At 38.0% G+C, this 228,207-nt stretch overlaps 6 protein-coding genes across 8 annotated transcripts; 3 read left to right on the top strand and 3 right to left on the bottom strand.

The window, feature by feature from the left end:
- Positions 1 to 6,247: 6,247 nt before the first annotated feature.
- LOC105441894 lies at positions 6,248 to 21,536 on the bottom strand. The gene is made up of 12 exons (XM_030975649.1): positions 21,245 to 21,536; positions 20,361 to 20,608; positions 19,159 to 19,287; positions 17,417 to 17,462; positions 16,447 to 16,618; positions 14,836 to 15,095; positions 13,759 to 14,064; positions 12,139 to 12,371; positions 11,030 to 11,140; positions 10,238 to 10,385; positions 9,327 to 9,381; positions 6,248 to 7,588 (listed from the first exon to the last, which is right to left on the bottom strand). Exons 1-12 carry the CDS (start codon positions 21,534 to 21,536, stop codon positions 7,321 to 7,323), a joined length of 2,268 nt encoding a protein of 755 aa, XP_030831509.1. The 3' UTR covers positions 6,248 to 7,320.
- A 23,199-nt stretch (positions 21,537 to 44,735) lies between these two features.
- LOC764847 (NXPE family member 3) lies at positions 44,736 to 63,958 on the top strand. The gene is made up of 4 exons (XM_030975651.1): positions 44,736 to 44,823; positions 51,293 to 51,868; positions 56,227 to 56,399; positions 63,115 to 63,958. Exons 1-4 carry the CDS (start codon positions 44,782 to 44,784, stop codon positions 63,956 to 63,958), a joined length of 1,635 nt encoding a protein of 544 aa, XP_030831511.1. The 5' UTR covers positions 44,736 to 44,781.
- Positions 63,959 to 69,861: 5,903 nt separating this feature from the next.
- Positions 69,862 to 89,021, top strand: LOC585337 (NADH dehydrogenase [ubiquinone] iron-sulfur protein 3, mitochondrial). Its single transcript, XM_030975507.1, has 6 exons — positions 69,862 to 69,955; positions 81,364 to 81,417; positions 82,673 to 82,920; positions 85,213 to 85,338; positions 86,538 to 86,657; positions 88,037 to 89,021. The coding sequence occupies exons 1-6, from the start codon at positions 69,898 to 69,900 to the stop codon at positions 88,205 to 88,207; spliced, it is 777 nt and encodes a 258-aa protein (XP_030831367.1). The 5' UTR covers positions 69,862 to 69,897; the 3' UTR covers positions 88,208 to 89,021.
- Positions 89,022 to 93,768: 4,747 nt separating this feature from the next.
- Positions 93,769 to 155,780, top strand: LOC589984 (neural-cadherin). Of its 3 annotated transcripts, XR_004062242.1 has the most exons (36): positions 93,769 to 93,851; positions 95,373 to 96,498; positions 112,026 to 112,211; positions 113,244 to 113,484; positions 114,528 to 114,738; positions 116,196 to 116,307; positions 116,672 to 117,064; positions 117,823 to 118,025; positions 120,051 to 120,321; positions 120,697 to 120,884; positions 121,663 to 122,012; positions 122,564 to 122,777; positions 123,696 to 123,843; positions 125,018 to 125,158; positions 125,944 to 126,224; positions 126,882 to 127,182; positions 128,186 to 128,380; positions 129,184 to 129,437; positions 130,894 to 131,144; positions 131,811 to 131,944; positions 133,073 to 133,312; positions 133,543 to 133,755; positions 135,212 to 135,235; positions 138,908 to 139,011; positions 140,062 to 140,472; positions 141,281 to 141,546; positions 141,983 to 142,334; positions 143,056 to 143,171; positions 143,872 to 144,167; positions 145,118 to 145,293; positions 147,159 to 147,426; positions 148,036 to 148,216; positions 149,019 to 149,260; positions 150,187 to 150,438; positions 151,328 to 153,229; positions 153,269 to 155,780. XR_004062242.1 is itself a non-coding variant. In XM_030975365.1 (35 exons), the coding sequence occupies exons 2-35, from the start codon at positions 95,517 to 95,519 to the stop codon at positions 151,558 to 151,560; spliced, it is 8,430 nt and encodes a 2,809-aa protein (XP_030831225.1). In that variant the 5' UTR covers positions 93,769 to 93,851; positions 95,373 to 95,516; the 3' UTR covers positions 151,561 to 155,780. The 3 variants fall into 3 exon arrangements, 2 of the variants coding, with proteins under 2 accessions (XP_030831225.1, XP_030831226.1); XM_030975365.1 differs by having other exon boundaries at positions 151,328 to 155,780; XM_030975366.1 differs by lacking the exon at positions 135,212 to 135,235 and having other exon boundaries at positions 151,328 to 155,780.
- A 5,554-nt stretch (positions 155,781 to 161,334) lies between these two features.
- Positions 161,335 to 210,298, bottom strand: LOC100890336 (Golgi apparatus protein 1). Its single transcript, XM_030975404.1, has 26 exons — positions 210,289 to 210,298; positions 208,628 to 208,711; positions 201,755 to 202,743; positions 200,414 to 200,590; positions 196,167 to 196,199; positions 194,143 to 194,229; positions 193,486 to 193,716; positions 189,668 to 189,928; positions 188,910 to 189,090; positions 188,512 to 188,720; positions 187,965 to 188,077; positions 175,701 to 175,802; positions 175,007 to 175,148; positions 174,263 to 174,400; positions 173,198 to 173,347; positions 171,710 to 171,826; positions 171,087 to 171,175; positions 168,450 to 168,564; positions 167,100 to 167,330; positions 166,608 to 166,687; positions 165,976 to 166,171; positions 165,471 to 165,506; positions 164,534 to 164,704; positions 164,090 to 164,210; positions 163,231 to 163,337; positions 161,335 to 161,702 (listed from the first exon to the last, which is right to left on the bottom strand). The coding sequence occupies exons 4-26, from the start codon at positions 200,456 to 200,458 to the stop codon at positions 161,541 to 161,543; spliced, it is 3,117 nt and encodes a 1,038-aa protein (XP_030831264.1). The 5' UTR covers positions 200,459 to 200,590; positions 201,755 to 202,743; positions 208,628 to 208,711; positions 210,289 to 210,298; the 3' UTR covers positions 161,335 to 161,540.
- On the bottom strand, positions 200,524 to 203,032 carry LOC115920253 (fibrous sheath CABYR-binding protein-like). The gene is made up of 3 exons (XM_030975656.1): positions 203,023 to 203,032; positions 201,755 to 202,743; positions 200,524 to 200,595 (listed from the first exon to the last, which is right to left on the bottom strand). The coding sequence occupies exons 1-3, from the start codon at positions 203,030 to 203,032 to the stop codon at positions 200,524 to 200,526; spliced, it is 1,071 nt and encodes a 356-aa protein (XP_030831516.1).
- Positions 210,299 to 228,207: the final 17,909 nt, after the last annotated feature.

The raw sequence follows: 228,207 nt of genomic DNA on the forward strand, positions 1-228,207 counted from the left end.
ATCAAAGTTTAAAACAATAAACAAAAGAAAACACACATAATGTAGAATGTGTAATAATTGTGAAATTAAGACAAATGCGTATTCCATATTAAGTTCATTCATTGCCTATTTCATTCATTGCCTATTCATTGCCTATTTTATATTTTCTCTTGTTTTGTTTTTCCATTTATAATTGTAGATTATAATAATAATAATAATAATAATAGTGGCTACTTGTATAGCGCACAGGTCCACCTTTCAGTGCTCATGGCGCTTAGAGAAAAGGACATGTAACAGACTTAAGAAAGAAAAAACAATAAACCGAAAAACAAAATTCGAAATTCTCCTAGACATGGTAAATTAGAATATGACAATATTTACAACGAAAGAAACAAATAAGTTTTCAGTTGTAATTTGAATGTTTCTGTTGACGACAGTTGGCGTATTTGTAGAGGGAGCTTATTCCAGAGTTTTGGACCCATTGCAGAGAAAGCCTGATCGCCCCAAGTAAGATTTATTCTGGGTGTATTAAGTAATAGCGTGTCTGATGAGGAGCGAAGACTTTGTGTGGGGTTGTATTTTGAAACAGAGTTGCTCAGGTATGTAGGGGAAGAAAGAGAGTTAACTGAATGATGAACTAGTAACATAATTCTGAAAATAATCCTTTTGTCAACTGGCAACCAATGGAGAGAACAGAGAATTGGTGATATTGAATCAGATTTCTTAGTGAATGTTAATAGGCGGGCTGCAGAATTTTGAAGTCGTTGAAGTTTTGTGACATCTTTTTTTGGAAGGTTACAGAACAAAGAATTTGCAGAGCTTGCAACCTTGATCAATGAAATTGTTCTTTGGATGGAAAAATACATGAACAGTCAAACCTGTCTTAGTGGACACTTCTCTATTAAGGCCACCTGTCTATAGCAGCCATGTATTTTGTCCTCAAGAGAAAAGTGTGTATTGTAGAACCTGCCTAGAAAGGCTAATTGTCTACAGTGGCCACTTTTTGTCTTCGTTTTAGTGACCTAAATAGACAAAGAGTTGCGATTGAATCAAATCAATCGCAAGTCCTGTATTATCAATCCCAAGTTTGCAACTTCTCTTATCTCTTTAATATGTACATATAGTTGTGACTGATATCAACTCTTTGTAAGACGGGTTCCTGATCTATACATGTTAAAGATAAAGGTGAGTTCTGGTAATGCGATTGCATTGTGAAAGAAAAGGTGTGGAATGGATCAGAAAAAGTTGATCATATAGCATGCAAGTATTGGCGTGTACTGCAAGGTTCTGGAGTCATCAAAATCATCATAAATTTGGCCCAGTCTTGGTAAAGTAACAATCACTGTACACAGAAAGATGTATATGGGACAACACAAATGGTGTCGGGGCTAGTACTACCTTGATTTCCTTATCTTTATATGCTCATTACTCAGCCAGTATACATTTTCTTTCAAAATTGTTTGGCACATGACATTTATTTGTAATCTTGAACATTCAGTGTAAGTTTTGTTAGATTCTGTGAGAATTCATTTTCTTTTTTTTTACCAGAACTCAAGTTTATCTTTAAAGACTCGTTCAGATCTGATTATAATTTTCTTTTTTAAAGTATATAAATGGCAACTACAGGTGTATGTGCAACACAGTTCATATTATAAGATATAGAAATATAAAGTACATTACACTTTACATCTTTATCAAAAAAAGGGGAAAATGCTGCAGTTTACCGCATTATATCAGAACGAGGCTTAACAGGGCCTCCATGTAACAAGCTAATTTTCTAGTTCCCAAGGAGTTTTCATAACAAGGTTCCACTATAGTTCGTGTATCTATACCCAATGTGCAATATTTATGGCATTGCTAGGCCAAAGCGGGTGTGAAAGTAGATTATGATGCATACCACTCATGTACTTAACTATCTTTAATAAAGTGTGATAACATATTAATTTCATGTCATTGTCTTGTCTATTGCCAACTGAATCAAAATGCCTTAATACAGGACTACGTAAGTTTTCATAGCATTCATGCTGAGGGAAAAACAGACCTGCCAACCAGTACGATTTAGTGGTAATTTGTACGATTCTTAGAAGCAAATACGACAGTACGATTTTCCTCAATAAAATAAGATTTTTGACAACAAACAAAAAAACAAAAAATTTTTTTTTTTTTTTTAATTTTTTTTAATATATATTTTGTTTTATAATAATTTTGTTGTTGTTGCTGTTTGTTTGTGTGCGTCCGCCATTTTCAATGGCAAATTGCCCATTCTGTTCTGTAAAGTATCCTACAAGCATCTTACATCAGCAATTTGGGGATGTTCATTGGTTCACCGAACTCAACAGTCGCGACGAAATCATGCATATTCAACCAATGATCCATTAAAAAAAATTCTTCCTGTATGTAGGAACTGTAAGAGGCATTGATCCGCGTATCAGTCCGTGTTTATTTTTAAGAATACAACTTTGTCTGTAAAATACAACTTTTGGGAATAAAGAATACAGTTTTTGAACTCCAGAGGTTGGCAGGTCTGGAAAAATGAGATAAAGCATTTTACCATGGCAAAATATATTCTGATACTCTTCCGTTTTCTAATAAAGTGCTATGGTAGAGTAGAAGGTCAAAAATTAAACAATTTACATACATATATCTGATCGGGTTGGTAAATACAATGTGATGTTCACAATGTTTGATTTCAGGTAGAATGAATGCTACAGTATTATGATACACAAAGTTACTAAATGTATTTATGCTAGATTATTGTACAAATAAAATGTATGTTTATGTACTCATGTATGTTGATTTCATTTTTCAACCATCAAGTTTTCATTTTATGTACATGTACCGGGGTAATAATATATCTGTAAAGCGCTTAGGCACATCGTCGGATCGATGTATTGAACGCTATATAAACACAGAATATTGTTATTATTATTATTATTACACAGCGCACTACTTGGGTATTCAGTCAGGAGGTGCGATGGCTCAGTGGTGGAGCAGTGGTCTCATAACCGAGAGATTCCAGGTTTGAAACCTAGTCAATGCGCTTGTGTCGTTTGGTAATGTACTAATCCTCATTATCAAGTCCCTCGGAGAGAACTTAAAGCCGTCTATCCCCTGCAAGCATATACATGCTTTATTAGCAGTCAGGTAAAACAATCATCAGTCATCTTATTGTTTTAAAACAATCTGTTATCAAGTTTCATTTCTATTTATACACATTTCCCTTGTTTTATTGAAAACTGGATAATCTGTATGCACAATATTAAAACAAAATACATATTTTCATATTAAAGAGGTCTCTGTTTGACTTTTATTGCATTGGTTTGCATTATTACTGTTCAGTGGAGGAATCCTTGGTTTTATAAATTCAAAGCGGCGTGCATGATGTTCCAGTGTTGTGTGTGACTTCAAGATAAAATGTCACTATGAATATGACGGACAAAGAAAGAGGACAAAATATACAGTTCCTCATTCTACCCCCAACAATTGCTGTGGTAGACAAAGAAACATCTCTTCACTGCTATATAACATGTGTAGAACGGGTGTCACATGCTTATTTACCTGTTCTACAAATTTTTGCATAATAGCAGTGAAGGGATGTTCCTTTGTCTACCACGGCAATTGTTGAATGAGGAACTGTATATTTTGTCCTCTTTCTTTGTCCGTCATGTTCATATGTGTGTAGAAAGGCCACTTCAACTTTGCTATTAAGTCGTGTCTCTCAGCGCTTCATGCGTGAATACCTAGCAAACTGATATAAATAACAATACCAATAGATAATAATAATAATAATATAGAGTATTTGTAATGTGCCAATCCACATGACTAATGTGTTCGAGGCGCATGGAGAAGAAAAACTATAAGTTCACAAAAATACACACAAAATTTGAACAACAATGTGAAAGTAAATCTAAAACTACTGGAAAGCCGCTTTGAACAAATGAGTTTTGAGGGCATGTTTAAAGCAATCTACACTTGAAATATAACGAATATGTTGTGGCATTTGATTCCATAAGTGAGGTCCAGCGTGTGCAAATGACCAATCCCCCCATGATTTCTTAGTTTTCGGAACAACAAGCAATTGAGAAACGGATGATCTTAAGCGTCTGGGAGGATTATAGGGCATCAACAAATTAATATTGTACTCTGGGGCAGATCCATGTATACACTTTTGGTCTGACTCATATTAGGAGTACACTGTTCAATGAACTTTGTCACATATGCTCCTTGCTCTTCAGTAGATTAAAAAATATATAATGTATGGCATGTTAACATCTGAAAGATATGGTTATGTTACTTATAATGACTATAGTGCTCTATCCAAAAGGTTAAGTGTCGGACAACCAAACGTAGGTGTAGGCATCCGAAAAAAGTTGTAAACCATAACATGTAAATATAATGCATATAATATTTAACAATGTATGCATGTGTATAATACCCAAGTCCAGATTCTAGGGTTTATATACCTTGCATTTATTGCATTTATTTATTTATTTATTTTTTTAAATTTTTAAATTTTTTATTTATTTATTTATTTATTTATTTTTTATTTTTTTTTATTATTATTATTATTATTATTATTATTATTATTATTTTTTTTTTTTTGGGGGGGGGGTCAATTCGTGAGAAAATATTTAGCAGCGATTCATCCAGCCGGTGAATACGCAGGGGGGGGGGGGGGGGCGGGAGAGTGATGGAAAGATGAACCACTAATTTTGTTTTGGTGTGGGCGAAAATATTATTTTTTTGGGGGGGGGGGAAGGGGGCCGCTTTAGTTTTTTGTTTTAAAAAAGGTTAAATTTATGTTGTTCTCCTATTTCTTTAAACAGTTTTGGGGGCTAACGGGGGGGGGGGCCCAGGCCGGAAAAATCGCGACGTGGATCCGCGCCTGAATAACTGCATCTAAATATTGGAATAGACTACCTTTAATTATTCAGTTAATCACCATCTGTCTCTTCATTGTAATCCAGATTTTTAGGATTCTGTATTCGTTTTCATTTTTTGTAGAATTCTTCTTGTTGTAAGCGCTTTGGGCCGCTCTGGGAAAAGCTCAGTATATAAATAATAATAATAATAATAATAATAGTAATACCATGGCTCGATCTATTCAAGCTTTATGCAACAGGCCCCAGATCCAAGCATTGATAGGGCTGTCAACAATATACAGTCATGAGACAAGATTGACTTTTGACCTATAGTTGGACTGGAGAAACAATCTTGGACTTGCCCTCTCACAATTTTTTTTAAAGGATGCATATATATTTTTAATTATTTTGTTTAACTTTGATTAGACAACTCAATGATTAATAAATCTTGTCATATCTTGTCATTCGAATGTTGTGATTTTCCTTTTACTGTGTTGATAAGCACTTTATACCAATGGCTATTCAGCAGTGAATGTGTGTTATATAACCTTCTGCAGGGAACAAATCTCCTTGCGTTCCAAACTACTCAAGATTTAATTTTCTCAATTCATTATGATTGGTTTGGCAAAATCTCAAGATAACAAGAGGAGGAAGCGTATATATATATATGTATATATATATATATATATATATATATATATATATATATATATATATATAAGGGAAAGACGACATTTGAGAAAGGAAGGGGAATTAAGAGAAAGGAAGGGAGATGAGAGAGACAGAGAGACAGAGAGAGGAGAAAGAGACGGTGTGAGAGAGACAGGGAGGGGATGGGGGGGGGGGGGGGGTAAGAGAGGAAGAGAGAAGGGGGTATGGAGGGCACTGAAACATGATTCATCCCATCTGCACCAAGCCTATCCCATTCGGCACAACAGAATAAACGTCTTATCTAAACGCTATTGGGTCAGAAAAGTAAGATATTCATTTTATAATATTCACGTAGAATTATATTTATCTCGTATAACTTGAGCAGCGTCGTTTTCAAACAGTGTAAAAATACAAACAACCGTTCTTTCTGACAGGCACATTTATTTGAAAATTAATGACAAAACACTCACTTGTTGAATTGCTTCACGGCTCTTGCCATGTCATTTTTTTAATTCTTCAGATGACAAAATATTCACTCTAAAATCCATGGGTGTCGATCCTTACGTAATACCTATTCATCAGGGGGGGGGGGGGGTGAATGAATAGATCATCCCCCCTGATGAATAGGTATCAATTACAGATCGACAACCATGCTAAAATCCATATCTTATGTATCGCAAATTTTCCCACTCAACACTCCTTTCCCTTTTTTGTCTGTGTCCGTCTGCTTGTCTGTCTGTCTGTCAGACCCCTCTCTCCGTCCCCTCTCTCTCCCTCTTTCTCTTTTTGTTTTATGAAACGTTTATTTCTCCAAATAGAAGTAGTACAAATCAAAACAAAGTCGATACAAGTTACATCATTCAGAACTTAAATCGGTTAGAAGTCAAAACTAAATTTGTACATTTTCCTTTTCATACAAAATAGTGTACAAAAGAAGATTATTCAAAATATACATACTTTTGTTATTTTTTCGTAAATTAAGCAGTGGTGTGTACATAAGAGAAAACGTGTAAAAACACGCCAATTTTACCTTTTTTTGGAGATGGGGCCCCTCCCCTGGCGCTCAAGGGGGGAGGGGTGCGATTTTTTCAAATTTGGGCATTCAATTACGCAGGAGTTTATTGAGTGCTAAGTGAGTTCTCAGAATGCCGCCCCTGGTATATTTTTCAATTCTTGAAAGAACACGTTTGGGGTTCAGAATGAATTACACCAAACAAAGAACGTAACAAATAAAAATAATATATACATGTTTACATAGGGCCTACATGGCTACTTACACACCACCTATAATAAGTTCGCATTGAGATATTTAGCCCCCATAGTTCATTAACAAATAAGTAGTTGTATTCTAAGTTTTAAGCTGCAGCGAATGTTACACAGGATACCATGTTTCAGACTAACATATAAATAGAAAATGCAAGCATCTGGAAATAAAGACCGCATTCACACGAAATGTATTTACATTGCGTTAAGAGATTTATCAAACATCGAGTGAATTATGTGGGAAAAAACACTGAAAACACACCCACCAAAAAAATAAATAATAGAGTATGACTTTGTATGTTGAACGTGTTATTAAATGCGGGTCGTCCATGCAAATAATAACATAAATCTCTATGAAAAAGAAGCCAAACTTGCATAACTATAAATCGTTAACAACATTGTGACGAACGATAAATATGGATGATAACGTGTTTCTGCTGACAACTGAATTGAAGGAGAAGGTGTGTGACAGGGGTGTATTATATTCGTTTTCACGTCTCGCCTCGCCCCTCCCCTTTTCTCTCTCTCTCGCTCTCTCTCTTTTTCTCTCTTTCTGGTTTTACACCTAATCCAAGTACTTGTCTACAAATCCTCCTGCTTCTGCCTGGTTGAGGACCGCATTTAAATCCTCTCTAGTCCGAGTCGATGCAGCTTTCCATGTTTGAAGGAGGTGTATGTACTGCTCACTTATCCCTCTAAACTTCTCTCTGATACCTTCAGCAATGCTGTAATCGATGCGAAGAGCAACGTGAAGAGGGCTCCACAGATCAGGTGGTAATAGCCTTGCTAGTTTCAGGATATTCGCATCTGTCACTTTCTGTTCATCTGATGGACTGAAATTTAAGACGTAACAATTGTGCTGTGCTTTACTGTACTATTGAAATAATTCAATAAATACATTAGGAAGTGGACTTACACGAGAATAAAGTTGACGCGGCGCCGGCCGAAAAGCCACAACTTTTGGTTAGGTGTCTTCAAGTGTCCTTCTCCGAATGATTTCTTTTTAGAGATTTCAGGCTTTCAGATACTCAAGAAGACATTTAAAGCACAGGCCGAATAATGAAAGAAATAATACTAAAAGTAACAAGGAGTGGAGAATTCGTTTAAACCTCTCCCTCACAATTTAGTTATTATTCTCTTGGACTCCGTAATCGAAATGTATGTAGGCCTGTTATTGAGACATACATAGGACTGCAGTCGTATCCGGACGGTTGCCCCTTAGACAACAACCCCTGGACATCTTCTCCTTGGACAGTTACCTCGGAACTACATGTTTAATATATGAAAATACTAATACTGTAATACCTCAGCATTTTGACATTTAGCATTTTAGCCCTTACATTTTTACACCGACCCCCCCCCCCCCCAGAATTGTAAATTGAAAAAAATTGTTCATGCACATGTCGACTCATTTTCAGGCAGCGAGATATTCTTTTCGTACTTCTTTGTTCTCTTGTCAAGGTTAAATATACATGCATTTGATGATGAGATATAATTTCCACTAAAATGAATATAAACAAATACTCAGACGCCTTGCTCGCTCGCCAGTTTAGAAACCAGGTAGTTGATATTCAGGCAGATCACATCAGCCCCGTACATTCATGGGTGTATGTTTTACCCGCGACGTAGAACTAAGATAGAAGGAAAACCTGAGTTTTGTGACGGTTGTTTAATACCGCATCTATTTTTAATACAGATTTTTTGTTTCCCCGGAACTTCGAATGCTTCATTTCAGCTGAAGGTTTTTCCTCCTCCTCTCCATCTCTATCTCTTTTTCTTTCTCGAAGGTCTTAAAAAAAACAGTTGGAAAAACGGTTTTTGAAATCACGAATTCCAATCATTAATATCTTGATAATTAGACAGGCGATCGGCTTGTAAAAGTCATGGGATTCCTGACTGACCTAAAGGTTTATAATTATGATTGCAGCATGAGCTAAATCAAGGATTTTGTTTAGAACCTGAGAGAAAGATACCCAATCCCTTTAATATCGTTTAATGTTCACTTGACGACGTTAAATGAATTTTAGAAGAGAATATTGTGTATTCCATTTCTGCTAATTGTTAACATTTTATTTCATCAATCCGTAATAATGCATTAAACCATCGTCTTTCCTTAACTTATTCATTATAAATTGAATGAGACAGACTGATGGAACACGATTGCTACTCCGAGTTCCAGGCAATGCAAGCGAGCATCAGGGAATGATAGCATTCTTAAAAGTACATGATTAAAGAATTTCCCATTATTGGGTGAAGGGGCTATTATGATATTTATATTAAGAATGCGCATATTTTGATGCATAGCATTAATATTTTTCAAAGTCAAATACAATCATTACTTCATAAAGCTTTAAAGGTCGAAACAATTTTATTGTGTAGGAGCATCATTCTTTCTTGAATTTGTGTGTATTTTCTATGACTCCGTGCAAAAATTTAGACTTCTTTCTATATCGATACACACCCACCACCCACCCACACACACACACACACACACACACACACACACAAATACACACACACACACACACGCACACACGCACACGCAAACATGTATATTATGGTTCTACTCACATTTCGTCGCTGGATGGTGAAGGAGCGTTCTGTACTGTAGTCTCTTTGCCGATCCCTGTCATGAACACACATTTTACCGGTTACCAATTGTATAAGCACTCTTTAACAAAAACAAATATTGTCTACTGGATACAGCCTCCCCATATTTCCTACACGTGCCTGTTCCTGAGCTTCCTACGTCTCCGTTTCAAGCTTTTAATATATTAAAAAAGTTTATCTACATGATTTCACACATGACGTAAAAGGGAATTGACATCGATCAAAACGCCAGTTGGTCCAATACCCAGATCAGATTTTCTCCATTATACACGTGGTCCGGTCTGCGTCTCGTACCATTATTATTTATTCTAATAGCAGGTAGGGCAAATCTATGACCATGTGGTTCTAATTGCTACTTCCCCAAATCAATAATTTGTACGACTCGATCCAATAATCATTTGGTCCATCATTATTTGGTCTATTTCCCATTTTTTCTGTAATAAAATGGTCTGAATCCCAATTACTCCAAGAACCATTTCGTATAGAGTTTAGTTCATCTACATGTAATCTATCTTAATGTCGTCTATATATTCATTTCGTCTTCACCATAATTATGGTCGAATGAAATATAATACGAATTAGTGGTGGCCCTTACTATGGTTAGAGTTAAACCTTAGTCATGATAATATTTTTGTTCAAAGTAAATGAATACAGGCCTACATATACGTCATTATATCCAGTTTGGATCGTAAAGTCGCTTATAACCTACTTATTTCTTTGTTGCGTTTATATATGCACCACATTTCGAGTTGTGCCGTGCACATTACCAACAAGATGTCATTTTGCAGCAATAGGTCGTGTGCGATAAGCTATGAAATATCAATACTCAATCGGGGATTAGAACAACTTTACATCTGCATGCAATGTTTTACCTTGGAAACGTGGTTTGAATTTGATCGTCTGTGTAGAGGTTTGAACCACTTCAAGTGTCACTAATGTCTCATCACTCTCCTCGGTCAGATCGAGCTCAAAGTACTTTGTTACTTTCGTTTGTGTCTTCATGTCGCTGAACTGAATAGCCTGTGGAAATTGCCCGATTATATATGATTAATTCGCATTCATGGTTGTATGAGATATGCGCCAACACGCAGATGTAGAGATGAAAATAATGAAGAAAAACTGTCTGTATTTGCGAACTTTGTCTTATCAACTCCATCGTTTCGCATCTAATTTCATCAAAGTAAATTTAATTTCTTCACCCGGCTACAGACGTACAATTGCATAAAACAATTTCGATTTATTTTTGTTATTTTTTTTTTGTTTTTTGCAGTGAATTTCGTCAAAGCGTCATTCAAACTCGTCACTCGTTAGCTTGCTTAATTGTATACATGTACATGTACGTGTTACGTTACGTTTTTTTTTACTCTCTACATGAAAACTGCTTTGTGTATGTGTACAAAAAAGGATATTATATATGTATATATATATATATATATATATATATATATTCCTAGTAGCGTAAATGTATGTCTATGAATATTTATTATCATTATCATCACCATCAAATGAATCAATTGAGTTCTTTGGCACTTTGTTTACCTTTTCTCCTGTTGGCTCGACATTGATTGTTCAACTTTTAATCATGAATTGTTCTTGTTGCACATAGTCCTTGTTTGAATTCATTGTAACTAATATAGCAATTACAAGAACCAAAGTACACTTACATGTACATCTGATTTGTAAGCGACTGTTAAAGTTCCCTTCCGAATCACAATATCATCGTCATCGCCCTTCACAGGTTGGAAACTGGGGTTATTTAATTCGTGGACATGGTACTGAAAAATAATGTGTACAAAAAGTATTCTGATAAAGTTATCTGGAAATTGTCATGTTAAGGCCCGGTCACACATAGGGGACGCATGGGGACGCACGGCCCGCGCATTGAAAATTTGCAATTTTTGCCAGTGCGTTTTCGTGCGTTAGGTGTGCGTTATCCTTCGTTACTCGTTCGTCGAGTACGCTGGAACAACGCTGGACCAACGCTATGCATTCGTCGTCATTCGCTGTGTGCGTCAGGATTTTGTGTGCATGCTCAAAAGTGTGCGCGGAGCTCGACGCTTGAATGTAAACGTCAAAAGGACGCCAGACCCGCACAGAGCGCGCTAGACCAACGCCAGACATACGTGGAGCACACGCGCTGTATACGCTACACATTCGGTGTCAGCTCGCTAGCTTCTCCCAAATCCTGACAAAAGTCGGGCGCGCGACCTTTTTGGATTTTCAATGCGCGGGCCTTGCGTCGTCTATGTACTCTTGTATTATACACCTACTCTCGGATGTATGTGTATTTTAACTAAAGTACGCGCTAGAAACATCCTAAGGCTGCCTGTATGTGTCAACCAATTTAGATCAGTGAAAATGACCTTTATTTGTGGAAATCGGAAAACTAAGATGCCGTCCAAAATGGCATCGATTGAGAGAAACAGCCAAAACAGGATAGGACTACGGCCTTCAATTTACAGTAGAGATGTAACAGATAAGTCTAAAGTACATTTTGGCATCAGGGTATTCCAGATGTTGACCATACTCGATGGATATTTACGACCAAGACTTAAAGAGCACAGCAACAAAAAGAAAAAAAAGAACTAATATCGTTATTTGAAGATCCAAAAGATGCCGAAGTAGGTTAAAGTTTTGTTTTAACATTCAAATACTAATAGTTAAAGTGATAAGTTTGCTTCATTTTTTAAATTTGACAAGTCTCGAAAACTGTTAATTTGCGACCGAACTTTTTAATGGGCGGGTTGTACCACATGTGTTACTGTCTATTTACCCATTTTTGGCCATGTGGCTTCTTGACGAATCGAACCTCCAGTATTGGCTTTCTGTCGAGAGGCATTAGTCTGGGAAGAAACGACATGCATGACAGTAATATGTCATTACAAAATAGCCAGTCCAGAATTAAGGCAATGTATCCTCCAGAAAAATGGCTGACTGAGACCTCTAACCAGCGTTCCTGTACTGAACAAATAAAGTTGGAGGAATCTGGAAGCCGTTTAGGTGTACCTTTAAAATAAAACAAAACAAATTCAATTAAATAACAAACGACAGGAAACGACTGAAATATAAGGAATTTTCTTAGCTCATTAGGCTTATCATAATTATGCATCGTATTTTTGCGACTGGAATACGATTCAAAAGGGAAAATTACAAACAAAAAAGACTTACTTTATTATATATTCGTTTATATTACAAAATACGTAGTTTTGGCGAATATGAGGACTAGATAAAACACAATAATTGTCATGAAATATTTATCTCATGTATTTCCCTTGAGAAAGGGAAGCAAAACATATGTATACACAGGAAATGGAAGAATTTTTTTCTGACGACCGTTATGTAAAGCATTTGCAAAGAGCCACTTAAACCACAGAATTGGTTTACACAGAATTGGTTTAAAGTTGTGGAACTGATTAAAAATGCAAACAAGCGCTAAGAAACATTGTAATAAGCGCTATATAAATATAATGTATTATTATTATTTATCTATTCTTAAACCTTTACCCACTGTAACAAAGTTAAATTACAGTTATGTAAAGCATTTGCAAAGAGCCCCTTAAACCACAGAATTGGTTTAAAGTTGTGGAACTGATTAAAAATGCAAACATTATCATAATGGGTGGATCATGCCATATACATGGATTCATCATTCTTATTTCATGATAACCAACGACATGAATGAACATCCTCACAAAAAGCTATTATGGGCAACATTGCCATTCGTCGGGTTGTTTAGTAACTTTTGCATTGCTAGAAATAATAGGAAACAAAATGAAATAATTAACGCCAGAGTATAGTGAATTCTGCTAGTAATTTATCACCAAATTTTCAAATGTTATAAATATGAGGCCATGAATGGGTGTCGAACTTTATGAGCCTTTCATAGAACCATGATTAACATATAGTGACAAATCTTGAGATCTTGACTAGTATTGAAGGCATTTTTGTGAATATCTTCAAAGCATTGACCTATAGCCGAGATCGCCATCCGAAAAAATTAGAAACGACATTCGTCATGTCATTGATCATTATATGTCCGATCTTATGTTATATTTGCTTATAAAAGTTGTGACAATGTTTATAAAGCTATAACCACAGTCCGCCATTGAGTTGCGGAGTTATGTTTCCCCACATTAAACAGGTGAAGTTATGTAAAGTATGAAGTGCCAATTAATGACGGCCACAGTTAATCACTATTTGCATAGTCGAATGTTTGCTATTACGAACAAAAATATGAAAGAAAGTCTTAGAATACAAGATTATCCTTAACTCATTCCATACAGATTTTGCTTGATTAGGAATCGGGTTCAAGGCGCCACCAATGTGGGGGTAGATCCAGTAGATTATATGCCAGTTCACAAACGATTATGTGATTTTCTCTTAACACACTTACCTGACTGATTCCAGGAATACAGTATGGTCTGTACTTTGTTAGGAGCAGTGACTAATGCACAGTGAGGTATTATCAGCTTTGCCGGTTTCTTAAAGCGTAGCCCAGACGGGTAGCACTGGAAGCCATGGCTAACTAGAAGCTCGTCCTCTTTAAGCGTAAGGCCATTTGGAATCTCGGTCAGTACCTGAAGGCTGATCTCCTCATCTTCCTCAAGGGCACCAGGTGGAATGTGGAGTGTAAACCCATAGGATTTGGTAGACAGCTTTCCTCCAAGGGCCCCCAAATGTCCAGTTGCAGATCTACCATCTGATATTAAACAGCATTGCAAATATATGTATTAACAGCATACTCTCCAGTACATGTATGTTATACCAGCTCTGACGTATCATGCTAGAGCTATACAGTGCATGTACCCACACATGACAAAGTTGTCCAGAATATAAATGCAAACATTATGATGAAGCAAAATGTTTGATACAAGAAAACACACAACATAAAACAACGTACGATAGTTAAAGATTAAAACAAAATGTTATATCAAATTATTGAAGGCGATGGGTGCGAGGTGTACGAGGAATTGACAGTGGTCATAGTTTTATATACAATATAATGTTTATTGCACATAGTAGCTAATCTATATTCCTTCAAGCTACCCATCCCAATTTTAATTGTCAATATGGCATGAAAATAATTTTTTGTCTTGAATTTATATTTAGCTATAGCCTAGGGAAAAGCATATCAATTAATTGAATGTTAAATTTCCGGGTATCCATAACAGCATCTTTATTTTCCGTGTTTCATTCATTTTAATTACTCGTGGAGGCCTATCCAATAGTTGCTCTCTTACCTATATGGCTGAGTAAAATGACTGTTCAAAGAGACCTTAGAGAATACTTTATTTATTTATTGTATACATATTATGTTGAACATAGGGTGAAAGGCTCAGTTTTAATTGAATACCCTCAATGTAACTGTGGAATACAAGAAAGTGATTTGATTGATCATTGTCGTTTACATTCATAAAGCCAATAAATTACATCAAGCAGTAGAAGACTATAATTGCATAATTTATGATACCCTCGGTTTTCTCTGCTTTCGATGAGTCCTGCACAGATTCCCAAACCAGCTTCAGTGTCTGCTTTGCTTTAGGCCCTGAAGTCTGAGATGCTATCCAATGTGAGAGCATTTGGATGTTAGCGTTATTCCTGTTGTACAATGTGCGATGTTCGATGTGTTGTAACTCTGACTTGTTGAATCCCAGCTTCCCGCCAATCTCATAGAACTTCTTTGGTCTGATCTGACGGGCGAACGCAAGCAGTGTCCTGCCAGGAATTTCTCTGTATCATTGGATAAAGTCTAAGTTAAGAAACCAACAAGTATATTTTTCTCGTTTCTTCAAATAATTCAAATCGCCGAGAGATACTAGTATGTGGATGGTCGTGTGTGTTAATGTTGTTTTTTCTCCTTTTATGTCTTTCTGCCAGCTCATTTGCACCCCTCATATCATCTTCTTTCCTCCTCTTCTTTTTTCCTCTCGATTTTTCTTCTCGTCGATTGGGTTTCAACGCAATTCAGACTATTCAACTGTATTACCGTTGGCTCCCTCCCCATCACTATAATATGCATTCTGTATTCTTGTTTCCATCCCGTTCAAATGTGATTCATTATCTTAAATAGTCGTTCCAATTATTATGTTATTAGGACATTTCCTTTGTATTTTGATTATATTTTGATTTGTCACAATTGTTTGTCTTACAGTCTTTTTATCCATTTGTAAGGAATTCGTTTACTTTATTGTAAGTTGTTGAGACTGTTTTTAAACATTGGAACATACAATTTATACTTGCTTTGCATTAAAACCTATGCCTCACATTAACCGTCTTGTATTGCTAATACTACAGTCAGTTTATTTTCATTGGCGGAAACAAAGAGCACTGGACGGACGTTCAATATCAATTCTATCAACACCTTAGTAAAATATTGATATAAATTAGAATCTTACCCAGCCACTCCAATGTCTGATGCACGTAGATGAAGCAAAAGTAGAACAGGAAGATATAAACATAAAAACAAATAAGAATACAAATGTAATAATAAACAATATACCTTTAAAAAAGGAAATAAAGCTAGTTGTTTGCCTCGTTTTAATACGCCAAGCCAATTAACTATTGTACTTCTCTCATACTCCCGTATACACATATGATGTAGATAAGTATTAATTTTAGTATCCCACCGTCTAGCAGCGCACAACACGGCCATACAAGTTGTATGAGGTGCCAGTATGCATGCAATACACATAATTATTATATATTATCCTGATTATAGAACTCGATGACTCTAAGTTGCTTGAAAAACAACTGGAAGCACTTGTGTGTACTCGTCCCTAAGTTAGCAGAAAGGTTGAAGCCTATTGTTTTACAACAATTTGGGTTTAATGTGGGTACCATTTTAAAAACAGTGAATTTCTCCTTTTTTGAATTTTTGTTTCTAGTGTATTATAGGGTAGTCATTTTCTTCATGTTAAATGGACATCGACTATATATATAGAAAGACAAACCGACACTTTGTTCAAAAGTCAAACCTGAAATGTCCGTTTCTTCTGCTGGTGAATATATAGATTCCATGAGTGACAGAAACGTTTCCTTTGCTGCTTGGCCGGACGGTTGTCTCTCTCTCCATGTCACCAACATGTCATAGATGGCCTGCTCTTTGTCATGGAACCTCCTGTATTCTATGACATCCAGTTGTTGTATGGTGAAACCAAGAGCTACTCCCAAATCATAGAACTGGTCTACCGTCATTGTTTGCGCTACTGTAAGGACATCATTGTCCGTTAGGTCACTTTTCAAGACTTCTTCCACTGCCCTGCAAGATAATGTGAAGGTGTTCTGGTAAATTTTCTTTGTTGAAACTACTTTAAAATGATGGTTATAAAGATAGGAAAACAACCTGACGCTAATGACTTATGGCAGGACATTTCTTTGTATTTGTCCATGTACATCAAAGACCCCGGAATGATTACACGACAAATGTTCCGAAGGCAATGGCTTCGTGGTGAATATGTATAGCACGTACACATTTACTACACAAACTTCATCTTATGACCAAAGGCTACGTCCATTCCGATATATAAAGGTAACCCAAAATTCGATTACTTCATCGGCCCTATGCATATCTTTGACGAAATAGAAATAGAAACGGAGAATTGCTACCGAATCTAATTTTGATCACCTTTGCAAAGTAAAAAAAAATGAGGTGGGGGAACAAATTGTTCTAGTCCTGAATGAAAAACAGAAAACAGATGAACTGGTTTTATATATCCCGAATTCTTAAAGAGTGTAAAAAAAAATGGTTTACATGTAGCTTTGCTCAAATGAAACAGCATTGTTATCTATTTACTACACAAATGCCTAAATTCAACTCTAAATGCTACATTCATTTCAATCTATAAACGCAACCTCAAATTTGATTGCCTCATCGGCCCTATCAATATTTTTTGACGAAATGGTACGGTGAAACGGAGATACATGTATGTCATCGAATCAATTTCTGATTACATTCGCAACGTAGAAATAATGGGATGCAAAAAGTACTTGCATTAATAAAATTATTTTCTTCAACTCACAAAATGAAAATCAAAAACAGATTTGAAACTTACCGAAGAAATGATGGGGGCTCAGAAGGAGATAGGTACTCCTGTCCATCTACAATTTTCGATAGAAAGGGCAAATAAAGAGTATATGGGAATGACTTTTGCTTTTTATTATTATTATTATTACTACTATTATACAATTTCCTCTGCTTATGGTCACTAGTTTTCAAACAGTTTGCTGAAACTTTTAGGCCATAATTAAACGTACAGAAGAAGTATATGTATAAAATGTCATGTGAAAATGAGCATTAAAAAAAAAGCAATTATTCATATGCCCATATTTCGTATTTCATGACAAACTGCCAGACCAGTTAAAGCTCTCCTCTATGGAGAGCTCGAGACTGGATCAAGAAAGGTCGGTCGGCCACTGCTGCGCTATAAAGACGTAATGAAAGCAACGCTACAGAGAGGAGAGGTTATAAAGAGTTGGAAAGCAGTAGTGGAGGACAGGAAGCAATAGAGAGATATTGCGTCGGAAGTGTGCTACAAAGTAGATGATTGGAGGATTGGTCAAAACTGTCAACGGCGAGCAAAAGACACTCAAGAAAACAAGGAAGATCTTATGAGAAACCAAGATTGTTGTGAGGAGAAGAATTTTGTGAATTATTTTAAGATGTTTTGTATGTTTAAAATATTTATGTAATTGCTGTGTATCTCATTTTTAATTTATAAACAAAAAACCAAAGTGAATGTGTATAAGTTTTCATGAATGTTCTGTGTAAAACCTGTTTCCGGACAGTAGGCGTATATATATGTTATAACAATCATACCAAAAAGATAATAAAACACATTCCGAACTGAATTTGATTTCATTTTTCGGATAATTTTGGGTATTCATTGCTTATGGAAAAACATTACACTCGGATGCAATCATTTCTAAGCGCTGGATATCATTTCTCGTGCAAAGTGTTCTAGTTATTACGAGTTATGAATCATGAACTGACTGATAATTTGTCATTAAGTGCACAAATATGATAAAGAAAGATTATACTTGTGTGTCTGGTGATAAAAGCAATTGATCGAGACGCCCCTAGCCTTCCAGCCTGTGTAATCGTAATAGTTATCCTTGTGAATTCTTCGTCATCCTCAGTAGGAGTCACGGACAACAATATGTTGTGTCTAATCTTGCCATAAACATCCTTCAAAGAGAGAACCTATGATATTGAAATAAATAGAAAAATAACAATACTAATTTTAAAACGATGTCATTACGAGGAAAAATACAACAAAGTCGATATGTGTAAATTTATTCATAGCATCTCGTGTAACCAACACGATCACAATTATTTTCGATAAATCAGCTCAAGGGCGATTTCAATACCCTATTTTGTATCTCATTAAAATCATGTTCAACTACGTCATGGTCGTTATTTCACAATTCACACATTTCAATAAATGTCATACGAGGACATTAAAATTCCCTTTGGTTTATATCCTTGGTGTGAACTGCATCTCCATCAAACCTTACGCATCAATAGGATGATAATTCATGTCGGATAACTTCATCAAACACGGGAGGAAATGTTTAAGTAAAAGTGCCCGGTAATAGTGTCAGATAAAAAAATGTCACAGGGAGAAATTTCAGAGGTAAGAGCGGTAAAACGTGAGAATACATTTTCATAAGAAAGAAAAAACAGCTTTATCATCAAATAAAGCCATTGCTATGAAAATACAAAAGTTATATATTTGCTACAGATTATTATAGTAAACATTAACCCGTCATACAGATCCTTTTGAGTTCTGATTACCTTGCTTTCAACTTGTCTGCCCTCACGATGACACGTCACTGTGACGTCACCAGACTTAGATTCAACACTGAAGGGAACAGAGCGATGGCTCTTGTGGTACGACTGTTGTTTCTTCTCCTGTCGTATATCCTATTACAAAGGAAGAGATTAAGTACCGTTGATAGACTTTCATGATAAACCGCAATTTCCTTTCGGTGAAGAAAATGTTTTGAACCTCAACAGAAAACTAATGACTTGTTAATCATTCTTAGAATGAAGTGGTTCTAATTGTTTCTTGGCATTGAAAAATCACGGTTCTTAAAACATCCATACTCATAGATAAATTGGAAGGTTCAATAATTTTTCTTTTAACAATTCAATTGTTTGGCTAAAAAAAAAATTCACCTATGCACCATTTTCGTAATGGATCAAATTTAATGCATAAATATTTTTTAAGTGTCTTGTTACAAATTATTTCATTCACTTGCTATGAATAATTGTATTTCAATTATAGTCAAAATGCGAATTGCATACATTACGTAATGTTTGGTACGACAAGCCGTAATGTTTTTATCCTACATATAGCAACAATCAATGTATGCAATCCGCATTCTTACTATTGAAATTACAATTATTCGTAAAATAACTTGTAAAGAGGCACTTGACAAAGGTGGGTCCGTAGCTATAAATTATGAATGCTATCCGCATTCTGACTATTGAAATACATTTATTCGTAAAATAATTTGCAATGGGGTACTTTACAAAGATCGATTTTAATTACATTACGAGAATGATCAATTGCGGGAACACAAAATTGGTTGATATTACTCGTGCAAATAAATGCGGGCTATGTCTTGATTTTTAAGAAGGGCTCTATGTAGATGAAAGACACGGACAATCGTATAATTCATTGCAAACAAATTTTAAGAACCATACGTCAGAGGGATTCCAACGAAGAGCCTTAATGGGGTGCCTAATACGGGAAAAGATATGATAGCATTGCATTTTTTAATTATATCATGTAAACGAATAATAATTAACTTTGATTCCTTTATAGTTTTATGAAGACTTCCATTCATTGCGTAGCAATAAGACGGGCTTCCACTAAAACAGAATCAGACTTTCAGAAGAAGCCAGTATAAGAACTGGTGAAACGTTGCGGAGAAGTTGTAAGTAATACATTCCAACAAGTGATTGATAATAATCAATTGCTATTTACTGACCGTTTCGATCCCAGGAAGGTCCGCATGCATCTGCAGGTGAACTTCAAACTCTTTGCCTCTCTCTATCTTGTCAGGGATGTATGGGGTACACATAAGTTGTTGTCGGATCACCTGTTGTTCAAGAGGAATAAGAACCCACCACTCAGCACAGTGATCAATGTACAGCTCAAGATGTCTCCTGAACACTCTACAGTATGGTGGTTCGGCCGGTGAGCTAGATGAGCGTTTTCTTGATGTTCTCGGTATATCTGGTGTCAGTGGGTAACAAAAACAAAAACAAACAAAAAATCGTGGAGGAGTGCTTTTTTGCCATAGGCCGATTTGTCCCTTTAACAGTAAAACCACAGATGTATAATGACATCAAATATTTATCAATAGTGGATGTTCTAGTGAAGAATAATTATTCTAGCTGGTTTCGAATTTAAGAAGCCATATTAAAAAGCATTAATTACCCCTTCACCCCTTCCACTTTACTGAAAATTTCTACAAATACATGTTAGTTGCAAATTGTTCCTCATGAAGTTTTGGCACTGTGATGAGGCCGATACTTAGAGCATAAAGTTCGAGATAAAAATCAGAAATTAAGATTAAAGAGGCAAGGCTGAATATCTTTAAGAATACACCTGATGGTGGCGCTGGCCTGTACTACTAGCGAAGAGGAAGACGATATAATAGATTTCATAACAAATATTTTCAATTTTTTTCAAATGAGGATGATGATGATAATGATGGCTTCTAAAGTGCCGGTGTCCGCCTCAGATAGGCGCTCATGGCGATTGCTCTACAATGTCTTACATATGCTTATAGTGTATCTCGGTGTATCAATTTGCATTTATCCCAGCATTTAAAAAGGTAATTTTCTTAATCTGACCAAATAGATTTACCCTTGACTGAATCCCATACACGGGAGACGATGTCTGGTTTCACTCGATCAGGGTTTGTGACCAAGGAATAGTGTGGTATCCTGATCTTAACAGGTTGGTGGAATATCATGTTTGGAGGATCACATCTGATCCCGTAGCAGACCATTGATTCATCATCTTGGATGTCAACACTGGGAGTGTCTCGTAAGAGGGTTAACGTGACCGTGCACGGGTCACTCTGATGAACAGCATCCGGAGAAATATACAGTGATACGCCATGGTCCTCGATTTCGATTTCCTGACTGGTATTCATTTCGACTTCGACTGAGACGATGGAAGGAGTTGATGGTTCATCTTTTATTTATTTCAAACATAAGGAAATGACACAATAATAAGAATTGACATAATCGACAAAGTAACTGTAAATTCAGATCGGGAAGTCATTGGAATGATATACCAATATTTATAAATACAGTTTTCATCTCATTTCTGCTCCAAAAAAAAAAGGATTCACTTTGTTACAACTGCAACGGTTGAGTTATTTTCCCAAACACTGACATCCCTTCCTGGTTTGTAACATTTGAATTAGGGTCTATGGTCAATCAATAACGTATTATCGATATTGCTTCTTTAATTATATTTATCTGTTTATTATCTGGTCGTTCAACGTTCATCTCTCGTATTTGGGTCATTAATGGAACCCTGACTCTTAGTTCTTCAACCATGAATACAAATGCAGTTTTTGTAGGGAGCACGTGAGCGAGTTGGGTGTGCGATTAAGTAATACAAATGGCCCAGCCAATGAATTCCTAAATTCTCTGTTCTTTGGGATGGAAAACTGAAAAATAATCTTCGCTTGACTTTAGTCTGTGACTTAATGGATAAGAAAAAATAGACGCATTAGTTTAGCATTTACACTAAAAAAAAGCTGTTTGTGTTTGAAGGATGTTCTTACCTCGATAAGACTGGATCTCCTCTAAAGAAGGTAATCTGAAATTAATCAGTGCAGATGTAATAAAGTCGATAAGTCATTTCTAAACAATTTGTGCTGTGAAAACGTGTATTTGTTTCCACTGATGAAAAATCAAATAAATTATATTGACATGAATCGAACAACTGTTAAATGTCAGACATTTATCGAGGCCCATATTAAAAGAAGAGAGACACTAATCTTAGCATTGTGTAGGAACAGAAGAAAAATACATATTTTTTGACCTGGTAATGCGGTAAAATACAATTCTCATAAAACCCAAACAATTAAAGAACGACAGTTAGTTCATATTTTCTTAACGATTGATTTTCTAAACAAATAATATATTTATACATGTATATACAGAAGGGAAAAAGGATGGAGTGGAGTTTACGACCTAGTAGGCTTCACTTACTAGCCCCGAACAAAGTAACAGTCACAATTGTCACAAAATATGTACAAGTTATTGTTTGAACAACACATTTATAGTCAACTGTTAAGATTTACAAACTATAAGGCTAGACTATCTAATTCAATACACAATTATATCACCAAGATGAAGAAATGCATTATTTCCTTGGGTTTTGATCAATCTTTTGTTTTACAACTGGACTGAATGTTATTATTTTAGACTTAAAAGTATCACCTCGACAGAATCATCTGTTTGACAACTTCGTCCTTGGCATATTGAATTGGTAGGTTGCCAGTCTTGTCCCTCACATCTAACTTGGCTTCATTCTCTAGGAGATAAAACACCAAGGCCTTCTCAGGAGATAGTTCGCCCTTGTAATACTCATCAGAGATCTGAAACATAAAAATGTATATGCTTTTTTTTACTTGAACAGTATCGTCCATCAATAGACAGGGTGGATGAGCACCATATATACGCGAAGTTTAACGCTGCCTCTTGGATTCACAGTTGTGAAAATTCCTATTTACGTTGTACATTTCCCCCACTCACACAAACACACGCACCAACATAAACATTTTCTTAGGCCAATCATGGGTATCAGATTTTAGGATTCACTAATGACCTAGACTAGACGAGCATTATATGTCGGTGACACCGCCCTAACGACTTCATGTCGACTCCAAAACTGACCAATATTAGCCCGTAACACAATCTGTTGTTCAGACTCTCGTCAGTCTGGTGTCGGTCTCGTTTGTGTAACTGGGGTACTACTCACCTCTTTTAGTGTATCCGAGTCATGCATAATCCTGTCGCTCTTATAGCAGAGTTTAATGGCTTTATGGAGACACGTCTGGCCGTCAGTTGATTGGGCATTGATATCAGCTCCCTCAGAAACTAACTTCTCAATAGTGGATGTATGACCGTCTTGGATGGCAAGATAGATATCCGTTAAATCTATCTGGCCGAGCTGGATATAAGAAAACACGCAGCATGAAAACTTGATTTTTAAATTTAAAAAACTGCTATGAAAGACTAAAGTTCGATAAAGTATTTAGTTTCAAGTGATCAATTAATCAGTGATAAGATAACTTTTTATATGTATATTGACAAAAAGTTAAGAAACAGGACTAGGGTCTCACTGGTGTTATTATCACGACCGTCATTATCCAGAATAAAACTTGCTTGGGGCGATCGGGCTTTCTCTGCAATGGGTCCAAAACTCTGGAATAAGCTCCCTCTAAAAATACGCCAACTGTCATTAACAGCAACATTCAAATTACAACTGAAAACTTATTTGTTCATTTCGTTGTAAATATTGTAATATTTTAATTTACCATTTCTAGGAGAATTTCGAATTTTGTTTTTTCTTTCTTATGCCTGTTACATGTCCTTTTCTCTAAACGCCATGAGCACCGAAAGGTGGACCTGTGCGCTATACAATTAGCCACTATTATTATTATTATTATTATCTCCCTTATTCACCTCGGATCCTTGACTGATGAGATATTTGGTGACATCAAGATGACCTTTATGAGTAGCAACGCTTAATGCTGTCATACCGCTATTATTTCTTTTATTCACATCAGCTCCTTGACTGATCAGATATTTGGTTACATCAAGATGACCTTTATGAGTAGCAACGTGTAGTGCTGTCGTACCGTTATTATCTCCCCTATTCACCTCAGCTCCTTGACTGATGAGATATTTGGTGACATCAAGATGACCCTGCATAGCAGAAGCGTGTAGTGCTGTCATACCGTTATCATGTATATTATTCACTTCAGCTCCTTGACTGATGAGATATTTGGTGACATCAAGATGACCCCCCTGGGCAGAAACGTGTAGTGCTGTCATACCGTTATTATGTATATTATTCACCTCAGTTCCTTGACTGATCAGATATTTGGTGACATCAAGATGACCCTCCTGAGCAGAAACGTGAAGTGCTGTCATACCGGTATTAGCTCCCTTATTCACCTCAGCTCCTTGACTGATCAGATATTTGGTGACATCAAGATGACCCCCCTGAGCAGCACTGTGTAATGCTGTCCAACCTTCATTATCTCCCTCATTCACCCCAGCTCTTTGACTGATGAGATATTTGGTGACATCAAGATGACCCTTAGAAGCAGCATAGTGTAATACTGTCTTACCGTTATTATCTTCCTTATTCACCTCAGCTCCTTGGCTGATGAGGTATTTGATGACATCAAGATGACCCCCCTGAGCAGAAGCATGTAACGCTGTCCTACCGCTATTAGATCTTTTATTCACATCAGCTCCTTGACTGATGAGATATTTGGTTACATCAAGACGACCCTCCTGAGCAGAAGTGTGTAGTGATGTCATACCGTCATTTGCACCATTATTCACCTCAGCTCCTTGACTGATGAGATATTTGGTGACATCAAGATGACCTTTATGAGTAGCAACGTGTAGTGCTGTCATACCGTTATTATCTCCCTTATTCACCTCGGCTCCTTGACTGATCAGATATTTGGTGACATCAAGATGACCCTGCTTAGCAGAAATGTGTAGTGCTATCATACCGTTATCATGTATATTATTCACCTCAGCTCTTTGACTGATCAGATATTTGGTGACATCAAGATGACCTTTATGAGTAGCAAAGTGTAGTGCTGTCATACCGTTATTATCTCCCTTATTCACCTCAGCTCCTTGACTGATCAGATATTTGGTGACATCAAGATGACCCTGCAGAGCAGAAGAATGTAACGCTGTCCTACCGCTATTACATCTTTTATTCACATCAGCTCCTTGACTGTTGAGATATTTGGTGACATCAAGATGACCCCTCTGAGCAGAACCATGTAACGCTGCCCTACCGCTATTAGATCTTTTATTCACATCAGCTCCTTGACTGATGAGATATTTGGTTACATCAAGATGACCCTCCTGAGCAGAAGTGTGTAGTGATGTCATACCGTCATTTGCACCATTATTCACCTCAGCTCCTTGACTATTGAGATATTTGGTGACATCAAGATGACCCCCCTGAGCAGAAGCATGTAACGCTGCCCTACCGCTATTAGATCTTTTATTCACATCAGCTCCTTGACTGATGAGATATTTGGTTACATCAAGATGACCTTTATGAGTAGCAACGTGTAGTGCTGTCATACCGTTATTATCTCCCTTATTCACCTCAGCTCCTTGACTGATGAGATATTTGGTGACATCAAGATGACCCTGCATAGCAGAAGCGTGTAGTGCTGTCATACCGTTATCATGTATATTATTCACTTCAGCTCCTTGACTGATGAGATATTTGGTGACATCAAGATGACCCCCCTGGGCAGAAGCGTGTAGTGCTGTCATACCGTTATCATGTATATTATTCACCTTAGCTCCTTGACTGATGAGATATTTGGTGACATTAAGATGACCCTCCTGAGCAGAAGCGTGTAGTGCTGTCATACCGGTATTAGCTCCCTTATTCACCTCAGCTCCTTGACTGATCAGATATTTGGTGACATCAAGATGACCCCCCTGAGCAGCACTGTGTAATGCTGTCCAACCGTCATTATCTCCCTCATTCACCCCAGCTCTTTGACTGATGAGATATTTGGTGACATCAAGATGACCCTTAGAAGCAGCATAGTGTAATACTGTCTTACCGTTATTATCTTCCTTATTCACCTCAGCTCCTTGGCTGATGAGGTATTTGATGACATCAAGATGACCCCCCTGAGCAGAAGCATGTAACGCTGTCCTACCGCTATGAGATCTTTTATTCACATCAGCTCCTTGACTGATGAGATATTTGGTTACATCAAGATGACCCTCCTGAGCAGAAGACGTGTGTAGTGATGTCATACCGTCATTTGCACCATTATTCACCTCACCTCCTTGACTGATGAGATATTTGGTGACATCAAGATGACCTTTATGAGTAGCAACGTGTAGTGCTGTCATACCGTTATTATCTCCCTTATTCACCTCAGCTCCTTGACTGATGAGATATTTGGTGATATCAAGATGACCCTCCTGAGCAGAAGCGTGTAGTGCTGTCAAACCGTTATTATCTCCCTCATTCACCCCAGCTCCTTGACTGATGAGATATTTGGTGATATCAAGATGACCCTTCTGAGCAGAAGCGTGTAGTGCTGTCCTACCCTTATTTTTACCATTATTCACCTCGGCTCCTTGACTGATGAGATATTTGGTGACATCAAGATGACCTTTATGAGTAGCAACGTGTAGTGCTGTCAAACCGTTATTATCTCCCTTATTCACCTCAGCTCCTTGACTGATGAGATATTTGGTGATATCAAGATGACCCTGCTTAGCAGAAAGGTGTAGTGACATCATACCGTTATCACGTATATTATTCACCTCAGCTCCTTGACTGATCAGATATTTGGTGACATCAAGATGACCTTTATGAGTAGCAACGTGTAGTGCTTTCATACCGTCATTTGCACCATTATTCACCTCAGCTCCTTGACTGATCAGATATTTGGTGACATCAAGATGACCCTCCTGAGCAGAAGCGTGTAGTGCTGTCATACCGTTATTAGCTCCCTTATTCACCTCGGCTCCTTGACTGATGAGATATTTGGTGACATCAAGATGACCTTTATGAGTAGCAACGTGTAGCGCTGTCATACCGTTATTATCTCCCTTATTCACCTCAGCTCCTTGACTGATCAGATATTTGGTGACATCAAGATGACCCCCCTGAGCAGAAGTGTGTAATGCTTTCCTACTGTTATTATCTCCCTTATTCATCTCAGCTCCTTGACTGATCAGATATTCGGTGACATCAAGATGACCCTCCTGAGCAGAAGCGTGTAGTGCTGTCCAACCGTTATTATCTCTCTCATTCACCCCAGCTCCTTGACTGATGAGATATTTTGTGTCATCAAGATCACCGTACCTTGCTGCAATGTGCAAGGGAGTAATGCCAGTATTGCCCTGGTTTCCTTTCGTATACTGCGGAATAGCCGCCCTTGTCTCCTGTATCCATGTTAGCTCCATGATTGAGTATAACTTTCGTTGCTTTCAGACGTCCGAATGATGCAGCGAGATGTCTGGGTACTTGTCCATCTGGAGTCGCCTTCTCCACATTAGATCCATGATTTATGAGATTTTCATCGACGGTCTCCTGGCCATACTGGAACGCCCCTACTCGAATTGTTACGATTAAGACTCGAAATCTGTTGTGTCAGATAAACCAGTTGCATTCTGCATGTTACTAGCATAAGCATACACCACGCTTGAGTTTTCTTTCTCGCAGTGTGCAGTTGTTATTTTTTGTCGTTTTCAACAAGTTCCAAAGTCCCGTGCAGTGAACTAAATCGTAATTGAATTATACGTCATTCCTATTTCACTGTTAGGTTTCTCTCATTATTCCTTTTTTTTTTGGGGGGGGGGGCAATCATCAATATTTCAATACATATGAAGCGAGTGCATTTATGACCCCCCCCCCTTCCCTTTCACTCTAAAATAAAGGGTGGAAATGTTTGTTCTGTTCGTCTTTTCACGGAGACATACATTCAGACTATGTAGAAACATGTTCAAAGAGAGAAATCGTCTTGCATAAATGTTTACAAATATAATTCACTAATTAAAAGTGACTTCATGGCTTATATCTTTACAAATAGCCAACACAAGTAATGAACTCAATCATTTTCAGGGGAAAAAATATCGTTATAAGTGGAATAAAATGTAGAGAGGGATGAATCGAACACCGGAGGGTTTTACTTTCTATATGCCCAACGAAAGGCAAATATAACATTAGAAATAAGAACATTTGAGCGATAAACAGCTGAACTTGTAAAAGAGATTTTACCATGTCTCGCTTTGGTACGATAAGTATCAATTGTTGGCTTTTATCCCACGTGACCCCGTTCGAAAATGAGGAAAAAAAAGTAGAAAAGGGTTGTCGCCAGTATGATTATAACATGACATTATCGTTTGACAGTGTCCAAGATAAAAGTTATTATATTATATTATAGATCGTTTTTCTCAATCACTTTTCAACAACGATGGAATGCTACCCATACGGGCATGTGTATGTGTATGTGTGTGTGTGGGAATCCTTCTTCTGCTACCTTTCTATATCTCGTACTTTTTTTTTCTATTACAGTCGTACTCCTAATTCAACTATTGCAATATGCATGTTACTAGCATAAGCATGCACCATACATTTGGGTTTTCTTTCTCGTAGTGTGCAGTTGTTATTTTTGTCGTTTTCAACAAGTTCCAAAGTCCTGTGCAGTGAACTTAATCGTAATTCAAATATCTTTCATATCTATTCCACTGCTCTCTTTCCTCCTTTTTTTTGGGGGGTGGGGGGGGGGGGGGAGGGGATGGGCAATCATCAATGTTTTAATAAATATTAAGCGAGAGTATTTTCGACCCCCACCACTCCCTTTTATTCTAAAACAAAAGGTGAAAATGTTTGTTTTGTTCGTCTTTTCACGGAGACATACATTCAGACTACGTAGAACATTTTCCAGGAGGGAAATCGTCCTGCACAAAGATCAGTCCATGTTTTACATGTTTTATAACACAACTCGTATATGTCGTTTCTTTATAGAGTTTCGGGATAATTTGTGTGTGTATGTGGAAAGCATAAATTTGCCCCCATTGACGTATATTACTACACAATAATTAAAATATTAACGCTGCGTGGAGGACACTGATTCCAATCCTTTAATAGTTGAATTACACATGAAAGAAAGACATACTAACTCTGATCATGGCACTAGGCCCGGCCCCCCCCCCCCCCACCCAGGTTTTGAAATGACCCCATGCGTGTTGCCAAAATGTCCGGTAAAGGGGTACTTTTCGTGCGACAAAGTCCGGCCCGAGAATTGTAAAAAAAAGGGGTGTATTTGACTTTTCACCCGGAGATTTCTTTGAAAAGGGGGTCTTTGGACTCCTGAGAAATTATTCCGAATTTAGGGGGGTACATTGAGCATTTTTCCTGATTTAGGGGGGTCTCCAAGGCAGGAAAAGCCCGCGAAAAGCCCGCGAAAGGGGGGGGGGTTTGGAAATGTTGGCAGTCCTCAGATAGGGGGTGCTTTCAAAAAGAGGGAACGAGCATATGCGTACCCTAAATAACACTGAGTGGGGGGGGGGGGCGGGGCACTAGGTATGGTTATGGTAATTTGGTAAAGGTGAAGACAGAAATCCGATTGTAGAGAACATGGAGAGTGCATGTCTTACCAAATACATTTTTACAAAGTCTTCTTTATGGAAGTCCTGGTTGAAAAGAAGTCAACGTGGTGTAGTGGCCTTGGGTAAGATATACAGCCTAGGTCGCCTGAAAAGCTTCTCTTTGAACGTTAACCACCTTCTTTGGACTCGGGTACACATTTGTATTAATATTTACCACGATTCATAGTTACACATTGAATGGAGAAAGCAAGGTAACGTATATAATATCAATCCAAGAAGATATCAACCCCCCCCCCCCCGCCTCGGACGAAAGGGGAGAACATGTGTATTCTATCATTATAAATAGATATATGCATCAAGGGGCCATGGAACAGCACAATTCAATTCGGTTTAAATTTCATATGAGCTTACACTGAGGTAATTAAGGCATTGGCTCGATTACAAATTTGAATGCATACAATACAATTAATATAATAGACAAGTTCGTATATTAATAATCACATTTCCCCCCATTGCAAACTGTTGCCTTAGCCAGCTCCTTCTACTTCAAGGGTCATATCGGTTGAATACATTCATTTGGGAAAGCTTTGTGATAAACACTGCTAAGTATTGTACTAAATAAGGATTTTTACAAGTACTTTAGAATATCGACCTGTTAAAAACGGCACACGTCAAATACAAATGATAGCTCCTACAGCCTTCTGGACTTGATTGTTTCCTGCTTACATGACGTATTTTGCATTTCAGTAAAGGGTTACTGTACTTTATCATCTATGAGTCAAGCATTAAAGAGAAGGTTGAGTTCTGTGAAGAGGTGACAAATAATTTGCGAGCGTTATCATTCTTATTATGCAAGTGTGGAAGAACTTCAGATCAGACATGTTCCCTGAAAGCATGGCTCTTCAAATGCCTTCATATTCTAAATATGTCGTGTAACATCGTAAAACACCGGGGTAGGATTTTTACGCCACGTGTTCGTGTAGTCCCATATACATCTTTCTGGGTACAGTGTGTGTAACTTTACCAAGACTTGGCCAAATTTCTTATCATTTTGATGATTCCAGAACCTTGCAATACACACAAATTCTTATGCTAGATCGATTCCACACCGTTTCTTTCACAATGCAATCGCATTGCCAGAACTCAACTTCGTCTTTAAAGGAACATAATTATGTACATTGTTTGGAAGGAGACAAAACACAATTCAAGTCTATTGTAGATCAATTGAGTTTTTTGCATGATCGGATCTGGTTGCATGCACATTTTTGTGATGACAAGTTTATACTGTGCCATTAAAGCACTGTTGTTCAGACCCTGCAAGTGAATCCCATACATTATTCTGCCTGGTATTCTTTGTTAAATTCTCTTGGGTTTCCCTTTTGATTACGTGGCACCTGTTTTTGGCATTGCTTCAAATACTGAAGGGCGCACCATTGCACCATAACAAAGACTATATCGTCTTTGTTATCCAGTTTGTGACAAAAGATAAATCACTAAGCAAAAGATACTTCGTGGCTTATTTCTTTACAACTAGCCAACAAAAGTATTGAACTCTATCATTTTGAGGAAAAACATGTCAACGAAATTTAGAGAGGGATAAATCGAACACCGGATGGTTTTACTTTCTATATGCTCAACCAAAGGCATAGATAACATTGAAAATAAGAACATTTGAGCGATAAATAGCTGAACTTGTAAAATAGATTTTACAATGTCTGGCTATGGTACGATAAGTATAACATTTTTGGCTTTGTATCCAACGTGACCTCACTCAAAAAATTAGGAAAAATAGTAAAGGTTGTAGCCAGCATGATTATGGCATAACATTAACGTTTGACAGTAATGTTTTGGTCAGGGGCGGTCAAGCGACTTCAAAAGTGGGGGGGGGGGGGGGGGATACCAACGGGGCCATGTGGCGTGCGCCTGTAATCCAGCTAACAATGGAAGTTACAAACTGGCGAGGGCGCAGGTTCGAATCTGAGTCACGTCTTTCGGATGGTGACGTTAAAAGTCGGTCCCAGACGTAAACTATCGTATCTTATCGATACACGTCAGACGTGTGTGTGTGTGTGTGTGTAATTACACACACACACGCAAGACACCAACGAAAAAGGGAATTCTCTGGAAAAAAAGGGCACCTACAAAGAAAAATCTCAAAGCGAAAATAAACAATTTTTTTTTATAGATTGGGGATGGGAGGGGGGGGGGGACATTCCAGTGGGCTCACCTTTCAGGGGAAGTGGCGTAATGAGCGAAAACTTTGTTTTTTTTTTGGGGGGGGCAGGAGAAAAATCGGCATCACCACCACTCTTACATGTACCATGCAGGCCCCGCGGAACGTTTTTTAAAGTGGAGTACTAACGACCAGGTAGAGCGTAGCGAGCGTACATCAGCGGCGGATCCAGGGGGGGGGGGGGGGGGGGGCCTGGGAAAAAACATGTAAAAAAACGTGATTTTTAGCTTTTTGGGGGGATGGGCCCCCCCCCCCTGGCGCTCAAGGGGGGAGGGGGATGCAATTTTTTCAAATTTTCGAGAGCCAAAAAAAAAAAAATGTGCTTACTCTACCCTCTAACGACCAGGTAGAGCGTAGCGAGCGTACATCAGCGGCGGATCCAGGGGGGGGGGGCCTGGGAAAAAACATGTAAAAACACGTGATTTTTTAGCTTTTGGCGCTCAAGGGGGGAGGGGGATGCAATTTTTCAAATTTTCGAGAGCCAAAAAAAAAAAAAAAAAAAATGTGCTTACTCTACCCCCCCCCCCCCCCCCCCCCCCCACTGAGCGACTTTTTCGGCCGACCCGAATTTCAAATTTTCGGGAGCTAAAAAAAAAAAAAAAATTGGGCCCCCTCCCCTGAGAAATCCTGGATCCGCGCCTGGCGTACATTGGGGTAGGGTCCTTGGGCTTTGCACCGGCGAGGGTCAAGGGGCTGACTTCCGGAAACTCAGGTTTTTTACGGTTAAATAACCATAATTTAGATACCTTATTTGTGACACTGGCAGGTCACTAATTGGCAGGGGGTCCAGGGGATTTAGGTATTTAATTACGGTCAGATAATCATCCAGGGGGCAGAGCCCCCGGAAGCTCAGAGGTTTTAGGTCATTTAATTACGGTCAGATGAGCATCCAGGGGCCCGCTTTAGGGCCCTTGGTGTGGTTCAGGGGGCGGTTCAAGGGCCCGTAAGATCAGGGTTTTTTACGCATTTAATTACGGCAAGATGAGCATATTTTGAATCCTCATTTTTTGTCCCTCTCTTTCCTTCATTTTCTCTTTAACATACTTTTTTAAAAAGTAAGAGGGGCTCGAGTCCCCGAGCCCCGAATAAACTTTCATTTTCTTTGAACGGAATATAATTTGTATGTGATTCAATTCAGGTTTTATTATTTTGATGTCTTTTTGGTTACAAAATACAAACCATCTTTACTCCGGCCTTTACTGCTTTTTTTTTTAAAAGGGCAATTGTCAGAGGTGAAGGAGCACTTCTCTTACCTGAAAAGGGGCACTTACTTGAGTTAAAAAGGTTATTCATGAGAATGTTAAATGGACACTTATTGCAAAGGAAATTGGGAACTTGTCGAAGGAAAAGGGGCTTGTGTCTAAATAGAAAGGACACTCATCAGAGGTAAAAAGGGGAAGGGGCACTTTTCCTATGTCAAAAGAGGCGCTTCTTACAAAGTTAAATGGGCACCTTTCCTATGTAAAAAGTGGCACATTGGGGGTACTTGAAAAAGTGGGGGCACTGTGCCGCCCCTCCCCCCTGTGCGACCCCCGAAAATACATCCGTTGTCTCCATTTAGCGTTGACGGTGTGTTATTTTTTCAGCTGATTGGGCGCGCGCACGGAAACAGGTCAAGGCAGTGAAGGAGCTAACTACGTCAAAACGCTCGTGTCACACAGTTGGTGATGCATTGCACTACATCAACCGTTAACTCTTGTTCTCCTGATTGTTCAAGTTTCAACTACAGCTGTACATTGCTACATTTCAAACCAGACTTTGACACGTCGCTTTAACTTCATACATCAAAATAGAATGTAATGACAGAGGTTGTAGTTGTTTAACCATAAGATATGCTTTTATAATCAAAGGGAACTAACTGATCAACAATATGCTCTTAATCTGTTTCCATAGCAACGGAAATGATCTAAAAACAGTGCGTGGGGTGTGCATATAATATATATCGATGTTTTATTTATTTTAATGCAAGCGAACGTTCGCAGCAGCGTTTATGAACCGACCTAGCAGTTTTAGGAGAGAATATAGACGCATATAGCCTCTCACTATATGCTCTTCTAAATGGAATGTGTCGGTTACGACGAGTTCAGAAACAAAATGAAAACGAAAGAAGCTCGGATATACAGTTGAAGTCCACTTTATGATTTATAAAGTCAGCCGAAGTTCCAGTATATAGTTCAAAAAAGATTATTTATTTAAGGACATTTTAAAATAGCTTATTCTCTCAGAGGCTGGGCGGCCCTATATAATGATGATTGAAACTAGCAGCACATCCTTAACAAAGTAAACGGACCGAAATAAATTGAGCCTCAAAATGTGTGTATTGGGTTTTTACAGACGTGTATATCAATCAGATATGATTATTTACGTCTGGGGACCGACCTTTAAACGTCATCATCCGAAAGACGTGACTCAGTTTCGAACCTGTGTCCTCGGCTGAATCAGTTTGTAACTTCGACTTTTAGCCGGACAGGCGCACGCCACAACGCACATGGCATTTAAATACTCCGGCACCCGACGAGGCTTAAATATCACATGATATTATTAGCCAATCAGGAGGACCCTTATGAAGACAACCAATTACAAGATAGGATATATAAAATGACCCTTAGGTCATCCGACCTCAAGATCAGTTCAATCCACAATTAAGAGAGGAGTTATACATTGAATTAAATATAACCAATGACAAAGCATAATAGACAGAGTGACTTGAACTAGGCACCGACGAAAATGGGAGGAGTCTATATAGCTCTGCGAGAATGTCAGGTCCCTGGAAAAACAGTCTATTATTTAACGTATTTATCGGAAATGAACGACTGTAATACATTACAACCACTCAATCAAATGTTAGTTTTATCATATGGGAACCTATCCCGCCCCCACAGTGTTATTTAGGGTACGCATATGCGTGTTCCCAGCGACCCGGCCCCCCCCCCTTTTTCAGCAAAAGTCCGGTGTGTAAATTCAATACGGGTAGACCTTTTTTTTGTTGTTACGAACCGGAGAGTTTGGGAACACGCATGGTATACCTCCGTTCACGGAGTGGGCCGGGGAACCTATAATCTACAAGCTGAGCTTTAGGTTCCTCACAATTCACCCTGTTTAACCTTTTAGTCAATACAATTAATTTCGACGTCTTTTCAAAGAATTAATTATGTAATGTGACACTTTTAGTATATTTCATATCATGTTCTAATTTTGTCAATTATGTGAAAAAAAATTGTGAAACAAATAAACTTGAAACATGAAACTTAATCAATCTAATGCAGGAATTCATTTCCAACGTGTTTATCGGAAATGAACACCTGTAATCTAATAAAGGAATTCAAGTCCATGGGTTGTTTACCCGTTCCCAGGAACATAATTAATGCTATTCAACTTTTAGATGTATACAAAGTCAAACTTATAACCGTGCAATTGATCAACTCAACCTAACTCCTCTATTGCTATAACGCCCCCTTTAGGTCAATGTGTTGCCCAAATCAGCGTACCACTACATTATTCAGATTCAGATTTATTGTCCACGTTAATTGACCTCGACTGGCAGGAGATAACAATGAATAACATATAAGAATACGTAAATGTGCACAAAACAAATACATCAACTAGATTAACAAACATTTGAATACATTCTGACAAGAGTATTGAGATAGCAGAGCAAGATGAGAAAAGGAAGGAAGCTGAGCAAGAAAAGACAGGAATGTAGGTAAAGGAAAGAGAGAATAAAAAACCGCTCTTATAACACGTTATTATAACTTAACATCTGCTTTACTGAAGGTAAAAGGTAAAGGTCACTCAATGTGACTTCCGGACCGCATGACCGTTACCAAAATCGCGGAAAAAGGGGTCAATTTCAAGCAATGTCCGCGGACAAAATATTCCTCGAAATAAAGAAAATAGGGGTGCACAGGTGTCCTCGAAATTGATAAATAGGAGTCAGGAAAAGGGAAAAGAGAAAACCGGGAAGAAAAATTCTCGGAGCCGAGTCTTGTCCTTGAAATATGGTACAATAGGGGTAAATTTGCGAAGGTGATGTCCTTACAATCTTTTAAATAGGGGTATTCCAAAGTACGATTTTGTCCTTGTTTTGACGTAAAAAAGGGGGTTAAATTTCACAAAATGTCCCTGAAATTGACCGCAAAAGGGAGTAATTTGCAATTGTGGTAACGGTCATACGTGTCACCACCGAGCGGCCTCCATGCCCGCCCCCCCCCCCCCCCCCCCCCCACTCGGTGTTAGGGTACGCATATGCTCGTGCCCTCTTTTTGAAAGCAACCCCCTATCTGAGGACTGCAAACATTTCCGAACCCCCCTTTCGCGGGCTTTTCGCGGGCTTTTCCTGCCTTGGAGACCCCCCTAAATCAGGAAAAATGCTCAATACTCCCCTAAATTCGGAATAACTTCTCAGGAGTCCATAATGATGAGAGAAAAAAGGAAAAACACCCCCCTTTTAAAGAAATCTCCGGGTGAAAAGTCAAATACACCCCTTTTTTTACAATTCTCGGGCCGGACTTTGTCGCACGAAAAGTACCCCTTTACCGGACATTTTGGCAACACGCATGCGGTCGTTCCGACCCCTGAGTGGGGGGACCGGGCCTCCATGCACTTCCACCTAGCTGCAGACCCCCTCCAGCGCGAGCACGTCCCAGCAAAATCCAAAACCAAACAGGCAAGAAGCCCGGCAATGAGAAGCAGACGCGTCTCTTCCATGTTTACTTAATATTGTAGATACATGTATAAGGTTCCTTGTAATTTTGTTATTGTGATATTTTGGTTGTTAGTTGAAATGAGGGAGCCCTGAATAATAACACAACAAACCGTGAATTCATGTGCCTCTTTCAGGCTGTATGGTTTATCCTGTCTCAATTCAAGGGTCCCTGGCGCCCTCTTGCAATATAAACATTATAGTCTCAATTAGATCACATATAAACAGAATGTTGTTAGTGTTACAGCAGTGAGTAATTAGAGTCGCATTGCGTTGGTAGGTCTATGGTGTGGTGCATGCGATCAAAGAACCGTCCAAATTTTGGACTAGGGAAATATTTGAGCCGTTTTATGTGATGGAATAATTGGAACCCGTATTTCGTCATTTCTTTCGTTCGAGGACCTATAATATTGTGAGTATATGTTGCACCAGGGACCTGTAATTGAGGTCATTGGTCGGAGCTGATGCTGCAAAGCATCATGTTTTTAGCTTTAATCATTTTCCTTTGAATATAAACCGTGCATAACAATAAAATGTACACACTTTGAGAATATATTCTCCAAAATTATAGTTTTATTAAACACATGTATGTATAATTTTCCCGTATGGAATTATGGGTGAGAGTTCACTGGCCGGCGCAATTTTTACCAAATGTAATTTTTACAAAATGTACCTAAGAGGTATCATAAATTATTCAATTCATAAAAGAAAAGAGACAAAAATGGTTTGCACCCAAAACGGCTTCGATCTTAAACTGTACATAACTATAGTATGTACAATTTATTAGATCAAAGCCGTTTTTTGCGCAAACCTTACCACCAGCTCTTTACACACGCAAACAAACATCTTTTGACATCGAAATTGTGACTCGTGTATGATTTGTTGCCATATCGTACTACTTTAAAATTATTCCTCCATGGCCACCATCTCTCTCTCCGTAATCTTTCAAAAATCAGTTATGAATGTATAAAGTTTTAATTATTATTGTGCGAACCTTTATCAGACCTAACAAGCATTGCTTACAAGTAGGTTCATTTTTAATTTTTCATTTCATGTAACTAAATAATTTTGCATTACAAGACTAAAAAAGATGTTTCAATGCTAATTTTCTGATATATCAAGTAAAGAATTGAATGAGTGCAAAACAGAGTAAATATTTCAAAAAGATTCTTTTAGTTTGCTCCATATTAATTCCAGAAGTGTAAACATAATTTTGAATATTTGAACAACTTCCTGTTATCGCTTTCAGCAAGCGGAACATACAACTTACCCCCCTTCGTTTGAAGCGTGACTGCACTACTTGTAGCTACCTGCGCCTTATAGCCAACAATGCCTAAGCGGTTCCCGTTAATCCCTTATACAGGGGCGGATTTAGGGGCAGGGGGGGGGGGGGGGTGTTGAGTAAAAAAAAAAAAGAAGCTCCATTCCACTCCCTCTGGTTGAGCCAAAAAACAAAAAACAACATTAGTGCTCACTACCCCCCTCCCCCCCTGCCCCATGGTTCCTTTTTTCTTATGTTAATTGAGAGCTGATTTGATGAGATAACCACCTGCCAGTGACCACACAGGGAGGTCTCATCCCTCCTGGCCAAACTAGAGCAGATAGGCTTTAATAATAGTACGGGGATATATGGTACTACACAAATATGTTTACTCACACATTAACATTGAAACACTAATGAATACCTTATATGGACTTTGTAACGTTGTTCAGATGAGCGAAAACGGTGCTAAGGTATTGTCTTCAACTTCTGCTAAGATGTAAGATATTCTGAAAGTTTGAGTGTAAACTGACCATTATTAATGATAACAATTGGGGAAAACTGATCTGATCGATTCCTTAATTCTCCCAACTATATTATTATAATTTAATTATATTTTACGTAAATATCGTCACAAAGCAATGAATTGGCTCTATATACAATTCCAAACATTTAAGTGCTTACACATTAAAAAAAAAAACATTTTATATCTTATTTTCATGGAAAACGGTTGTAAAAATTCAAAAATTGTATGGAAGAATTTACTGTTGGAGGGTGTCGCACAGTGACGCCTTCAAAGAAAGCCATAAATATCTTTGTGGTTTGAGAATTCGATCAGGTTTGTTTGCGTGTCAGAGGGTTATTAGTACAGAAGGTGGAATATAATATATAAATAATAATAATATACAAATATTACGAAGTTTTTTCATCAACCATCAACAATGTTACCGAGTCAAGTGAATTAGGAGTCACTAACAGAGTCCACATGGTTTAAGTGCAATATAGTCTGTAGAAATTTTTCAGACCTGGAAAAGTTGATAAGTACAAGGTTTTTTTGTTGATTCAAGTTCTAGATGGGTATTGAAGTAAATTCAGCTTGGTTGCCAGCTCGGCAACCTTGAGCAACTTTTTTTATAGCCCAATTAGCATAATCATCTAATTATCATATGTGCAATATGTAATAATGTTGCTAATCTCAATCCAGGAAGCCTGAAAACATGGATATTACGACTTTTCAAGAGTTCTCTATGACAAGGAATTCATTTATGACACCAATGTTTATTTTTAAGTAATACAATAGTCTTAAATATCATAATTAGCATAATATGTACAATATATGGACTCCATTGTCATTGTTCATCTATAAAGCCTAAAAATGGTGCAATGCAACATTGTAAATCACTTTGAAAAGATTAATCATTATTCATGAGGAGATATTCCATGTATATGTAGTATAATTAGCTAATTAGCATAATAATCTAATTAGCATATAATATGCAGTATATAATAATGTTGTTAATCTTAATCCAGGAAGCCTGGAAACATGGATAGTGTTATTTTTTAAAGGATTTTCCATGACGAGGAATTCATTTATGACACCAATATTTATTTTGGAGTAATGCAATTGTCTTAAATAGCACGATGAGCTAATTAGCATTATGTACGATATACATGTATGGACTTTATTGTCATTGTTTATCTATAAAGCCTAAAAATGGTGCAATGCAACATTGTAAATCACTTTTGAAAGACTACACATTAATTCATTAGAAGATATTCCATGAAGATGTCGTATAATTAGCCTAATTAGCATATACACTGTATGTACCATATGTAATAATGTTGCTAATCTTAATACAGGAAGACTGAAAACATGGATAATATGACTTTTCCGGGTTTTTCCATGACGAGGGATTCAGTTATGACACCAGTTGTTATTTTTAAGTAATGCAATCGGCTTAATATGTAATTATTGTACTAATGCCTAATTAGCATATAATGTAGAATATAAATTATTTGGGACTCTACTTAGCTTCACAAATTGTATGTCCAATGTGGTGGTTATCTTGGTCTTAAGGCAATGTTGTTGAACCTCATGAAATGTCTAGGAAATGACGGGGTCATCATACGCATTGATGGTTGGGCTTAAGTCATTGGATTTAGAGAGACTGTCGAAAACACACTGAAGATGGTTAAAGCAGATGATAAATGATGAAATTGATGATGTGGTGAGACAGGTACTATATAGGCCAGGGATGTTGAATACAACAGTGCGAACTATGATCTGTCTATGTTTACCAAAGCCAGAACCATTGAGAGGACAAGCCCGACGTTGCTCAAGCTGGTGGCAGAATTCCCGGAAAAGTCATATTATCCATGTGTACAGACTTCCTGGATTGAGATTTATTTAGCAACATTATTACATATTGCGCAGATTTGCTAATTGGGCTAATTATACTACATCTATACATGAAATATCTTCTCATGAATTAATAATTAGTCTTTCAAAAGTGATTAACAATGTTGCATTGCACCATTTTTAGGTTTTATAGATAAACAATGACAATGGAGTCCATATATTGTACATAATATGCTAATTATGACATTTAAGACTATTTACATAAAAATAAAAATTGGTGTCATAAATGAATTCCTTGTCATCATAGAGAACTCTTGAAAATTCGTATTATCCATGTTTTCAGGCTTCCTGGATTGAGATTAGCAACATTATTACATATTGTACATATGCTAATTAGATGATTATGCTAATTATGGCTATTAAAAAAGTTGCCCAAGGTTGCCAAGCTGGCAACCAAGCTGAAATTACTTCAATACCCATCTAGAACACAAATCAACAAAAAAACTTGTACTTAACAACTTTTCCAGGTCTGAAAAACTTCTACATGACTATTTAGGCTTCCTAGATTTAGGTTGATAATTGATGTTCTACAAAATATGCCAATTAGGCTTATTATATAGTACAATAATTACATATTACATCAATTGCATTACTTAAAAATAAAAACTAGTGTCATAAATGAATCCCTCGTCATGAAATACCCTGGACAAGTCACAGTAATCATGTTTTCAGGCTTTTTAAAATTAAGATTAGCATTATTATAACATATTGCAGATAACAATTAGATTATTAGGCTAATTAGGCTAATTATACTATATCTACATGAAATATCTTCTCATAAATTAATGTGTCGTCTTCCAAAAGTGATTTACAATGTTGCATTGCACCATTTTCAGGGTTTATAGATAAACAATGACAATGAAGTCCATATTTTGAACATATCCTAATTAGCTCATTATGCTAATTATGCTTTTTAAGACAATTGCATTACTTAAAAATAAAAACTGGTGTCATAAATGACTTCCTCGTCATAGAAAACCCTTGAAAAGGGTGTTTTCAGGCTTCCTGGATTGAGATTAGCAACATGATTACATATTACACATATGATAATTAGATGATTATGCTAATTAGACTATAAAAAAGTTGCTCAAGGTTGCCAAGCTGGCAACCAAGCTGAATTTACTTCAATACCCAACTAGAACACGAATCAACAAAAAAACCTTGTACTTATCAACTTTTCCAGGACATGTACATGGTCTATGGTACCGTCTACTGGACTAATAAGTTATCTCTGAAAATAAACAAAACTCAATTTATGCACTTTAACCACCCCAATGCACACCAAGCTGCATACATGACAATTATTGATTGATGATAACTTGCCTTTAGAACAAAGGCGTTGCTTTATAGGTTTATCGGAGTGATTATTGATGAATGTCTAACATGGAATTATCATTCAGATTATATTAACACATCTATGTCTAAAGGTGTAGGAATTATTTGTAATATGAAACAATTTTCAACTCAAAGGTTTTGTTTTCATTATATAATACAACAATAATTCCATATATAGTACTTATTGTAATTGTTTGAGAAAGTTGTACGAAGTCAAAACTAGTGCAAAAAACGGCTATTCGTATTCGTACCGGATCATCATTTCTTGCAAACTCAGAACCCTTATTTCAGAAGCTGAAAACATTGCCAGTTTTGTTTATATCAATACTTTGCCGGTTGCAGTCTTTATGTTCATATATACTCCAATAACATACTTAGTCCGGCATTCCATAACCTGTTTGGGATAAACAACACAATCCATTCTTATCCGACACGAAATTCTCAGAAATTTCTAACGGTGCATAAATCTATCTGACACCGTGGCATTGACCTATGGAATAGTCTCCCAACTACAGTTGATAAATCATGTACTACAATATATTCTTTCAAGGCTGCCATGAAGCGAAAGTTATTTCATACAAATCATAATTGAATAAGCGCTCCAAACACAAGCACTCGCAAACATATTAGCCCATGCACATACTTATAAAAGAACATAAATAACACGTTCCACAAAAGACATACATTTACGTAATTATACATTCACACTTGACGCATTTTATTTCATGCCACTAAAATGATTCTTCCATATGTGGCTGTTATAGTTAATTTATTTCCTTGTGTATGCGTTATAAGTTTGGTCGCCCGTAAAGGTTTTTTTTCCTGAGGCCGCCCTCACGCTGGTGGTCTCCTGCATTTTCCAACTTCGTAATTATGTGTCGAGTACGTGTTGTTTTCTTAAGGTATAATTATTTCCTCATGGATTGATTGAGAATGCAAATAACATGGCAATTAATGTTTGTTCCAAGGAACACTTGAGAAATTTTCTGGCAATCATTAACATATATTCTACTTTTAAAGTAGAATATAGGCTATGTTAATGATTGCTCTATTCAGCATTGTATATGGCTTATGACTTTGTTTTATTTTTGTTTAGGACCATGCAAATGCAGGGTAGTACTAGTAGCTAGTCATCCTCAATGCTGTGTTATTTTTCTTTAATCGCTCCAGATATAGATTTTGTATTCCTAAACTGTCGTCTCTTGTGTTGATTTTGTAACATATCTATTCATAAAATCACCAGACTACAGATTCTCCCTTTATTACAACCTCCTCGTAGTGTCAAATAGGAGGTCCCAGTCAATTGGTATAGCAATATAACTGTTGGATATTTTCATGTCAATTATCTTAAGGAATCATCAATTTCATTCTCCTTTCCTGTATCTATTTTTAGATACAACTATACCACTCCCTCCCGGGAAGGCGTACCATTATTATTAACATTATCATTATTCTTATTCTTATTCTTCGTTGAAAGGGTTCGAGCTAATTGACGACAAAATAGTGCATCCGGAGTCAGAAGTTCTGAAGTTGAGTCTTTACTTTATTGTTTTCTCATCGTTAAACAGCCTCTGTAACATTAATAACCAAAGTTGAACAGAATATTCAAATCGTGGCAAACTTACATAAATGAAACGATAATATTGATGCCAACGGAACAAATATTTATTCATAGAAAGATTAAACGAGAACTTACCGTTTGAAGTTGATCTTTATTTTACAAGAGAGACGTTGGAAGAAATTACAGGAGAACCCGCCTCGCGCATGCGCAGTCATACGTTGAAGCATTAATGTGGCTACTGAAAAGACAGAAAGATGATGAGAACTTATACTGTTTTCACACTGGCAATATTTTGCTTAACCCCGTCAGGCGCGTACACAGGGGGGGGGGGGGGGTTGGGGTTACCCCCCTTGAGTTTTTTTAATGTTTATGTTGTGTGTATTGTTTTTTGAAAACCCCCCCCCCCCCCTTTTAATTTTTTTATTTTTTATTTTTTATAAAAAAATTTAAAAAAAAAAAAAAAAAATATGCCAATGGCTGACCTAAAAAAGGTGACCTTACCCCCCCCCCCCCAACGGAACAAAATGTCACATTTTCAAATTTCGAGACCCCCCCTCCCCCCCCCCCAAAAAAAAGTGTCCTCTCCCCCCACATTTTGCTCCGTTGGGGGGGGGGGGTAAGGTCAGTTTTTTTAGGTCAACCATGGGAATTTTTTTTTTTTTTTTTTTTTTTTTTTTAATAATTTTTTTTGGGGGGTCCAAGCTATCAGAAATTGATGGTGTTCAAATTTTCCCGAAGACACAAAATTTCCCTTTGCGTTTTATATAAGCCATTTTGGCGCCCAATATGGACCCCCAGGAAAATAAGGAGGGGTCTGAAAATTTGAACCCCATCATTTTTTGGCCAATTGGGACCCTTTTGAAGCCAAAACAGCAACAACAACAACAAATCAACTTTTGCAAAAAAATCCTACGGGATTACATACCATACCGCACTATCTATAGTCCCTTTCTTTTAAACCTTGTAAAGTTAGTTTAATTGTTAAGAGTTACTGTAAGCGTGTGAAGCCTTGCATGTCGGCTCAAGATTCCGCCGATATATATTGCTATCATATTATTATCGTTACATCTTCATAATAGTTACTTATTGATTGGATGAGTGATATTTTGTAGCTTGACCTACCTTTATGGTTAAGTTTTAATAAATCCCTTTTTTCAGATCTTTCACTCAAACTACTGTCTGGATATATCCTTTTTTGGTTTTTCTTGTTTCTTAATTAAAATCTCCTGTATACAATAAACCCCGAACTGGGTGCAGGTAAACAAGGATTTACCTGTGACATGTTATTTTTATTATGATGATGATGAATGAAGATGTGATGATGATGATGATGATGATGATGATGATGATGATGATGATGATTATTAGTATTATTATTATTTTAGTTATTATTATCATTATCCTTATTATGTTATAGATGGCACAAAGTAGTCGAAACATCCTGAAACTCTTGGTCTTGCTCTCTCCAATCACTCTCTTGATATTCAATTTGTGGTGGAACCATGACGTTGTATATATGAATCTTCTTGCTGCAGTAAAACCTCTATCGAATCAAAAGGTAAGAATGCTAGGGTACGGTCTGTGTCATGCTTCAACTAAACAATTTTTAAACGGACCAGTTGGTAGTTTGCACAGGGTACACAAATAAAAGTGGGTTCTTCAATAGACACTCCTGGCGCTCCATAATTACCCCTGCTTTAGCATGACTGCCGTTAGCATTTCAAGGAATTAATTCCTGCCAGGTTTACCCATTTACTTCTTTTGGGTCGAGTGCGTCAAATTTAGATTAATGCCTTGCCAAAGGACATTAGTGCCATATTTAAAATTGATTTATTACCATTAATATCACCAGCACTATACTTTAGGACTATCACCTGTAATTATGGTGATTTTAGAATTTTTGAGAGTTTTGTCTCACTTCTCCGTGACCTGGCGTCCTCAATTTACCTTAGTATGTGGAACTTCTCCACGTTCAAGACCTAAGTCTAAGTGATTAATACAAACAAACAAAAAAGATACGGAGGGTGTCTTATTTTTCATTATTATATCATTTAGAAATGGAGAGGGTACAATCAGAGGCGGCGGAGTGACTTCTAAAGTGGGGGGGGGGGCACTAACAAAATAGGGCACATTCTGGAGAAAGAATAGGTTTATACTTTGTTTTAACTGAGAACACATTGCACTTGTTTCAGTGAGAAAAAAAAACAAATTTGTCGATCGGATATTTCCTTTAGAAAGTGATATAATAATTCACGTTGAACTACATTTTGCAGTCTTGAAATGGGATTCCCCCTGCCTCCCCCCCCCCCAAAAAAAAAGAAGAAAATTTCATATTTTTGTGTCTAAGTTTTCCAAAAAGTGGCCATTATAACAATACTTTTTTTCCGATGGCTATGAGACAGTATTCCCGGACTATACACCTAATAAAATTGTGTCCTTGATATGATAGTGATTTGAACTTATGTTCCGTTTAATATACAAAAAATAATCAACAACAAAAATGCATACCGAAAACGTAGGTACAAGGAACGGATGAGAAAGTCTGTTCAGTCATGCCATTACGGCGCAAATGTTCTATCGAGGGGTCCAATGATTATATGGCAAATAAAAGTAAAAATTGGTCAAACAAATATACTGAATTTTAAAAAATTTCATTTTACATTCACTTTTCATATCATAACCCGCACCCGGACCCCTTCCCCCGCCGCCCCCCCCCCCCACTCCCTAAGGAAAAAAATACAATAAATGTGTCTAAATTTGGCTAAAGGTGACCATTATTATAACAACCAAAAATAAAAATCCGTTTGACAGTATTCGTAGACTAAACACATAAATAAAACGGTGTCCTAAATTATGATGATGAATTATAATGTTCCGTTATAAAAAATAAAAAAAAACATATAAATTAATGTAATAAATAATAAATAAAAACGTGGGTAAATACTAAAACGTACGGATGTGTATGTCTGCCCAGTTTTGCCAATTATAGCGCAACTATTCTACCGAGGGGTCTAAAAGAATATTATAAAATATAATATGATTATATGGCAAATAAAGGTAAAACTTGGGCAGGCAAAAATACAGAATTTGAACAATTTTCATTTTACAGCTAGCATTACAAGAAATGATAAATTATTTTTTCATATCCTACCCCCCCCCCCCCCCCAACCCTTCACCCGGCCCATCCCCCGCCGAAAGAAAGTTAAAATTATATGTGTCTAATTTTTTGCCAAAAGTGACCATTATGACAAATTCGTAGACTAGACATAATAAAACGGCGTCCTTTATGATAATGATTCGAATATAATGCTCAGTGATAACAACAATCAACAACAAATAAATAAATGTAATAACATTAATGAAAACGTTGGTGAAAACTAAATGGGACCGATAGATGGGGCTTCCAAGTTGTGCTATTACAGCGCAACTGTTCTACCAAGAGTCCAAATTATATTTGGATGATATAATATAATAATATTATGATATTATAATAATATATGATCGAATATAATATAATGATGGGGTAAATAAAGGTAAACCTGCATGGACAAGCAAAATTACTGATTTTGTTTTCTTCTTCTTCATTTTACATCTATAGCATTACAAGAAATGATACATTCATTTTTTTCATATCCAATCCCATCCCCCCTCCCCCATTTTTTCTTTATGACTTCTTCTTTTTTTTTGGGGGGGGGGGGGAAGTGACTATTATAACAAACTTGTTTTTCCGAATTATCTGACAGTATTATTTAGACATGACACACACAAAAAACGATGTCCTTTATGATGATGATTTGAATATAATGTTCCTTTATCAAAACAATCAGCATATATAAAAAAAAATCCATAAGATAAATGAATACGTGGGTAAATGGTACGGATTGAAAGGTCTGCCCAGTTGTGCCATTTATAGAGCGCAACTGTTCTACTGAGGGTCCAAATTATAACGTTTGATATCATGGGTGTCGATACTTACGTAATACCTATTCATCAGGGGGGATGAATGAATAGATCACCCCCCCCCCCCCCCATGATGAATAGGTATCAGTTACAGATCGACACCCATGTTTGATATAATAACAATCTATGATATGATGATATGGCAAATAAAGATCAACCTCGAGCAGTATTCTTAGACATGACACACACAAGTCAAACGGTGTCCTAAATAATTTATAGAGCGCAACTGTTCTACCATGGAGTTACTAATCTATGATATGAGGATATGGCAAATAAAGATCAACCTCGAGCAGTATTCTTAGACATGACACACACAAGTAAAACGGTGTCCTTAATAATTTATGACAGTGACTTTTTTACTAAAAGAAATCAGATCCAAGGGGAAGTGATATAGGAAGCAGCAACTTTGAAACCCGGACACAGCGATTAGTTATAAACCCGTAATTATGTACTGGCATGGTTTCCCCGTCTTTTCGTGGCCCCTCGACCCTAGTAATAATAATAATAATAATAATAATAGTGTAAACTTATAGAGCGCACACACCGTCCAGGGACGCTCATGGCGCTAGCTCAGCAACAGTTCTCTTTGATACAAGTAAAGTAAATAATTTTGCAATATTTTTTGCAATACTTTGTTATAACCCATTTCAATCCTCAGCTCTGCGAAGTGATGAGGGAAGCTTATTCCATAATTTGGCTGCTGCATGCGAAAAAGCATGGTCTCCCCATGAATGACGGGTACGGGGAATTTGCAGCAAATTATCACTTCCAGATCTTAAGGTACGAGTTGGATTGTAGGAGTGTAGTGAGTCTTTAATGTATTGTGGCGAGATTCCACGGAGAGCCTGATAAACAAGTAACATATCTTTGAAGTGGACTCTCTTTACTTCTGGACAGGTAGCCAGTGAAGAGAGCGTAATATAGGCGTAATAGAAGACATTCTTGGTGTGCAAGTAAGGAGTCTTGCACTGGAATTTTGGAGGGATTGCAGTCTGTCTTGCTGCTGTTTTGTGAGTCCAAATAAAATAGAATTACGAAAATCTAAGCGGGATGAGATTAATGCATGGATTAATTGTTCACATGCTTTTTGAGTCAGAGATTTTCGTATGAACCCAAGGTTAGTATTGAGCAAACAAGGCATTACGTCAGAATATAATTAGCGGGAAGTTTTGACCCTTACACTAGCTACACGTGAATCTGGACTGTGTATCGTTAACAGGCAAGCCTGATGACAAAACCTATAGTTTAAACACGAAAATCATACTACTGAATGACACAAGCTCATCTAAAGGCAACAATTTCATCTCAAGGAATAATGGCTTACTAGGCTGTCTGAAGTTAGAATTGGTAACAAGCCGAATAACTTTCTTTTGCAATATTTTAAGTTTATCAATATAAGTCTTGAAAGTGTTACCCCATGCAACATTGCAATACGTAAGGTAAGGGAGAACAACACTGTTATATAAAATTAACAAAACATTCTTAGGTAGGATAAATCTTAACCTACATATGACACCAACACTTAGCATCCAAATGGGGAGTCCAAGACAAGTACTCATCTATAAAAACACCTATGAATTTAACATGCTCACTTCGCGCTACTCTATGACCTCCTACCTCCAGAAGATCAACATTGTTTGGAATTCGTTTACCCCTGGATCTGAAAATAACACAGTTTGTCTTTTGAATATTTAGCAACAACTTATTGCAGCAAAACCATGCAAACAATTTTTTAATATCATCATTTGCAATTGCCATTAAAGTAACAATATTTTTATGGGATAAAATCAAACTAGTATCATCTGCAAATAGTGAGTATGTAAATAAAATTGACGAATTGATAACATGGTTGATATAAATTAAAAATAGCAGAGGACCAAGCATTGATCCTTGTGGTACACCATACTGCATGACAGTAGTCTGGGATTTGACACCATTGACCACAACATATTGAGTTCGATGACATAGGTAATTTTTAAACCAAGTTAATGCTATTCCACGTACACCATAGTGCTCAAGCTTTCTTAGTAGGATAGAGTGGTTAATGGTGTCAAATGCCTTTGACAAGTCAAGGACAATTCCTAAGCAATATTTACCATCATCAAATGATGTTGATAATTAAAACAAATGAGTGTAATATAAGTCTATGCGTTGATTTATTGAAACACGAGAGAATGAACTCCTCTTCAAAATAAAAGGATGATACGATTCACAAATAAGTTTTGAGATGGAAGAGCAGTGTTAAAAAAAGGAGGCAATTCAATTATTTTTCCGATCATCACCCTCCCCCCCCCCCCCAACTACCCACTCTCTCTCTCTCTCTCTCTCTCTCTCTTTCTTTCTCTTTCTCCCCCACATCGTTTTGAGCGTAAGTTTGTTTCAATAAGCCATAACGTCCTAAGCAATAATGAATACTAGTTCACTGCATGTGCAATTTACGGTAGCTGAAAAAATGTAAGTAGTCACAACAAATTATTGTGATGCGGAAGTTTTAAGTAGAGCGTTTTCTGTGTGTGAGTTGGCTTTTCGGCGTGAATGAATCGCCAACACAGTTCTGTGATCGCCAACCGAGAGGACTATATCGAGTTGCTGCCGAAAGAGGGAGCTAAACAGACATATTCGTAATTTTAAATTCGGTTTGTATACCAACCCCGACCGTTGAATAAATCGATGCTTATTTTGCTTTTTTCTCTGCAATTACACAATTTCATTCAAATTCCTTTAGCAAGAGTCATTTATTTGTATTGCTTAACAATTGGTGTGAATTTGAATAGAAACTGTTTTAATGTTGTTTTTTTTTCACCATTACCAGAACTAGAGCTTATCTTTAATTTGCGAGCGAGCGCAATTTTTAAGATTTGTGAGGTCGCAGTGCGAAACATTACATCTTATAAAGAAGAAAAAGCCAATCCCGAGCGAGCGAAAAAGGGGCACATTTCATTGTTAAAAGGGCAATTATCAGAGGTGAAAACGGGCACTTATCGCATCTGAAAAAGGGCACTGACCATACATGAAAAGAGGCAGTTATGAAAATGCAAAAGGGGCACTAATGATAAAGGGAAATGTGCATCTGTTTAAAGGAAAGGGGTACCGATCAGATTTTAATAGGGGCATTTATCGGAGGTGAAAGGGGGCTTTTATGAAAAGGGGGAAGTCGCTCTTATTAAAAAGAAACACATGTTAAAATAAACGGGGCACTTATCAATATGAAAAGGGGTAATTACGAGAAGGGGAGGGGCACTTATTAAAAGGAAAAGGAGCATTTCTTAGGAAGGAAAAGGGGGACGTGTCAAAAATAAAAGGAGCATTTATAAGAGATGAAAAGAGAACTTATCAGGAGGAGAAGGGCACTTGTCAAAGTAAAACGAGTATCTCTCATAATTGAATAGGGTCATTTACAGATGAAAGGGGCACTTATGAGAATGAAAAGGAACTATTTTCATAGATAAAAAGAAGCATTTATGAGAAGGGAAATGGGCTCTTTTTAGATGGGGGGGGGGGGGCTCTTATCATAAGGAAAAGGGGCCCTTTATTCAAAAGGAAAGGGGGCACATGTAAAAGTATAAGGTGCGCTTATCCGAGTAAAAAAGGGGTAGTTATTAAAAGGGGAAGGGGCACTTTTTACAAAGGAAAAGGGGGAACTTTTCAAATCAAAAGGGGAACCTCTCAGATTTGAATCAAGGGCAATTATCAGAGGTGATGGGGGCACTTATCAAAAATTACTAGAGATTAAAAAAGGCACTTATGAGAATGGAAAATGGACAATTTTTGCAAAGGAAAAGTGGTACGTGTCAAAATAAAAGGTGCACTTATAAGAGGTGGAAAGGGGAAGGGGCACTTTTACAAATTAATATGGGCGCTTTTCAAAGTAAAAGGGGGCACTTTTCCTATGTAAAAAGGGAACCTTTTGGGGAACTTGAAAAAGTGGGGGCACTATGCTCCCCCCCCCCCCCCCGGAGCACCGCCTCTGGGTACAATAAATGTGTAACTTTCTAGTCATGATTCGTTTCCCATTTTACCCTGTTGTTCCCCATGATGAATTTACACATGATTTTTTTTTTTTATAGGGGATGAAATCGTGCAACCTGTATAACACATCACCTGCTGAACCTGAAACTTCGCATAATCATCCTTTTTGTGCGAATCGGAAACTGAGAAATTTTCCCCATTTCTCGTATCCCCCCGCTACACCAAGGCAATGGATTACACATATGGACACGACAAACAGTACCTTTAGCCGATTCACCATCGTCAATGACAAGGAATCTTATTCCGTATGCGACCAACTCGAACTCTTAATCGAAGCACGGAACGGCTACGATGAGCCCAAGACGTACGGTGGAGATTTATTTCGCAGCAAGATCTTCACTCAAAACGGGTCCTTTATTGCAGGCTCGGGGACAGATGGTGAAGTCCTTGACCTTGGCAATGGGAGTTATAGCGCCTTCTTCACTCTAAAGTGGGCCGGGACTATCCGTATCAATGTCACTTTAGTTGTCCCGAGTGAAGCTGTTTTCGAACTACAAAACCTGAAGGAAACATTGCAGCCTCGTGAGAATTATCTGGGGAAATTCAGCAAGAAGATAGGTGGAAAAGATGTAGCAGAAGAAGTGAGATGTGGCCACGTGCCCGTTGACAGATTGGTAATTCATTGAGCGTTATTCTGTTATCCCCGTTGCACACGAAGCGTCATTAGGGACTTTTAGATTTACACGACGAGAGCGTGGACTGCCGCGTGTGACATTGTGTTAAGGCACTGGGCCGTGCCCAGGAGTGCATTAATAGTACGTCACATTACCTTAAAAGGATGTGACACGTGGCGGTCCACGTTCTCGTCGTGTAAATCTAAAAGTCCCTAATTCTTGACGTTGGATTGCGACATCAAGACATAGTGAAGCAGTCATTGCGTTGAATAATTTGTCTGTGTAAACTAAGCTTCAGGTCATGACGCAATCGAAATGAAGCCTCGCGTGGAGCGGGCAAATGAATATTCATTTATTCAGGATTGATTATGTTTACTAACATTCAAATTTTGTCTACTTTTTAAACAAATGTTAATAATAATATGCCGTACTTATAAAGCGCATATCACAATATGTCTTTATGCGCTGTAAGAAAGAGTAAAAAGGAAAGGTGGATAGATCAACATAAGAAGAGAGAAATATGCTCAACATACTTCCTCTCGTTAACATTGGAAAGTATTTTTGAAAAGAAATGTTTTAAGACGCGCCTTACGGTTGTCAACAGTATCACATTTTTTTTTAGATTTCCCGGTAATTTATTCCAAAGTTCGGCCGATGCAACTTAAAAAGGGCGAGACCCGTAGAATTTAGTATTTATTTGTGGAATGGTGAGGAGAGACTTTTGCGTTTTAATAATGTTGTTCTTGACATCTTAAAAACTTGCCCGAGGCTGGCAACATGTTATGTATTCAAACGAAAATCAAAGTATTGTTGTTCATTCATCGATATAACAGTTTAATGGAATACCTCGTCACTAGGTCCCCAGGAAGGAAACATCCATGAATTTGAATATGTTATGAAACCGGTCTATTAGCTAGGTAGCGATGAACCTGTTTTGTTTGGGGTCGGGGTTGGCAAGATCTTTTTCACTAGACTGCGTGCTGTTATATTAATATAGTAAAGAGCTAGGGACTGAGGATTAAAAATGTGTGAAAAGAGGGTTGAACTATTCCCGAAAACCTGTAAGAAGCAAAAGAAATGGATAAATAATAAATTTAAAAAAATGAATACATGAATAAATATAAAACAAATCAAATCAAATACAAAAGGAAAGTGGGAATTACATTCATAGGTTATTAACAGTGCTTATTTACCCTCCCCCCTCAAAAATAAATGAATGAAATACATTATTCAGAAAAACAAACATTTTGTAGGTGTATCTTACATCTATCTTTAATTTCTCAATCTGCGGGGTATCAAATTTGAAAGGGGCAGAAGACGATAATTTTTTTTCTATTTATCCTCTTTCGAGGTACTTTATTTGTTCATATCATAAAAAACAGCTATTTACAACAGTGTTTAAATACAAAATTCATGCAATTTTAACATATTATACATAGTACAGAACATGAAACTAATGTGACATAATCACTAACTAAAATAATGAAAATATTTGTGTAACTTTTGTAACTTCGTTTGTATCGAATTTTTTTTTGATTACATTTCATATTGAGATAGGTGCGAATTTCCACCTTTAATTCTTTTATCAAATATACAGCATGTTTCCTGTGCTTTTCACTTCCAAAACATTCTCTAATATAGTTTCTATAGATAATAAACTGAGCGAAGTTTAAAATAAGATTGACTAGATTCATTTCTCTTCTCTCTATTTCATAACCTACTAAAAGAATTTCTTCGTTCAAAAGGATTTTAAAATTAAACAAAGTTTTAATTAATTTGGATACAATCTTCCAAAAAAGCGAAACCTTCTTGCAAGCCAGGAGAAGAAGACGATAATGCCATGGGGCAGAAATTGGGTTTTAAACTTAGGTTGTCCACACGCTCTCGGTTTGTCACTGAAGAATTACGAGAGTCTCTTGACCATGTATTCAAAACTTGTGACAAGAACAAAACAATAAACCCATGAATCCATATCGTCGGTTTTAAGAATCTTACACTGGTTACCGATCAGATCCCCGGGGGGTGTGCCGCTCAAGCCTCGTAAACTCTACCCATTATTAGGGGTCATTTTAGGGCAATTTTCTCGAAGAAATACCCATTTTCCACAATTTGGGGTGTTCTTCCAAGCAAAAACACCCGAAAATTTTACAATCTTTTTGAAATTTTGATAAAACGTACCCATTTTTAAGGGTATTTTTGTTAAAAGTGGGACCCATGGTTAAGGATTTTTTGTGTGCGAAAAATTCACCCATTAGAGCGGCACACCCCCGTATGTCCTAATAGCCGCAGGCCCGTAGCCACGTCGATCAATTACATGTATGTGCCCCCCCCCCAAACATCAATCTCTGGCTACGGCCCTGCTAATAGCCCCCCCCCGGATCAGATCACGTATTAAGTTTAACATCTTGCTGTGAGCTTTTCAATGTTTCTATGACATGGCTCCATCTGACTACTCAGAGTTACAGAATATGAACCGGTAAGAAATCTAAGGACACTGCAGAAAAATATATTTGTTGTACCTGTGTTTAGGTGATCAAAACAAAGTGTTATGTTGAACGAGTTTTGGGGCTTAGTTCCCCTGAGTTATGGAATAGTATCCCTCATAATGTCTGCAAGCTTAGATAGTTCAAGAATTCAATATTGCTCTTAAAACATATCTATTCAATTGATATTTGTATTCATTAGCCAAAGACCGTTTCCTGCAGCTCTCTCTATTTGTATATTGTTTCTTACTTTTTCCTAAGCGCGTTGAGACGTTTTCCAAAAAATCACGAGCGCAGTCACTTAGGAAATTCAACTTATGGCAATATCGATAGTCTTGTTAATCACCTTTAGAAATGGGTGAACATTACTATGATGTAAATCGTAACGATTTCTATAGGATATACGACATATACATATTACCCTTGAGTTGATTTCTCGAAAGTAGATGCGATCGTGTATAATGCTATAGGGTAGGTGTAGGAATTTGGAGACCCTTAAACACATTTGCATAATTTACATAAACATGAACAATGTTACACATACAGAAAGTTTTGTATTCTCTTCAGTAACTTCTTCTCTTTATTTGGTAACAAAATTGTGGTCATGATGTAACTGATTAAGAAGATAACAATGATTAGTGACGTCATCACAAAAGGTCTCTCATTACCTACATGTGCAGGTAATAAGGGACAGTTACAAATCAGGACATTTTAAGTACAATTTGAATGAAAATGGGATTGTTATAGTTATGCAGCCAATGAACTTACTGTAATTTTTTTTCAACGATTTTAAAACAATATGGCCTACTTGGGATACTCCAAAACCTGTTTTGTATACAAAGTTTAACAAAGGTTTATAGTCTATATAAACCAGCTTGCTAATCTCACATTTGTTATTCATATTGTCCAGAAACCTTGTTAGTCTCATTCTATAATACATTCCAAGTTGGCCACCCAATATTCTTCATATATTAAATTGAAATCCAACTACATTGCACCACATACATCTGTGAATCTTGATATACACCCCCTCTTTCTTTTTTAATCTCCCTCTCTCTCTCTCTTTCCCCTTTTACCAATTTGTGTTCCATCATATTCGTATCATTATGTATCCATTGAGGGAAGTCATGCTATCAAGCTTTGCTTACTTTGTCAACCCTCCTGTTTGATGTTTTCGATTAGTTCCTTTATTCGACATTATATTCTTTTGAAATGTGTACAATTTGCAATGTTTTGTTTGTTATATATTTGTAATAGGGCAAAAGAAAAAGAAAATCAAACAGAAATAAATAATTCAAATGTAGCCCAAAATATTTCTGTACATGGACAATTAACCAACCAGCATCGGGTCATTGACTGTCCTCGTCATACTCGACATTCACAACCAAACGATCCCCATCTTAGACCTGGTGTCCCCCATTGCCTGCACAAATTTCTGATCAGACACCATTCATAATGTGCATTGCAACACCTATTCACAACACACAATGGCCATAAGTTTTCCGAGATGGTTGGCATACTTCATAAACTTCCTCTTAATACTACTTGTTAAGAGCCACCATTAAATATCTGCATACAACACAACAGTCAGTGAAAATTGTGTTTTTATATCAGAGCAAAATGTTACGATCAATTTGCTAACCATGGTCAATTTTGCCAATTTTCTCAGAGAAAGAACGCATTTTAGTCTTCGAAATGAATTGAATATGCAGTAGTGTTATTAAAGGCCACAGATGGCTCTATAGCAATATTGAAGCCAACACGGACAAACAGTGATGTGTTCAAGTTTAGTGGTCTCCAATTCCCTACACCTACCCTATATATGAATTGTTCCGTTACTATATTATGGTGTTTGTGTGTTCTCACCTAATACAGACGTCGATATGCAACCTATCTAATCCTTATGTGGGATTAACATGGTACTGTCAGAAACCTAATTCAAGCCTTCTCTCTTGCGCTGATTGGACAGCGTTTAAGACACTTGAATGGCAGTTCAACAAAAGGATTGAAGACGAAGGTTACAGCAGGAGATCGTCTGTAGTTCATCGGTAAGTGCTATGTTAGGAGCCTCGGTGATACAAGTGGCGCGTTGAATTGCAAGAAATAAACAAAATAGTTTATAACATAACTTTTCGGGTAGTTTCAGAGATAATAATAATAATAGTAGGTATAGCACACATAAAATAAGTACAACAAACACATGTTATGATTGCAAATGATCAAGCTTTATGAAAGCTTCAAAAAACAAAAAACAGAATTGAAATCGGTCAATGCGTTGTGATTTTATACCATTTTTTTGATATCGCAAAATTACCGAAAAACCTGCCAGAAATGGTCAAATTGGCAAAAATGGCAAAATTCGACAAAGTTGACAACTTAATTCATCACTTTCTTGGACACAAATAATAATTTAAATTATCAGACACTAAAATATCATCTTTGTGGTAAAAAATACAAAAAAGAAAATTATATCTATTACCGTTTTGAAAACAGAAGCAAACAAACTAAGTCATTTTTGCCATTTTTGCGAATCAGCAGATATGAAAAAGTTGTGAAAATAACTAAGTCCGTCTAATGAATATGCGCATATGTACTCAAATCAAAACCGAACATGATACATCAATGAAAACTATGTATATCAGACAGGTATGGAAATATTTTTTTTTTTTTGAAAAAAAAATTATGAATATTCATCAAATATGCAAATTAGGTCATTTCAGCTAATTATATATATATATAGGAAAGTCAAACTGTTCATTTTGTTGGCATTTTTTTAAATCATATATTTATAGATCATATTTACACCAAATATTAACATTAAATTCCAAATATATGGAAATTACCTTGGATCACCGTTACAGCTATTTCCTCATATGTTTCACAAATTATTCAGAAAAACCGAACGAATGATAAGAATCTGCAGACTTTCAGCTACATCACAGTATATATATATTTTTTTAAATGTCAGATTTGAGGATTTATGACGATTTTCCGTGAAACCATTCAATTCAACAGGCCATAACATTCCACAGCACAGGGACTGAATTTCAGAGAAAAAGAAAGTTTGGTGACCCTAGTACAGTTGTGACTACCTTGAGTGTAAATAACAAATTGATTCAATGAGTGAAACACATGAGGATATTGCATTTTTGTAGGGGAGTTTTATACATTGAAGTGCATTTTCACCTCGCAGAATAACAGTGAATGGGCGATCAGCGGGCCATGTCACACATGGCTGAAAAGACAATATTCTAATTAGTAATTTAACATACTTTCCACATGCCTATAACAATGAAACTACACATAATTGTAGTTAAAGGTATGCTTGAAAGATATGTGAAATAAAAAATTAAAATATTATTCAGTTTTTTTAAAATAAATTTACGAAAATTGCTATTTCTACCAACTGACTGCTGTTGTGTGTGTGTGCGTGTGTGTGTGTGTGTGTGTGTGCATGGGGCAGACTGTGTGCACAGGCAGTGTGATCACCCTAATAATAGTGGCTACTTGTATAGCGCACAGGTCCACCTTTCGGTGTTTATGACGCTTAGAGAAAAGTACATGTAACAGACATAAGACAGAAAAAAACAAACCGAAATTCTCCTAGACAAAGGTCGAAAGAGAGAGGGAAGGGCGAAAAGAGCTGATACTAAGACCCCTTTTTTAAATATTTTTGACTTGTCAATGTATTGAAATTCATTTGATTTTGTTTGTTTGTTCAGTTGTTTTCGGAGATGCATTATTAGGGCTTGATACCTGATAATTCAAGAAAATTAAAGTTTTCTAGAACATTTACAATGAATTTGGTGCAATGGATAGCGAATTGAGACATACGAGAGAACCAATATTAAAGGGGCTGTAGCATGACGAGACTATAATATGCGTCTTTCCCGAGGCCCACTAGGGGGAAAATCGGGTATAATACGATTACGGACGACGCGATCGCAGTGGGCCTGCGTATTCACGTGCGTGCAACATACGCGAAACCGAAGCGTGAGGAGAACTTCGGTCTGTTTCGCGAACGCTAGCGCGCTGACCCAGTTAATCAAGCCCATTCGTTTACGTGCAGTTGTCCTAAACAAGACGTTGATGGCGTCAACCCGTATTTCCCATGCTACAGCCCCTTTAATTCGCATCTTGGTATGAGCATGTTCACTCGCTCACATAGTAATATAATAGGAACTTTTAGATTGAGCTGACGAGAACGGCGTGAACGTCCACTATATGCGTGTCTATGGCAAGCCGTTTTAACATTTATTCCTATTTCTTGATATCAAGAATCCAATTCTTGATATCAAGTTCAAGTTCAAGTTTTATTTCCACATCTGATTTAAAAAAAACTAGTACAATTTATATGCATATATATATACATAAACAAACGTTAAAATGAAACATCTTCAATTTAAATCATAATGTGGTGGGAAAAAACAAAGGCCAATGGCCTATCAAGGTTATTCCCAAATAATACAATTTACATAAAAAGTTTCTTAAATTTACTAAAAACGAGATAAAAATACAGAGATCAAAATAACACAAAGCATCAATAAACAAAACTAAACCGGACAAATCCATTACAAAAAAAAATATCAGAAAAGGCATTTATGTAAAAAATAATCGTAATTATACATATTCATTTACAAGATATTTCTTAAGTTTTCTTTTGAAAATTGATACTGTTGGGCATATTTGGAGTTCTTGAGGTAGTTGTTCCATAATTTTGGTCCAGCATAAATATTTATTGTTCTTGAGAAATAATAAATAAACATTGGCAGGTGGAAAAGAATTTGATTGACGAGTTTCATAATTAGTCACATTTCTATTACAAATAAAACAATCATCTAGAAACTTTGGAAGTATATTTTTAGAGTAAGAAAACATAAATATATCAATCTGTTGCTTATGTATATCATAAATTGTTAATATACCATGTTTTTTAAACATAGGAGCAGTGTGGGAGAAAGGATGTAAGTTAAAAATAATTTGTATTGCCCGTTTCTGAAGAATTAAAATTAGAACAAAATGAGTTTTAGCACAATCTCCCCACGCTATATTACAGTAGATAAGATAGGGTAGAATCGTGGTATTATACAGATTAAGAAGAATATTAAAAGGTACAATAATGATACATAATGTACATGCGTACATACATAATGTACATGTTCTTTCCATGTCAGTTTGTTATCAATTCTTACTCCTAAAAAAATTGTAGAATTTACTAGCGATATTTTGTGTTGGTTGATACTTATTTAAGTACAGGATGTATGAATATTTTTGTTTTGGGGCTGAAATAACATACAGCATGTTTTTTGTGCATTCAATTTTAATTTATTTGCTTTAAACCATGTATCAATCTTTTTAAGTTCCGTATTAACAGTAAAACACAATGTATCAATATTTTTACCAGACAAAAATAAACTTGTATCATCTGCAAAAATTATCGACTGTAAGATATCACTTACGAATTGAATATCATTAATATACATTAAAAACAATAACGGATCCAATACTGATCCCTGAGGGACACCAAATGGGTTATGTTCAATCTCAGAAGATAAATTATTTATACTTACATATTGTACTCTATTATTTAAATAACTGGAAACCACTTAAGTACAGAACCCCGAATACCATAAAATTGTAATTTTTGTAATAATATTTGATGACTTATACAATCAAATGCTTTGGTAAGATCTAAAAATATTCCAATAACAATTTTTTTTTATCTTCAAATGATTTAGCAATAATATTCGTAAAATCCAAAAGAGCCATATATGTACTGTAATTTTGTCTAGACCCATACTGTTTATGGTATAATTATAAATCTTTTACATAAGAAGGAAAATAGACGACTATAAACTAGCTTTTCAAAGATTTTTGAGAAGGTAGATAAAACTGATATCGGTCTATAATTATTTTAAATATTTTTATCTCCTTTTTTGTACACAGAAATTACCTTAGCCTTTTTGAGAGCAGTAGGAAAGACACCAACTTGTAAAGACAGATATTGAATAAATTACAAAGTGGTATAACAAATGTAGCATTAGATTTCTTTAGAACGGTAATATTAACATCATCATATCCTGGGGTTTTACATGATTCAAGTTTTTTTAACAATTTGAAATATTTCAGAAATCTCAACTGGTTTCATAAATATAGACTTCGAAAAGTCCCTTTTAGGTAAAAAAAATGTAAGAAATCAACGGCATCAGGTATACTATTTACAGTGTCTCTACCAATAGTGCTAAAAAAGTTTTAAATGCTTGGACAATGGCCTGTTTTTCATGTATCTGTATACCATTTTGTTCAATAAAATCACATTGCATTTTTTCCCGAGCTTTCATTACAATATAATTTATGGTTTTACCAGTGGCCTTAATATTACTTTTGTCACGTTTAAATCTAGAAAAATTATATTCTCGTTTATGTTTTCGTATCTCACTGTTTACTACATTTCTAAAACACGAGTATACATTTTTCCGATAACGAGATGGATTTTTTAAAAATATATTTCCGAAATAAAATATTTTTCTTTTTGCACATTTTTTAAAGTTCAGCATCAAACCAAGGATTTTCTTATTTTTATTTTTTGAAATGGAAAGCATTATTGTACGTTTCTAGAAAATATTTCATAAAAACATCAAAAACACTGTTAACATAATCAAATTTTAAAATCTCACCCCAATTTGTCATAAGTAGTCTTTCACAGAACATAGAAATATTTGGGTCATTTATTGCACGCTTGTATATTGCACCAGGATCATCATCATGAAAGAGAAATTGCAATTGACAAAAAATAGAGAAATGATCACTCACATCAGTGAGGAGTATCCCAACATTGATATTATTTTCAGGTCTGTTTGTAAATATATTGTCTATGAATGTGACAGATTGTGTAGTTATTCTTGTAGGTTAAAGAATCAAGGGAGCAAAAGCATAAGACTTTAAAATATCAATAAAACTATTTACATTGTTGCACGAAGAAACCTTTAAAGTGCGGGTTCATAGAAAATCACAAATATGGCAAAAAGCGTATTACTAGAAACTGATATGCTAACAGATGGCCATCATGCACAGTGGCGTACGCAGGATTTTTTCAAGGGGGGGGGGGTTTAAAATCGGGCCCAAAATTTTGCAACGACTCATCCAGCCGCTGAATAAGCAGGGGGGGGGGGGTAAGCGTTCACTTTTTTTTTTAAGAGTCCCCAAAAAATCGCAACGACTCAGCCAGCCGCTGAATAAGCGGGGGGGGGGGGGGGGGTAAGAGGACACTTTTTTCTTTTTTTGGGGTCTCGAAATTTGAAAATTTGTCATTTTGTCCTGTTGGGGGGGGGGCGGTAAGGTCACCTTTTTTAGGTCAGCCATTCATGCAAGTAAAAATACAAATAAAACAACCTCCATAGCATCTGGGATATGCGAGAGATTCGCCGGAAAATAAAGATGTTTTAATGCCGTCACAATATGAACCAACCCTGCCCAAGCAGACGACATCCCATAAAGAATGAACATAATTGCAATGCTTTTATTTCTCAAATTATAATAAGTTTAGTGTATATAAATGTGATGGAATGTTACACCATTCAAAAAGGGATATGACCCCCATTCTGATAACTAAATACACAGGATACAACAGAAAATCATTTCTTGATATCAAGAAATAGGAATAAATGTTAAAACGGCTTGTCATGGACACGCATGATCAGTGTTGCCGCCCAATAGACAAACTTTATTTTGCCTTAAAGCTTCCATTGGTCTGAAACTTTAATTGTGTAATGTATGATGGCACGTGTCCTTTAACCCTCTGCGATTAAACGCTGGGTTCTCGTACGTGCAATCACAGTTTGGGCATTTGTTTTCTTCATAAGGGGAAGCCCACCCTCATATCGAGTTGGGCAGAAAAATGAGAGAAACAAATTAGTGAAAGTTGGAGCAAGCAATATACGATTAAAATAGGAAAGTTATGAAGTTTCGAGATGGTAATGGTAATCCTCTCCAATTTGCTCTGCATGTACAGAGAATTCAATAACCTTTCATTTTCTCATTGATTGGTGACGGAATAGATTTGTGTCATACAGGGGTTGCATAAAACATATTTGCAGTAATTATATTTTGGGTGTATTTAAGATTTAAAAATTTCCTTAAGGGAAAATATAGATTGTTGAAGACTTTTAGTACAGGGATTTAAAATGGGAGGGGACCTCGCAAGAAAGGTCACATAGTTTCCAATTTGTGTTTGATTGATGCGCATTAAAAAATTCACAACTTTATTACTTTTAAGCGGATTTTGCTCAAGCTTTCACTGCCTCGTTCCTCTCATTGTTGTGTGCGTTTATCAATACTAACCTAATATCAGGGAATACTTTCAGTTTATGTTAAATTCTAGTTCCTTTATACAGTATTGATCACGATATATCATGCCGTGTGGGAGTTTATGGGCATGGTTTCAAGACGGCCTATAGGGGAACACTTTAAAGACAAGAAATACTTATGTCAAGTTTACTTTCGTTTTGGCAAGAAAAGATCACACTTCTTCGTATTTTGTCTTCTTGCCCTTGACCATGTGAACGAAAGTGTATCGAGACCCAAGATTTTGACTTGTCGACAGCAGATACAGTCAGTGGAAGACACTTTATCGAGATGCAGGATGGTGTCTCCTTTTTTTCTTTTTATCCTGGGAAAGCTGACAATTAAGAGCCGTGTCCCCACCCCTCCCTTTAAAATTAACTCTCCATTTATTTGTCCTTTTCCTCCATGTTTCCTCTATAGCCGTGCAGCTCCAATCGTGGGCCATCCCAATCACGTGACAGTAAACGGCGAATCTGGTGACTTTATAAATGAACAAGTGGATCGTCTACCAGTGTGTGGCCAACAGCATGACCGCCTTCAAGTTATACCGTGGGTGGCGGGCTTCTACCGGAATAAACTTTGGTTTCCTCCCACTTGCAAAGCGAACCACTTCACCAAAGACGAGGTACAGAAGTGTTTGGCTAACAAGAAGATCTACTTTTATGGCGATTCGACCATCAGACAAGTGTATTCTAAATTGGCCAAGACATTAATTGGGGCCAAATACCGCGAAGCGCACTGGATTGCTCCTGTTGGCATATTCGTATCTGAATATGACATTCATTTGAATTACAGCTTCCATAACATTCCTATACGCAACTTTCAATGGTATAAATTAGCTACCCTTCGATTCATTACAAATGAACTGGACCGCATCGGGTCTAATGAGACCGTTGTCGTTGTCATATGTCTCTGGTCGCATTTTCAACCTCTTTACAGGTCGTTTTACAAGCAGCGGATCAAGTCCATTACTGATGCCGCCCGGAGGCTACTCAACAGAAACCCCACGGCAGTTGTCATGTTTAAGGGTGGAAATACCCAAAATCCTTACGGGCCGAGGGCCCAGTACTTAAATGAGCACTACGCGCGAGACAATGAAGAAGCCCTGAGACGCATCCTCAAGTCTTATCCAAAGATACATTTTCTGGATGCTTGGGATATGAGTAAAGGACAACTTGCCCTTGCTGATACTCATCCTCCGGAACCTCATGCCTCAAACTTGATCGATCAAATTCTGACAATAGCTTGCCCTAGATCTGTTTGAACCGCGCTCATCGCGGTCCGCATCCGGACTGCCCTTGTGGCTCTGATTTTTTGTTGTTCTGGCCTAAATAGGGTCTAGGGCCGAATCCACCCGGTCCCCTATCTTTGATACCAATTTGTTATAATTTATACCAAACGGTAGCGTGGGCACTATACAGTGCGTCCCAAAAAAAACGAAACCGAGAAGTATCGATGTTCTATCATAACTTAATCAAAACTATAATTAATGAATGATACATATTTGGAAAGCTTAGAGTCTCCTCTTTCAGTTGGTGCATATTTCACGCATGAGTGATTGAAGGAAGCAATTTGAAGGAAGGAAACCAACAAGACATTTGGCGGGCCGTATCTGAATTTCGAAGAAAAATTCACATTTCCAGAAAGTTGAGTTTCTGCCCTTTCATATGACACCTCAATCAGGAAAAATGAGCGAGGAATGACAAAGTTCTGTTTGTTTAAAGTAGTGCTTGCATTTCCATAAACGAATTCGTTTTCACTGGCTGGCTGCCGTATCAATAAACGAAATTAACAAAAAACTTAACTCCGTTTCGTTGACAATCAGCCGTAGATGAGAGTTAAATCTGCTTTTTGCTACGGCAGGCACCCAGTGAAAACGAATTCGTTTGTTAAAATTATGAAAATGTAAGGGCTACTTTAAACAAACAGAACTTTGTTATTCCTGTCTCATTTTTCTTGATTGAGGTATCATATGAAAGAGCAGAAAATGAACTTTCTGGAAATATGAATTTTTCTTTGAAATTCAGATACCGTCCGCCAAATTACTTTTCGGTTTCGTTTGCTTTTAATTTGCTTTTAATCACTCATGCGTAAAATATGCATCACATGAGTAGCATCAACTGAAAGAAGAGACTCTAAGCTTTCCAAATATGTATCATTCATTAATTATGGTTGTGATTAAGTTATGATAAAACATCGATACTTCTCGGTTTCGTTTTTTCTGGGACGCACTATATAACTTTAACTTATTCTGTTTGGAAAACTCTTTCAAAATTCCACGTAAAAGAAAATTCCAACGGAGGGGCACCCCCCCCCCCCCCCCGGCTGAGAGATCTACCAAAATAACCAGGCCTTTTTAGGATTAAACAGTCACAATTCCCCCTTTTATCAGATAGAGACACGTATGCAAAATCACAAACTTATATGTTTGGAAATAATTGATGAAGTAAACTCAATTTGCACATTTTTCCGGACCTTTTAGTGTTCATGGAAAATCACATCTGGACCGTCAAGGAAAAAGTTTGAGAATCCCTGGTCTATATAATCATGTATATATGTATATATGTATATATGTATATATGTATATATATTTTTTTCAAGTCGATATATTTAAATGTTAAAAAATTATGTTTGTCATTATTTTGAGGGACCCACATTTTACAAACTCTGCTTTTCAGTGGATCCCTCTATTTCCACACGTTTATCTTTAAAAAAGAAAATTTACAAACCCATTATACTGGATATTTATGTATACTTTCTATTTCACAACTTTAAACCATGTAAAATGTATTATATTATTAAATGTTGAATTGTATATCTGATTTCTTGTCAAAATTACTGTTCTGTTGGAAATGAAAAATAAAAACTGAAACTGAAACTATAAAGTGGTAAAGTGTGACGTCATCAAAAAACTATTTTGAGAATTTTTCCGAAAGAGCATCAAAACTAATGTACAAATGTCGAAAATCAATTGAATATGTTGAGTATTGGCTGAGATATGACCATCTGAATAAATAGATTTCTTATTGGAACTCTGTGTTATTTTGCTCCGGTTCACAACATTACGAGCCAGAGGGGAAAAAAAAATTAAAAGAGAGAACAGGAACATGCCCCTTGCACTTCGCACCCTCCCCCCCTTAGTTTTCCCGTCAACAAGGTGTAGATCTGGGGGGGGGGGGGGGTGTACAATTCAAACGTGGTTTATTTACAAATGTTGTTGAAATGACATAATTTTCCGAGATTTTTCCTTACTTTTTAGTAAATTATATTTTTTTATGCGTTTGTTGGAAAATGATCTTCTTTCTTCAGTCAGGTGGCGCTAGCTGCGCTGCTGTGGCCATCACAAGTTTACGCCATCCTTCTCTGTCAGCTGTTGCTCTTGTTGCCTCTGACAGCTTTTCCCTGTCCATATGTGGATATCTTTGAACCAGGAAATAGCAGGTCTGCCTCTTCTTCTCCTGGCTTCCACTGTTCCTGTTATAAGGGACTTTCAAAGACCGTCTCTCCTTACTACATGGCCAAAAAACTGCAGTTTCCTTCTGGCAATACTCTTTCTGAGCAACATCTCTGTATCCAGCTTGTCCAGTACCCATCGGTTTGTTCTTCTGTCTGTCCAGGGAACCCTCAGTATTCGCCGATACACCCACATTTCAAACGCATCTACTCTCTTTTCATCTCTTTTGGTCATGGCCCATGTCTCGCTTCCGTATGTAGCAATGGGAAATAGAGATGTCAGTGCTATCTTTAACTTTAAACTGTTATTTATTCCCCGGCTTCTCCAGATCTTTACCATTTTCTGAGTTGCATTCCTTGCTATAACTAATCTCCTTTTGATTTCTTTCTCACTTGATCCTTTAGCGCTAACAAGTGATCCCAGGTATATGAAATCCTGGATTTCAGCAATTTTTTCTCCATCCAAAATAAAATCATTAAAATCTCTTCGATTCCTGTCTATTACTAGTATCTTTGTCTTTTGTGTGTTTAAGAGGAGATTCTTTGGGGGTGGGGGGGGGGGGACGGTTTAGTCGCCGGTTGCTCGACCATGGAACAGGTATTACTGGTTTACATGTTACCAGTAGCAGACTAATGAAACCTGACCTTCATGGAAAATGATAAATTCCTAAATTTACAGTCAGGCAAGAATATGCTTATTGAGATGCCCATATGTCAGGGCCCGCGGAACGGCGGTGATTTTTTGATTTTTTGATTTTATTTTATTTCTGCATTAACAGAAATTAACTGAATAACAAAGAACATATAAATGTAAGGTATAATACAACATAAATAAACAATAATTTGTTCATGTCAAAATGTTTTTTTTTACATAATATATGTACATATAATAACGAAACTATTTCCATAACATATAATCATAAATTTAAAGTATTAACCGAACTATTATGTTGGAAAAGTGCAGGAGACCGCAATCATAAGCAAAGCTTGACAAAGATGGCGGCCTCAAGTGATCGGGAGCCTATATATTAAAGAGAAATAGAAAGAAAGAGAGCAAGAAAGAAAAAATAGTGAACTGCCAGTGTCACGAAATAATAAGGTATCAACAAATGCTCATCTGACCGTAATTAAACGCCTAAAACCCCTGAGCTTCTTGGGGCTCCGCCCGCTGGACCTTACGTCAATATTATTAGTGTCCTGCCAGTGTCACAAATAATATAATAATATTTTCATCTGACCGTAATCAAATGCCTATAAGACCCCTGAGCTTCCGTCGGGCCCATGAATACTTATCTGACCGTTATAAATGACTCAAATCCCTGAGTTTCATGGGGCTCTCCGCCCCTTGACCCCACGCCAATTAGTAACCTGCCAGTGTCGTGAATAAGGTATCAAAATATGCTCATCTGACCGTAATTAAATGCCCATACCCCCTGAGCTTCTGGGGCCTCCGCCCCTTGATCCCCGCCAGGGCTTTGGCCCTAGACCCCACGCTAATTTATGCTACGCTCTACCTGCATGATTGTAAATACTTTAGCCTCCCCCCCCCCCACCCACTTTGAAAAACGTTCAGCGGGGCCTGCATGTAAGAGAATGGGGTGCTGTGGATTTTTCGTCTGCCTCCCAAAAGTTTTTGCTCATTACGTCACTGCCGGTCACCATTACGTACCAATAGGCTCGCATAATTTCAAATTTTGCCCCCCCCCCCCAAGAAATCCTGGATCCGCGTCTGGCTTGCGCTGTTTGAAAGTCTAAAATGAGAAGAGAGAGAAAGAGAGAGATAGAGAAAAAATCAAATGTTAAATAATGGCAGCTTTAATAAACTATACATACATGGGGGGAGTATGTATCTGTATATGGGTCCAGTGGCGAATCCAGGGGGAGGGGGGCCCCCCCACCCCCCCCCCCCCCCCTCTGGAGAAATAAACAAATGTTCAAATTTTCGAGGGCCACTGAAGAATTTCAAAAACAACAATAGCATATACAGTGTAATATTGAAAGAAAATTTGGAAATTTGGAACAGTAAGAACACTACACCAATGCATAATTCAAATAAATGTTAGACTAAAGGGTAACTCTCAAGCGCGTAGCCAGGATTTCATTTTAGGGGGGGGGGGGCGGTAGTAAGCACGCAAAGCGTGCGAATCACTTAAAGAGCGCGCGAAGCGCGCTCCCTAGGGGGGTGGGTGCAGGGAGGGGGTAGTTCGCGCGGAAGCTATGAAAGAAGACGATTCGTTGTACCTTTCTCGACTCATAATCCTTGTCTGAATTCAGTCCCCCCCCCCCTCCTGCGCATAGCGCGAAAGCTTTGACGTATTATTAGAGAAAGAAGACGATTCGTTGTACCTTTCTCGACTCATAATCCTTGTCTGAATTCAGTCCCCCCCCCCCCCCCCCTCCTGCGCATAGCGCGAAAGCTTTGACGTATTATTAGAGAAAGAAGACGATTCGATGTACCGTTCTCGACTCTTAATCCTTATCTGAATTCAGTTTCCTCCCCTCCCGCGCACAGCGCGGAAACTTTAAAGTTTCTTTAAATTATTAGAGAAAGAAGACGACTCGAAGTACCGTTCTCGACTCTTAATCCTTGTCTGAATTCAGTCCGCCCCTCCTGCGCATAGCGCGGAAGCTTTGACATATTATTAGACAAAGAAGACGATTCGTTGTACCTTTCCCGACCCTTAATCCTTATCTGTATTCAGTCCCCCTCTTTCGAAGCGCGGAAGCTTTGACGTTTCATTAAATTATTAGAGAAAGAAGACGATTCTTTGTTCCGTTCTCGGCTCTAACTCAATTTCGCCCGTTCCGCGTAAAGCGCGGAAGCTTTGACGTTTCATTAAATTATTTGAGAAAGAAGACGATTCGTTGTACCGTTCTCGACTCCTTTCCCTTTTTCTTCCTACGTCCTTTTACTTTTTTTCTTCTCTTTCTCTTTTTTTTGGCTGGCGTTTTTTTTTTTTTGGGGGGGGGGGGGGCGACAACCCCCACCACCCCCTGGCTACGCGCCTGGTAACTCTAGCACACTTTGAAGAATTTAGTTTTTTGGGTGTAGAATAGAATACAATTTATTGACTCTTGCGACCCCTTTCTGGGTATGAGAGTACAACACATTTACATGTCATGATAATGATACATAATAAAGAATACAAACTTAGCTAAGCATAATAATACAAAGAAAACAGAATACAACAAAACAACAATACAAATGTATAACGATATATAGGAATGCTTCTCTAAACCTATAGGCTATGCTAATACTACAATATAATATGGCAATTAGCATACATGAAAAGTGGAAAATACCACCGTGAACAATATAAATACAAAAACAAAACACTACATAATTGTCCTAATATAAGTTACATTTGTGTACATGTAGGTGAGATGTGATTGGATTTATGCAGACTAACAAAGTGCAGCATAATTCTAGTGAAAGATATAAACACTCTTTGCTTTCCAAAGGACAGACAAAAACATAATGGAATATAATGTAATAAGACAAACAAAATGATAAAATATGCAAACAGAAAAAACAAAACATAAATAAACAAAAGAACAAACAAACAAACAATCAAACAAAACTACACTTGACCCACAGCAAGATATACAGCCCCCACGCGGCCAGTAAAATAATCAGAGGTTTCGGCCGGGTGTGAAGTGTGGTACAGGGTCGAATTAGGCGCATAGTATACATCAATGCCTAGCATAGCCTGGCCTGGACGAACTGATTTAGGACGACTTGCTTTCGTAATGGCTTCTCTTCTGTCGAGGTGCGCAAGTTCCTTGAGAAATTTGAGTGTTTCTCACGGTAAGCAGTACTATTTGCTACAATGTTTGGTGTTGTAGCAATCTCAGAATATTCAATATGGAAAATGTATAATTTATATACCTCATAACGTTTGCATGTTCGTGTGATTATGAAAGTCAAACTTTACCTAGAGTCTATACGCCTATCCCACGCATAGGGTTTTGTGTGTTGTCTCTTTTGATAGGGAGGCCAATACCACAATCGGCGCTAGTTCAGAAGTCTATCCAAACTTTGACCCGCAACTCCGGCAAAATGAAGTAAATATTTATCAAATGACCAAATAAAGATCATGATTTAAAAGTTGATATTTTGTTACCTGTTTCATGTCAATTTTCTTATCTTTTTTGGAGTATTTTTCCGCCCAACACTCCCGATGAAAAACACTGCTTCGGCTAGCCTTAAGGGCTCTCTCGAAATGTTTTTTTAATGATATTATTCGAGAGAGCCTTAAACGGCTCCCATACCCCTGCACGGAGAGGCATGTAAACAAAACTCAAAAGTGGTCCAAAATCACACTTTTGCGCACCCGACCAATATTGGACAGTGGCTTTGATAAATTTTGTCGTAGTTTTGGTCTTAATTAGCGCTTTAATTTCAAAATCGGATCTAAAAATAACAAAATAAGAGCAATTTTCTTACCAGACCGATACAGCTCAGCTCCCTTTTCACGTGTACCGTGTGAATTCACGATGTCTACACAATGGTGATGACCTCTGACTAGCACTTCGTAAATGTGCTGCTTCCGTATAATGCGCTGAATAACACTCATACAGCGCATTATACGGAAGCAGCACAATTTACCCACAATTACGGAAGTGCCAGTCAGAGGTCATCACCATTGTGTAGACATCGTGAATTCACACGGTACACGTGAAAAGGGAGCTGAGCTGTATCGGTCTGGTAAGAAAATTGCTCTTATTTTGTTATTTTTAGATCCGATTTTGAAATTAAAGCGCTAATTAAGACCAAAACTACGACAAAATTTATCAAAGCCACTGTCCAATATTGGTCGGGTGCGCGAAAGTGTGATTTTGGACCACTTTTGAGTTTTGTTTACATGCCTCTCCGTGCAGGGGTATGGGAGCCGTTTAAGGCTCTCTCGAATAATATCATTAAAAAAACATTTCGAGAGAGCCCTTAAGGCTAGCTTCGGCCGACCAGCACGTGGTTGAGACTCGGTCACATCGGGTACAAATTGACTCCTCAATAATGGTATCAGTGCTGTGGCTGCTAATAGCAGTCCCCGGGAGCACGTCTACAACTCGAGAAAACTAGGCCCAGGGAAAAAATTACTTAACAAATTTTGGGGGCTACTTTTCAAGCTTGCTTGCATGAAAATAACACTTTTTAATTTGTTTTGCATTGAACTAGGCACATTCATGGGGCACTAGAGGGCGCTTCGGTCGGGTACGAAAATCTGAATGGCCTTGCTGCGGTGGGTCGGCAATAATCAGCCCAAAACTTGGATATGGGAGGTTGGAAGGATATGTCTTTTTTTTATAATGTTATCCGGTCTTACCCTTAACCATCCTATGTTTAATCTATTACCTTTACCCGAGATTCTGGAAGAATGCTGTGTTCTCAGCAGTCGGGCTTCCAATTCAATTTCATTTTCTTCCTTCTCGTAGTTGGGTGTCTTCTTGGTAAGTGTCTGGCTCAGTTCTGCGTCGGGTATTCTACTCATATGGGGAGCAGAAACGCTTGTCCTTCCATACTCGATCCAGTCTGGCTTTAAAGGCATTCACCGTGGTAGCAGTGACCACCTCTTCAGGAAGTGTGTTCCAGTCATTGATGACACGTTGGCTGAATGCATCCTGTCTAATCTTCGTTGAGCATCTTTGTTTTACGATCTTTAGACTGTGGCCTCTTGTGTTGCTAGTCGAGTGTTCAAAGAAGGTATCAACTGGGATGCGTTCAAGTCCATGGATGATTTTGAAAACCTGAATCATGTCGCCTCGCCGTCTGCGATATTCGAGGGAGGGAAGGTTGAGCGCCCGAAGTCTCTATGTAAGGACGGTTGCGGATGTCGTAAATCATTTTGGTAGCTGGGTCATTCCATGTCAAATCACCCAATGGTTTTAACCCGACCATTTTTGATTTTGATGAAACTTAGTGTACTTGTTGAGTGTGATCTCACAGCACCAAATCCCAAATTTTAGGTCAATCGGGTGAGGGGTTTGGGAGATACGGCCCACCAAATTTTGAGATTTTTTCAAAATGGGGGTGGCGGGCCTACCTTTGAACCCTTGTATCTCGGGACCTAATGGGTCAATCTTCACAAAATTTGTATTGTTGGAAAGGGAATTCAATAAGGATTCCAAATCTGCCGCAATTTTGAAGATTCGTACATGTTGGGGTACTTTGACCTCTTGACCTCAGATTTGACCTTGAAATTGACCTTGTGGATCACGTAACTTTGACAACATTTTTCATGAAATGTAATCTCTGACATGTTCACTAAAACATATAAAAGTTTCAGAGATATAATATTTTTTGTTTAGGAGCAATAAGGATTGAAAGTATCCATGCTCACAGATATTCACAATAAACCCTATTATAATGTATACAATACATGCAATATGCACAGTACAACATACATCTTCCACATGCTTTTTTGTTTTAGGCATATCTATCCTAAATGTCAGTAGTACTTGAATAGAAATAAAATGACAAGTTCATATAGGCCTAAAGGGTTAACAGGACGTATGGCTTTAGGCCTCTGAGTCGGTTCTAGGATAATTACCCCCCTGGAAAATTAACCCTCAGGAAATGTCCCCCCCCCCCCCAAGGACAATTACCCCCCAAGGACTATCACACCCAGAGGATTATTACCCCCCAGAAAATTACCTCCTAGGACAATCTGTCCCCCCCCCCCCCAAGGACAATTAACCCCTGGACAATTTCCTCCTAGGACAATTACCCCCCCCCCCCCCCCCCGGGAAAATTACCCCTCAAGAATAATATACCCCCCAAAAAATAAATCTGCCTGATTAAAACCACTTTATTATCAGGATGGACTTCCCCTTTAACAAATAGGGGGGGGGGGGGGGTAATTGTCCTCTGGGGTATTTGTCCTGAGAGGGTAGTTTTCCAGAGGGGGGGGGGGGGAATTTTCCAGGGGGTAATTATCCTAGAACTGACTCAGAGGTCTAAAGCCATACATCCTGTTAACCCTTTAGGCCTATATGAAATTGTCATTTCATTTCCATTCAAGTACTGCTGACATTTAGGATGGATATGACTAAAACAAAAAAGCATGTGGAAGATGTATGTTGTACTGTGCATATTGCATGTATTGTATACATTATAATAGGGCTTATTGTGAATATCTGTGAGCATGGATACTTTCAATCCTTATTGCTCCTAAACAAAAAATATTATATCTCTGAAACTTTTATATGTTTTAGTGAACATGTCAGAGATTACATTTCATGAAAAATGTTGTCAAAGTTACGTGATCCACAAGGTCAATTTCAAGGTCAAATCTGAGGTCAAGAGGTCAAAGTACCCCAACATGTACGAATCTTCAAAATGGCGGCAGATTTGGAATCCTTATTGAATACCCTTTCCAACAATACAAATTTTGAGAAGATTGACCCATTAGGTCCCGAGATACAAGGGTTCAAAGGTAGGCCCGCCACCCCCATTTTTGAAAAAATCTCAAAATTTGGTGGGCCGTATCTCCCAAACCCCTCACCCGATTGACCTAAAATTTGGGATTTGGTGCTGTGAGATCACACTCAACAAGTTCACCAAGTTTCATCAAAATCAAAAATGGTCGGGTTAAGATTTTCAGATTTTTTGGGTGATTTGACATGGAATGACCCAGCTCTCTTCTGCACCCTCTCTATGGTTTTGGAGTCTGTCTTGAAGCGAGGGTACCATATGGAATCTCCGTAATCTATGAGAGGTCTGACAAGGCCTTTGTACAGCTTTGGAATTGTGGACCTGTCTCTGCACTCAAAGCTGCGACGGATGCAGGAGAGTACTCCGTTGGCTTTCTTGACAGCATATGCCACATGGTTATGGAACTTTAGCTCGTCATCAATGAGGATGCCGAGGTCTTTCTCCTCTGATGTAGCTTCAAGGACATCATCTCCAAGGGCATAGATGTGTTTGACGTTTCCTGGGCCTATGTGTAGTACTTTGCACTTTTGTGTGTTGAAGTGCATTTGCCATGTATTGCTCCATTCCATTAGTGTATCAAGGTCAGATTGGATTGAGCACAGATCATCTTTGGTGGATGCCTTGCCATACAGTTTAGTGTCGTCAGCATAGATCTTGACAGACCCTTGAAGTCCATCTGGTAGGTCATTGATGCACAAGACAAACATTGTTGGGCCGAGAACACTACCCTGCGGCACTCCGCTCCTTACTTTTGTCCAGTCAGATAGTTTATCATTGACTCTAACTCTCTGGCATCTACCTTGGAGGAAGTCTGCTATCCATTCCTTAATTTGGCCACATATACCGTATGTCTCAAGTTTTGATAGAAGGGGAAGGTGAGGTACACTATCGAAAGCTTTCTTGAAGTCTAAGTATACCACATCAATAGGGGTTCCTTTATCCAGCATCTCAGTCCATGCCTCCATGACAGTCAGAAGCTGTGTCACACAAGAGCGTCCTGGAACAAAGCCATGCTGTTCATCACACAGTAGGTCATTTTCCATCAGGTGGGCAACTATCTCATCTCGAATTAGTGACTCCAGAATTTTGCATGGTACTGATGTCAAGCTGATTGGTCTGTAGTTCTTAACATCCATCTTACTGGCTTTTTTGTGGACAGGTACCACATGACTGACCTTCCATGCACTTGGTAGTTTGCCTTCCTTCAATGATGCATTGTAGATTATGGAGAGGGGCTCTGAAACTGAGGCGGCTGTTTCTTTTAGAACGCAAGGGTGAATGCCATCAGGTCCTGCACATTTGTACTTTGACAGGTGGACAAGCTTCTTATAAACATCATCTTCAGAGATTGAGATAGATGTCAATGTCTCTCCTTTGTGTCTTGGTGGGAGTTTTGGAATGTGCCCTTTATCCTCATCAGTGAATGTAGTGGCGAAAAAGGTGTTCAATGCATCCGCTTTTCCTTTATCAGTTGATATTCGTTCACCGTCCGGAGTTCTGAGTTCGCCTAGTCTGCAAGAGGTTTTGAGTTTGCTATTTGTATACCTCCAGAATGCCTTGGGATTTGATTTCACGTTCATAGCCAGGTCTTTCTCAAAATTCCTACATAACTGCTTGGTCAGAGTTTGCAGCTGCTTGGCTAATCTCCTTGCTCTCATAATGTCCACAGGATGTTTGGTCCTCTGTGCCTCTTTCCAAGCTCGATGTTTCTGGCTTTGTTTCCTCAGTGCCTCTCTAGTCATCCATCTCTGTTTCTTTCTGCGGTGTTTGGGTTTTGACTTCGGTATGAACTTCTCCATTTTTTCAGTCAGGGTGACTAAAAAGAACTCCCAAGCATCCTCTACACTTTTATTCTCCGATTCAGATTCCCACTCGATTTGGCCTAGCTCTTTACACATATCATTATACTGCCCTCTGTAAAACTGGAGGTGAGGAGTTGGGGTGTGGGTGTCTGGTGTGTATACTGTAAGGCCAAAGAGGATTCCAATATGATCACTTCTTCCAATTCCAGGTACATAGTCTATGTGGTTGATCATGCCGTCCTCGTTCGTGAAAACCAGATCTAGCATACTGGAACGCTGGCCTTCTCTGTATCTGGTATGTTCCCCAATGTGTTGGTGTAGATAACAGTCAGCGACAGTTTCAATGAACTCCTGTTCAGTATGGGACCTTGCCCTTCCAAGCTTCCAATCAATGTTGGGATAGTTGAAGTCTCCTGCTATTAGGACATGGGAGGAGTTGATTGATGTGACTTGTGTAAATGCTCGTTTCAGTTCCTCATGGTTGTCTAGTGATGGGCTTCTGTACATGCATCCAATCAGTAGTTTGTCTGAGCCTCTTAGAGTAATTAAGATCCACACTGACTCATGGAAACTGTGCTGCAAATCACATTCACCGACAAGGTGGTAAAGATCTCTTGCGATATAAATTGCAACTCCTCTATTTCCATCCTCTAGATTGCAGTGCAAATCATATCCCTCTAAAATGAAGTCTCTATGTGTAAGGGGGTTTTGGTGGTTCTTAGGGAAAACTTCTGTCAGCAAGACAAGATCGACGTCATGTGATTGTAGAAGAAGAAGTAGCTCGTTTCGTTTGTTCAGAAGTGAGTCACAGTTTGTGTAGAAGATTTGTAGCTTCCTATCTCTGAGTTTCCTTTTGAACTTGCTTTGTTTACCTCTATCTGTATCAGTATCTCCCTCTCTTCCATCATGACTGTGATCACCATTGACAGAGCTATTATCATCATCATTACTCTCCAAATTAATTTGAGTGCTGTCATCTTCACTGTCACTTTCAGTGAAAAAATCAGAGCTTTCTGACATCAGGCTTGAGTTCATGTGGTCAGTACTTCTCATGGGACTTCTGTAACAGCTTCTTCTCTCATCATTGTCACTATATCTCTCAGTACTTTCATCTTCTTGTATTACACCTTTCTCGTTATCAGCTTTAACAATATTGGTGATATTCCCCTCTCCCAAATCTCTGATACTCATGTCAATGTGGGATTGCTGACATGAGGGAATCCTGTTACATGTACACATGTCATTTTTGTAGTATCCCTTTGCTTTAAAAATGTCCCTTGTGACATTATTATTATCAGCACTGCTGCTCTTCATTTCTCTTCCTATTTGTATTGGATATCTTGTAGCTGGTTTTGAAAGATTCTTGCAATTCCATTCAGCAGTTTCTTGTACTGCTGTATTACTGTGGGGTGATTGCAGATTGTAGTCTGTGCATTGATGTGTTAGCTGACCATCTATTACTAGGGCTCCTGTTCTATTTGAGTCTATACGTTGCATTTGATTCAGGCACTTGTAGTTGATAGCTTTGCACAGGAGTCATCACTTATCTTGTTGCATTTCTCATGTTTGCCGCGTCTATGCTCATACCTCTCATCATTGTTAAAGTCTGTTTTCTCTTTCCTTGTAGCACTTTTCATTTGTTTGCCCTCTGCATACACAAATTCATACTCTGCTTCTGTTTCTTGATATTGCGGTAATCTTTCCTTATCTTTCATGGAGTCTTTCATTGTTTGCTCTAGTCAGATTAAAGCAGGATGCTCCTTTCCTTGTGAATGGGGGTGTTTTCTGCTCTCACTACTTGTTGTTTTTGTCATCATTTCTCCACCTTCCATCTTTTCTCCACATTGCATCTCTTCTGCATCATGCTTCTTTTCTGTACTGTGCACCTTTTCTGCCCTTTGAACATTCTCTGCAACTTGGGTCTTTTCTGCACCTTGCATCTTTTCGGCTCCATACATATTTTCTGCACCTGGCATCTTTTTGGCTCCATACATCTCTTCGGTTCCATGCATCTTTTCTGCACCTTGCATCATTTTTACATCATCCATCTTTTCTGCACCATACATCTTTTCTGCACACTGCACTTTCTCTGCAAGTTTTATCACCTCTGTACCTTGCAACTTTTCTGAAGGAACATCAAATTTGGAAGTGGTAGACTTCCTTTGCCTTTGTGTTATCTGCTCTGCATTCACATCTTCATTGATTTATGTGGGTATCCTTGGTGACATTGAGGTACCTATAAAAGGAGATGCTTGGTAACGTTTGGTTATTCTCCCTTTTCTAATTATGCAGTCTTCACCCATGTCTCTCCTTGTTTTCAGCTCCTTGCACAATTTCCAGTGGGCCTCTCTCTCTGCTGGGGTACGATCAGGGTTAATAAATATCATGTTATACTCAGAATGACTTCTCAGTTTCCTTGCCTTAGATAAAATTCCTTCTCTTGGTGCATCCACTTCGACAAGCAGCACTCTGGGCCTGGTTTTGTCCTGCATTTTATGTCCAAGCCTCACAGCCTGTCGGACAACAACATTTTCAATCATGAGTGCATTGCTGATAAGATTTTGTACAAATTGTCCATCATCCTTTTGGCGGAGAGCACTATTGCCCCCTGTGCTTTCTGGAACATTATGTAGGATGATGTTGTTTCTTCTACGTTCTCTGTCTCTGTACTCCTCGAGGATTGCACTGTTTCCCAAAGTGACATCTAGGACGGTGTTTGCTCTGTTACTGTTTCTTTCACTATAATCATCTCTTACTAGTCTGTCAGAGTGAGGATGGGTTGTTTCCACATTCATCTCATGATCAAAATGATCATATGGCAATGCTTGTTCTCTGGGCCAATTGATGTGATGAAGTCTTGTTGGTAGTCAAATTTGTGAGTTTCAATTTGATATCTTCAGTGTCCGCCTGCAAATATTTCATTCTCATCTCCATATCTGTTACCAGATCCATGAGACTCTTGAGAGTGTGCTCGGATTCCTGTGTTAGGCATTCTTCTTTTCTAGGGTAGGTAGGACATCCTGAATTGGTTTGAAGCTTTGTCTCGATGTTACATGATTTACAGAAAAAGTGGACAGTACTCCACTTACCAATGTCTTTTACTACTTTCGGGTCAAGGGCTGCACATCTTGGGCAGAGCCACTCATTGCACAGTTCACATTCAATAAGCATCTCAGCACGGGTATCTTGGCAACCGTTGCAGGAATAACATGCGAGTATGATAAGAGAAACATCGGGACCATTACTGAAGTAACTTTTAAAATATTAGCCTAGAAATGACCACCAAACGGAAAAAATTGACATTTTTTCCCGACAAATCTTCATAAAATCTGAGTTATAAACAATTCACATCTAGGTACACTAATACAAATACGATTTTCTGAAAATTCAGGTATGATTTTTTAAGTTTCTTTCAAGTATATTTCTGCGCATTGCAGCGCCAATATTCTTCACTGCTTCAAAATCACCCTTGATTTTTTTTTTTGCAACGAATTTGATACGAGGTCCGCGTGTGTTCCCCGTTCCTTGCGTGTTGAAAGTTTGGTAATACATAGTTTGCATTGACTCGCGCACGAAAAAATGGTCAAAAACAAAATGTCAAATGAAGAAATAAACAAGCTTTTGTATAGTTATAAGAGTTCTACCGAGGTTTCTTTATCGATTTAATTTATTATATAGTCTCAATTAGAATTCAGAATTATCTCACTGAAAAGTTAAGAAACCGACGATGTTCTCGATCGTAGTTATTTTCATTTTGCCAGCAGCCGATCTAGCGTTGTTTGGGCAAAAAGCTAGGCCGCTGCCTTCCCACCGCGAACCTTTCCGAGTCCCGCTAAAATGGCGCACTGCGGAACTCCGAAGCTGCATTGGTATCGCTGCAAACTCTCAGCCGGCTAGCTCCCCACGACGGACCATTCGCGGTATGGTGAGAGTGTGTGTGTGAGGTATTATTTTTAATTCGAGAACGCACGTAACGCAACCGTGCGCGTCATTTAGAGCTGTCGAATGTGTACGACCAATTTTACATGTACGATTTTTAGTACAGATACTTGGTCAATTTTCTTCTTATATCTTTGGTTTTACAACATTTAAAAATATAATTTCTTCAAATCTGCTCCTGACTCGGTTCAGACTAATTGTCTGATGTGTTTTCAAGTCAGTTTTTTCAATATATTTTTTTGCATGAATTTGCCTAATTGAACTCTATGCAAAATTTGGGGGCTCTTTGGGGCATTTCAGGGGCTAATTCGCCCCGAGCCCCCATGTGTTTTTTCCCTGGAGAGAACATGGCTTCCAATTTCTTAAGTCGTGATTTGAGAATCTCCCACCATCTCCGAGCTAGTTTGAGCCTTACTCTGAGTTTTAGTGGTACAGCTTGGCTCTGCCTAGATCTACTGCTTTTATTTTTTTCAGGCGTCGCCTAGCTTGGCTTGGCCTTGCCCGTTCGGCTAGCATCGCTGTCCTTACGGCCCTGCTGTTTCTGCCACTTTTCCTTCACGATAGCGTCAAAACCATGTTGTTCCATGGCGAGAAATGGGATTAAAAAACCCACCAAGATGATTTACAACTACAAAAGTGACGGGTAGGAATGAAAACCGGGGTCCAATCAACCATAGTATGTCCAAAATTTAAATTGAATAAAGTCCGATTGCGGAGGTTTCAATGGATTCTGCGCAAAGAAATCCTAGTGTTTTGCACTACATAAGGCCGATGAAAGTTGATCTCATGGTTCTTGTCAGCGCCCGCATCAAATTTTGCTCGCGCACCAAAAAAGTTCTCAACACTCATCGCTGACGAAATTCCCGCGTCAAAAAGTCCAGATATGAAATTGCCGCCTCAAAAAATCAACAATATATTCGATTGGCTGCCGCCCGTGGCCCATGTGACACGCGTCCATGGCGATGTCTGCCAAGTCGATCGCTGATTGGTCTAAAGTAGCGGGCGGCATATTATGCCGCCCGCTACTTTAGCTGCCTATCGCGTAGGCCAGGAATAGTCTGCGGCTAGACACGGGGCGAATGTTTTGCCTCACGCCGTACTCCGGCTTCCCGCTACCGTACCGGGTGGGAGCTATCGCGTATTAAACTGTTCAGTGCATTGTGTACGTTGCCCAATATACTAGCTCAGGACAGCAATTCATCTGTACTATTTATCGATCGCTTTTGGCCGCACTGTCAGTCAAAATGATTCATTTTAAAGGTACTGGGTAAGAGTGTAGGAGAGTACAATACAAAAGTGCTAAGTTTAATGAGGTGAAATGGTAAAAGAATTGTCAGATAATAATTAGAAGAAAGTTAAGATACCTACTTACAATAAAAGAATATGAAGGAAAGTACTTGTGAGAAGATAGAAGAAGAAGAACAAGAAGAAGAACAAGCAAGAAGAAAGAGCAGAAGAACAAATAATAAGAAGCAGACTGAAGACGAACAAAGAAATATGTATATCGCTATATCATCAAGTTCATAATTTAATACCAGTATAATAAAACAGGGCCTTAAGTTTAAGTCAGAAACGAGACAGTATAAATGAAAATGAAATGAAATGAAGATGGTGTCACAGAAAATTTGGAAGAAATAGTCATTGGAGTATGATATTGGTGTAAGAGCGTTACATGTATAATGTACAAGACTCAATACCCTCGACAAGTTCTATTGGTTTGTATATGAAAGATGAATTTGGATCAAAATCCCTCATTCAAATTCCAAATATGCCCGTGAGAACATGAAATCAAAGTCAGATGAAAGATGAAAGTTGATCTAAATCCCTCATCAAAATCTCAACAATGCTTGACGAGAACCATGAGATCAACTTTCATCGGCCTAAAGTTGCGGAAAGTAATGATCTGCGCATGCGCAGGTGGGTTCCCATATATTCTTGAACAAGAAATATGAAGTAAAATTGTTTCAGATAGTAGAATTACTATGCTAATTGTCATTAAAAAGACTTGTCTTTTATTTTTAAAATTTTTTTTTGCTGCAGGGAAGTTACTATGCCAGAACAGTGCACGGACATTATGTTCCAGTACCAACCAACGTAAGTATTATATTTAGTTTACAAAATCGCCAATTAACAATAGTAGGTTAATGTGAAATTAAATCCTATTGTGAGACTCTAAAATTGTAAGTTTGGTAAATTAATAGAATTAAGGAAAGCAAAATATCAATTCTTCTCTCAGAGTACTCATTATGAGATAGGTATGAAATATCCAAAAGGCTTCCAAGTTCAGTCAATATGAAATTTTGGAGTGTTATGGGAATCTGTTTCATTTAGCAGTACAAATGCTGTATGAAAAGTGGGTAGGATCTTATGTTAGTTACAGTACTTGATCCATTTACATTAATTAATCATGTGAAACAAGTCAGATCTCTTTGACTTGTGTCAGGCCTTCTAGATTTGACACCAATGAGAATATAAAGAAATATCTCGCTTAATATTACAGCTATGTACGTATACAGAAGAGAACAAAACATTTATTGAGTTATTATTCATTTGGCAACATACCCTAAAGCAGGGCTCCCACTTAGCCGAGTTGGAGCTTCGAGTTGTAGCGAGCTGGCGTGATCTTATGGCAAGCAGTTTTATCATTAAAACATATTTCTTGATATCACGAAATCGAATTCCTGATATCACGAAATCGAATTCTTGATATCAAGAATTACCATTGCTTTACAACATAAAATTATTTCTTGATAACAAGAATTGATTTATTGATATCAATTAATAATAAAACGGCTTGCCATAAGATCGCGCCAGCTCGCCACAACTCGAGGTTCCAACTCGGCTAAGTGGGAGCCCTGCTTAAGATAAAACACTATATTCAAATATAAAAGAGAAACGATTGATTTTTTATAATGGCTATGTCAACTTCTTTCCTGGGTATGTAAGCGGCTAACTTAATAAGCTCTAACCTGCAGGTCTTTCTCCCTGACCAAACTAGTCCAACCGGGTTAGAACAAATTATAGGCCTGCTGTATCCATTTTCCATGAATTTGTAAGACAGATGTCGTTCATTTGTTGTTTTGAAACTTAATTGCTACCTTAAGCCTGGGTCACAAATGCCATTACGAACTGCTACGAACGATTTTCAGACAATGGAAATTCGGGAAGACAATTGAAAAACGGAGATTCGTACAAAATTATCGTTCGTACGAACCTTTGTGACCGTACCATTAGGTAATCCTTACCAGAAAAGAAAGTACCATATAGTCATATTAAATACATGTATATCCAATCTTGAAAAGGGTGTGTTTAGTTACATGCCATATACATGTACCCTTGATCTCTGCAGCCATAGTGCGACCTCGCGATGAACTCCAGAAGGGACGACTGGTAGAGTTCGGCAATTACGTGGCCGACTGCCTCCCAAAGTATGTCCAGGAGGTACAGGTGACCTACGGTAACGAGCTGGAGGTGATGATCCATCCCGAAGGCATCATCCCAGTCATCACATTCCTCAGGGACCACCACAATGCACAGTTCAAGTCTCTCATTGACATCACAGCCGTCGATGTGCCCACCAGGTCTCAACGGTTTGAGGTAATACAAATCGGGTGTCACAGAATTGCCATGGTGTATTCGATTGGAATTTTATTACAACATTGAAGAATTAAACATTTTATGGTATTGTTTCTCAAATTTTCTCAAAAATTGACTGATCTCTTTCTCTCTCTTTCTCTCTCTCTCTCTCTCTCTCATTGTTCTACTTTAAAACCACCTTAAAATATCAAGGTGGACTTCCCGTTGGGTTAAACTGCATCTACAACTCATACTCCACCAACAATTGTTCCATGATCATATTCTCTGACTAACGAAATCCCTTCAACTCTACCCAACTTCAACACAAAACTCTGAATACAAACCGAATGTGAAACCGAGTCTCAACTCTAACCCTATCTTTGAAGAAGAAAAAATGCAGCCCATAGCAACTGGTGCCTGAGCAAATATTGGATTGCAGAGGAGACACAGCATCAGTATATTATGTTTGCTGATATCAAAATTAGAGATCCTTTTTTTTTTTATGTGTAAAAAATCACAACATGAAACGTGAGAAATTTGTTCTATGGTATTAGAAAATAAGAGATGACGCCAAATGATGATTATTTCATAAAACTTTCATCTTTCAAATATTTTTTGTTGTTGATATTTTTTGTAATCGTTTTGTTATGCCTCCGCCACCGAAGGTGGTGCCGGAGGCATCATGTTTTCGGGTTGTCCGTCCGTACGTCCGTACGTCCGTCCCGTTTGACCGTTATCACAATATCTCAAGAACCATTTAAGATTTAAACTTAAGACTCGGGAATAGTATTTATCACCATAGGAAGACGATCTGATTAGATTTTGGAGTACGTAGGTCAAAGGTCACAGGTCACAGAGGTCAACTTATGAAATTCCTTGTATTGAGTTTGTTAGCGCGATATCTCAAGAACCATTTGAGATTTAAACTTCAAACTTAAGGATAGTATGTATCACCATAGGAAGACGATCTGATTAGATTTTGGAGCACGTATGTCAAAGGTCAAGGGTCACAGAGGTCAACTTATGAAATTCCATACATTGAGATTGTTATCATGATATCTCAAGAACCACTGGAGATTTAAACTTCAAACTTAGTGATAGTGTGTATCACTATAGGAAAACAATCTGATTAGATTTTGGAGCACGTATGTCAAAGGTCAAGGGTCACAGAGGTCAACTTATGAAATTCCATACATTGAGATTGTTATCATGATATCTCAAGAACCACTGGAGATTTAAACTTCAACCTTAGTGATAGTGTGTATCACTATAGGAAAACAATCTGATTAGATTTTGGAGCACGTAGGTCAAAGGTCAAGGGTCACAGAGGTCAACTTATGAAATTCCATACATTGAGATTGTTATCATGATATCTCAAGAACCACTGGAGATGTAAAAACTTCAAACTTAATGATAGTGTGTATCACCATAGGAAGACAATCTGATTAGATTTTGGAGCACGTAGGTCAAAGGTCAAAGGCCACAGCGCACATTATGAATGCAAAAACAGCTTGTGATCGCGTTATCTCAAGAACCGATTGATGGATTCATGCCAAAATTAGGTCATGTTTGTTACTTGCAGAGCCAATGAACTGAGTAGATTCTTGGTTCATAAGGTCAAAGGTCAAAGGTCATGGGCCCATTATGTATGCAAAAATAGCTTGTGAACGCATTCTCATTAGAACTGACAGATGGATTACTATTTAACTCAGAACATCTTGCAGAGCCAATGAACTAAGTAGATTTTATGGTCATGAGGTCAAAGATCAAAGGGTCATATATGTATATGAGAAATTGCTTGTAATCACAATATTCTGAGAACCTGTCAATGGATTACCATTGAACGTGAATTCAATTTTTTTTTTTCTGTTTTGGTTTGTAAAATTGCTCTTTAACGGAGGCATCATTTTCGACTGCGCGCAGTCGAATTCCATCTAGTTTGTACATGTTTCCTAATTGTATCTTAAGTTACCCATAACTGCATATGAAAATAGTACCTGTTTTGTAAGATATCAAATTTACATATATGTCAGATAAATGTAATACCGGTATGTATAGTCTGAAATTAGTTAACACTAAAATGACATGTTACAAAAAATATCAATACCAGTAGTGGTTATTTCAGCTTCATGTGTGCAACAATAAGTTGTATAGTTTACTGTCAATTGGAAATATACTTTTTAGGAATGGGTCATGTAATGCTAATGAGGACTAATTTTTTTCATTTATAAAGTAATTAGTGGAGACTGAGTACTAGTATTATATCTTAGCTAATTTTTCTACGTGTTTGATATTCTCCTCAATATTCCACAGCTGGTCTACAACCTGCTATCCCTGCGATACAATGAGCGCATTCGTATCAAGACCTATACAGATGAACTGAGTGCCGTGGACTCGCTTGTACCTGTCTTCAAGGCAGCTGATTGGCTGGAGAGAGAGGTAGGTCAAAGGTCAAACTTTTTCATTGAGGAGTGTTTGGAACTATTGACTTCAAATGTTAACTTTCTTGAAGGTGATGATGATGTAATGATACAACTTTTGTGAAGTAAGATTACATGTACATGTATATTTTGTCTATCTGTCTGACCTTTTCATGTTCCCTGACATGTTATAATGAATACCTACTAATCAAATATCACTCAAAATGGAGGTTATTGAAGTTTTGCCCATCGTTGATTTATTTGATGTAATGAAATAACCTTTTGAAGAAATTCTGATTCTGACTAATTGATTTGAGGTGACTTCTCTCTTGCAAATGATAGCCTAAGATTCATAAATTCGTCTAAGGAAATTTCTTCAGAATATTACACTTTCTAAATTGTTGAATTATCATTAAAAAAATTACATTACAGCACTTTGTCTCACTAGTGAAATGAAATAAACCCCAATTCAATGGTTTTCCTCCATGATAGTGTTCTCGAATATCCATCTATAATTAATATAATGAGATGTCTTGTGTAGCCAGGGAAGCATCATTGCAATGAATATGCTCTTCCAGACGGCCCTGCAATTGTTATTACCCCGGCAATACCAAGTGTCCATGAAATACACCTGGGTGGAGAGAGGCAATCCTTGAGAGCGACGCCTTGCCCACAGATTTTGTAAACACAGGGCCAAGGTTTGAAATCCAGGACATTGATGTATCATGTTCACCAACTTTGACATGTACAAAGAGCATTCACCAATGTACCACAGTGCTGCCACCCATCTAATAAAGAGTTTTGTTTGATATAATTATCATTTACCTTGAGTCAGAACTTTGATTTCCCATAACTCAATATTTGCCTTTCTCTATGGAACAATGTCCCTCCTGCACTAAAAATCAGCCCATCGCTTAATTTTTTTAAACACCGTTTTAAGTTTGTATTCATATTGTGAAGTGGTATATATTGCATGTTAATTTCTTTGTTGTATTTGTTTTTTATAATCAAGAATGTTTTGTTCATTTTGGGGTCAACATACTATTAGGCTATTTGCTCGTTTTTGTAGACCCCTCATTCTCATAATTTGTTTTTGTTCTAATTGCTCTGTATTGATTTCTATTGGTATATTTTAAATCTGTTGTTTACATATTTTATGTACCTTATGTTATTTTTTATTGAGAATGAAATAAAGACTGAACTGAACCTTTTCTTCAGGTATGGGACATGTATGGCGTATTCTTTGCTAACCATCCAGATCTGAGGAGAATCCTAACCGACTATGGCTTTGAGGGTCATCCACTCCGGAAAGATTTCCCTCTCAGTGGTTTTGTAGAGGTAAGGTATCACAGACCTACTGATGTCTACTGATTTTCTTATAACAAGGCTTGTCTCTTAGCATGCCAGGGGAGGGTTTCACATAGATCCTGAGTTGAACGTATCTCTAAGTTGGACTTAAAAATTATGGAAAGCCGTTAGAATCTTTGAAAATATTTTGTGAAAAATTATTTTAAAGGGCATAAAATGTTAATTCATATTTTCTATTATCAAGGAGATTTCATGTTCTTGATGTGTAATTTATGACAAGACTAAAATACTTGAATTTTTTATTTGAACACCCGGTATATTTTATTTTAAGGCTACAAATGGCTCTACATAATATTTAAGTCCAACTTAGAATTAAGTTCGACTTAGGATCTTTGTGAAACACCCCCCAGCTGATATACATGAATGTTGATTTTTATGCCTCTGTTACGAAGTAGCGGGAGGCATTATGTTTTCGGGTTGTCTGTCTGTCCATATGTCCTGTTCTTGTGATCGCGTTATCTCAAGAACTGATTGATGGATTCCTGCCAAACTTAGTTCATGTATGTATCTTGCAGAGCCAATGAACTGATTAGAATTTGGGGTCACGAGGTCAAAGGTCACGGGGCTCATTATGTATGCAAAAATAGCTTGTGATCACATTATCATTAGAACTGATAGAAAGATTACCATCAAACTTAGGACATGTATGTATCTTGTTGAGCCAATGAACTGATTAGATTTTGGGGTCATGAGGTCAAAGGTCACAGGTCTCATTATGTAGGCAAAATAGCTCGTGATCACATTATCATTAGAACCGATGGACGGATTACCATCAAACTCAGGACATGTATGTATCTTGCAGATTCAATGAACCAAGCATATTTTGGGGTCATGAGATTCATTTAATATGTATGCAAGAAAGCTTGTGAACGCATTCTCATTATAACTGATGGTTGGATTACTATCAAACTCAGGACATGTATGTATCTTGCAGAGCCAATGAACTGATTATATTATAGGGTCATGAGGTCAAAGTTCAAAGGGTGATATGAAAAATATTTTGTAATGATGATATCCTGAGAACCTGTTAATGGATTACAATCAAACTTGAATTTGAAAGATTGCTTCTGTTTTTATTTATGAAATTGCTCTATGGCCGAGGCATCATTTTTTACTGCACGCAGTCAAAGATCCATTTAGTTTCATTTTATTCACAACTAAAATCTCTCTCCCCCTATACATCCTTTGCTATATCATACTATTCTATTCATTTATAGGTAAATTAACTTCTTTTTTTCTGGTAGGGTTTCTTTGTACTGACACGTTAAACAAATCAGGAAATAAGATCAAAGAAGACATTGTTGAATGTGCAATAAACTTGTAACCAAATTTTGTCTTTCATATACCAGGTTCGTTATGACGACGAGCTGAAGCGAGTTGTTGCCGAGCCTCTTGAGATGACCCAGGAGTTCCGCAAGTTTGACCTGTCTAGCCCCTGGGAATCTTTTCCCAATCACCGGGAGCCAGCACCCGAACAACTTGAACAGGGCAAGACGGAAGAGGAGAAGTCGGATAAATGAGTCACGGTGTATTTGATATGTATAGAATATAGATAGATCAATTCAAATATTAGCAATGACTCGGAGAAGGTCAAAGGTTGACATTAATTTGGTTTCCACGAAAGAAGTGTTTAAAGGGAGAAGTCAGTACCCAAAGTCTGATTATTTTGAATAGAGTAAGGTACTTGTATTTTGTCCTTCTAGGATGGAATATTTGCGTCCATATTTCAAATGCTCTAAAAAAAATATTGTGATGTCTTTGGCAAGGGGGAATATTCAATATTGCGTGAATACCTTGACCCCCCCCCCCCTACCACCAGATTCAATTTGGAGCCGTATCAACACCAGTTCACAGCCAGGAAAATATCTCTGTAGTAATATCATTTTATCCCCTCGGAATGACACTCTGTACATAAGAGACTGAATAGCTATTGAGAGTTAACATCCCAGACCCAGAACTTTCCCAAAGAGATTTGGACATGGAGGGCAAAAGTTAACATATGAATTTCTCTGGGACTCGACAGTGAAGTCTAACCTCTCCAAAACATTGCTGAATCGATTGTACTGCTTACGTCTATCTGAAGTTGGTATCGGCTTACTCATAGATGGGATGGCTTTAAAAACTTCTGGGGCATTACAATCGGAACTTCTTACCTGTGATGAAACAATGTTGAAACTGACCCATGCATGCAATCTTTAAGGGACTCTCGCTGTGAAGACACTATTGTCAGTAGTGTGGCCATTTTCCTAAGTCTAACGAGGGAAATTAAATTGATTTGTGATGTGCTTCAGTTGTCTGACAATATTTGAATAAAGTTATGTATGATACCACTGATAGTGTGTGTTTGAGTAATTTTTTTTTTAAAGACATTTGTTATTATTTTCCCTCAAATCAAATACATATTGTACACATCAAAACTGGATACATTGTATGTATATTGATATTTTGGATAAAACATAAATTGCAATAATAAAAAGTAAACAAAAGTACATTTTCATAAAGTGTTTAGAAAACATTTTCATATATATGATCATGAATATTAAAGTATACTTGAGGGAAATTTGTTGTCTTTTCTCCCCCCCCCCCCCTCCCTTAAACATACTCCCAACACCCACATCCACACACCCAAGCTCACACACACACACACACACAAACAGAGAGTCATGTGTACCTAAAGATGTATGCATACTAGTAGAGCATCGCAGCCATTCCAGCATTTTTTTTCTAACCAAAAATAGATGTTCGTTATGTTCTTTGAAAAGATGGCATTCGATTCCTATTGGTCCATTTTGTGATACAGGTCATCTTTTCTCCATAGCCTATAATGTTTGCTATGACATGCCGTGAAACAAAAAGTGGGCAGATAATTTTTCATTTTGCAAATGGATCATATCGATAAGATGTTTATAATGTTTTGGATTCTGTAGTACATATTATGTATTTGCCTTGATGAAAGATTGAGGTATGGGGGACGTTTAAAGCCTTGTTCGCATGTGATTTGATAACTGCCTCTAAAGAACATTGCAAAAATAAAGACAATTTTACATGTGGTAAATGAAAGGCCAATGGGGTGAAAAAAAGGATATATTTGCACCAAATGGCCCCTATTAATCTTCTGTTCATTACAAGATACGGAATTGTGAAGCACATTATGCATATGTAATTTTTTAGGGGTCGTTTTAAGGCCTCTCGTTCATGTGTGGTGTGGTAAATTGCCTCCCAAGAGCAACTGGAAAGATAATGACCATTTCACATGTAAATGAATGGCCAGTCGGCTTAAAAAATATTGTGCAACAATGGCCCCTATTACATCTCTTTTACAAGATATAGAGATGTGATGCACACTATGCTTGTACCATTTTAGTTAGCAGCAGCTTTTTATTTTGGTGTGTTCTGGGGTTTTTTTTCAGGCGATTTACATCATGTGGTTCCTCAGTTATATTTCCCTCTTTTAATGTCTTCTTTTTAGATTCTCAGTTTAATTCTTTCTGTTAGTACCTTATGCTGTGAGCTTTATTATGACGGTATTATTCCAAGTTGTATTGCCTAGATTTAAATTCATTGCTATTTAACTGAGCTTGGGTTAAAAAGATCAAAGAAATTTAGTAAGAATGTAAAGAGAGGAAGAGGGAGATAGAGATAAGACGAGAGATATAGTGAGAGGGGAGAGATGAAGTGTGTGTGAGAGAGAGAGAGAGAGAGAGACAGGGTGTGAGGGAGAGAAGCGGAGAGAGAGATGAAAGTGGAGAGGGCGATATAAACCTAAAGTAATGGGAAGGAGGGATACAAAATACATAAATAAAGGCAGGTGATAAAGGGTTAGGGAGGAGAGAGTAAGAGATAACAGAACAGAGAAAGGGAGATAATAAAGGAAAGGAGAGAGAGGCCCGTATTCTGAAGTGGGGGTTAACTTTAAACCCGGGTTTAACTAAACCAGACTTGAGAATAAGGGCCAGAGAGAGAGCAGGGGATGAATGAAGGATATAAAGAGAGATGAAAGATGAGAGGGGCCGAAAGACAAAAAGATTGATCGCACGGGTGATACAGAAAGCGAAAAATGAAAGGGTATATATCAAAACAAGGGAGTATATTGATAAGAAGAAATAAAATAGATTTACCAGAAATATTATTAGCTAAACATTGTTACAAAGAATACGTTTGCTGCAAATTGCATAAAATCTAGAATGGGAATGAAACCATGGCCTATTAACATTTCCAACAAGCGAAAATGGCTTTTTCTTTTTTTTAACTTGCTGATATATCTCTTTAAAAAAAGTAAATTCAAATTTTCTGACAGAACAAATTTATTTTAAAAAATGGGGGGGGGGGGCGGGGGCGGTCACTACACATGTTATGACGCATTTGGATATAGACCCTATGATTCTAGATGGTAACTTATTCATGACTTTGGGATCATAAAAAACACAAGATTTAGATGGTGGTGGACATGTTATGCTTTCCACCAAGAGATGGCGGTAGATAATGTGCTACTTACCAGTTGCTAATGGCTATGAGGTGAGAGTGACTGTACTTGTTATCTGCACCTGTTAGTCTGTTACCCTCACTGACACTGTTGTTTTGCTGCAATTTATCAAATACCCAAATTCCACAGAACAGTATCTTGTCTAGCAGAGAACAGCGGGGATACCCCTATTCATGCACATACAGATAATAAATAATAATAATAACTTATAAAGCGCACTTGTATCAGTTTATATAACAACTTAGCTAGGCATATACAAAACAAAATACACAAATCTCTCACCAGGATTTAACAAAATAAGGCCATTAAAAAAAAAAAAAATGTTTAGTGTCCCCGCCCGCTTCATTTTGGGGGCCGTCTCCTTTTTTTTCTTATCTCTCTTTTAATTTTTTTTTTTATTCATTAACAAATATTAAAAAATAAAGAATAAAAACATGAAAAAGATACTGCTAAAATGATCTATTTCTGATAAATACTTTAAAAAGGCGGCCATCTTCAAAAATAGCCCGACTGTGAGGGAAAATGTACCGAGCGGCCATTTTGAGAAAAAAGAAAGGGAAAAAAAAAGGGCCTCCTCCTTCCTGATTTTCAAAAAGGCACTAATGGCCTAATAGCAGTAGTAACTCTGAGTGAATAAAAAGCTTGTTATCATGTTTCTGAAAGGTTTCTAGGCTTTGAATGTTTCGAATGTCACTTGGCAGCTTGTTATAGAGAATTGGTGCAATATACACAAATGCGCATATTAGACTGATAGGGAACGAAGAATAATGATGCAGTAATTAGAATACTCGCGATGGAGCAAAGCGATTGATTGTGCACCATAACTTAATTATAGAACGTTCATTTCTTAAAAACTCTCATTTATTTTTGCTTTTCTATTTTCTTCCTGTGCATGTTTGATAAGGCCAAGATTTATTTTTAAAAAAGGAAGTCGTCGTTAATTGCAATAAAAATCTTCAAATATGATATGGGTCACTTATACATATGAATATAGGTTCTAGGACAATTACCCCTGGGCAATCACCGGCCAAATACAAGCGGAACAATTACCCCCAAGGACAACTACCCCCATGAAATTACCCCCCCCCCCCCCAGGACAACCACCAAAGAGGACAGTTATCCCGAGATCAATTAACCCCCGGAAAATTACCCCCGAGGACAATATCAAAATTACCCCGGAGGATAATGACCCCCATTTACAATTACCCCCCCCCCCCCCCAAAAAAAAAAAAAAAAATCTTTTATTAAAACCAACTGATTATCAGGGTGGACTTCCGGAGCCTATGACCTTCAAGCATTGCTTTCTCTTTAGGCTCCATCATATTTCTTCCCTTATTCAACTTAGTCTTATGTATCATTCTTTTTTCTTTTTTTTTGTATAAACGCATCCTAAAATGAGTTCAAAATGTAACATGCTATATGTAATGATGTACTATACAACATGTGAGAAATATGAAAATAAACTGAAACTGAAACTGAAACTGAAATGAACAGGGGGTAATTTTCGGGAGGGGGGGGGGGAATTTTCCTCGGGGTGGTTGTCATTGGTTGTCCTGGCGGGAAGGGAGGGGGTGTGTAATGTTGTCCTAGATTGTAATTTTCAGGGGTGGGGGTAAATTTTGTCCTTGGTGGGCCGGGGGGGGGGGGGGGTGGGGTAATATTTATGTCCTCGGGCCCTGTGGGATAGTTTTCCGGGGGTCATTTCTGGAGGGGTAATTTTCCAGGGGGTAATTGTTCTGATACGATGCTACGATGTGATGCTTCATCAAAAAAACATTTTGAAGCATGGAAGTGGGAGATAATGAAGAAAAGGGAGATAAGAAGAGAGAACGAGAAATAAATAATGTAAAGAAGAGATTGATAGGATCAAAAGTCCACTAATTAATATAAAGCTTGAATTCAAGTTGAAGACGAAGAGAAACTTAGCTTCGGAAGCGGCATACTTCCGGTATTACACTTTGATCTATTCTTATCGCTACGAATAACCATATTCGGCACATGACCCCGCCCATCATTCACAGGTGAGTGAGTTATGAGGTCATCGCTGTCGGGTAATCCCTCCCTAACTCATATCATCGACACAACCGCGATGGATAAATTGTCTCTCTGAAGTTTTGATTATGTCTTGTAACACATTAGTTAGCTTTCCTCTTGCCTGTCCTTAATGGTTCTGGATACATGTAGTTGGCTACCGGTATTATAGCTAGGGTAAAACAAAAGACTCTTCTATTTCGATTAGATACCCCCCCCCCCCCGCAAACTGTCAATAATGAATAAGCATTCACTTTATGCAACTTGCACCCTTGCAAGAGGTAAAGATTTATATAATTGTATTGGTACAATCTCTACCTTTACATAATGCAGGGTACTAATTTGTAATGTAATATATAGTGTATTGAAAAAATTATCATGATTGAAATAAAAACGCAATCAAGCGTAGATACGTTTACATCAGTTTGAATCAAAAGGGTGTAAAAAGAATGATTGGAACGGCAAAACAATCCATTGAATTAACCGTTGTGTGACTTTTTACTTCGGAATTTGATATGCGGTCGCGGACGCGCACGCTCGTCGCATTTAGGCCCGCACGCTCAGAACACACATAATATTCAAGTCAAACGCGATTTGAGGAAAGTACCGCTACAGAATACATCTTCCTAAAACGAGATAACTGCTAATTGGTAAGATTTCTCAAACCCCACCAATTACATAATCGTCAATAATATTATTATGTATATTTTATTTAGTGTTGATGAATCAATGGAGATGGTAATAAGGGAGAACATCCGCAACTGTTGATCACCACCCAAGTGGCACTCCTGGCCCTACGTACGCCTTAGCTTCTCGATCCGTCGCGGCATCCTGGCCCGGCCCGGGCCCTGTACTAACTACTACTGACAGTAGTACTGTAGTTTGCTGCATCTTTAGTACTAGACCGAATTTTCCGTCTCTTTCGTTCGTTAGCCTCTTATTGGGGTAGGGTCGGCTCTCCCTACCCCAATAAGAGGCTAACGAACGAAAGAGACGGAAAATTCGGTCTACTTTAGTACTAGTAGTAGGAAGGCCGAAGGTCGACAAATGTCAGTTCTTATTAAAGAATGCCTTAGGCCTATACCAGACGGTTATTTCTGTCTAGATCTACTTACTCCATAATTAAGCTAGACTTGTGACGTATACTATGAGTATGAGCTTGTGCTATTGAATGACACAGTCAAACTCGAAACAAACTGATTTGCAGTTGTCTTTGAGTTTGAAATTGCCTTTGCCACGATGACATTGGCATTAGCAAAAAGGGTGGTTCTCATAAAACTAAGTATAGGCCTACTGTAAGACTGCTGACTGTTAATCTCATATTGTCTCACTACTACTACTACTAGTTTCAGGAAGAACTAATTTGTTTGTGTTGTGAATTTTTTTACATTCAAGTTATAAGATAATTGATCAGAACTTCAGGAGGAATCATTGCTCAATTAAATTATAGAAATAAATTCTCATCATTTTCATTGGTCTTTGACTATTCTCCAAAATATGAAATGTAAGGGTTTGTGAAATAATAATCATTTTGGTTAAGACCTGTGGTTAGTTGAGATTCTTGAATAAAAGAAAGTATGAAATGTTACATGTAGATTGTTAAGCAATCCACATTGTTGTCTTTTTGGAGAGAGAGAATGTAAATGTAGTGCCATCAAAAAAGATTATGATGAAATGACATGAAGAGATGTTGTTTTGTTTTGTTAATTGTTTTCAATCTTTTTTTTTTAATGGACCTGGATAAATTCCTTTGATGTTTTTTAAACATTTTGTGAAACCTTATGTTGGTAAAGTAGTATATTTTGTTGCTATTTTCACTAAATGTATTATGTCATAGAAATCATTTTAAAGAATGCAATAAATACCTATTCTGCAAGCCCTTTGGACATTGATCTTCCAGTTTTTATTCATTTTAAAAGTATAACCTCCCTTTCATCACAATGGGCTTAAAGGAAAAGTACACTGTACAATGTATGGATAAAATGTCAGATATACAGTGTTTATGCAATAATTAAACTGTACTCGATTTTATTAAATGTCTATTAACCTTATTTTGACATTTCAAAATGAATATTTATTTTTTTGAATTTGAAGAGGTATTTGAAAATATGCTCATTGCTGAATGTGATTAACCATTCCTCCATTTTTCCTTCATTTTTTCTTACTTGCAGGAGAGATCAAGAGGAAGCAACTACCAACTGTGATAATATACCATGTAGAACAACCATTGTGCAATTTTTGTCATCACTAAATCTTCTAAGTTAAGAAAAGCTTCAGCAATTTCTTCTGAAATAAGTAAAACATTAAAGGAAACGATGGCTGTAAATCTGAGGTGGAACAGGACACATAATTTGTGTTTATCTGTAATATATATATTAGCCACACTACAACTAACACTCGGCCTCGCTTTGCCTCGAATCAATGTGCCTTCCAATGCCTTGCCAGGATTTAAAGTGACTGAAGTAAAGAAAAGTGGGCAGTTTTCAGAACTTCTTTCAGACTCCGATGTTCACAATCTGTTCCAGATAGCTGAAAATGGTGCTTTGGAAATCAAGAACTCACTCGAGCACCTGGCCAACAGTGACATTGCTCTCAAAGTTAGACACACACTTCGAGGTCAGTCATGGGACGATCTCTTAAATTTACATGTCGAGGACACTTCTCTTGAATTTTCAAAAAAGTCGTACAGAGGATACGTCTTTGAGAGCCACGAAGCAATCCAGGAAGTAATGGGTCTGGATGATCTCCAGATAGCTTCAACAAAGCCTGTATCATACCAGCTGGCTGGAGAGGACAGTGCTAATTTCAGGCTTCAAGTCAATCCTGAAGGCAGAGTTCAGATCTTCACCTCTGTTCCTGTGGATAGTGAGACAACCTCACAATTTCATATGGAAATTAAAGCTTCAGCTCAAGACCTCCTTGGGAACCCACCCCTCATGTCTCTTCCTGCAGAGGTAACCATTATCGTTCGTCCATTGTCCAACAATTTTCGTCCGTTTGGGGATGACATAATGTATCCTCCCAATGAACCTGTGAAGATGGTCCGTGTCCGGCGAGACGTCCTTCCTGGAGAGTCTGTCAATCTTACAGAGTCGACAGCAATGGACACTGTTGTCCACACGATCACAGAAACAGGTGCTGATCTGCGCTACGCCATGGGGACTCCCGTCAACGACAAGTTCTCCATTGATGAGATGTCTGGAGATGTGACACTTTTACAAAGTGTGGATTATGAAGCCTATAGTACCAATCCCCAGGAAATACTAAATGTGCAGATCACAAATACTTCTGATCCTGGTAAGTTTCATACATATTTTCTTGAAAATAGTTGAACTTGTATTAACCCAGATTTTAGATGCGATAAGGATGGCAAATTTCCCCTGTATGCTCTTAATCTTACCATTTGGATGGCTCATGCATGTGTACATGTACTGTACAGTTAGTTGTCTTGGGTGCTTATTTCATTTTTTGATGATTGATAGGACTGGTTTACTGTACTAGAAGACACCCTTTAATATTTCACACTTGCAAGAGGTACACAGTGTACAAAAGGCTTTTGTCATCCTACCAGGTCCCCATTTCTCTCCTGGGTATGGAGTGGCAAATGTAGATCAATGCCTTGCTGTACACTGTATGATGAGCGTTATCCTGAAGACTTGAGAATAACAGTACATACATGTACTACATGTACAGTAACAGGGTACTACAAATATTGGTTGACTTAAAATACACATGTACCTGTAGTGTAGTGGTATTAAACATGTTCAAAGAAATACACAGGTGCACAATGCACATAATATTATTTATATCCTACGTGAGCCCTCTATTCCTCCAAAACGATTAAGCATTTGTATACATTAATTGAGTAAAGTGAATTATAAATTGTGTATTTTTCTTAATCTGAAACGAAACAATTTGACATGAACACAACTACTGTTAAAGATCTCGGCAATCATGTTTTATAACATCTTTATGTCTTATATGTTTTGTATTGTATGCCCTGCTTTGGCAGTTATGAGCCATGACCTGGACTACTCTTATTATATGTCTGTGGCTGTGCAATTCTTTTATGTTTATACCATGTTCCTTTATTGAAGAATAGATTGATAATAAAGTGATACAAAATCAAAAAATCATGCATACTGTACATGTACATGAATAGTACATTGTATGTGCTTACAGGGCCCGGTTATACCCCAAACACAAAATGTCATATGTAGTAGAGTATGTGCTGCATATGTAGGCCTCCATTTGGTGTACATGTACATGTACATGTCACTCACTATTCCTACCAACAAGAACCTGAACAGTGAACAGATGGCAGAATCGACACAATCAAGCAATTTGCCACAATTACTCTCTGGTATGGTAAGATCATCTAGGAGTAAATCAAACGTGAAAGACTTGCGAACGAATGCAAAACTGTCAATAAGTATGAAACATGAAGTTGATTACATGTATGTACTGTAATGTACATTAAAAATGAATTACACATGGATTAAACCTTTATTTAAATTCGATTTAATTTTCAATGACATTATAATGCAGATCTCTATCTGCAATTTACAGAAAGCATACACGGACAAAGATTGCCTCAAAATGTAATTTTCGAGTGCATAATACATATCAAAATTCATTTCTACGCACAATAACATCGTCATTCTGCTTGTTATGTTGCAAGCTCGTTGTGTTTACATGTACAGTACGTGTAGTGTGTATAATGTTTGCAGAGGCGCTTCGGTGTGTTTACTTAGCATGTGGAGAGAAACTGGCGCTGACTGGTTAAATATTATCGCCCAATCAACCTTTTGCTATTTCAAGTGAGATGACAAAGCTGGATCTTTGTCCTGTTTTGTTATGGATGATTTTTTTTGTCTGACAGGTTTGAAAGCATTGTACATGTAACTTGTAATGTGTACAGTGTAGGTCTTTAGAAGTAATGTATAGGAGTTGTGAAAAACCTACATGTACATGACATGTACCTTATGCAGTATTTCTTAAATGTATGTACCCTGTACTTCATGATGGATTATGGTTTTGTTACAATTAATGAAAACACAGATTTCAGGTACAGGAACCGTTTTCTTGATATATAATGGTAATTTTACAAGTTAAATACAGTGCAGGTTACACTGTATGTCAACATGTACATGTATGGCACTTCATAAATCAGTGAATTAACTTTGCCTTACTAGAAAGAGATTGACCAGGGCTAAAATCAGTACTACACGTAATTATGCCTTCATTAGTTTACTGGCCAATGATTTTACTTGGCACCTAGGCTGCATGTTCAATGTACATTTATAGCTAAAGCTTGAATGATCTTTGAAATTAGAATGCACCTGTACATTGCATCAGTCTGTTTCTATTCAGTCTAATACAATAGCTACATGTACTGTATGTGTAAATGTCAAATATAGCAATCAATTAGTCTACCAGCACTCCCCTGCCAATGAAGCTGTCGGTGAGCTAGTGATTGATAATGACAAAGTACCTGTTACTATCAAGCCAACGATAACACACATGCCTCAGAATATGCCCTACGATATACATACATGTACATGTACGTAGTCTTTTACAAAGAGCCTCTTTACATCCATTAGGCTGCATGAATGTACCTTTTTGCTCGTTTAATACACATTTTCAAATATACCCTTACCCTAGTGGCAACACCTTTCTGTGATTACAATTTATGTACTTTATATCTGGTGTTTCAAGTCCGCGATTTTATTTCAAATGTATCTCTCTATACAGTGCGTCCCAGAAAAAACGAAACACTGGGTGCCTGCAATAGCAGCATGCATAATTGACAACAGACTTAACTCCGTTTCGTTGACAATCAGCCATGCATGGAGTCTTTCGTCTACGGCTGATTGTCAATGAAATGGAGTTAAGTCTTTTGTCAACTCAGTTTGTTGCTACGGCAGGCACCCAGTGAAAATGAATTCGTTTGATAAAATTATGGAAATGCAAGTACTACTTCAAACAAACAGAAGTTTGTCATTCCTTGCTCATTTTTCCTGATTGAGGTGTCATATGAAAGGGCAGAAACTCAACCTTCTAAAAATGTGATTTTCCCCTTGAAACTCAGATACCGTCCGCCAAATGACTTTTTGGTTTCCTCTCTTCAAATTCATTTTAATCACTCATGCGTGAAATATGTATTATATGAGTTGCATCAAATGAAAGAGGAGAATCTACATGTAAGCTTTCCAAATTGTGTCATTTATTAATTTTAAATTTGATTAAGTTATGATAAAACATCGATAATTCTCAGTTTCGTTTTTTCTGAGACGCACTGACTACATGTGCAGTACGTATCAAGAAATGGTGTACCGGTACATGTATACTGTAGTATTAACATCGACCCTGGAGATGGGCCCCTTCTGTTTCCAATGTACCTCTCAGTATGTTAACACATGTCAAGAATGCGAGCAGGGACATTACTCCGTAACAGTGCAGCTCTCGCTTGGTCACATAAAGGTGGCGAATTTCGAGGGGAGGCCCTCATGTCTTTAACTGGATGTTTGGTGCACGAGGTAGACATCTTTATTTAACATAAAATGTCATTGAGGTAACTTGCTTCCAGATGATCCAGTAGGTTAGGATTTTTTTACAATGTACAAAATGTTACAATGTACATTACATTGTAATTTACAATCACATACATACATGTACATGTACATTTGCAAGTTATGCAAAAATAATCATTTCATTCATTTTTTTCTTCCATTTCATTTATTTTTCCATTAAAATATCATACATTTTTGGGGAAGAATTTTATTAAATCTTCTGGGTGTTGTTCTTATGGCACTTTATAGAAACACTGCAAAAAGAAATGCCAATACATTGATTACAGATTACAGTTTATGTACATAGTGTTTATTCTTCTTTTTCGGGGGAGAAAATTGTTTCATTCAAGAAACATGGGTGTTGGTATAAGTCTTGCTGTCTGGAGCAAATTTGGTCAACAGAATTTTTTTATTCAACCCTCTCCCCCCCCCCCCCCCCCCACCCACCAAGTTAAATCAAGTCTTGTCTACAACATGAATCTTTAGAAGTGACTTCATCATGTTGCTCACATCAATGTAATGTTGTTGATTGGCAACCCTGCTCCCGTCCCAAACCTTATCAAATCAATGCAACGTTGACTCATCCTCTCCAACGGATCACATTAGGCCTGTCCTCATCAGCTCGAGATTGCCAAATAGCCAGCTATTTCTGATTTGGGAAATAATCCCGAAGTTACAAATCGCGTCTTCACCAGCTCGAGACTTGACCTCGAAACTTGAAACTGGAGCTCAAGAAATTAGCTCAAGATATTTTGCTCAGCGTTCGCGCATAGTGCAAGTCTTCTGGCTGGTGAGGACGCAACAGACAAATAGCGGGATATTTTGCAAACTAGCCCAAGATATCTTGGGATGATTATCTCGACCAAATATCCCGCTAATTGCAACTTCGAGCTGTTGAAGACGCAAATTATCTGGATAATATGCGATTGAGATAGTTCAAACAGCAGGATATTTGGCAATTTCGAGATGATGAAGACGGGTCTACAGTATTCTAGACGGTAGGAAATGTTAGGGTGGAGCTATGGCAGACGAAGAGCTGGGGACTGGGATCACTGACATTTAAAACCACAATGTACTTTCACTTTAAAATAGAACTTTGAATTGAAGCAGGCATCCACTGAGTTAATTAATTTTAGGCCACATCTGTATTGCCAATAGACCCAGATGTAGATGTGAATGCTGTTGTATAAATGTACATGTACACTGTACGTGGACTTAAAAAGATTCTACGACTTGTGGATTAAATACCAAAACAAGGTTAAACAAGGTTTTATCCAGGATGAATGAGTGAAATATACTTACAAGTACATACATGTTTATTTATGCTCAATAAATGCCTGCTCTTCTGTCAGAACACTAGAATACGTGAGGAAAAAAAAGAAATGCCATCTTCAACCAATTAGGCCATTAAAAAAAAAATACATGTTTAGCGTTCCCGCCCGTTTCCTGTGGGGGCCGCCTCCTTTTTTTTCTTCTCTTTTTTAAATATGTTTTTTTTTTTAATTTTTAATTTATTTATTTATTTTTTAAACATGAAAAACACACTGCTAAAATGATTAATTTCTGATTTTTTTTTTTTTTTTTTTTTAAATAAAAAAATGCCAGCGGCCATCTTGAAAAATAGCCTGACTGTCAGGGAAAATATACCGAGCTGCCATTTTGAGAAAAAAAGGAGAAAAAAAAGGCCTCCTTCCTATTTTTCAAAAAGGTAGGACACTAAACATGTTTTTTTTAATTTGGTTTTACATTATACATGTATGTTGGACTAGCAATTGATACTTGGGGTATCTTTATAGGAGAGGCCGGTAGTTCAAGTTGGTGACCACCATCTTGAGACAGAGAGCATCTACAATGAAATTAGATCCTGTTATCACTAGATTCCTATCAAGCCACATAAAACAAGTGCTGCATTCCATAGATTGACAAGTTTGCAACATGCGCGTCTCCTTTGGTTGGAGGTCATTCTATTCCCATCATTCAACTTAATACACATCGTAATCGTAGCCTACATGTACTTGTCTACAGGGGTACAATAAGTGCAGGCATTACGCCATTAGTATCTTAATTTATTTCTACATGTACAGTTGTACATTCACACAAAAGCACAACAAAAATTTGTATACAGTTGATCTAGTGATGACATTTAATAATTTAAGAAGAATATGCATGTACATGTACATCGTGTATAAATGTCTCTTTAAATTTGTATTAATAATTGTACCCACCGCATTTTCTATGATGAAAGGGCAGTATTAAAGAGAAGGTTGAGTTCTGGGAAGAGGTGAAAAATAATTTGTGAGCGTTACTCATTCTTATTATGCAAGTGTGGAAGAACATCAGATGTGACATGTTCCCTGAAAAGCATGGCTCTTCAAATGCCTTCTTATTCTAAATATGCATGTAACATCGTAAAAATCGGGGGCTGGCTTTTTACACCACGTGTTCGTGTAGTCCCATATACATCTTTCTGTGTACAGTGTTTGTAATTTTACCAAGTCTTGGCCAAATTTCTTATCATTTTGATGATTCCAGAACCTTGCAATACACACAAATTCTTATATGCTAGATGATCAACCTTTTCTGGTCGGTTCCACACCGTTTCTTTCACAATGAAATCGCATGACCAGAACTCAACTTCATCTTTAAAGGCATCATTGCATACCCATAGCATATAGACCTGTATGGTGGGGGTATGTACAGTGTACTGTACAAGTGTACATGTAATTGTTGGTCTCAATATTTGCAAATTAGGAATAGGAAAAGAAATGATAAAAATCCAGGAACCCCTAAAGTAAATGTACACAGCACATGATAATTTGTTATCATAACAATTAACAAAGCATGTGTATCAACTACATGTACATGTACATGTACATGTATGTATGATGACTACATAATACTGAAGTGAAGAATAAAACGCCTATATCATTGCCACAATGTACAAACAAGCAGATGCCTCTCTCTGTGGAAGATAAAATGAAAAGAAATATATTTGCATGACTGATGTGAGTGCTATTATATCGTGATCAATATCACCTCAGGCGTGTTGAACCAGCCATAATTTACATGTACATAATATTCTGTTGTGCGCCCGATGGCGAGAATGCTCTGCGGCAGAGCATTACAATTGAGATTGTATACGGAGGCTACATGTACATGCACATTCTATATGCATGATGTTATTAGCAGCAAATCATGCATGAATACTGGATGTCGTGACCTGATATTGAACCTTTTGCAGGCTCTTTTGCAATATGAACATTGTCTTTAACCAATGTTTTAAATTTGGAAATATAAAACAATGTATTTGATGAGGAAGTTTAAGTCTTTACATGTACATGTATGCACTATGCAGACAAGTGCAGTTCATGCTTAACGCTTAAAATTTAATCATTTCATTCTTTTAAACAAGCAGATGATACATGATATACAGGAATATTTGTACAGTATGTGCTTTTAATTTGTTTTTATATATTTTCTTCCCCCTATTGGTAATGCTTACTAGAACAAATAGCTTGAAACATAATGGCCCGAATTCACAAAGGAGGTTTGTCGACAAACCTTGGTTTTCGTACGTCATATGACGCGTTTTACGCGTTTTTTACAAACCAGGTTTGTAAAGAACAAAAGGAGGTTTGGCGAAACAAAAGGAGGTTTGAGCTCAAACCTTGCTTTGTGAATTCGGGCCAATGGGAGTTGCATGTACATACATTACATGTACTGTATAGACATTCCCAAGTTAATCCGGACTCGACTATGTTTACCGATTTATGGGGTGCCTGATATCAACCTGTCTATTTCCGTCATTTAATTTGGAATGAAAATTGAAATGAAACGAAATGAAATGAAAAGAAAATTCAATTTTCTATTCAAGTAATTCACATATTTATACATGTGTGTACACATGTATGTACATGTACATGTAGCATGTGCACATGTACAATGTAAAAATGAAGGCCTATATTTTGCCAAATTCATTGAAAATTTGTCAGAGATGGGGCTGCTCAGCTGCTGAAAATGTTTCATGAATCATTGTGCCAACTTAGTACAGTACATGTAAACCAGGAAGCTAGGATTCAAACCTGCTTAATTTCTAGTCCTCTTGTTCTATAAATATACTATACAACATGTACTGACTTACATTGTACACCTGTATTGTATACAGACACCATGTACTGTACACACACAAACCTGTCTATTAAGGCCATCCAACTTCTCAAGGGAAAACAGGAAAATTGGTCACTGTAGACAAGTGGCCTTTCTAGCCAGGTTCTACATTATCTCTAGAGGGAGACAATATTAATGAAGGTGATCACTAATTCACTATAGAGAGGTGGCCGCAAAGTCAGGTTTAACTGTACCTGAACATGTATATGAATTTATTATTTTATTTTTATATAAATTTCTTCAGCTTTGAATTCTTTAACTTTATATAGAAAAGAACCAAACAAAAAATAGATGAGCGTGGTGCCAAGAGTTCACAGTGCAAAGAGTTTAGATGGCTTGTTCATGCAACTCAATACGTTGTCACGCAAGTGCAAGTTGAAAATGAAACGGCCCGAGGCCTATCAAATGAAATTCAATGCCTCTTTGGCTGCAATCTCTGTCTTTATACTGCAGGCATTATTATAATGAAATTCAATGAGCCAGAGGAGGTATTTTTCATGCTGTCTTTCTGGTAAGGCTGCTGGTACATGTAGCCGACATGAAACCCATCAATTCCTCTGCCGTTTTGTTCGAGAAGCACCTACATGTACATGTACATGTGTTCAAGATGCAAACATTTACTGTTGTTCGATATATAATACTTTATATGTTGGTCAACATAACATGTACAGATGTACATGTACATATATTCATAATTCATGTACATGTACATGTAGCTGCCTATTTAGGCATACATGTACAGGTACATACATGTACACTGTACATCTAGCTATTTTCATGTGATGTACATGTAGATTAAAGAAAAATAAGAAAGGTTTAATTTTGTGATGAGCCAATCTAAGAATTGGCCAATCAAAGTATAAGCCATACACTACATGTACATATACAGTACATGGAGTCATGGACGTCTTGGACGAGGACAATTTCTACAGTATACATTGTATTTTACACATTAATTTTGTTCATCATTCCTGGATAAAGTGATATCGCCAGATGTTATTGTATTGTTTTTAAAGAGCAATCAATGAAATCTATACAAACATGCGCTACTACACATGTACACTGTCATCGCGTACATCAGGGATGTGACAGTTCCCATTCCAGTAGTTTTGTATTCATGATGCTACTGCATGTAAAGGTAATGCTGCAGGATATCAATTTTTACATCAATTTCGACTGTTTTTAGTTCTATTATTGTTGCATGAAGAATTTGATTTACTTTGATGAAGGGTTTGAAGAACAGAGAATCTCACATTTCACTTTCTTCATCGTAATATTTTAAAAATTATTCAAATATCAAAGTAGGCCTACAGTTTACATGTACATGTACATGTACTAATATAGACCAAATAAGCTCTACATGTACTTAACTCCATGTACCTGTAAATTTTCTATAATTATTTGCAGACTGTCTAAACATCATGAAGGATTTTAAAGATCACTTACATGTAACTCTGTCTTTAAAAGTAATTTCATTGTGCTCTCATCAAAGTGGTCAGTTCACATACAGTACATGTAGCTGCTGGCCTTGCACAAAACTACTTGTCAGAATGTCAAAATACACCAATTTATAATACCTTGGCAAGTAATCATTCCAGACTGTAATGTGACTTTTAATGCTGTGAGAACAAATTATTACGCAGGAAGCCAGCGCAATTTGTGCTACCTTTTGAGTCCCTTGGCACGCTTTAATTGAATTGGAAGAAAGTATGAACATTTAATTTGTTGAATTGTAATTGTTAACACTTCAGTTCAAGTACATGTGATTGATACTTTTGTTGGTATCCAAATTGACAGATTGTGTTAAGCTTGTAAATCAATTGTTTCCTGTCTAAGGAAGTCATTGAGATAATTACGCAGGCCTACATACACCAATACTGATGTAGCTAAAAGTGGTAAGAAGAAAAAGAATAGAAAAGAAAGAGAGAGAGAAAAAAAACATACAGGATCCAGAGAACAATGTAGCGTTAGAAGATTTAGGCTGGGGAACGCTGACAAAGAAAACCCACAGTGAACAAGTCTAGATTTAATCAACCATTAATTACTTAAATATATTCTGAATTAAAAAGTACATTAAAACACATTAAATGTATATGTACATGTACTTTAAAGTTTTTAGACGACACCATGTTCATTGTTGTGCATTGTACATTTTTACATATGGGGTATTTTCAAGATTTATAAGGAAAGAATATGTACACTGTACTGTATAATAATATTCGGTTCTTGTATAGCGCATATCACATTATAGAACGTCTCTATGCGCTTCCAAAGAGCTTTGGAAATTATTACCCTAGCTTTAGCTCCAGCAGCCGGAATCAGCACACAGTATGTACAGGTGTAGCCACAAATTGCTACATTTTTAAATTATGCATGTACATGAAAGTATTCATAGAATATTTTTGTAGAAATCTGTCTACTTGAGCTTTAGTTTTCAATTTAAATTGTATCAAACATTACTAACGTTTTTGTATCAAGGAAAAAACACTACAAGACAAAAGAGGGATTTCTTTCAATGCAAAACTACAGGTGGGTGTACATGATCTGAAAACAATCTGAAATATGCAAGGTTGGTATCTTTGTTTAGAACCAGGAACTAAATTGTTATAAATACCAACGAAGATGTATTGCTCAGAGGTTTACCAAAACATGTATTCAGAAGGGAAACTGCAACAGCTGGCCAATTCACATAGACATTCATGTGCAATGTTCATGTACATGTACAGATGTGAAGTATGAAATACAAATACTATTCAATAACCATTTTTAGTATTAAATGAAGAGATAAATTTGTATTTTTTTCTTTAAAATAATTTCAAATATTCAGGCATGGGCAATGGTACCACACACATGTACAGTTGTATGTACAATAAAGTCTACATGTATATTTATAATTTCCTCTAAAGAAGTTACATGTACATGTATATAAGGAAATTGTTGGGAGGATTATGAATTGCATATTTATTTTCAAGCAAAATACAGTCAAAAGAAATCTGAACTTGTTTATAATTAATGCTCCTACTGCTTGGACAACATGGGGAGGATTTGATGTGAGTGTAGCCTGTTGTTGTAATGTTTCATTGGAAAATTCAGGTAGCATTATTATCGAATAGGAATTCCTTCATGTTTCCTGTGTTGATATAAATATGAGCAACATGGAAGATCATTATCAATCATGCGAAGAAAGCAAACAAATCTTGGCTAATTATTAACAAGCAATTTCTTTGTAAAGTTTCGACATTTGACCTCCATGTTCATGAAAATAAACACAAAACAATACGAGTGGAATTATTATGAGCATCAATAATGAGATCTGTTTGTCATTGTCTTCAAAATTTAATTTGTAAAGTTTGTTAAAATTCATGGCGCATCTCACTGTTTCCATATCTTGAAACAAAACTGTATACTCCACAAGTTCACATGTTGCAGAAATAGTTTCTGAAATCTGATTTATGAATTTTTGTTCATGTACAGGTACATGTACATGTACATTATTAGCATTAAGAATGATAAACTCATAAATTATTTTAAATCAATTCAGTTCATTTTTATTTGCATATTTGATTAAAATCACCGTAACAAACACACAATACAAGTCAATTCCAACAAATAAAATACAACAGAACAGAAGTATCAAAATGTGGGGGGACAAACAAAGGTCAAAGGCTTGTCCGTAAACTATATAAGTAATCAAATATAAAATAAGTGGTACAACAGGAAGAAAGAGAAAAACAAGACAAACGTATTTTGAATTAATGATTGTGTAGATTTCATCACAGCATGTACCGGTTCATGCAAGGCTCCTTCGTTTGATCATATTTATGCACACTTTCATTTTTACAAACAAGTTTCAGCCAAAATAAAAGAAACTAGAAAATGCTTGGTCAAGAAAAATTGTATACATGTACATATACCATACATGTATAGACATATTGGCTTGACAGAACAGGTGTATTGAAAAGTTACGCGGTCAAGTCTTTCATTTTGATTGTCACGTCTCATTTCCCTCTGAATATCATCATCATCATCATCATAATACATCATTGCCTTGTAATTGACTTTCATGACAGCAATATCCCTCCCCTAATTGCTATTCACAATCCCTGGATTGATATCATAATCCAACCATGACTACAAAGTCATCTTCTATTTTAATAATAAAGGGCAGTTTAATAGGACACTGGAACTGATTTGAAAAAAGTATACCATAGCCCCAGATGTACAGGTTTGTAAATGTACATGTACAGTGTTTATGATAATGTTTGTAGGCTAGCCGCTTGGAGTGCTCTTTGTTCAAGTTAGTTTTATGTCGCCGTATTTCTACTAGAATTGTATGCTATATTTGAAAAATATCAATGTTGTATAGTATTGACGCTGAGTAAATCACTGTTATTACATTGTACTTAAGTTTGATAAAATATGAAATTTGCTATTAAGTTAGGTTATACAGCGTATAAAAAATGTGGTGCTGTTTAAGTTCTAAAGAATTTTATTGAAGTAATATTGTGAAAATGTGTTATATTACTATTAGTTATGATACATTGTGTTAAATAGATCTTTTAAAAAATAGTGATTTTCTATATTTGCCTATTTTGGGGGAATGTAGTCTCTCAATCATTTTTGCTTTCATTATTCATTTACATGTACAACTGTACATCAAGTAAACATTTCATATTGCATACGTGTAGGCCTACATGTACATGTCCTATGTAATCATTTACCAACATTTCTTTCCCAAAGTACATGTTTACATACAATATACCTGCACTATCTGCATATTGAAAAGAATCTGTCTTGCATACAAGTACATAGAGGGGCAAAAACAACTTTATACAGCCATACAGATAAAATATATGGAGTAAACAATGACATTCCATTGTCATGACCAAAGTTTTCCATGAGTCTCAACAAACATCTTTCATGCTCACTGTGAGGTCAAAGGTTTAAAATGATTCTCTTTTCTTTCTCTCTCTCTCTCTCTTTCTCTAGCTCAATTTCTTTTTGTATCTTTTTGTATCTCTTCTGATCTCTTCTCATCTCCGTTTGATGTTTTGTTTTAGGCAGGTACAGTACTGTTTTTTCTGCTTCTTTTGCAGCCACTCTGAACTAAAATATGACATCTACAGGGGGTACGCAACGTATAAAGAAATCTATTTAAAAACTTCAAAGAAAACAATATAACGGCTATCATATAAACATGTATACATCTATTATGTACAGTCATCGTGAGGACAGAGTCTTTTCATTTGTCAAGGATTTGTAAAAGAATGATATTGTTTGTGTGCATCCAGCCATGGCAGAAGAAGGAGAAGGCGCGGTTCCATTATGCACGCACACACACTCTCAAGGTACACATGCAATGCTTGTCTGCATTCCGCACGATTGACTCACCCCACTTCAACTGCACAATGATGCAGAGTAGAGGCCGTTCGTTCGTTCTCTGCATTTTGTGGTGAACCTGTAGATTGTATGCAGGCTTTTGTGTATGAATCTGGCCGCTTTGTGCGGGGGTGTGTGTGCCCTCTCTGAATACTCTTCGTTCAGTGAACTGACACAGCGGGGGCTGTATTGCATTTGAACTTGCCACCTGCAGATTTCCATATGAATCATGTTTATTAAATAGATGGCTTTTGAGAAATTTGTATGAATACATTTTTTTTTCTCTCTAACTTGCGTTAACCTGTATTGGAAAACTATACATGTAGGCTTACTGGCTTACTGGCTTATACTACATACATGTAGTAATGCTGCAGTATACATGCATGCCTAATGTGTTTTTATGTACTCTTGTACAGTAAGCCTAGATTTGTAGATGATACACTGACTTGCATACATCTAGTTCTTACAGCCTACATGTACATAATGTATGTTGAAAAGCTGAAATAATATAATCACTTAATTACTTACATAATATATTTATGTTTTTCCATGAAAATTCACAATTGCACATGTATGTTCAATCAACATTATCTCAAAGAAAGCTATGTTTTATTTTAAACATAAAAACTGTTTCACTAATATCATTTATGTACATGTACAGGTGTATATTCAAAAAAGTTGTACATACATGTACCGGTATGTACATTTACACCAAATATGAACATGTGGAGAAAAGATCTACATTATTACAACTACATTGTAAACCTCCTTTTCCAAATTGGGGGAAGGGGGAGGGGATGCAAAAAAGACGGTGTCTATTGTACTGTGAATTACTCTTTGAAGCTCAAGTCTCAGGTGAGATGGACAAAGACAAACTTTGTTTGGATTACAAAGGGGAGAATTCCATGTTTTGGCCTTTAAAACCTCAACCCTTTTGTGTCAACAAACCAAGGAAGTACTGGTAGGCCTATACATGTATACAGTAGGCCCATTCACACTGCAGAAAACCCCGGTTGAAAAACCAACGTTTCTTTTTTAAACTACGATTTACACTACTGGAAAATCATAGAAAGATTAGATTTTCTGTTTTTTTCTTTCTGAGTTGTGGGCATGCAATTTACCTATTGCTGCTCTGCATGCGTTAACGCTGAAGCGAGGAGAGTCATGAGACCCCAAAAAGGAATAACCTACTGGTGTTTTGAAAGTAAGCATTCACATGCACTGCAAAAACCAGTACAGTTTTCGGCTGGCGATTAAAAATCAAACACACTCCAGAGTTGGGTCTTTCTATTTTGTTTTTTCGTTATGGGTAAATACCTAGGAACTTAAGATAAAACTCCAGAATGTGGGGAAAAAACCCAGCAGTTTTTGTTTGTTGTGTAAATGCCCCTATACAGTGGGGGAAATGGATGGACAGTATTATTGATAGTGTAAAAATTCAATATACAGCTTTAAGCTTTGGCTTCTTGTTACTTCTTTGGTAAAGAACTGACACTTGTATAAAAAATGCATATCTTTTATCGTTGTCACATTCTGTTCTATAGTTACACACATGTACATGTAGGTCTACAGTGAAAAAAAAACACTTCATGTTATACTGTTCTTATTATGTCTCATTATCTCTATAAATGAGCAACTCTAAGCCTTTTTCCCCCATTCATAATTCATAACCACATGTACATGATATACTTGTATGTCTGATAACAGTTTCAAGCTGATATGCCTATTAGTGCTTGAATCCGAAAAAACATCAAATACGGTTACATTTTTGTGTTGATTAATGTTCACAATTCCAGACAGTGAAAAAAATACACGGGGGCTCGGGCGATGTAGCCCCCGATAATCAGAAAAGAGCCCCTGTAAATTTGCATAGCGTTCAATGCAAAACAAATTTTAGAATGTTATTTTCATGCGGGAAAGCGTGAAAAGTAGCCCCCGAAAAATAAATGTTAATTTTTTCCCTGATTCCAGAATAAACTAAATAATACTACTTCATTACATACCAGTATATGGGACACCTTTGACTATTTACCTTAATAATATGTTTGATTCTAAGCCCAAGATAAATCAATGTTGAGTTAATTGGAAATGTTTTGTATCATGTACTAAAATCAAAGTTTACCGATGGTTTAAAGGGATCGTTTCACAATGTTAAATCTGAGATACACGGCCCTACGCGTTATCAGTGTCTGTGATATGGTGTAATATTGAAGCCCTAAAAAAATTGCGCTTCAAAATGATCAAGAAGTGCCTCAAAAAAGTAAAAATCTTTGAGTGACCGGTTTTACCATACTCTTTTTCCCCAATAGACTGTAGTGTTATGAAAACCGTCAGGCGAACGGTTTTCAAAATTTGTGATTCCAATCATAAATATCTTGATAATCAGACAAGCGATCAGCTTGTAAAAGTCATGGGGTTCCTAAAGGTTTATAATTATCATTGCATCATGAGCTAAATCCAGAATTTTGTTTCAGAATCTGAGACAAAGTTACCGGATCCCTTTAAAGATGCTCATGCATGTGAAGTAGGCAACTTGGCGATCACTACATAACACTGTGCGTACGTCCGTGTGCTGATTTCTATATACATGTACATGTACCCACGCTTGAACAACTTAAATAGGTAAAAGCTTATACTACAGTATAATCTTTCCCTTCATCATTTAATTTCATCAATTTCTCTTTTTTTTTCCTTCAATATTTGTAGATGCACTTGACACATTGGTGGTGACCTTTGACATCCTGGATGCCGATGACCTCCCGGTCTGGACCATGCCGGTGTACCCCTACATCGCTGTGGTGCCTACGGATGCCCCCAATCAGGCCTGCATCTACACCCTCGAAGCCTCTGACCAAGACTTGGGAAGCGACATCACTTACTCTTTGAGGGCAGGTAGGTTACAACCGGGAATAGGGGCTGAGAGCAATTCGCCCTCTAGAAGCTAAACAGTGCCTCTTTTAAATCTTTTGGAGTGTAAATCCACTGTTATACAAATTTAGATCCTGCCAAGTTTCAACCAGGGATAGAGGCTGAGAGCAATTTGCCTCCATACAGTTAAAAAAATGCCCCCTTTGAAATAATAATTTTTAAAAACCCACTATAAAATAATAATTTTTAAAAGCCCACTATAAAATAATACAAACTTGGATCCTGCCAAGTTACAGGTAGATACATAATATGAAATTGTCTTACAACAAGACCAACCCAGGCAGTGAAAAAAACAAACACATTGCAAGCAGGTAGGTTTCAACCGGGGATAGGGCCAAGAGCAATTCGCCCCCTAAAAGCTAAACAGTGCCCCTTTAATTTTTTTGTGTGTTAATCCACTGTTATACAAATTTTGATCCTGCCAAGTTAGATATAAAATATATAATTGCCTAACAATAACAAGACCAAGGGTCCAAGACCCAGGCAGTGAAATTACAAACACATTTCAAGCAGGAAGGTTTCAACCAGGGATAGAGGCTGAGAGCAATTTGCCTCCTTTAAGTAAAAAAAAAAAGTGCCCCCTTTGAAATGATTAATAAAATAATACAAATTTGGATCCTGGTAATTTAGATGGATTGAAAAATGTAAAATAACATCACAAAGCCAGTATTTATTAGTGCTGATGTTTTTTTATTCTTTGTCCATACCTTTGTTGTTGAGACTTTACTTTGATTTTTTTTTGTTTCCGAGTAGCAGTATCTTCTAAACTTTCTAAAGATAAGTGCTCAGCGTATATAAGTAGAAGTAATGATATCGTTCCTACATTATCAAAGACAACATTTAATACTTTCGGTACTGCACCATTTTTGTTGAACATGCATTTCCAATATAAAGTCAAGTCAGGCTTCATAATCAAGGGGTTAAAATTTGTTATTCTATCTCATATAAAATACCTATCTTCTGAAATATAATATTCTGTGACATACGTACTTACAGGTGGAGATGGCGCTTTCACTGTGGGCGAAACAGATGGCTGCGTTTACACGGCCATCGTAAGCGGGTTTCCGGGCTACGTGCAGGATCTAGAGTACATTCTCAGCGTGATGGCGACGGGTACGAGCGGTAGTTTTGATGGAGGGGTAACCGGGACCGTCCGCGTCTACGGCGGCTCGTACCCACCTCAGTTCAGCCAAGAAGAATACAGTGCTTCGGTGCTGGAGGACCAGGCTAATCAGGCGTAAGTTATACTCTTAATTTCTCTCTCTCTATCTCTCTCTCTCTCTCTCTCTCTCTCTCTCTCCCTTCCTCCCTCCCTCTCTCCCTCCCTCCCTCCCTCCCTCTCTATGTATGTATGACTGTGTATGCATATATGTATGTATCTATCTATCTATCTTTAATTAGAAAAGGAATATATGAAAACAAAGCCATTTGTATTTTTTTTTACTGTCAGATCAGAAACGTTGGCAGCATGAAACTTTCTTAAAATGTCAATGGCAGTGATTTTGACAGCAAGAAGCTATTGCAAGTTCGCAAAAATAAAGTGCTTATGTCAGTTGAGATTCGTTTTTGCAGTATAAATAACTCACAAAATTATAGACATCATGAACCAAATTTGACTGGTGATAAAGAAGTTATCCAATAAAGTCTACTTCTACCGTCTCCTTCTACCATCTACTACTTCTACTTCTACCGTAAATGGAGAAGTCTTGTACTGTTGTCACCTCCTATCTGATTCTACTTTGATACTATGTTTGACTGATTTTCATTTGTTGAATAGTACATGTACAGGTACCTTTAATGGGATCCGGTAACTTTGTCTTAGATCCTTTAAAAAATATCCTTGGTTCAGCTCATGCTGCAATGATAATTATATACCTTGAGGTAAAGTCAGGAACCCCATGACATTTACAAGCCGATCGCCTGTCTGATATCAAGACATTTATGATTGAAAATCGAAATCAAATTTTGCGTTTGCCTAACAGTCTAACACTAAAGTCTATTGGGGAAAACGAGTATGGTAAAACTGGTCACTCAAAGGTTTTTACTGTTTTGAGGCACTTCTTGATCATTTTGAAGCGCAATTTTTTTAGGGCTTCAATTTAACACCATATCACAGACACTGATATCACATAGGGCTGTGCATCTCAGATTTAACATTGTTAAACCATCCCTTTAAGCAAAATTAAAAGTTACACTGAGCTAAAAACAAACTAAAACTAAAAGAGCTGCGTTGTGTGAAAGCGTGTCTCAGCACCTAACTCCAAACCATTGTCTCCTTAGGGTCATCCAAGTCACAGCATCATCCTTCTCACGCAACGTTCCATTGACCTACTCCATCGTCGGCCCAGAAAACAGACCCTCCCACACCATCAACGCCAACGACGGTACCATCACTCTCGTAGACGCCATCTTAGCAGAGGATCTGCTATCCTACTTCTTGACAGTGAGGGCCACGGAACAGGTGGTTGATGGACTCTCGTCTGAAGTTAGGGTAGGTATACCAGGCCTGATAATTACCCAATTTAAATCGGTTTCCCAATTTTATTTATTTTTTAATATTTTTTAGAAAACAATTTTCCTGATTTTCCCCTTATTTTTCCTATTTTTCCCTTTCTTTCCCGATTTTTTTCCAATCTTTTCCAATTTTTTTCCAATTTTCTTTTTTTTTTCCTGAATCTTTTTTTGATTTTTGTTACTCAAGGGGGAGGTAGTATACCCCTTATTACGCCATATTCACAATCCAAAATGAGATTACTCCTATGAAAGGGAATACTTCAACTTTCTTTTTAATGGCTATTCTAAAATATCACATTTTTGTAGAGAAAGATAACCCCCCAAAAGAAAGCACAAAATAAGAACAATAATAATAACCACAATCAAACAAAGAATGACATTTGAAAAAAAACATGAGTGAAGCGTTCTTATAATAAAGGACAATAGTGAAGTGATAAACACAGAAAAGAAACTTGCCAAGAACCACATAGATTGAAAACACCAACATAGATATTTGTGTGTGGTGACATCACACTTACTTGTAAGAGTTGATGTTTTCATAGCTAAATTTCAATAAGTTGTGTACTGGTATAAGGCAAAATGGAAGATGGATTCCTTTACAATAGTACCGGTAGTTATTTATATTTTAGATTTGAAGAGAATTGTATCCTACCAGGAAGCACTGTTGAATGAAAAGTTACCTAAACAATATAGTTTGGCCTTAGGATATCAAACGCTGGATTATCATTGCCATGACATCAGCCAAGCTTCCACGTCAATTATGCTCTTGATCAGTAAATGAAGTGTTCGATTCCAAAACATCCATAAGCAAAGTTCCGAGAAAATTTCTCATGATCAATTTGAAATGAAACTCAGTCATATGGTACTATTGTGTACTGGGATGACATAATCACTCTTATTAAAAAAATCCAGGGTCCATAGTTTTTGTGTAATTAATCAATCGGTTAAATCAAATCTGTGGATGTAGAATGTTTTGGAACCGAACACATTTTTTCTAAGGCTCGATCTAATTATTTTCTCATAGGAAATGTAAGTTTTTGATTCGTCAATATGCATGCATGAACCATCCAATCTCTCTCATTCTTTCTATTTTTCTTCTGCGATTCGTAATAGAATTGTCTAGATAGACGGTGCTATATAAATGCCTATTATTATTATTATTATTATTAACTTAGTACTAGAAATTAGAACATTCTTCAAAGAGGTCAACTTTGATCTAAACTGGATATGGCATGTTTAGGAACTGAACTCTTCTTTACATTATATTTTATCACTTGACGAAGTGTGACGAACCGTCGTGATCTTTTAGATTCCTTGTTGACCATACATTGCAAGACAAACAAATATAACTAGCGATATTATTTTCGATACTACATCTGCAGTGAGTAATATATTTAGCATTATTGAACTCTTCTTATACTCTTTTCAACCTAGGTCAATGTGATGGTTGAAGATGTTAACAACTGTGTTCCTACTTTTGGACAAGACATTTTGAGTTTCAATGACGTTCTCGAAACAACCGCTATTGGAGAGCCCGTTGGTACAGGTGAGTTCTATTTTCTTTTGTACGTATTATCATCATCATCATCATCATCACAGTCCGTTTTTCCAATGCTGTGGGAGTGGATATTTCATTTCCCTTTGCAGCATCCACCTGGGTGAGGCCCAGGGTGCGTTCAAGCGATTTTTGAACAAACATGAATCGAAAAGCAAAACACGATTACTGCGGGAGATCGTTCAAGCGATTTTTCATCAACGGTAGCTGCGACCATGAAAATCTCAGAATCTCCGTTATTTTCAAACAGGGCTATTTTTTTTCCACGACTGTAATGTTTAAACCATCTTTCATCATCCTTTTGATAAGTTCTTAATCATTTCATTGAAATTTGCGTCATACTTTTCATCCTCAGTTACGGCTACCGACTGTGACGTGGGGCCAAACGCGGAGCTGACCTACTCCATCACCACCCCAAACAGCGGCTTTACGATCGGCAGCGACACAGGGGTCCTCTCCCCCGCCGTCGTCTTGGACTACGAGGAAGGGGACCGCTACTACACCTTTGCCATCACCGCCACCGATGGGGGAACCCCCCAGCTGAGCAGCACCGCCACCGTGGTCATCTCCATCGCCAATGCCCCGGAGGCTCCCTACTTCACGCCGCCCTCGTACAGGTTCAGAATGGACGAGGTTGCACAGGTCAACTATGAAGTGGGAACGGTGTATGCAAGCGACGACGATGTAAACGACGTGCTGACCCTTTCCATCGATGGTGGAGATGGCACATTCAGGATCGACCAATTTGGTAAACTGTCTCTTCATCTTATGTTCAGTACTTAGTTGAGATATTACTGAGTATTCCTTGCATACTGCAACCTTAATAACTGGTTTGGTATAGAACTTTAAATGTTAAATTGTAATCCAACACATGTGTTTTCATTAATTTTCCAATGTCCAGTATTTTCTCACTCTGGCAAATTAGCTTAGGCTTTTTTGTGTACAAAATAGCTAATTCTAGGTGATTTTCAGGCCCTCTGATCAATTCTAACTGGCATCCCTGGTGATAGGTCAAAGTAAAACAAAAGTTCCAGGATATGTATCACCTTTACGCTACCCTAGGGGCAGTGTCCAGGGGGGTGTTTTAAAAAGATCTTACTTAACTCCAAGCTCGACTTAAAACATTATGTAGAGCCATTTGTAGCCTTGAAATAAAATACATTAAAGCAATAAATTCGAGTATTTTAGACTTTTTATAAATTCCAAATCAAGAATATGAAATTTCCTTGATAATAGAAAATATGAATGATTAGAATCAACATTTTATGCCTTTTAAAATAGCTTTTACAAAATATTTCATAGATGCTAAACAGCTTTCCATAAACGTAAAGTCTAACTTAGAGATAAGTTAAACTTAGGATCTTTTTAAACACCCCCCCCCCCCCTGGTGTCACAGTCTAAGTATTATTTGTAAAGGCACACTGTATATCTCCAAAACCTTTTAAGGTAAGGTGTTATGAAAATCCTAATGGAGCTTTCTAACTCTTCAATCTGTATCACTTGCAGGAGTTATCTCTGTGGCCAGAGCAGCAGTCGAATCTAGCTATATGTTTGCTGTCGTGGCTAGCGACATAGCGAACAACGAAGCCAATGCCACCGTTGAAATCTCTGTCACCGATCTCAACGACAACATTCCAATATTTCCAGAGTGTGATAATTACAGAGGAGAAGTGTCTGAAGATGCAACCATTGACACAGACGTCATAACGGTGAGTGTAGACGGTATCGTCTGTTGAGATCTAGAAGGGCAATTTCATTTCATTTATTTATTTAAGCACGGAGGCCTACCTCAGCTCGCGGACTGTTCGTCCGTAGGGCCGTGCATATACATAAAAAACATACGATATCAAAATAACATATAAACAACATAATTCAATATAACAATGATAACATAAATATATACAAAACAGATATAACATACACTAAAAATACATATGAAATATCTAAAGGGGACGGGGATTACTCATTAATGGCTCTTGATTCCATATACTTATTTAGATTGCGTTTGAAATTCATAATAGATAACTCACATTTAAGTCCTGGTGAGATTGAGTTCCAGCACTTTGCACCGAAATCTCAAAACGTGTTTTTGATTTAGGTACAGTCAAACCTGTCTATAGCGACCACCCAAGGGAAACACAGAAAGTGGCCTTTGTAGACAGGTGGTCTTTGTAGACAGGTTCTTTAGTACATGATTCAATGAGAAACCATTTTCAAGGGAAACAACAAATGTGGCCTTTGTAGACAGGTGGTCTTTGTAGACAGGTGGTCACTAAAGCAGGTTTGACTGTAGTAAGAAATTATTAATTGAATTTCTCATATTATAATTACATTTTTTTAGTTCAAATAAATCTAGCAAGCAATAACTCTGAATCAATTGATGGGTGAGTTTTGACATTCAAAATAAAAAAACATGTGCTGGTATCAGAACAATCGATATTATTTCATGAATTACATATTTCGGACCACTTTGGTCGTTTCGTTCGGTGGCTAGCATCTCGCTACGCTGCACTGGTCGAACGATATGGACCCGCGAGCGCAAGAATTGGCCTGTCGCTGCTAGCCGGCGGGAGCACTGTTAATTGTGTCTCCACCCCATTGGGGTTATGAAAGCGGAGACCCATGGTTTCATACCTGCCTGTCTACCAAGTTACCATGCATTATTTCATTTCATTTCATTTATTTTCCATTAAAATTCAAAGTAAAATACATAACAAATTAACAGCAAAATCGGAAGGACCCCAAGAAAAGCAAAGCTTGTGAGAATGGGGCCCTGTACAAAAATAAACATACAAGCAAATTATTATAACAAACATTGTAAAACTTATCAAAACAAACATACCCCCACCCTCATTCATTCACATGCACACAGACACACCAACACACACCACAGGCAGAACATTGTACAGAAAAATCTACTCAGTGCACATCATGTGTTTAAACAATAACTGTTTACATGAATATTTAAACTTTGTTAGGGTTGAACTACTTTTTAAATTATAAGGTAAGGAATTCCAATCATGTATACCCTGGAATCTTAAAGTATGTAGGGTCAAGGAAGTACATACAAAGGGGTAATGATAGTTTGATTTATTTCTGGTTTCGTAAGAATGGTAAAAAGAATTTGTTTTAAACATGTTATTAAATATTGATGGGAGCTCTTGTTTATGAAAATTGAACATGAAGACTAAATTGTTTAATTTTATGAGGTCAAAGACTGGCAAACATTTCAAATCATAAAACAAAGGAGCACTTGAAGTCATATAGTTAGAATTAGTAATTATACGAACAGCACGTTTCTGAAGAATATGAATTTTATATAAATGAGTCTTGTAAGTATTACCCCAAATAACATTACAGTAGTTGATATGTGGTAAAACAATGCTGTTGTAAATAGTTAATAATATATGTTTCGGCAACGTCTTTTTAAAGAATGACATGATACCAACCCCCCTTGAAATTTTTGAACAAATATGGGTAATATGGTGGTGGTTATTTTACCTGACTGCTAAGAAAGCTTAAATGCCCTGATAATGAGGATTAATGCTTAACCAAAGGGCACTAGCGCATCGACTTGGTTTTGAACCTGTGTCACTGGATTACGAGACCACTGCTCTACCGACTGAGCTATCGCGCCTCTTCGCAAAGGGAGGACATTTTTCGTAATAAACCTGTTTTCCAATATCCCGGACTAACGTTCAACATGTTGTATGCCACATCTTGTTCCTCCGTAGGTGACAGCGACAGACTCAGACCAGGGATCCAACGCCGAGATTAGTTACAAGCTCTCGTCTAACAGTGATGCAAGCCGGTTCTTCCGGGTTGACCAGAACGGCCTCATCACCACCAATACCTTGCTGGATCGCGAGACCACTGCAGTGTTTGAGGTGACAGTTGAAGCAGAGGATGATGGGAACCCCGCTCTGACAGGGTTCTGTACGTTCACCGTCGAAGTGACGGATGTGAACGACAACTTCCCTGCATTTCCTTTCACGGGATATCAAAGTAAGCAAAGTGGCAATATCATTATTTCTTGTTTTTGAAGAAAAAAAAGATTTTTAAAATATTTTATTTAATTAAAAATTTGCAAAGGAAAATAAAGCTTTTTTGTCACAGGTTAGTAAAGTAAGCAAAATGGCAATACCATAATTTTTTAGTTTAAGAAAATTAAGTTTATGGCTAAAGAGTTTTTTAACCTCCTATAGTTCCATAAACTCTAGTTGTGGGTCACATAAATCGTATTGCAGGCCAATTTGGGCTTCATGCATTTCAGTTGAACGTAAGATTTCAAACAGCCCCTTTACCTTTTTGAAAAGTGATAACAATGGCCCTTGAAAATACATCCTTGCTGACATTGTACTTTGATGTGTTCTATTACAGCTTCAATATCAACCAGTGCAGCATCTGGTGATGAAGTAATAGAAGTGCGAGCTGATGATCTGGATTTAAACTCAGATTTGACATACTCTCTAAGCGCTGCAGATGGTGGTGAATGCGATACTGGATATTTTACCATTTTCCCTGCTACTGGAAGCATCATTGTTAGACAAGACCTTACTCCACTAATAGTAAGTGACACTATGACTTGTATTCATTAGGATGGGACTGAGTAGTTTAACTCAGTCCAGTTATCTATGGAGCATCAAGTATCAGCCTCTTTATTCTGTACAAATTACTATTATTCTGCAACAAAATGAATCAACGATATTGATTTCCAGAAGTAGGGTTCAAGAAAGAATTATACAGCTTGATTTTACGATGCCATGATTTTTTTAATACGTTTACTTAGCTACAGAAATTGGTTATGTTAAAGTATTTTCATTAATGGAATTAGGTTGACACCCAGTGCTCCATAAATCAGTGAAATAAATCTGCCGCCTTAAACCCAGACTAAAGTTAGTTCGCTGAATAAAAAATGTACCTCAAGTTAAAGCAGTTGGTAGAGGTTTTGTTGAAGTAATTGTATGTTTTATTATATCAAGGACAATGTAATTTCAATAGTGAGAACTTTGCACAGAATGATACTTAAAATGTTCGAAAATAGAGGGCGAAGATGGAATCAATTCCTAGAATAGTGATGGTTCTTTTAGTGTTGTATACCCAAAATAAAATTTACTGATTTTATAGAAGATTTCAGAGATGAGCCGGATCACTCAGGTAAGAGAGAAAAAGACAAGACAATGCATGAAAATTTCACCCAATCTCATTGACTTTGGAAATTTCAGTTAAATTAACCAAATTTGTTACTTTTGAAAATGTATTTGTATCATGATCGTAACTGTTATTTTGCATGGGCTGGACTGGTTGCGGTTGATGCTGAACTTACTTCTTGACATGTCATTTCAGGAATTTGGAAGCCCAAATGAACAAGATTGCATTGTGACGGCAACCGATGTTGGTGGCCAAGCTACTGATGTTCCCGTACAAATCGACGTTAGAAGCAGCGATGACGACACCTACCAAGTCCCAACGTTTTCTGCTACATCGTATCAAGTCACCATCAATGAAAACTCAATGTCACAGGAAGTCTTACTGGTGTCTGTTTTAGGAGCTGCCCAAGTTGGATTCAATATCATTCGTGGGTCACGCCCATCCACCAACTACAATCGTAATTTTGGCTTGAGTAACGATGATGATGAGTTCACATCAAGTTACATTACCGTGTTGGAGGCTCTTGACTATGAATCTGTTACACGGTGAGTTTTTCCCAGCACCTTTGAACCATGTCACCTGTGTACGACACTTTGTATACTTCATTTTCATTTTCATTTCAGTCAGTGGAAAAAATTACCTGTTTAGGTCTGGAGAAGCTTGCAGCACTGCAAGTGAAAGCCGACCCAAACAGATGATTTTCCACCAATTGTGAAGAAAGAACTAATTAACAAGTCATATTACCAATCAGATGAACCTCTTCAGTACATTTTCATTTACTCAAATCATTTTTCTTGATGTCGTCAATCTCTCTTGGGACTCTAGCTCATTACCTGTTACTCCTTTTCAATCGCTCATTTACGAAACTAATTTCAGTTGCTGCTAATCATAATATAATTAGCCCGCGTACATCTGAGTATCTGGAAAGTAACTGAATGTGGTTAGGTGGAATTTTCACAGGTGCCTCAAAATGATTTTGCACATGGTTGTTCGAAATATGGCAAGAAATAGCTGAAGTGTTGGACCAAACTTTCCTTTCACATGTTTGTTTTGTTTACTTCTAATCAGCAATGATTATCATGTTTTTAATTTGCAGGTACGATTTGATAGTAACAGCTAGGTACCCAAACTCGCCCTACACCGTGGAGACCAACGTAATCATCGACATCCTGGACGTCAACGACGAGACACCCATCTTCCCTGCATTCACATTCTATGGAAACATTGCAGAAAACCAACCACTACCCAATTTAGATCCTGTCATTACATTGGAGGCCACAGATTCAGATGTAACTCCAGAGTTCAGCCAGGTTTGTACTGCATCATACTTTGTTGTCGTATATATTCAACCCATTTTTATGCCTCCGCAACGAAGTAGCGGGAGGCATTATGTTTTTCGGTTGTCTGTCCATCCGTACGTCCCGTTCTCGTGATCTCAAGAACTGATTGATGGATTCCCGCCAAACTTGGGTCATGTATGTATCTTACAGAGCCCAAGATTAAATGTTGGGGTCAGGAGGTCAAAGGTCACAGGGCTCATTATGTATGCAAAAAAAGCTCGTGATCACATTATCATTAGAACCAATCGACGGATTATCATCAAACTCAAGACCTGTTTCTACCTTGCTGAGCCAATGAACTGATTAGATTTTAGGGTCATGAGGTCATACATGTATATGAAAAATAGAATGTAATCACAATATTCTGAGAACCAGTTAATGGATTACAATCAAACTTGAATTTTAAAAACTTGCTTCTATTTTGGTTTGTGAAATCGCTATATGGCGGAGGCATCCTTTTCGACTGTGCGCAGTCGAAGATCCATCTACAGAGATGCCAACTGTTCCGTTTTTGCCGTATTTGTTCCGTTTTTTCGCTATGAATACGGCAGTACGTTTTTAATTTTTTTTTTTTTAAATTTATTTATTTATTTATTTATTTATTTATGGCCTTACATAATGCACACACCCTCCACCCACTTCAAAAGAACCGCCCGCATCAATCATTCTGAATACTGACAGAACGCTTTCTGAGTCTCTTGCGGCAAGTTCTCTGTGGTACACAAGTTTTGCTGCTGCCGCCGCGTGCCACATTTGTTCATGCAATAATCGGTCATTCCGGCCAAGGCGTTTGTGTATGCGAACTCTGAAGCGATGCCTGTGGAAACAAATGCACGTTTGCCTTTTTAAAATGAGACAAGCTATTCATTACTGTTCACCCTCTTGCAGATTGTGTACAGTATTGACGGCGATCAGACGGACTTCAGGATCGATGCAAACTCGGGAGCAATATTCGCTATAACTGAATTCGATCGGGAAGCTGTGGCCGAAGATACCATTCCACTCACAGTCATAGCATCGGATGGTATCAATGAGAGTAAGTTTGCAGCAGGAGTTCAAACAAAATCTGGCTGGTTCAATTCAATTCAATTCAATTCAATTCAGTTCAGTTCAGTTCAGTTCAATTCAATTCAATTTAATTCAGTTCAGTTCAGTTCAGTTCAGTTCAGTTCAGTTCAGTTCAGTTCAATTCAATTCAATTTATTTCAACCATAAAAAATACATATAAAATAATTCAAATGGAAATATAAAAACATGGTGTTAGGAGCCCCAAAGAAGTTTGAATACAAACTTGTGGTTGGGGCACCAACCATGACATATATATCAAGAAATTAAAAAAAATAAACAAAAAAACATTAAAGGTAACACAAATGTATACAAGAAAAAGATTATAAAGACCTATATATGAGCATAAAATATTTACAGCAAAGCACCAGCCATAAGCCCACATGGGACTGTAACCTCTCGTGTTTTAAATGCATCCATTTCCTGTTCTTGGAGATGGGTTAGGAAACGATGAAAACACACATGAAGGTCTCATCAAGGTTCAACTACATAGAATCAGACTTGAATGGGACAAAATGAGATCAGACCTTTAAAATCTGAAGATGAAATCAATTCCAGTTCATGTTTCCTTCTACTAGATATATAGCACTGTTAAAAGAGAAGGTCGAGTTCTGGGAAGAGGTGACAAATAATTTGTGAGCGTTATCATTGTATTATGCAAGTGTGAAGAACATCAAATAAAAAATGTTCCTGGAAAAGCATGGCTTTTCAAATGTATTAATAATCTAAATATGGGATGTAACATCATCGTAGTCCCATATACATCTTTCTGTGTACAGAGCTTGTAAATTTTCCAAATTTCTTATCATTTTGATGATTCCAGAACCTTGCACTACACACTAATACTTATATGCTAGATGATCAACCTTTTCTGATCGATTCCACAACGTTTCTTTCACAATGCAATAGCATGACCAGAACTCAACTTTATCTTTAAAGCTAGTGCTGCTGCGGCTGCTACTACTACTACTACTTCTACTGCTGCTACTACTACTACTTCTACTACTACTACTACCTGCTTGTCTTGTTCATCTTATTGTTCTTCTTCTTCTCCTTCTTGCTCTTCTTGTTCTTGTTCTTATCGACCTTCTTCTTTATCCTTGACGATTTTCATTTACTTCTTGCTTTCTTTTTTTACTTTCCAGGTAGGGCTACTGTCTTCATTACCATTGTGGATGAGAATGATAACCAGCCTGAGTTCAATGGCACCTTCAGCTTCGATGTTTCCGAAGATGTAGAGATGGGTTATGAGATCGGCATGGTCACAGCCACAGATGCAGACATCTGTAAGTATTGGTCGTACGCCACATGGGCCGGTGAAGATGGCTCTGCGGGCAGTTTCGTACTCTAAAAGAATTCCCAACTTTGCCTCTTGACCAGAACTAACCTTATCCCTAGCCCTTACCAAACTACATTTGGCATCTTAATCTAGTGTTGATAAAAGTGAATCAGTAACATTGTTTAAGGTTGATGAAAAAAGTATGTAAGTTTTGTATGAAATGTTACTCATTATATTCCTTATACCGTACTAACCCTCTAACATGCAAAAAATCCTGGAAAATATTTATGGTTTTCTTTTAAGGTGTCACCTTGCGACACCCTCTAACAGTAAATTCTCCCAATCAATTTTTTGAATTTTCCCAACCTTTTCTCCATGAAAATAAAATAAAACAAGCTTTTAAAAATCTGTCAAAACTTCAATGTTTGGAATGGTATATAGAGCCAATTCATTGCTCTGTGACGATTTACATTTACCTAAAATTGAATTAAATTATAATAATATAGTTGGGAGAATTAAGAAATTGAGCAGATCAGTTTTTCCCAATTTGTATCACTAATAATGGTCCGTTTCACTCAAAATTTCAGATTATCTTTAATTGTACAACCTCTCATTGAAGTCAGCACCTGAGCACCATTTTCTCTCTTCTGAACAATGTTATAATGTCCCTTTAAGTGAAAATCGATAGTTGTTTTTTTTTCTTTGTACCTACCGGGTATCACAAAGTGAGTGTGTATTGCAATGATTAAACCATGTCTTGAAAGATAATTCATTATATTTCTTCGTCTTCAGCCGAGGACTTGGAGTACTTCATCAGTGGAGGCAACGTTGGCGGAGCCTTCACAGTGGTCGCCAACACCGGTGCCATCCGCAAGGCGGGCGTCCTGGACTACGAGTCGCTGACGTCGTACTCGTTGGACTTCAGCGTCAATGATGGCTTTAATACTGAGACCACCACTGTTGTTGTCAATGTCATCAACGTCAATGATGTAGCACCGCAGTTCGGGGAGTCTTCCTACTCGGTCACTGTGCTCGAGGAGGACGATTCCGATATTCCTAGAGTCCTTCTGACGGTATGTACGAAGTGTGAAATAAATATAATGTTGGAAGTTGATCGATGGTAGCTCAATACAGTGGCCTCTGTAAATATAATCCGCTCCAGGTATTATCATCATGAATTTTAAAATGATTCAAATGACATCACAATACCTGAAATTTTCAAATGCAATTGTACATTTCTATGTCTTCTAATAATGTTATAGGGCATTGTTTGGGAGCCTAACCATGTTTTCATGTAGCCTATGGGAATTTTATGACTTGTGTAAAGAACATATTGGGCATGTACATGGATACTGGCTTATTAAAGTCAAAGGGTGGTATTCTCGAAAGCGGACTAACTTTAGTCCATGGTTTAATTCTCTGACTAAGTATTGAATGCCAAGTGTCCATATGAATATATTTTTGAATAATTTGATATGCCCCTAAATTACCATGATAACTTTATTATTTTATAGTTATATTGTTGTTTATCAATTATGTTATTAAATTTTATTTTAATTTAGTGACAGATTAATTTTTTCAAAAACATATTCATATGGACACTTGGCATTCCATACTTAGTCGGAGGATTAAACCATGGCCAAAGTTAGTCCGCTTTCGAAAATACCACCTAAATTCTTTTTTGGAACACACGTTATGACTTGGGCCTTATTTTGACAACTGTTGTGCAGGTCGCTGCCACTGATGGAGATGCAGATGCGGTTGCTGATGCGGTAGTCTACGATTTGCTCGGAACCGGAGCCGGCACCCTCTTCACCATCGACCCCCAGACCGGCAACATCACCCTGACTGGCGTGCTGGACCGCGAGGAGATCCCCCGCTACGTCCTGTCTGCCATGGCGACGGATGACAACGGAAACGGACTCTCCAGCTACGTGGATGTCATCATCGAAGTGGAAGACATAAACGACAATTTCCCTTTCTTCCCCGATCAGGAATACGTGGGCAGTGTCGATGAAAACATGCCACCGAGTAAGTCGTTCTATTTTACTGGAATCTCTCTATCAGGCCTGATAACTACCAGATTTACATCGGTTTCTTGATTTTGTTATTTTTTCCAGATTTTCTCCTGATTTTTTTTTCTTCCCGATTTTTTTCTTCTTTTTCCCCGATTAAAAAAAAAAACTATTTTTTTACGGATTTTACCCCTATTTTTTTTCCCCCCGTATCCATTTTTTTTTTTAGGGCTCACTATCTCCCCTGCTCTATCCATGAGCTATTTTATATAGTCTGAAGAGTCAACAAATTTTTATTCCTGCTCATGTCTATCATCAACCCTACAGTTTTTAAATTTGATATGTACTTCTTGAAATGCATCTGTATTATGGCATTGGGGACTCTTATAAAGTTCATAGGGCAGCCATTTTAACCCTCGGATTACTGAATGATCTCACCCCCATAGGTTATTTTACAGGGACAACCTGGTTCCAGTTGGTGATGGGTAAATAATTTGGACGCCTTTCAGTTGAACTTTGCTAGTAATGCAATATTACTTCTTTAACCTAGACACATTATACATTGTAATATCTCAATCAATGTCATTTGATGTCATTACTGTTAATAATAATAATATTCAGCTTTTATATACTGCTTAATATATCTCGGATGTCTCTAAGCACTTTACAGATGTACTATTACCCCGGTCATTGGATTCAGTGCATGCCTGCACACACTGTGTGCACAATCTACACTCCCTGGGGACCATTCCAGTGAGGCGTGACTTGATGCTCAAAAACTGTTTGACCAACAATGGCGGTCGCATCCTACCGGGTACCCATTTTAACACCTGGGTGGAGAGTAGCAAGTGTAGGTTAATATCTCACCAAAGGATATTACTACCATGTCAGGATTCAAACCCTTGACCTTCGTATCTCCGGTCAAGCGCTTCAAACCACTCGACCACGACACTCCCATTGTTGGTATTCATATCTTTCTCATGTCATTGATGCCCTTGTTTTGATTATTTCTTGAACAGACACCCCGGTGCTGGCTGTGGTTGCTGAGGATCCAGACACTGCAGATAACCTGGTATATTCCTTCCCCACCCCAAACAGCGACTTCAACATTGACCCCGACACTGGAGAAATCACAACCGCGATACAGTTGGATAGAGAGACTCCGCCTTCTGAATACGAACTTGAGGTCCAAGTTACTGATGGAACTAACACAGGTCAGTGCGTGTGGCATTGAAAATAAATTCTGTAGAACCTGTATATAAAGACCGACAACCAATGAGGAAATCCTTAAAGCCCACTGCACTACTGATAGCTACTTGCGCCCTCTATATAGCAAACAATGCCTAACCGGTGACCGCTGGTCCCCCATGATCCCCTTTTTCTTATGTTAATTGAGAGCTGATTTGATGAGATAACCACCTGTCAGTGACCACGCTGGGTGGTCTAATCCCTTCTGGCCAAAGTAGTGCAGATTGGCTTTAAAATCAAAATTTGAAGCATTATTAGTAGGTATTTTTGTTATTTATATATTCCTATTGAAGTTTCGTTTATTATTAAGTTATATATTCCTGGATATTAGTTAATGAATATTACTTAAAGATAAGCTTGAGCTCTGGTTATAAAAAGAAAATGAATTCTCACAGAATCAAACAAAATTTACAATGAATGTTCAAGATTACAAATAAATGTCATTTGCCAAACAATTTTGATAGAAAATGTATACTGGCTGAGTAATGAGCATAGAAAAATAAGGAAATCAAGGTAAGTAGCCCCGACACCATTTGTGTAGTCCCACATACATTTTTCTGTGTACAGTGCTTGTTACTTTACCAAGACTGGGCCAAATTTATTATGATTTTGATGACTCCAGAACTTTGCAGTACACACCAATATTTGTATGCTACATGATCCATGATTCTGATCCATTCCACACCTTTTTTTTCACAATTATCTCATGACTGAACTCAACACTATCTTTAAAAATAATGATCCATATTTGTTTGCATGAAAACCGCAGCCACTACACCAGTCATCATCACCATCAACGACGTGGACGATAACAGGCCGGTGTTCACTCAAGACCCCTTCCCCCCTGCCTCCGTCTTGGAAACGGAACCCGTTGGTACGACCATCACCACCGTACAGGTCACCGATCCCGACGTTGACCACATGGACAAGGTCGTGTTCACGATCAATAGTGGAGATGATGCTGACCTGTTCAGGATCGTCCCGGACGCAGCCACGCTCTCAGGACTCATTCAAGTCAATAAGGTATGTTGTACAATCATTCCAATACATGTGGGAACCCAGAGCTACCAACTAGTACAGATTTCCTATAATTGGTACGGAAATTAACAATCATTACGGCAGTACGGAATGTTGTCTAAAATTATGGATTACAAAAAACAAAAAAGTCCTGTGCAGTATGGCGGCCATCCAACACTCGCTGAGAAAGACGAAAAAAATAGAAGCCAATTTTCATGGAAACTGATGTGTTGTGATGACCTGAAAATTAATATTAAACAACTTTGTGTGAGTAAAGTCACCAAAAATTTCAGATAATCATGCGCACAGTGTTGGCATGCCGTTTTTTTAAGATTCATAGTGCCGTATAGGAAATTACTGATTTATTCCCCAAATTACTGATTTTGGACCTTGTGATTACTGTTTTTCTGTTCTGGATGTTGGCAGCTCTGTAACTGGGTTTTACAGGCCATGATGGCGACAACTGCTCCGCTGTCAATTTCCTTCATTTACAGCATTCTTTACTTCCTCTCGAGACGAAATAATATCCCTAACCCCAAACCTCACCTAAAACACAATTGGGTGTATAAAAACAAAAACAAAAACAAGTATTTCATGATATAATATGTATGTATTTAAAGTAATATCTTCTGTATTTGTAACCTATAATTTGTACATGGCCTCTCAGGAAATCAGAGTAATTAAATACTGACAGAGTTACCCTGTTTAGATAAAAACAAATAAACAAATAAAATTACAACCCTTACTAATATCTTGTACATTTGCTGATTTATAGACTATAGAAATTGTCACCGGAGCAAATTTTGGATCATGGTAGCACGCCTGGGAGAAATTAGAGAATTCAGTTGTTGATGGGTGAAAGCACTACAAAACATACCTATGACATTTTCTCAGTTTATCACAGTTCAACCAAAATGAAGAAGAAAAATAAACTAATTATTGTCTACATGATTTTGATTTTTTCAGAGAGTCATCTTTATGTAACACGAAGTTTGAAAAAAGATAAAAGACATATTTTCTGAGCTTTTTAAAGAGTTGTTATCATGTGATATAGTCCCATTGCTGGAACTGATTTTTAATGGCATTTCCAGCACTGTAAGTTAATTAAAGCAGATTGCTTTTAACCCTGTTATGTCTAAGAATTCACAATCGAGGAGGCGCGATAGCTCAGTCGGTAGAGCAGTGGTCTCATAATCCGGTGACCCGGGTTCGAAACAACCAAGGCGATGCGCTAGTGCCCTTTGGTAAGGCATTAATCCTCATTACCAGGTCCCTCAGAGAGGACCTAAAGCCGTCGGCCGTCTGGTTGCTTACTTACAAGCATTTGTGCTTTCTTAGCAGTCAGGGAAAATAACCACCACCACCAACCACCACCATCTATTTCATTCTTGCCATTGTTTTCCATTCTCAAATTCAAGAAAAAAAATGATATATGTTTGTTCTTCATCCTGTCAAACAATAGCCTCTGGACTTTGAGAGTGGGAATGCGAATGACTTCACGCTGACGATCCAGGTAGAAGACTCTCAGGGCACCATCGGTACCCCCCAGACGACGACCATCGAGATCTCCATCGAGAATGCCAATGACCTCGCTCCTGTGTTCGAGGAGGATATGTACGCAGGGGCGGTGTCGGAAGGTGCTGATGTCGGAAGCCAAGTGGGCACTTTCACCCTGACTGCCACCGATGGGGATGAGCCGGGTGGAGTGCTGAAGTAAGAAAGAAGTCAAATTTTTCAGCATACATAATAATAATATGGTTATTTATATAGCGCCGGTATTCGTCAGGCTCTGATGCTCATGGCGCTTTACACAAATTACCCTGGTCGTAGCCGAGCTGCCAAAGTAACTTGCGCTCAAGCATATCAGGTATCCATTTACATCTGGGTGGAGAGTGGCAAATGTAGATTAACGTCTTGCAAAAGGACATTAGCGACGGGACTTGAACCCCGTACCTTGTGATCTGCAGTCGGGTGACATATCCACTAGTCCACAACACTTCTAAATCCTGTCCGCTGGTGGCATTTTCACTGTCTTGTAACTCTTTCATGTTGTTTGCTTTGTGTTGTAATTTCTATTTTGCTTATACATGTACCTGGAAATTAAATAAATTTATTTTTAAAACTTAAAAAAAATCTTGCGTTATGGTGATGAAAAATCTTTGAAATAGAAACTCTTCATAAAATATATATAGTTAATAAATATTCGCTTATACCTTGCTGCTAACTTTCGTGCACGTTGTTCATTTCTAGATCTTACCTCAATTTGAAAAATTAATGAAAATAACGCCTTATTCAGTATGTTGATTGCAAGGTATACCTTGGTTCCATATGGCCTGCACTGTGGTATCAACCATTCCTCTTCGTCCTTTTCTGTTCCAGCTACGTGATTGACCCCTCCACAGATCCAGAAGGCCAGTTTGGTATTGATGCCAACCAGCGGCTCGTGGTCGCATCGCCCCTGGATAGGGAAACCGTCGCCAGCTACGAGCTTAAGGTCTATGCCGTCGATAACGGTAAGTTGCTCACATTTTAAGCCTGTGCAGACGTGACGTGACACATTAAACTGTCTTTTAAAAAAAATGTTTAAAAAATATTTAAAAACATAGCCACAAGTGGTGTTCAGATGCATTCTTCTACTTAGTATTTTACTGCATGTTTAAGGCACCTGGGGGGTGTTTCATAAAGAGTTTGTAAAGTTACGCATGACTTTACGAACGACTTGTATATGAAGTGCCAGATAGGATGCCCAAAGTTTTTTCTGATATTTCCAATAACCTCAATTAAATTATGGCAAAAAATATACTTTGCATTAAAAATGGTTGTTATAATAAGAATGTTAATCTACATCTGCACAGTTCAACTTAATAAATAATAATCAATGAATATTGAGCATCCCATTTGGCTTTTCATATACAAGTCGTTCGTAAAGTCATGCGTAACTTTACGAACAGCTTTATGAAACACCCCCCAGGCTAGCACAACTCAGCCAATCATTTTGAAATATTAGCAATAGATCCCAATAATATTAGGGTAGTTAAACTAGAAAGTAATTAAACTGTGCATGGGAAATACAACAGATTCAATAAGCTTAAATTATAAGGTACATGTACCTGAGCAGTTGCTGATCGGTTGTAGGGCTGAGGCCGAGAAAATGCAAGATTAACATGTATGACGTCATGACAGCTCATTATTCTGGCTTGTTCAAGTAAAAAATCTTAAATGTGTACTGGATACGACGAAGAGCAATTTTACCAAGTCAAAGTTGGATGTTTCATAATATGTCTACTTGATTCAAGTATTGAATTGTACACCAGTCCAGGGGAACAAATTTGGTTTATCCATCCTATGCACTTGAGATCTGACAGCTGATCGATAACAAAATGATTGTAAGTACAGTCAAACCTGTCTATAGTGACCACCCAAGGGAAATACAAAAAGTGTTTCAATGAGAAACCATTTTTAAGGGAACCAACAATTGTGTTCTTTGTAGACAGGTTCCTTTAGTACATGTTTCAATGAGAAACCATTTTTAAGGGAACCAACAGATGTGGTCTTTGTAGACAGGTGGTCACTAAAGTAGGTTTGACTGTAGCAGCAGAAACAATATCAGTAATCATTCTGACCTTTGACCCTTGTCCCAGGTGATCCTCCAATGTCGGGCACTGCGACCATCAACGTTGTGATCGAGGACGTGAACGACACGCCTCCTCGTTTCGCGGAAGACTACACCCCGTCGGTGAAAGAGAACTCTGATGCAGTGGCGGAGGTGGTGAGCGTGAGAGCTGTAGACGACGATGACCCAGCCTCTGGACCGCCTTTCCTATACCGAGTGGCAGGAACACCCAACGAATGGACGGACTACTTCACAATAGAAGGACTAGGTAAGGGATCGATCTCACAAGAGTTAAAGGGATAGCTCACGAGCTGTTTTGGCAATCGATGCTTTGTAAAACTAGAAGCTCTCATGGCATTCCATTTTAATGAAATTTAATCTGGACTCTTTATGAAATTCATGATAATGTCTTGTTTTACAGTAACCACAGTCCTTCCTCACATTAACCCAACAAACATCCAACTGTCTCACATATTCTTCCTTAACCCATGTGTGCAGGGACAGAAACCAGCGGGGACATCACCATAAGCACCAGCGGGAGAGCTATCGACCGCGAAGCTATTCCGTATTTTGACATCGTGTTTCTGATAGAAGAAGTGAACACAGACGAACGGTTGACCGGCACCCAGACCCTGTCTATAATGGTGACGGATGTCAATGACAATCCACACCTCGCCGCTACCAAGAATATCCTGGTCTATAGCTACGAAGGTAAGAGATCGTGTAGGGTTAACGGATGAAAATGTACCTGAGAAATTGAGGTGTTGAATGTTTCATCAAGGGAGGTGACAAGCATTTTGCTTGACAGGTGCTTGCTCAGATCATTGTTGGACAGCGATCCAGGGCACCTTTTTGTAATAATGATTAAAAGAATTAAATTGGTTCTTGCACACTTAGGCCCATAAACCTCACTTAGCCTAGTTGTCAACTAATTATTTACTATATCATGTGTAATTAGTTAATAACTAGCTAAGTAAGGTTTTATGGAATCCCTGTTATTTGATTCGGTGAAAAAATTAAACAGGCAAGTGTATATTACAATAAAGAGACCTCTGGTTGTCATTTGATACCAATTTATGTGGATCATTTGTCAAACTGTCTAGATCTGTTGAACAAAAAACATTTAAAAAAAATTAACAGCCTGTTTGCATTGATGTGTGCATGAAAAAGCAGAAAAAATTATACGCAATCCCTTATTTTAGGAAGCTTTTCAATAATTTTGTCCTTCTTTTTTTCCCATTCTTATTCTCAAAAAGATTTGTTGTTTTTTGCAAAAAATAGAAAAGAAAAAAAATAGATGATATTATGTAATTTATTGTAAATAGAGAATTAGGAAGAGAAAAATGATGATATTGTTTAAGTTTCTAATATAGCTCATTTATTTGATTTTAGTTCTCAGAATGAGTAATAATAATGCCTTCCTAGAATATTTTGTTCTTACCTTCAGGAGATTTGCTGAATCTTTTTATACCAGTAACACTATCAATAGTTCCATGCCGATGCAATGCAATTCATTTCATTTCATGAAGCTTTGCATCAACAGTTTTTCATCCAAGCACTCACAGAAGGAAAAAGCTCCTTTAGCCCAGATTAATCCCTCAAAACCACACCACTTAAATGTACATCAACAAATTTATAAATGCGACAGTGCAATGCTGTATTACCAGTCTTGTGAGTCGGTACTTGTCATTTTTTCCATCATGAAGTACTTTGTTATTTACTGCTGAAAATCTTTGTATGTCGTACCATTCACCATTTTTACAATCCCACTGATAGAGGTCAATATTGCTGATAATGACATTTTTCTGTTGTAAATTTCTGTCTTTACTCCTTTAAATCTTGGTACATGTACATCATGCCATTGGTGATTTTTACATTTTTTTGTGGTCACCGTCCCACTAATAGGAGTAAATTATTGATAATAACACAATATGTTTTCCATTGTGATCCCTTGTAATGAAAAAACACCATTATAGGTAAAACTTTTAATGTTTCACTTGTAAATTGCTTTATTTATTGTTAAAAGTCTTGGTACATGTGCATCATACCATTGGTGATTTCTAAATGTTCTGTAGTCCCACTAAATGGGATTGGGAGTATTACATATTGATAATAACACATTTTGTTTTCCATTGTGATCCCTTGCTATTTAAATACACCATTGTAGGTGAAATCCCTGAGGTATCTCTTGGTATGTATTACCTCCACTCCCTAACAGTCAACTAATGCATCATTGTGTGAACACTAACCCAGCCTCAACATGTACCCATCCTTGCCTTAACCTTGCCTTAACCTTGCCTTAACCCTGCCTTTACCCAGCCTCAAACTAACCTTGACACAACCTTATTCCAACCATAATTGGGTTAAGGTTGGGTAACCTTAAAGACCATATCCGAACTGAAAAACAAAATGGGGGAATTATATATCAACGGAAAGCTTATAAGCCATAAATTACAAGAATATGCCATTTTAGTGTCTGTTAGAGGAGTATCAGCTCCCTGAAAACTCAAAATCTAAAGCTTTGAAAATCGGAAGTTGTCGATGTAAAAAATCAGTAGAGCGTCTTAAAAGACGGTAGTTGCTGCTACCTTGTTTGACGTTCAACAATAAGGGATAGAGCAATGTCGATCTGGTGCCTCTCAGTGGCTGCCGGGCTCACGATCAATTGGGCAAAAAGAATTTCCATTTTCGGTTTAACTTAATATGATTTGGAGTGGATTTCAAAAGATTATTATTATTATTATTTGGAGGGGTACGGAAAATGAGATTTAATTTGCTTTTGTGCAATAATGAAAAGGTAAATACTTGTTATTCCTTCATATTTGTATTCTTTATTCATTCAGTTTTCCATTTATATCAAGTTGTAATTTCATCGGATAGGGTCTTTAACCCATCCTTGACCCAACCTTGACCTAATAAGGACAGAATTTTATTGTATTCCATTCAGAGTTCTCAAGAAATAGATGAGACATAGGAGTTTAAAAGAACAATATTTCTACTCAACATGTGCCTATGCTGTTATGTATCGCTACAGTGTGTCATGTATTCCGATACAAATTGTATTATCTTTTGATGAACATGACTTTGACTTTGAATTGGCATGATAGGAAATGTTAGTGCTTTCAATTTGAAGAAGGAAACCTAATTTCACCACTCTGTCAACGACAACAACAACAAAATCACTGTCCTTTAGTGGTGCTATCTCCTCCCATGATCCTTTGCTTATATTTTTTATTTTTGCATGAGACATGTGAACACACGATCCTTAAAGATGAAGTTGAGTTCTGGTCATGCGATTGCATTGTGAAAGAAACGGTGTGGAATAGATCAAAAAAAGTTGATCATGTAGCACATAAGTATTGGTGAGTACTGCAAGGTTCTGGAGTCATCAAAATGATCAGAAATTTGGCCCAGTCTTGGTAAAGAACAAGCACTATACACGGAAAGGTGTATATAGGACTACACCAAGATGTGGCATACAAATCGGGCCTCATTTTTAAGCTGTTACTTGTCATATTTAGAATATGAAGGCATTTGAAGAGCCATGCTTTTCAGGGAACATTTTTTCTCTAATGTCAACCAGAACTCAACCTTCTCTTTAAGTAACCCCGTCCATCTTCCCATGTCTTACAGCTTTGATGCATGTTTGTATTAACCAGCATATTTCCGGCAGTTGAGACCCTTGTGAAACATGTGGAACCTCTTTTTTCCCTCATTTTTGATATTCAGAGAGAGATATGCACTATCAAATTGTGATGCTTTTTTCAGATTCATCGTCATTTGATTTCAGTTTCACCCTTATGTAAATTTGACCTCCTCACAGCAAGATTAATCTTGACATGAAGAGGTCACTCACAGTTCATAGCATGTATCCGCCACTGAATCACGTGTACTATCTATTTCATGTCTAGATAGACTATATTATTACTTTAGTGTGATTCTGTTTTAACTGAATCACCGAAATGCTTATTTGAATCCAGAAAAGTAATGAAGAAGACAATGTTATCAGCTCCAAGCTGAAATTGAGTCAAAGTCTGCTTTGTTAAAAACAACTGTGACTGATTTCTCGTTAACATAATATGTTTCAACAACTTTTTAGTAACATAGCCAGCACTTGATGTCTGTATCCACTATCCATTCATGTTTTTGTGTTTGTTTGGGACTTTGGGTTTGTTTATTATGTGTAGATTTGTGTGTAGTGTTCAGATGGTAACTGTTTGTGTGTGTTTGTCTATTTTGTGATTAAGACTTGTACATTGTGTACAAAAGCAAGTCCAAGGTATGTTATCCCATGCGTTCCAAATTGCGTCAAAGATTTAAGCGTACCTTGTGATCAAAACAAGTGGCGAGCCCTGCTATGACTGGTATCATATATATTTATTTATGTCAGGGAAAATGATACTTTATATGTTAATTATTTGTAATATTCCATTACAATTGGTGATGTATGGATGCTAGGGCGTCATTTCACCAAAGTTCTCAAACATCCCATTTCACTTAAAACACACGTTTCAGTGGGATATCTGTGGACCTGTACCGTATTTGTAACGGTTTCGTGAATCAATGCGCATGTGTACAAATACATTGGACTTGCCCAAATGTGAATGTACAAGATTGAAGAATATCAAACAATCGTAACCAGGGGAATGTTTCACAAAGACAAAGATTGACTTTAAGTTGGACTTAACTATGGCAGGCCATTCACGCCACTGGTTGCTCCTACCATTGGTCTCTCAATTATGATCTTTAGATAATATGTTTTCCTTCATTAATGAACTATCAAAAAATGTTAATTCTGTAGATTTGTGACCGTGATTTGTACGTTCCTTGAGAAACCAATGCCAGGAATGTTTAGAAGAAATAGTGGCATGAACGTCCATATGTAAGTCCAACTTAAAGTGGATCGTAGTCTTTGTGAAACTCTCCCCTGTATCCTTACTTGTTAGTATGTATCCTTCTTGTACAATACAGATAGTATACGTACAACTAGTAAACCTTCTTATTCTGCATATTCGTCATGTGACTGCATGTTTCTTTGTAACATAGTTTTGATTTCTTTATCATATCTCATATGACATCTAGAATGAATATATCAGTCTTTGAATTGACCCCGAGATGGTGATTTTGTTGAGAAAAATACCTTAGATTTTTTTTTATTTATTTACAGATATGTGGTTAATGCCGAGAGATAAGGACTGAGAATTTAAAAAATAATTTAAAAGCAACAAGGAACGTCAATCTGGCAATGAGATGGTATTCCAAATAAACTGATTTTTTAATAGACCAACACAATATACCGGTATGCAAAATCAGAAAACTTGCTGGAGACTGCTTATCACCTACACAGATATGCATGTATGGGACAAGGTGTGGTGATGTGTCATGTGACAGCCAATCAGATGTGAGCTTTAATCAGTCAGTAATCCTGAATACTTCTTACTCGTGAAGAGTTTTATTTTTCTGATTACTCGGCAGTTGCAAATCTTATGTCCAGTTGCCTGCAAAAAAATAACACTCTAAAATTTGTTTTGCATTGAACTCTATGCAAATTTATGGGGGCTCTTTTCTGATTTTCGGGGGCTCTTTTGGGCATTTCGGGAGCAAATTCACCCTGAGCCCCCTTGTATTTTTTTCACTGTTCCAGCTGCTGAGGCAGATATTTATTTGTGGCTTTTAACTTTAAATCAATATATTTTGGTTAATTCTCTGAGGGTTTTTGTTCATCATTACCAGAATTCATCACTAACTGTAACTTTAACGTGTGTTATGTCAGCTTCTGCAATAACCTTTCTTCTTAACCGATATTCATGTGTTTACTGTTCAAGTATTCAATGGCTTGCATCCTGTCTTCCATTCTTAACAGGCAACATCCCAACGACCGGGGTAGGAAAGGTCGCAGTAGAGGATCCTGATATCCTAGAAGACAAGACCTACACTGCAGAAGGAGAGTTTCCAGACGGTTTCCAAGTAAGTCAACTTCTCTACAGCTTCCTCCTTGCTATGTATGCAGAAGAACGGTCTGAAATCTTCCGTGGCTCGAAAGAGTTGACACCTTTGTGATTCTCAGTGGATTAACTGTTGACACTATGAACATGACAGACAAAGAAGAGGACAAAATATACAGTTCCTCATTCTACCCTCAACAATTGCTGATGTAGACAAATGAATATCCCTTCATTGCTATTATGTAAAAATGTGTAGAACAGGTGAATATGCATGTGACACCTGTTCTACACATTTTTACATAATAGCAGTGAAGGGATGTTCCTTTGTCTACCACAGCAATTGTTGAGGGTAGAATGAGGAACTGTATATTTTGTCCTCATCTTTGTCCGTCATGTTCATAGTGTGAGCGATATCTAAAACTTATTGTGTATACTGATTGCACACTTTAATAGGCCATGCCTATGAATGTATTTCTTAAAAGTTTATAAAGTCTTATCCCTTTTATGAATGATTCAGAAAGGCTGTAAAATGACTCTGGAAAGCTTAAAAGAAGAGCTTGTAATTTGAATAAAATATGATATGATAACCACAAGAAAATTGTTAGAAGAAAATCTTACTCTATTGAATCCAAGAGCTTCTCTGAATGAAACAGATATCTTTACATTGACGATTGTATAAGATGAGAAATTATCTAAATTAAAGAAATTTGTAGATTTGAGAGAATATAACTTGCATATTCAGTGGGGTTAATCCCGAGTCATATCAGGCTAAGGAGTCAACAGATTGATACAGAATATGTGATGAAAACCCTCTCCCTCCCCCCAAACAGGAGAAACAACATTTAAAGCTTATCTGTACTAGTTTATAGGAGGGATTATACCTGCCTGCAAGGACACTGGACTGGTGGTTATCTAATCAACTCAGCTCTCAATTAACATAAGAAAAAGAGGATCATGGGGACCAATGGTCACCGATTAAGCAATGTTTTCTATATAGAGGGAGCAAGTAGCTACAAGTAGTACAGTGTGGCTTTAAAACAACATATAATGAGAATTTGTTCATGCTTTGCAGCTGGATACAGACACCGGTGATATCGTCATGCTCGAAGGCACCCCAGCCGGCATCTACACCATGCAAGTCATGGTTTCCGATGGCGGCATGTTCCCGGACGTCGTCTCAACGGTCATAGTGACGGTCAAGGATATCCCGCAGGAAGCCGTCTTCAGCTCGGGGTCCATCCGATTCTCCGGCACGACAGCGGAGGAGTTGATCGATCCCAACGCCGAGGGGGTCAGCAAGCTGGACAGCCTCAAGGTCATCCTGGCCGAGGCTGCGGGAGCCCAGCTGGAGAACTTTGATATCTTCAGCGTGCTGAACGTGGAGGGTATGGAGAGGACGGTGGATATCCGGTATGCTGCTCACGGATCACCCTACTACCCCGCGGACAAGCTGGATCTGGCTGCGCTCTCTGTATCGGATCAGGTAGGACTCGTTTCATATTACTATCAGGTTGTGAGGTGTGATGTAGTGAATAGACCAGTTTACTGACGTATTCAAAAGTATAGATGTTTCTTTCTTGGGGAAGAGTTATTTTATGAACCTGTTAATTAATAAATGAACTAAAATACTTAAAATCCAGTCTGTATACTTTACTTGTTGCTATGTTGGGCAAGCGTTCAGGGTGTCAATATAACAATACTGCTAAAACAAAATACAATTTCATGCTTACAGATTTCTACAGATTAATTCATTTATAAAAGAAAACAATATAATGTACTATGATACAGTATTAATAACTTAAATTCAAAATGAGTGTTCATTGAGTGTTCATAGCTCATAATACTGGGTATTTTATAGAACACCAAATGACCAAATACCTTGGACTTGTCCTAGTATAGATATACAGCTTCTATTACTAGAATATATCCCCATAATCATGTTACTGAATTGTTGAATGTTAAGTCTCAAACTCATGATCGTAGCCTTCATAGTACACAAGACACATTTATGTTCCAAATACCCCCATATGAAACCAAAGTAACCCTCGGAGACCGGTGATTTCTTTGTGCTGCCCCTAAATTATGGAACAGATTACCACTAGAAATAAGGAAAGCCCCATCACTAGAAAATTGTTAATCAAGACTGAAAACTTACTTCTTCATGTAATATATGTAGCACGGCATTTATGAGCTCTTGCAGCGCAGTAGAATATATCCACATAGTTATTGCGCTTTACAAATGAATATATTATTATTATTATAAGTTTCACCTACGTATATGCTTCCTACAGATCGCTGCTCTAGGATTGGACATCGCCCAGCTCCCTGTCGACCTGTGTGTGAAGGAGAATGTCTGTGAGTCCTCCTGCACCAATGTCCTGGTGGTGGATCCCACACCCACCGTGGTGGACTCTGGCTCCGCCTCCTTCGTGGCAATCACGTCTGTACTGCAGGCTCAGTGTATATGCGGCGCCAGGACGGAAGCTCCGGGTTCTTGCGATTCCATTCCCTGCCTCAATGGAGGCACTTGTGTTGATGTCCATGGTGGAACTTACAAGTGAGTTTGAATTGGGGAATTCCCCATCTTCCTCCCTCGTTAACCACTGATTGGCATCATGTGGTATGTAAAAAGAATGCTGATGTTTTAAAGCTTATCGTTATGACGGAAATTACACAAATCAAATTTGTTTCTCCATAATGTTAATAGAGAGTCACTGAAAGTATATGTACTTTGCAGATTTATTTTTTGCTAAGAGCTTACGAGACCATTGGATCGGTCGTAAGGATTAGCTTGAAGTAAGACGGCAAATTAGATCACCCTACTGTTTTGTGATGTCCTTCATACGACTATGGACAGGACATTCAGTTGTCTAAATCTTACATACATGTTTAAATAGAAAGTTTTGGAGAGAAATGGCGAATAATGTAATTGCTGTGAACAATCTAAAAACATGTCCACTAAAACCTGTGATGCCTTTGTTCCCTGTGTCTAGATGCGAGTGTCCTTACCTGTTTGACGGACCAAACTGCCAGCAGACCAAGCGTAGCTTCAACGATGGCTACGCCACCTTCTCTACCCTGAGGCAGTGCGAGGAGACCAGCCTTTCCATCGAGTTCATCACAGAGACTCCCAGCGGTACCCTCTTCTACAACGGTCCCATCCAACCCACCGAGGTTGACGATGCCATCGATATGATCCTTCTGGAGCTGACGAATGGCAAGGCCAAGCTCACCATCAACCTGGGATCGGTTGATGGAACCACCCTTAACCTGGAGCTGGAGGTGCCTAAGGATAACCTGGGAGATGGCCAATGGCATCGTATTGATGTATACCGCAATGGAAGGGTAAGGACTGCTCCCATCCTATCACTTGTAGGGTAAGGTGATCAGATGTCGTTTGGCAAGATATTAATCTACATTTGCCACTCTCCACCCAGGTGGTAAATGGGCACCAGTAGGAAGCAATTCCTTGAATGCTGTGAGTGTCGAAATTGGCTGCCTAGCTGAGCCAGGATAATAGTTGGAGCGCCTTGAGCACCATGCATGGTGGATATGTGCAATATATAAATATCCAATATTATTATTGTTATTATTATCATCCCATAGGAAGTGAGAGGGCTAAAGTTATCGCTAAAGGTTCGTTCAGATATGATGCATTGATGTAAATGAATGGCCACTGCGCACAACAAGGTCATGCGCGTATTCACTTAGCTCTGTGTTGAACGATACAGAAACGTGACATATCTGAACGAGGCCCGATGACAATATCCCCTACATTGATGTATCTGTAAAACATGTGAGGAAATATGAGTTGTTGGAGCAGTAAGCCCTTGTTCATCTTGTTCTTAAGAGATGCTTGAGACTTGAAGGCCATGACATCAATTTGGAAGCTTAGTTGTGATATATTTCATGACTTAAAGAGCCTTCAAATGAGTCACAATTATGCCCTTGTGAATAGTGAATTACAATACACTTATTCTAAATTTTCAGAACATGAATTATGAAACAATCCAGCACTCTAACACTCTTTGTGCCTTGTGATTTTTTTTTATTGGTCCACGTCTAGTCTGTTGAGATGACAGTAGACCGATGTGAGGATGCACCCTTCGCAGAAACCTCATCCTCATCCACGCTAGATACCTCCAACTGTCGTATCAGTGGAGAAACACCAGGCGAGAACAAGTAAGTTTTTCCATTCGATTTAAACAAATCTTTGATACACTTTTTCTATAGTTAGCCATTATATCTACTATAAAAAAAAAATCATCATCTGTTGAAAGCCAGAAGGGTGTTAAATCTGTATTAAAGTATAGGACTTAATGCCCTGCTTGCTCTCTACAGACAAAATGTTGTGTTTCAGACATTATGGGGCCCCTTGCATAAATTTGTACGTTATATGCAATTCAAAATTAAACAGAACTTAATTTTCACCAGTAAGGATTGCGTATTGAGGGCTTGTTTGAATGCAACTTTTTATGTATGTGGTGTGTCTTCGCCTGCCGGAGACTGCGAGCATCCTCAGAATGAATTTGGACTGAAAGTTTCAGGAGTCAAACTGTGAAGGTAACATGTTTTCAGTCCCTTTTCAGACTAATTGAGGAAAACCAACTGATATCCTCGAAAAGAGCATTTTTGTAATTAAGTTAATTGTATTAATCAGATCAATCTTTTCACGGATTTAGAAAGCAAAATCACGTTAACACCTTCCAGTCAGGACCCATTGTTAACCTTGGTCAAACTTCCAGTATAAATCGCTTGATTCTCTCAGATTCCTGACACACTTGTTTTCCAATGAAATGTAAACCGCTTGATTTTCTTTGCTTCATGAATGTAAACACACCTCTTTTTAACGATATATTAAATGCTTGATTGATTTTCTCAGATTCCTGAATGTAAACACACCTCTATTCCTGGGAGGCATGAGTCCTGATTACAACCCGGACGTGGTCGTTCCAGGAGGATTCGATGGCTGCATCAAGAACCTCGTCTCTGATGGTTTCCTCTACGACCTCGCCGATCCTGGAATATTTGACAAGAGTGACTCGGGATGCTTGCGTACCGATGGGCAGTGCACAGTAGACGGCGAACCTGTCTGTGAAAATGGAATCTGTGAGGCCGATCTTGGCAGTTTCGTCTGCATCTGCTTCCCTGGATTCAATGGAGAATTCTGCAGTATAGGTGAGTTGTTAGTTATTGGCGTGAGAGTTGCATTTGATCCACATTGATCGCATGTACTTCGGTTGATCACACACTATCTCTCTCTAATACAGGTTGTAATCGAACCGTTGCTCCTGCATGACTTTGCTTTGGATACCTACTTGACCAACCAGCTTTTAAAATACATCACTTTCTTTACTGTTGGAACACCTTTTCCACTTGTTTTATCGTCATCCAAAGGAACCCCTGTACGACTTAGCAACGGATAGCTACATAACGTACCAGCTTTAAGACAGCTCCTTGTATGACGATGCCCGATCCTCTGTTAGATTATGGTTGGTTATCAAACCAATGGGATTTTTTTTAATTTATTCATTTTCTTTACTGTTGGAACACTTTGTCCACTTTTTTAACATCCAGAGCTGCCCCCGGTACGGCTTAGCAACAGATAGCTACGTAACGTATGAGCTTTTAGACAGCTCCTTGTACAACGATGCCCGATCCTGTGCTAGATAATGGTCGGTTATCAAACACATTGGATTTTTTTAAAATTTATTTATTTTCTTTACTTTAGGAACACATTTCCATTTTTTTATCATCATCCAAAGGAGCCCCTGTATGACTTTGCAACGGATAGCTACATAACGTACCAGCTTTTAGACAGCTCCTTGTACAACGATGCCTGATCCCCCGCCAGATAATGGTCGGGTTATCAAACACATGGGATTTTAAAAAATGTATTTACAGTCAAACCTGCTTTAGTGACCACCTGTCTACAATAAGCACATTTTTTGTTTCCCTTGAAAATGGTTTCTCATTGAAACATGTACTAAAGGAACCTGTCTACAAAGACCCCCTGTCTACAACAAGCACATTTTTTGTTTCCCTTGGGCGGTCACTGTAGACAGGTTTGACTGTATTTTCTCTACTGTTGGAACACTTTGATCACTTTTTTTAAAATCTCCATCCAGTGCTGCCTCCGTATGACTTTGCAACGGATAGCTACATAACCTACGAGCTCCTAGACGAGTCCTTGTACAACGATGCCCGATCCTCTAACTACCATATCATGGTGAGGTCAAGACAAGAGAATGGACTCATCTGGTCAATCTCCAGTGCTAACACCTATGAATACATTAGAATGGAGGTGAGCTTCTTTCCAGTTATGATAACAAATCTAGCGATAAAGATGGTATACGTTGTGATATTGTGTAGAGTACTTATTGGATAACTCTTTAGCCCTTGTCTGTAGATTGAAAAAAATAATTCCACTCTTGCTATCCACATCCTGTGCACTGAGGACAATTGCTTTGGGCTTTATTTCATCAAAGATTAAAGGTCAGGTTTGGGTTGCAGTTGGATAGTCAATAAAGTTTAGGTTTTGGGTTAAGGTTAGATGTACCTGGTAGTAGTCCAGTGTTACAGTTGGAAATTCAGTCAGTGTGATATATTGACTGCAAGGGGGTGTTTCACGAAGATCTTAAGTTGAACTTATCATTAAAGAAGATCACAAATATCTCAACTAATGTATCACTAGAAACTGGTAAGCTAACAGATGGCCATCGGACAAGTTTTAGGTCAACTACATATCGGGTGATTTATGAAAATACAAATACAACCACCTCCATAGCAGCTGGGATATACTAGAGATTCGCCAGAAAAATAATGATGTTTTAATGACGTCACTATATGGACCAACACTGCCCAAGCAGACGACATCCCATAGAGAATAAACGTAATTCCAAAGCTTTTATTTCTCAAATTATAATGAGTTTAGTGTATATAAATGTAATGGCATGTCAAACCATTCAAAAGGGGATATGACCCGATTCTGATAACTAATATCTTTTGCTTGTAAATAGACAGGATAGGGGTTAATTAACAATCAAAGAAACCAGACTTTCAAATTGAAAAGTCCTGGAATGATATTAAGGATGGCATTTGTTCCCTCTTGAAACGCCGATCATACACCGGTGTGTGCAGCTGAATATACAATGGCGTCTTATTTTGTTTACAAGCGACAGATTCCTTTATTTTTGTATCGCTGCATTTGTCATCAAAATAAAACCATGCGCTGGGTTTAGAGTGAGGCAATAGATTATACATTTAGCCTGACGGTAGTGAAGTAAGAGAAAGAACTCAAAAGAAGATGAAAACACAGGCACTGAAAATGTGTGAGATGTCATGGGACATCGTCTGCTTGTGCAAGTCATGTCCATACTGTGATCTCACACATCTCAGCAGCGTTTGGAGAGCTCTTCAGGTGCTATGCCGGGGCTGTATTTAAGCGTTTTGTAATTTATAATAATCATTACTTCGAATGTTTCCAAGCATTGAATTTTTATAACCTTGTTGAATCAAAGTTTCAACTTTGCAATAATGAAAATAAAGTTAGTTTTTAAAATCAATGAATATCTATTTTAAGTCAGACTTCAAAATTATTGAGAGCCTTTTGTAGCCTAAAAATAAAATATATTCAAAAGCGAATAAAAAAGTATTTTAGATTTTTTATAAATTCCACATCAAGAACATGAAATCTCCTTAATAATAGGAAATATGAATGATTTGAATCAACATTTTATGCCTTTTAAAATTTGTACAAAATATTCTCAAAGATGGAAACGGCTTTCCATAAATGCTAAGTCCAACTCAGAGATAAGTTCAACTTAGGATCTTTGTGAAACACCCCCAGGACTATTGCTTCCTCTTAGATGTGTCATGGAACTTCTCCATTACCTTGGGAGTGTTCCAGTCAGTCAAGGTTTGATAGGCACAGACATGTCAATTCAAACCATGATGATGGAGCGAGAAACATTGTAGACAAAATATCTTGCTATTTACTATAAAGCAGAGTACCATTGTATATGAAAGTCTTTGGTAATAGGAGACCCCAAAGTAGCTGAATATTTGTGTGTGAAATGTTGTTCACAAAGGCTACCAGCTTTCTTTTACGCAACAATGAAAAGAAAAAGAATCTCATCATCCATCTTTCCCCCTTATGTCATCTCTTAGATGGTTGCTGGAGAACTCCAAGCCGACTGGCATCTTGGAGATAAACCTGTGTCTGTCACCATGGGCAACTTCAGCATCAACGACGGGGCGTGGCACGCCATCAACTTTGATCGTTATGACTCCGTGGTGACCATCAAGATCGATGGGGGAGGCGGAGTCAAGGAGATCCAGAACAGGGAAAGTGCATTCTCTGGATTGGACATTGACAGCAACTCCCTGGTCATCGGAGCATTTGTGGACCTCAACACTGTGACGGACGACTTCATGGGTAGGGCCAAGTTCTAGTGTTATTCTTGCATTATTCTGCACTAAAAGAACTTCACTTGAAAAGGAGTATTAATTCAATTGTCATGTAAACTACCGTCTTGTCCCGTTCTAGTCTCTGTTGGCATCCCTCCTTTTTTGTAGTTCCTTTTGTAGTTACGGACTTGTTAATCGAATTACTCATTATTCATAAGTGTCATTTGAGGTGTTCACCCCTCTGTTTCCAATATGTATTTCTACATTTGTTGTAAATGTTTATAATTGATTCGTAATGTTTTGTTGGAAACACAAATAAATTCAAATTCAAATTCAATATCAGAACATATTACTACAAGCAAGCACGTGCTAAGACAGTCATATTGATTAATTGTCACAGCTTGTCTTGCATAGAAGTTGAGTTTCAAAGTCTTAGGGTTAATCATGTTGCACTCATGGAATCAATTTTTTAATAATTTCTTCTTTTTCTTACCTCAATGAAATATTCTTTATTATTGTCATACTTTCAGCAGCACCCCAAAAGTGAAATCAAGATGATTGGTGGTAAATTGGAGAAACAATCGGTGTCTTGACCTTGTGACCATATCCTAAATGTGTAACACTTTCTCCTTGGCAGGCTGTATGAATGACCCTAGGATAGACAACAACTTCCTCGGTATGGAGGGCAGCAATGAGTATGCCACAGCCACCCAGTCTGCTGGAGTGTCAGAAGGTTGTCCCTCGGAGGTCTGTGACAGCAACCCTTGCCCTGGACAAGACCTAGTCTGCACAGACTACTGGAGATTCTATGAATGCGAGTAAGTTTGTCTTTTCACCAATCCCACCACTGCCACCATTAGAATGATTTTTTTTTATGTCTCCGCTGCAAAGTAGCCGGAGGCATTATTTCAGCCAGTTTCTTTGGAAGATAGTTCCATAACCAGAACTCAAGCTTACCCTTAGAGATGCTGTTGACCATTCAAAAATATTACAATATGATTTTTCTTTCTTTTTAATCCAAAAATTGTCATAACAAATTTTGCGGCATGGAATATTTGCGTATTGAGAAATTTCATTTTTTATATGCACGTTGACTTTTCAGTTATGACAGTGATCTCTAGTTCTGGTAGCCAAAAGGAAATTTGCAATGGAAGTTGTTGGAAATGACCTCTCAAAGATGTACATGTGCCAGATATTTGAATTTTCCATCCATGATTTTCGATTAATTTTTGTGTAATTATAAGAAAGAGTATCCAAATCGGTCATCTTCAGTAGGTCAAATCCTACTGCTTGTCTCTGTGTTGTATAGAAGGACACTGCTGATGATAATGTAAGAGGTTCATAGAAATCCATACTTAAACATTTGCCTATTTCTTTTAAGCATTCTAATTACATGAGGAAGTTAACATCTAAAACAGGGATGCAAGTTATTTGTTCATCTCCCGTTTGTTTGTTGTTCTAAGTACTCCATTAAAGTAGCAAACTTCACTGCAGCATACAATGATTTATTTGTAAAGTTTGAACTAAAATAAAAGAAATATGACAAAGTGTTTTGGGGTACTGAACCAAAGTATGAATGGATCCTTTAACCCTCAATCTGGTCTATACTTGCTCCGACAGGTGCCCTGTTGGTGAGGAGCTCTCGGGACCAGAGACCTGCTTGGCCATCATCGACTGTGACCCCAACCCCTGCTACAATGGAGGAACATGCACAGAGGGGGTTCCCACCGGCTTCAACTGCACCTGCGCTCCCACGTACTATGGAACACAATGTGAAGCCACGATTGGTGGACAAGGAGCATCACTGGGCATCACTCCCCTGGGCATCATCCTCATGATCATCTGCATTCTGCTGATCATTAGTAAGTCACTAGAATATAGGTCTTGGGACTGTCTTACAATGAGGTGCAATTGTATACAAATAACAAATGAAAAACATTCATTATTTGTTTTATACAACATTGAAGTAGATCTAATAGAACATAAAATCTTTCAACAAATTCTGCTTATATTAAAGATAAATTAAAGTTGGAGTCAAGCCTTGTCAATTACATTCAGATTGCCTTCACGTCGGATGCACGCAGCATAAAACAATGGGATACGCACAGGGCAGAGAGGGTACGCAGTCTGCATATAACCAAAAACGCACGCTCGTGGAATAGTACCAAAAATGCATGCCCGTGCAATAGTATATCTATTGTATATCATGTGACCAGTAATCCTCCAATCAAATTACAAGGATCTCCTTAGGTGTTGTATAAATCCAATTTGATCATCAGTAAGTCACTAGAATATAGGCCTTGGGACTGTCTTACAAATAGGTGCAATCGATCCATATTGAGTATATGTTCTTTAATTGAATGTAAGTTTGCAGTCTTCTAAAGTACACAGTTGTGGTTGATACCAAGTTATGATTGATTAGAATCAATCATAGTTCTTACAAGACAGTACCCTGTCCCACCTCACCATTTCCCTCATCAAAAAACCTTTAGCTGTGAGATCTTTTCTTTGAGTACATTGTATTGTCTGTTTGGATTGTACCTAAAAACCTTTATTTCTATGAAATGGTAATCTTGTTTTCATCTCAGTTCTCCTCCTTGATACCAAGATTCAATCCATTAGAATCAATCATAGTTCTTACAACACAGTGCCCTGGTCCCACCTCACCATTTCCGTCATCAAAAAAACTTAATCTGACAGATCTTTCCTTTGAGTACATTGTATTATCTGTTTCGATTGTACCAACATTTTTTATTTCTATTAATTTGTAATCTTGTTCTCATCTCAGTTCTCCTCCTTGGCTTGGTGCTCTACACCCGACAGCGGGATCGCAAGTCCGCCCTCACCTTCGCCATCGATCCCGAAGACGACATCAGGGAGAACTTCATCAATTACGACGAGGAAGGCGGAGGAGAGGAAGATAACGACGCCTACGATCTCAGCACGTTGCGTAAACCCGTGGATGCTATCAGCGCTGGTAGTATAGAGAAGAAGCCGGCCATGCCTGTATCAGAGGTACCCGTTGGTAACAGACCATCCGGTAAGTACTACACTAATTGAGAATAATACCTTGGTCAGCAGTGTGTGTATTCAATTCAATACTTGAATTTTCATTTCATTTTTTTTCCTTCATTTTGTTAATTTCCATTTCCAACAAAATAAATAAAGTACATGGAATTGCATTGTACATAGTAAAAAAATGAAACTTCACAATATATTTGTAATTGGTCCACAGTGTACAACAGGCATATAAAACAGGTTGGTCAGTAAACTGAGTAGATAAACAACCGACATAACTGCATAACATGAATCTCCAGTGGTCAAGAATCAGTAGATTTAAAGTCTTTCTGGTAAAGGGACAAGATTCAAGATTTTTTTTATCCTTCGTTTTTAACGCCCCAACTTTCATTTTCAACATGGAAAAAATGAATTAAAAGGTTTTCAAAATAATGCCTCTCTCCAGACAAATGCAATGTATTGGTATATATTTTTGAATTAATATTCCAGGGCCCTGTCTTATAAAGATTTGATATCAATCGCAACTTATTTGCGATTGATATCAACTCTGTACATTAGAGATAGGAGACTGCAAACTTTGTAAGATGAACCCAGGACTCGGTAATAAGTTTGAATTAAGAATTATTATGAATCTTTCTCCACTTTCAAGTACTGTAGTCATCTTAGTTGAAATAGGTTAACTCTTTCAACCTCTAATACGAATTTGGGTTAAATAGAGATGACGAATCATGGTAGATTCCTGAATAATTCATTCACGAGAACTTCATGAGATGTCCTCTTTCAAATTCTCAATGTCTCCTAAATTCTAGTATATTTTTAAAGCGCTTAGATACATTTGTATTAAGCGCTATATAAAAGCTAAATATTATTATTATTATTATTATTAAATTGCTTTGTCCTTTTTCTATCAGGCGTTGATCCCAACGTAGGTGACTTCATCAATGACCGCCTGAAAGGGGCCAACGACGACCCCGAAGGGCCGCCGTACGACGAGCCCCACGTCTACGACTTCGAGGGCGACGGGTCGTCGGCCGGCTCCCTCAGCTCCCTCAACAGCAGCAGCACCGAGTCGGAGCAGAACTACGACTACCTCAACGACTGGGGACCACAGTTCAGGAAGCTTGCCGACATGTACGGCAGCTAGAAGGGGAGGAGGGTGGACTGTGTGTGTGTGTTTGCGTTTCGCAGCATTTGCTCTAGTACTTGACGTTTTAAACTCTATTCGTAAGAATTGGTTTAAAAGTGTGATTGATTACAGTTGTCATGTGATAAACCCTTTAGCACCTTCCGACTATTGTCCTTTTCTCACTTGGAGAGTTAACTGGATATTGTTTTGCAAGGTTCTTTAATTTAGAGAAAGTAAATTCCCACCAACAAAATTCTTTTTGGTGAAGCATAAACATCAGACTCCCCAAAGGTAAAGCCAATGTGTATTTCATCATAATAATTTGCCGTTGTAACAGATAAACGTTTACAGGGAGTATGTGGAGAGTGATATTCAGGTGCTAAAGGGTTAATCACTCTTAAAACATGATAGTTTTAGATGTTTACTTGTACAAGAAATCATTGCTTACATGTACATTCTAGACAATTCTAATCATCGGGGGATAGTAGTTGCGTGACCGTCCTTCATCTAGAACTAATGTGGGTGATGAAGTTCTTGTGTAAATGTATTTTAAATTTGACGTTATTTTGTTAAGTTAAAAACCAAATATTTGAGCAAATTTAGAAAATCTATGTAATGATAGATTTCTTTCTTCATAAAAAGGTTGTTTTTAAAGAAGATCAGTTTAATTGCATTTTCTGTGTTAAAATCAGTAATTTTTATTCTTCAGTGCAAGTAATTTATGAATGTACTTTTTCCCAAAATACAGTTGCTGTAGTCCTTATACCAGATGTATGCACTGGAAGTATACTTTTGCAAAAATTATATTATCTTTGTGGCGTCATAGAAATATATGTAAATGAGCATTTTGATTAACTTGATGACAAATGACCGAAAAGCAGTATCAGATTTATAAAACAAATTGAAAATCCTGTTCAGAATAAATGATACAAATTCAATTACACCAAAGAAATGCCAAAATGAAATATTTTTAGTAGCTAAAATTTGTTTAATGAAGAAAACAAGTAGAGAGCTTTAATCCTCCTTTTTTTATAAATATGAAACTGAATTGGATGTAAATAATATGATTTCAGTACTGATATTTTAAAGCATGTATAGTTGCTAAAAAAGAAAAAAAAATTGGACAGTCTTTTGCAATCTGTCAAGCAATCAAGCATTTTTAGAAATATTTTGTCATGTATGTTTGGGAATTTGAATAGTTTGTTTGCATGGCATATGCATGGCGGTTTATGAAGTTTGAAGTAAATGGTAATTAGAACACAGTCGTAAATCTTGTTTCTCTGTGTTCCAATTGACATAAAAAACATGCATTGTGATTTTTTTTTAAATAAATAATTGTGAGGATTGTTTGATCATGCACTGTGATAGCTTGTGTACATTTAGAAATTGCGAACCTATTTTCTACAAAGGGATGGAACTTCCGGAAGAGTGGTCATCAAGTTTTACAGATTTCTTTTTTTTTAATTCAGTAAATCATCTCGTCAGCTGTCTTCATTGCTGTTTAATACACCAGTAGTACTAGTCAGCAAAGCGCGTGTTTTCATGCTTGAATCAGTTATTCTTAGAAACTGCCAATTTAAGACCATAACTTACAAGATACTGCATTTGTTTAGTAATCATGCTTGGCTTCAAACAAGATCATTATCAGTATACCCAGATATCGGGTGCTAGGTGCTCCAGTTCCAATGTTTGTTGTTTTTGTTAGGCACTGAATAACAGATTGAAGGTTTGTAAACATGTGGGGGTGTTGTTCTCTCTCTCTCTCTCTCTTCTGCTTGAGTGCACCAATGTGTGAAATATAAAATCATACACATGTATTGGGAGGAGAGGAAATACTACATTCTTAACACTAGCACCTTTAATACATGAGCACCATACACTAGCACCTTACACTCTCCATGAAAGAGAACTCTCACGTTAACCGTGAACTTGTTCAAGCTGCTAGCAGTCGTTTGCTGATTTTTGCTTTAACCGATGATTAATGCAGTAAAGATGCTGCTGGAAGATCACTCTTTTTGCGTTGTGTTGAGTGAAAATATTTTTAAATCAAAGTTCATTTTGAAATTGTTTTACTGAAAAGGTGAAGAAATTCGTGATTTCAAACAGTAACTGCGTGATTATAATGTTATTTGCTATGTGCAGAGACTGATGAAAAAATTCTTTGAAATCTAACCCTTTTTTAAACCGGTAATCGATACAGTAAACAATATTGCAGTGCCTTTTATAGCTTTTAATGATAATGATAACTATTCGTTTTTAAAACCTGTAACACTTATTGCATTTGAAATACCAAATATATTTGTGCACATGCCAAGGTACACATATTCAATTGTAAATATGCAGCAAGTATTCAAGAAATATTCACACGTACTCATGTATTCAATCGTTTTTGCTTTCATTCACAGGAAAAATATTCATGTTTGTGTTAATGTGGGAAGGGGCCTGAAATACTTAATTTAAATAACAAGGATTTTGTATGAACAACAATTATTAGGGAAACGGCTCCAGTAACAATTTTTTTATTTCTTATTTATAATTGTAATGCCTGTGTAATTTGCAAGTAGTCAATTTTCTTGTGTTAAAATCGATTCTACTTTTGTGTGTGTATTTATGATGTTAATTTATCATTCTATTTCATCAGTGCTCTTTAAGGGGACCTGTTATCCAAACAGTTATTTCTATATCGTGAATATCAAAAGGAACCAAAATCAATTTCATTCTTCCCAAACCATATAAAAACATACTAATGGTTAAAGAACATAAAAGGGGAAATATACGTTTGTTATTTTGAAGCCTGCATTGAAGTAAGAGGAGTTTCCATGTGTGTCAACTTTAACTCCATGTCTACTCCCAGGCTGCTTCTATCTCCACAAATAGTCAACATTTTGATATTAAACTTGTAATATCTGTTTCACAAAAGGATATTTACTCTGATTTTGTGAATATTCAATACCACAATTATGGAACCCAAATGCACAGACCATTTGTATCTCTGATTTTGGTGACAGGTTCCCTTTAGATTACTGAGATAATATTCTGATAATCTATTTAAGATTTATGTATATACTTTGTACATGATATGGTTAAACCACCAAAGCAAGTTTGATAAGAAATGATGTATACAATCAAATTCATTCTGTGTGTTCATTACTTCTTCCTAATTAATAGCTTAACAGCCCAGCTTTTCCATGATAGTTTAAAAATTACACACTAGCTCTTCCTGTAGCAGCAGTATTCTCACAGAGATTAAAGTTTGATATTTTGCAAAAGTTTACTATTGTACATAAAGGTAGGTCTTAGATGTGATGTTTGTATATCTTCAAATCTTGGAAAGGAAATTGTACAAGTTTTATGTTCTCGATTGTGTAGTATTTTAGCCCTTTGACTTTGTTTTTATCGTCTTTTGAAAGCCAAAAAGGATGTTAAATCTGTATTGAAATATACGACTTATCGCCCCTCTAGCTCTCAATAAAACATTGTATTCCTTGCCTGATGAAAACTTTTTTAATTACGATTGTTAAAGTTTTTATAACTTCAACTTCAGCTTCAAATTAAGCGTTTGCTTAAAGTTGGACAAAATAGATCCACACAAATTTTCGGTTGACACAAATATATTTACTTTGTAAGGCTTTTACCTACAGAGGATAGCAGATTTTGTCACAGGCGGTAAAAACTAGCCGCAGGCGGGGGCAATGACAGCCCCGATTTGGGAGAGAATGCTATTATTTGTAGGGGAGAAGCCTTCCAAAGTAACTCAAACAAATGATTGTGTCAACAGAAAAATTGTTCTGATCTAATGCACTGTTCAGATGTACTTAGTAGTAACAAATACTAATACACGTTAAATTTTCCACGACTTGAATTCTTGAAAGAGTTTGAAAATTCTGTGACAAGACTTTTTCTTCATAACTTGTTCAAATATTTTAAAATCCTATTAAGATCTTTATTTATCAGCACTATGTAATTGATTAATTTATTGATGCCCCTGTGCTTTGTTTTTATATGATATCAGTACTTCTCCAAGTCTGTAGTTAGGAACTGTCTTTGAACAAGAGACTTATTGTAAATTTCTAGAGAAATTTCTATGTGCGTTTCATTCTCTGTATTTTCAGTCGGTGTCATAAATTGGGCTTTTTGCTAGTACACTGCATCTAAATGGCGTAGTTGTAGACACAAAAAAATTGCTGCTTGTTTTTACATTTTTCATGCAGGTTTGAAATAAATCCATTAGAAATATTTAAAAAAACAGGTTGTTTTTTGTTGTGATTATGTTGGACAGAATCGATAGAGATAAAGAAATTAAGGAAGGCTAAAGATGTATAGGGAGAGGACAAAAAGTAGATTACAGAAGAGGAGGAAGAGACATGAGAAAAGGACGGAGGAAAAGAAAGGGGAGGAGACTAGTAGAGATATGAAGGGAGGTAGTAAGAGAGGGAGGGAGAGGGCGTTAAAAATGTCTCTTTTTTATTTTTTATCCGTTGAAATTTGATTTAAAGGATTTGTTGCAGAAGACGCTACACAAAATAATGTCAGATAAATAACCATGCACTTTGAAGGCATTTGCGGTCTGAAAACAGAACTCGACTATCCCTTTAAACAAGACCAATGACCTATGTTTTATCTTTTTTTTTAGAATAAACGATATTGCCATAAATATGTTTTGTACACAAATCACAAAAATGAGCGATTTTGGGGCTGACATGCCAAGACAAAAGGTCACATGACTTTGTAACTACACGTCCGATTTTCATAAAAATTGTTTTAAAAGATGCTTAAGACTTGAAAGAAAAAGGTCCTGAAAGGAAAACTTTATATCTGCCGCGGTTCTGGAGTAGTGGCTAAATTACTACAGGGGGGGGGGGTTTAAACCAGCATCAACATAACTAAAACGAACTACCCCTTTTTTGCTACGATGCATGAAAAGTGTTTTATTGCAATAAAAATGTGAAAACATCTTTGCAATTGGACGTAAGTTACAGAAAATTGACAACAAAATAAGTTTATGAATTTTAAAGATTTTAAATATTCTGAATCTAAACTAATCCCTAATTCTAAGATACTGGTGTATTTGTTGATACCCATTATGGCAAAACATCAAATACGCTTGTATACACTTAAAGTACGATTACTACATTGTCTAATAAACATTTGAGAAATTTACAAAAACAAATTATATAACCAATAACTAATAAAAAACAGGAAAAAATCAATCAGGAAAAACTCTGGAAAACCTTTGGATCCACTTTTCCAAAATAGACATATCACAAATCATTTCTATATCCATAATATGATACCAAATAGATGAATTTAAGTAGTAGGCGTAAGCGTAGAATGGTAATTGGTAATTAGTGACAATTATACTAAAGCACTCAACCAATGTATGCAAAACAGACGCATACAAAAAAAATAAGAGTGTTACCAGATTGAGCAGATTTTTGTGACATACAGCAATTATTTATTGTAACATATCTGTATTAGTATTTAATAAAACAGTTGTACGTTACACATTATAGCATTTGTTTAAAAGAATACAACATTTACAGTTAAGTTTCATAAACAACATGACTACATAATACAGAAATATGAGAACAAATAATAAATTGCAATGAGAATGTTTAATCATTTCTACTATGTTCGTAAATTGCATACAGGGGAAAAAAGACGTTATAGCTTATACACACAGGAATATATAATTCTCAAAATATAAGTGCAATAAAAATATATGAATATGTAGTTACATGGTTGGTTAGTGTAAATTAGGACGGATAAATAGTAGTATACTATCCCAAATTTTCGCGAGCAAAAAAAAAAAAAGTTGGGCCCCCTCCCCTAAGAAATCCTGGATCCGCGCCTGGTCACAGCAGCAGATTATTATAGCAATATCTATATGTGTGACTGTGAGCTTAATATTTATCAACTCGGAAGGACAGCAAACTGTCAGCCTTAGACAGTCGTATAAATTTACTTTAAAACAAATACTTTCGGTCTATATTCAATCACTCGAGCAAACCTGAAAGGATAGCCCAAACTCGTTTTGATGAAAATTATTTCATTCCAGTTTATGTCGGTCATGATGTTCTCCTTTTGCAATACGGAAGAGTTTACTAACCAACGTAAATTCTGAAAATGTTCAAATTATGCAAATAGCATCTTCCATTTTATAAAAATTCACATTTTCCAATATTTGCACCATCTAAAGTATATTTGATGGTAAACAGTAAGTCAAAATGAAGATATCAATTTCATATTGTTTTTAATGGGAGCAAATTTGCATATATAGATGTATTTCTGTAGAGAAGACTAAATTCCTTTTTCTTTATACGAAACGCTTGCGTTCAATGTGTCTGCCATGCTTACTGATATTGAGACCATAAATTTGGACACTTGAATTAGTAGTATTTCGATCGGAAATTACGGTAGATGAAAAAATATGAAAACATGATTTTCCTTTTGAGATATTTGCTGCACAAGATTTGCTGCACGGAGAGGACCTAAAGCCGTCGGTCCTCTGATTGCTTACTTACAAGCATTTATGCTTTCTGTGCAGTCGGGTAAAATAACCACCTAACCACTACATAAATCACAATTTTGAAAGGGGTGGTATACTAGCTACCTCCTTTACGTCCGTTTCCTTCTTTTAAAGGCACACTGCACTACTTGTAGCTACTTGCGCCCTCTATATAACAAACAATGCCTAATCGGTGACCATTGGTCCCCCATGATCCTCTTTTTCTTATGTTAACTGAGAGCTGAGTTGATGAGATAACCACCTGTCCAGTGACCTTGCAGGGCAGTCTAATCCCTCCTGTAAACTATGGCAGATAAGCTTTAAAGACAACTCTCCCTGTTTTGTATTTACTTCTAATTTGCTGACTTTGAGTCTAAATTTGTGATATAAAAGACAAGCACATCTAGTATTTGATTTGATTTGATTTCTGCATATTTCCAAATACAATAACTGAATAACAGAGAACATATAAATGTAAAGTCTAATACAAATTATACAAACAAATTAAAAAAATAAACTTGAATTGGAAAGACTTTTTAATTCAATAACTAAACCTTTACTTTTTCAATGAGGGAAAATCATAGCCGAGAAGGTAACTAGATGGAATTTTGACTGCGCGCAGTCGAAAATGATGCCTCCGCCATAGAGCAATTTAAATAATAGTGAGGTCTCTTGCTTTGCGCAATTTCTCAAGACGCGTGCCAAATTTCGAGGCAATCGGCCCCTCCCCCCCCCCCCCCCCCCAGTCAGGGAGGTGCTCAAAATAGCCCAGTTAAGTACGGGTTAAGTAACGGAACATATTTCAAGTGGTTCTTGACATATCATGACAAGTCCTATACATGTAGTCTGAAATTTTCAAGTTGACCTCTATGACCTTTGACATACATGTACTCCAAAATCTAATCTGATCGTTTTCCTATGGTGATATATATACTATCCTTAAGTTTGAAGTTTAAATCTCCAGTGGTTCTTGAGATATTATGATAACAATCTCAATGTATGGAATTTCATAAGTTGACCTCTGTGACCCTTGACCTTTGACCTACGTGCTCCAAAATCTAATCAGATCGTCTTCCTATGGTGATACATACTATCCTTAAGTTTGAAGTTTAAATCTCAAATGGTTCTTGAGATATCATGATAACAATCTCAATGTATGGAATTTCATAAGTTGACCTCTGTGACCCTTGACCTTTGACCTACGTGCTCCAAAATCTAATCAGATTGTTTTCCTATAGTGATACACACTATCACTAAGTTTGAAGTTTAAATCTCCAGTGGTTCTTGAGATATCATGATAACAATCTCAATGTATGGAATTTCATAAGTTGACCTCTGTGACCCTTGACCTTTGACATACGTGCTCCAAAATCTAATCAGATTGTTTTCCTATAGTGATACACACTATCACTAAGTTTGAAGTTTAAATCTCCAGTGGTTCTTGAGATATCATGATAACAATCTCAATGTATGGAATTTCATAAGTTGACCTCTGTGACCCTTGACCTTTGACATACGTGCTCCAAAATCTAATCAGATCGTCTTCCTATGGTGATACATACTATCCTTAAGTTTGAAGTTTAAATCTCAAATGGTTCTTGAGATATCGCGCTAACAAACTCAATACAAGGAATTTCATAAGTTGACCTCTGTGACCTGTGACCTTTGACCTACGTACTCCAAAATCTAATCAGATCGTCTTCCTATGGTGATAAATACTATTCCCGAGTCTTAAGTTTAAATCTTAAATGGTTCTTGAGATATTGTGATAACGGTCAAACGGGACGGACGTACGGACGGACGGACGGACGGACGGACGGACGGACGGACGTACGGACGGACGGACGTACGGACGGACGGACGGACGTACGGACGGACAACCCGAAAACATGATGCCTCCGGCACCACCTTCGGTGGCGGAGGCATAAAAATTACATTTGGTGAAAAATATATTATAGGGTAACAATTGTAACTCATTTGTTTAAAAATAATAAAATATCGCGGTTGAAAAAAGCTTGGTGCATGAGACATGTACAACTCCAAGAAAATGTCATGCTAAAAGGCATTACAACTTGCCAAGAAATCTTCATTTAGATTTTTATCTCTTGTACACCTTCGTGAGATAATGGATTTATTGTAAATCAAGAGGCAGGAATTCATCTTGTTTTTCAGATTATGATTCCACACCATTTCTTTCACAATGCAAACGCACGACAAGAAATCAACTTTATCTATACGCAAGAAAAAATACAGAAAGTAATAAATGTTCCTTAATTAATGAACAACAAAGTACTGATCCAATTAAAATTTCAAATGCTTTCAATGAGTACTATATAGATGTAGTATACATAAGTATCAAATTGAAATAAATAAACCAAAGCTGGAGAAGGGGCTTGAAGATTCCCCCCCCCCCCCCCCCAACATTGTTGATGTTCTTCAAATAAGACTCAAAACATATATTTTTTATTTTATATATTCACTAAAATATATTCAATGGAAATTCTAGGTTCGTAGGAAACTAAATATTTATATATTTTTGTATTTATTTATTTATTGATATATTCATTATTTTCAATAAAATATGTTCAAATTAAATTCTAGGTTCGTAGAAAACTAAATATTATATATCTTTGTATTTATTTATCGATATATTCAATATATTCACCAAAATATATTCAAATTAAATTATAGGTTTGTAGAAAACTAAAAATGTAAATAATTCCGTATTTCAGAGCATCAGATAGATATGTTCAATAAACTATATTCAAATTAAATTCTAGGTTTGTAGAAAACTAAATATTTATATATTTCATATATTTCAGAGCATCAGAGAGATTTGCATGGCTTAGACCAGACAAGTTAAAGGTATTACAAAGTTTTGGTATGGGGTCATGAATTTGCGTTCCTGCAATATCCATTGATCGTTGTCGAGGTTGAAATCGAGTCTAAAGTTATGAAATAATAAATAATAAACTCTTTATGTTGTATAGCTCCCTCTCAAGGTCAAGATATTAATTTAGCTATGAAACGATGTTTCTTGACTAAAATCGACCGATTAGCTATTCTTGTTTGGAAATTGTATATCACAACAACATATTCTGAGATTTTCATGGTCGCAGCTACCATTGTACGGCCATAGGCGCTATCTGAAATTTATCAAAATTTACCGGGAGCACCGGTAAATTTTTATATTCAATTTTTCTCGAAAACAGAAGTGTTTTGGGGGCTAATTTTTTTAGTGCTTATAATACATCCACAGGGGCATCCAAATATATAAAATTGTAAAGATTCACTTTCCACCCAATTTTCAAAATTTCCCAAAACTTTGTATTACCTTTAAGGCTTAAGTAGCTGTCACATAGTGCCGGCTATTAAAGCCACCATGTCGTTAATTTCTGATCTGGTTGTATAGATCAAAGAAATGTAATGCCTGAGGCCCCTGAAAGCTCATGGGTTTCGGCACTTTCAGGCATGTAGGCATTAAGAATTTTTAATGCTTAAGATCAGATTTCTTTTTCAAAAAATATAAACAAATTAAAAAGAATAAAAAGAATAAACAAAAATAATGGAAATTGAAGGATGCAGGATGTCCCAGAGTACGGGATTGTCCCGCAAAAACCGGGAAAAACCGGAAACTTAGGCCTGGTACCAACTGCAGCAGAGGGGAAAAGAGAGAAAAAACACACGTTATATTATCATCATACAGTTGTTTGTTTGAAGTTGGGACAAAAAACGGGATTCCACCCTACCCACCCTAGGTCTAGAACATGTATATATCTGAAACAGATTGCAAAAGAATATTCATCACAACAAACTGTTGGAATCTGCTCACAATTTTCGCTGATAATATATAAGTGTGTCCATTTCATTTCTTCTTATCATTATCTCTGGGGGCATTTCATAAAGCTGTGCATAAAGTTACAAATGACTTTACCAATGATTTGAATATGAAGAGCCAATGGGATGCCCAAAGTTTTTCCTGACTTTTTAACAAAGTGTGACTGTATTTCCCATAATCTCAATTAAATTGTAGCCCAAAATATACTTTTTATTTGTTAATAATGATAAGGTTTATCTACATCTGCATATTTCAACTTTAACTTCTGCAATCAAAAGGATTTGATATCCCCATTTAGCTCTTCATATTCCAGTCATGCGTAAAGTCGTGCATAACTTTACGCACAGCTCTATGAAACACCCCCCTGTTCTCCTTTTCTTTCCATTTTCCTTTATTCCTCTGAGAGCCCTACAAACCAGTTCCTTCTGACAAAAGAACCTTCTTAATAACCCATTCCACATGGAGTTTTCAATTGCTTTCAATGATAAATAATATTTAAATGATTCAAAATGGTATTTGATGACAAAACTTCATAACTCAACTAATGTTTGACCTTTCTCAATTACAAATAAATTTATTAGCAGCATTTTACATTTTACTGATGTAAGATCAATAATATCTCTCTCTCTTCTCCTCCTCCTCCTTTCTTTCTCTCTGACACACACACACACACATACACACACTACCCCCTCTCCTTCTTTCTCTATCTCACTCTTACCTATCTCCATGAAGGAGATACTCTCTGCGACTGCGGAGAGACTCAGACGATGGACCACCTCTTGCAGTGCGGCGGAACGGGTTGCACAGATGAAGACCTGTCCCTTGTTAATGAAACGGCCATTGCAGCAATCGAGCGATGGAAGAACTTAATTTAATTTAATTTACTTCTAAGTTAAGGAACTTTACATTACTATCTTGATCTAAGGAGACACGAACGAACGAACCTATCTCTCTCTCTCTCTCTCTCTCTTGCTCTCACTTCTACTTCTTCTTCCTCATATCTCCTCCCATCCCCCCTCTTTCTCACTCTTCCCCCTCTTCCTCTCCCTTTCCCACTCTTACCCCCCTCTCTCAAATCACTCTCACACACTCTCTTCCTCCCTTCTCTCTCTCTCTCTCTAATCCCTCTCTTGCTTGCTCTCACTTTTTCTTCTTCTTCTTCTTCTTCCTTCTCCTTTTTCTCCTCTTTCCTCCCATCTCTCTCTCTCTCTCTCTCTCTCTCTCTCTCTCACACACACACACACACTCTTCCCCTCCTTCTTTCTCTCTCTTTTTCTCTTTCTCTCTCTCCCTCTCTCTCTCTCTCTCTCTCTCTCTCTCTCTCTCTGTCTCGCTGTCTTACCTGTGCAGCATATTCCCACATTTCTCTTCTTTCCAACATCATCCTCTTGCAATCAGGTTGTAAATGTACTGCTTCCTCATCTAAAGCCTCCAGTACACAGGAAATCTCTGAAATAGAAAAACAAATTCAATAAATTCATCGAACTATCACCAATAATAGCAGCACTGAAATAATGCACATGTTTTGTATTGCCATCCTCTTCACAAAAGTGTTGTAGTCAAGCGCTGCCATGAGACTATATTTTAATAGCCCTGGCTAGGACTTGGACAGAGTCATTAGCACAGAACCAATGGAGGGTTACATTTTCAGCAGCTTTGTGACTCAGAACTACTGGCCTCGACTACATCACTGTTTCACAAACTCCTAATGATAATACTTTCACAAGCTATTTTTGCATACATAATGAGCCCCATGACCTTTGGACTTTGACCTCATGACCCTAAAATCTAATCAGTTCATTGGCTCTGCAAGATACATACAAGTCTTGAGTTTGATAGTAATCAATCCATTGGTTCTACTGATAATACGTTCACAAGCTATTTTTGCATACATAATGAGCCCTGTGACCTTTGAAATTGTGACCCCAAAATCTAATCAGTTCATTGGCTCTGCAAGATACATACATGACCCAAGTTTGGCAGGAATCCATCTATTGGTTCTTGAGATAACGCGATCACGAGAACGGGACGGACGGACAACCCGAAAACATAATGCCTCCGGCTACTTTGTAGGAGGCATAAAAATACTAATAGTGGGTTTCTGAGTTGCACTGGTATCTGCCCCACTTGACTCTCCTTTTAACTCCAGCCTTAACATCCCGACTTCAGCATGGCTGCTTCTAAAGGAATATTACACTTACGTTGGCCCTGTCCTTGTGGGATGCCTGCACAGTAATGTTTGATGTCTAAAGCACAAGCCTTGTAGAGCAGAGGATCAATATGGATATCGGCTAGGCCCTCAAGGAAAAGATTTACCAGTTGCTGTTAAACAAAACAAAAATTAAAGAAGATTCAATAATGACAGTATCTTTGTTACTAAGATGAGCCATGAGGCACACCTCCACATTACCAGTTCCTGGGTTATCCATCTCCTTAGAACACTTCTCTTTCGGATGGTATCAGAACCCTAATCACCACCACAATTAATACCATCATCAAAACCATCACCACCACCATTAAAACTATCACCATCAGTACCATCAAAACCACCATCACCATTACCATCACCATAACCACCCGCCCACACAATCACAATCACAACCACAATTACAACCAACATCATGATCACTGTGACGACCACTGACCTGTTGGCATTTTTCATCCTTGATTTCACTAAGATGAGCCTTGAGGCACTCCTCCACTCTACCAGTTCCAGGGTTATCCATCTCCTCGGAACATTTTTCTTTGATGGTATGGGAGCAGTACTTGACCAAGTTGCGGTCCAGCCGGTAATCCTCTGCACCTTCCTTCAACAACTGTACAAAATTAAAATATTGATAATAATAACGGCTACATTCATATCCCCACGTAGTGTAAACTTCTACCAACCTCAAAATTAGTTTACAGGTTGGTACCATAAATAATAAGTTTTCTGTGTTATATATTCATATCCACTCCAGGGGGATAATCAAGGCACATGCGGTATGCATACACCTACTATCACCATGGCTTTAGCAAAGCGATGCTGAGAGAATTCAAGGAAATACTTCCCACCAGGTACCTATTTAGTACACCTGGGATGAGAGTTACAAATACAAGGATCTTTGTAATGAGTGCCGCTGCTGGAACTCGCACAGCAAGCCATTTGATCCACAGCTCCGCCAAATGTTAACTACTAGCTCCTAGACCACGACACCTCAACCAACCAATTGTTAAAGCGGGACTGCACTACTTGTAGCTACTTGTTCCCTCTATTTAGCAAACAATGCCTAAGCATTGACCGTTGGTCCCCCATGATCCCCTTTTTCTTATGTTAATTGAGAGCTTATTTGATGAGATAATCACCTGTCAGTGACCATGCAGGGAGGTCTAATTCCTCCTGGCCAAACTAGTGCAGACAGGCTTTAAGATTCACAGCGAGGGATGCTCTGAAAACATGTTTGGCAATGATCAGCATGGATAAGCAAAAAGGATGAGGGATTCACTCATGAGATTTGTTACCGTAACCTCAAATTATACCTATCATTGCAATCTAAAAGCTCTAAAAGCTTCTAAAAGAAAAAATAACCTTGTAATACTTACTCCACCCATATGCTTGTCACAGGCTGGACTTAACGTCTGTGATCAAGAAAAAAAGAAAAGAGGAAAATATATTTCTGAACATCTTAGACACAACCAGATTTGTACTTTGAATGCCATGCAAATTAACATGGCCATCAGTAGAAGGACGGTCCTTTCATCTTTTCCCCTCACCATTTCCTCATCTCCACCTTTCACCTTACTTATTACTACTATTCAACTGGTTGTGGGACGGGAGGGGAAGGGAGGGGAGCATATGCCTTTTATCTGGTCACGTGTAGCTTAAAACTTGGGCAAGTATAGATATTGTCTAGATATATAAGTCTCATATGCTACCAACATGATTTTATCAAATTTATAGCCCTACTAGAGCTTGGGTCAGATCAAATACAAATAAGATTAAACTTTCCAGTTAATTTTTGTTAGTTTCTCTATTTTGGGTAACAAATGAAACAGCAAATGTCCAAACACCTTGGACTTGCATAAATACTAACTGAGTTCTACTCACAGCTTGTCTCTTGGAGAACTGCAATCTAAGGCAGCCGATCATCTTTCCCTCCATGGCAGTGGGGTTATTCTTCATCTCAATCTCCACGTCTTTGCAGAACCTTGGAATGTCCATCTTGCAGGCCTTGCGCAGCAGAGGATTGAGCATGATATTAGAGTTGCGCTCTATCTGCCGCTTGTTCAGAACCATCCTGCATCTGTGGATCGAGGTAAAAAAGAAGGAATTCATCCTTTAGATGTCTGTGGTTATTACAGTCAAAGCTCTCTATTGAGGCAAGCCAAGCTAAATGGAGAAAGAGAGAGAGAGAGAGAGAGAGAGAGAGAGAGAGTGGCCACTGTAGGCAGGTGGCCTTTCTAGACAGGTTCTACAACAGACATTTCTTTCTTAAATAGATCAGATAGGATTGTTTTTTACAGGTGTGTATCCATCAGATATGACCCGACCTTTAATGTCACCATCCAAAAGCGTGACTCAGTCTAAAACCGGGGTTCGCCGAGTCAGTTTGTAGGCAAAGAACAGAGAGCTGATCGTACCACAGACATTACCGCTAGACCAACCCACATCTCCCTATCATATGATCCCCTTCCCCCCCCCCCCTTTTATTATCAAGATCTGTTAAAGTTGAGTCTTACCTTGGTCCTGTACCAGGATCATCTTTGCGCTCTTTCAGACAGTCAATCAATTTATCAGGGTCTACGTCTTTACACTTGGTCTGGAAAACATCAAGAATCAAAGGAAACAGGAATAACATCTTTATGAATCATTTAACATATCACTTGTTATGGAAAGCCTTTCTTAAGACGTTTTTATTGTAAACCATTACACTTTTATACCATATTACTAATTTTTAAGGCCTATTTTAAGGCAGTTCCAGTGATGAAAACGAGTTTAGGAATCAACATCACACTGAATAGAAAAAATCATGGAAAAGTGAAGAAGACAGCATGTAAAATATATGGATCCATTCAATAGGCCCACCGGGATCATAGTGCCAGAGATAGAAGCAGATGGACAGTCTTGATCACTAATGTCTGGAAAAGACAAAGCACCTAGCTAGCAAGCAAGCACGCTAGGTATACATGTGTGTCTTTAAGGAACAAGAACAATGAAGAAAAGTGATGTACCTTGATGGTTTTCTTGCAGGAATGCATGAGGGCATAATCAATGTCAGGTTTGGCAGCCATCTCTTTCTCCCTGTTGAAGACCTTGACGTGGCAGTCATTGCCCAGTTCTTCCTGGTGGGACCGTAGGCACTCCATCACCCTGGCATTGCCCTGGGTCACCGTGGGGCAAAGCTTGGTGACTTCCGCGTCACACGCTTTCATGAGCTCGGGATCCAACTTGATGTTTTCATTCTAGAGAAGCAAAATGGGTATCCTTGAATATACTTCAAATTGCAGAAGTTCACACAACACACACACAAAAAAACAACTAGATGGAACTTTGACTTGCACGCAGTCGAAAATGATGCCTCCGTCAGAGCAATTTTACAAACCAAAACAGAAGAAATTTTTCAAATTGAAGTTTGATTGTAATCAATGAACAGATTCTCAGAATATCGTAATTACAAGCTATTTCTCGTATACATGTATGACCCTTTGATCTTTGACCTCATGACCCCAAAATCTACTCAGTTCATTGGCTCTACAAGATACATACATGTCTTGAGTTTGATGGTAATCAATCAATCGGTTCTAATGATAATGCAATCATAAGCTAATTTTGCATACATAATGAGTCCCATGACCTTTGACCTTGACCTCCTAACCCCAAAATCTATTCAATTCATTGGCTCTGAAAGACACATACATGACCAAAGCTAGGGCAGGAATCCATCTCTCAGTTCTTGAGATAATTCAATCATGAGCTATTCTTGCATACAAAATGAGTCCTGTGACCTTTGACCTCATGACCCCAAAATCTAATCAATTCATTGGCTCTGCAAGTTACATATATGACCAAAGTATGGTAGGAATCCATTGGTCGGTTCTTGAGATAACGCGATCACGAGAATGGGACGTACGGATGGACAACCCGAAAACATAATGCCTCCGGCTACTTGGTAACGGAGGCATAAAAACTCTTTCACCAAAAAATAGTCTTATAACAAGCCTGAGTACATGGAACCAGTCGTCTTTGAGGAAGTTTCCCTCCTGTTTGACCCTAATATGGATCGAACCTAAGCTCTACTTGACACTACCCAACCCCTAGATGACTCCAATATAGCCCTAGCCCTACGGTGACCCCTCCTTGACACCTACATGATCTCAACATGACCCCAATCTAACCCCATACGACCTCTACTTTACTCTACCATACGGCACTCTGGATCTACAGGTGGTTGTAAGACAGTGTCACACACAGCTGGCTCAGACGATTGATGATAAAGGGCCTAGTGACCCTACCTGCCCCCACCATGACCCCAATTTAACCCCATACGACCTCTACTCGACCTCTACAAGACCCTCACTCACCCTCTGAAGTAACTCAAACTTAAGTTGCGAGCGGCACTCTGGATCTACAGGTGGTTCCTTTTGTTGTAAGACACTATCACGCACAGCTAAGGTCAGGCAATTGATGATAGAGGGCCTAAGGAAAGAATAGAGGTATAGGAAAGTAAAAAGTCTGCGGCAGATCTGTGGCAGACTTTAAGTCTGCGGCAAAGAGTATGCCGCAGGAACAGTCTGCGGCAGAATGAAACTTTGCTCCAGACTCGCCGCACATAACAGTATGCCACAGGAACAGTCTGCGGCAGATCTGTGGCAGAATGAAACTTTGCCCAAGCTTGATCTTGTGAAATTCCTGTGTTATTTGTCTTTTTAGCTTCTGTCAAACCAAACAATATGTTATTTGCTTCAGGTTCTAACTGGTACCATGAGAGGAATTTGTTACATAGCGAGGAGACTGAGGAATTAACAGACTATTTCAAACTTTTGTCGTTGTGCCATGTGATCTTATCTTCAACCCCACTAACTCACTTTTTTGTTGTCACTGTTGTGTAATGTGTGCACATGTAGCATATGGATCTGTGACTCTACTCTGGACTATGTGTATGCAGTTATTGTATTTTTACCTCTACCTCTACTTCTGCATTGTGTTACCCACATTTGTAGAATTTTTGAAGCAATTCTGCCTGTTCTAGCTATTTTTACTTCAAGGTGCTAGAATGATGCAATGCATGGCTGTCCAGCAGCCTTCCTGCAAGACTGCATTAAAGATATGTCCCCCCGGCCCCCCCACTCAGTGTTATTTAGGGTACGCATATGCTCGTACCCTCTTTTTGAAAGCACCCCCTATCTGAGGACTGCCAACATTTCCGAACCCCCCTTTCTCGGGCTTTTCGCGGGCTTTTCCTGCCTTGGAGACCCCCCTAAATCAGGAAAAATGCTCAATGTACCCCCCTAAATTCGGAATAATTTCTCAGGAGTCTAAAGAGATGAGAGAGAAAAAGAAAAACACCCCCTTTTTAAAGAAATCTCCGGGTGAAAAGTCAAAAACACCCCTTTTTTTTACAAATCTCGGGCCGGACTTTGTCGCACGAAAAGTACCCCTTTACCGGACATTTTGGCAACACGCATGCGGTCATTCCGACCTCTGAGTGGGGGGGCCGGGTATGTCCCTTTTGCAGCCAACATCAAATTCTGTAGAGCTTTGAAAGAATTAAGAATATATCGTGTATGTCCTATATGTGAAATTTAAACGTTAGCAGTGTCCTAATATTTGAATTATGCAATGAAACCCGTTTACTTGTCAGCCTGCACTGTCAGATACTATTAGGTGACCGACTGGCATTTTTACTTCTTTTGTAATAACATGAAATGAGCTGTAAAGGGTACATGCATGAGCATTTTTCTACATCAATAACCCACTTCTTGGAATGGCCAAAATTAAACTGATTGAATCTTTGCACAGCATAACACGTACGATCATTCCGTACAATGGTCTGAAAATCAGACTATTACTTACTGGCTCTATAGCTCTTGAGTCGATTCGACAACTAATACGTTATTTTCCCACTTAAAGACATTTCCAAGCCCCCTTGGGGGGGGGGGGGGTTCTAAATTAGTATTATCTTTCAAATGCCGTTGGAATTTAACCTTTTCATTTTTTGGGCCTGCAAATGGGACAAAGTACCTTTAACTGGTGTGGATATGAAAGAGTATGCAGAAAGTATGCAACAGTTCTATATGGGATATGAATATTTATGCAGACTCTTTGTCATAAAGAGCTTTGAAAGCGTGTGTTGTGTCTTCTATGATGACCTTCCAAATGAAAGCAGCAGCAGTTCTTGAGGGTAATTGGGAGGGGTGATCAAGCCCCCACCCCACTTCTCAAATTTCTTGAAGCCTCCATTTTGAGCATCATTTCTATGAATATTCATGACAAAGAGTCTGCGGCAGATCTGCCGCAGACTCTTTGTCATAGCCTTTTTATGAATATACATGATGAAGAGTATGCGACAATGGAGCGGCAAGTCTGCAGCAAAACTAATTTGCATGTGAAAAAGATGACTGTCTGCGGCAGGCTCATTTCTTTCCTATGGTTAAGGGATTGGTAGTGAAATGGGGCAGCAGTGGGTCGATCGACGCTAGGGCAAGTCATAGAAGATTTCTTGTTCACTCGTGTCTCAGATAAAATGGTACAATGAACGTAAATCATCGAGTGACATTTTGAGCATCATTTTACTGAGCAATTCCTTGCTCTGGATGGGCTTACAACTTCATTAAAAAACCAGGTAAACTTAAATCTTTGGTTTGATTTGTTAGATAACTAGTGGTCATAAACTTTGGACTTGCCATGCAAAATAATTTGCTTCCTTTCAATAAATAAACGATATTTGTGAAAAGAAAGGTTAAAGGAATCATACTACTGTTGTCTAAATGTTTGTTAGGAGTCCTATTACTGGCAATACTAACAAATATTTCTGAAAAGTACACTAAATATCTGAATCACTTTGGGATACATACAAAGACAGTAGGCCTGAAAAGGATAAGATCCTAATGTGAAAATGCACAACTCCTTTTCTTTTGTTTTTAATAAAACGATACACTGTTAAGAAAACTATTGAAAACAATCAGATTTATAAATCATGTATCCTTGTATTAACTCACTTATCTCGGCTTCCTTTGCAGAGTTTAAGAACATCTTTGTGACAGCTTTCCTTGAATTTGAAAGTGAATCGGTAATCTTTCAACTGAATCTGTAAAGGCAAACAGAATGTATATATTGCAAACAGGTTATTTGTATTGAACTTTTTTTTTTAAAAACATCAGTGTTTTTTAAAATGTCCAATGCAAGCCTGATATTTAGTATCCATCCATCCTTCCCTTTATCCATGAAACTTTCATTTTACATGATACTTACAATTTGGAAATGTTCAATGCTAGCCTGACATTTAGTGATATCTCATCATTCATTCACTAACTGATTCATCCATCCATCCATCCATCTTTCCCAGGGATGATAATGAGCACACACACACACACACACACACATACAAAACAAAATCAAAAACCTTCTAAAAAAAAAAAAAGGAAAAATCTCCAAAAAAGATTTAACAGGAAAATCAGCACCAAAAAAGATGAAATAATGAATCAGCAAAATTTGTAAAAATCTGGGAAATCAGCAGAAAATCAGGGCAAAATCAGTTATAAGAAACTGAGCAAAAATTGGGTAATTATCAGGCCTGATCCTTCCCTTCATTGATGACCCACTCATCTCACAGGATACTTACAAGTTGAAAATGTTCAATGCTGGCCTGGCATTTTGCCTCCATCTCATCATCATTCTTGTGTTCTATCAAACATTTCAAAGCTTCTCCTTCATCAACCCTCTTAGCTTTCAACTTATCCTGAGAGAAAAATAACACAAAAATACAAAGACTTAGTTTAGCTTTTTTAAACCAATATAAAATAAGACAAACATATAAAAACAGAATTATAGTGATAATACTTTGGCCCGTATTCTGATGAATAATCAAACTCAACTATTCATTAAAAGCTCTAAACTTTTTGATGTAAGTAAACTTTTTGATGTATAAGTAAACTTTTACTATAACAGAGCTTTCAAAATTTATCATTTCTCTTTTTTATAAAAAAATAATTCTCCATTTTCTTAGCGATACAGTCTATATACTGACAATAAAATATTGATTCAAATCACATTGGAAACACTTCATTACAAATGTTATAATTTTAAAGACACAACAAGCGATAACATTGCGAAAGAAGGTGTTTGGAGGAAATTAGGAAAGATCAACAATGTAGTACAGAAGAATTGGAATAAACTGAGAGGTCTCAGAATCACCAAAAGAATAAGAAATTGAATCGTCTTGCCGAGAGTCACATAACATTGCACAAAGAAATAGGTACATGTATACATATAGCTCCGTTTAGTCTCACTTCACAATGCCCCCTATCGTCAGAGTCAGCAGCCATACATGTTAGCCTATGGAATTGTACAAAAAAAAAATAATTACAAATTCTTCTTTTTTTTAACGAAAAGCACATACACCCCGACTTACGTTATCACTAGCTCTTTCATTGGAACCCTCATGTCCCATTGACTTTTGAAAGTTCACCCACCGTAATTTGATCAAAATAGGTTGCAAGCTCGTCATTGCCTATAGTACACATGTGAAACAAGTCGAACTTTGGACTCAGTTTGCCAAGCGATTTTAAGATTATAGGTCAAGCACACGAAGGACACGAAGGATAAGAAGCATGAATTATCATAGATCACTTCTGCTTGGTTCATTATGTCCATTTCAACCAACCCCCCACCGTCATTTTTCCATTTAGTAAAAGCAAACATTTTGCCGAGTTTAGCAAAAACATAAATATTCATGAACGGTCAGACAATACAGCCTTTTAGTACATAACGTATAGCTAATGGGAATGGGCGATGATCCGTCCAGGAGGTAGATCCGTCCAGGAGGTAGAGGTCAGTGGTTTGTGCTGGCAATGTTCACGCGAGCGAAAATGAGACAATCGGAGCAATATGATGGGACTCTACATGCACATGTGGCATGAAAGTTGGGTCCAAACTGTGCAGCTGTTTCTTGTCATGTTTGAAATAAGAAGAGGGTATATGTGCATTTGAAAAGCAATCCTTTTCAGGGACGTTCCTTCTATGATATTCTTCTCTACATGACTGAAAAGAGAAAGAGAAAGTTCAAAAATGTATTTTTCATCTTCACTACAACTCCACCTTCTCTTCTCACCTGGCAGAACTTCCTGAGCATTGGAGCGCATGCTGCGATGAGCTTCCTATTCATCTGCACATCTTCTGCTTCTTCCACAGTGAAGTTGCCCATGGCTTGCCTGCACTTCTGTCCCAGATCATCCATGTGATCTTGAAGGCACCTCAATTCCTGGAAAATTAGAGTTTAAGCCTTCTAAGGTCAGTTTCCTAGTTCAGTACGGATTCCACACAAGAAATGAAATATTTCTATGATAATGAAAATCTAATGAAGTGCATTCATAAAATACACAATCAAGTTATATAAGGCAAGTCCAGGGTATAAGTTCATTTGGTTTTAAATACATTACCTATTATTATAGTATTATGCAGACCAGCTAATGTGTGTCTGCATCAGAAACGGATTTAATTTTCAAACATTTGTCACATCTGGCCACTGAAGAAGAGTGTGACACTAACCTGTTTCTTTTTTTTTCTTTTTTGGACAAGTCATCGCCCTCCGCCTGATGGAGGGTTTTTAGGCCGTTTTTTGGTTATATTCACATAATATTTTTTCCCCGTAACATAAGAGTAATACTAATCGCTTCATTCTTTTAATTAAATGTAATGTTAATGGTTATAATTGTGTTAAGTGGGGGCATGCTACAAGAGTCCTGTCTCGACCCAGGGGCAACGTGTCTGACACGGCCGGTTGTAGCAACTACTCTGACGATCAAGATACAAATCTTGATCTAAGGAGACAGGAAGGAACGAAATGAACCTAAATTGATGTTAAAAGTATAATTTCAGTTGATAGTTGGTCTGCTCGAATATTGATAAAAGAATACATAATTTGGGTTTTCTGTTGTACGCAGAAAACCTAATTTTGTATTCTTTCATCATTATTCGACTTCAAACACATTCGTTTTGAAAATCCTTGCAGAAATGTGTCTTAAATGCAGCCTCTTTCACATTATGATACAATCTAAATAAAAATTTTGCTAGCAAATTTTGAGGGCTCCCAGCACTTTAGAGGGGCTTTAAACAAAATATTTATGTCCTTTGTTTTTCTTGCAAGTCTAAAGACAGCAGACTTTTCGTTGCTTACCTCTCCTATCTTGGTCTTGTCGTTACAGTGCGCGCCCAGATCGACCCGGCAGTTCTCTTCTATCCTTGGGTTGAGGTGCACGCTCACAGCCCTCTGACGGAGAACACGGTGGACTTGGTCAGCACAACGGGATTGAAGCTGAAGTACGAAGGGAAGGAGTTTTAACAGAGGGGTACTATGCTTGCTCGCTCTATCTCTCCCTATTTCTATCTTTCTACCTCTTTCTCTTTCTATCTGTCTCTCTCTCCCCCACCCCATCTCTCCATCTCTCTCTCTTCCCCTCCTTGTCTCTCTATATCTCTTTCTATCTATAAATCTATCTATCTCACTCTCTTTCTCTCTCTCCTTTCAGGTCATCACATTTACTCTGTGCTAGGCAACTGTTGAGAGCCACAGGATGATAACTCTGTGTAAAGGATGTGCCAACGCTCTTCTTGCCTTCAGCGGACAAAATCAATGACCGGCTCTTGCAATCACCGTTACATGACGGTACATTAAGCCCTCCACATACTGAAGGATGCATGGCAGGGAAATTCTTTAGCAAAAGCACCATTTGAATTATACAACATTGTAAAGGAACATGCATGAGTAAAAACCCTTCATGCTTTCAAAAGACAAGAGAGGGTTGTTACAGATGCCTCATGGTCAGCAATGAGTTCTTAAGTTCAGAGCCACAAGGGGGCTCGAGCTATTTAAAGTATATGAATTAATGCCCTTTTGGCTCTCAGCTGGGAGCATACTTACTGGTTGGGAGTGGTCATGGAGATGACGATGGAGACAGGAGAATACAAGTCCGCTGGGGGTCTCCTCCTTTCCATTCCACTTCTCCTCCCAGCAAAATATGCTGGCATCCGATTCACAGTTTTTAAAGAGAAGAGGGTCTAGCCTATAGAGACAGAGAGAAAAGACAAAGGTGATCATGCAGTGAAAATTATGGTCCTCATAACGTACTATAAAAGATTGTCATGCTAATCATGGTCCACTTTATTATTTACGTATGCATGCATAGTGGATAGCCATGGAGAGAATGTGTCTTGAGAACCTCCCTGTCAGTATTCTGGATTGTTTGAAGTTCTTTAAGTGACATTTCGTGAGTGAATGGATGTTATTTTAACCATATGTATGCTAGTCCCTGTGCCTGTGACATGAAGCTACCACTAGTGGACGGCCTTGCTTGTGTATGCGTTTCTGTGTAACGACAGCAGCAGAGAGCGAGCAAATGACTGCTTATAGCCCTGCCGCTGGTGCAGGCAACACTACTTCTTCCTTGCGGTGTCAAAATGGGCGGTCGCTGGTCGTGTTAGGCATGTGGTTGTTACAAGCGGGATAGTTAGTACATACTTTTCTGTGGTGGAAATATTAGTGGTCAATATGGTCAGGTGGTTGTTATAGACAGGTGGTCACGAAGGCTAAGACTGAAAATAAGACCGCAACTCACCTGTAATTTCTGGAGATGAAATATTGTGTTTCCAAAAGCTTTTCAGCACAGTTATCCATCATCTGGTTATCTTCAATATTTTCCATTAAACAAGACAGAGTTCTGTGGCAAACAAATGCAAAAATATGTATTATTATATTATTAGACAAGGCTACCAGTCATTTAAACCAAATTAGCCTGAAAAGAGGCCTCATCATGTTGGATCATTCCATATGACAAAGAGCCAGAAACAGATGTGTGACAGGGCCTGAAGTGGGGAAATAAACTGAAAACAGGCATCCCTGATTACATTATGGGGAATGAAAATAGAAACTATGCCATCAAACTTGGGATAAAATAACGAAATAAATGCCACCAATAATATTAATAATAACAATATTTGTAACGCGCAACATATCCATCTCTAGCGATGCTCAAGGTGCATACAAATAAAGAAAAGCTTTGAATTTGATATGTAGATCATTCAGCTTGATGTGTTCTGTTTTCTCTCTAAGAATCTATTGAGATCGAGCCTTGCTTAATTAGGGAAAATTGATAAAATGACAAACAGTCATGGCAGTCAGTCCGATATCACTCAAAATAAAAGCCGGTAAGCCTTTTCTCTGAATTGCAGTTTTACAATTCCCCACGGTTCAACTTTCTATACTAATGACTTTGCAGAATATCAATCGTAAAGATGTCTACTTTTAAATGTTATATATTTCATCTTATAATCTGCATACATGTATGAATGAAGTCAGATCATGTAGAGTTGGGCTGACTTTAAGATATTTCTGCTGATGGTACTACTGACATGATGTATTAAGGTCCAGAGGGACTGACCAGACATTTCCTCCCTGAGGTCTCATGGTCACACAGCTTTCATAGGTTAATGTTTAGGGTTAGGGTTAGGTACAAAGTTCGGTTCAGGGATAAAAGCTGGGAGACTGTGACTATAGTGCCAAGCATTGACCATATTGAACAATCGTTGCTGGAGCAACCATCGCTGGCAGAGCAATTATTGTTGGGGTTGTATGCTCCCATGACAATTGCTGTGTGATTTCCTACACTAACCAAATTCTTGTCTTCAAACCTTTGACTCAACATTTTGCCTTACCCTAATAGTGCAGCGGTTTAGCAAGAAAATTGTGCACTTTTTGATAAAAGCATGAAACTTCTAGCATAGTTAGCTTTCACCATAAGATTTATTTTCAGATGTGGAGGGAAATGAGATTTGACCTCTGATGACCCTGAGAGGTCAAATTCAAAATGGCCGCCAGTCCGCATGGTCTAATTACAAACACGCTTAGTTTTTGAACCATATAGTCCAGAAACACATTCAAGGTGTCATTTCCAACTAAATTGGGGATGCCAATTCATTTAGTAATACTTTTGAGATCGCCAGAATTCAGGGTTTTGCATTAAGGTCAAGGTCAAGGTCAAAATTGAGTTTTGAATGTTTACAACAACAACAAAATCCCATTTATTTGTCATTTGTTTACCCCTATGATCTCAATTTTTTTTAAGAGTGGTTCCCCTGCAGACCATTAGATTCATTTTTCGGATGTGGAGGGAAGTCAGATTTGACCTCTGATGACCCTGAGAGGTCAAATAAAAAATGACCGCCAGTCCCGCCTATTCTAATACACTTAACTTTTGAACCAAATACTCTAGAAAAACGATTGAGGTGTCATTTCTAACTAAATTGGGGATGCCAATTCATTTGGTAATACTTTTAAGATCATTTGAAATCAGGGATTTGCAATAAGGTCAAGGTCAAGGTCAAATTAGGCCCAAAAAGTGATTTTTTTTGTTGTTGTTGTTTTTTTTAAACTTTGCCTCTATTTTGACAATAAAGGAGTCATTATTTGCAAAAAAAATAAATAAAAAGGACACATGTACCACCACTTTGACTACCCAGGGCAAAATTTCATAGAGCTGCTTAACAGCCAATTATGTGCTTACGTATGAGTTACTACTTCATAGCGCTGCTAACCGTATAAGCACACTAAAATGCATACTGTAAACCTAACGGTGCTTACTGCAGGAAAATGAATTTTTTAACAATGCAAATCCATTGTGAACGCGCAAGGTGGACACCTTGTTTTCTCGATAACATGTGAGACCTATATGCTAACCTGCTTGAGCAAATTTGTCTGCTACAGTTAGCACGAAAATTAGCTTACCGGTAAGCAGCTTTATGAACCTGGGCCCAGAAGACAAAAAAAAGCTATTCCAAATACGAACCTGCTCATTACCACAGCTATAGTTATCTACATAAATTTAGCACTGCATGTCCACAAAATCAAAATCTAACAGTCTCCAGAACAAGAGCACAGTGCAGTGCACTTGAGTGCAGCTTTGGCACATTTGCAACGTCCAGTGCACCCTTTCTTGCAGCGACAGTGTATCAATTCATGGCACGATTTTGATGCCTCCGGGAGAGTGGTCCAAAGAGGCTGCCACCCAGTTGTTTCATTTGTCCAGCCCCAGTCAGATGGCTCTGGCATCTCTGGATTCTTGGCCAATGTCTGGTTCCAACAGTTGGCCTGGTAGCAAGTGCGCTTGATGTGCTGCTTAAGTGCTGCCTGGGTTGGAGGAATGTTCTCAAGGTTTCTAGATTTCTGTGCGAAGAGCTGTTTCCTGGCATCATTCACTTCCATGCTCTCACTGGTTCGGTCGTACATCAGCACTACAAATCGCTCTAGCAGTAACATTGATCCTTCACTGACCTCACTTGGCATGCACAGGAGTTCACTAAAAGCATCATTCACCTCTGGGAAAGACTTCCAAGTTTCCCAGGCAGTCTTCTTGCCTCTGCCAGCGAATGCAGAAACAGTGTCACACCCGGTGAACGCATGAAAGACTGGGAGAGTCATACACTGTGTCGGAGTCATGGTGGCAACCATTTCGTGAACAGCTATGTCCCGAAAGCTTGATCCGACACCGAAAGCGATCCACAGCTCATCAGGAGCTGCCTTGCTGAATGAAGCCACGGCAAGTACAACCACATCAGTATCAACGGTACGTATGGTTACCTTTTTGCACCCTTTTTGCACAGCATCTGCCACATGCAAAAGTAGACGAGTGTCAGCCTCCTCGTGCGAGCATGGGGCAAGGCCTGCCAAGTGTGACTCAGCAGGAGAACAGAGTACTCCACTTCCATTTGTTGCGTATAGTTCCTTGTCCTGTGGTAGAGGAAGATTAACGGCTTCGCGTGACAGGAAAGCAAATAATTCAGTTTTGTTCTCATCGACTCGGAGGAAGTCCTTCCAGTTTTTTGGCAGCACAGTAGAAGGAGCCACCCTTTTCCTGGTGCCCTTTCCCCTTTTCTGTCTTGTTGAGGCTTTCAGGCTAGCAGGTAAGTATACATCCCAGACAAGGTCAATGCGGATGCTTTTCTCTAGTTGAGCAAAGATGTATGGGGCAAACACTCTTTCTCCATACTCTTGAAATGTTCTTGATGTTCCAGGATTGAGCATTTGAACCACAGCTGCACCATCAAGAATTATTGCTTAGGCCACAGGTGCACTATTGTTTTCGAGCAGATTTGATTCCAGGCAGCGAAGTAGATCTGCTTTAACTCCAAACCGCATTTTTCCTCCAGTTGCCAGAGCTGGCGGGGCTGCCTGGTTTTCATGGGAGAAGAAATTGTCCATGTCTCCATCCCGTGTCTGACACGAGATGTATAAGTGAGATTCCGGTGCCGTGGAAGGAATCTTTTGCAGTTGCAGAGCTTGGATTGTGGTCAATGTTGTCCACAGCTCCTGTTGTAAACAATCCAAAACGCAACTTTGGCAGGCACACTACATCTTCCATCCTAAAGCGCTTGCAGACACCATCGGCAATGTCAGATGTGAGTTGCAACAGCCTGTCATAGGAGACACACATTCCCAGATTGAACAGTTTGTCAACCAGCCCTCTACTTTGTGTTACCGCATGGATCTTCAGGGATAAATAGATTGGGAGTGGAGTTTCTTGGCTGCGGCTATGACGTGCTGAGCTTGACTCCACGTTCTGTGTATGCTTCAGGCTGTTGAACACCATTAATTGGGAGATTGCAAGGGCAGGTTTTGTGGTGGTTGTGTGGACCAGCTGGGTCTGATGCTTGATGTTTGCCCCATCAAGTATCATGTTGACTAGAGCCAAGAGGGATGATGGCACAGAATCCTGCTGGCAGTTTGCCTGAAACGAACCATTGAAGGAGAAACTTGAGTCAAAGATCTCTCTGCGTACAACCTGTGCCGCTCGCATTAAGTGCATGGCATGACTGTCATGATGACAGGCATTCAAGAGGCCTGGTCCAATGTCCTTCTCAAAACTGAGAAGTGTGTCTCTTCCCTGTGAATGTGCCCTCAGTATAGGAAGTGCAGAAAGCAGTCTGTTTTTCAGTCTGGTGGTGTGAATCCGTTTGTCTACAGTCTCACCAAGCTGCTCCAGCCTTACCTTGTAAAGCTGAGCGATGTCTTTAAGTTTGAAGACAGGCGAACTGTCCTCATCATTATCCATATCTTCTAAGAATGCCTCTAGCTCAGCAAACGCTATGCCATGCAGGCAAGAATCATCTCCATCATTGCCTTTGGGTGGAGCCTGCCTGGATCTGTTGTACAAGGAAATTAGGCAACCGTGATGGTACTTGGCCTCAATGGCAATCATGTCTCCTGCTGCGAGCTTGGCCAACAGAGCAGTGTCCCCAACTTCAAAGGCACACCTACGCACGTTACCAGGTTGATGCTTTATGTAAGCCTGTAGAACCAGCAGGCTCATTGCAGAAGAGACAAGTAGGGTCTGCAGACTGTGGATGGCTGTGAGCAGATCTCGTGTGAACAGCAGAGGTAGATCATTCAATCGCTCCAGGTCGATGTTTATTGGCATGTGCTGAAGAGTCTGGAACCGGAGAATGTCTTCGGCCAAGGATGCATAGCCACTACCAATAGTCCGTTTCGTAGATCTGAGAGGACATTGTAAGGATTCATCTGTTACTATTTGGCAGAGGACACAAGTGTCCCAGTTTGTGCTTGGGGGTGGCTTTGATAGCTTGGATGTCGAGGGCTGGGTGGGGTCTATTAGATGGAGACGCTTTGACATGGTTGCGACAAAATCACAACAGCAGGAGAGAGGATTCTGAAACACAAATAAAATACACAATGTTACTTTAGGGTGGGAAATTGGTCACTTGAAATAAAGGATAAAAGAAACAACTAATAATAATGGCAAATTTGGTTAACAAATGGAACCTAATGATGAAATCGCAGACTATGATATTTGTATGTAGAGTGCTAATTTTTTTTATTGTAATAATAACAATCTTTAAAAAAAAAAAAATCAGTCAAGCTTGAACTGTGAAAAACAATTGGAGTGAGCCCAAAAATGTAATAAATGAATAAAATAATACATAATTAACAGTCATAGAACTCAATAAACAACACAACCCAATGGGACTCATATGGTATGCAAATCCCAACATATTGGGGGGGGGGGGATAAAGAAAGCTGCAGTGCAAGCGGCAAATGATGGTTAATGAATCACTAGACTCAATAAGCAACAGGCCTCTATATCATTTACCGGTATTCAAATTTTTTTTAATGGTAAGCAACATAAACTAAACCAACAGAATCCTAAGAGTTTCAAATAAATCAGATTTTCAATAACTGTACAGAAACCGTACACGAACTGTAGTGATAGCTAGTTAACAGAGTCTGCAAATACAGACTAGCATTTATAACTAAAAATAGAATGACCTGCAACCCATGACTCATGCCAGTTCATGTTATAAAACAATGAGTCTATAATAATAATACGCTAAGGCTCCGCGGGGGGCGCGACGTCTCCGCGAGCCTTTGTATTCTATTGTTTTTTAATGAGATCGCCGACCGAAGTTGGTGCAGATATCTCCTCCTGAACCCTCCCCTCGGGGTACCCGTGCCCGGTGCCATCGTCCGCGGGAGAGTCTACTCTGTGGAATTGGCTATACTCCGCCCGAGGTCCTCCTCCGTGTCGACGTCCAGGGCGAAAACAGACGCGATATGCATAATGCAGGATATGCGTGACGACAGAGATACCTCATGGATATTCAACATTACATCCGTAGACACACGACCGATGACCATCCACTCACATTAAGTTGCATATTAAATGCACTATGCACAGGGTCTGGATTACTCAGAGTAAAGCGTCTTGCTATATGATGTGCTTTGTAGTAGCTAGGATGTGCTTTGTAGTAGCTGTATCAAACAGACACACAACAGATGACCATCAACTCACATTATGTTACATATTAAATGCTCTATGCAAAGGGCGGGATAACCCCCGAGTAAGCCATCTTACTATAGGGTGTGCTTTGTACTCGCTGCACAAGCCAGAGAGATACACGGGGCTAATTCCCGTCGACGTCCAAACTTAGAGACCTATTTCCATCATGATTGCCGCGATTTTTATATAGTTTTCGTGAATGGAGGTATGAAATCAAAGCTTATTTTGTGATTATTACGGCCATTTATACTTAATTTTGATTACCATTTTCTAAAGGAAAGTTTTCACAAGAAAACCATTGGACTGACAGTTCAGTCGCAAGCTAACTTCAGTCAACACATACAGTATACACGGTGCTGCGGCTGGGGCGCTTTGACCAAGACTGAGCTGCGCTAGAGTCGAAGAGTTTGGGGGGCCAAGCAGGCCAATATTCGTACAACTACACATACGTCTATCCATCCATCGAAGAACCCGTTAACACAACAGCGTGCGGGCCGAAGTGGCAAAAATTTGTTTCTTATCTTTACAGTAAATTACAAGAAAGGTTATGAATTGTACATTTGCATATTAATAGTTCAACTAGCAGGACCCGCGGAAATCCGCGGGATTCTAGAGGGGGGGGGGGGGGGGGTGTAAATAGATATATAGAGACTGTCTAAATTAAAACCACCAAGAACTTTATTTGCCATTCAGGCCATTAAAAAAATATACATGTTTAGCGTCCCCGCCCGCTTTTTTTTTCAAATATTTTATTTTTCAATTTTTTTTATTTTTGAAAGAAAAAAAACAGCGTTCCCGCCTGCTTCCTTTTTGGGGGCCGCCTCCTATTTTTTTTTTATTTATTTATTTATTTTTTTTATTTATTTTTTTTTTTTGAAAGAAAAAAAACATGAAAAGCACTGCTAAAATGTATTTCTGATTTTAAAAAAGAAAAAAAAAAATTGTCGGCCGCCATCTTGAAAAATAGGCTGAATGTCAGGGAAAATGTACGGAGCGGCCATTTTGAAAGAAAAAAAAAAGGAAAAAAGGGCCTCCTTCCCATTTTTCGAAAAAACAGGACGCTAAACATGTTTTTTTTTTAATTTGGCCTTATATAAAAATAAAAAAACGATCCAACTATACCGGTAGTTATTCTTTAAGCCACTGGAACTGCGTAGAGTTCCGTAGTGTGGCGTACCGACTACGCAGAAATTAGGCTGCGTATTAATGGGAAAATAGTCCCTGCGTAGGTTATGCGTAGGCTGGCGTACAGGTTTGCTTATGGTTGCTTACTGTGTGGAAAGCTTTTACTGCTTTGTCAATCTGGCGTAGGGTAGCGTACTGTTGCGTAGTCATGTAGCGTAGTGTTGCGTAAAAAGGCGTACTTTCTGCGTCAAGTTTCTACGCCGAAAGTACGCGAAAAAAATTAAACATGTTGAATTGTTTTCGTTCATCTTGCGTACCCCTTTCCGTCCCCCAGCATATAGTAACGTAGGCCAGCGTAGTTGGTACGCAACACTACGCAACTCTACGTATTGACCCCACGCCAAATAAAGTATTAAAAATATGCTCATCTGACCCTAATTAAACGCCTAAACCCCCGAGCTTTCGGGGGTTTATGGCCCCTTGAAACCCGTGGACCCCACGCCTACACTCAACTCGCTTCGATCTACCTGATCCCCCTCGCCCCCCCCCCCCCACAACCCGTGGACCCCACGCCTACACTCAACTCGCTTCGATCTACCTGACCCCCCCCCCCCCCCCACACTTTGAAAAATGTTTTGTGGGGTCGGCATGTAACATGTAAGATGCAGATTTTTTTTGTAACATGTAAGATGCAAAAAAAAATATTTTGCCCCCCCCCCCCAACGATCTTATGGCACTTCGGCCTGCCCGCTGTTGTGTTCACGTGTAGGCCTACTTCAATGAATGGATAGACATAAATAGTCGCATGGATGGATACATAATATAGCGTATAGTTGTCGAATATTGGCATGTTTGGCCCTTCATAGTCTCTTCGACTCTGAATAGCTAGCTCACTCACTCACTCAGCTCAGTCGAGCAGCCAGCGCAGCTGCACTGCACTACACACTGTATGCGTACGGCAGAGCTCTTGAAACTGAACAATGTTTTTCTCTGATTTTCTTGTGAAAACTTTCCTTTAATAAATGATAATCAAAACTGAGTAAACATGGCCAGAATAATCACAAAATAAGCTTTGATTTCATACCTCCACTCACGAAAACTATATAAAAATCCCGGCAATAATGATGGAAATAGGTCTCTAAGTTTGGACGTGGATATGGGAAGACATCTGTTGCGCTGATTTTATTTATAGGCCTAGATATCATGAAATAAGCTAATAAATATCAAATAAAGACTCAACTCATTTAAATTTTAAATATCAGGTCTACATTTTAATTAAAATTAAAAAAATGGTAAAGATTACAACATCTAAAATATACAAAACAAACACGGGGAAGAAAAAAAAACTTGCGACGGAGGCGGGATCGAACCCGTGCGTGCAAAAAGTGCAAGAGCTGCCGGCGAATCGAACGGAACCGGCGCCTCAGACCGCTCGTCCACTTCCGCTTCATGCTAAAGCATGAAGTTCGTGACGGATAAGTGGGACGTGCGGACGCATCGACGACGTCGACGACGACCGGGACGTGGCCCAGTCGGTAGATTGAAACGCCGTCCGTCCGCGGGACCGCCCGGCGGCGCCCGGCGGCGCCCGGGGGCGGGCGGGAGGGGAGATTTGGGCGCTGTAAAATGGACCCCGGATACCCCCCTCGACGCCTTAGCGTATTATTATATGGAATATCAACCATGCAGACAGAAGCATGTGACTTCATGCATTGCAAAACAATCAGTTGCGTAATGAGTAAAATTGTTTGGGGGGGGGGTGCAGAAAAAAAATCGGCATCACCATGCACCATTCTTGCATGTTACATGAAGGCTCCAAGAAACATTTTTCAAAGTGGGGGGGGGGGGGGGTCAGTTAGATCACAGCGGGTTGAGTGTATATAGGCGTGGGGTCCACAAGTTTTAAAAGGCCATAAACCCCCGAAAGCTCGGGGGTTTTAGGCGTTTAATTAGGGTCAGATGAGCATATTTTTAATACTTTATTTGTGACACTTGCGGGTTACTAATTGGCGTGGGGTCAATACGTAGAGTTGCGTAGTGTTGGGTACCAACTACGCTGGCCTACATTACTATATGCTGAGGGACGGAAAGGGGTACGCAAGATGAACGAAAACAATTCAACATGTTTAATTTTTTTCGCGTACTTTCGGCGTAGAAACTTGACGCAGAAAGTACGCCTTTTTACGCAACACTACGCTACATGCCTACGCAACAGTACGCTACCCTACGCCAGATCGACAAAGCAGTAAAAGCTTTCCACACAGTAAGCAACCATAAGCAAACCTGTACGCCAGCCTACGCATAACCTACGCAGGGACTATTTTCCCATTAATACGCAGCCTAATTTCTGCGTAGTCGGTACGCCACACTACGAAACTCTACGCAGTTCCAGTGGCTTAAAGAATAACTACCGGTACAGTTGGATCGTTTTTTTTATTTTTTTATATAAGGCCAAATTAAAAAAAAAAACATGTTTAGCATCCTGTTTTTTCGAAAAATGGGAAGGAGGAGACCCTTTTTTTTTTTTTTTTCTTTCTTTCAAAATGGCCGCTCCGTACATTTTCCCTGACATTCGGGCTTTTTTTCAAAATGGCGGCCGACATTTAAAAAAAAAAAAATTTTTAAAACAGAAATAAATTTTAGCAGTGCTTTTCCTGTTTGTTTTCTTTCAAAAAATTAAAACAAATTTTAAAAAAAAAAAAAAAAAAAAATAGGAGGCGGCCCCCAAAAAGGAAGCTGGCGGGGACGCTGTTTTTTTACCTTTCGAAAAAAGAAAAAAAAGTTAAACAAATTTTTTTTTTTTAAATTGGAGGCGGCCCCCAAAAAGGAAGCTGGCGGGGACGTTAAACATGTATATTTTTTTAATGGCCTGAATGGCAAATAAAGTTCTTGGTGGTTTTAATTTAGACAGTCTCTATGTATCTATTTACACCCCCCCCCCCCCCCCTCTAGAATCCCGCGGATTTCCGCGGGTCCTGCTAGTACTTGTATAGTAGTACATGACTACATGACTACAAAGATGCCTGACTGACAGTGCCTCAATAAAGCTATACAACTTATTAGTTCAATCAAATTCTCTTTAACTGGTCTTTTATAAGAACATAATAGAACAAATTAACATGAAGAGAGAACTTTCTGTGGAAACCTACCGTGCTTGGTAAACTTATAGTTTCCCAACTTTTAAAGTAAGAGAAAGTTTTCCCGCCAATTTATGAGGTTTACATGGGAAATGAACAAGAGATCAAACGACATGTGTCTTCGAGAACATCAAAACTTTTGCCATAAGCAACCCAAACTTATATGAACTAATCATTATATTACTTAGAACCAAATAAAACACAAAGTAACTTGAAGAACAACTTACCAGTATTATTGAGCAGTAAATGGAAAGGAGCATTTTTCCCGACTTGAATTGAGGTGTTTGTCGTATACTGCCTAGCTGCCCACTGACCATGCTATGTATATGGTCAGTTATATACAAGACCGGTCTGGATCAAGAATGGTCTGGTGCTAGTTAGTGAAATAAACTAACTGAAAGGGTTTAAGATGGGGGACTATGCAGGGGAACCATTCTTAAAGATATTTGAGACATAGGGGAGAACAAATAATAAATACATTTTTTTTTTTTTTTTTTTTTTGGTAAACATTAAAAACTTGCTATTTATAGTCAATTTCGACCTTGACCTTGACCTAATTTCAAAACCCTGAGTTCTGGCGATCCCGAATGTATTACCAAATGAATTGGCATCCCCAATTTAGTTAGAAATGATACCTTAATCGTTTTTCTGGACTATTTGGTCAAAAGTTAAGTGTTTTTGAATAGGCAGGACTGGCAGCCATTTTTTATTTGACCTCTCAGGGTCATCAGAGGTCAAATCTGATTTCGCTCTACATCTGAAAATGAATCTCATGGTCTGCAGGGGAACCACTCTTAAAGAAATTTGAGAACATAGGAGCGAACAAATGACAAATAAATGGGATTTGTTTCATTGTAAACATTGAAAACTTGCTATTTTTAGTCAATTTTGACTTTAACCTTGACCTAAATGCAAAACCCCGAAATCTGGCGATCTCAAAAGTATTACCAAATGCATTGGCATCCTCAATTTAGTTGGAAACGACACCTTAAATGTTTTTTCTGGACTATTTGGTTCAAAAGTTAAGCGTGTTTGTACATTAGACCATGCGGACTGGCGGCCATTTTGAATTTGACCTCTCAGGGTCATCAGAGGTCAAATCTAACTTCCCTCCACATCTGAAAATGAATCTTATGGTCTAAACTAACTATGCTAGAAGTTTCATGCTTTTATCAAAAAGTGCACAATTCTCGTTATATGGGGAGCTAATCCGCTGTACTATAAACATAAACCTAACCTTCAAACCCTAATCCTTACGCTAACCCTAAACATAAACCTAACCTTCAAACCCTAATCCTAATTCTAACCCTAAACATTAACCTAACCTTCAAACCCTAATCCTAAACCTAACCCTAAACATAAGCCTAACCTTTAAACCCTGATCCTAACTCTAACCTTAAACATAAACCAAACCAACAAACCTTAATCCTAACCTATACCTACAGCCAGGAGCAAATGTTGGAATGCCATTACAGGAGTAGATGTTGTACAATTCTAAGGATACCTACTTGGCTCTTTGGGCACAGTATAGCTCTGGTCTCCTTACAACCCGACATTCACTTGGGGTCTTACTTAGTAAGAAATAAAGGGCTATGGCATTTGTCGCACTTGGGTTTCAAGGTAGGTTTATGTTCAGGGTTAGGATTAGGAATAGACTTGGGTTTGGTATTGAAGCGACGAATTCAACGAGTCCAATAAATCGATCGTGGGGAAATGATCACCGGAGCAACCTATGATGGAGCACATGTGGTACAATCCAAGGGATACCTACTCAGCATCGTCTTCCTTGGGGCAGAGAAGGGCTCTGGACTCCTTACAAGCATTGCGAAGAGCAGGGTCTATTCTGTAGTCTGATCCAGCAAAAGCTTCCACAAGGGTAGACAGCTGCAAAACAATGTCCAATTCATTGTTACACATTTGGGGTCAAAGGTCATATAGGCAGTCAAAAATTGACTACAAATATCAATTGTACTACTAGTTGTTCCTGTCACTGCTGCCATTTCATGCTATGTAACAAAGACCCACAAAAAAAAGTGTTATCATACTAAACAAGTTTTATTGTGTAGGGTACGGCCACAGATTCAGGAGATGCTCATTACCGATTTGAGTAGTATTATACGAGTAGAACATGGAAGCACCCATAGAGTTTAAACATCCCAAGTAAAACAAGAAGGGGGGTCTAGCTTGTACATAGGCTGCATTTAGACAAAAACCATACATTTTGTGTAATGACTTATATTTGGAAAGAAGACCTCTCTCGACTTAGGTCTTTACAAACAGGTGCTCGCTCTGCGGCAGGTTGAGAATGAATCACTCACCCCCTTCTTGCATTCAGCTGATATACCTCCCTTCTTAGCCAGCGCCATGAGGCAGTGGATGGTCTTTCCCTCTCGTCTCAACCCCTTGCACTGGACATCAATCTCACTGGAGCAGGCCTTGACGAGCCCAGGGGTGATCATATAGTCGGACATGATCTCCTTGCGGGTGTCTGTCAGCTCAGCCTGGCATTCTCCGCTGATTTTGTTTCCTAGAGGGAGGAATCGAGGTGGTCAAAGGAATGTCCTCGGTGAAGTCAGGGTTTCAAGAGGCCCAATGGTTCAATGGAAACTTTGCATTACCTTTACAAATAACTGTATACAAATAATAACTGTTACCTTTACAAATAACTATACATTTGAAAATGGTTAATTTGTGCTGAAATTTGAATTTAACCAACCTGCTCTGCCAGCAATTTCCAAGCATATCAAAATTTCAGCCAATTTGACCTCCTTGGTTTTGGCTGTTGTTTCCTGACATCCAGTGGTCTGTATCTCCTTCTTGCACCGATGCTGCAGCCTGAAGTTCACCTTGTAATCCAGGGCAACAACCTTCTGCCGGGTAGTAAGCTTCTCTTTACACTGTTGAATAAAAAATCAAATCAAATCAAATCAAATCAATGCAATCTAAAGATTCAAGGGAGGCAAGAAAAGTGGTCTTTATAGGCAGGTGGTGACTGATGCAGGAGGCCATTTGGGTACAATGTATTAAGCAGTCATTTATTTGCAGGTGGGGGATCATTTTAATGAATTTCATGAATCATTCATTGATTGCAAATTTAACAACACGCACAAATATTTCCAGCGATTAATGAGGCATGCAAAATTCACAAAATCAAGTTCTGTTGCATGAAGCACACGGTGTCTGTTCAGTAGCACAATGAGTCATGGGGTGCAATTGGAGACCAAACTGATTATGATGGGGCACTTCAATAGATTATTTTCATTTATTTCTCCCAAAATAATCTGATGTTATGACGTTTACGATACTCAGTAACGAGTTCACGAATCACAGAAATAAAATGGAAGTAATTGCAAAGCATATAAATGGAAGTGGTAAATGGCTTAACACAAATATAACAACTCACAAATTTTCCCTTGAACCCTGTATCTGCGAAAACAATCTTTACGTGAAAATAGTGGCTTGTACAGCACTTACATCCATGCTCATCTCCGGACTGAACTTGTGTTCCTTGAGGCACTTGTAGATGTTGCCCTGACCGGCGTGTGAGTTGGCGCAGAGCCTCTCCCGATCTTCCTTGCAGGCGAAGAAGAGGGGCCTGTCCTCATGGTAATCGTTTGAAGAGAGCTCCGCCACGCGAAAGATCTGAAGCTTGCAGGCCTTGTCCAGGGATTGGATGTTCTTCTCCAGGCAATGGATGGTGCCACCTTGGGAAAGTGACGGTCGGAGTGATCGGGGCTGTGAGGGTTAAAAGAAAAGATGATTGCAATGGAATTGATTCCTGCCTGAATATATCCATTAAATGTCTTGCCAAATGACATTAGTGGTTCTTGTATAGTGCGCATGTAAAGACATTACAAAGACAAGTGATTTTTATAAGCTGTTGAGGCCTGTAAGATGGAAGATTACAGCTTTAGAGAGATATCTTGCGAGTATTTGAGGAAATATTTACTGTCCAAATAAGATAAGGCAGAAATCCAAAGTAGGTTTATCAAATATCTGGAATGTCATTTCATGAAATCACATATAAACCTGTACATCTAAATTTTCCTTAGCCCTGTACCATCGGTAGAGCTGAAGGGGATCTCAGCCGCATCTACATGTACAGTACGGGGCTATGCTTTTTAGCTCACTTTGATTTCACATTTGACTTTGACTAAAGTGGGCTAGCCCCACCAATTCAGGATTACTTGGCCCTGGAAAAAAAAGCAGGGTTGGCACCCCAATCACGTTGCTATCTCTTGAAATGCGGTGCGAAGAGCTCAAGTGAAAACAAAAGACAAAATTGTCCGAGGCTTAGGAAAAGCGTTGCTAACCCGTGGAGGCGAAAACATCGTATCAAGTCAGAGATAGTCTGAGAACAGGGTGGATTTTGTAAACCCGAGATTGGCAAATAGTATGGGCTAAAATAAACAGAGCGTGAAAAGCATAACAGAGTGTGAAAAGCATAATAGAATATGATTCATAACCTGGTCACTATAGATATATTGATAAAGTCTATATTTGTGTGTTTCTTATAAAAAAGGAAACAAACATTTTTCAAATCAATTTTTACAAAAAATGGTTATGTCCTAATAAAGTTCAATTTATCCGCTTTCAGATGATACCAAATATGTTATGATATTTTCATTCATTAACGAATATCAAAGGTTTTAATGAGTGATGTCTAAAGCAGTCTGCACACAGACTGAAGTTCAGAAGTAGAGAGTAAATAAAATACCAAAAAAAAATGAATACCGGTAATAAAAGAAAGCATTTTAGATTACAGTTGACATGTTTACTGCGACGAGTACTCGGATACGCATGTACTCACACGTTTGACAACTACACGAGTACACGTATACACAGTCGCCATTTTTTTTTTGGGGGGGGGTGTTTTTTTTCCTATTCTAAGTGTTGATTTATGCCCCTCCACCTGGCACTGATACAAATCATTCATATCTCTAATTATCAAGGAGATTTCATGTTCTTGATGTGGAATTTATAAAAAGTCTAAAATACTTGAATTTTCACTTTTGAATATATTTTATTTTAAGGCTACAAATGGCTCTCCATAATTTTCAAGTCCAACTTAGAGTTAAGTTCGACTAAGGATCTTTATGAAACACCCCCCTAGGGTGCTTCCTACGACGTCAGCAACAAAAAAAAATAAAAAAATAAAAAATCTGAGCAGCGCCATCTCTTGGCAACTGTTGGCGTTAACATGATTTATTGTAGCAAGGGGTTACGAGTGCTGTGCAGTATGCTGAGTTAAGACGGAAAAGTATCAAGTATTCTCTTAAAGCCTATCTGCACTAGTTTGGCCAGGAGGTATTAGACCACCCTGCCTGGTCACTGGCAGGTGGTTATCTCATCAAATCAGCTTTCAATTAACGTAAGAAAAAGGGGATGATGGGGGATCAACGGGTGACTTTTAGGCTTTGTTGGCTATATAGAGGGCGCAGTCCCGCTTTAATAGAAGCCAATTTTTCATGGAAATCTGATGATGTTTTATGATGACTTGAAAATCAATATGTGAGTAAAATCACAACAAAACTATATGGTGCAGATGGAACTTCAACTGCGCGCAGTCGAAAGTGATGCCTCCGTCATAGAGTAATTTTACAAACCAAAACAGAAGAAATTTTTCCAATTCAAGTTCGATTGTATTAACATGTTCTCAGAATATCATGATTACAAACTATTTCTCATATACATGTATGACCCTTTGATCTTTGACCTCATGACCCCAAATGCAAGATACATACATTGAGTTTGATGGTAATCCATCCATCGGTTCTAATGATAATGCAATCACAGGCTAGTTTTTCATACATAATGAGCCCAAAGACCTTTAACCTTGACCTCATGACCCCAAAATCTACTCAGTTCATTGCCTCAGCAAGATACATACATGACCTAAGTTTGGCAGGAATCCATCCATCGGTTCTTGAGATAACGCGATCACAAGCTATTTTTGCATACATAATGACCCCTGTGACCTTTGATCTTGTGACCCCAAAATCTACTCAGTTCATTGCCTCAGCAAGATACATACATGACCTAAGTTTGGCAGGAATCCATCCATCGGTTCTTGAGATAATGCGATCACAAGCTATTTTTGCATACATAATGACCCCTGTGACCTTTGACCTTGTGACCCCAAAATCTACTCAGTTCATTGCCTCAGCAAGCTACATATAGTACATGACCTAAGTTTGGCAGGAATCCATCGGTCGGTTCTTGAGATAACGCGATCACGAGAATGGGACGTACGGATGTACGTACGTACGGATGGATGGACAACCCGAAAACATATAATGCCTCCGGTTACTTCGTAATGGAGGCATAAAAATTAGGCTAGGTATGGTTACACAACAATTTTTTTAATACAAAAAATGGCGGCCGAGTACATGAGTATCGGCCTGTAAGCCTGGGCGTGTACTCGAGTACCTCATTATACGCTTATGAACAGCATTACTCTACGAGATATAAATCAATTTGTTAGTGCAGTCCTCTTGGCTCTGGTACTCTATAATTTGATTTACAGGTTCTATAATGCCCTTTCTAGATGAAAAAACATGAGTCAATGTATGCAATCCTCACAAAACAAAAATATCTTGCTAACAGTCTGTACTCAGACTGTTCAATTCAATAGCTCCACAAAGTCATACAATTCTTTCTAAAGATATGACAACCAGTTTTGGCTTGATAAACCTGGTAATTAAACTAACTAATGTTTTAATTACTATGAATACCGGTACGCTTGTATGGTGCATTATGAATAAGCTAACTACAGGTATTGGATAATGTATCACCAGTCTCAATGCCTGGAGTGATATGAATGCTTAATTGCCCATGCTTATACGTTAGCATGGTGTTCATATGTATAATAGGTAAAAGATGTTGTTGAGTTTTGTACTGCATGCGAAGGCATCTTTAGTATAGTCTGTTTTACAGTAATAACAATGTTTAACTTGGACAGCTAAAACAAATATCTCTCTCATATTCTTGAGCCTACTTTGAAGTAATCGTTTAAAAATGTGTGATGCACTATCATTTTTGGGGGAGGGGGGGGGGGGGGAGTCGGGTAGGGATGGAGAGGGGAGATCTTTGGCCAAACAACATGAGGGTGAAATCGCCCACAAAAACAAACAGTGGACCCACTGGCGTATGGAGTAATTGCTTTCATTGGCTTGATTAATGCAGGTGACAATGCCATAGAAATAACGCCTTGAGTACAACAGACATCAGGCCATGTGTCGGATTTGACCGAGTTAGAAGAACATGGATCTAAACATACGCATATACCGTACCTTGTTTAGCGCAGCTATCCCATCTTCGTTGACGACGCCACACTTGAACTTGTCGATGTCATCATTGCAGGTCTGATAGAAGCCTGTGATGAGCCAGTAGTCACTGAAGATGATCTGCTTCATCCAGTTGAGGTACTGGGTGCACTGGTCGATGCTGATGTCCTCTACGTGATCGAGGAGGCACGGGAGAACCAGACCTTTACCTTTGTCAAGGCGGCTGCAATCTTGGAGCTGTATTTCACAACAAAAACAAAATGAAAGTTTTTCTTCTACAATAGTAACATCAGAAATAATAAAAAGAAAATAATAATAACATCAACAATAATGACAACATTACACTTGTAACTAGTAATTATGATAATGAGTATATTTATATAACAGATGACAAAACTAGAAAGAGGTGTCAATGATTTTGGATACAAAAGCCTCCACAAAGGATACAAGAACATAATAATTGTACATATATAATCAACTATTTAGTCTAGAGTAAGGATCAAGAGTGAGAAGAGCAAAACTGATAGAACTTCACATAAACAGAGCATACAGTTGTAGTTAATATTCTTCTAGCTCCATGCACAATTCATGAAGATATAGGCAAAACAAAACTACTCTGTAATGTTTCTAATTCAAATATATTGAACCTGGTATACACTGTACCTTTGCCAAGTCCTCTCTGCATACTTCAGCGGCAGCATTATCAAAGCGATAATCAGTGGTCAAATTCTTCTTGTAATTCCACAGAAACTAGAAGAAAAACAAAAGCATGTAACATTTTTTGTTTTTTTAATCAATTACCGTGGCTTTAAACATAACTTCTGTGAAGCAATATTGCACATTCAGACACAACAGAAATAGAGGTCATTGTAAGAAACTTGAGAGCACACTAGAATCATGTGGGTGCACAGAGTGGACTTCCATGCCGACCCGGATATACAATCAATACCATCTCTCTGAAATCGGTGACCATTTGAAAGTATAATGGCATGCTTTTAGCTTGAGGAGTGATTTCATGTCTATCGAGTATCAACTACAAGCAAGCATGTAGTCTGTTGAGAACTAAAAGGGCGTTAATTCAACTCAGAAGCTCTTTACAGACTCAACACCCTTCTGGCTCTCAACAGATTAGAAGCACATCATTCTACTAGTGATTGCACCCTTTTACGAAATACTTAATTTTGAACATCACATACTTACATGTATCAATCTAACCCTGTCTACGGACTACCAGAATCCCATCATATTGCTATCGTATAGCTATTACATAAGTTATAAATATGCGGCTATTTCCTAGTCTGGACATCGTATAATGAAATATATAGCGAAACACATGTTAGAGCATCATTGCAAATGAAAATTTAATGAAGAATCAGTGTCCCACTCTAGTCGGAACTTAGCCCAGAGATGCCAACCTCTTGACAAAAAAAAAACAGACCGAGTATCCTAAAAAAAACAGATTTTGGAGAGAAAAATCAGATTTTCACGAAAACTTGACACTACCATTGGCCCGTCAGCCCCGGGCTAGTAATATTTCAGAAAATGTTTGCTCTTTCATTAAAATTTAATGAGAAAATAGTAAAGCAAAGTTTTTGTTGGGGTTGCGGGGGTTTACTTGTACATGTTTCTATGCGATTCCATTTTTTTATGGGTTAAAAAAAAGAAAAAAAGAAAAATTGTATTTTAAGATTTTAAGATCGTATTTCACTCTTGTTATCGTACTAAATATGATTTAATCGTACTGGTTGGCATCTCGGTTAGCCCCACCAATAGTACTGGACTATGCTTTGCCCACTTCATTTTCAATTTGTTCATACTTTTTCATAGTGGGTTAGCCTCACCAATAGTACAGGACCATCTGGCCCTGGATAAAAAAAAAAAACATATGCCTCCAGCTACTTCGTAATGGTGGCATAAAAAGGAGTACAAGGGTTAAAGGCGAAGTCCACCCGGGAGTTGGTTTTAATGGAAGCAGAAAAATGAGGGAAAAGGACAGTGAAAGCTTGAGCAGAATCAGATTAAAAATAAGCAAGTTATGAATTTTTGAAGTTGCGATTAATCAAACACAAAGTGGCAACCCTGTGACGTATCTTGTCAGGTTTCCTCCCTTTTGCTCTGTACTAACACAAAAAAATCAATCATGTCTTTAAACAACCCCTGTAAGAAACAATCTACTCCATCACAAATAACTAAGAAGATGAAAGCTTATGAAATTTCTGTAGAGAGCAAATTGGAGAGGACCTTGCAAGATATGTCACAGGGTTGCCAATTTGTGTTTCACCGACGACAACTTTGAAATTTCATAACTTTCCTACTTCTAATCAGATATTGCTCAAACTTTCACAAATTTGTTTCACTTGTATTTCTGCTTTTATCAAAACCAGCTAATGATCTGACTTCCCCTTTAATACTCTTCTGGAACCATACACAGGACAGTCTTTAATAGATCCATTACTGTATTCTTGATTTTAAGAATCAAAAGTATTATTTTGTCAATACCATTACATTTGCATGGTTGCCTTAAAATTGAAATTTTAAGTTGTAAGAAGAATTAAAGCGAGTAGCTTTCATGTTTATACATCAATACAAACATACATGTACATCATGCAGTTATAGGATTGAATATCAATGATTACTAAGTATAATAATTACAAAATACATGTAGAAAAAAAGCTAAAGATACTCACGTGGTTACAATCTGCTGATATATCACTGTCTGCCTGCATAACAAAACAGAAATGAGAGAACAAATATGAAAGTGAGAATACATATGACTTGAAACATACATACATTTTATGTCATCTGTTTAAAGGAAAGCATTTAAGAATTCATGGAGTGATTGGAGTCATTACTGGAACTTCCACTCTAAGGGATCGTGTAACAATGTTAAATCTGAGATACACGGCCCTACGTGTTATCAGTGTCTGTGATATTGTTTAACATTGAAGCCCTAAAAAATGATCAAGAAGTGCCTCAAAAAAGTAAAAATCTTTGAGTGACCGGTTTTATACTCGTTTTCCCCAATATACCGTAGTGTTATGAAAACCGTTTGGCAAACAGTTTTCAAAATTTGTAATTCCAATCATAAATATCTTGATAATCAGATAGGCGATCGGCTTGTAAAAGTCATGGGGTTCCTGACTGACCTAAAGGTTTATATTCATCATTGCAGCATGAGCTAAATCCAGAAGTTTGTTTCAGAATCTGAGACAAAGTTTAGTTACCAGATCCCTTTAATGAGAAGCCAGAGTTCTAGGAAAATTGACAAATAATTTGTGAGCTTTTCCATTCTCTTTACGTTAGCGTGGAAGAATATCACACACACACACAAAATCACTTCATAATAAAAAAATATGACAAGAAATACATGTATCTGAGGTGTATGGAATAATGTGTTTGTTTAGTCCCCAGCACACATAAAGCAGGGCTGTCAACTTTGGGAAACTGCTTGGCGGGAGATTTCTGTTTTGGAGAAAATATTAAGAGGCAAATCCAGCCAGCCGCTTATCTTTAGATATATGGGCATATTGTAACGCCGAAAAAGGTGCGTTTGGAATGAGACATACAGCCAGAATCACGTTTCTGAGAGATGATAAACGCAAAGCTGTTTTGAACCCCACATACAAATCGGACCTTCCCAGGTTAATTTCCGGATCAGAGGCTAGCGCGCCCCATGTGTTGTGTCATGTTGTTGTACAAGCATGTGTGTGTAGTTGACCTCCGAGAAACTGCCTGCTACCCGAGTCAAACGGCGCAAAGCAGCTGCGCAGAGACAAGGCCTTTATTTTGAATCGTGAAGAGACGATAAACGCGACATCCCGCAAATCACATTTATATACCGTAGTGGGGTTCGACATGTACATATCTAGTGGCAAGACACGATAAACGCACCCATAGATTAATGTATGTATGAGAAGAAGAAAATGGGAAGATATATACGAAAGGATGGAAAGCAAAAGCGCAAAACGGAACTAAACAACAACAGAAAAAAGTTGAGAAGGAAGAAAGTTATATGTAGGAGGAAAAAAAAGAGAAAAAGTACAATAGAGCAAAACAGAACAAAGCGAGTTTGCTAATAAATGAAGAAATGTTGGTAAGGTAAGGTAAGGTAAGGGCCAGCCTGGAAAAGAGGGGGGGGGGGAGACAATGACGCACACAAAAAATAATTACATACTCTATCATATGTGATGACACAATTTTTTACATTAAACATTTTCAGCATAATTACTCAATAAATGTTGTTTCAGTTTCCGTTTAAAAACAGAGACACTGATAGAGCGAGTTACATCAATGGGAAGTGAGTTCCAAAACTTGGGACCAGTACATGCTAATGTATTCAAAGCAAAGGCAGTTCTTCCACGCGGTATATGAAATGCAGTTGCCTGTCTTGTATTATACCTGTGAATTTGACTGTTCTTTCTAAAATAACTGTACTAAGGGATAGAGTAATGTCGATCTGGCGCTGCTCAGTGGCTGCCGGGCTCACAATCAATTGGGCAAAAATAATTTCCATTTTCGGTTTAACATAATAAAATTTGGAGTGGACTTTAAAAGATTATTATTATTATTAATACATTTGGAAGAGTACCATTTTCAAAATCATACATGAGTGAGCCTAACTGCAAGACATAGACATGTATCATAGACATGTATCAGTTCATACTCCTTCTACGTTCCAATACAACATGTTTGAATTTGTGTTTGTGGACCAACTCGTTACTGTAGATATGTTTAAATCATTCGATTTAAAAAATGTATGCTTGATAATTGGATTGGAATTGGATTGGTTTGGTTTATTGAGAAATCACATCAAACAAGCAGCTCGCAGGCTGAAAATGTTCAATTTACAAACAAGTTAAAAATATAGAGAGAAATAAACATATACAAAACTAAAATACATATTGTAAGTCATTGTAAGATGAAATAATGCCACATATCACCTAGTGTAACAAGTAGAACTACACGTATACTTATTGTGTTTTCACACAATGCAAAGGGGACTTTGGACCAGGAACTAACAAAAATGGATACATTTAACATCTCATGCATGGAAGTATGCAAATAATAACCATGAAAAGCTATATACATGAACAATTAATAGGGCGGAATGAAGAGATTCACTTGTAATTACGTGACATACTGCACTCATGCTATCCAGTTTGTCTGGAGCTCAAAGTGCACATGACGTTGCACATGAGGTTTAATAGGTCATGCACGTGCAACATGGAGTCAGGGACAAACATAGATATTGGTAATGAACTCTTATGAATGCGTAAAATGTTAAGTATATCAATGTACGCAGGTAAGATACAACATTTTTAAGGCAATTCAGATTCCGCTCTGCTTTGGCAATTTTATTACACATGTGACAAATGTAGGCTTGCGTGTACAGTTGTTATGTATGGATCATTTTTTAACACTGCTCTACGGCTGATTGTCAACGAAACGGATTTAAGTCTTTTGTTAATTCCGTTTGTTGCTACGACAGACAGCCAGTGAAAACGAATTCATTTAATAAAAATAAGGAAATGTAAGCACTACCTTAAACAAACAGAACTTTGTTATATTCCTAGCTCATTTTTCCTGACTGAGGTGTCATATGAAAGGGCAGAAACTCAACTTTCTAGAAATGTGATTTTCTCTTTGAAATTCAGATACCGTCCGCCAAATGACTTTTTGGTTTCCTCTCTTCAAATTCATTTCAATCACTCATGCGTAAAATATGCATCATATGCATGGCATCAAATGAAAGAGGAGGATCTAAGCTTTCCAAACATGTGTCATTTATTAATTATAGATGTGGATAAGTTATGATAAAACATAGATAATTCTCGGTTTCGTTTTTTCTGGGACGCACTGTATAGCAAGCCCAATCTAGGAAGCAGCAACTTTAAAACTTGGACACAGCGATTAGATACAAACCCTGAATTATGTACTGGCATGGTTTTCCCGTCTTTTTGTGACCCCTCGACCCTAGTAGTTGATCTTTAGTATTGAGCAAACAAGGCATTATGTCAGAATATAATTAGCGCAAACTTTTGACCCTTACGCTAGCTGCACATGGTTTGATCTTCGGGGATAGCGCGAGGGTGAATCTCGACTGTGTATCGTATAGCAGGGACTACCTGTGTATAGCCAGGGAGATCAAATAGATCGCTGTTTATGTATTTTCTTTATCCCATAAAAGTCTACTATGCACTATGTGCAAGGTTATTTATGCATCGGAGTATGTTCAAAATAAGTTTTGAGATGGAAGAGCAGTGTTAAAAAAAGGAGGCATTTCAATTTTTTTTCCGATCATCATCCCCCTCCCCCCCCCCCCCATACCCATTCTCTCTCTCTCTCTCTCTCTCTCTCTTTCTCTCTCTCTCTCTCTTTCTCTCTCTCTATCTCTCTCTTTCTCTTTCTCCCCCACATCGTTTTGAGCGTAAGTTTGTTTCAATAAGCCATAACGTCCTAAGCAATAATGAATACTAGTTCACTGCATGTGCAATTTACGGTAGCTGAAGAAATGTAAGTAGTCACAACAACTGATTGTAAAGCGAAAGTTTTAAGTAGAGCGTTTTCTGTGTGTGAGTTGGCTTTTCGGCGTGAATGAATCGCCAACACAGTTCTGTGATCGCCAACCGATAGGATGATATCAAGTTGCTGCCGAAAGAGGGAGCTAAACAGACATATCCGTAATTTTGAATTTGGTTTGTACCAACCCCGACCGTTGAAGAAATCAATGTTTACTTTGCTTTTTTCTCTGCAATTACACAATTTCATTCAAATTCCTTTAGCAAGAGTCATTTATTTGAATTGCTTAACAATTGGTGTGAATTTGAATAGAAACTGTTTGAATGTTTTTTTCACCATTACCAGAACTGGAGCTTATCTTTAAGCCTAAGCCCAGTAAAACCATATTCTGGTAGATAGAGTCTAGACTACTCACCATTTGTAAACAGTCCAGAACGGCAAAATTATTTCCTTTCTCCATGTTCCGAGGGCAAATATGTTGAACGTCCGCGATGCAAGCTGGATGGTCGGCTATCCTTACAGGCTTCAAGGGAACTGCTTTAGATTTGATCGGAATTCTATATGCTTTATCCGGAACTTGAGCTTGTGGCTGCTGCGCTTGAGCAAAAAAAAAAGAAAGGCACATGGAAAATAAGGAAAGAGAGAAAACTAGAAATGGAACTTCCACTGCGTGCAGTCGAAAATGATGCCTCTGTCATAGAGCAATTTTACAAACCAAAACAGAAGAAATTTTTCAAATTCAAGTTCAATTGTAATCCATTAACAGGTTCTCAGAATATCGTGATTATACAAGCAATTTCTCATATACATATATGACCCTTTGATCTTTGACCTCATGACCCTAAAATCTACTCAGTTCATTGGCTCTGCAAGATGTCCTGAGTTAAATAGTAATCCATCGGTCAGTTCTAATGAGAATGCGTTCACAAGCTATTTTTGCATACATAATGAACCCATAACCTTTGACCTTTCACCTCATAACGCAAGAATATACTCAGTTCATTGGCTCTGCAAGATACTACATGATCTAAGATTGGCAGGAATCCATCAATCTGTTCTAATGATAATGCGATCACAAGCTATTTTTGCATACATAATGAGCTGCATGACCTTTGACCTTGACCTCATGACCCCAAAATCTACTCAGTTCATTGGCTCTGCAAGTAACATACATGACCGAAGTTTGGCAGGAATCCATCAATCGGTTCTTGAGATAACACGATCACGAGCTGTTTTTGCATACATGAGCCCTGTGACCTTTGACCTCGTGACCCCAAAATCTAATCAGTTCATCGGCTCTGCAAGATACATACATGACCAAAGTTTGGCAGGAATCCATCAATCGGTTCTTCAGATAATGCGATCAAGAGCCGTTTTTGCATACATAATGAGCCCTGTGACCTTTGAGCTCGTGACCACAAAATCTAATCAGTTCATCGGCTCTGCAATATACATACATGTACATGACCAAAGTTTGGCAGGAATCCATCAATCGGTTCTTCAGATAATGCGATCAAGAGCCGTTTTTGCATACATAATGAGCCCTGTGACCTTTGAGCTCGTGACCACAAAATCTAATCAGTTCATCGGCTCTGCAATATACATACATGACCAAAGTTTGGCAGGAATCCATCAATCGGTTCTTCAGATAACGCGATCACAAGATCGGGACGTACGTACAGACGTACGGACAACCCGAAAACATATGCCTCCGGCCATTCGTAACGGAGGCATAAAAAGTAATATCAGGACTTACCTCTGAACCATCTTCTTCTCGGTTCCAATTAGCAGCTGGATTCCCTGGGTTCAAGACAGGAACTTCATTGATAGGGCCCCCAACTGGATTCCCTAGGTTCACGTCAGGATTTTCATTGATAGGGCTCCCAGCTGGATTCCCTGGGTTCACGACAGGATTTTCATTGATAGGGACCTCAACTGGATTCCCTGGGTTCCCGACAGGAATTTCATTGACAGGGACCTCAGCTTGATTCCCTGGGTTCCCGACAGGAATTTCATTGACAGGGACCTCAGCTTGATTCCCTAGGTTCACGACAGGAACTTCATTGACAGGGACCTCAGCTGGATTCCCTCGGTTCCCGACAGGAACTTCATTGATAGGGACCTCAGCTTGATTCCCTGGGTTCCCGACAGGAGTTTCATTGATAGGGACCTCAGCTTGATTCCCTGGGTTCCCGACAGGAATTTCATTGACAGGGACCTCAGCTTGATTCCCTGGGTTCCCGACAGGAATTTCATTGACAGGGACCTCAGCTTGATTCCCTGGGTTCTCGACAGGAGTTTCATTGATAGGGACCTCAGCTTGATTCCCTGGGTTCCCGACAGGAGTTTCATTGACAGGGACCTCAGCTTGATTCCCTGGGTTCCCGACAGGAATTTCATTGACAGGGACCTCAGCTTGATTCCCTAGTTTCACGACAGGAACTTCATTGACAGGGACCTCAGCTTGATTCCCTGGGTTCCCGACAAGAGGATTTCCATTGATAGGGACCTCAGCTGGATTCTCTGGGTTCCCGACAAGAGGATTTCCATTGATAGGGAACTCAGCTGGATTCTCTGGGTTCCGGACAAGAGGATTTCCATTGATAGGGACCTCAGCTGGATTCTTAGGTTGGGCATCTTCACCGGATGGACGCTGCAATTCAGCATCTGGGGTTTCTTCCACACCTTTTCCCTGCTCGCCTGGGTTGCTTGCGGTCTTGGATTGATCTGATGCATTATCCTCTGCTGAAGAAATGAAGCAGAATACTAAATTACACACAAAATTGAAAACTGTGCTAGAAAGATCAAAAAGAATGGACAGATTGCCTCCATGGGAATCTCATTTTCCTATGAAAAATTTAGAAAAGGCTCAGGTGAGCAAAACTGTTTTAGCTTGTCAAACTTGGAGTTCTGATGTCTCCATGTTGTAGTAGTCATTTCGAACTGGGAGATCCCTGCCTGTTTTGAAACCAAGTCAGCATGCTAGCGCCCTTTGTTCCTAGATTAGTACGTACATGTACTTACTGAGTCCCATGGATAGGATTCAAAGTCATAGGTCAGCTGGTCAACATAGGTCAATTATCTATTTGTTTTGTCATGAACCAGGAATATAAATGTGTGTACGCACTCCAATTTCAACATAGAAATTTGGTAGCAACCCACAACCTGCAAGAGCCACTCTCAAAAAACCTTGCGATAATTTATCTTCTTGGCTTGAAGTATCCACCAAATTGTTAAAACTAACACAGAGACTACTCCATCAGTGAAATGAATAAGGTAAATCTCCTTTAAAGGCATTGTTTAACGATTTAAATCTGAGATTCATGGCCCTACGTATTATCAATGTCTGTAAGATGGTGTAATATTGAAGGCCTAAAAAAATTGCGCTTCAAAATGATCACAAAGTGCCTCAAAAAAGTAAACATCTTTGAGTGACCAGTTTCACCATACAGGTACCGTTAGGAACACGCAAAATTTGATTTTGATTTTCAATCATAAATATCTTGATAATCAGACAGGCGAGCGGCTTGTAAAAGTCATGGAGTTCCTGACTGACCTAAAGGTTTATAATTATCATTGCAGCATGAGCTAAATCAAGGATTTTGTTTTAGAATCTGAGACAAAGTTACCCAATCCCTTAATACAAAATGTCCCTTAATACATAACATGAAAAATACAGTAAAAGAGTGATGTGGTGTAAAAAAAATGGAGGACTTAAATAGATCTTTTATGTTTTAGAAGTGACTGCTACGGTAATTGATTTTTTAGACAAGGTCAGTTGCGAAGTCAGTTGAAGGCCCCAATTCGTGCTTGTGAACTTGTCACAAATAATAGTAACAATGTTGTTTTTAAAACTAAAGACGACAGACAAATTTTCCTCTGAGTCCAAACAGAAATCCGGACATTGGCAGCTAGTTTCTGAGTGGTAAGTTGACAGTGACACCCGGTGTATGATTGAGCTGGAAGAAATTTGTACTCACGGTACCATGCCTCTGCTTTTCTTGGCACGGATGAGCGTCGCCCGGCACAGTGACAGGTGGAGGGGCATAAATCATCACTTATAAATACAAAACTGGCGGCCGTGTATACGTGTACGAGAAATCGTACTCGTGTTCTTGACAAACGTCTGAGTACAAAGATCATCCGAGTACTCATCGCAGCCTTAGAATCAACGCACATGTGCTCTTCACCTCCTGCCAACTGGAAATGGGCACTTAAGTGACCTTTCAGAATACCAATTTGCTTTAATACTGAGCCCTAAGTAAGCTTTAAGTAAGCTTTAATTCAAAACCCGATTTGCAGAATATCCCTGGAGGCAGGGACGTCTCTAAAGGGGGGGGGGGTGGGCCCCACCTGTCAGGATATTGTTGGTAAAATTGCGCTGCCGTCCGGAAAAAAGAGAAAAGGGAGAGGGAAAGCGAAAGAAAAGAAAAAAAGAAACAGAAAGAAAAGAAAAAAAGGAAAAGAAAGGAAAAGAAAGGAAAAGAAAGGAAAGAAAGGAAAGAGGAGAGAAGAAAGAAAGAGAAAAAAGAAAAAAGGGAGGAGAGGAAAGAAAGGAAAAGTAAGAAAAAAAAAGAAAAGGAGAAATGAAAGAAGAGAAGAAAAGGAGAAAATGAAAAAACAGAAGAAAAGAGAGAAAAAGAAAAGAGAGAAAAAGGAAAGAGAGGAGAGAGAGGGAGAGGTACTGTAGGAGCCTGCGACAGGAGGGGTGAGAGTAAAAGAGAGAGGGGGTTGTTGGATGGAGTCGTCTTGTCGAGGGAGCAAAAAAGACATGGATAAATATGTTGCTGTGTCAGTATTCTTGCTCGGTCCTTGTGTACTATATCAATGCAGAAGTTTGAAGTCGGTAAGATGTACATGTACATGTACATGTATAATGTCGGTCGACTGACAAGTTTTTTTTCCTACGAACTGTGACTTTTTATCTGCTTCGACGACTTCGAGAGAGACTGCAACTATAATACTTGTATTTTCTCGAAGTTTCACTTTCATATTTAATATCAGCTAAAGAAATCAGAGGTTTTAAATTTTCTGGAAAACTAAATTCAAATAAGGATAAAGAGTCACGAACGAATAGTCTTTTTTCTCTAATATTTTAATGAAAATTGAATTCAGATAAGGAATAAGAGTTGTCTGCTTTCTCTCATAATTTAATGAAACGTCAAGGCTTCCGCGCTTCGCACGGGAGGAGGAAAACTGAATTCAGACAATTAGGGTTAAGTGGCGCGAAAAGTAAATGAATTGTCAGTTTTCTCTCATAATTTAACCCTTACTGTACTGGGGGGGGGGGGGCCTGGGAGGCAACCGCTTGGAATTTGTCGTTTCATTACTTTTTCCCCTCAAGTCTTACGCACATTTTGATACCATTTTCGTCGAAATCGGATATACCTGTAAGGTGTTACATAACAATTAGTATGCGCATGTCATCAAAAATATGCTATAATTGCATATACCATTTTCATGGGTACAAGCAGAAATGTGAATACAGGTTTAGATGTATTTCTTAAAGTGGGAGATATGAATTGATATCAAATTGCTTTTATGTTTCTCTTTTAGTAACTTGATGTATTCCAGAACAAAAGAAAACAGAAGAAAAAAACAATAGATATAGTAAGAAATAAAATACAAAAGAAAAAAAATCTTTGAAAATACCATTTTCGTCGAAATCGGATATACCTGTAAGGTGTTACATAACAATTAGTATGCGCATGTCATCAAAAATATGCTATAATTGCATATACCGTATTCATGTACAAGCAAAAATGTGAATACAGGTTTATTTCTTAAAGTGGGAGATCTGAATTGATATCAATTGCTTTTATGTTTCTCTAAGTAACTTGATGTATTCCAGAACAAAAGAAAACATTAGAAAAAAAACAATAGATATAATAAGAAATAAAATACAAAAGAAAAAAAATATTTGAAAATCGCATCAAATTTGCATAAATTATCATTATTAATTACATCAAAATAACTATTTTGTGTTAGAAAAGAAGTTTTATATGAATAATGAGTTTCAATTAACATTAAAAAAGTGGAGTCTGACGATTTTTTTAATGATTCTAAGGGCGCGTTCATGCTTCACTTTTTCTGGCCAGAATCAGGCATCTGTTACGCGTTTAGTTTAAAACACGGTTGCGTCTTAGCTTACTTTTGTAGAATCACCGAAAAACGGCGATCACGATCACCCATCGTAAACTCACAAAAAGATGCGTTTAAATGGGGACAACGCACTGACCTCTAGTGGGTCTACGTAGCATGCACAGTGAAGGTTTGCGAATCCAGCTGGAAGACCAATTAAGGCCACACAAGGAGAATTGCCTGGATGAGCCAGAGAAGTAAGCATGAACAGTACACCGTGGAACTGCGATCACGATGAGCGTTTACGATGAGCGTTTCAGATCGCTCATTCTACCTTCAAAATCAAGCATGAACGCGCCCTAATTCCCTGGATATTTCCAGATTTGATATTCATGAATGCGTATTCATAATTTATGCAAATTCACCTATGCATTTTAAAAAAATCATAAAAATAATGTAACCACATGAACAATGAGATGAAGGATACATTTTCAAGATTCTTCACAAGTCTACAGACAAATATGTAGAGTTTTCTGTAAAATGCATAAAATTAGCATTTTGCATAATTAATTAGGCTATAACGACAAAAATTTGCATATTAGAAAAAAACTAATCATACCATCTTGTTCCTTACGTAAATATATAAAAACATGCAAATTTTTGTGTTCATCGGACTTTCGACAGCCGAGATCATAGCCTGGGAGGCCCCCCCCCCCCTCCCCCCCCCCCACCAGTCACGAGGTGCTCAAAATAGCCTAGTACAGTATTAGGTTAAGGAAACGTTTAAGCTTCTGCGCTTTGCGCGTGAGGGGGTTATTGAATTCAGGTAAGGATTAAGAGTCGAGAACAGTACAACAAATCATCTGCTTTTTCTCATAATTTAATGAAACGTCAAAGCTTCCGAAGCGCGGGACGGGGGAACTGAATTCAGACAAGGATTAAGAGTTGAGAACGGTACAACAAATTGTCTTCTTTCTCTAATAATTTAATGAAACCTCTAAAGCTTCCACGCTTCGTGCGGGAGGCTCTTCACCCACCCCCTAGGGGAGTGCGCTTCGCGAGCTCTTTAAGTGATTCACTTGCGTACTAGATAGTTCATATGAAAAACAACTTAGCCTTCGGGTTTATAGCCTTTATAGGGTTAAATCACAGGTGCAGTATTTGTGGATTTATCTGCGGCTTATGACACTGTCAATCACCAAAGGCTACAGACAAAACTTCATGACATCACAAATGACCTCAAACTCACCAGATTCATTCAGAAGATGATGCAGAACAGACGCTTCTTTGTCGAACTTGATGGGCAGAAGAGCAGATGGCGGAAACAGAAAAACGGTCTCCTCCAGGGTGGCGTCCTGGCGCCAACACTCTACAACATCTACACTGCTGACATCCCTTCAACAGAGAACACTCGAAACTTCATCTATGCAGATGACACCTGCATCACAGCCCAGCATAGTACCTTCGAAGCTGTTGAACTCCATCTCAACACAGCGCTCGCAAGCCTTTCGGAGTACTACAGAGCAAACTACCTACGGGCAAACCCATCCAAGACTCAGGTGTGTGTTTTCCACTTGAAGAACAGGGAGGCAAAGAGAGAACTGAAGCTAAAGTGGAACAATGTGCAACTTAACCACTGCGAGCATCCAGTGTATTTAGGTGTAAAACTCGATCGTACTTTATCATTCAAGAAACATATCGAGAAGACAATAGGCAAAGTAGAATCTCGAAATGCCATCATCGGGAAGCTAGCATCTTCACACTATGGCGCTGACCCCAAAACTGTACAAAGTGCAGCTGTTGCTCTATGCATGTCATCCGCAGAATATGCTTGCCCAGTTTGGAGCAGATCAGCCCATGTGAAGAAGCTTGACACCACACTCAATAACACATATCGAAAGATATATCACCTCGCTGGCATTGGATCTCCTAACCAAAGGCGCACTAACACCTGCCTAAAGGAACGGATGAAGCAGGTGACAGATGACAGACACATGCTACACGGATACTTACAACCCCACAAACGACTTATATCCCGACACAGCTTCCTCGATTCTGTCCCACCACCTGAACAGAATCCTCCACCATCAGCCAAGCCCGTACTAATCAAAGGTCTTAACCTGAAGTGGCCGGAGTGGCAATGCCTAAATCGAATGCGGACGAGAATTGGGCGGTGTAAGGTCAATATGGCAAGATGGGGCTATGCCCATGAAGGAGAAACTCTCTGCGACTGCGGAGAGACTCAGACGATGGACCACCTCTTGCAGTGCAGCGGAACGGGTTGCACAGATGAAGACCTGTCCCTTGTTAATGAAATGGCCATTGCAGCAATCGAGCGATGGAAGAACTTAATTTAATTTAATTTACTTCTAATTAAGGAACTTTACATAACTATCTTGATCTAAGGAGACACGAACGAACGATAGGGTTAAATTTGTAGACATTGGGACATTAAATTTTGGAGGTAATTGGTGGCCTCTACACCCCCCCCCCCCCCCACTGAAAATGGTCTAGCGACACCCCTGCCTAGAAGGATAATACAAATTACCTTGTGTACCTGGCGATTGTGGTTCATTGGGTTGAAGGTCTCCAGGAGTGTCCAGTGTCACTTTCTGGCTTTCTAAAATAGGACCTAAAAAGGAAGAGGGAAAAATAAGTTTTTTAGAGCTGTATCAGCATGTTTCAGTATGCTTTATAGATCAGGTGCTCAGGTATGAATTCATGTTCAACAGTTAGCACCAAAAACCTACATGTACATGTATCAACCTACATCATCAAAAAATATTAAACAATTGAAATAAATAAATAATAAAAAGGAATATAATACGAGAAATGCAATCGTGTCACAACGATGTGCGTGCAATGACACCTTGTTTCTACGTGTCAAACGAAAGAGCTTCTCTCGGACTATCCAGAGCAATTTGTACGAAGTCTGTAGCTTCTGTGATACTGGAGATAGGTAGGGCGAAAGAAAGGCCTCAACAGTGACCTTCATGGGATGGTAGTGACTACGCCTACGAAGTTGAAAGAAATTGGGAAAGGGGAAAGAACCTAGAAAGGGCTCGCAAGCACTGCGTGTAAAAACCAATGGGCGAAAGAAAGGCCTCAACAGTGACCTTCATGGGATGGTAGTGACTACGCCTACGAAGTTGAAAGAAATTGGGAAAGGGGAAAGAACCTAGAAAGGGCTCGCAAGCACTGCGTGTAAAAACCAATGGGATTTGGTGCATGTTTGTCATTGCAATAAAGATCGTTCTGGGGGCCAAAAGCATGAACCCGATATGCCCCAAAGTCGGGGTGCGGCCTATGCGGCGAAAGAGTAAATTTTTTTTTTTTTTTTTTTTTTTTTTTTTTTTTTTTAATTTTTTTTAGTTTCGATTTATGGCGCTATGCCTGGCAATGTCTCCCAGCTCAGTAATCAGTGTGTTGACTCACCACTCGGAAACTACAACAACACTAAAATTTGACTGTCATCTTGGTTTGAAAGTAATCTTTCTAATAGATCTCAATATGTAGTTTATAATAATAGTTCCTCAAATTTTTTTCTATAACAAATGGTGTACCACAAGGTACACCACTGGTACCATAGGTACTTTATTGTTTTTAATTCACATTAATGATCTTACACATTCTTCTAAAAACATTGTTACTATTATTTGTGACAAGTTTACAAGCACAAATCAGCGCCTTTAACTGCACCTCGATGTTAAATGAAGGTCCTTCCACGCGTGGGTTTTCGGCAGCAAAACAACAACAAAAAAACAACAAAAAAACGATTTTTTTTTTTTTTTTTTTTTTTTTTTTTTTTAAATGTCAAAATCGGGGGTGCGGCCTATGCGGGGGTGCGGCCTTTACGCCGGCAAATACGGTAGTTACCTTTGTTCAAATGCGATTTACTCACAATTTTCTGTGTGAACATATTCCATACTTGTTATCATTCGAAAGGGCACTTCATTGTGGTCAGTTTGACACCATTGTCATCTGCGCGCAATGTACTGCACGCATTCAACGCGCTATTACGTAATGCATAGCAAATTCATCATTTTTGGCGAAAACTTTGCGCTGACATAGGCCCTACTCAAATTTACCAAACTTGGCAGACAGTTGTCACAGCTATTGAGCAAACTGACTATAACTTGGTGTGTACCACTTTTTCGTCCATGCATGCCTAGGGTCTACATGTACATGTATTCTTCTCAAGTTATTCACCTTCTATCGTAGCAAGAAAGCATAGACCTGGCAGATCGAGTTAAGCTCACGCTGGTCACAGTCCATTGACTTCCACAGAAGTGAACAAGTAGAAGGATCCAATGGCAATGGTCGAGCTACTTGCACTCCGGCCGCCTGGCTCATATAGTAGGTCTCCGACAGACTGAGCGTGATTGACGTCTGTCCCTGTGGTGGAGCAGCAGTCATTTCCCCACAGAATTTCTGTTCATCCATGACAGTTTGTGAATGTTGGAGAAAAGACTTCATCATTTCCGTGTTGAAATCTTTATAATTGTATTGCATTGCTTTCGTCACCTTACACATATCAGAAATTCTGTATGCGAACAACATGCACAAATTGGAAGGAGGCCTAGATCTAACTGGGTTCTGAGACGACTCCGGAGGACACGCTTCTCGAAAGATGCTGGGCTGCCCCGCCAAAGTAGCCGGGTCGACGTCGGTACTCGTATCGAAAAGGACATTCAACGATGGGATGCAGGATTGAAGATAGTTTTCTGTGTGTGCATAATTGTCAAAAATTGCTCCTGCACTGCCACTGCCACTGGAGCAATTGTAGATGCAATGAGAACCAGAGAGAACAAGAAAACACATGACATTGCGACGAAAGCCATGATTCCAGATATAACTTCTAAGTTTCGCCAAAGAGATGCTGCTGGTATCTCTTTGGTTTCGCCGCGCCGAGGAGTGGTTTATTTACGTTATGTAGGCAATGTCTTTTTTTTAACCTTTTTGGGGTTTGCGCACGTCACTACTTAAGGAAATGTCGACGCCCCCTAATGAATATGCATTATGCTTGTGCCGACACGGCGTGTGTACTGTCTGTACACGCTGTGAATGCATATCTATCTATCTATTCTAGGCTATGACAGCACATCTGCACTACTGATTCAAGCGAGAGCATATATGTATTTCACTACACTTGTATTGTTTTGAATACATTAATTGCATCTATACCTGCTAGTGGGAGTAGTCTACAGGCCACCAAATGGTGATGTGAATGAATTTATTGAAGAATTGTCTAACACTCTTTCAAGCCCATTATTCAGAAATAAAAAATAATTATTATGGGTGATTTTAATATAAATTTATTAAGTTATGATCGCGATAACTCTGTTAATAATTTGATTCCTCTGATTAATAAGCCAACTAGAGTAGCAGAAAACTCACAAACCTTAATTGACAATATTTTCACCAATTTGCACCCTTTTCCCGCTGCTGGTATAATAGTGGCCGATATATCGGATCATTTCCCTATATTTGCTAGAACATCTTTAGCATTAAGGAATTCTTGTAATGAATCCTACACTGTAAAAAATAATTTGTTCATTGGTAATTTTTACGTATTTTTTCCATGTAGAATTTACTTGTAAACATTAGTTTTTGCCACTTACGCACTAAATTTAAGTCTTGCTAACTCAAACTTTCAATTTAGTAGAACATACGTGGAATATTTAAGTAAAATCAAATACATAAGAACTTTAAGTAATTTCAGCTTGTATTAATTTAGTAATTTTAACTCAAAATCAGAAATTATACGTATTACTCAAACAATTTATGTTGATTATTCTTATCTTTTTAAAGTAAGGACCGATGCAGTGTGTAATAGAAATATTTACATAATTTATGAATATTCATTAAGACCAAATTAAACTCTTCTTTGAATAAAACTATTCTTTTTTGTGGTTGAATGAAAATTTAAGGACTTTAAAACATTTACTAATTCATTTAACATGGTTAAGCAAAGACAAGACAATTTTTAATTGTTACCCAGTCCAAAACAAATAAAACCAATTTTCCTTTTAAGATGCTACGATCAAGTATATATAAAATTTGGAGCCTTTCAATATGTGTCGAATTGAAGCGTATGTAATAGTTTGTGATGGTGGTAGATATACGGTTAAATCTTAAATAGAAGTAGTGAATGATTAGTGGATGTTACTTGTTAGATTAGATGGGTACCAAATCGTGCAATATGTAATCCTATCATAGCTTTTTTTTAATTATCTAAAATGATTACAATACTTAAATTATTTACGTTAATGTAACTCGATTTAACTGAGTAAAAATTTATTCAGCAAAATAAGTAAATTCTACTTAAGATGCCGTAGGTAATATTTACTTAATAAAAATAAGGCAATTCTTTTCCTCAATTTTATTGAGTTATTTCGACTATTATTTTTTTACAGTGTATGATAAGTTAACACGGAAATTCACTCAGGGAAATATTACAAAATTTAAGAGAGAATTGGAAACTGTTGAGTGGAACGAAGTTTCATGTGAAACAGAAGTTGATAAGTCTTTTGATAAATTCATGGATATAATAGTGTTATTTTATGACAGATGCTTTCCCTTGGTGCAGAGAAGTAAGCAAGAATATAAAAGAGTACCTCGAATGCCATGGGTCACTAAGTCTTTACTTAGGTCCATAAATAAAAGAATCGTTTGTTTTGTATATACAAAGCAAAGCAGACTGATGTAGCCAAGTTAAGGTATACTAACTATAGAAATATATTGACTTCTGCTCTGCGCCAAGCAAAGAAAGACTATTATCATTTTCAATTCCAATCTACTTGTAACAATGTTAAAGGAACATGGAAAGTTATTCGAAATGTCTTGAAAACCAATCCTAAACTACAGAGTATTACAAAACTCACCTGGAAGGATGGTCTTATTGAAGATAAGAAACTTATGTGTGAAGCATTTAATGAATATTTTTCTAACATTGGTGCTACTCTGTCTAGCTCCATACCTGATATACAGGAACCTATGGAAATTATTTAACCAGTCCAAATGAAAAGAGTTTATTTTTTGTTCCTGTAGTGATTTCTGAGGTTATAGATGTTGTAAGTGGCTTGAAAAGGAAAAAGAGCCCTGGATATGATGGAATAACTAATGATTTGATAAAAGAAGTAATTTCATTTGTAGTCGTACCTCTCACTCACATTTATAACTTGTCTTAATGCATGGAAGTGTTCCTAAAAAAATGAAAATAGCTAAAGTTGTGCCTATATATAAAAAAAAAAGGAACCCTGTAGAAACGGGTAATTATAGACCAATTTCTCTACTTACTGTCTTCTCCAAGATTTTGGAAAAACTTGTATATATCAGATTGCTAAATTTTTGAAGTCGTGTCAAGTTTTCTCAAATTCTCAGTTTGGTTTTCGCGAGAAACACACAACTTCTCATGCTGTGTTATGTCTTCTTGACAAAATATCTTCGGCACTTGATAAACACCTCCATACGGTTGGTATATTTTTGGATTATTCCAAAGCTTTTGATACGGTGAACCATAATATTTTGTTGCACAAGCTCTCTTATTATGGGGTAAGAGGACCTGCACTCGAATGGTTTAGAAGTTATCTTAGTAACAGACAGCAATTTGTGCAGCTCGGCGAAATTTGTTCAGATATGTTACCCGTCACGTGTGGAGTACCTCAAGGTTCCCTTTTGGGTCCCCTGCTTTTTATTTTATATGTAAATGATTTTCCAAAATCCTCAGAGACGTTTTCTTTTTTGCTATTTGCAGACGACACAAGTGTATTCTGTTCTCATAGAAACTTAAACACTCTTTTAGAAACTGTAAATAGAGAGCTTTGTGTATTGACTAAATGGATTCATGCAAATAAACTGTCACTTAACTTATTAAAAACTAAATACATGTTATTCAGTAATAGTGAAACAGTAATGCCTGGTAATGTAGTCTTTTGATCAGGTAAATATTGAAAAGGTCTCATTTATTAAATTTTTAGGTCTCCACATTGATGATAAATTGACTTGGAAGATGCATACTACTCAATTAAGTAAAGTGCTCTCTAGAAATGTTGGTATGATCAACAAATTGAAGTTTGTATTCCCAAGAAATGTACTTAGCATGTTGTACTGTTCCTTAATTTTGCCATACTTAAATTATGGTGTGTTAGCCTGGGGTGCATCAGCCAAATCCTACTTAAATAAAATTCTGCTCATTCAAAAGAGAGCAGTGAGAATTATTTCGGCAGCTGATTGGCGTGCTCACACTGACAAGCTATTTTATGAAAATAAAATGCTGAAGGTAAAGATATATACTTTCTATATCTGGGATATCTTATGTATCAGTTGGAGAAGGGTGAAGCTCCCATGGCAATAGCATCTATTTTTGTAAAGAATAACCAAATACACAAATATTCTACTAGGCAGGCTGCCTTATACCATGTATCATCAGCTAGAACTCAGCTTAGGATTAATACACTTGCACATACTGGACCAAAGTATTGGAACTCTTTAGACTGTTCTATTAGGCAGTCTGTAAGCTCTTCTGTCTTCAAACGTAGGCTGAAATTTCATCTACTGTACACTTACAGTGAATAGATCTGATATTTATTAATATTCAATATAGCTAACTGGATTAGCATTGTCCCCCCCCCCCCCCCGTGTTGTACATTATCCTCTTTCCCCTATTTCTTTACTTTTACATTATCTTTATTCTGTTTTCTTTTTTAGTCTACCATATTTTGTAAATTAGTGGTAGATCTGATATTTATTTATAGTCTGTATAGGTAACTAGATTAGTATTATTAGTCCCCCTCCCCCTGTATTGTAACCTATTTCTTTAAAAAAAAATGTTGTTTTTGTAAAGGTGATCTGTGTCTTAACAAGCTGTGCTTTTTAACAGACCACCTCTTTTCCCCACATTTGTTAAAGTCTTTATAACTGTTTCATTGTTAATGTATTTATGCTAGTTGACGATGAACTTGTTACTACTGTTCCTGAATGAAATGTTTTTTTTTATGCAAGTGGAAAGAAATAAATAAATCTTGAATCTTGAATCTTGAATTAAGTTAGTGCATTTCTATATTTGTATTGTGCTGTTGTGACTTCATACTTGCGTCAATATAGGTTATTACATCTAACCTGTTCCAAGCTGCATTCTACGTGTTCCAAAATTTCTATCTTTAGGGGGTAATATTGTTTTGCCTACACACTCCCATCATTCAAATTATTGCATTGTACATGTTCCAAGCTGCATTCTACGTGTTCCAAAATTTCTATCTTTGGGTAATTGTATTGTTTTAACTACACACTCCCATCATTCAAATTATTGCATTGTACATGTTCCAAGCTGCATTCTACGTGTTCCAAAATTTCTATCTTTGGGTAATTGTATTGTTTTGCCTACACACTCCCATCATTCAAATTATTGCATATCCCCTAAAGATAGAAATTTTGGAACACGTAGAATGCAGCTTGGAACATGTACAATGAAATATTTTGAATGATTGGAGTGTGTAGGCAAAACAGTATTATCCCCTAAAGATAGAAATTTTGGAACACATAAAATGCAGCTTGGAACCAGGGGCGTCGCTAGACCTTTTTCAGTGGGGGGGGGGGGGGGGGGGGGGGGGGTAGAGGCCAACGATTACCGACAAAACTAGTCACCAATTACCGACAAAATTAATGTCCAATATCTACAAATTCAACCCTATAAACCTGGGGCCGAAGGCTAAATTGTTTTTCCTAAGGACTATCGATAGTACTTGCATATGCGCAAAATGGTAATTTTCCTCGATGACATAAATATACCAATTATTTCTTCAATTTAGTCAGCATCATAGCTATATATTTAATGCAGGCGCGGAGCTAGGATCTTATTTTAGGGAGGGGCGGTAGTGAGCAAGAGAATCACTTAAAATCGCGCTCATTAGTGGTGTGGGTGATGGGCCTCCGGCGCGAAGCGCGAAAGCTTAGACGTTTTCCTTAATTATTAGGAAAAGAAGACGATTAATATTTTGTACCGTTTTCGACTCTAAATAAGCCTATTAATTTTGTCTGAATGCAGTTTCCCCTATCGCCGCGAAGCGCGGAGCTTTGACGTTTCCTTAAATTATTAGAGAAAGAGACGATTCGTTGTACCGTTCTCGACTCGTCTAAATGAAGTAAATTAATTATTATAAAATCATCAATATTTCTTTAGGAAAAAAATTCAATTTATAAAATACACCAATGTTTAGCCAATCTATTGCAGACGACACCAGTGTGTTCCTACCAATTTAATTTATCATCAATTGTGACTCCTAGCTAAAAATGTTAAATTTGTGGGAGTAAAAAAGTGGGGGGGGGGCAGGCGCGGATCCAGATTTCTTTAGGGGAGGGGGCCCAACTTTCTTCATTTGTTTGCTCCCGAAATTTGAAATCGCGCCGGCCGAAAAGTCGCTCAGTGGGGGGGGGGGTGGTGGGGGGGGGGGGGGGGGGGGGGGGGGGGGGGGGGGGGGGGGGGGGGGGGGGGGGGGGGGGGGGGGGGGGGAGGGGGTAGTGAGCACAATTTTTTTTTTTGATCCTCGAAATTTTTTAAATTTGCACCCCCCCCCCCCCCTTGAGCGCCAGAGGGGGGGGGGGGCCAAACCCCTAAAAATGTAAAAATCACGTGATTTTACATGATTTTTTTCTCAAGAGGGGCCCCCCCCTGGATCCGCCACTTGGGGGGGGGGGGATGTAGAGGCCAATGATTACCGACAAAACAAGCCACCATTATACCGACAAAATTAAATGTCCAATATCTACAAATTTAACCCTATAAACCCGGGACCGAAGGCTAATTGTTTTTCTATGGACTATCTATAGTACTTGCGTATGCGCAAATGTCATTTTCCATGCACGACGACACAAAATAATATACGAATTATTATTTCGTCAACTTAGTCAGCATTCATATATTTTAATGCAGGCGCGGAGCTAGGATCTTATTTTAGGAGGGGCGGTAGTGAGCAAGCGAATCGCGCTCATTAAGGGGTGTGGGTGATAGGCCTCGACGTTTCCTTAAATTATTAAGAAAAGCCGCGTTGTACCGTTCTCGGCTCGTTAAATGAAGCCTTCCCCTTCCGCGCAAAGCGCGGAATTTTGGCGTTTCATCACAATATAGAGCAAGGAAAACGATTGGTCGTACCGTTTTCGTCTCTTATTAAGCCCTATTCATCTGAATTCAGTTTCCCCCCCTCCCCCCCCCCCTCTCGCGCGAAGCGCAGAAGCTTTGACTTTTCCTTAAATTATTAGAGAAAGAATACGATTCGTTGTAACCGTTTTCGAGCTCTTATAAGCCCTATTTTGTCTGAATTCAGTTTCCCCCTCTCGCGCGAAGCGCGGAAGCTTTGACGTTTCCCTAAATTATTAGAGAAAGAAGACGATTCGTTGTGCCGTTCTCGACTCGTCTAAATGAAGTTTTCCCCATTTTTGGCGTTTCACCACAATATAGAGAAAGGAAGACGATTTGTCGTACCGTTGTTGACTCTTAAACCTTGTTTGAATTTAGTTTCCCCGAAAAATTTTAACCTCTAATTTCTTTAGCTGATATTATAGGAAAATGAAACTTCGAGAAAATACAAATATATCCTATCTTGTAATTGGTTGTCTTCGTAAGGGTCCACCTGATTGGTTAATAAGATCATGTGATATTTAAGCCTCGTATGTGCCGGAGTATTCAATGCCATGTGCGGGATTTTGTAGCTGAGTTTGTTTTTTTTTGTTTCCGTTACTCTGTTACGGATGTGCTGCTAAATTCGCTCAGTCTACAGGGCCGCACAGCCTCTGAGAGAATAAGCTATTTAAAATGTCCTAAGCTTAAATAAATAATCTTCGTTTGAACTATTGGAGCTTCGGCTGACTTTATAAATAATAAAGTGGACTTCATATGCATGTTTATCCGAGCTTCTTTCCTATTATGATTACTAACCAAGAACAACATGCATGTTTATTATGTATTAGTGCGCAATTAAGCCTACAAACCCCGTCTGAACAAGACTATTATCACTTAGTTTAAATTGATTGGAGTGTATTTTTTTAAAGTAATACAAAGTTTTTGTACGGGGTCATGAATTTGGTTCAAATGAACATAGTGGAAGCAATGCGATCCTACAATATTAACTGATCATTTTCACGGTTGAAAACGAGTCTTAAGTTTTGAAATTGTAAATAATAAACTGTTGTATAGCTCCCTCTCAAGGTCAAGATATTATTAAGCGATAAAACATGTTTTCTTGACTCAAATCGACCGATTAGCTATTCCCGTTTGGAAATTATATATCACAACTATTTGAAATTTATCAAAATTTACCGGAGCACCGGTAAATTTTTATATTCAATTTTTCTCGAAAGCAGAAGTGTTTTAGGGCTAATTTTCTAGTGCTTATAATACATGCACAGGGGCATCCAAATATATCAAATGGTAAAGAATCACTATCCACCCAATTTTCAAAATTTCCCCAAACTTTGTATTACCTTTAATGAATATACAAGGAGATCCAGAATAAGATAATTAATACAACATCAATGATTAACAATGACAATGATATTACCACTAACATCACTAATATTACAATCCACAAACAAATAAAATATTAATGTTTTTCATAAGATAATAATAACTTTAAAATATGAATTCCAATTGCAGTTGATTGAATCACAATAGCATCAAGAGAACAAGAACCAACATTTTCCAGAGACTCAGCAGCAACAAACAACAACAGCAGCAACAACATCAACAGCAGCATCAACAACATCAGAGCAGCAGCAGCAGCAGCAGCAACCTGGACAACATCAGAAACAACAGAGATGGCAGCAGCAACATCAACAACAAGAACTTAAAAGAAAATGCACAGTTGATGGACAGCTGGAGCTAGCTGTTCGAGATTGAGAGGGAGAAACATTCAATAACAAAAAGAAGCCTCGAGGTTGAAAAGGAAAAGTTGGAAGTTTAAAAAGGAGATACAGAAATCAATACTAAAAAATAAACTGTCAATTTTCTTGATCATTTCAACTGCATTTTTAAACCTTTGAGTTTTTTTTTTTTTACTCTCAGTAGTTTAAGTAGATCTCTAAATCTAGTCTGTTCTTTGAAAATTGATGAAAAATTGACAAAACAAATGTCATTCTGATTTTATTTTATTAAGAAAGTCCGTTCAATTGAATTTCAGTTGCTTGCTGTGTGTTTGTTTTTAATTCGTTGTCTTTACCAACAACTAAAAAAGGTACAGTTGGGTGAATGTGGAGTCTGAATCTACACGTTTAGTCTTATTGTTAGAGCCAATTCAATCACCTTTGTAATCTAAATTGTACTGATGAAAAATTTAGTAACAAATTTAGGTCCCAACATTTAGTTAAAAAATCAACAAACAATTTTGTACTCTGACTTGTTTTAATGGCAGTCTTAAAGATTGCCATGGCATTGAATCAACTTTTCATAGGACTTCAAGCTCAAGTCAGTTCATTTCAGGGGGAAAAGTCATGCAATACTCATGTCGTTTTTCTTTCCTTGTATGACTAATTGCGTTACCCTTCTCACCATTCTGGATGATGTGGCAATGCTGCAGCCATGATAGTTGCTGCGCTGTCGAATGCGTTGCCTGTCGCAAAAAAAATCAAAGCCACTAAGACTTGCAAATAGGCAGGTATAGAGCCTTGCTCCTCTTTGTGGCATGCTCTCACGCATCGTTTAACTCATTTATTATGTATAGCTCTTCCCCAGGGGCGTACGCAGGATTTTTCCAAGGGGGGGGGGGGGTTTAAAAATATTTTGCTCCCGAAAATTTGAAAATCGCGGACCCATTTTTTTTTTTTTTTTGGTCTCGAAATTTCAAAATTTGACATTTTTTGTCGTTGGGGGGGGGGGGGGTAAGGTCACCTTATTTAGGTAGCCGTGGGTATAATTTTTTTTTTTTTTTTAATTTTTTTAAAAAAATAATAATAAAAAAAAACAACAACAAAACAAAACAAAGGGGGGGGGTTTTAGGATTTTTAGGGGGGTTACATACATAAAAATACAAAGGGGGGGGTTTGAACCCCCAACCCCCCCCCTGCGTACGCCCCTGCTCTTCCCTATTAAATCTATTTTTTTTAATATATCTACATCATCATGTAACTCTGGAGATTTGTCCCGGAAAACACACTCTCTAGGATGCAGCACCCCTAGGATATTCATGAGTGCTGCCATTTTGCCTTTGGTTGTCGAGAAGTATTGAAATTAGTCGGTGGACTTTAAAAAGTTTGTCGTGTTTTCCACCGACAATTTTTCTTGAATCGACATTAGTCGATGATAATGACATTTTCGATTATACTGATATAATCAATCGGTGACAACCACCGACTAATAATTATTTTTTCATGAAAAACGCCCCCCCCCCCCCCCCCCCCCACCCCCAGTTTGCAGTGCATTTACTGTCTCTTTGATATACTCCTTGTAGAAATTTTTCATTTCATACTGTTTAGGGTTCGGGTCCTAATTTAATGATCACGCCATCTTCGGCTGCCAGCAAGTAAGTAGGGGGAGCCTGCTGCAGATTTCGTTGGTGTGGTGGAGATCAAAATTGCATAGTCAAGATTCTGGACAATAAAATACATTCCCGTATACCGTATTAGGCGATTAGACTGGTTGCCTCGGTTACGTCCATCCTTCAAGATTCTCTCTGTACGTCACTTTTAAGAGAAGACAACAAATCAAGTCTTACAGCATCTTTCTTGGGCGAATAGCAAAGCTGGAATGAAACACATAAAATTATATAACTTGAATGTTTTGAACGATATAGATAAAATGTTGAGGTATAAGATAAGTTTCATTGGCACAATTTTTGTTTAAATAACTTGAAATTCAAGTTCAAAAGGTCGTTGAAGTTAAATTACAGAGGTATGAACAGTTTCAATTTTTCGATAAATTTGTGTAATGAATTATAAAATAGCCCCAGTAATCACAGAAGTATGGGAATTTGACATTTGAAGCCCGTGTCATTTTGGCCAAAGTCGCTTAAAACGGCATGCAATAATAATAATGATACTAATAAAAACGGTGCTTTCAACGCTTATCACCGAAGTCACTTAGCGCCATAGACTCAAAATATAAAGTTGTTGGGGCTAAAGCTAATTTGTTTACCCTATTTACCAAAAACGAATTAACTTTAATCACAAAAAGTATGGGAATTTGACATATTTTGAAACACGTGCTAATTCAATCGGGCATACGTTTCAATAATCAATATGCAAATTACTCTACTTAATATGTCAGTAAAGATGTTGCTAGATCGGAAAAGCACAATGGCAGTTCCCATCCAACCGCTAATCGATAATGTTTTTAATTCACATGACGATTGTTTGCTCATTGAAATACAGTAAGTCAAAACAGGTGCATGTAATCATTTTTCATTAGGAAATCGACAAAGGAGCGTGCATCGAATTTGAAAGCCTTGCCAAACTGTTTGCTATACAATAAGAATTTTTTTTTTTTAAGGAAAAAAATGTGTGATTTTACACAGAATGATCATGGGGGATTGAAGACAGACGAATGATGGAGTCGTGGACACATATACCTTATGGCCTTGAATAGTCAAAATGGAAATTAAGTCTAATTTAATTTTCACGAATTGAAATTTCAAAAGAAGGAGGAGGAGGAGGGAATAATTAGGGGAGGGGAAGAAGAACTAGAAGAGGTAGAGAAGCAGAAGAAGAAGAAGCTGAAGAAGAAGTAAAAGGAGGAAGAATGAAGAAGATGCTATATGTAGGGCCGCCTAAGTATATCATGGGGGCTGACAGTACACACTAAGAAAACATGGTGCAAGTATGCACCTTTAGGGTTGCAAACCGATGTAACAATAGCAGCACTTTAGGGGTTCAATCCTGCACCCTTTAAAAGGTGCAATCCTGCACCCATCATCGAGGAATACTAGTAATATTTGCTCATACACAAATACATATTAAACATGCATGATGTTTCTTGGTTAGTAATCATATAATCAATATATCTATTGCTAAAACGTGAATGTAATTGTAACATGATCAGACAAATTATCTATTTGTTAATGATTGCCAAAGGAAAATATAAATCACAAAATTATTGTGCATTGTCATAATTTGCTTAACAAATCATGGTAAATGTATTTTTATGTCAACACGTGGAAAGTAATCATGAATATGCATGCGATATACAAACTTTTATTTTGCACCCTTCTTTGGTCGATAGGGTTCATTTTTGTGGGAAGGGTGCAAAATCTTACATTGCACCCTTTTTTGAACCCCTTTTCCTTCAATAGTGTTCATTTTTATGTAAAGGGTGCAAACTCTTATTTTGAACCTTTTTTTGCACCATTTTTTCTTAGAGTGTAGGCGGTTCTTGACATACAGTATTATAAAAGCTCATAGTCACACGCAACGCTCTCACAATATATGCGAAATCAACAGAATAGCAAAACAAACACTCCGTAAAGCCAATAATGTAATACAAAGTTTCGGTATGGGGTCATGAATATGGTTCAAATTATTGGAAGCATATGCGATCCTACACTATTCAGTGATCGTTGTCGCGGTTAAAATCGAGTCTAAAGTGATGAAATTGTAAATAATAAACTCTTTATGTTGTATAAGCTTCCTCTCAAGCTCAAGATATTAATTTAGCTATAAAACAATGTTTCTTGCCTAAAATCGACCAACTGGCTATTCCCGTTTGGAAATTATATATCATAACTGCATATTCTGAGATTTTCATGATCGCAGCTACCGTTGTATGGCCGTAGGCGCTAGCACCGGTCAATTTTGATCTTCATTTTTTCTCGAAAGCAAAAGTGTTTTAGGGGCTTACTTTTCTAGTGCTTATAATACATCCACAGGGGCATAAAACAATGTTTCTTGACTAAAATCGACCGACTGGCTATTCCCGTTTGGAAATTATATATCATAACTGCATATTCTGAGATTTTCATGATCGCAGCTACATTGTATGGCCGTAGGCGCTCTTTGAATTTGATCAAAATTTACCGGGAGCACCGGTCAATTTTGATCTTCAATTTTTCTCGAAAGCAAAAGTGTTTTAGGGGCTTACTTTTCTAGTGCTTATTATACATCCACAGGGGCATCCAAATATATCAAAATTATAAAGAATCACTTTACAGCCTATTTTTACTACTAAATATCTTACCAAACTGGGCGCCTCGGTTAAGTTCTTGTATGTCAGCTTTTGGGGAGGAAGATCTGACAATCCAAAAACTGCATCTTTCTCCTTGCAAACAATAATAATAATACAATATTAAAAAAAGACCCCTAGCTCTTGCTGGTATAGTAGTGTGTCTGTCTGGGGCGTGGTTGTAGAACTTCTTTATTATGCAGCATGCCACAGGTCCACCTGGGAATGTAAATGTCCTTTGAACTTTTGAACCTGTCCGATAACGAAAACCTACTAACTTCACACTTATACATACAGCTCTTTGGGGGTCCTGGCGATAGCCTATATCTGTATAACATAATTGGGATTTAAACTATCTCCCAAAATCTTTGTTTTAATTGGTTATCGTTTTAACAATTAAAATTAAAACAAATACTTTTCTCAAATATGAGATTGTATGTAATTTGAATATATTTTACCAAAGCGAATTACCCAAAACAATTATGAAGGTGATTTGTTGTCTTGTTCATTAACAAAGTTTTGTTTGTTTCTTATTTCTGCGTTTTCAAAATAATACATAATCATATACTTTAAAAATAATTATTTCTTCATGATACATGATTACAAAGTTTTCAGTGCATTAAATAAGATGCATACACATTACTAACACAAATATTTTTCAATGAAGAGGAGACCGCGGCGCCATCATAAATCGATGGCGGTTTCGGGAGAATTAGTACAGAATCTGGCCGGTTCCTTGTATCATATTGCTTGTCTATCAAGCGATTTTGACATTGATGTGAAATTAATCGCATTCCTTCATTCACTGATGATGAACAACCCTTGTGGCAGGACTCGAAATATTTCAACGGAGGGGGGTGGGGGGGGGGGGGGGGGGGGGGGGGGGGGTAATTATGATTTTAAAGTATTACCCCTCAAAACGCGAAATAATGTTAGCAAGGTGGGGGACACGTACCTTGCATACGATATGACCCGGCATAGCAACAGCGGCTATGTAATCATAATGTTTATGCCTGTAAAAAGGAAGGGATTTGCTTGATATGCATGCGTTTATAATGCTGATTTATTTTTCTTCTTCACATTGCACCCTCGCAATTCCCCCACCTCTTCATCCTTATAGACCGTCCAGGCCCGTGGCGAAGCTATAGATACCTAACAAAGAGGGCGGGGCAGAACTTGAGTCAAGTTTGGGAGGGTATGACGTAATAGTTCATCAGAAGGAGAGCTTCTACAATTAGAGACTGGTTGATTGATTGATTTTATTCGACAAGCTTCCAACGTATAACAATATACAATAATAACAGATAAAAAATAAGTCAGCTTGAACAGGATAACCCACGAAAGCTCGAGAGCTTATTTCCAGTGGGGTCCCTTACAGACATGTATAAAATTAATAAGTTAAAATAGTAATATTTACAGACAGATAAGAAAAATAAAAGAATTACGTATTAAAGATAATAATAATAATAAAAACATTAAACTGATGATAGAAATGATAATAAGTACAAGAAGAAAAAGAAGAAGTAGAAGAAGAAAAAAGAGGAGGAGGAAGAAGAGGCAGATAATGATGAATTTGTAGAATTTTTATAACGTACGAAAACATAAGTATATACAAAATGAAAAAGTATGAACCGGCAGGAGAATACAAATTTTAATCATATAACATGTCATTCACTTCTCTTCTCTGACTGTAAAGTATTAGGTATTCCTTTAATTTCCTCTTAAAATGAGCATAGTTTTCTATTTCTTTTACACCATTGGGAAGGGAATTCCAATTTTTTATGGCATTGTAATAAAACGATTTTCCAATACTACCTACACTAACCGGCCTAACACTTAAACTAGGACCCGCCTTATAAAAAGTTGCGATTGATCCAAATCAAAGATGGGGCCCAGTAGATGTGAAACATGCATGGTATGCAGAGTGGCTACCTTTAATTAATAGCTACTCATAACGTCTGTGGCTATGTTTTAGCAACATGTCTCAACTACTAATTAATGGTTACCGGGAGGGGGGGGGGGGGTGTATCCCGACAGTGGTAGTCAATTAGTCATGTTGCAAACCCTGATTGACAAAGTATGGGAGGAGGGGGGGGGGGGGGTGTTGGTGAACATGCAAGGTGGCCCGGGCGATGATCGAGACGTGAGGGCCAATGAAATTAGCCCGGAGTATTGGTTCAATATTATATTGAAAGAGTTGACATCAAATAGAGAGAGAGAGTAAAGAGAGAAAGGGGAGGGACTGGGGGAGGGGGGGGGGGGAGGAAGGGATGGATTCGATAGATGAAAAGTTTGTCCAAAAATTGCCATCCCCACAACCCTTTCCCTCGAGTCACGCCCCCCCCCCCCCCCCAAAAAAAAAAAAAAAAAAAAAAAAAAAAAATCTACTTCTTGTTACACTTCGAGTGTTAGTTTGAATATTTTCTTTTCTTTTCCCTCAAACCAACAAATAAATGAAAGAAAACACTGTGTCCCAATTCTTTACTTCGAGGAACATAATACGTTGTTACCGGGTATATTATTTTGATTGACTTTGAAATAAGCCAGATGTGACCTGCGCTGCGCTCATGTTCGCTACCCAGAATAAACCGTATATGACGCTGCGCGAGCTGAACGATCGAAGTTATGACGTGGCTAACGCATCGGTTCCATGTCAGCTCGCCTAATGTCAGCCCGCCCCTTTACAAAGTCGCCCTCAATTGGTCATGTCGCCTCCCGATTTTGTTTGCCGACTTTGGGATTCTTGGTCAGCTCGCCCCCAGTATTTTGGTCAGCTCGCCCCCTAATTTGTTGTTTTAATTTGATGTCTTTTACAAGTTCAAAGTCAAGCCATTTTTAGTTCCTGGCATCTCAGTTCTATGATATTACTAAATATTGAAAATTTTCCTCGAGTTTTCCATTGTAACGCATATTTTCGAGGATATTTGCATCTAAGCTTCCACCAGCTTACGTACTAACACATCGATCACTCTCTCAATATTATTGTCTCCTCTCTGTCAGTGCTGTGCTGCGGAGCGGGGAGACCCTCTTCATGGCTTTCTGGCTAGCGCACTGTCTTGTTACTCTCACTCAGTGGCGTACCTGGGGTACTCCGTCAGGGGGGGCAAGCGACCGAAACAAACAAAAAAGGCGATGCTAATTTTCACTTCTGGCGAGCGAGCGAGCGAGCAAAAAAAAAATCTTTAAGTAACGTTTGGTATATAAACTGGTATTGTTGCAAGTTGGGGGTGGGAACATTCACTTGTTAGCGACGTTAATTTCATTTTTTTTGCAAACTAGTGTAGCGAGCAAGAAAAAAATCACTTCTTTTTTAATAATTGCCACTTAAACTTGGTTCAATATTGTCCCATGCAGGGCGCGGGAACAATATTGTGTTTAGGGTGATTTTATACCCATTTTAGCTAGCGAGCGAAAATACATCTTTCTCTCAATGAATTGCTATATAAAATTTGTTTCATTGTTGCAGGTAGGGGGCGGGCACAGTCGTGTTTAAGGCAATGTCAATCCCATTTTGGCGGGCAGGCAACCCCCTACATTTCTCTTTTTAATGATATTGTAGCAGGTTAGTGGTGGGCACATAATTCCACGAGCTAGCGAGCGTAGCGAGCGAAGAAAAAATCACTTTTCTTTGATAGGGAAAATATGGTACATAAAACTTGGGTTCATTGTTCCATGTCAGGGACGTGATTATTAAAAGCGGTGTTAATTCTATTTTGGCGAGCGAGCGTAGCGAGCGAGCAAAAAAAAAAATCACTTCTCTTTATAGGGAAAATATGGTATATAAACTTGGTTTAATTGTTCCATGTCAGGGACGTGATTATTAAAAGCGGTGTTATTTCTATTTAGGCGAGCGAGCGTAGCGAGCGAGCAAAATTTTTGTAATGATAATTGGTTCATAAATTTCAGATTTTTTTGTTGCAGGGCAGGGCTTACACAATCATGTCTAAGGTGATGTTAATTCCGTTTTGGCGAGCACGAGCACACCAAAACTTCTTTGAATAACGTTTCGTACATAATTATTTACTGGTTGTTGCAGGTTGGGGCGGGCACGTTAGCGGTGTCAATTCCATTTTGGCGAGCGAGCATAGCGAGCAAGCAAAAAAAAAAAATTCTCTTTTAATAGAAATTAATAAATAAACTTGTTTTTATTGGTGCAGGTCAGGATGGACGCAATCGCGTTTAACGCGATTCAATTCCTTTTTGGCGAGAGGGCGAAAAAACTCTTCCATTTTTAATGATATTGTTGCAGGTCAAGGGTGGGCACAATTGTTTCCAAAGCAATGTCTATTCATTTTATTCGCGAGCGAGTGTAGCGAGCGAGAAAAATGAATTAGTCTCTTTTAGTAACATTTGGTACATATATTGTGTGTTATTGTTGCCATGGTTGCAGGTCGGGGCCCGTCGGGGCAGGCACAATTGTATTCTAGGCAATACTAATCCTTTTCTTTTTTCAGGGGGACGAGGAAGTGAAAACATTTAATACAAAATAGGCTAGCAAGCAGTTCGCGCCAGCGAAGAGTTTCAAATTTGTTATATCACTTATATTTTCCTATTTTCATTTGTTTCAATTTTTCAGGGCCGTATGCGGAATATTTTTCTGATGGGGGAAGGGGGAAAGATGCGTTAAAAGTTTTCGAAGAATCTCAAAAGCAAAAGGAGTGAAGGGAGTTCGAGCGACCGAACTGGTCATGAGGGTACTTTTGCATTTTCAAAAGTAGAATTGAAGGATTTGGTATAGGCCTACACTACATTTTCAGGAAAAAAAACTGTACGATTTCAAAATATCTGGGGTCAACTGCCCCCCCCCCCCTGGTGCTTACGGCCATGTTCTTTATTTTTCCCCCCATTTTTATTCCTTTTCTCTTCTTCTTCCTTTTTTCTTTCCTTTTTTTCCTTTTTTCTCTTTCTTTCCTTTTTTCTTTCCTTTTCCTTTTTTCTTTTTCTTTCCTTTCCCTTTCTTTTCTTTTCTTTCCCCTTTTTCTTTTTTC

The sequence above is a fragment of the Strongylocentrotus purpuratus genome, unplaced genomic scaffold, assembly GCF_000002235.5.
Source record: "Strongylocentrotus purpuratus isolate Spur 01 unplaced genomic scaffold, Spur_5.0 spur5_scaffold_8, whole genome shotgun sequence".
NCBI classification, from domain to species: Eukaryota; Metazoa; Echinodermata; class Echinoidea; order Camarodonta; family Strongylocentrotidae; genus Strongylocentrotus; species Strongylocentrotus purpuratus.

Excerpts from the sequence above, each read along its gene's own strand:
- LOC100890336 (XM_030975404.1), bottom strand. The coding sequence starts at position 200,458 with ATGGAGAAAGGAAATAATTTTGCCGTTCTGGACTGTTTACAAATG. Across the intron at positions 196,200-200,413 it reads TTCTGGACTGTTTACAAATG|GCAGACAGTGATATATCAGC; the intron begins GTGAGTAGTCTA and ends TTTGTTATGCAG. Across the intron at positions 168,565-171,086 it reads TGCAAAGGAAGCCGAGATAA|GCCCTCTATCATCAATTGCC; the intron begins GTGAGTTAATAC and ends TTCTTTCCTTAG.
- LOC589984 (XM_030975365.1), top strand. The coding sequence starts at position 95,517 with ATGGCTGTAAATCTGAGGTGGAACAGGACACATAATTTGTGTTTATCT. Across the intron at positions 122,013-122,563 it reads GACTATGAATCTGTTACACG|GTACGATTTGATAGTAACAG; the intron begins GTGAGTTTTTCC and ends TTTAATTTGCAG. Across the intron at positions 144,168-145,117 it reads TGGAGAATTCTGCAGTATAG|TGCTGCCTCCGTATGACTTT; the intron begins GTGAGTTGTTAG and ends ATCTCCATCCAG.
- LOC585337 (XM_030975507.1), top strand. The coding sequence starts at position 69,898 with ATGGCTTCTCTTCTGTCGAGGTGCGCAAGTTCCTTGAGAAATTTGAGT. Across the intron at positions 81,418-82,672 it reads ATGTTCCAGTACCAACCAAC|CCATAGTGCGACCTCGCGAT; the intron begins GTAAGTATTATA and ends TGATCTCTGCAG. Across the intron at positions 86,658-88,036 it reads CTCTCAGTGGTTTTGTAGAG|GTTCGTTATGACGACGAGCT; the intron begins GTAAGGTATCAC and ends TTCATATACCAG.
- LOC115920253 (XM_030975656.1), bottom strand. Across the intron at positions 200,596-201,754 it reads GAGAAGAAGATGGTTCAGAG|CGCAGCAGCCACAAGCTCAA; the intron begins GTAAGTCCTGAT and ends TTTTTGCTCAAG.
- LOC105441894 (XM_030975649.1), bottom strand. The coding sequence starts at position 21,536 with ATGAATACCAGTCAGGAAATCGAAATCGAGGACCATGGCGTATCACTG. Across the intron at positions 16,619-17,416 it reads GAGCCCCCATCATTTCTTCG|TGGAAGAAGTCTTGAAAAGT; the intron begins GTAAGTTTCAAA and ends CTTGCAGGGCAG. Across the intron at positions 9,382-10,237 it reads ATTCAAACCACGTTTCCAAG|GGATCGGCAAAGAGACTACA; the intron begins GTAAAACATTGC and ends TGTTCATGACAG.
- LOC764847 (XM_030975651.1), top strand. The coding sequence starts at position 44,782 with ATGAATCTTCTTGCTGCAGTAAAACCTCTATCGAATCAAAAG. Across the intron at positions 44,824-51,292 it reads AACCTCTATCGAATCAAAAG|GGGATGAAATCGTGCAACCT; the intron begins GTAAGAATGCTA and ends TTTTTTTTATAG. Across the intron at positions 51,869-56,226 it reads ACGTGCCCGTTGACAGATTG|ACGTCGATATGCAACCTATC; the intron begins GTAATTCATTGA and ends CACCTAATACAG.